Raw genomic sequence first — 238,907 nt, forward strand, 5'->3', positions numbered from 1 at the left:
GATTGAATGATTTTGGGGCAATGCTGGGGGCAAGAGGGGGGTTAATTAGTCTCTACTCACTTTTTACTATTAAAATGGAAATTCCAATTTCCAATCAAATGAGCCCTTTTTGAAATTTCTATATCAACTTTCTGTATAGACTTTTTACGCCCCCAAGGCATTACTTATCACTTGCCCTGAGAATTTTGGGGGAGTTTCCCCCTCAAAAACATATTTTCTATCTGGAAATGAACTACGCTGAACAAAATGGCTATCTCAAAATTTTGATTGGATGTGCTTTGGGAAATGGTGGACGTAGAAGGGTTGTTAGTTGCCCTCCAATCTTTTTCAACTATTAAAAAGGGCACTAGCCATTTCAATTTCCAATCAAATGAGCCCTTTTTGAAGTTTCTACGACACTCGTCCTATAAAAATTATATGCCCCAAGGGCATAACTTACAACCCTTGCCCTGAGGGGGAGAGGGGGGTGGGTTGTCGTCCTCAAAGATTTTTTTTCAGAACTTAAAACTACGTTGAATAAAATGGTTATCTCAAAATTTCGAATAGATGTGTTTGGGGAAAAGGTGGGTGTGAGAGGGGGGTTAGTTTCCCTCCAATCACTGTAAACTATTAAAAAGGGCACTAGCCGTTTGAATTTCCAATCGATTGAGCCTTTTTTTGAAGTTTCTACGACAACACCGTCTAAAAAAACTAATATACCCCCGTGGCATAAATTACAACCCTTGTCTGAGGGTTGTGGGGGAGTGTCTTCCTCAAAACATAATTTATATCTGGAAATCAGCTATACTGATCAAAATTGATGTATCAAAATGTTGATTAGTTGTTTTTTGGGAAATGGTTATAGTGGAAGGAGTGTTAGTTGCCTTACAATCACTTTCGACTATTAAAAAGGGCACAAGCCCCTTCAATTTCCAATTGAATGAGCCCCTTTCGAAGTTTCTACGACAACTTCTTCGCTACGAAGTACCATGCTCTATAGGAAAAAAATTAAAAAATAATACATTGTTCCAACACCATTCTTATATGTCCCCAGAGCTCAAATTAAAACCTTTGTCCTGAGGGCTGTGGGAGAGTGTCCTCCTCAAAAAGATATTTTCTAACTGGAAATTAACTACACTGAACAAAATGGCTATATCGAAATTTTAATTGGATGTGTTTGGGTGAATGTTGGGCGTGGGGGGGGGCTAGTTGCCCTCCAATCACTTTTGACTATCAAAAAGGGCACTAGCCACTCCAATGTGCAATCGAATGAGCCCTTTTTGAAGTCTCTACGACAACTTCTTCTATACTAAGTGCCCTGGTATGGAAAGAAAATAATATTACATTGTGCCAACATCTTTATTTACTTGGGCAGTGCGATTGCGCTGCCTATGGTAGTTATTTTCATGCAAAAATAAAAATAATACGAGATGATGAGTCGAATATAAGTGGACTACTACAATAAATAATGGGTTTGATTTTTTTAGAAATGCTGAATATATTATTAATGGTGAAGCAATTAAATCTATTGATTTTCTTGTTATATCAACAACCGTTAAAAATCTATCGAAAATACATATATGTTTTGTAGCCACAAACATGTTTTGATATAAAGATAAAACACGCAAATATTGGTCATTTACAACAAGATAGTAAGTTTGTAAGTACTTTTAAAGCTATTGCAAAAGCGGGTCAAAATCCAACAATTAAAACAAAGAAAAACTATAAAATTTAATAGCGGTCTATTAAAAAGATATAATAAAACGAAAGAAAGTCATATGGTTAGTATATAATTACAATTATCGAGATTATTTGGATTTTGTCAAGACATTAATCGCGTATTAAGAGGTGTTACACACCAAATTGCGCTGAAAAGGAATAGAAAAAATAGTATGATTATAAAAAGGGTTCTCAAAACTTTAAAGTAGATATAAAATATTTATCTTGGATACTACCAATATTAAATCCTACTTTATTTATTAGAAATGAGTTAGAAGGTAGATTAGTTAAAAAATTGGGAAATGCGTAATGCTTTTAAAAGTGATAATAAAAATGACAATGAATTGACATGGAGAGTAGTTTCTGAAAGATATAATACAATTAAAGTTGCTATAGAATTTCAAAAAACGGAAAAAGATGATAATGCTTCACAATATAATGTGGTATTTTTTGGTCATTGAGAAAAATGTCAACTTGTTTTTTTCAAATCTTCTGTGGCTACTTCATGCTCTGAATTCTTCTCCAACTGGGAATTGTATTTAGCTCGGAAATCAGCCAGCTGTTTGATTTGTTTAACACAGTCAACAAAAAGGGGGACTGGGGAAGCTTGATTTTTTAAAACTGATTTTGGGGTTGTAGGTTTTGTGGCAGACTTGGGCGTAGAGCGTGGTTTAGAGCCAGGGGGTGGAGAAAGTGGTGTTAAAGGTGGTTCAGGGTCATCATTCAAAGAATGGGGGACTGGCAATTTAAACATAACCACTCACCACATTGTTTTCTCTCCTCAATAGAAATGCCTGTACACTTTGGATGAAACCACTGTTGACATCGATTGCACTTCACTGTTCTACTAGCTGCACGAAGTCTGAACTCAGGGCATGTGAATTTCATCGGCCTTGACATAATAGTGAAACAATAAATCCAGTTAATATAGCTTGAAACTGGTCAATGACTGAAATTTGGATTATAAAAACTTCCAAAACGGGTTTCAAAAATTTAACCCAGCATAGGTGTTAACAGGTCAAATGCCAGAAAGAGAATTAAGCTGTTTTTTTTTAATCATATTAAAATTTCTTATTTCACAAGAACTGTTTTGATCCTAAGGCTCAAGATGGGAAATTGTAAAAATGTCGGAAATTTTCATTCAAAATGATGTGAATTCAATTGAAAAGGAGGTAAATTGTGTTTATTAATGATGTGGCCTAGAAGCCGTGTTTTCTATACTAAATTTATATAGTTTTATTTTCAGATTAGCATCAATAAACAATATACTAACTTTAAAAAGAATATGGCGAGCCGGTATGACCAAGTAAGAGTGGTAATTTTATTAATTAAACTTATGTGGGGGGCATGGGGATAGTTATCTCTTTAAAATATCCCTTTCCAATTATTTGTGTCCATTAAAAAGAAAAACATTCAGAAGTGGTCAAATGTTAAAACTTGCTTTCCAGGAAAAAAAAAAAAAAAACCTAATCTCCGGTGCAAACCATTATTATATTTTCAAAGACCCGACAGAAGGTAATCAGCCATGCAAAACCCTTATTAAAGTAGTTTAGATATATGTTATCTTTATAAACGAGCAATAATTGTGTATTTATTCATTTTCTTGAAAATTGTTCTGTATTTAGGAGCCAATTACATATTTCCAAACGTCTGCGGTTAGAAGACAAGCGACAACCAGAATTTATAAGTAAAGGGAGCCCGGTGGTAAAGCCGCATTGCCTCGACACTCTGCACGCGGAAGGTTCCTGGTACAATCATTAAAAGATTACTACGTCCTGGATTGTTTCCAATTGAAACAAGTTTTTCTTATTTGTAAGACCATAAGCAAGTATCTCATACTCCATTTTTGGCCTTATATTGCATCTATAAAACTTCCCAATATAGTTGGTGAGTTTCCCTAGTCTGTAGAAGCAAGTCTTTTGAGGGTTACAAACCTTTTCAGGCAAACCTCTTTTGTCACCTCTAATTTTTTATTCCAATTCCATCTATGGTCGATGCCCAAGCCATTAGTCTGAATTCCCACTTTGGTCATAGATATAAAAGAAAGTAATTACTTAATGATGTCATTTTTGATTGGATGAAAATTTATACCACCGTCACCGCGTCACGAGTAATTCTTTATCTTAATTTAACTAGAGCACTTAAAAAGGGTAATCAGTTGTCAAATGTCATCATCAATAGACAACTATGGAGACGTATGCAAAAAAAATCACCAATAAAAACATCATACAGAAATATAGAGCAAATCGCAAAAATAATTTATTGCTTCGATGAGGGAGGAGCTTCGTCATGAGACTCATTTCCCTGTTAAAGGTTTGAGACTAGGTCTACCAACAAATGGTATACAAGAATCATTCCAAGTCAAACTTTTGGACTGTTTGCTGAGAAATTGGTCGAAGAAGAGTTTATTCATTTTACACACCCACACCATTTTGTATAAATATTTTGAAAAGCAATGATCAGTGTTGAAAACTTGTCGGAGGTTGCAGACTTGAAATTCATGAAACCACATCCCATAACTATGAAATTATTTTACCTGTGAAAGGGAAGCATTATCCAGATCTTCATGAAGTGGAACTCGTGTGAAATGATGTCGTTTAAATGATGTGTTCAAAAGACGGAGTTAAAATTGTTGTAGAGACCACATATAGAGATGTATTATGGCGGCAAACCCGTTTGATTTTATGTAACAAATATAGGCTTATTATAAGGTAGTGAAAAAATGCCAAATTAAGCAAGAAAAGTGATCCAAAAAGGATATTATTGATTTTCAATAGTCAACTAAAGGGAAAAACACATACAAATAAGATAGCCTAATGGGTCAAAATATTCCCCCGTAGGTAAGTCAATTAGCCTAACTAATAATTTGAAGTGTTTAATTTTGAAAAACTTTAGTAATAAACATATTAACAAATAGCTCATATTTTTTGCTATTCAATGACATACACATCCTGAATAGAAATCCTTTTTTTGGCCTTATATTTCACAAGATATAGCCCTGATTATACATATAGCCTGTTTTACAAGTTTTGAGCTCCAGAAACCTGCATCCCTTGCTATCCGTGTATTTCAGTCAAATTTGCATTATCGGGCTATAAATTAGATGAACATACTACTCAAGACCTTTTTTTATGCTCTTTCAAAATATAACCGGCATTTTACTGAGAAATTAAATGGAACCTTTAAGATGATACTGTTTTCTCTTATTTTATGCAATTTAGTTAGTTATGTTTTCTTTTACTCTAGGCTAGGTTTTTGGCATAGTATATTAATCTGAAATATATAATAATTGAATGTGAATTGAAGAATAAAAAAGTAGATATACAGTGAATATAATTTTCCGAATTAAAAACACATCATTTAAAAAGAAAATAAATCTTGGAACTTTTAATAATGATATTCACACTATAAAGCACTATATTCGCATTTCGTTTAAAATTGGAACAAGTTATCAGGGATATATTGCTGCATAGTTTCAATCATCCTGTCACTTTTTATGCAGTTTACCTACCATCAGTGGTGTCGTTCAGGGGGGGGGGAGGGCAGTTTCTCTCCTCCCTCCCAATAATTTGAAAAAAAAACATAATTCAATAAGTAGCTCTAAACTGCTGTTCGTTTTAAGTGTCAAATTTGCTCTTTACTTTGAGCAGATAATTTTTTTTTAAATTAATACATGCTCATTTTTAACACAAGGAAAACAGGAAAAATAGAGGTCTAATGCACTTTATAACATGTTCCATATTAATATTTTTTCAAATATACTGACTGAAATCTTTTCATCGAGTAAAAATGTGAGCCTATTTAATGGCAAAATAAAAAAAAATTCTATCTTTCCTATTTTGCCACATTTCCTTAGGTCAATTTTTCCCCTGATGCTTGAGGTACTTTTACTGCCTAAAATCTATCAGTTCACGACGATTCTCTTGTTTCAAAACTTTTAAAAGTGGAAATGAATGCACCCTCTAAATCTGCAAATAGGACAGAAATTGAATCATTGAAGAATAAAAAAGTAGATATATAGTGAATATAATTTCCTGAATTAAAAATAAATCATTTAAAAAGAAAATAAATCTTGGTACTTTTTATAATAATATTCGCACTATAACTAGATAGGCCAAATCGGATGTAGTTTCGTCATGGAATTTGGTAGAGGGGGATCAGGTCCAAAAATCATTTAATTATTTTAAATTTTATTTCTAGTATTTAATTGAAACTCTGATTCTCTTATCTGTCATTTCCAAGCCTAATAAGCGCTGATAACGTCCTACTCCTTGCGTTTTCACATACTAACACATAAATATTGAACTGTCTCTATGCATAATACCATGCTGACTTTTCGCTATTTTCGCTTTTCCAAATATTTCTTTTATCCAGCTCAAAAAAAGAAACTGACATACATGTGCTAAGAATAATGACTAAAATTGGCGAAAATCTCACACAACACCAGAGCTACTTGTGGGACATTTATCTCTGCATGAGCTGTACGAAATGCCTCCTGAGAATATAAGACAGTGAATTTTAACAAAAATGTATATTTTTGCCACAATTTAGAAATTTTGTGTGCACGTTTAAGCGGTCCCAACCCATTCTCTATTTCTATTGTTACCAATTTTATCATGCAGCAGAGGACACCATGCTTTGCTTGTGAAGGAAATTATAGACATTAAATCGCTATTCAGTGTAACCCCCTCCGGAAATGTGTACCCACCATGCCCTGATTTACACGAGGAAAACTTTTGTGTAATTTCTATTGAATACATTCTTTAAACAAAAATACAAAGGGGAAGGTAATTTTCAAACTTTGGGGGGTCAATTTTCGCTTCCGATTGGCATCCCTAGCTACTTTTAATTAACGTAAAGTTTCTTCCGCAATGATACCAAGAATTGTTCAGATTTTCTGGATATTCTTTGTCAATCAATAACCGACTCATAAGTTAATAATTCTAACTTTATTTTTCGAATCCTTTCAAATTTAAAATACTGTCGCTATTTAAGTGTGGAGAATATGTCACAACATAATGTTTCACGATCTGTGATAATACTTTGGTTTGTCCTGTATCTATACATAGACAGCACTATTGCGCTGCCTATGCGTTTTTGGCTTTAATGGCTGATATAAGTGCTATTTATTAATATAAATTGGCAAACCAACAAAAAAATAAATTTAATATAAAAGCATCAATAACATTTCAATAAATCACGTAAATTATTAGTTTAGTGCAACAAATTAAATCCTACAGAGCCAAAATCCATTCAAAATTACGAACAAATGAATAGCGCGATACGCAGAGCTATTAGAATAGAGTTTGGTTCTATCATGAAATTGAGAATCCTGTGATGGGCGTGAGGATTGGGGGAAGCGGAGGGTAATATGTACTGCAGCATTAGTGATGAATCTGGCTGTAAAAAGCTGAGCGTATACGAAATTCATTTTCGCCCACCCGAAAGTTTGTTTACGCTATACTGCTGTCGTCTGCAGCAGCTCATTGCTGACAATTTTAGTAAAAGCCGAGTACTAGCACCTATTTTTATGATTGTTTAATGTGTGTTTATTGGTTATAATGTATTGCGTAATATTTTTAAAATCACTAAGTAGCGTGTTTGTTATATAGTTATTTTTTTCACTACTGCATGAATAGCACCTATTTCAATAGCCTCCCTCTCCTAATGAAAATACTGTAGCTACACCCCTGTTTAAACTTAAGGGCACTTTCTCTCCTTTTCTTCAGCAATCAAGAAACGAGGAACCTTCAAATATTTCAAAGACATCAGGGGAAATACTAATGTATTATAATTAATACAAACTATATTTATACAGAAATAAATGTAATAACTTCCGGATCACTGTATTTTACCAGTCCATCGCCTTAAAAAGTTCATTAACTGCGTCCATTCAAAGTCTTGAGTTCCTTAATCTGGCTTAAATTTACAATGAATTCTTAATAGGGTTGGTAAAGAAGAAGATTGAAGATTTGGTTAGAGAGTTCGTCAAGAAGAAGATTGTGTCAACTTAACTAAGAATTATAAATCTAGCAACGTAACTAAGAATTATAAATTTAGCAATGTTTTGTTGACAATTAAAGAAGGAGATTTTAAAGAAGAAGATATCGAAATATTCAGAAATTTTGTAATTTTTTCACTGTCTAATAAACTTTCACTGTCTAATTTCACTGTCCTATAGAAACTCTTATTCTTTTCGTCAAAGAAAGGCGGTGTGGTCTGTAAAAAAAAAATTCAAATACATAATACAATTTTTCCGCTCATTTTGTGCTGATTGTTCACGGGATCTTAATTTTCTAACTTGGTACCCACTAAGTCCAGAAATCACACACCAGCATTGAACATAATTTGCTTAAAATTGAGCTCTCTAGTCTTCTAAGAAGTATATTGTTGTGTAACACTCCAATTAACCAATTTAAAGAATCACACTCATTAAATGTCCTAGGTACTTAAAAGTTTATTTAGTAATATTCTTCTTTAAAGAAAGACTGTTGCTCAATTTTTACCAACTGGTAAAACATCTCAAATATCAATAAAAAAGTATATAATTCCTTGGATTTAACATACAGCATGGCAGCGTTTTAAGCTTTGTATTACTAAATACTGTTTTTGTACTGTTTTTGCCAAAATGTGAACTAAACACGAAAAATTTTCACTCGGGAAGATTAGCACTTCAAAGCACTTCAGACAGCAGATGTTGAATTTCATTTTCTGTTCTGAAATAAAGACAGAAAATAATAAATATAGATAGCTTTTCATATTGAACCTAATATACACGCAGTAGGAAGATATATGCCGGATTTTGCCAATCTAACAAAAAATGTAACAGTAACGGTGTATTTACGCCTTTTCTAAAGGAAGCATATTAATAAAAGTAGCACCATTAGATTTGTATTTTATGTTCCTTTTCTACATAATACCCGTTTTCTGATAGTGCTCCCCCCCCCCCGATGGTCCCATATATAACCCATATAATATATTTCTCAATTAACTGAATCTAATCATCCATTTTAGTTTCTTTTTTTAGCAAAGGTTTTTTTGCAATTTTGATTCTATCTTCACCTGTAACTGAGTGCAATGTTTACCAAAATATTATTTGAAATGATTTTGAAAGTGAATAATAATGGAAGGAAGCACGATAATCTGACTAATAAAAAAATACAAAATGAGAATTTCAATGTTAGGTTTTTCTGTAAATTTGATTCTATCTAGAAGCACATAAAACTTACGAGAACCAGCTTCGAAAATTTATACGAAATGAAAAAGAAAAGTATTTTTTAAATAGATTTAGGAGATATGGGAATAATGGTAAGAAATTTTGGAGTATTATAAAATCAGTTTTGAAACCTTCTTCTAAAGCTTCTGATATGCCGAAAAAACTAATCCATAAGGGAATAAGTATTGAGAATGAAAGTGAGATTTCGGGGGTTTAAGCTTCTTTTTTCAGTGAAGTTGGGAGGGAAACGATTGAGTCATTCCGATATCTCTTCGAAATTGAAAAAGATTTTCTTCCCCCCTTGTGTAATGAGTCAATGGGGTGAAATCCCGTTTATGAGTATGATGTTGTAAATATAATAAAGAATCCGAAAGGTAGTTCTGCATCGGGATATGATAGAATTAACGCTAAAATGGTAAAAGAAAGTGCTGAAATTTTTGGTTAAACCACCATCTCTTGTGGACAACCAATTGTTTGAAACAGGCATTTTTCCAGCTGATCAAAAGAAACCAAGAGTGGTCCTCAGAGTAAAATCTTTATGGCAATACTCCTAGACATAAAGAAGGCGTTTAATTGCATGTCTCTTTATATACTACTCGGTGAGTTAGACCATACCGGAGTGAGAAGCCATATTTTTCGTGGTTTAAAAGTTATCTTGAAGATCCAGTTATTATTGTTGGGAATGATCATTCTTCATCGAAAACAATGAGTTGCGGCGTGCCCCAAGGCTCAATAATCTATCAATAAGGCTATCTCTTATTCATTAGTCACATAAAGGATTTACAATTTATTTTTGCCCGCCCCTTAGTTCGTTGCTGCATTTTGTGCCCAAGCACTTCATTGTCTAGCCCAAGGGCGAAGTGTTGCAGGGCTTTGCAGATGACACCGTAATTGGATGTTTTAATGAGGATGCTGAGGGACTGGTTCATTGACAACAAGAAGCAATGGAGCCGTGGAGCGTGTTTGTTTGTGGATTGATGCTAACAAGATGAAAATAAATATAATGAAATTTCCTGTTTTGCTATTTTCATGAGTAGGAAAGCTCCAGCCTTCTTTTAAAGGTCTCAAAAACGTCTAGAGGGGTGATTCAAAGACCGATGGACTTTTCAAGTATTTTGGGGAGTGCATCGATGAAAATCTATCTTTGAAACAAAATTCTGCAGCGGTGGGGCTAAGAATTTCAAGAAATCTGGGAATTTAGAAAAAAAAACAAAGCATTTTTTTCCTAATAAGATCTTTCGTGTTTTGTACTTCGCACTGATTCAATCACTTATCCTACATTGCCCTCTTGTATGGTTGGTGACATTTAAAGTTCATACGAATATTATGAATAAAAAAAATAAAAAAGCATTAAACCTAATTTAAAAAACGAATTCTGTATATTCTCTAGATAGTTTGGAAGTGTTTAATTGTTCAGTTTTGTTTACAAATATTTTCATTCTCTATTACCAAAATACTTTTCAGGAATTTTTTCCATTCGTATATTTTTCTTCTGACAAAAAATACAAAGTTGTAGATTTTTGCAGATACGAGCTTGAAATCTATGTAATAGGGTTTTTTGATATACTGCATCTGACGCTGTGATTTTCATTAAAATTCTTTCACTTGTAGGGAATGTTTCCCCCCTCTTTAAAAAATCAGGTAAATTTTCTCAGGCTCGTAGCCTTTGTTGAGTAATACTAAACTTAATAAAATTTATATATTTAGAATCAGTATTATAAGCCCATTCTTTTGATACATTTATTGACATCAGTAGGGGAAGAGGTACCAGCACTGAACGAACACCGTGCTGCCATCTACAATTGAGTCTAACGCCGAAGGGACATAATTTGTTCAAGGATTATTGATTGACTAATGGGGTCAATGTTTCCCTTTTTCAAGGTTAATCAGAGGCTGTTTCTAGGTGTAATGACTACGGGGCAAAGTTTGCACGTGCGCACTAACGGTACAATGTTATTGAAGATGAAACGTACATAATTCGGTTATCAAAAGAATGTATCTCCACTAAAGGGTCAATGACCCCGTTTTCAAGGTCAATCAGAGGCTGTTTCTAGGTGTAATGAATCCGGGGCAAAGTTTGCACATGAGCACTAACGGTACAATGTTATTGAATATGAAACATACATAATTCGGTTATCAAAAGAATGTATCTCCACTAACGGGTCAATGTCCCCCTTTTTCTAGGTGAATTCATTTGTTGTTTCCAGGCGTATTGATTCTAACGTATGTCAACATCCGGTTGGAACACTATGATAACAAGGTGACATCATCACATAGGGAAATTTGAATATTGGAATATTCTTATCCAAGTGTTGAAAATACAGACAGGAAAAGATAACTGTTTGACATAATTTCTCCATGAGACAAGATAAATTTGAAAGCAGAAACGAAAATGGTAAACCATCTGAGGGAATGCTAACTCCTATTAAGAGATACATATTATTTTTTTATTTGGGCTATTCTCGACTGTGGTCGGTTTAATACACAACAATTATTTGAATAGTGTTATAAGATCCACAACCCCAACCCCAAGGAGCCCCCCCTTTTTTTGGGGCTTTAAACAATTGTTTTGCCTGTTATTTCAAGCAAATTTATGGTCCTATGTCAATTTTAAATTCTTGGTCAACCTTCTTAAGACCATAGGCGGGTTTGCCTTGTTTGCCTCATTTTTGAATTCTTGATCAGCATCCCTAAGGCTCTAGGCAGGGGGCCTCTCAGACACCCCAGAACATCATAGGATTGCATATTAGTGCTTATAAAGGTGTTCCAAGCATGTACCTACACCTTAGCTAACGCTTCAGTAAATTTTTTTACATACGGCCAACTTCATGACATATCTCCTAAATTCAAGACATATCTCAAAACTTTGAGATATGTCACGTCAACCTAGCGTGCCGAACATGTTATACCCTCAACAGGGTCTTCTAGGCTCAAGGCTCTAGGCAGGCATGCCTTTCCAAAAACTAACCTGACAAGTATGTGTCCAATAAGAGAGTCATTCATACTCCTGCCATTTACCCGTGACCGAGCCATTTAAACATTTGCCTCTCAATTACTTGGACTATCTGTCTTGGCTTTTCTCTGTCTACAATTACCCAGCCCAGTCTTGATGCAACCTATTGCCCAAAATACTTGATAAATTCAATTCAAAATCAACGGGCCCCAAAAAAACCCTCTGGGCCCTTAAAGGCCCCGGGGCCCCCAAAGGCCCCCCGGCCCCAAAGGCCCTCCGGACCCCCTCCTCTTAGGGCACCAAGATGGTCTCCCTCCCCTCCCTCCCTCCCCTCCCCTCCCTCCCCTTTCCCCTCTTCCTCCCCTCTTCTTCACCTCCCCCTTCCCCTCCCCTCTCCCATTTTTTTATTACTTTTTTTTGAATTTTTTAACATGGTATTTTTCCAACTTTTTTTTTTACATCTCATTGTGGTATACGATGTCTCTGTGACATTATCTAGACGTTTCAAAGTTCATTTGGATATTTTTCGTTGAAATGCATGAGTTGGAATATTTCAGTAACGGTTTGTCGTGGTTTACCTTGACACTGTTACATTCTCTTGATGTTTCAAAGTTCATTTTGGATCTTTTTCCATTGAAATGCATGGGTTGGAATATTTGAGTAGTGTTTTCTCGTGGTTTACCTTGTCACTGTTACATTCTCTTGACGTTTCAAAGTTCATTTTGGATATTTTTCGTTAAAATGCAAGAGTTTGAATATTTCAGTAGTGTTTTCTCATGGTTTACCTTGTCAGTGTTACACTCTCTTGATGTTTCAATTTCATTTTGGATCGTTTTCATTAAAATGCGAGAGTTGGAATATTTCAGTAGTGTTTTGTCGTGGTTTACCATGTCACTGTTACATTCTCTTGACGTTTCAAAGTTCATTTTGGATCTTTTTCGTCGACATGCAATAGGTGGATTATTTCAGTAGCGGTTTATCGTGGTTTACCGTATCACTATTACATTCTCTTGATGTTTCAAAGTTCATTTTGGATCTTTTTCATTGAAATGCATGAGTTGGATTATTTCAGTAGTGTTTTCTCGGGGTATACCTTGTCACTGTTACATTCTATTGATGTTTCAAAGTTCATTCGGATATTTTTCGTTGAAAGGCAAGAGTTGGAATATTTCAGTAGTGTTTTCTCATGGTTTACCTTGTCAGTGTTACACTCTCTTGATGTTTCAAAGTTCATTTTGAATCGTTTTCATTGAAATGCAAGAGTTTGAATATTTCAGTAGTGTTTTGTCGTGGTTTACCATATCACTGTTACATTCACTCGACGTTCCAAAGTTCATTTAGATCTTTTTCGTTGAAATGCAAGAGTTGGATTATTTCAGTAGCAGTTTATCGTGGTTTACCGTATCACTATTACATTCTCATGATTTTTCAAAGCTCATTGTGGATCTTTTTCATTGAAATGCATGAGTTGGATTATTTCAGTAGTGTTTTCTCGTGGTTTACTTTGCCACTGTTATATTCTCTTCATGTTTCAAAGTTCATTTTGGATCTTTTTCATTGAAATACAAACTTTTTTCTGGTTTTTTCTTTAACCCATTGACTAAGAGTTTTAGTTTGGAGTCTTAGCTAAGAGTTTTAGTTAGAATGGAAGTTTAGTTATAGTTATGAATATACTTATGAATTTAGAGTTTTAGCTTAGAGTCTTAGCTTAGAGTTTTATTTAGAGTTTAGAGTTTTAGCCTAGAGTCTTAGCTTAGTTCTATTTATAGTTGAAGTTTAGTTTAGTTTTAGTTGAGAATTTAGAGTTTTAGTTTAGGGTCTTAGCTTAGAGTTTTTATTAGAGTTATAGTTTAGTTTTAGTTATGAATTTTAGCTTTGAGTCTTAGCTTAGAGTTTTGGTTAGAGGTATAAGTCAGTTTAGTTTTATCTCAGAGTTTTAGTTTAGAGTCTTAGCTTAGAGTTTTAGCTGGAGTGATAGTTTAGTTTAGTTTTAGTTAAGAGTTTAGAGTTTTAGCTTAGAGTCTTAGGTTAGAGTTTTTGTTAGAGTTCTAGTTTAGTTTAGCTATAATTAAGAGTTTAGAGTTTTAGCTTAGAGTTTTAGCTTAGAGTTTTTGTTAGAGCTCTAGTTAATTTAGTTTTAGTTAAGAGTTTAGAGTTTTAGCTTAGAGTCATTTCTTAGAGTTTTAGTTGGAGTTCTAGTTTAGTTTAGTTTTAGTTAAGAGTTTAGAGTTTTAGCTTAGAGTCTCAGCTTAAAGTTTTAGTTAGAGTTGAAGTTTAGTTTAGTAATAGTTAAGGGTTTAGAGTTTTAGCTTAGAGTCTTAGCTTAGAGCTTTAGTTAGAGTTCAAGTTTAGCTTTAGTTATGAGTTTTAACTTAGAGTTTTAACCTAGATTCCTAGGTTAGAGTTTTAGTTAGAGTTGAATTTTAGTTTGGTTATAGTTAAGAGTTTAGAGTTTTAGCATAGAGTCTTATCTTAGAGTTTTAGTTAAAGTTCTAGTTTAGTTTAGTTTTAGTTAAGATTTTTAGCTTAGAGTCTTAGCTTAGAGCTTTAGTTAGAGTTCAAGTTTAGTTTAGTTTTAGTTAAGAGTTGTAACTTAGAGTTGTAGCCTAAAGTTTTAGCTTAGAGTTTTAGCTTAGAGTTTTAGTTAGAGTTGAATTTTAGTTTGGTTATAGTTAAGAGTTTAGAGTTTTAGCTTAAAGTCATAGCCTAGAGTTTTAGTTAGAGTTGTAGTTTAGTTTAGTTTTACTTAAAGAGTTTTAGCTTAGAGTTTTTGCCTAGAGTCGAGGAGGGGGACAATAGATATTGATGGCAATTCTAAACTAACATAACCACAAAATTCCACATTATTACATAGAAATACCAAAACCATAGGTTACATTAGGTCAGGTTAGGTTAGAGGTTAGGTTTCTCCACGTTTAAGTTAGGTTAGGTTAGCTTATCATGAGCGCTCATGAGCTCCTTCTCATTTCGCTTTCAGCTTCGAATGAGATTTTATAAATTATACCAATCGATTCAAATGTTGAGTTGAACAAGAGAATTCAAACAAATCGCTTCGACCGTTTAAAAAAAAACAAAAAAAACCACTTCCTTTTAGCATATTCTACCACTTCCTATCGACACTTTCTTTTTACAACGCTAACGCCAACAATATTGAGTGAATGATTATTGCAGTTGCCAGAGGATTTGTCAGGTGTGTTTGTCCACCATTTACGTGTCGAGCCATCATATAAACGTTGTCATAAGATTGACCTTTTCATTTGGAATAATTTAGTTCATCATTGCTAAGTTTTTAAAATTAAATTCTTAATTCTGTCAGCATCGTGAACTGACATTTTTATAAATGCTAGAAATTATTTTTTGATTTCAGTAATACAGTTTTCAGAATAAACAGCGTACAATCTGTGACACTTTTGTAAGTTAGGTGACAAGTTCCACACCATTCCGTAATTATTCGTTTCACGGATCTTTTTCAATAATTGTACAAGCATATGGTCACGACCAATTGCTTGGAATTCATCTTTGGCGGACATTGACAGATGTGACGTAGTGCCACAGTATTTCTCTATATTACATTAGTGCTATTACGTTGTGTAATGATACTTAGCAATAAGTTTAATTCGCTCTAAGACGTTGCTAGCATTACTGTCAACAAATAAATTCTCACAATGTGTTTGCGAAACTCATTCGAATCCTAAACTACTGGTATATGGCCCTTTTCAATGGCCAAAACCAATTTGACAGCAATAAAAAAAATTTCAACGCCCGTTATGGCCACAGCTGCCACCGCAATCCCAAATGACCCTGGATTGAAGATTCAAGAAAGCTATTTTGATGAAAACAATTGAGAGGTCCCAAAAATGCGCTTCTTAGGGCATCATAACAAGACATTTTGAGGGCAAAAGGACTAAAAATATGCAAATACCCCATTAAAACATAAGGTTTTAGTCAATAATTTTAACGTCTTTGTTTCGGTCATCCTGGTACGTGAAAATGATATCTATACCATATTCGTCAGTTCGTTATTCATCTTGTATAATTTTGCATGATGTCATATATACAAAAGAATATTCGATTGTTCAAACATTTAGAACAATGTTTGAAAATTATATATATATATATATATATATATATATATATATATATATATATATATATATATATATATATATATATATATATATATATAATTTTCAAACATTGTTCTAAATGTTTGAACAATCGAATATTCCTTAAATTATTTCTTAAATTATTTCTCCTTAAACTATAGAGTGTTCATACATCAATAACATTTTTATTTGATGTCTCTTATCCAAAATAATAAGAAGATATACTGTTTCAGTAAGTAACAAATTAGGATCTTAATAAAGATCATTTTTCTTTTATAAAGTTCATTTTCATAAGCAGTGCAATAGTGCTGCCTAAGTTAATAACATTGTTGGCACAGTGTATTATTTTTGGTTTCTTTCTTTCTTTCTGTCTATTAGACCAGGGCACTTCATATCGAAGGAGTTGTCGTTGAAACTTTGAAAAGTGCTCATTCAATTAGAAATTCGAAGGATTTGTTCCCTTTTTAATAGCCGAAAGCCAGTGAAAGGCCAGTAACATTCCTTTGACGCCCACCATTTCCCCAAACACATCCAATCAAAATTTGAGACAGTCGTTTTGTTCAACGTAGTTGAAAGATCTGGAAATCATGTCTTTGAGGAGGGCACTTCTCTGATGGCCCTTAGGGTAAGGGTTATAAGGTATGCCCTGGGGCACACAAGGTTCTTATAGTAAGCATTGTCGTAAAAACTTCACAAAGGGCTAATTCCATTGGAAATTCACAAGGCTAGTGCCCTTTTTAATAGTCAAAAGTGATTGTAGGGCAACTATCCCCCCTCTCACGCCACTATTTCCCCAAACTCATCAAATCAAAATTTATAGATCGACATTTTGTTCAACGTAGTTGAAAGTTCTGAAAATTAGGTTTTTGAGGATGACAAGCCCCCCTCCCCAAAGCAGTCAGGGCAAAAGTTGTAAGTTATGCCCAGGGGGGTATATAAGATTTTTATAGGAAGCGTTCTAGTAAAAACTTCAAAAAGGGCTTATTCGATCGGAAATTGAAAGGGCTAGCGCCCTTTTTAATAGTTGTAAGTGATTGGAGGGCAACTAACCCATTCTCACCCCCACCATTTCACCAAACACGTGCAATCAAAATTTCGAGATATCCATCTTGTTCAACGTAGTTGAAAGTTCTGGAAATTAGGTCTTTGAGGAGGAAAACCCCCCTCAGAGCCCTCAGGGTAAGGATTGTTAGTTGTGCCCTGGGAGAAAATAAGGTTTTACACAACCTTTTGTCGTAGAAACTTAAAAAAGGGCACATTTGATTGGAAAATGAAAGATTTAGTGCCCTTTTTAATAGTCGGAAGTAATTTTGAGAAAGCCATTTTGATCAACGTAGTTTAATATTCTGGAAATTATTTGTTTGAGGATAAAAAACCACCCACGACTCTCAGAGTAAGGCTTGTAGGCTATGCCCTGGGAACACATAATGTTTTTATTGATAGCGTAGTCGTAGAAACCTCAAAAAGGGCTCATCCAATTGGAGATTGAAAGGACTAGTGCTCTTTTTAATAGTTTAAAGTGATTGGAGAGCAACTAATCTCGCTCTCATGCCCACCATTTCCCCAAGCACATCCAATCAAAATTTTGAGATAGCTATTTTGTCCAACGTAGTTTAAAGTTTTGGAAATTAGGTCTTTGAGGATGACAACTCCCCCCCTGCAACCCTCAGGACAAAAATTGTACGTTATACCTTGGGGCATATAAGGTTTTATAGAAAGTGTTGTCGTAAAACTTCAAAAGGGACTAGTCCTTTTTAATAGTAGAAAGTCATTGGAGGGCAACTAACCCCCTCTCACGCCTACCTTTTCCTCGAACACATTCAGCCAAAATTTTGAAATTGCCATTATGTTCAACTTAGTTGAAAGTTCCGGAAATTATGTCCTTGAGGATGAGAAACCTCACGCATTCCCCTGGGCAAAGGTTTTAAGTTATGGCCTGGGGGCATATAAGGTTTTTATAGAACGCGTTGTCGTAGAAACTTCAAAAAGGGTTCATTTAATTGGGTATTGAGAGGGTTAGTGCCCTTAAGAAAAATAAAAAGCCATCGGAAGGTGAATACCCCCACCCTCTCACCCTTAATTTCCCCAAACACTTCCGATCAGCGTTTTGATATAGCCATTTGATATAGCCAATGCAGTTGAAAGTTCTGAAAATTATATCTTTGAAGATGACAACCACCACCACCCCCCCCACACCCCTCAGGGTAATGGTTGTAAGTTAGGCTCTCGCTAATAAGGTTTTTATAGATAGTGTTTCTGTAAAAAACTTCAAAAAGGGCTAATTCAATTGAAAATTGAAATGGCTTCGACCTTTTTAAAAGTCGAAAGTGATTGGAAGGCAACTAATCCCCTTCCCTCATGCCCATCATTTCCACAATCACATCCAATTAAAATATTAAGATAGCCATTTTTTCATCATAGTTAAAAGTTCTGGGAATTAGGTCTTTAAGGATGACGAACGACCCCCCCCCACAGCCCTCAGGGTAAGGGTTGTTTTTTATGCCCAGGGAGCATATAAGATTTTTAAAGAAAGGGTTGTTCCAGAAATTTCAAAAAGGGTTCATTTGACTGGAAATTGAAAGGGCTAGTGCCCTTTCCATTAGTCAAAAGTGATTGAAGAGGAACTAACCCCCTCTCTCACGCCCACCATTTCCCCAAACACATCCAATCAAAATTTTGGGATAACCATTTTGTTCAACGTAGTTTAAAGTTCTGGAAATTAGGTCTTTGAGGATGAAAACCCCCTTAACCCCTATGACGAGGCTTGAAAGTAATGTTCTGAGGGCATACAAGGTTTTTATAGAAAGTATTGTCGTAGAAACTTCAAAAAGGGCTCAAATTGAAAATGCTAAAGCCCTTTTAATAGTCGAAAGTAATTGGAGGGCAGCTAACCCCCTTGTCACGCCCACCATTTCCCTGAACACATTCAATCAAAATTTAGAGATAGCCATTTTGTTCAACGTAGTTGAAAGGTCCAGAAATTATGTCCAAAGGGTAAAGGTTATAAGTTATGGCCTGGGGGCATATAAGCTTTTTATAAAAAGTGTTGTCTTAGAAACTTCAAAAAGGGCTCATTTGATTGGGAATTAAGAGGGCTAGTACCCTTATTAATAATCAAAATCGATCGGAGGGCGAATGCAATTCCCCCCCCCCACCCCCCTCGCCCATTTCCCCAAACACTTCCGATCAACATTTTGGTATAGCCATTTTGTTGAACATAATTGAAATGTCTGGAAATTCTTTCTTTGAGTATGACACATCCTCCCCCCTCCCCACTGCCCTCCGGGGCAAGGTTGTAAGCTATACCCTAGGGGCAAATAATTTTTTGTAGAAAGTATTGTCGTAAAAACTTCAAAAAGGACTTATTCGATTGGAAATTGAGACGACTATTGCCCTTTTTAACAGTTGAAAGTAATCGGAGAGAGAATCACCCCTCCCACGCCCATCCTTTCCCCAAACCTTTCTGATAAACATATTGATATGGCAATTTTGCTCAACGCAGTTAAAAGGTCTGGAAATTTTGTCTTTGAAGATGACAGCCCTCCCCCATAGCCCTCAGGACAAAGATCGTAAGTTATGTCCTTTGGGTATATAAGGTTTTTGTGGAAAGTTTTGTCATAGAAGCTTCAAAAAAGGCTCATTAGAAAAAAGGCTCATTAGTGGTTCAATACCCTGCAGCGTAGCCATACTTGAGCATGGGCTCAAAACTGGGTGCATAGTTTTTTTTCTTAAAACTTGCAAATTGACATTTCTAGACACAAAACAATCTAAATACGTCACAATTTAATGAATAATTCGTATTTTTCTCAGGATGGTTGAACCGAACCTGTGGTGACGTCATGAGATCAAAAAGAGGATCACATTATCAGTGGTTAGAAGAAAAGGGACAATAAGAATCTATATATGGAAGCCTGCCTCATAACCTTGCCCGGTATATATATCTTATCTCTTTAAACGAGGAATAGTTGTGTATTTATGTATGTATGTATTTATTTATGTATTTGTCTCGAAAACGGCTCCATATCTTTACGTGAAAATTGAAATCATAATTTTCTATGACCTAAAAAACTGACCTGCACAGGTGAGAAGTTTGAGAAAATTCGTTAAGAACCTTAATTTTGAAAAAAAAAGATTCACATGACTGACGTCATATTTATGAATACATTTCAAGGTCATATATACGTCATATTTGCCTCAGTAGTGGTTGTATCTTTTGTTGGGTCTATGATGCAGGAAAAATTAAGCAAGAAACGTATGATTGACAAGAAAAATCATATGATTGACGTCATATTTATGAGCATATTTCACGGGAATAAAATATATCCTCCCCCCCCCCCTCAGGAGTGAATGGACCGTTTTTATATCTATGACGCATGTATCATTACAAAAGGAACATAACTAAATATAAAATACCAAGTATAATTAGTCTATTTACAAAAGGTGTTTTAAGCAGTTTCATAATGCTTAGATGACAAAAGAACAACCTAGACAATCAAATAAGACCAATCCGAGCAGTTAAGATAAAGGGTATTGATAAAATATGTAAGGTAATGATAAACAAAAATGAAGAGGGTATTAGAACATTCAGTTTTCAATCTAATGAACCCCCTCAGAAATTCCTATGAACACCCGTTTATGAGAAGTGTCAAGGGAAAAAACATTGTTGGCCCTTTGTCGTGCCTATTTTGGGGCGAACCAATATTTTCTCCCTTTTCCCTTCTGTATTGGGGTCTCCTTATCCCAAGGACCTAAACATACAAGTTTTGAGCCGATCACGAAAGAATGGGCCCCTTTTCGGGCCCAGTTTTTGGGGGGATGGGGCTTAACCCGTAACTCTTTTGTGTGCATTAGGTTGCTTTTGGCCCGGCGACTTACGGCATTTGGTTTGAAACTGATCCGAGACAAAAGTTATTTTGCCCATTGCTGAGTGCAAAATAAACACCCCCCCTTCCGCAACAAAATGTTTATTCTTTTGACCCAGAGATCGATTCCTGAAAGTTTCAAGGCAACGGCTCACCGAGCATCAGACAAGCTGCGCTTTTCTGTTATAAAGCCTATGTTAAAACTACTAAACATACGACCTTGTACTAGAGGTTGCGGGGTCAGATCATCCCCAAAGGCATATTTATTGGAGCTTTTAACTATTTTGAACAAAATGGATGTTACAAAATTTTTATCAGACGTCTTGGAGGGGGCAATGGGAGCCCAGAGAGCAAAGAAATCCAACATTAGGGGTGTGGTTACCCTTTGATCACTTTTAAAACTCAATTAAAACCCTAGAACTTGAAATTTTGAATCTACTGAACTCGTTCCGAAGACTCTAAGATCGCATCTTATATACGAAGTAGACGGAGAAAAAAGTAAATAGTACATTAAAAGCTTATGGCTCTTTACTTAAGCACCGCTCCCTTTGAAGGAATACTTTCCAGCTCCAGTTCAAAAATTAGTAAAGTAGTAGAGAGAAAAAAAAGAACATTGAAAACAGTAAACTTCCCTCAAAATCTTTTTTGTTTAAGGACTTCAATTTAAAAAAGAAAAATGCTTGAACCGAAGCTACGTCATGAAAAAGGCAATTCCTAAAGGTCATACTACTCCCTTTACATGTTTTTCTCAGATTAGAATCTTTATCCCTTTCAGAGTTGCTAAAAAGCCAATCAGTGGGTCAATCAAATTTTGAAACTCAACTATTTTGACATATTTATTTTTTTTTTGTTTCATAACGGGTAGTTACAAATCTTGTATATCTGGCTTATTTTCATCCCCTTGCACGTCAGTCTCAGTTGTTTGTTTGTGTCTCTACCAAGTTGACTGGATTGTCAGTCAACCAATATTTTCCTGATTACAGAGAAATCAAAATGTAAGTTGTTCGCAAAATTTCTCTTATATATAAAACTCTTGTTTTAATCGGTGATATGCTGCAAGCAAATCTTCTAGAATGTTTCATATGCAGGGGCTCCAAACGGGGGAGGGTTACACTTGCTCTCCCTATATTTTGAACAAAACCTATTTTATCTTCTCTAAGAAAATCTGAACCCCAACCCCCTTCGCTCACATTTTTGTGAATAGTCAACAATGTTTGTGTATCTACCACACATATCACGGAAACACGAGGGCAGATACAGGCCCCTATAGACATACCCAACTTGCAAAATTTATTAACATAACCCGAACTAAAATCAAGTGTTGCATGGTTTTTAAAGTACTTAGAATTAACGTCCGTACTATTGGAAGCAACCAGTACGGTAGCTTCAGTCTATTCTCATAGCCATATTACTAGTGTTGTCTAATTTTTCAGCCAGCGACAAACTTGAAAAGAAACATGCATGTTTTTTCCGGGAGATAACATCCGTAAATGTTGCCCCAAAGTTGTCACCCATAGCCTAGCCTTAGCAATACTTCACGAGGACTTGGCACAATAGGGCTGGTTTGGAATTGTGTTTCTGCTCTATAAACGTAAGAAGTGGCTGTGTGTTGGTATTATTACTACCAATTTTTTTATTACTACCAATATTTCCAATTTCCTCCATTATTTTTTAGGCTTGTTGAAGATTTAGCAAAAGCAGTTATCTCCCATTTATACATGAAATAGAAACTAACTTTACAGCTCACTTATTCTTTAAGGAAAGCAAACTTTGGTATTCTCTCTCTTTTCGTGTGCTTTAAGAATTTCAGGTTGATCATGTTAGTAAAAGTTTACTTAATCAAGTTTACCTATTAAATATCAAATTAAGTTGTTTAATTATAGTCTGTGGATACCCTTCATTTTGCAAGAATTCTTATACTATGCTTGAAGAGTTTAATGTGTATTTCCAAAATTAAGTTTTAAAATATTGCCTTGAGTAAATATCCTTATGCAAACCTTACAAACATCTTCTGTAATACCTTCAATTTAGGGCCTGCAAGATCAAAGACATGGCTGCGAATACTATGTTTGAATCTAAGCCGAAACTGGGTCTATAAACATCACTTAGAAGCATCTTCTTCTGTAACAGAAAAAACACGTATAGGAATTTAGCTTCTCCAATGCACTGTAATAAACCTACCTAAGATCACCTTTAAAGAGAAAATTTAATAATGTTTCTTATTCCAAGGTACTTTTTGATAGTCATTTTCATTTGTAGATTTACCGCTAGCATAAAATCACTCGGAATTTGCAAAGAAGAGGAGAATGTGGCCTTCAGTGGATGATCTTGCTAAGAGCCAGAAGATCTGTTCTGCAACCTTAGAAGTTTCCAAGAGCAAAATTCCAGCTGAAATAGACAAAAAACGAAAGCATAAATCTAAGGTCATCCAGCGACAACCCAGTCACTATCTTGTTGGAGCTGGGATTGAAGGCACTACACTTTTTGAATGTCACGAGAATTTCTCTGAAAAAGACTTCAAATGCCAGGTAGTTGAAATTACTTGCCGAAGTATATTTAAAAATGGGACTGGTAAAATACTATCATGATTTGTAGAGATTGCAATTTTTGGCCGAACTGAGTTATTTGTGGCACACTGTCATAGTGTTTCGGTCTTCTTTGTTCTTTATTGAATAAAAAAAACTTTTTCCACAAAATAAGGTTTTCAAAGTAAAGTAAAGAACTCCATTAAACCAAAAATGAGCAAAAAAAAATCAAATAATCTAACAAGCGTGAAACTACCACAGATCGGCATCGATAAATAAATGAAACCCAAAACGAATAGAAATTACAATAAATAACCGAGTCAAACTCAAAACGAGCAGAAATTAACATAAGTAGGGCTACCCCTATGCCTTCCCAAGGCCAGAACATATTTTGCACTTTACTGAAAAAAATACAAGTGTTTTTACTTTTATAACTTTAATAAATCAAATAATATTAACATTTTGGTTACTAAATATCAGTATATGTATATTAAACTGACAATGCACATTCACTCGTATTTTTTTTCAGCTAAGTGCAAATTATGTTCTGGCCTTGGGAAGGCATAGGGGTTTTGAGCCCTATTCATGTTAATTTCTGCTCGTTTTTGACTCGGTTATTTATTGTAGTTTCTGTTCGGTTTGGGTTTCATTTATTTATCGATGCTGATTTGTGGTAGTTGTACGCTTGGTAGATTATTTGACTTTATTTTTGCTCATTTTTTGTTTAATGGAGTTCTTTACTTTTCTTGGAAAAACGAGTTTTGTGGAAAAAGTTTTTTTTAATTAATTTCTGTTTGTTTTATATTGACACAGTCTTTTCAGGGAAAAAGACAATAATTCTTTAAATCTTTTCGTTTTTTTAAGACTTTATAGTTTGGCCTGCTATTTGTATACTGGGGAAAAATTTTCAGCGATTTTTAACAACATACACCCTTTTAAAAATCAGGACGCAAGTAGTAGTGTTTAATATAGTTTCATACCTCCTCTAGTTGACCTGACATAGAAAACTTGATACCATTCGCAAAAAAATCTGGTTACTTTCTTTAAAGGCTTGGATACGCTTATGCTATTTTGATTTGGTTAAATTTTTAGAGCAAAAGCAGCCCCAAAAGTTTGAACATAATACCCAAAGTCCTTCTTGGGATACTGCTGAGATGCCTTTTTGGGAATTAGCATTAACACAGTGCATTTTGATTTGATCTTAAGGCAACATTTAGTGCTTAAACATAATGGGCAAATGGGAGGATGAGTGTGGGAGGGGGACTAGCTACCCTCCAATCACTTTCGACTATTAAAAAGGCACTAGTCCTTTCAATTTTCAATCGAATGAGCCCTTTTTTAGTTTCTACGACAAAACTTTCTATATACACCTTATATACCCCAAGGGCATAAATTACATCCCTTGCCCTGACGGCTGTGAGGGATTTTTCATCCTCAAAGATCTAATTTCCAGAATTTTCAACTACTTTAAACAAAATGGCTATCTCACAATTTTGATTGGATATGTTTGGGGAAATGGTGGGCTTGAGAGGGGCGTTAGTTGCTCTCCCATCACTTTCAACTATTAAAAAAGGCACTAGCCTTTTCAATTTCCAATCAAATGAGGCCTTTTGAAATTTCTGCGACAACGCTTTCAATGAAAACCTTATATGCCCCCAGGGCATAACTTACAACCCTTGCCCTAAGGGGGGAAGGGTGTTGTCATCCTCAAAGACTTAATTTCCAGAACTTTCAACTACGTTGAATAAATTTACTATCTCAAAATTAAGTTTAATTAAGACTATTAAAAAGGGCACTAGCTCTTTAAATTTCCAATCGAACGAACCTTTTTTGATGTTTCTACGACAACGTTTTTATAAAAACCATATATTCCCCCAGGGCATAACTTACAACCCTTGACCTGAGGGCTGTGAGAGAGTGTCCTGCTCAAAAACATAATTTCTATCTGTAAATCAAGTACGCTGAACAAAATGGCTATCTCAAAATTTTGGTTGGATGTGTTTTAGGAAATGGTGGGTGTGGAAGGGGTGTTAGTTTCCTTCCAATCCCTATTGATTATTAAAAAGGGCACAAGCCACTTCAATTTCCAATTCAATGAGCACTTTTCAAAGTTTCTACGAAAACTTCTTCGATTCGAAGTGCCCTGGTATAAGACCAAGAAACCAAAAAAAAAAAAAAAAAAAAAAAAAAAAATAAAAAAAAAAATAATACATTGTGCCAACATCTTTCTTTACTTAGGCAGGCCTATAATCATGCCAATGATTTAGATTCTGCTTCTATATTTGTACTTTTAGTTGATAGTAAATACAGTATAGCTATTTCATCATATATATAGACTATTTATATAATTTTCTATTGCTCTTTAAATATAGTGGCCAAGAATGGGTGCTGATGCTAGTTGCTGTTTTATTAAGTTTAGTTACGTTTGATACCCTGTATAAAATTCCAATGGATAGAAATTAAACAGCACCTTTGTCACTCCATGCAATATGAATTAGTTACATGCTTAGCTTCAGTGTAACGATGCAGGTTCATATAAATCATATTTTGTTAATTCCTCAACTGTTGACAATCCCATTCAAAACTATAAAATGATTTTAAACCAAATAAACCAAACGTAGTTCTGTTTATGTTTGTTTTACTCAGAACTTACCGAAAAAAAAAATTATTTTACAAAGAGTTACACGGAAAAGATTGACCTTGCATTTAACCGCTAATTTTATACATTTCTAACCGAAAGTAGGGGATTCAGTTTCAGCTTTGAGAGGCTAAAGCTGAAAATTTTAAAATTTGATTCGTTTTGTTATTGAATATCCACTAATAACGAAAAATCAGCACTAATATGTAACACCCACGCATTTTGGTACATTAGTTCAATTGTCGAAAGGAAAATCCTTCTAAATTCAGCAACAATTCGATTAAGTATCCACCGGATTGTTTGAAACTCTATTATTTACTAACCAACTAAATCAACCTCCCATAGTTTTCAAGGTCTAAGTTACGCCAAAGACTTAATCTGAATCGTCATAAGCCACAAAACAAAATAAAAACTTTGAATAATATTTAAGATAATGAAAGCACACTTTTGCATAAATATATAAAGCTAGAGTTTTTGAAATTTGATGGTGGCCAAGTTAAAGGCAAGTTACTAAAAATTTTGAAAATATATTTAGCAAAGGGTATGTGCCTAGGTACTTTAGGGATAGTTTAAATTTTTCCCCTTTATGAGAAAGGAGGAAATGGTAGAAAATTTTACCTTGTTGCAGCGCAATCAGTAGCACCAATGGGAGGGGGGGGGGGTAGGTTTGTGCAGTTGCTCCTTTGATTGTTGCCCCTCCATAAATATTGAAAATAACTTATTGGTATTTTAATTGATAACCACTAGGTTTACCCTCCTAGATTTCGGAAACACCTTCGCCCCTGATACATTTTCGTGAATTAGCACCCCTTGGTGCAATTTTCTTGTGAGTTAAAAATGGCGCTTGAACTTTTAATTTCCGTTTAAATGAGCCCTCTCCAATATTCTAGAATGAATGGTTTGATATGGTCTCCTGGAGAAAAGAAGGAAAATTGATGTAATAACATACGCATCTGAAAGCATGATTCTTAAAAAAAAAAAAAAAAATATAAAAAAAATTAAAAAAAAATTAGTATTTTTGTATGAAGGGACTTTTAACCACTAAAATAGGATCTTTTGTTATGCTTAACTTGACGGTATTATGCTCATGAAGATCCTCCATTTCTGGGGATGTTTCCCCCCTTAGTCTAAAATTAGATAAATTTTCCCAGTGTCATAAATTTTGATGTGTAGCTTTAAACGTAATTAATATCTCATAATTAAAAATCTCATAAGAATCCGATGATTTTATGTAAATATGAAAAAAAAAAATTTTGGCAAATCCTATTCTTATTAGTTTATCGGCTTCAATCTAACATCTAGAATAGATGAAACTGCTCATGAATGATAGATCGCGATACCTTTGTTTTCTAGCGTGGATGATCTAAATAGAAGCCATATGTTATTAGTTTTAGGCTCCCATGGTAAACCGTGCTTCAATTACAGTTCTGTAAACCATATTCTTAGCAGTTTAGTAGCTTCAATCAAAATCCAGGATAAATGAAGCTGCTCATAGACGATAGATGGCAGCAAATGTGTTTCCCCAATGTCGATGAAATGGATAGAAGCCAGACATTACTAGTTTTAACGATCTCTGGTAGCAAGGCTTCTGCTATTGTGCATAGAAAATGGATTAAACTGATCAAAGTCAACTTAGACCCAAATAAAAGCACGAGTTTTAATTGAAACTGATTTAAACTACAAAGAACTGCAAAAAAACTAAAACATAATAACGTAAAAAGAAAAATATTATCTCGTGAATTTTTCACCTTGTCTTCATAAAAAAGAAATAAAGCTCTATTAGAGAATGTGAAAAGAGCAGCGAAATGTCCTCTAAAGACCAAACTTATTTTCTTTTAACAATAAAATATTATAGCTTTAATTCATATTTGCTTGTCTTATTTTAACTTTTAATCCTCTGAGATTTTGATATTATTTATATATTTTTGATTATTTCCTTAGAAAGTTATCCTGAAACAAGTATCGATGTTGGATGTGGAATTAACAACGAAAAATGCTTATTCTAAGGCTAATAAAGAAGTTAGTTGTTATTTATTCACCCTATAGTTTTTTTCTAGGCTTGTAAAACTGAACTAAGAAAAATACCTTATGAAAAATTGTTTAAAAAACCAACCTTTTTTCGCTTTTCAGGCAATGTCAAACATATTAGAGATACTGTACAAAACATGAAATAGATCGATTTTACCTTTGTATATATATTATTAATATTAATTATTTTATCATTTTGCATTGAAAGCCATTTAAATAAGCATCAATATTAGAATGACTTATTTGGCTGAACATAAATTTCTAGGGATATAGGGTCATAGCAAATGCTTATGTCAATAAACATATGAGCACATGGAAAGAAAGGAAAGAAGGTACAAAAAATAAGGAAAAAAAGTTTGTAATAAATTGTTTTATAATTAATTTTTTTCCCTTCAATTTGTTGTCGAGACGCCCCCTGACTCCTTATTCCTCTTCTTTTTTTTTTATCAAAAATAGACCAGAAAAATAGGTAATATGTTATGTTACTCAACATTTTTTTTAGACTAACCATAAGTCCTTTTTGAGCTAAAGGTAATATTTGGTGAAAACCATAATTTATACTTGAATTATCTTTGTTTTCTGTAAATGGTTCCTCGAATGTAAATAATTAGTTGTCACTGAAATGAAAAAAAAACTGTATAAGTTGCTAATTTTAACATTTTGTTGTAGTCTTAATTAATCTCATTTAAAGCTGAGACCAAATAATAATGAGAAAAACCTCTATATACTTTATAAGTATGCTTTTCTATTCTTTTTATACTTCTATGTATAAAATTGACGTCTAGATTTTGAAAAATTTTAAACGTTTGTATTTTTCCTCCTTTGGTGGCAATTAAGAGTGGCTAGAATTTTTTAAAGTGGGTGTTAATTCAAAACGGTTTAAGTTATAAGAGAGCAATTGTATACAAGAGGGAGGACAACCGGAAATTAATTTCAGGGTATGGGACTCTAATTATTCACCTATAGTTTGAGCAAAGTATTTTACTACCAAGACGCGTTGAAAACAACCACTCAACACTCTATGTTCTAGTGACTAATAGAGCAAAGAAAAGCGGACACAGTCTTTCGGCATACTAAAGGTATTTAAATATCTCAAGAGCCACATCAAAGAGTGGAAACCTGGTTGGATAGATCAATCGAATGTCTTCACCTATGGGGGCTCGAGTATAAGTTTGCAGTTTAACAGAAAATAGCACACAACATTTTTTAATTAACGGCAGGTGGTTTAGCTCTTCGTACTAGTTTTTTCCTCAATGAAAATCAGAGTTTTCCTCACAGGTGTTAAACAGTACTCATGGGTGAATTTTTATGTTTTTAATTACCTTTTTTTTCATAGAAACTCATTGTTACTGAAGTTGTGTTAGTTTATGAAGATGGAAATCAAGAACAAAGAAAATTTCTTGGCAACTCAAAAAATATTAGTTTTCTATTTCCTTAAGTGTTGGATACTTTATTCTGTCCGTAGGCGTCGCTATAACTTTTTTTCTAAGAGGTGAGAGGGTGACCAGCTGGTTAGATGGGGGAGGTGTATTTTCCGTTTCCCATCAAAATGAACTTCATCTCTGCCATTAAGTATTTTCCGGCAGGTTAATGGGTATTTTCCCCTAGATGCACCACCAACGACTATGTTGTCATTCTGTAGTGAGGAATTTGGACATTCTAATTTAGGTACGAAGTTTTCCTGTTACTTTTGTTGCAGAAATTTTCACTGTATCTGTACTGGTATGAAGGTACAAGGGAAGAACCTAGGGCCCACAAAACCGAGGGCTAAATTGATAATAAACTCCTAGTTAATATCGGCTGCTCCAAAAGCCTAAAAGTACCTCGAGAGTCAAGTAATAAAAACATTTGCAACGGAAAAAATTACCCAATGTAGTTAGCTTTGACGAGCTTTTTATAGAGGTCATAGAGCCTTTTTCACTTGGCAGTGCCTTGGTCGGGAAGCCAGTCTAGATAAGTAACCCGATGATATGAAACAATAGAAGCACCCCGCACGGACTGAATGGTGGAAAATAATAGTATTTTATAAGCAGATTATCTGAATATAATACTTAGAAGAGTTTGAGCATATAAATAATTAATACGTTAAGCTAGTTTATTTTTTTTTTTCATCTCGTTCTCATATTTTTTTTTGTATGATTTCAGTACTACACAGTGGCATTTCTGGCCTCTTGTGCATCCGGGGCAAAATTTTCATTAGTGTCCTCCCCACTGTCTCCGAAAAATTTTCAAGCCATTTTTTTTTACAGTGCCATGGATCTCGAGTTAACTCTTAAACGTTCCAGCCAACATGGGATGCGATGCCTATTTGTCAACACTTCCGTGAGGGTTGGGCGGAGTTATTCGGGACAAGTGAGAGTTGAATTTTTAGTGTTAATTCTCATTAGTCTTGCAAATAATGACACAAAAACACAAAAAAATGGGCCGAAAACTTGTGGGACATATCAGTTTCTTTAGTTCATAAACTATATATAAAAAAATTCGGTTTTGCTTGTTTGATGGGAAAAGAGAATCGCGTGACTTTTTTGGGCAAACACGCCCCCTTAGGTTAGTGAGAAATAGGTTCAAAATTTCACAGAGTAGCCTCTGTAAAATGCTACAAACAAAGAAGAAAAATTTTCCGGAAAATTATGTGTATGCACAAGTAAGGCAAAATAAGAAATATTGCTGCAGGCAAAGGAGTTATTATCAGAGACACAGTCACGCATTCTAACGACAAGCAATGCACAAGACCCTACGACAAATTGTCATTTTCGCACAATTTCTTATGTCCTATTTTTAATTTCAGAAAATTAACTTTCCGAATGGGATGGGACAACTGGAAGCTCATGTAAGGATTGCCAAATCTATTCACATTGCTTTTCCTGTTGACGTGTTCCTGGATGCAGATATAAGATACCTTATATTTGAAAAAGGTCATGGAAATATGCATACTCACATTAAAGATCTGAAGTAAGAAAAAACATATATATTCATTTTTCTTTCTTGATAAAACTAACAAAAAAATAAAACCATGTTTGGAAAGTTTTAGAAAAAATCTAAATAAACAAAAATAGTTATTATAATAAATTCATAACACTAATTCCAAGCTCTATATTTTTTCCGCTAAATCTGTTGATCATATTTATTATTTAGGTCTCCCTATAGGATCACAAATCAAACACGCTCGGAACCTTCTCGTAGATCACCTTAAAAGACACTTGACCTCCTGTAAGCTGCGCTTTAATCACAAAATTTTTGTAAGCCTTTTCCATGCTGTTACCCTTCCTAAAATACTTTACGCTGCCCGCTTCTATAAATTTCTTTCTAACCCGGAAAAAAATTAATCCGTTCCTACTATTTTAGATTTAGCTAAATACCTTCTCCGTTTTCCAAGTTGGACAAGCAACTCCTTTCTCGTTAGAAGTTATGGAGTTACCGATCCAACCACTGCGTTTGAAAATTTAATGTGTAGACACAATTGAGGAATAATAAATCACGAATGAAAAGCCATTTTATGCATATAATATAACTGAAATTCACTTAATAATAGTAATTCGTATTCTGTTTGCTGCTGTTTGGTTGTTTTTGTTTTCTTTTTGTTGTTTGTTTTTTGTTTTTTTTCTCTTTTTGTTTTTTATGTGTCTGTCCGTATTTTTATGTATAACGGTTTATCAATAAATAATAACAATAATAATTACAACATCCGTTATTTTGGCATAAGAAAAAACAGTTTTTCATGTAAATTCGTGTACAGATTATACTGTTGCGAGGGATTTAAGAGGGGATTTTAATATTTATTATTGTTTACTGTTATTTTAGTCTTTTATAAATGTTATTTTAGGTTTAAAGCCCTTTATGCTCCTTAAAGTGGGAAACATTTATTATGTGTTTTGAATATGAACAATTTTGAATGAGTGAATCCATTCATTTTCTTTCCAAAATACGAGACATTAATTTATACGTAGAATAGATGAAACTGTACTAAAAAAATCTCAAGTCTGCTCTTATACAATAGACCTTTCCACAAATTCTCGGATGACTTTGGAACTTAGATTAATTTTTTAGAAGAAGTATGATTCGCTGTGCATGAAAAATTTGAAAATAATAATTAAGGTACCTGTAATTCAACAACATGAGTGCTGTTTTTAAATATTGACTAAATTTCTTTCAATAATATTCTGTTTTTTAAATCCAATATCAGTTGAAATTTTCCCAGTATTTTCTATCTTAATTTCACGACAATTTATGATTCTTCTTGGAAATGACGGCCAAATCGAGAATTGTGGGAAAGTCTGTTTATATACGGTAGAAAATACAGATAAACAATAAATAACTACTCATTTATCTACTATGCTTGCATATTTTTAGAAAAACCCCGAACAAGAGGTGTAGAGGCGAGAATTGTGCGGATTGAAAAGTGATAGGGTAACAATGAAATTTCTGAACGCTGAAATAGATTCTTCAGCATAAAATGTCTATAAATTGCCCGAAAAACACTTGAAGATAAATAATTTTGATATCTTTAGAAACAATACATTACTTCCTCTTTTGAATTATTACTTTTTCAAATTTCTCTTGTCATTTGCAAATGTCAATATTGTCAATTTGTGAATGGCACTCGGTAGGGTAGTTAAAATCGTGTGGACTGATTTAAATGTTAAGTCAGTGATGATTCTGCTCTGATGATTCAGTCAGTGATGATTCAGTCAGTGATGAGAAGACCATTGATTGCCTACTATTTGTCAACTAAGATCCTTATGAAAGTTCATTATAAACACTTTGGTTCGCTTACCTAGTAAGAAATAAAGAAAGTCTCGAAATTTGAAAAACTGCTAACAAACAAATTTTTGATCATAATAGTTTTTCATGGAGTTTAATTTTATTTCTTTGTACTTCTATTTTCTAAATTAATTTTACATAAATAACGTAACATACCTTATGCGTTTCTGAAACTCTGTCAAGACTTGATGACCTATGACTTATTAAAAAAAATTACTTTAATTAAGGGCACGATTCAAAAAGCATTAGGCAGGTTGATTATTTCAATAATACTTGAAACGCATTTTCTATTACATTTGGTTTGGAATAAATGACAAATTTTCTCCAACTTATAATTCCAGCATGTGCCTTAACCCCTTGTTAATTTTTGCTGTATTGATTCTTTTTGGTAAAGTTTATATTTCGCCTTACACTTTGGACATGTGAGTCAACAAAACGACATTTACAGGAAAATGGAGTGCTAATCTGCTTGACTGTTCTTATTCAAAGCCATTTTTTCAATTAACGCGTATAACACTTGATTATAAACTCAAAATCTTCTATCAACGGGTTAAAGTTTTTTCCGAATATATCGTGTTCTCCAATACTTAGAAACGTTTGTTGTTTTGGAATTCGACATTTCCCTTTTGTCACTCATAAAAAAAAAAAATATGAAGTGTGTTTTTCGATATCAAATTATATTAGCTAGATCTTGGATTTCTAGAACATTTTTTGCACAAGAAAATCCTCGTTATTAATAGTAAAAAAAAGCAGAAGAAAAGAAAGGTATGTTTAAGTTAACCTACTTTCTTATGAGATTTATTTCTCATCCAACCTGCCTTAAGAATAGGCCACTTTACAATTTGCTTTGGCGGGACAGCATTAATCTAAAACTTAAAAGGTTCAAAAATGAAGCTTTAATTCGTGCTTTAATGAATACTTATTCTAAAAAGAGCACAATTTCAAAATCGTCTAAAAGTATATAAAACAATCCCTAAAACTTGTATTTAGCTCATTACTACAGCCAGACTGTTCGGACTATGCATAAAAAATACTGGTTGAAAATTTACTCGTCTCACAATTGTCTGTCTGTTCTGTTTCGTGTCGCAGAATACGGCATCAGATGCTGCTACATTTTTCTCTACAACACTGTCAGCTGATTATTTATTAAGTAGGCTGTAATAAGAGTTCAGTTAGAAACTTCTTTTGAAACTTGGAGTGCCCTCAATATGCGCTTATTATTTTGTTTTCTATTTGTCTCTGAGCAAGGGAGTGCCATAAGGTTATACTTATTTGCTTTAATCGTTTTCCAGGTTCTTATCAGAAGAAGCAGCCAAAGCTCTCTTCTTCCAAATGGTTAAGGCTGTTGAGGACTGTCATTCAGCAGGAATCATTCTTAATGACATGAAATTGAGACGTTTTATATTTTCTAACTCTCAAAAGTAAGATATTTTTTGTTTCTAATCGTCCGTAGTATCACCATGTTTCTAAATTACTGAAATATGTTTTATTAAACGCTGCTAAAAAAATAAAATATTTAGTTCCAATGGTGTCAAAATTATTCCTATCCAAGAAGTAAAAAAAAAGTTGTTCTTCTTTTTTAAGTAGATAAAAGTTTTCAAATGAGAACCTGGGAAATTCGGATTTTTTTTATCTTTTTTCATTCATTGTCTCGATTAGACGTTTCATCTGTTACTTATATAGTTTTATATTTTCATTCTATCTATAAGTGGGAAGGCTGTCTCGTCTATGAAATTGATGACCGATGGGTTCGTTATGAATGAGATGGGAGGTCGTTTTTTTTTGTCGCACTATGAAAAATACAGTACGAAAAAAAATGTTAGTAATTATCATCGTCCATCACAATATGTATACATAAAGCACTAAACTCAAACTTGAGCTTACTTGAGGGAGAAGGGAGGCACACAACCCGGTGACTTTTCTTGAGGATCGGAGAGGTTGAGCCAAGGGTTTTCCGGGGAGAAAAAAAGACATTTAATTGTATTTGGGTAATTTATCCGTTTTGGTATATATTTAAGGAGTCTATTAATCTTACAGTGTCCTTGGTTCTCCTATCCCCTTCTGAATAACAGCCCCAAAACGATAGCATAGGCTTTGACCTCTTGTACGACTATTACAAATTAAATATTTTTAGAAATTTACTTTTAATGTCTAGGGTCCCAAAAATTTGTCCAAAGTTCCATATAGTTTTCAAAGAGATGTTGACATTCATGCTTTAAAAAATGATACTAAGAAATTTTGGTACTTGTTAATTATTCAGAATACACTCAAGTTTTTGATCTGAATGTAAGATCTGGAAAAAAATGGTTTCACAGCCACAAAGAAAAGTGATGGGTGACAGAATGCATTGAACTTATATATTTGCACATTAGGTGTGGGGGTGTTTGTAAAGTATTTGGACAGTGTGAAGTTAGAAAACAATTCTTACTGTATAACATGTAGAATAATTGTAGCTAACACATTTTGCATGCAGAACAGCTATACTTTACCTGAACAACCACACACAATATTATACGAATAATTGTAGTAATCCTACTAAGCCTAACAAATACATAAACTACATTTCACAAGAGGATATGAAAAAAACAATCAAAACATGTAAATTTACCTAAACCTTCTAAAAGAGAAAAAAAAAGCTGAAAAAGAGAGCAACTGAAGACCATACAAACGTGAAAAACTTCAGTACTTGTTAATTATTCAGATCAGACTCAAGTTCTTGATCTGAATATAAGATCTGAGGAAACCGGTAACTTTTTTTCTAATAATTTCTAATAATTTTTTTTCTTTTTTTCTGTTTAGAGCTAGAGCTTAATGAATAACTATTTTTTTGTTTTTTTTTTTTGTCTTCTAATAAATTTGTCCTCACTCAAATACCCAAGGACCTTGAACATGCACTGGTCCCTCTCCTAGGGTTCTCTGAAAGTATGTAATAAAAACTGATATTTAAACTCTTATTGAATGGAATTTACGTCTAAACTGCTAGTTTTTAAGTTATGTACATTTTATTTTAAAAAGGTTGCTGTTGAGATGTATAGTGTATATAATTTGATTACATTATTTTAGGACGAGTCTATGTATAGAAAATCTAGACGGGTGCAGTTTGTTGCAACCTGGTGAGAGTGACGATAAGGGGTATACAAAGAAATCTAATCCCTTCTACATTTCACCCGAAGCCATAAGAAGTGGAAAGTCTGGTCATTATAAGGGAAAGCCATCAGATGTTTGGAGCCTAGGCATTATACTGTACACAATGCTCTGTGGAAAGTAAGTACCTTCTAATGGGTGGTTTAGTACGTGTTAAAGGGCCTCAACTCCGTTTTATGACGTTTTCCGATTTATTTTTACTCCATCGACATGACGTCTTCCATGTGCTACCAGTAACATAGCCGTCACTAACACCTTTTGGTAGATTAGCAAAAATATTTTCATATCAAGCATCAGCCAATTTATTTCAGAGCTTACTGAAGTTATTTTAGGAGTTACAAAATATTATTTTCTTTCCACAGCCACGGTGAGCCAGATCCACTTGCCTTTATTTTCTTTCACCGATATCAGCTTTTAAAGAGAAGTCTCGATATTTGAGGTTTATCTTGCCGTGAAATGTTTGATTTTCCGAGAAGCCTAAGGCTGTAACTTGCTCCAAATTTTTTATGTTACCTTATTACCCTACTTTTTCTTTAACTCTATTTATGGTATTTTCTAGAGTCTCGTCTAGTGACGATGAAATCCGTTTGTTTTTTAATTATCAACTTGGGGGGGGTGAATAAAGATTTGAGAGCCATAGCTGATCAAATCAAAGTTTAAAGAAATTTGATAAAAAGAGTTTCAACAATAAAAACATTTAGGGTTCTTAATTACTGAAAACCCTAAGCAGAGCCCTTGAGGTAAGAATAGAGAATGCAGTCCCAAAAGAATCTTAAAAACTTTAATTTTCTGTTTTTTTCTCCATATGTTAGTTGCAGATGCTCGGCTTGGGCATGTAATTTTCTAATATGTTTTCAAAGAATAAAAAAAAAACTTCAAAATAAACCTATAAAAATATTGTCAAATTATGATGATTCTGATGATTGCTCAGACCCTCTTGCTAACGAGTCATCTCATGGAAATTTACTCGGGAGGGGGGGGGCAAGATCTGATTTTCAAAGTCATGGGAAGAGGAAAATATGTTTTTTTTCCGAGTTTTCATTGAAAATATAAAAAACACTTTTCAATGAAAATCCCACTAGAAAATGCATTTTTGAAATTTTAGGGGAATGCCTTCTTCCCACAATTAATGCCTTTAACCTCTCGAAGAAATGAATAAATAGGGGTTCTGCAGTCTTATACTACTTGCGGTTTTACAAATACTCAATTTATACGAGCAAATATGTAACAGGTTCTAAATCAGTACAGAAAATTCAGAATATTAGAGCTCATAAGCTTAGAATCAGTACTTGGATATCTTTTGCCATTATGGTCCTCAAATTTGGAATTTATTGTTGAACTATGTGAAAAAATACTCTTAGTCCTCCACCGTTCATGTCTCGGGCAAATAAGTTCTTTATATCTCGGGAAAAATTTTGGTGAGTAAATCATTCTTGGTTGTCATCGTATTAAAAAAAAAAAATAAACATTTTAGGTAGTCATATAACCTAATCCTTGTGTTTGAGTATTCTGGTAATTGCCTTTCATGGTAGACGAAATGAGTATAGTGTTTGATTTTATCTATGAAAGTATGTTTATCTAAAACAGAATGTCATTTAGAAATAATTTAAAGTTACTACCAATGCTGCTCGTTGCAGCCAATGGATGGCTTAAGTAATTGCAGATTGCGGTTCCTGATTCGGGAAACTCCAGAATTGCAATCATTAACAAACTAGGGGACACAAATTTTCTTTTTTCTATTTCTCCTTTTAAGAAATCTGTAAGTTAACAACATGTTATTCTGCAACAACTTATTAAGAATCAACTATACATTGACTCTTGTCAAGACTAGTGCCATTTAAGGACACGTTCCCTTATTTCATTACCATAAATATAATCAACAAGACAAATTCCATAGAATACAATTTTAGAATTTCCATAAGAAAATCCAAAGATAGTCAACCTTCCATTAAAAAAAGATTTATTTTAAATTTATTTTAGATCCATCAGTAAACTTCGTGCTTTTTTATATGAGTTGCCAATAGAGCCGCTGGCCACCAACCAGTTAAAATGGTAAGGAAAAGGGAGACACCATACCTCATTTACATAGCTCATCAGCTTCCAAACGATTATAACTAACTATGTTAGGTGTGCCTCAAGGATTTTATTATAGTCGATGCGTACATCCCTCGTGCAGTTTTTTCCACGCTGACCAAGATATAATCACATATTATTGATCATTTATCTTATTTAGGTATCCCTTCCAAGATTCCAATCCTGTAACATTGTTGTCAAAAATTATAATTGGAAAGTATGCAGCTTCATCAGAAATGTCTTATGCTGCAAGATGCTTGATAAGCAAGATGTTAACCAAAGACCCAAATGAACGTTTAACGGCAAGAGAAATTCTACGCCACACTTGGTTTGATCAACAAGAAAATTTCAAAAGGATCGAATTGAAAATTAAAATAGAAGATGGCATCCAGCTTGTTCCTAATTTGTCTTGAAATTGGCGAACCTTTAACTACAATTTCTTTTCTTCCTTTGAAATTTTAAGTAGCTGCACTAGTGCTTAAGGTTCTGCCCATACGAGCTAGATGGCTATGGCAATACCCTGAAATTCTATTTCTTAAGAAAATTTTCACTTCTTTCAAAAACATTGTGTAAAAAAAAGAAAAAATCTAAGGAAGATTTCTTCACAATTTATTGCTCCAAAAGTGTGTTTATGTGGATAGTTTTATAGGTACTTAACAGGGGAAAAGTATATAAATGTCTTTTTAGATTAAAACTAATTGGTCTGTTGTAATTTTATTCAACAGGGCTCATAGTTCAAGTGCATGCCTAGTTTACCTTTTTTATCAGTCAAATATATAACCTCTTTTCTTCATCTTCAAGTTTGCGTTAAAACAAATCTCTACGGCAGTATTGGAGTCTTTTAGCTTGAAGAGACTGCATACAGCTCTAACTTACATAAGTTTTCTGTCAAGCCTTGTACATGTTATTTTGGTTGTAAATAGCCTTGATAACTTCAGTTTAAATGGTTCATTTTTTAAATGACAGAGTAATTACTTACGATAATGAAACCACTTCAACTTTTTTTTGTTCTTACTAGCAGAATCTTTATATCAAAAATCATGATGACCAATTTCCTCTAAGCGTTATAATAGCACACACACACATTTTTTAAAAATTTGCAAATTGCCAAGAATCTTGAGAATCAGACCTGAATAGCAGAAATATTTTGTACTAATTGACCGCCAACAGGGAGGAGCGTAAAGCTCAGTCGCAAAGAAACGTGTCACAAGATCCTTTTTGACTTATATAGCCAAAATATGTGAATTTGTAGAGTTTTTTTGTTTTGTTCTTTTTTAGCAAAATCGCAATCAATGCAGAAAAAAAGTGAACAGCCTGGTTACGATTTAGTGGTCATCAGCTACAAGTATAATCAAACCTATGAAAAAAAAAGTGAAAGCTGGGCATTCTCTGTACATGTAACCCAAAGCGACCAAATCAAAACTTGTGCAATCGAGCAAGAGCAGGGCATTGCCCACATAGGTAACCCTAAGTACCCCCGCCACCCATAAAAATATTTTGGATAAGTATTATAAACGTTATTTTGACCTCAAAAGCCACTTTTCTAAGACTTAATATCCTTTTGAAGACTTCATGATCCCTCCCCTCTATGGGTCTTGACCGTCTGAGTCCATGGAGAAGAAGATGATCTACTTTACAAGAATGCAAACCTGCGAATCAAAGACTGATAAATGTACAAATAAAAACATACGAATATACTCGACCAAGAAGGACGAAGGATGAGGAAACTTTGGCGGATTTAAAAAACACAAACATTCGCACGGCAGTGCTAGTTGGACAAGGTTCTAAGTGACAAGAATGTCATCATTTTTATTTGGGAGGCTGGTATAAGTACTTTGAAAAAAAACCTCTCTAGTGTTTCTTCGACACAAGTAGAATATTAATATATTTGGTGCTGAAACTTAAGGACAACCTTAATATACTGAGAACTTTTGCAATTTAAACAGTCGGTTTCCGACAATCAGGGAGAGTATGCATTTTTTTCTGTTTTATGCCTGAAGACAAGTTAGTATTATGTACAGTTTAAAGAGATTGCATGCATTTAGTTGCTTTTATTAAAAAAGGACGAATTTTATGCGTAGTTTGGTAGGTAATACTCTGTTTTGCCTCACGGCTGAGGGTTTGACTTGAAAATTCCCGGATGTTTTGGAGAAAGGAGGAGAGGTATGTACTGTGTTTCAAGGAAGAGGGCAAAATATGTTTTCTTTGTACCTTACAAAACAAACTTACGCTACCCTTCATGGCCTAATATGACTATTTTTTTTTTCTTTTTTCACCAAAAGGGTAATCATAGGTTTACGTTAAGGCTCCCATTTAAAGGATTCAATAGACCGATTTTTAGTAATGTCGTCCACATAAGACGGTTCCAAGTGATAGTATAATTTCTACCAAAGCCGTTCCTTAAGTGCGCAGTGAAAGGTCTCTGTATGGTTGCCTTGCTACCTTGGAAAATGGTAGTAATAGTCAGGTTCCACCTGCCCAACGAGCTGAAGAACAATAAGTTCATCGTAAATAAGGCCAGAAACACTTAGTGCGATAGCCCTACTAGCGATATTCTAGATACTGAGCAAAATAATTCAAAAATAATTTTTTGAAGATAGACAACCATTAATACCACATTAAATCCCTTACTTAGAGTTCGTAACATGTCTATTGGTGTCAAAACACGCTCTTTCTTGAATCTTGGCAAATGGTGTTAATAGTGGTGATTTTTAGGAGCCCTACCAAAAGCAGGCAATAATTCAGCAATAAGCGCAAACTAAGGCTTGTTGAGAGGGATGACCAAGATTGAGGACAATAGGTATAGAACGAAGAATGAAACCCAGGTTTCTTTTGCAGATTGACTAGACCCAATCAGTGTGTTCATCCCAAGACAAATCTAATGAGAAAATATTCCTTACAGACAAAAATTTCCAACTCTCTAAACAGCTTCATTTTTAAAGATGCAGTCAGAATGTCAATATGGGACCTCTCATCGAGCGCCTGTGAGATAAACGCAGCTCTGTGTCTATGTCCTAGATAAGAGGGCTTAACCCAAAAAAGTATGATTGTGCTATGACCCCCTCTTTGTGTATATTATTTGCCCTTGACTGACAATAAAACCTAATCACTCACTCGGACTATCTGTCTTGGCTGGTAAATTGAAAAAATGGAGGTAACCTTTATTGACAAATGCTATAATGTAAGTTGCCTGCGAGCTCTTTATTAAGGGCTTATGCCAGATTTACCTCTCTTACTAATTTTTATTTGGTTAAGGTACTTGGCATGTAATACTGCATATATTGTATAAATCAGTGAATTTGACAATTTAATAAACGTATAAATAGGTTTAAACTATTACAATAGGCCGCACGAAAAGTGAAATATACGATGAACAAAGTATTGATCTTAATTCATGCACATGACTTGATACAGTAACAATAGTTGATACAGTGCTTGGTATTGATGCCGAAGTATCAATACTTAAACCGATACAATCGTATCGAGTATCGCTACTCGATATTTTCTGGTAACATCCATGACCACTTGATACATTGAACAAGAAATACAGGTGTTCCACTTCGTTAAGGTGTATTGACCTTGATTTCTATTTCTTGCTATACCATTTGGCATCTCTTGGTATATACTGAGAATAAATTTTCTCAAAACCAGACAACTTCAGCTTTTATACGGAATTTTTTTTTATTCCATGGGCTGTGCATGAGCTAAAATCAATAGGAAGGCTTCCGAAATAAGCATAATTTTCACGTACGTTATTAATACACCATTTAAGTGGCGTATTAAGTTTTCTTATGTCCGATTTCTAATGCTCTTGAAAGTGCTATTCACTTTTGAGACCAACGCTAAAAAAAAAAAAAATGTAACAGAAAAAATTTAATTCTAAGAAAACAAGTCCTTTTTCTATTTTTTATAAATTAAAATTTGACCGTTTAAAGAAAAAAAGTTTAAACTACAGAATAAAAAAATTAAAAACTTTATAATTTTTTCATCTGCGCCATCTATCAAGTATATTTGAAAAATAGCGTCGGAGAAATGCGGTGAAATTTTATTTCGGAAACCCCTTTAATTTTGTGATATGTCGCAAGCTCCACGTGTTTTTTTCTGTGTGTGACTCTATTGCTCTGGACTACGTCAGCTCGATCTTCTAGGCCTTTTCTGTATGTTCAGTCTTAACCGATTCATCATCCGATTGCTTTTTCTTCTTTTCCTTCGCTGCAATACATATCCAAGGATACATCTCCTTCAGGCACTGTAAAAGACAGAAAACACAAACTTACAAATTACAAAATCGGTAATGCCTAAATGCAATCATAACACAGGAAGCAATTCAAAAAGATAATGATTATGGCAATAAATGTGTTATTTATTTGTATTTTTCTGCATTTTCCAACGGTCACAGGGCTTTGTCGCCATTAATTCATTGATTAAACCTTCCATTCATGTAACAACAACATGTATTTCAAAATAACCCCTGTTTATTCATTTAATACAGTGTAATCTAATGGAAAGTAATGTAAACTGTGTTTTCATCCCGTGCATTGCACACCTAGGCCTACTCTAATGAAAAAAACATGAGATATTTCAAGAAAGCTCTGTCAAATAAAGGATCCCTACTTCACCACTTTATAAGGTCAATAAAAGTTACTCTAGGTTTACACAAATAATGGTTGCAGCGGTAGCTGCAATCTAGCAAAGGACAAACCACGGTTCATAGTAACAAAAAAAAACTGTTTTAGAAAAACTGACAATGAGAAAAAGTTTCCATTTTTAGTTTTAATTTAAAAACCTTTTTACTCAAGATAAGGTTTTTAAAGAAAATTAAAGAGCTACATTAAACCAAAATTGAGCAGAAACAAGGTAAAATAACTTTCCAAGCGTAAAATTACCACAAATCACCGTCAAAAAATAATTGAAACCTCAAAACATAAATTACAAATGAGTAGGGCTGATGACCACCCCCTCTCATGCTATCTAAAGACCAGAACATAATTTGCAATTTACTGACAACAAACTGTATTTGAAATGTTTTCATTTTTTGAACATTTAAAAATGGTCAAAAAAGACCCACAAATTAAAAAAAAAAATAAATTAGCATGCTGACCAATGGTCTGCGTAGCGCAGGTATGGACCCCCTGATTCTCTGCCTTCACCCAGGAGTGCAATGTGTGGTTGGGGGCAAATCATTTGACGTTTCTCGTTTTCCCTCCAGATTTGCCCATCTACCCAGTTGGAGCTGGGTCGACTCTTAGCTGATCTTACAGTCACACCGCTGACCTCAATTCCAAACCAATAACTAGCGACATCAGGACTCGAGGCCCCTCCTCCCAAACAAAGGATTTCAGGTCTAGCGCGCCAACCCTTCGACTAGGACGGCTCTCACAAACTTAGCAAATGATAAAAAAGAAGCGACAAAAATACAAGTCGGTGAGTAAAGAAAAACAAGTTAAAATTACTTTTGCTATTATTAAGGGCCTAGAATGAAAGATACTCTTCTAACTAGGGCACAGGAGCTTTTTATGCTCCCCCTCCCTTTTTAAGGAGTATCCAGGCTCTTTGGAAAGACTACCAACCAAAGGCAAATTTTGAATAGGCCCATCACAACTTTATATGCAGTACTTCATCATTTTAATACTTTGAATATTCTCTTTGTATTTCGATATGGACTCGAAAGAGGGACGTATGAAGGCGTTGAGGAGTCTATGGAATTTGCCAGAAAATGGACGCTTTTGTTGCTAGATTAAAATTTAATACGATTTAGCTGTTGATTTTCCTCTGATCAGTCTAACTTTCGCTGATGTCAGGTGCCTCGAGCTTTAATGTTCGTTTTGGTGTAAATGTGTTGACACGCGTACGTTTCGCCTTAAAATGTTTTGTTTTTCTCTTTCATTCCTCTTTCCGCATTCTGTAGAGTGGGTTTCATTAAATTATTAATGTATGCCTAACATTTTTTTTTTCATCATTTCTAAGGAAAATCACCTCCCTTCTAAGGAAAATCCTGGCTATTTGGATACCTGCCAAAGTGAAATATTGAATATACCCATCATAACATACATGTAGTACTTTATTTTTTTATTAGTGTAAAATCAGGCACATCACTCGAACGACAGCCTGGGGGGTCTTCCCTCCAAGGTTTAAAAAAAATACAAACATGTGTTTGACACAGGATGATGGGAGGAGTGCTGTTCTAATGCTGGCAAGAAGACGGGGTCCTCTACAGTCTTGATAGAAAAGCCTCGAGGGATTTGTAGTCTCTTGCCCGCACACCACCTCCTAAATATAAATTTAAGTATCCTCTTGTAGTTTTAATGCGTTTTCCATTATAAATGTCATTCTTTGTTTATTAAAGGAAATAAAATCTGTCAATTCAGAATGTGCAGCCGATTAATATTCAACAAATTTTCCTGTTTACAATATGCATCATTCTTGATCTTCCTTACCTCTCTGTATCTTGGATGGGAGATAGCATAGACAAGCGGATTGTAAGCACATGACGTCTTCGCAAGCATAGAGGGTAAGCTTGTCACAAGTGGTGTTACGACTGCAGGGTCCGCAAAAAGTCCTAAGTTGGTAATGACCGCAAAAGGAGTCCATGCAAGAACCCAAAGTGAGACTGTCGTCACCGATACCTATAAATAAGATTAGATTTGGTTAAATTTGAGGTGACTAAGGACATATTTTTCATTTCTAGAAGGGGGGGGGGTAATTCCACTTTATTCTTCTAGAAATACACGTATTTTTATAGTTTTAGGCTTTCTTGATGCTTTTTTTGACAATTTTCTGGTGAAGATAAAACACGATATTCTAGCAAATAAAAAATAAAAAAAGCTCACCTATAACTTAACAATATAATTTATTTTCTCTTAAGTTCATGGACAAGGTAGCAGCTTTATATACTTTCATTTTATATTAATAAGTTTATTGTTGAGAAAAATACGCACTTAAGCAAGAAAAAATTTCAAATAGAAATTCAATACCCCTTTTTTCAAATACTGTTGAAAATTTTGATTGCAAGAACATGGTTTTTGGCAAAAATTTACGTTTGCCAGTTCATCTCGGTATAATGCTGAACTTTTTTTGGACATAGCCAACATCTTTTATAGAAAGAAACACTAACCTAATTTAATTTATTAGAGATTAATAGCAAAATTAAAGCGTTTTTTTGGCGTATTTCGAGCTCAGGCCTGAGAGCTAGAGCCCAAATGTAAATATATCTGAACGAAAATCGGAACGAAAGGAAAGGCCGATAAGTAAGGTATTTCATCAAGAAACCTTAGTGTTACGACAACCCAGAACAGGGCTTCTATGTTTCAATGAAATTGTTCTGCATATTACCTTTGCAATTCTAATTTCCGCTGATTGTCCATCTTCTTGATTGCTTCTTAGAGATTGAACGTTCATTTTCTTTGCTTGCTCCCTCAGCTGCCTTTCATGGTGAACAACGGCTAAGACGATTTTTGAATACCAATGTATTATAAGCATCAAGGGAATAAAATAAATCACGACTGTGGCACTCACAATATGGGATATGTTGTTCATCGATCGCGTAATATAGTCGAAAGAGCACCTACGAGCAAAAAGTTAACTATTTTTATTTCATAAATTGATTAGAATACGAGAAAGAGATGATATGTGGCGTAGAGCGTGGCAAATTTCCTCCTCCAGCTAGACCTATCTGCTGCTATGACGGGTATCGTCAGCAGCAATCTCGTTCATGTTGAGAAACTTCTGTAGGCTATCCTTCCACCTGGTCCAAGGTCTACCCCTCGGGCACGGTCAACCTTGGGATGTGGGGTTAAAGTCTTACATGATTCTAGTAGCGGCTGTTGGTGACATCCGAAGAAGATGCCTAAAATATCTGAGATTTCTCCGGCACCATGATTGCTAATTTTCTCCATGCATATATACGAAAATAACGTATACTTTGTCGTTTGAGTTTGGAATATATATGAAAAAATAACGTGTAGTAGTCACGCCTCTCACTTTAGCCGTCCTTTTCTAGTGCACCACACCCAAGCAGAAATCACCCGTCAAAGTTCGTTGAACACAGCTCAAGAATTAAGAAACCCTTCCCGATTACCAACTCCCCCTCCTCTTTTAAACAACTCCCGTCCCGAATCCCTGAACAAGAAATACCTTCCTCATTCCAATATTGTACCCAGCCTCTCCAAAACACCAGCATCCCTGCTTCTCCTACTTTGCCAATCAACATCCCTTTGCTACCCCCCCCCACATACAGAAGCCGTTTTCCCTCCGCACATACAGAATGTGGCCTTATACTTTCCCTCTCTCTAAAAAACCAACGACTCTTTGACGGACGGGAATCCCCATTCCTACCATGGCAATCACTAGGTAACAGCCGTTTAACAGATTATCTCCATTCTATTGTAGTTTCTCCATTCTACTGCGTTGTTATCTCTATTCTACTGCGTTGTTAATAATATCCCCGTGAATTATTCGCTGTCGTCCTTTTCTCTCAGGCTCACTCCAATCCCCCTTTTTAATCCCACTTCCCAAACGAACCCCAGTCTTCATCCCGAAAAAGATGGCTCTCCTCCCTCAGATCCACGTTCCTCCCACTCCCTTCTGGCTCCCACAATTAACACACAAAATACTTCTCGCTTTAGTAACCGTTTCACTTTCCAAAAGTTCCTCGTTACGAACGCCGAAAGCCTGAATTTCGACAAATTGATCGAACGAGAGGCCCTCTCTCAAGTACACAAAATTTATGTAATTGCTGTAATAGAGGTCCAAGTACAGAACCTTCACTTACTGAAAATTAATAACCACTCCCAATTCATAAGATTTCGTCCTCATGACCACCCCCTAGGTAAAAAGGGAGGTGAAATATTATTATTTGTAAGTAATTATCGTTTTCCTAAATTAATTCATACTCCCAACCCTTCAGATTATTATGAAATCGTTGGTAAGTGTAAGACCCAAAGTTTTACCACGCCCTTTTAATTTGATTGTGTTTTGCTGCTTTTATTATTCTCCAAATCAAAATGCTGCACAAAGACAGTGATTCTACCAGTAACTACATAGTAGTCCCGATTTCGTCCTCTGCAAATTCCCGAACGCCGGTATTTTCTTAACAGGTGATGGTAATGATCTAATATCTAAAGTTAAATTCCTTTTGTAGTTCCCTCAATTTAAAAGAGATAGTAAAAATACCAACAACCAAAGGAAATTCTACCCTTGATTTGATTTGCACAAATATGCACGCTTTTTACAGTCCATCTATGAGTTTGCCCCCGTTAGGGGGAAGCTACCCTTTTTGTTTATTAATGAGGCCTCTCTCCAGCTTTAATCATACTTCTTCTGTTACTAAATTCTCTTATCGCCCAATTTCGAATAATTAAAGACATTAATGACAGACATTAATGTTAAAGTTTCTTACTTCCAAAATCTGATCAAAATAAAATACATAGATTCCTTCCCTGAGAAAAAAAAATTGAAAACATGTTCTAATGACAAACCGTACAATACTAGCCAATTGAAAAAGCTAATTAGAATTAAAATTAATCTACTTAATAATTGCAAAACATCCGAAGCTAACTCACTGCGTAAACACACAAAAACGAAATTCGTAAATCTGCTTCTTTATATTACAAATGTAAAGTCAAAGATTTTTTTCTACTAAGCCAAAACTATGGTATAATAGAATAAAAAAAAAAATTGCGGAAAAACACATAATAATATAGATTTTCATTTCCAAGAAAAGCCGTCAGTTACAGCCAATGATCTGAACAAATTTCTTTCCTCCATAGTTCAGAGCCTCCCTATCCTCTCTTTGGACACTCTGTATGATTTGCGCTCTCTCAATTTCCCCGTTATTTCGATCTCGGATGCGGTGGCAAAAATTAAGAAAATTGAAAAGTGCTGTACTTGTCCACTAGACATCCCGATTGTAATAATTAAAGCCTTTGCTGACAATCTCTCAGAGCCTTTGTGCTTACTTTCTAATGAAACTACCTCTACAGGTAAAATCCCAAATTGTTGAAAATTAGGTTTTATTACTCCCATAAAAAGAAAGGTAACGAGCAAGATTTTGATGGTGTCCGTCCCATTACTCTTACTGCAGTTTTTTCCAAGTTATATGAAAGCTATTTAGCTGAGTGGTTGAAAGTGGTTGAATGATAACCCCAAATGTTGACCGGCGACAATTTGGAAATCTATGTTCTACATCTACCACCCACTATTTTGTTCACCTTATGGACACAATATGTAACAGATATGGAGACAAAAATTAAGAGCATTCAACTTGTCCACTAGACATCCCGATTGTACTAATTAAAGCCTTTGCTGACAATCTTTCAGAACCTTTGCCCTTTTTTTTTAATGAAACCCCTCTACTGGTAAGTTCCCAAATTGTTGGAAATTAGGGTTTATTACTCCCATAAAAAAGAAACTTAACAAGCAAGATTTTACTGGTGTCCAGCCCATTACTCTTACTCCAGTTTTTTCAAAGTTATATGAAAGCTTTTTAGCTGAATGGTTGAAAGTAAAGATAATCCCAAATGTTGATCAAAGACAATTTGGAAACTTACGCTCTACATCTACCACCCACTATCTTGTTCACCACATGGACACAATATGTAGATCGAATACCTGGCTCAATGTTATTGCAGTGGACTAGCAAAAAGATTTTGATTTAATCAACCACAATACATTGGTAGAAAAACTATCCAATGACTCTCAAGTTGACCCCTATTTAATTACAATATTTGCGTCTTTCCTTTCTAATAGAACGCAAGTCGTCAAATACCTAAATGTATATTCTGATCCACTCCCAACCTATTATGGCGTGCCTCAGAGACCCTCTTAGGCCCAATAAGAGAGGGCACGCCTGCTCTCTTGACAGGCGTGCCTTTCCAAAAAATAACACAAAAGTATTTGTCCAATAAGAGAGTCTTACTTACTCCCGCCATTTAGCAATGCCATTCAAATATTTTTGCCTCTCAATTACTCGGACTATCTGTCGTGGCTTTTTTTTTTACAATTAGCCATGTCTTGATGCCTACTGCAAAATACTTGGTTTTCAATTCAACAACCTTGGTGTCGATTTCCAGGATAGATGGAAATTTATTGATGATCTGACTGTCTTTGAGACATGTTTTAAAAATTTAAGAAGTAGCCCAATGGACATCTTGGAATCGATATCAGACGAAGCTGTTACTAATGATATGAGAGTCAACCCTTTAAAGTCAACAGTTTTAAATATTAATTTCCTTAAAATCCCCATTGCTTCTCCGCCCTAGTTCCCCTCTGAAATGTCTGTCACCATTATGAAACTACTGGATGTTACCACCTCAAGCGGCTTAAAATGAGGTTGCCATATTAATGATGCTTTAAAACGTGCAAATGCTGCTTAAACTGCTGCTTAATAACCCGCTGCTTAATTTTCCCTCCTTAAACTACTTAAAAATTCAAATTTCCCGAATCGCATTGTTCGAGGATTTTCCTCTCATTTGTACGCCCAACCCTCGAGTACGTCTGTCGTGTTTGGCATCCTGGCATCTCCATTGAATTGTCGGACAGAATAGAGGCGGTCAAAAATGGTGCCTAAGAATTATCTTTAATGAGGGTAAAGTGCCTTATATTTCCCATATTCGGAGAGCCAATCTAGTTACCCTTAAGGAAAGGAGAGTAAAAATTTCCTTGCGTTTTGCTAACAATGCCCTTCACAACCCTTGGACAACGACCCTTTACTATAGTCAATATTCACCCCTTCGACCCCGCCTCCCACGTTCTGCTTCAACAAAACTCCCCCTCTTTGCCCCAATAAAATTTTTATACTGAAAGATATGGAAATACTTTCATTCCTTACATAGTTGACAGATTCAATCAGTGATTCTTCCCCCCCTCGTCTCTCTTTTCACCTTATATTTTTGGTGTTCATTTTGCAAGTTTCGATCTTTCTATTTTTTGGTCGCATATCTAAATTGCTTTTGTTTTAATTATCTTGTTTCTTTTTTTCTTTTACGAGTTTTTCTTCGTTTTGACATTTTGCTGATTCGGCATTGACCTTTTAATTTTCGAGTTTTACTCATGTTACTCTGTTAGTTACTCTGGTGTCCTCACTGAAGTAACTCTATAATAGCATCTTTTCCCTACGTGGATCAGTTTGCGCCAATTGTATATTTTTTTGTGGTGGTTTTATTGGTTTTTTAATTTTAGCTTGGTTTTTTATCTTGTTCTTCTTGTGTTTCTTTCGTATTGAAGACGCCTTGTTTTGATACAGGCGATATATCCGCGTTGTTTTACATTTTTCGTCTTTTCTCCACACTGGCCTCAGTCTCGTTTGTTGGTTGTTTTTTTCACTGAGATTTTCTCTTTGTTGGTTTTTTATGTCATTGCTAATGAGGAAGGTGTTTTCACAAGTATTACACGGATGAGGTCTTCAAAAATATGGCTACATAGAGCAGAAATAAAACAACTTTGAGCACTATTGGGGTTTCAAGCTTTGGTTATATTATATTTATGCTGTTGCTGGTGTCTTTCTTAATTTTGGTAGGTTCCACCCACATGATAATTGCCACAGTCATATGGTATTTTATAATTCCGTTGGCACTAAGGGACCTCGGCGAAGTTCCCCTAAAACGAAGCCCCGGGGAAAAGAACCCGAACGAGGTCCCTGGAAAAAGAACAAGGAAAGAAGTGACCGGACATTAGATCTATTATTAATCATTAAGGGGATTTGAAACCTCATAGGATGAAAGAAGGCTGCTGAGGATGGCCCTTAGATATGAGGATGACCCTGAGGTGCCGTAATATTCATATAAGGTTTATAAAATTCCTTTGTCTTGGATAAATCCCTCATTGTTTTACCTGTTGTTGTTTTCATTGGGGATTATTATTCGTGCGAGTTGAAAATCTGTATAATAATTAATCCTCTATAAGGCTGAGGTCATCCTGATCCCCCTCCTGTAAATACCCATGAGTTAATTTATTTCAGTGGACCTTTTTAATAAAAGAAACCTTTAGGTTATGTTACATTCAAACTTTTTGTCTTACTAAATAAATGCATGTCAGGGTCATTTATTTTAAAAAAAAGTCCTGTTTTGTTCTACATCACGAATCAACAAAATAAAATTGATTTCTTAATTTCTTTATTAATTGAGGTTCCATAATCCTGAAATTTTAATTGTACTCGACCTGAAATTTTAAAGCGGATCAGGGCAAAAAAAAAAAAAAAAAAAAAAAAAAAAAAAAACAGAAACAAATGAATTTGTCACCCAAGAACACATACAACATTAAATTTCTTCCAAAATGTTTTGTCCGCTGAAAATTTCCCCGGGACAATTCGCCAGAACATCTTCACATGTTAAATTGAGTCGGCAAAAAGAAAGTAAGACCCAAGCCTAAATACCATGTTCTAAACACCATGCTTTCTAAAAGCCAGAATATAATTTGCACTTTACTGAAAACAAACTCTTTTAAATGTTTTCACTTTTATAACCTTAAGAAATCAAAAATTAATTAAGATTTTAAGAAATAAATATCAGCATATGTATATTAAACTGACAATAAAGTACAAAATATATTCTGGCTTTTAGAAAGCTTGGGGTTTAGAACCCTACTCATATTAATTTCTGCTCGTTTTGAGTTTGAATCTGTTATTTATTTTAATTTCTTTTTGTTTTGGGTTTCATTTATTTATTGATATGCCTACTGATATGTGGTAGTTGTATGCTTGGTAGATTATTTGATTCTATTTTTGTTCGTTTTTGGTTTAATGGAGTTCTTTAATTTTTTTTGAAAACTTTTTGTGTGGAACAAGTTTTTTTTTTAATTAATCACTTAAAAAGGAGACTAGAACTTCTAATTTGTATTCGAGTAAGTCCTTTCTTGATATTTTGGAACCATTTGTTCGGCATGATCATCTTCGTAAACATAAAAACAACAACAAATAAACATGCATCCATGATCTTTCTTCTGACAAAAAGAAACACAAGACTCCAAATTTTTACAGATGGGGGCTTGGAACTTCTACATTGAATCTGATGGCGTGATTCTCTTTAACACCACAAAACTCTTTTTGCGCGCGTTCTCTTTTTACGCTAAAGTTTGAAAGTTTTTCCAATTCTTTAAGAACGACTGCTGAAACAAAAAGGCAGGTGATTTGGCATTAAAAACCTTTTTAGAGCATTAAAATACTTTATTTTAAAGAGCGAGGGGCAGAAGATCGGGTAATCATTCTCATATGTGGAATAATTTTTTTTTATTTAAGTTTTAATGCTGCTCCTAACCTTCATTTAAAAAAATTGCCTTTTAGATTTAATTTCCTACTTTTTTTGCAAATAAGGCCTTAAAATCTCCCTCTCTCCGTGTAACGTTTCTCCTGCCAATATGAAATTACTTCCGAGAAAAATCCCTCCTGAAGAGTTAGACATTAATCGTCAAAATCAGAAAATAGGGTTTTTAGCCCTCCCCCCTCCTTGGGGGGAGGGGGAGGGCCCTCCCCTTATATATATATATAAAATTTACCGGATATTATTACAAAAACAGGCTTATAGCAGAGCTTTTAGAGCTTTGAAATATTTCACAATTTCTGTAGCAAAAAGAGCTTACTGATTAAATAAAGTCATAAGTATACGATATCAGCCAGTTGTAGACACTTTGAACTCAGATTCAATGCTGAATACAGTACTACGGCCTTTTGAAAAGGGTGTCTTACTAAGTGCTTTAAAGCGTGCTCGTGTTATTATACTTTTTAAAGGTGGATCACGGAATAACCATGCTAGTTATCGTCCTATATCTCTCTTATCAGTGTTTAGTAAAGTTTTTGAAAAAGCTATGCTTTCTCGACTTCTTGATTTTCTTAATTCTAAATTTTTTTTTCATGATTCTCAGTTTGGTTTTAGGACAAAGCACTCAACTGAACATGCATGTGTGAATCTTTTAAATTATATACTTACATCTCTGGACTCTGATCTGATTCCTGCCGCTCTTTTTCTCGATGTACAAAGAAAATTTGATTCTATAGATAGATAGATAGATATTTATTGCAATAAAAGCCACTTTGGGCCATGGCAAAATGCCATGATTGGGCTGATACTCAGTAGTTTGATATAACACACAAGATTCTTCTTTGGAAACTACACCATATTGGAATCTGAGGGAGTACTTATTCTTGGTTTCTATCATATTCATCTGTTCGAGTTATGTCGGTTAATCCTCTCTTTTCCAACCCGTCTGAAATAGAGTTTGGTGTTCCACAAGGATCCGTGATTGGGCTGATACTCTTTTAAATTTATATTAATGACCTTATAAGTGCGGTTAAAAATCTGAAACCTACCTCTTGCTGTCTTATTTGTCAACCTGCAACTGTCACTAATTGTGACAAGAGTTCGTCTTTCTCTGATAAACTTATAGCATTTGCGGATGACAATAATCTTGGCACAGCCGGTAGACCTGAGTCTAATCTCTGTTCAAACATGGTTGCCCTTTTTGAAAGAATTACTAAGTGGTTCGATGTTAATTATCTTGCCTTAAATATTGGAAAGTCATGTTTTTTTATTTTCTCAAGAGTTTCAAGGGCTTGTTCTGGTTTAAATGAAATACATGTATCAAGGGGCTCCCTTAATAGGCTTAGGGATCGTTGCGCTCAATTCCTAGGCGTCTTGCTGGATACAAATCTCTTTTTCAAGTCTCATATTGACCTCATTAAAATGAAAGTCCCGAGAAGCCTCGGGATCCTTAAAAGTTGAAACACTTCTTTCCAGAGTCAATACTTAGACTCCTACAGCCTAGTTCAGCCTTATGTTTCATACTGTTCTATTATTTGGATGTCAACTTTTCCTTCATCACTGAAGCCACCTTCAGAACTCTATGATAAAGCAAGGACTCTTGTACAAGATACTAACTGTTCCCTACTTAAGCCCTTGCTTGACTTAAGATCTCTCTATTTTCTGTCTTGAGCATCTTTTAATTTTTTGAGGTTACATGGCCAGCTTCCTGCTACCCTAAGAATAGTATATTTCTTATTTCCAAGCAATCCACTTATTCTTTCTGCACTTCCAATAATTTACAGATACCTTGTGCTTCGTCAATACGGTCTTACTTTACCCCTCTGATAGTTTATAATATGTTTTGCAACACTCTCCCGGAGTCTCCGCGGGGCTACCACTCGTTTGGTATCTTTGAAAAGTATGTTAGAGATTTTCTTGCAAATAATAAAAAAAAATTTCCCGGTTCTCTGATGAGTTGATGTCTCCGGATTGGTTCTGCAATTTGTTTGTGTGGGTGGATTCAGGTATTACTCCCTTGCCTAGCTTGGATTTTTCTTGGGGGGGGGGGGGGGGGTTATTGTTTGTTTTGGTGATGTGAATTTATAATTTAAAAAATGTTTGATGAATGTATTTGTTTAATTTTTTTTAGTTCTGTTTCTCCCCCGTGCTTTCCTGGCCATAGAGCCTTACAGGGGAAAATATATCGAAGTATTTGTTATTTTTATGTGTAATTTGCCGTTGATTTCGGTATTCAGTGATATATTTTTTTGTCCTTTTCAATAAATTCAAATTCTTTACTGAAAAAAAATTCAAATGAATGTGCATTTTCAGTTTAATTTACATATGCTGATATTTATTCCTTAATATCTTAATTAATTGTTGATTTCTTAAAGTTATGAAAGAGAAAACATTTAAAGAATTTTTTTCAGTAAAGTACAAGTTATATTCTGGTTTTTAGAAAGCTTAGGGGTTTTGAAACCTACTCATATTAATTTCTGTCTGAATCCCATCTGTCTTCTGTACTTACTGATTTTGATTGACTTTTGAAGTTGGCTTATTTAAGTGATTAGTTTAAAAACTTTTTCCCACAAAATTAGTTTTTCAAAAAAAGTAAAGAACTCCATTAAATCAAAAATGGAAAAAACTAGAATCAAATAATCTACCAAGCATACAACTACCACAAATCAGTATCAATAAATAAATAAAACTCAAAACGAACAGAAATTAAAATAAATAACAGAGTCAAACTCAAAACGAGCAGAACAACACAACACACCACAAAAATACCACAATACAGAGAGCAGGCTTGTAATAACAGTCAATACTACTGCTGTGTAATGAAATGAAATACTGGCCGGCCTACATAGCCACTCTGATGACTAAGCCTTAGTGGTGTGTGCACATCAACGTGTCCCCACTCAAACCCCTTGAGAATCAGAAAGGGACAATTCTGACAACTTTGCCAGTCTTGGAGTTAAAAGGTTGTTTTATTTTTTTGGTTGGCAGGCTGCGTACCCGCTAAAAATTCTTGCATACCCCCAAGGGATACACGTACCACAGTTTGAGAACGGATGGCCCTGTAGCTCTAACTCAACAGTTTCTCGACCAGAACGTGAAAATAATACACTATCTATTAGACCAAGATTACTTTATTAAATATTTTTTTCTAGCCAATTTCAGACATTCCAACTTAAAAAAGCTGTTTTAGCATTTAAAAGCCGATGAATCTTGAATCAAAGTACCCTAAGGCATTATTGGGGCTAATAAACAGTTTCAATACTTACGTGGCCAAAATCCCGTCAACTGCATATCCGCCCCATCCAACAAGTGGGCAAACAGCCCAAGCAGTAGAATATATCCATCCAAATAGAATAAGGGAGATTGCCTTTTGGTAAGTAAGAGGATTTCCAGACACACCATTTACTATCACGTTGTATCTGTCCCAAGATATGACAGTTAGCGTGAACATTTGCAGGTAACCAAATAACGCACCTGGAAAGAAATAGAAGGTATTAATTATCAACTTCATTCTTCATTATTAATAAAAGAAAAAATATTTGTCCGCAAAGAACGATGCCCTCAATAGACTGCCTAATAAGGAGTTTGGGAGTCTAAAGACGAGCCTGAAGGAATTTCCCAGAACTTGGAAGTATTTGTCTTTATAATATTAAAATAAAGATGTTCTAAATTCATGATGATGCAAGTTTCAAACGGGCTCTCAAATTTCGACATTTTTACAATTTTTCAATAATTTCCTTTCTGTTCATATATTAGTTTATTGTTTTTTGTTTTTTTTAATTTAATGCGTCCCCCCCCCAAAAAAAAAACAACAAAACAAAGGCCCTCGAAGTAGACTAACACCTGGTTCTTTGTAACACACGTAAGACTCAGCCTTTTCGGAAGGAATGAGGTCTCACCGCCCATGCCCAAGGGTCTTGGTATTTGAAATTAATTTCCAAACCTAAGTTTAAGAAATACTTTATTCTTTATAATTTTTTTTCTTTTTAATTCCACTTTCACCTAATTTAACTGGATCAAAAAAGGGAATATATTTTTTTTGCACGGTAAGTTTTTTATCCATCCACTCTTTGCTATCACCGTTTGTGACTTGTTTTGTCAATAGTTCATAAACGAAAATTACAGAACACTACTATCCCTTCGCAAGAGTTCTCCCACTTCAAGGGATGTTTCTTTCTCTTTACTTGAGCTTTAGCTGGGATTCCTTAGCATGGAGGTCATGATTACATAGACAATTCCCGTGCAAATATAGAGAAGGGGTGTACATCTTTACAAATGCCTATCCCGATGTCCTGATGGCTCAAGTTACTTTGTACCATGTGTTTCAAGCTGGTGCAGTTATAAAGGGAAAGGTGCAACAACTGTGTCCTGTTATAGTTCGATTATTCTTTTATCGACAAAAAAAACAAAAAATAAACACAAGGAAACTCAACCTCCTATGTTTTTTAAGTTAAAGATTTTTCCGAATGCAAGGCTTTTTTGTTTTCAAACAAATCACTTTATACAACCCATGTCAGTCGAGTACCTCTGCTGCAGTCCAAATTATTTTAGTTTAAAAATTTCTTAAGTCTGTAATCGTAGCTCAGCATCATCCACTTCGTGGTAACGAACTATAATTAATGAGTAACCCGGTTCAATAGTAACCAAACCTCTAAAAAACGGAATCTTGAAACCAATAGATACAGGTAATTACTTAGTACAAAAAAAAAAAAACTGTCTTCCTAATTTAGTAACTGAGATAAATGAGCACTTGAACAAGGTCTAGACCTTATTCATCCATCCAATCACCTAGGACAAAACAGTATATCCAACCCAATGATCCGAAAATCAAGTCCAAAATAGAGCAAAATCAGCATTAATAAGTGTATAGCAATGTCCCAAAACCAAGCCATAGTACCTTAAGTCTACAAAAATTAATATTCCCCATGTAATCACCACATAGCAGGGCTTCTCAGAGGAAAACTCATTGCCTATACAGGTTTCGGCGCTTAAATTTCCTTACCCGTGCAAAATTAGCAATTTTATGCTGATTTCAAATATATAAGTTTAAATAAGTTTAATCTTACCCATCAAAGGCTTCGAGCCTGAGAACATTTGTCTGATTTTTGAAAAAACGCCCCCTAAAATTCATAGAATCTTAATGAAAATCACACTATCAGATTCAGTGTATCAGATAACCTACTGTAGAAGTTTCAAGCACCTATCTGAAAAAATGTGATTTTTTTTTTTTGCTAGAAGAAAGATCACGGATCCGTGTTTATTTGTGTTTTTTTTTTCCCAGGGGTTATCGTATCGACCCAGTGATTCTAGAATATCGTCAGAGGGCTCATTCGAATGGAAATTAAAAGTTCTAGTGCTCTTTTTAAGTGACCAAAAAATTGGAGGGCAGCTAGGCCCTCTCCCACGCCTTTTTTTCTCAAAATCGTCCGATGAAAAAATGAGATTGCGATTTTGTTCAGCATAGTTGAAAGGCTGAATAACTAAACCTTTGGGCATATCGTGACCCTCCCACAGCCCCTGGAGAAATGTCTTTAAGTTACAAAATTTGCCAGTTGTTTACGTATAGTATTCGTTATTGGGAAGTATGCATACATTTTTCGGGGGAAGGGGGGAATTTTCTGCTGGTGGGATTTACCACGGGGATAATTTTCCATGAGGAGGGAAGTTTCCAGGACGTGAATTTTTAAGGGGAAATTTTACCTGCAGGAATTTGTCAGAATTCCTATACGAAATTCTTCTTATGTCTTACTTTCTCATTGCCGACTCAATTTTACGCGTGAAGATGTTAAGGGTAATAGTCAGAGGTAAATTTTCTCCAAGATCGAATTCTCTAGAGAATAAATTCTTGGGGAGGAGGGATATTTCCGTGAAGGGGTAGCCAGATTTTCTGGCACTGTTTAAAAACGATCAGAAATTAAATTAAAAAAACAAGTTTTTTCAACTGAAAGTTAGGAGCAACATTAAAACTGAAACGAACAGAGATTTTTACGTATATGGAGGGGGAGGGGGGTTACTCCTCCACAAAACCTCACTCTTTACACTAAAGTTTGAATTCTGTCCCAATCCTTTAAGAATGACTCATGAAACATTGTGTTCGTTTAATTAGAACAATAAGAAGCTTTTTTATTAAGTACTTAAAAAAAGGGCGAGGTGTTGTGGAGGAGTAATCCCTTTCATATAAGTAATAATTTCTGCTCGTTTTAACTTTTAATGTTGCTCCTTACTTTCATTTGAAAAAAAAACATGTTTTTTTTTATCGAATCAATGACACAAGCTGATTAGTCTACTGATTTACTTTGTGCTGCAATTGATAACAGTCTGTCTTCAAATTTTGTATGTTCAAACGATTGTCCGATACTCTGCTATCTTGAGATCAAATTAATTTGAAAAAACCAAGTTTTTCCGAGGGAAGTAAAGAGCGAAGTTGAAAGTCAAAATGAACAAAATTATTACTTCACAGCCTATCTAACATATATCAATAAAACTAGTACAAACAAACCAACTAATTACGTTTCCCTATGCTTTTAGGATTATACAAAACTAGCGCTTTACTGAAAACACAAAATATTATGGGAGTTTTAGCACAGTAAAAGTAAACCAATTAAGGACACAATTTACAGAATACAAATATTATCAATCCCTTTTAGGATCAATCCCTTTTAAGATAAAGTAACGATCCAGATTAGGATTTTGCTTTATTGTTTTTATATTTAATTTGGTGTTACTTCTGCATAATGGCTCAGTTCAATGACTGGCTCTCGTTTTGGTTCTGAAAAGGACATATCATGATAAGTTTTTACAAAAGATCGAAGTAAAGCCATCTTGATAGTATTAGGACTATAGAATAGCTTTAGAATTTGTATCATAGCTTTGAAATTCACTGTTGTATAGAGAACTAATCGGATTTCCAGAATTCATATCATGTCTCATTTGATCTTCATTTCAAGTAATACTAAAACATATTTCTTACAATTTAAGACTGTATATTACCCAATATTGGTATTATAGCTGGCAAGATCAAAATGATGCTTGATAAATCAATCCAATATTTCTATATACTGTTCAATTACTTCGCGGTTATCTAAAAAATATCTAGTTTTACGCTTATGTTTTTCAGATAATTTTAATTGTATACTGAAATTTACTGATGTCACAACTGGTGTAAGACTATGAAATGCCTTATCGATTCGTTTAGCGTTGTCAGGCTACATACTCCCTTTTGACTCTTAAAATAATGCTGTTTTTTATACTTGACTTTTGTGTTTTCAGTAAAGCGATAGTTTTGTATAATCCTAAAAGCGTAGGGAAACATAATTACTTGGCTTATTTGTACTAATTTTATTGATATATGTTAGATAGGCTGTGAAGTAATAATTTTTTTTTTAAGTTTCAACTTCGCTCTTTACTTCCCATAGAAAAACTTTGTTTTTTAAATTAATCTTTGTTCGTTTTTGATTAAAATTTAATGTAGAAACAACGTTGCCATGATCTTTTCTATTTATACGGAATAATGTATGTTCGTGTTAATTTTTAATGGCACTCCTTAGTTTCAGTTGAAAAACTTATTTTGAACGTAGTTTCTAATTATCACCGATCTAGGGGAGATAAGACACCTATAGAAAATACTGCAAACAACCTTGACAGCTACGAAAAACTTTCAGTCTATAACATGAAGTTCATCATCCATACGTCACAAAACAATTCATGTTTTTCAGGAATATTTGTTTTTTAAGGAGCAAAGAACTGTTATTACTCGGCCGACTTCCCCAGACAAAGCCTTAATGACGATAGGGCTTTATAAATCCCATAATGACTAGCAAAAACCAGAAGACTACTGTAACAAAAGAGAGGTTTTTAAGAGCTTATTTAACAGCTTATATTTATGCCTAATTATTTTTCATAATTTGACTTGATAGCACATTCCCATAAAGTGCACTTTCGGTTTTTTCCCCAATTTTTTTTTTATTAAAAAAGTTTTTTTTTTCAATTAAATTACCAAAAAAAGATATTTTTAAAAACCTAGGCAGGAGCAAAAAACTAAAGGGGCAAGAACGTCCTTTCCCCTCAATTACCGCCTTTAGAACTAGCACACAGGCTTCATACTTCAGAGTGAAGCCTGTGTGCACACAGGCAAAGAGGCTGAAAGTTTAAAGGTTCAATTCAAAATTATTGATCATTCAAGCTTAATTTTTCGTAGATTTTCAGTTGAAAAGTTGTTAGTGTTAGTTAATTTTTTTTTCACAATAATCTTTTACTTTTAAGATGAGTAGGAGATTTATGAAAATTACTAAGAGGGTCTGGAGGGGGAGTATATGTGAAGGATATAATAAACCTCCAGTTAGTGGCTTTGGACCATAATTATTCCAATGGTACCGTTTTATGCTTCCAAAGTTTTCCAATTAAGAAGTTGTAACAAAAGTGCCGTTTTTAGTGCTATGTGGCACTTTTAGATGGTAAAATTGATAAAAAGCACGTAGATATGAGAAATAGGTTTAGAATGAGCCTTCCCGGGATGTGATTTTAAAAATGAGTGCATCATATTTGCAAAAATAGTGGATTATCTGACAAGTAAGAACAAGAAGGTACAAATCATGATTGAAAAAAAAAATCCAAGTTGGAATCAAATACATGATAATCTAATTTGAAGTCCAGCGCTGTACTAACTGAACCACGCCTCTAATAATGTAATTTTATATATCGATGTTTGTAGGACTTTAATTGCGTAGATTATTAAGAGGGTCTGGAGGAGGAATTAGCGGAAGGTGTTCTTGCAAACCTTCAGTTAATGGTTTGGGACAATAATTATTACAATGATACCGTTTTACGTTTCTAAGATTTTCCACTTAAGAAGTGGCACCAAAATTGTTGTTTTCAGTGCTATATCTCACTTACAAATGGTATAATTGATAAAAATCCCGTAGATATGAGAAAAAGTTTTTAAATGAGACATTAAACGTCACTCTAAAAAGTTCTGATAGCCCACTAGCCCCAGCTTTTCCCTCTTGAGACATGGCACCAAAAGTGCTGTTTTTAGTTCCATTTTAAACTTGCAGATGGTGGAATTTATAGGAAGAACGTAAATAAAAGACATATTTTTATATGAGCAATAAAAAATCTACCTTAGACGTTCTGGTAGCCCGCTAACCCCACAGCTCAAGAAACGGCATAAAATGTGTCTTTTTTCGTGCCATACTGCACTTGCACACGGCGAAATCTATATAAACCATACATATGATATATAGCTTTTGAATGAGCTCCTAAGCATCTCTCTATGATGTTCTAGTAATCCGTTACGCCTGGAATAAAGAAGAAAAACGACCATTTTAACATTTTCTAACCTTTTGTTACTATGTGCTGTGGTTCGCTCTTTACTAGGTTGCAGCTAATGCTACAACCATGACAAAGAGTTCACTGCGAATTCTCCTCGGAAATTATTTAACATTAACATCAGTGAAATACGATAGACGGTAGAATTACTAAAAACTAGTAGGTATATGGAAAAGATTTTTATTCAACCATTTAGAATCTCTGTACGATGGTGTGATGGTCTGTAAATGTTTCAGTAGCTGACTGATGAGTAGACGATTTATGATACTTACTAAAGGGGCTGGGAGGGGAGTGTACGGGAGGGGTTCTTGTGAACCTCCAGTTAAGGGTTCTAGAACATAACTATTACCCCAATGATACCTGTTTTGTGACTGTACAGAACTATTATCTACTTAAGAAGTGGCTACGCATAAGATCTATCTGTCTTATCAGTGCTATATCGCACTTACGAATGAAAAATTGATGAAAAAAAGTACGTATATAAGAGCAATAGCTTTCAAGTGAGTCATTAAACATCACTTTTATAAGTTCTGCTAGCCCAATAGCCCTAGATTTTCCACTTGACACAGGACACCAAAAGTGCTGTTTTTAGTGCCATCTGGAACCTGATGATAGTGGAATTTATATGAAAGCCGTAAATATGTGCAATATCTTTTATATGAGCTATAAAAGATCTGTCAACGATGTTCTGGTAGCCTACTAGTCCCACCTCTTGAGAAACAGCACAAAAAGTGCCATTTTAGTGTCATATGGCACTTGCAGATGGCGGAATTTTTAAAAAGCACGTAAATATAAGAAATAGCTTTTGAATGAGCCATTAAGCCTCTCTCTATAATGTTCTGGTAGCCCGCTAGGCCTGTTGAAAAAAAAGAAAGAAAAACAAACAGCAAAAAACGGGAGACACGTCAGTGTCTCCCGTCAGTGTCTCCCTACCGATGCGAAAAAGTGATTTTCCTTGTTTTTCACGGAGGAGGACTGTAACTTCCCTGTACAAGGTTTTTGACCATGTTTCGACTATTGATTTCAATGGTACCCTTTTTATTTTGATCTGACGCCATTCTTGAGGGGTTTGAGGCTTTTTTTGAAATCCCTATAAATTTCCTTTCGCAATTAACTTTTACTTTTAAGACGAACCGAAATAATAGTTAGTTTTCCTGAGTCAGTGTTAGATGAGAATTTTTTTCACCAGGCAGTTATTTTCAAAGTGCGTTTTTTAACTTTTGGTTACTATGGACAGTGGTTCGCTCTTTACTAGGTTGCAGCTACCGCTGCAACCATGATACCTTGCCGGGATATGCTTTAAAAAATGAGCCTAGAAAATCACTGAAAAAAAAACAATGATGGATATCGATACTGATATTCACGATACAATATATACAATACCAATACGCCCGATATCGATACACACGATATCGATACACCTGATACCATATACAGCCCTTCCCCAGGGACTATGGAGGGCTATATCATCATCAAAACCATATATATAGGATCTTTGAACTATGTTAAACAAAATGGCTGTCTCGAAATTTTGATTGGATGACTTTGGGGGGGAGAGACCTGTAGGGAGTAGGGCTAGTTGTCCCCTTCCCCCAATCTTTTTGGTCACTTAAAAAGGGCACTTAATGTCCTTTCAAATGAGCCATTAAATATTTATCTATGCTGTTCTGGTTTCTCACTAGCCCTGGTGGGAAAGAAAAAAGAAAAAAAAAGGGAAACAGACCAGTGCTACCGATGCAAAAAAGCAATTTTCTTTGTTGTTCAAGGAGGGGGAGTGTAATTTCCCTGTCTTGGGTTTTCAACAATGCTGATTCCAATGGCGTAATTTTCATTTCGATCTGACACCATTTTCGAGGGGTTTCAGGCCTTTTTCGAAATCACCATAAATTTCTTTTCACAATAAACTTTTACTTTTAGAACAAACCGAAATAATTTTTATTATTCCTGAGTCAATGTCAAATGTCAATTTTTTTTCACTAGGCAGTTTCTTTTTCAAAAAGTGTTTCTTAACTTTAGGTTACTATGGGCTGCTGCTCGCTCTTTACTAGGCTGCAGCTGCCACTGCAGCCATGATGTCTAATGAATCCAAAGGAGGGACCAGAAACAGCATTTTAGATAATTATTTTTCCTAGAAAATTAGTGTTAGCCTCACATTGTTTATTTTTTAAGAACGAATTTAGAAAAAGGTTTGGTGAATAATAGTCTTTTAAGAAATGATCATAGGAAAATATGGAAGAAATATCTTGACATCCATGATAGAAAACAAGAAAACTAACCTGAAAAACCATGAATTTCACATGCTAGTTTGCCAAAGATCCAAGGTCCACCTAGGAAAAAGTTAATAATGCATTCGGGCATCATAGAGAGCATCAAAGACAGGTCAGCAATAGCAAGGTTCATAATCAAACAATTTGCTGGGGATCGAAGAGATTTGAACTTTGAAAAAATTCGCAGTACTGTTATATTTCCAAAAATGGCAATAATTCCTGAAATAAAACATATGTTAGATTTTCACCATTGGTGAATTAAAAAACTTGGTTAAATAAAAACACTATACACAGAATGGCTCATTTTGTTAAGCCAACAGAATAAGTAAAAGGTAAAGAATACGATATTGGACTTTAAAGCCCCTACCGATGGTGCTGATATCCTTTTGATGGCATTTCAGTTAGGAAATGCAATGGGGGTTGGGGGCCAGCCATCCTGTGCTGTCACACATCCTTCCTGTTTACCTTCCTCAGGTTTCTCAGGTACCCATTTAAAGTTGGGTTGACTCTGGCTGAGCTTACAGAGTCACGCCACGGACCCTCCTTCCAAACCAAATAACCAGTGACACCAGGACTCGAGCCCCAGTCCTCATGGACAAGTCCATGCGTGGATTTCAAGTCCAGCGTGCTAATCAGTCAGCCCCTCAGACAGTTCCCCTTAGAAAAATTTCAAGGAGCAATATTTGATGGTTTTCACATTCAATTTGAGCCTCAAAAGAAGAAACTTGCCGTGTTTTCGAATAAAGCCGAATGTTTCGGTAAAGCCAGCAGAACGATATCCTACCAAATAATCAACCAAACCATACTTGTACTGTTTCATGTGGATTTTTGAAAGATACGAATTTTAAGAATTTTTATACTTTTGAATGAAGTGGAAACAAAAGGAGAAGAACGCAAAAAAATGTCATTTTGAACCAGCAAAATTAACAAAATTGTTTATCTAGAAAATTAATTTTGTTGCTGACGTTTTGACAAATAAAATCTATTTGAAATACATTTTGGAATCAGTAAAGCACATATTGCACTCTCACCCTTAGAGGTCTTACACAAATTGCACTCTCACCTTACGCCACCTTGTCTTCGCTTTAAGATTGACTTGGCGAGGCATACTTTTGCTTCGCTTTAGGTTTCATTTATACATACCTGTTTCTGTTATTTCTAAGCCAGTTTCCGTTATTTCTAAGCTTCACTTGATTATTCACGTATGTGTTTTGATTATACATAAAAAATTAAAACATTGAAAGAATTATGGCAAATTTTTAAGTTTGATTAACTTATTCTTAAGTTTGACAGTTATCATTCGTTTGACTTGGTTATCCATTTTAATTTCTCTTTGCTTTGGTCCGTTTTTCTTCTATTTTGTCTTCATTTTTTTTTAATTAATAGAGTGAAAAAATGTAAAGTACAAAATGTGATAAGAATATAAATGTATTTATGTTTTGAAAGAATAAAAATAGCGGTATATGCCAATGTGACTCCAACCTTCGTTATTACTAAGTCAAGGCTAGATAAAAGGAATAGTGTCAAACCCTGCAATTAAAGATTGAAATAATAAACTGCGCTTTTCTATAACATATATTAAAAAAAATTAAAACAATGAAATAAACTTGGCTCATACTTCCAGTAAAATGGAAATAAAGAACAAAAACGTTTTGAAATCTTTGATTGTATTTTCAATAGCTGTTATTAGCAGTTGCATAATCAAACAGCTAAAAGAACCATGTATCTTATATGTATCTTATAATAAAAATTAATTTTTCAAAAACGAAGTGTTTCTGATGGAAGTAAAGGGCGAAGATGAAACTTAAAACGAACAAAATTATTTTTTTGTAGTTATGAAAAATATATCTGCAATATCAGTTCAAATAAACTAACTCGTAACATTTCTTTTAAATTTGTATAATTTTGAAAAACTAGCCAGAAAATCAATATATTTTCATTCTTTCAAAGAAATTCTACAATTTCAATTCTGTCAAAAACTCGAATAAGACCAGTTTTCAGTAAAGCCCCATTTTTCAAAATTCTACAATTTAAAAAAATATTACGAGTTAGTTTATTTGAACCAATACTGCAAATATGCGTTGTATAAACTACGAAGAAAAAATTCTTCTTCGTCCTAATTTCCATCTTCACTCTTTGCTTCCATCAGAAAAACTTTGTTTTTTTTAAAATAATGTTTTTGGTTCTTTGGTTTTTAAAAATACTCACAAAATACAAAGATTTTTATTTCAAGGCAACGAAGCTAAAGTAGTCCCACGAGTCTCGTCAAAATAGATCATTATACATGTATGGGTTTTTACTTCTTTTCCCTATTATGCCCTCAGAGGCAATGCTTTAGCGTTGCCTGTAGCAAGGAGCCATAAGGCCTCAATGTAATAATATTTTTTTTCCCCAGGGTCACCGTATATGGAAGAGGCGGCTGTATAAACTTATGAGGGGACTTGATTCGGTTGGAAGTTGATAGTTCTAATAGCCTTTTTAAGAGTCAAAAGTGACTCTTAAATATTATGTCGGATATCTTCTAAATATATCCGATCAAAACTTTGAGATAGCCATTTTGTTCAAAATAGCCTAAAGGTCAAATAACTGTGCCTCCGGTGATGATACAACCCCTAACATTCCCTGGGGCATGGGCTATAAGCTATGCCAGTTGCCCATTGTTTATACATAAGGTTTGTTATTGGGAAACAGGGCAAGTTTAATCCTGGGTCTCCAAAAACCCTTAGGGTATTAAAGTGAAACTTTCAGGAAATTTATAGTAGGATATTGAACAATATTAAACCATACAATATTCAGGATGGTTGTCACAAGGGCGTATCAGCAATATCTAAAGGGCGGCTGAGGATATTAAGTTGAAAGTTTTAGGGGATGTTGAGGGGGATATTGAAGAATGATCTTAGGGAAACCCCCCCCCCATCACCCCTCACCATTTTTAGATCCCCCCAAGATCAACACTTATAGAAATCACTAAAGGGACTGAGAGGGGTAGCACAAAAAGTAGGGACCATAAACCTCTGGTTATTAGTATTTAGCATATAGAGTTTTTTGGCACCTTTTCATGCTTCCCAGCATTTTTACTCCAGGAATTGCACAAGTATGTCATTTTTGGTGCCATATGGCGCTTTATGGTGAAGTTATCGGTACGTATTTACAAAGAGCTCATAGATATGATCAACAGCCTTAAAGAAACCATTAAACATTTCCCTACGATGTTGCCTTAGCCTGCTATTTCTTCTAGTCAACCCACGATTTATGAAACTGAGAGAGTATTGTAAAAACCAGGTTTAACTTTTTCGACCACGGAGATTATGACGGTACGCTTTTCTTAATTTCTAGCCTTTCCACTCCAGATATAGTGCCAAAAAGTGCCATTTTTGGAGCCACAGGGCACTTAATGACGGTATTATTAAAATTAATATTAAGCATGTAGATTTAAAAATTAGCTTTGAAATGAGACCTTAAACAACTTCCTATTTTGATGCAGTAGTGTTCCAGTTCCAGTAAGGTGAAGAAAAAAAGCGCAAAAAAAGATGCAACATCAGTGCTACGCATGCGAAAAAGTAATTCTCCTTGTTGTTAAAGGTTGGGGGCTGTAAATATCCTTTACAGAGTTTTCGACAATGGGGATTTTAAAGCTATGCTTCGCATTTTCTTCTGACACCCTTTTCGAGGGGTTTCAGGTGCTATTTCGAAATTTTTGTAAATTTATTTTCGAAATAACATTTTACTATTGAGATTAGTCAAAATAATAGTTATTACTCCTGTATCAGCAGCAAACAGAAATTTTTCCACCACATAGCTTTTTTTAACGCATTTTACACTTTTGGTTACTATGGGCGGGGGTTTGCTCTTGACTAGATTGCAATTATCGCTGCAACCATAATATGAAGTAACAAATATGAAGAAATAGAAGGTATATCTTAAAAATTGAATTTTAAATGATAAATTTCTTTTCACTGGGCAATTTTTTTAACGTATAGTTAGAATTTTGGTTACTATGGACCACGGTTCGCTGTTTACTACGCTGCAAGTATCGCTGCAATCATGACATAAAGTAATAAATTAAAAGCAATGAAAGGTACATAAGAAAAAAAAAGAATACGGCATTTGACTTTACAGTCCCTACCGGCGGTGTTGGTCTCCGTTTCTCGGCCCTTCAGCCAGGAGGTGCAATGGGGGGCTGGGGGCTAACCATCCTGTGCTTTCGCACACCCTTCCTGTTTACCTTCCCCAGATTTCTCCAGGTACCCATTTAGAGCTGGGTCGACTCTGGCTGAGCTTGCAGAGTCACGCCACTGACCCGCAAAACAAATAATTGGATACACTAGTGTGAACTTCATTATAAATGTGGATTTCTTCATTAAGTCAGATATCATGCGGGACACATATTTGTTAAGTTCAAAGGACATAAACCTAGATATTTTTATGACCACCTTTCTCTCATATATCGTAAGAGCAATTGACTCATAGTTTGTAATAAACCAAGAGGTCGATTGCGTATTACTAAACTAGTTTACTTCGTATATATCAAGCTATTTTAGATATTAGAGAGTCTAGTTTCATATCTGTTACAATGAAGATGTTCTGGTTTGTTTGTGACTCAGAGTCACAGCATTATGTGACACTGATACTGGACCTTGTATATTCCTGGATTTGTAAATAAACCATATTTTGTATAACTAATGACTTTGTGTCATTATCAAGCAAATGGTTATATTTTGAGCACCATTAGATGAACTAAGCCCTAACCAAAGCAAGTCTCACAATCTGGTGTTAGAAGTGTCTCAAAAAATTTGTGTAACTTGTCTCACAAACTGGTCTCACATATACTTCAACTTGAATTTGAAACCCAGTTCATCAGACGCAAACAAGTAAAGCGCCATCATAGCCAGAGAAAACATCCTTACAAGACATATAACCAGCAGAGAACGTCACCATCACCAAAATAGCGATTACAAAGAGTCAATTTAGAAAGAATAGTCCAGATCATCACTGCCTCCAGCATTAAGAAGAGAGACTAAGAAATACGTCAAGTGTAAAACCATTCCGGAAAAAAGAAAAATCATTCAAGCCAACGCAAGACTGAAATAGAGGAACCCTCAAAAACTTAAGTGTGAGTCTATCAACCTGTTTTAGTGCGCATAGGAAAATATTTAGAGCGTATTTACCCAATCATACATTTCTTTGATCTTTTTGCACCAAATCGTTAAGCCTTTTATTCAATTTATCTTTCCAAAATAATAAATCATCATGACCATCGTGCCAGAGCTTAATCCCAAATCGCCAAATTTTGATAAAATAAAAGCTAAAGTATTTATCATGCAGCAGCAACAGCGTAATATAGAAATACCAAATAGTTTTGACCCAAAAAATTATGAATATGATTCAGAAAAGGTCGCCGAATTTTTTCAAGAACTAAGCCTTTGGGAGACAGCCGCATTAAATTGCTACTACTGCTACTAAGAACTCACCGCAGCACCAAGCCGCCTGAGGCCAACACAGCTACGCACGCTCCTCCTCCACCCCAATCTTTTCAAAGCCTCCCTTTTTACACCCACCCAGAAAGTTCCCATTTCCTTTAAATCTTTCTTTATGACGTCCTCCCACCCCAGACAGGGACAACCTGCTTTCCGTTTAGCCCTAGATGGTTGGCCGAAAAGAACAATCTTCGGCAATCTGTCATCCTTCATCCGCACAACGTGCCCTAACCACCTCAACCTTTCTTTCATTATAGCCCTAGAGAGCGGTATTGAACCAAATTTTTCGTATAGCCTATTTTTTGAAATATGGTCAGTCAGCCGGGTACCCAGAACAATGGTTAAGCAATTTCTCTGGAAAACATCTAGCAAATAGTCATCCACTTTTCGGAGCGTTCTTGCTTGAGAGCCATATCTGATCACTGTCATCACTGTAGCTTTTAATATTCTTATATTGGTTTGCTGACTTATCTTCCTATCCTTACAAACTTTTTTCAACTGTGAAAAAACACCCTGAGCCTTGGATATTCTATTTTTAACATCTTCACTGATCCCACCATCTTTACTAATAATTATTTGAAAAAACTACGTTTTCTAAAGAGTTAAAGAGGCTGAGTCAAAAGTTCGAACCTTAAAACGTACAGGGATTAGGAGGTACAGTTGGGGGGCTGCCACCCCCCAAACCCCCCGCTTTCGCAGCCTTTAAATAAAAAAAAAAAAAATTTTAACTGAAAGTAAGGAGCGACATTAAATCTTAAAACGAACAGAAATTATTCCGTATATGAAAGAGGCTGTGCCCTCCTCAACGCCTCGCTCTTTACGCTAAAGTTTGACTTTCTCACAACTCTTTTTTTAAACAATAAAAACTTTAGCGTAAAGAGCGAGGCGTTGAGGAGGGCACAGCCTCTTTCATATACGGAATAATTTCTGTTCGTTTTAAGATTTAATGTCGCTCCTTACTTTCAGTTAAAAATTTTTTTATTTATTTAAAGGCTGCGAAAGCGGGGAGTTTGGGGGGCAGCAGCCCCCCAACTGTGCCTCCTAATCCCTGTACGTTTTAAGGTTCGACCTTGTAACTCAGCCTCTTTAACTCTTTAGAAAACGTAGTTTTTTTCAAATAATTTCTGCACGTTTTTGTACAGTTTATTACTTATTATTGCTTGACTAACTGTTAGCTGATCGTGTCAGGAGTTGAAGTTGGGGGGCTGCCGCCCCCAAAACCCCCCCCGCTTGAACATTCTTGTGTTAAGGCTTTTAATTCCTGACTACTCAAATCACGTCGTACAGGGTGCCTCCTAATCCCTGTACGTTTTAAGGTTCGAACTTGTGACTCAGCCTCTTTAACAGCCCCCCCAACTGTGCCTCCTAATCCCTGTACGTTTTAAGGGTTGACCTTGTAACTCAGCCTCTTTAACTCTTTAGAAAACGTAGCTTTTTTCAAATAATACACATAAACAGGTTAGACATGCTTTGTTATGAAAATTGACGCGCAGATATTTTCATAACAAAGCATGTCTAACCTGTTTATGTGTATTATTTGAAAAAAACTAAGGTTTTTCGTAAATGTAAATTGGGGGGATAATTTTTTCGGTCTGAAAATATCAAAAGGCCCTAACAGGTCGATTTCTGCTTCGAATGAGTCCTCATTCAACCGGATCCGTTGCCAACTGTGGCCTGTAGGCGTGGCTAAGAAAAAAAAAGAAATGATGATGATGAATTTTAAGTGGCTATATTTGTTTTTTTGAAAACAGGGAAGGAGTGATCGGATTGAGCTGAAATTTCGAAGATAAGCTCCCGGGCCCTAGGAAAGCTTAACCTCTAAATTTCAGCCCAATCGGACAACGTTAAAGGGGGGCTGTGGTGGGACGGTCCAAACTCCCGGCCCAGTTTACCCCATGAAGATAAAATCGGAGGAGGATGAAATTTTGCACGTTTCTTAGTTTGAGCTCGGGCTACAAAATGCAATTACCGCCGTCTCTCTGCGACCTCTAGGACCTGAAATCGCTTAACATTGTGGTGGGTCGCCTCTTTATAGAGGCACAAGTGTGCCTCCTTGATACTACCAAGGTAAGTGAATCTGTCCACCTGATCAATCTTTTCATCTTTTTGTTACCCAACGTCACCTTTTCATCTTCACTTATTCCTAGCCTTAGTGACTTAGTCTTCCTAACATTAATTTTCAAACCAATTCTAGCACCCTGAACTCGCAAAACCTCTGAAACTTCATTCCTTTTGCTCACACTTTCATATAGGATGCTTAAATCATCAGCATAATCCAAGTCTAGGAAATTTTTTCCTCCCCATTTGATTCCGTGGTCTCCCATTGCCTTTCTTGTGCTCCTTAAAACAAAGTCCATCAAAATAATCCATATAAAGGAGGATAGAACACAACCCTGCTTACCTCCTGATTTAATACAAAACCAGTTGCTAACCTCATTTCCTACCTTAACCGCAGCAGTGTTATTCTCGTACATAGCACTAATCGCTTTAATGTATTTGTCTGGTATACCATACAAGGATACAACTTTTACTAAAGCTTTTCTATCAACAGATTCGAACGCTTGCTCATAATCTATAAAACTGAGGACCAAAGGTGTTTGAAAACTCAGGCACTTCTCAATTATTAGCCTAAGAGTAAAAATTTGGTCGACAAATCCTCTACCTTTTCTAAAACCACACTGCTCTTCTCTTAAAACTTTGTCTACGGCATCTCTCAGTATAAAAAGTATCATATTGCTATGTAATTTGCTACCTACAGAGACCAGACTAATGCCTCGATAATTACCACACTCGCTTTTATCACTTTTCTTATAAAGTGGCTTAATTAAGGTTTTTCTAAAATTGCTAGGTACTTCCCCTTTTTCAAAAATCATATTCATAATCTTCAATAACTTATTTCTAACCTCAGAGCCACCATATTTAAGAAACTCATTTACCACCCTATCAGCACCTGGAGCCTTATTATTATTTAATCCTTTTAGTACTGTTGCTAATTCCTCTTCACAAAACAAATCTTCCTTCACATCCAAGGTATCACAAATTTTTTCTTTTTCCTCTATATTTTTTCCTGCAACACTATCTCGGTTAAGCAAGTTCTTAAAATGTTCGGCCCATCTCACTTTAGTTTTTTCCTTATCGCTAATTGCGACCCCATTCCTATCTTTAACTGGGACAAGTCCGGATTGACTACTCCCTCTCAATTTGTTAACGTGCCAGTACAATATTTAAATATTATACCGTCTAGCTGCATCTTCCAGATCCTCGGCAATATTATCCATGGCCTCCACTTCACACCTCCTTAGTTAATATTTTGATGCTTTCTCCACTTTCTTTACATTTCTTTTGTTTTCATACAATCTATCACTCAGATAATTCTTGTACAAGTTCTTTCTCCTTTCTATTAAACATAAAGCTTTTTCACTAATATTCTTAGCTGCAGTTCTAGCTTTCTTCTCTAATACACCTTCAGCAACTTCACAAATTATTTTTCTAAAATTATTCCAACCATCTTCCAACATTGTCAAATTTTAAACTCTCAAGTTTAGTATTCAACTGTTCTTGAAAAAGTTTCTCTCAAATTCTCATCCTGGGGTCTATCAACATCCTAAATTCTAAGGAAGTAGTTACCCTTTTGGAATTTTAGCTTTAAATTAACACTACACACTACTAGATGGTGATTTTTCCTTTTAACATCAATAACAGCGTCCCTATATACCCTAGTATCTTGTATTGATCCTGCCATTCTTCGGTTTACTATAACATAATCAATAAGGTTTGCTGTCATACCATCACCTGAATACCATGTTAACTTATGAGCCATTTTATGACCAAACACCGTATTGGTTATAACTAGATTTGTATACCTACAAAATTGCAAAAGTCTGAATCCATTACTGTTTTCTTTCCCTACACCAAATTTACCTAGGCTTGGATACTATCTATCCCTATTTCTACCAACCTGGGCGTTAAAATCTCCCAGTAATAACATCATATTTCTACCTGGGACCTTGTCTATTTGCTTCTGTAACTGTAAGTAAAATTCACCTGAGTCACTACTATCTCCGTCAGGCGGTTCTACAGGGGTGTATACTACTATAAGTGATACCCTGAACTTTTTAGTCATAAAATGAGCAATTAGTATTCTATTATTAATACCTTCCCAGCCTATACAAGACTTAGCAGCTTCCTTTTTCATAATGAGCCCTACTCCCTGTCTCTGTGCCCCATCCTTACTGCCTGAGTAAACAAATACTATATCACCTAATTTCATGTTTCCTACCCCTGGGATATGAGTTTCTAAAACTCCTAATAAATCCAGTTCAAATCGTCTGAATTCGTCAGTCAAAATGTCGATACGATAATCATTTCTTAATGTCGTAACATTCCAAGTTCCGATTTTAATGTTCTTTAAATCGTTGAAATTATTTTCAGATCAGGAAAAGCCATGATCCCGGATACCAGTGTAGAACGGGGATCACATATCTTCTCAAGTCTACACCGAAGTGCTTAAGCCGGCTTAGAACCAGACAGCAAGAAGTCTCTGGGACCTCCATGAATGGATGCTTTGTGCAATCCTGGGCCCATCTTGGTCACAACATGGTTTTCAGCACTTGGCGATGCTATTCTATCAACAAGAGTCGAAATCCTGCACAGACAGTCTCAAGCCTGTTACCTCCGACTCATTATAAGTTCATGCCTACAAATATTATGCTACTACGGGGAAGCAACCCATAATAGATAAATTAGCTAGGAAGAGGTTATTCAACCCAAAGACGCCCATAAAAATATACCAAGCCCAGAAGAATTGTCCATTAGTCAGAATCCCGTGCGAATGCTGTGTCGTTTACTAGGCTATAATTTCCTCGAGGGGCGCCACTCCTCAAGCGGGAATAGAGTTGAACGCTAGGTCCCCAGTCTTGCAGGTATTTCGAAAAGGTCGAACCAGCCCTTTGCAGAGGCTGTTGTCCATAGATCTGGATCTTACGCCCTTCCATAGTTGTCCTCCTATAGAGGATCCTCCCGCGATGGTGTTCTGCATCACCATGCAATTTAACCCATTACTGGGAGAAGGTTTGCAACTCATGGGACTTTTTTGCGCCCTTTTGAGTGTACATTTGAGGGGCCTTCTTCCTCCTCCGCCTGTATTTATGACCCCGGGCGAGGGTGCCCAAGATTCTATTATGGACCCCCAGGGACAAGGTCCTTCCTTGGTCCTTGCCTCCTATGGAGGTACCCTACATATCTGTAGAGCGTTCCCCTGTCGCCACCTGGGGACACGCTGAATGGCCTGGGGGAGGCCAGAAGAATACGCCCAACGTATTTAGGTTAGGTTTTCCTAACCTAGGCTAATCCCTTTCCAAGATAGCCAAAAGTAGCTAAAGTAGAATTTTACCTATTTTTTTTCTTTTGTAGATTTGTTTGGTTATCCTTCATCATATCATGATGTGGTATTTGGGGGGGGGGGATGTGTTAATGTTAAGTTTTGTTAATAATTGATATTAAATAATTGGGCTAACTACACAGAATAAAGCCAAGTGAAGCAAAATAAGCTGTTAAATTGCTGTTAAAAAATAAGCTGTTAAAACTGTTTTCTTAGGTGCAACACACCTAAGAAAACAGTATGAATTGGTTTGAAAACGAAAAAACACATTAATTACTTAGCATAATATGCATACTTGTACGCGCTTATATAATTACTACCTACAAATTACATCTACAGACACAAATCAAACAACCCCGTTAACTCAGCAAACAAATTATGATTCGTTTTCAATAAGAGCAACCACCGATTTAGGATCCCTAATTACACCTTTAACAAAACCCTATCAAATAAACGAGTTTATTAGCCAGCTAAGACGCATTAAAAGTACTTTAAATTGGCCAGATAAACAAGCGGCAGCGACAGCGGGAATGCTCATGAAAAACAAATTTTCTAGTTTTTTGACGATTTAGACAAAGAAACTCTAACCTTAGAAACACTAAAGAAAAAACTTCTAGAAGCATTTGCTCCTACAAGAAGCCCTGGTCAAATTTTACAGGATCTAATCGGGTGTAAACAATCCCCTGAGGAAACAGTTTACCAATTTTTCAAGAGGGTAGATATAACAGCAAAAGCATACACAAATTCAATGGGTTATGGCGATGGTTTAAGAAACGCCGCCGTCAAGCCATTAACTTTACGCACATTTAGAGAAGGTTTACGCATAGCGTTCAGAAAAGTCCTAATGGAAAATCATAATAATATAAATGACTTGGAGGACGCATTTAAAATCGCTAGTAAATATTAAAAGATAGAGATAGCAACTAGACCGGTAGACGAATTTCTAACGGCTGCTGTAACAGTTGAAAATAGACCCCACCTACCCCAAGGCAACAACACGGGAAAAGCTAACTGTGAAGAGTCCGGCCATATTAGAATAGATATGTCAAGACCAACAAGAGCTAATTATTCCAGGAATAATTTTAGTGAAAGAAAAAACGCTCGCATAAAATGCTGGACTTGCGGGGGTCCTCACAGACAATCAGAATGTGAAATACCTCCAACGTGTGTCCGCTCTGGTGAAACAGGACACAAAGCAAAATATTGTTCAGCTCCAGCACCTATAAACCAACCCCAAGAAACATTTTAGGGCAAATTTTTCCAAAAGTACTGTGGCCTCTGGGCAATGGTTCGGGAACCACCGGAAGCACAGGCCCAGTTTTCGAAGTTTTGTAGAAATAGGTTAACCATTAGGAGTAGGCGTAGTGTGACTGGGAGTCACGGACATGTCACGACAGGCAGTCGTGTACTTCAGAGGGAAGTTGATGGGGCCCCTCTTAAGGATGCAAAAAAAGATTTGTGTCCACCTCTTAAGGATGCAAAAAAGGGTCGTGTCCACCTCTTAAGGATGCAAAAAGGGTTGTGTTCACCTCATAAGGATGCAAAAAAGGGTTGCGTCCACCTCTCAGGGAAGCATAAAAAAGGTTTGAGTCCATAGGGATGCGAAAAAGGATTGCATTCCGGCACACAAAGGTTACATATACATATGCCAATTCAAACAATTTAAACTGAACTTTCTTGATTATTTGTCAGTCAAAGAAAGAATTTTAAATGATGAATTGTCGTTGCTTTCAGACAAAGTTCAAAGTTTTCAGTATTTATTGACTGCATCAACAACCCTGAAAGAAAAAAAGAGCAATTCTTAATCCAGTAGGATCAATCCTTGGATATATATATATATATTTGGTTTATCAACAGAAAGCGCTACACAGGAAATCAAAACAAATCTTGAAATATTATCGTTGCAAACACGAAAAATTTCACTTTTTGCTTCTGCAGCCACTTCTGTTATAAATGAGTTAGACCAAAGAATCAATAAAATTCAAAACGAAACCCTTAGCGTTGTTGACAAGTCATTAGATACATTCAGAGTAAAACTTATTGAAACTGAAGTTATTCTTTCCTCAACCATGATTTTTCAGTCACTTTCCTTCATAACGCTCTCGACAGAGCCACTTACGAGAAATCGGTACAAATTCGTAAGCTTGCTCAGAAAATTGAAGACTTACTACATTCTATTATATTGTCTCGTTCAAACTCCATTGGAAATGCCAAAAATTAAATTTTTTAACCATAGAAATAGAACTGAATAAAATAGTAAACAATGATAACATTGATGCCGCCACCAAGGTATTTTTTGGTCTAAAAGACAAAATAAATGACCTTAGGGTAAATGATAATACACTTAAAATTGGAAAATGCAATCAATTTTGACGACGGCGAATCAAATTTACCTCCATCCTTTGCTAATATCATAGGTATTTTAAATACCTTTTTTTGGTAGTATTTGAAACAGGTTGCGTATGGATATGCTTTCGCTTAAGAGCACTACACTTCGCTCTCTTTTCATTAAATAGCGAAGATATTAACATGGGAGAAAGAACTGGCACTCAAACAGCTAAAGAAGATCAAATTGATTAAATAACGGAATGAAAAGAAAGAAAAATTCCCTCGTTTTAGTGTTCTAATGTATTTATATGTTTAGGTGTAGGGATTATTGTCGACAATTGCGCACTAATCTATGAAAAAGAAATTTCACACTTGGTGTCAACATGACAATTTTACTATAAAGTGAACTAAAGATTTCACAGTGCCATAACCGAATTTTTCCTTTTGTGAATTATAAAATTTTGTGTATACAATGCATTTTAAATTTGAGTGTATTTTTATTATCAATGCATATTAAGTTGTATTGTCGATAAAAACTAGTGCATCATCAATTACAATATAGCGTACTTTATAATGATATAAATTCCGTTTAATTAGTAAAAAAACTACTTATAAAGAAATAGTTTAGAAAAAATAGTTGTTTTTCCTTTAAGTGGGGGGGGGAGGGTTGTGAACTTCATTATAAATGTGTATTTCTTTATTGGGTCAGATATCATGCGGGACACATATTTGTAAAGTTCAAAAGACATAAACCTAGATATTTTGATTACCATCTCTCTCTAATGTATCGTAAGAGCAATTGGCCCATAGCTTATAATGAACCAAGAGGTCGATTGCATATTACTGTGCAAAACATAATTTGTCGAGTGCAAAACATAATTTGCACTTTACTGAAAAAAATATAAATGTTTTTATTTTTATAACTTTAATAAATCAAATAATATTAAGATTTTGATTACTAAATATCAGTAAATGTATATTAAACTGACAATGCACATTCATTTGTATTTTTTTCAGTAAAGTGCAAGTTATGTTCTGGCCTTGGGAAGGCATAGGGGTTTTGAGCCCAACTTATGTTAATTTCTGTTCGTTTTGAGTTTGATTCGGTTATTTATTTTAATTACTGTTCGTTTTGGGTTTCATTTAATTATCGATGCTGATTTGTGATAGTTTCAAGCTTAGCAGATTATTTGATTTAATTTTTGCTCATTTTTTGTTTAATGGAGTTCTTTACTTTTCTTTGAAAAACTTATTTTGTGGAAAAAGTTTTTTTAATTAATTTCTGTTCTTTTTATATTGACATAGTCTTTTCAGATAAAAAGAAAATAATACTTTAAATATTTTCGTTTTTTTAAGAATTTATAGTTTGGCCTGCTATTTTTTAACAACATACAATTTTATCAGCAATTTTTAACAACATACACCCTTTTAAATATGTGAAGACAAATAGTAGTGCTTAATTTAGCCTCATACCTCCTCTAGCTGCCTTGAAATAGAAAACCTCATACCATTCGCAAAAAAAATCTGTTTACTTTCTTTGTTAGCTTGGATACACCTGCACTATTTTGATTTAGTTAAATTTTAAGAGCAGAAGCAGCCCCAAAAGTTTGACCATAATACCCTCAGTCATTCTTGGGATACTGCTGAGATGCCTTATTGGGAATTAGCATTAAGACAGTGTATTTTAATTTAAACTTATGGCAACATTTAGTTTTTAAACAAAATGTCAAATGGGAGGGTGGGTGTGGGAGGGGGATGAGTCTCCCTCCAATCACTTTCGAATATTAAAAAGGGCATCAGCCCTTTCTATTTTCAATCGAATGAGCCCTTTTCGAAGTTCGTACGACAACTCCTTTGATACAAAGTGCCCTGGTCTAAACAACAACAACAACAAAAAATAATACATTATATCCACATCGATCTTTACTATAAAAATGTCAAGCCTTCCAATTACTTTCGACTAGTAAAAAGGGCACTAGGCCTTTCAAATTCCAATCGAATGAGTGTTTTTTGAGTTTCTACGACAACATTTCCTATAAACACCTTATATGGCCCCAGGCCATAAATTACAACTCTTACCCTAAGGGCTCTGAGGGTGGTTGTCATCCTCTAAGATCTAATTTTCAGAACTTTCAACTACGTTACACAAAATGGCTACCTCAAAATTTTGATTGGATGTGTCTGAGAAAATAATGGGCGTGAAAGGGGCGTTAGTCTTTCTCCAATCACTTTCAACTATTAAGAAAGGCACTGGCCCTTTCAATTTCCAATTAAATGAGCCTTTTTGAAGTTTCTACGACAACGCTTTCAATAAAAACCTTAAATACCCCCAGGGAACAACTTACAACCCTCACCCTGAGGGCTGGGTGGGGTTGTTGTTATCCTCACAGACCTAATTTCCAGAACTTTCCACTACGTTGAACAAAATGGCTATCTGAAAATTTTGATTGGATATGTTTGAGGGAAGGGTGGGCGAGAAAGAGGGGTTAGTTACCGTCCAATCACTTTAACTATTAAAAAGGGCACTATCCCTCTCAATTTCCAATTGAATGAGTCTCTTTTGAAGTTTTTACGACAACTCTATCATTAAAAACCTTATATGCCCCCTGGGCATAACTTACAACCTTTGCGCTGGGGAGTCTCGGGGGTTTGTCATCCTTAAATATATTATTTCCAGAACTTTCAACTACGTTGAACAAAATGGCTATCTCTAAGCTTTGATTGAATGCGTTTGGGGAAATGGAGGGCGTGACAGGGGGGTTAATCAGTCTCCCCTCACTTTCAACTATTAAAAAGGGCAATTTCAATTTCCAGTCAAATGAGCCCCTTTTGAAATTTCTACAACAACTTTCTATATAAACCTTATATGCCCCCAGGGCACAAATTACAACCCCTGCACTGAAAGCTCTGATGGGGTTTTTATCCTAAAAGGCCTAATTACTTTCGACTACGTTGAACAAAATGGATATCTCAAAATTTTGATTTGATGTGTTTGGGGAAATGGTGGGCGTGAGAAGGGGATTAGTTACCCATTTCAATAAAAAACTTATATGCCCCCAGGGCATAACTTATAACCCTTGCCCTGAAGACTATGGAGAGAGTGTCCTGCTCAAAGGTATAATTTCCTGAACTTTAAACTTCGTGAAACAAAATGGCTATCAAGAAATTTTGATCGGATATGTTTGGGGAAATAGTGGGCGTGGAAGGGGTGTTTGTTGCCTTCCAATCACTTTTGACTATTAAAAAGGGCAATAGCAATTTCAATTTCCAATCGAATGAGTCATTTTTGAAGTTTCTACGACGATGCGTTCAGTAAAAGCCTTATATGCTCGCAGGCATAACTTACAACCTTTACCCTGAGGGCTGTGGGGGAGTTTCCTCCTCAAAAACATAATTTCTATCTGGAAATACAAAACACTGTATAAAATGACTATCAGAAAATTTTGATTGGATGTGTTTGGGGAAAAGGTGGGTGAGAGAGGGGGGCTAGTTGCCCTCAAATCACTTTCGACTATTAAAAAGGGCACTAGACCTTTCAATTTACAATCGAATGAGCCCTTTTTCAAGTTTCTACGACAAAGATTTCAATAAAAACTAATATGCCCCCAGGGCATAACTTATAACCCTTGCTCTGAAGACTGTGGGCGAAGTATCCTGCTCAAAGGTATAATTTCCTGAACTTTAGCTGCGTGGAACAAAATGGCTATCTCAAAGTTTTGATTGGATGTGTTTGGGGAAATTCTGGGCGTGGAAGGGATGTTAGTTGCCTTCCAATTCCTTTCGACTATTAAAAAGGGCACAAGCCATTTCAATTTCTAATCAAATGAGCCCTTTTTGAAGTTTCGACGACAACGCATTCTATAAAAACTTTAGATGCCCCCAGTGCATAATTTACAACCCTTGTCTTGAGGGCTGTGAGGAGGTTGTAGTCCTCAAAGACCTAATATCCAGAACTTAAAACTACGTTGAACAAAATGGCTATCTCAAAATTTTGATTGGATGTGTTCGGGGGAATGATGGGCATGGGGGGGGGGGGCTAGTGGCCCTCAAATCATTTTTGACTATTAAAACCGGTACAATCCCTCTTAATTTCCTAGCGAATGAACCTGTTTTGAAATTTCTACGACAACGCTTTCTATAAAAACCTTATATGCCTCCATGCGCTAACTTAAACCCTAGTACCAAGGACTGTGAGGGAATGTCTACCTCAAGAATATATTTTCTATGTAGAAATCAACTACGCTGAGCAAACTGACTATCTCAAAATTTTGATTGGATGTATTTGGGGGAATGATGGGCGTGTGGGGGGGGGGGCTAGTTGCCCTCCAATCACTTCCGACTATTAAAAAGGGCATTAGTCCTTTGAATTTCTAACTGAATGAGCCTTTTTTGAAGTTTCTACGACAAGGCCTTCTATAAAAACCTTATATGCCCCAAGGCTTAACTTAAAACCCTTGCCCTGAGGGTTATGGGGGATTGTCCTCCTCAAAAATATATTTTCTATCTGTAAAACAACTACGCTGAAAAAAATGGCTATCTCAACATTTTGTTGGGTTGTGTTGGGGGGACTGATGGGCGTGGGGGGGGGGCTAGTTGTCCTTCAGTCACTTTCGACTCTTAAAAAGGGCACTAACCCTTTGAATTTCCAACCAAATGAGCCTGTTTTGAAGTTTCTACGACAACGCCTTCTTTAAAAACCTTATATGCCCCCAGGGCATAACTTAAAACCCTTGCCATGAGGGCTGTGGGGGAGTGTCCTCCTTTAAAACATATTTTCTATTTGGATAACTACACTGAACAAAATGGCTATCTCAAAATTTTGATTGGATGTGTTTGGGGAAATGATGGGCATGGGGGGGACTAGTTGCCCTCCAATCACTTTCGACTATTAAAAAGGGCACTAGCCCTGTGAATTTCCAATCGAATGAGCCTGTTTTGAAGTTTCTACGACAACGCCTTCTATAAAAACCTTATATGCCCCCAGGCCATAACTTAAAACCTCTTGCCCTGAGGGCTGTGGGGGAGTGTCCTCCTCAAAAAAATATTTTCTATCTGGAAATCAACTACCCTGAACAAAATGGCTATCTCAAAATTTTGATTGGATGTATTTTGGGGAATGCTGGGCGGGGGGGGGGGGATGGCCTCCAATCACTTTCGACTATTAAAAAGGACACTAGCCACTCCAATTTCCAATCGAATGAGCCCATTTTGAAGTTTCTACGACAACTCCTTCGATACGAAGTGCCCGGGTATGGAGAAACCAAAAACACATTGTGCCCACATCGTTCTTTACTTAGGCAGCGCTAGCGCGCTGCCTATGATAGGGATGATGACACTCATCATAGGTTAGGGTAGGAATAATGAAAGATAAGTTTGATTCCCTAGCAGTGGAAGTCAGTGAACTGGAAAGCATTGAAAGGAGATGGGACATCGTGAAAAGTCTATAGACTAGGGTTGCTGAAGAAAAGCTGGATTTTAGGAAGAAACCAAAGGAAAGGTGGATCTCAGACACCACATGGATGTTAATTAACGAGTTCAAGGTAATTAAGCAGACCTTACTCTCTGCTGCCACACGGAGTCCATAGTCAGCTTCACAGATACTTTACAGGGAAAGGACAAAGTAATTAAAAAGAGGGCTAAGACAGATAAAAGACTTTCCTTGAAAATAAAGCTACTAAAGCAGAGGAAGTTACTAGAAAGGGGGATTACATGACTGTTTACTGGCTAACTAATAAGATGGTTGGGAAACAGAGCAGCAGAATCACCCTGGTCAACAACGAGAATGGAGTAAGTTTATCAAATCCAGATAAAATTGACGAAAGCTGGGCTGCCCACTTTGAGAAATTATTTAAGAGACCGAGACCCAGTGACCGACAAAATGAAACTGATACCCCATTTTTACAGCTCGACATCAATACAGACCGGCCAAGCTCTGCCAAGGTCATTTATGTAGAAAAAAAACAAACTAAGAAAATGGACGAGCTCCTGGCATAGATGGAATCTCAGCAGAAATGCTAAAGTATTCACAAAGAACAAGTCTATCAGTGTGGCTTGCCTTTTCACCAATATATGGAATATAGGGAAGGTTTCCCGTGAATGAACCAAGGAGATATTGGTGAAAATCTTCAAAAAGGGAGACAAAATTTTGTGTGATAATTGGAGAGGTATTAACCATCTGCCAGCACCATGCAAACTATTGGCTTCTATTATATTGTGCCGGATTCAAGATGCACTACATACACATATGTGAGAGGAGCAGCATAGTTTTGGAAGCGGCAAATCGTGCTCTGACTTGATTTTTGCACTGAGAACACTTTTCGAGGAATCAAAAGAATGGAACAGCAAGCTATGCCTACTATTTATTGACTTCGAAGCGGCATTTGACTCAGTTGACCGAGAATGTTTGTGGAGAGTCCTCAAGCACTCTTGGGTGCCAGAAAAACTAGTGAGCATGATAATCTTCCTATACGAAGAGACTGAGTGCTGCGTCAAGATCTAGAATGGCACAACCAGATTTTTCAAGATCATGTCTTGTGTCAATCAGGGATGTGTACTTTCCCCATTTTTTTGTGATTATAATGGACTGCATATTAAGACGAAACTCTGTATGTGGCGTAAAAGAAAGCAGTAAGCAACTATGCGATTTGGATTTCCCGGATGATGTGGTCTTGCTAGAATATTCTAAACAGAGGTTACAGCAGCTTTTTGACGCAATTATTTAAAATTCATAAAAAGTTGGACTAACAGTTAACGTTGACAAATCAAAGAGCATGTCCATCACAAACTCACCGTTTATTCTGCATCACAAGTGCACAAATATAGAACTGGTGAAAGATTTCAAATACCACCTGGGTAGCTGGATCAATTGTGATGGTGAAATAATGTCCAAGATTAAACGCAGAATTGGTCAGTCAACCCGAGCTTTTAGTAGACTAAAGTCCATTTTGAGGAGTAACAAATATTCTTTACGACTGAAGTTACGGCTCATCAATAGCAATGTGCTCTCTCCATACTCCTCTACGCTAGTGAGTGCTGGAAAACGAAACAAAAGCTTGAAAATGAATTCTTGCATTCGAAAATATGTGGCTAAGGAAAATTTTAAGTACAAGCTGGCAACAGAGAGTTAGTAACTCTGAAGTTCGTAATAGAACTGGCCAGCCTCTCATTACTGCTGTTCTAAGGAAGAAGAGACCGACATATTTAGTACATGTACTCCGCATGAAAGAAGGCCACCTTCCTCGGACAGCCGACGAGTGGAAACCAGGTGACAGAAGAAGACGGAGTCGTCCAAAGAACACTTTGCGGTGAACCGAGATCTTTTGACCGAGATCTGAGGATGGCTGAGACCTCATTAAGACCTGAATGGGAAGATGTCACCGCTGCAGCATCGCTCCGGGACGAGTGGAGAGGCTTCGTCGACACCCTATGAGACACTAATCACGCCGGAGGAACTAAGGTAAGGTCTAACGGTGTGAAGGTGAAATTTCCAGGGAATTTTTGGGGTGAAGGTAAACTCATCACAACGCACCATCCGTATGCAGGTTGTCAAAAGGGCATATCAGCAATATCTTAGGAACTGTTTTGTGTATGAAGCTAAAAATGAGAAGGATTGTTGAGGGAATGTTGGACTAACCAAAAGACAATATTTGCATAAATATGGGGGGGGGGAGGTTCAGTTAAACGAAAAAACTACATGTATGCAGGTACTAAAAGGGCATTTAAGCAATAGCATAGGCAGCGCATCTATATCATAGCTAGAAATATTATTGAAATATTTAAAGGAGATAATTGGATTGGAAATTAAAAATTCTAGTGCCTTTTTAAGAGTCAAAAGTGATTGGAGGGTAATCAGCCTCCCTCTTTAGCCCACTATTTTCCAAAAATTTCTAATAAAAATCTTGAGACATTTGGTTCAGCATAGCCGAACGGTCCAGAAGCCTGTTTTAAAGTTTCTACGACAACGCCTTCTTTAAAAACCTGCCACCAGGGCATAACTTAAAACCATTGCCCTGAGGGCTGTGGGCGAGTATCCTCCTCAAAAACATATTTTCTATCATGAAATCAATTACGCTGAACAAAACGGCTCTCTCAAAATTTTGAGTGAATGTATTGGGGGGAATGAGGGGCGTGGGGGGGGGCTATTGGCCCGCCCACCACCTTTGACTAATAAAAAGTCCACTATCCCTTTGAATTTACTTTCGAATGAGCCTTTTTTGAAGTTTTTACGACAACGCTTTCTATAAAAGCCTTATATGCCCCCAGGGCATAACTTAAAACCCTTGCCCTAAGGGTTGTGAGGGAGTGTTTTCCACAAAAACATATTTTCTCTCTGGAAAACTACAACGCTGAACAAAATGGCTATCTCAAAATCTTGATTAGATGTGTTTGGGGGAATGATGGGCGTGGGGGGGGGGATAGTTGCCCTCCAATCACTTTTGACTATTAAAAAGGACACTAGCCACTCCCATTTCCTATCGAATGAGCCCATTTTGAAGTTTCTACGACAACTCCTTCGATACGAAGTGCCCGGGTATGGAGAAACCAAAAACACATTGTGCCCACATCGTTCTTTACTTAGGCAGCGCTAGCGCGCTGCCTATGATAGGGATGATGACACTCATCATAGGTTAGGGTAGGAATAATGAAAGATAAGTTTGATTCCCTAGCAGTGGAAGTCAGTGAACTGGAAAGCATTGAAAGGAGATGGGACATCGTGAAAAGTCTATAGACTAGGGTTGCTGAAGAAAAGCTGGATTTTAGGAAGAAACCAAAGGAAAGGTGGATCTCAGACACCACATGGATGTTAATTAACGAGCTCAAGGTAATTAAGCAGACCTTACTCTCTGCTGCCACACGGAGTCCATAGTCAGCTTCACAGATACTTTACAGGGAAAGGACAAAGTAATTAAAAAGAGGGCTAAGACAGATAAAAGACTTTCCTTGAAAATAAAGCTACTAAAGCAGAGGAAGTTACTAGAAAGGGGGATTACATGACTGTTTACTGGCTAACTAATAAGATGGTTGGGAAACAGAGCAGCAGAATCACCCTGGTCAACAACGAGAATGGAGTAAGTTTATCAAATCCAGATAAAATTGACGAAAGCTGGGCTGCCCACTTTGAGAAATTATTTAAGAGACCGAGACCCAGTGACCGACAAAATGAAACTGATACCCCATTTTTACAGCTCGACATCAATACAGACCGGCCAAGCTCTGCCAAGGTCATTTATGTAGAAAAAAAAACAAACAAAGAAAATGGACGAGCTCCTGGCATAGATGGAATCTCAGCAGAAATGCTAAAGTATTCACAAAGAACAAGTCTATCAGTGTGGCTTGCCTTTTCACCAATATATGGAATATAGGGAAGGTTTCCCGTGAATGAACCAAGGAGATATTGGTGAAAATCTTCAAAAAGGGAGACAAAATTTTGTGTGATAATTGGAGAGGTATTAACCATCTGCCAGCACCATGCAAACTATTGGCTTTTATTATATTGTGCCGGATTCGAGATGCACTACATACACATATGTGAGAGGAGCAGCATAGTTTTGGAAGCGGCAAATCGTGCTCTGACTTGATTTTTGCACTGAGAACACTTTTCGAGGAATCAAAAGAATGGAACAGCAAGCTATGCCTACTATTTATTGACTTCGAAGCGGCATTTGACTCAGTTGACCGAGAATGTTTGTGGAGAGTCCTCAAGTACTATTGGGTGCCAGAAAAACTAGTGAGCATGATAATCTTCCTATACGAAGAGACTGAGTGCTGCGTCAAGATCTAGAATGGCACAACCAGATTTTTCAAGATCATGTCTTGTGTCAATCAGGGATGTGTACTTTCCCCATTTTTTTTGTGATTATAATGGACTGCATATTAAGACGAAACTCTGTATGTGGCGTAAAAGAAAGCAGTAAGCAACTATGCGATTTGGATTTCCCGGATGATGTGGTCTTGCTAGAATATTCTAAACAGAGGTTACAGCAGCTTTTTGACGCAATTATAGAAAATTCATAAAAAGTTGGACTAACAGTTAACGTTGACAAATCAAAGAGCATGTCCATCACAAACTCACCGCTTTTTTTGCATCACAAGTGCACAAATGTGAACTGGTGAAAGATTTCAAATACCTGGGTAGCTGGATCGATTGTGATGGTGAAATAATGTCCGAGATTAAATGCAGAATTGGTCAGTCAACCCGAGCTTTTAGTAGACTAAAGTCCATTTTGAGGAGTAACAAATATTCTTTACGACTGAAGTTACGGCTCATCAATAGCAATGTGCTCTCTCCATACTCCTCTACGCTAGTGAGTGCTGGAAAACGAAACAAAAGCTTGAAAATGAATTCTTGCATTCGAAAATATGTGGCTAAGGAAAATTTTAAGTACAAGCTGGCAACAGAGAGTTAGTAACTCTGAAGTTCGTAATAGAACTGGCCAGCCTCTCATTACTGCTGTTCTAAGGCAGAAGAGATCGACATATTTAGGACATATACTCTGCCTGAAAGAAGGTCCGCCTTCCTCGGACAGCCTACAATTGGAAACCAGGCGACAGAAGAAGACGGAGTCGTCCAAAGAACACTTTGCGGTGAACCGAGATCTTTTGACCGAGATCTGAGGATGGCTGAGACCTCATTAAGACCTGAATGGGAAGATGTCACCGCTGCAGCATCGCTCCGGGACGAGTGGAGAGGCTTCGTCGACACCCTATGAGACACTAATCACGCCGGAGGAACTAAGGTAAGGTCTAAGGGTGTGAAGGTGAAATTTCCAGGGAATTTTTTAGGTGAAGGTAAACTCATCACAACGCACCATCCGTATGCAGGTTGTCAAAAGGGCATATCAGCAATATCTTAGGAACTGTTTTGTGTATGAAGCTAAAAATGAGAAGGATTGTTGAGGGAATGTTGGACTAACCAAAAGACAATATTTGCATAAATATGGGGGGGGGGGAGGTTCAGTTAAACGAAAAAACTACATGTATGCAGGTACTAAAAGGGCATTTAAGCAATAGCATAGGCAGCGCATCTATATCATAGCTAGAAATATTATTGAAATATTTAAAGGAGATAATTGGATTGGAAATTAAAAATTCTAGTGCCTTTTTAAGAGTCAAAAGTGATTGGAGGGTAATCAGCTCTTTAGCCCACTATTTTCCAAAAATTTCTAATAAAAATCTTGAGACATTTGGTTCAGCATAGCCGAACGGTCCAGAAACTACATTTCTATGGCTATTGGGTAGGTCAACCCCCCATAGTTAAACAATTTTCCCTTTATGCTTAAAAACTAAATGTTGTTTTAAAATTAAACCAAAGCGCACTGTATGTATGCTGGTTACCAATAAGACATATCAGCAATATCCCAAGAACAACTGAAGGTATCAAGTTCAAACTTTCGGGGCTACTATTACAACTATATTCTTACAATTTAGCCAAATCAAAGCAGTGTAAGTGTATCCAGACTGTCAAAGAGCATGGATAGAATTTTTGGAGAATGGTATTGAGTTTTATTTTTAAGTTCAACTAGAGGAGGTATAAAACTAAATTAAACAATACTGTTTGTGCCAAGATTTTACAAAGAAGGAAAAAAAGGAAGTATGTTGTAAAGAATTGTTGAAAAAGCTTCTCCAGCATCAAAGCAGCCTGCTATACAAATAGCAGGCCAGACTACAAATTCTTACAGAAAAACCAAAAGAGTTAAACTATTATTTTCTTTTTCCCTGAAAAATACTATGTCAATATAAAACGAACAGAAACTAATTTTAAAAAAAATTCCGACAAAATAAATTTTTCAAGTAAAAATAAATAAATCCATTAAACCAAAAATCAGCAAAATAAAATCAAATAATCTACCAAGCGTAAAACTACCACAAATCAGCAGCAGTAAATAAATGAAACCCAAAACGAACAGAAATTAGAACAAATAAAAGAGTCAAAATAAAAACGAGCAAAAATTAACATGAATAGGGCTCCTATCCCCTATGCCTTCTCAAGGCCAATGCATAATTTGTATTTTACTGAAAAAATACAAATAAATGGACATTGTCAGTTTAATATACATATGCTGATATTTATTCCTTAAAGTCTTAATGATTTCTGATTTATTAAAGTTAAAAAAGGGAATTTTTTTTTTGTTCCACAACTTTTTTTGAATATTATACTCGTTCTTATCTTTCTTATTTTATTTATTAAAATCTGTAGTGGAAAGGCAGCGTGGTCTAAGAATTACTTGAGCTAAAAAAAAAATACTTTTGTCATTTGCAAAAAGTCGTACGGCGTCATGGAGAAACCAACGCATTGGCATTTATTATCTATTCAACGACAAACCCAATTCAGGTGGCATAATTAGTTCCATTGAAAAACTGCTGGTTGTTAGACAGCAAATTCTAGACCACTTGGGTTAAGTAGTGGAAAAAGGTAAAAAGGGTGAAAATCAAGAGCAGCATAGATTTGCACTATGGAATCTTCAAAACAACAAACGAAAGACGAATTATACTAAAACTGTGATACGAAATAGAAAAAATACACGACGGTATTCTAAGGGATCCGGAAAAAGATACTCAAAATTTTCTTGCAATGAGAAAATTTTTTCTCATTGAGAAAAAATTTTATTTTTCTGAAAGTTTTCTTATGAAAGTTTTTCTTATGAAAGTTTTCAGTTTTGTCCTTAAAAAAATGCCTTAATTGCCCTGCAAAGTAAGACACAAGTAAGCTAATTGAGAAGCGAGAGCTAGAGTCCCGGCTCGAAAACTAAAGTCATTCATCTCAGCTCACTAAGTTTTATTCTATTCAAAAATTTTCCAAGTGACATGGGAAAATATTCAACAGCTTTAGTTTTGCAAATGGTCTTGCATAAGAAGCCACTTAGAACCTTGAGGGGTACTGATTTCAGGCTATATTTTTAATCAATAAAATGAAAATAATAAAATGACATAAGCAACACTAGATATTACCCTTACAAAATTTTCGAATACTCCTTTAGTATCATTGATTTGTGATACATTTTTTATTTTCTGCTACCTTCTTCGTATCTTTGTCCCTTCATTTATTATATTATATTTGTTTTATGCCGATAATTTTCTTGTCACTCGTCGCCTTAATCATAATATATAAAATCTTAGGAATCTTGTTAACTGCAGGCGGGCACAAAGTGGGGGGGGAGGTCATTGTAAGACTGAAATCTCATATTACTTAAGAACAGGGGATTACGGCAAATTTTGGTCGGGGGTAATTACCAAAAATGGTTAAAGAAAATGGACCACTTGGTTTTGTCTAGTTTTTGCTTACTTTTATCCGAACTTGTTAAATTAAACAACAATTTCGAGAGCATAAATGGCTATATTAAGCCAAAACAGTTACAAAAATACCCATTTTAAGCCATCAAATTTGCAGTTCTCGAGCATTTCTTTCGTCAAACATCAAAAAAGACTATTTAAAAATAATTATCTGGATTTCCTTATGCGATTACTTTTTTTTTTTTTTTTACATATCTTTCAACTTTTGTGTTGTCTAAAAATTAAATCTTGCCTACCGTGTGAACACAGAAATGGGTGAACTTGACGTGGTGAATTACGTAATAAAAAAGAAATTGATTCAATAGTGTTTCCTAAGAACTAAGTCATTGGTCTTCTTTGTCAGGTTTAGATGAAACCAACAAAGACAAATAACTCACCAAAAACAGTGTATACGAGGCCAAACGAATAGTACCACAAGGGGTGAAGAGCAGGAAACTTGTACCAGTGTGGGTCTAAGAATTTTTTTAGATCATCTGTAGCCACATCGTAAATAGTAACACCTTTGGCAATATCCCAAAAATTGTATCCACCATCAAAATAGAATTTTGCGGAAATGATCTTATCGCTATTGTTTGCCATGGTATAGGTTTAGTAAAAAATGGGTCCTGAAAAGATAATAATTTGATGCTATTCTGATGTAATTTCAAATGAGAAAGGATGGTCTCGTTTTGCTTCTTTTTTTTCGCCACTGAAACGATATTCTGCAATATCTGAAAGAAGATGTATCTAAATTTGAAATTTGTTGAGATTGCATCAATTTAGTGAATATGACATTGAACGGGGATACAGAGAGAGAGAGAGAGAGAGAGAGAGAGAGAGAGAGAGAGAGAGAGAGAGAGATGAAACAGATCACTGTAGATGAGAGTGCCCTAACGTATGGTGCGTGTGCCCCCCCCTTCTCTGGGGTTTGGCACGACCGCTTAGTAGTTTGCATTCAATTTGTGATGCAATGTGTATGATTTTTTTTTTTTTTAATCCTAGAAAAAAGACTGCTTTCATAATTTTAGCTCTCCTTTAAAATCATGCAGATGCATGCATCTTTTCCCGTTTCCTTTGGGCACGAGTAATTGGGCACGATATACCCTTTCCCTTTGAGGACGACAATATGCATGTCAAGTGTCCAGATTTCGAGTTCACATGAAAACATCATAAGGACATGTCATGCTCTTTTATTGCTGTAATGGAAGGTTTACCATTTGTGGTAAAATGTGGGCTCCGAATGTGCTGCAATGCTTAATCAAACTCGATTAAACCATAAACTTTAAGCTACGTAAGTCCAGAATATTAGGATGGCTCAGCTGCTTTTTGAGGATTTTGGTCTGAACCTTTCTTCTCTAAGCCACTGAATTGAACTTATTCCATACACGAAGAGTTTGTTTACATCCTCAATACCTTGCTCCCTACACTAAAGTTTGACTGTTTGTCCCAATTCTTAAGAAGGGCTCCTGAAACCTAAGAGCCACTTAATTACAATAGGAACCTTTGTAGAAGTGCTAAAAACTTTAGCGTGAAGAGTAAGGTATTAAGGAGTGGGGTAAACCCTTCATGTATAGTATAATTTCTGTTCGTTTTGAGCTTTAATATAGCTCCTTACTTTCAACCGAAAAAAACTTATTTTTTTACTTAATTCTTTAATGCTCCATAAGTATCTTTTGATGCTTAAGTTCTGATTGAATTTAATAAGGTTAAATAGACACAGACTAGACAGGCCTGAATATGAAGAGATGCTAAAGACTGGTTTGAAACCTTCATGGCCATCCCAGAACAAATCATTACTAAAAAGAGTGGGAATGCCCTATCAAACAGTTCGTGGTAACGAACTGTAAGTATGGAGCGACCCGGCTCAATGGTAACCGAAATTCTAAAAAACGGAATTTTGATACCAATAGATGCATAAAAGGATTTTAATGCTGATTTCAAATATATAAGTTTTATCAAGTTTAGTCTTACCCATCAAAAGTTAAGCGCCTGAGAAAATTTGGCTGATTTTAGACAAAAGGGCGAAAGCCCCTTAAAAGTTATAAAACCTTTATGAAAATCACACTATCATATTCAGCGTATCAGAGAACCCTACTGTAGAGTTTTCAACTCCCTATCTACAAAAATGTGGAATTTTGCTGATTTTAGACAAATTTGGCTGATTTTAGACAAAAGGGGGAAAGCCCCTTAAAAGTTATAAAACCTTAATGAAAATCACACCATCATATTCAGCGTATCAGAGAACCCTACTGTAGAGTTTTCAACCCCCTATCTACAAAAATGGGGAATTTTGCATTTTTCGTCAGAAGAAAGATCATGAATGCGTGTTACAATGAGCCACGGAGGGCTCATTGGAACGGAAATTAAAAGTTCTAGTGCGCTTTTACGTGACCAAAAAAAGGAGGGAAACTAGGCCCCCTCCCACGCTCATTTTTTTCTTTGATAACTATGTCTTATATGATGACTTAATCCCCCTAAGTCCCCGGGGGAGGGCTGGAACTTATGAACTTTACCCAATGTTAACATATAGTATTGCTTATTGGGAAATATACTGACGTTTTGAGGGGGGGATTTTTTCTGGTAGGTGGGGGAGGAGTGGGTTGGTGTAATATGAGAGGATCTTTCCATGAAGGAAGTTTTCATGGGGGAAGGAACATTGCTATGAAGGGGGTGCCGGATTTCCCAGCATTATTAAAGAAAAAGATCAGAAATTAAATAAAAAAAAACAAGTTTTTCAACTAAAAGTAAGGAACAAAACTACAACTTAAAACAACAAAAAATATTACGTACATGATCTGGGTTCGCCCCCTAGTCAATACATCGCTCTTTAAGCCAAAGATTTTTTAGTACTTTCATAAGAGCTATTTATTCTAATTAACGGCCTTTGTGATTAAGGGATCATTTTTAAAGAATTGGAACACAATTCAAACTTTAGCTTAAAGAGCAAGGTATTGAATAGGGGGCGAACCCCCTAATATACTAATTAAAAATATATTAATATAGAAGTTCGTTACGTAAGTTAATTCGTAAGTTACATATATTTATTTCTAATATAAACGATCGTACATAAAATTAAACAAGTTTCGAGAAGGCCAAATAACCAAATAAAAATAAAATTAATATACAAATTTTGTTTTAATTATTCATGTAAAGTGAACCAAAATCAAAACCTGCATTAATTCAAAAACGTTCAAAAATTAAATAAAAAAAACAAGTTTTTTTTTAACTGAAAGTAAGGAATGACGTTAAAACTTAAAACGAACAGAAATTATTACGTATATGAAAGTGGCTGTCCCCTCCTAAACGCCTCGCTCTTTACGCTAAAGTTTGACTTTCTCAAAACTGTTTTTTTTAAACAATGAAAAACTTTAGCGCAAAGAGCGAAGCGTTGAGTAGGGGAGAGCCCCTTTCATATACGGAATAATTTCTATTCGTTTTAAGTTTTAACGTCGTTCCTTACTTTAAGTTAAAAAAAAACTTGTTTTTTTATTTAATTTATGAAATAACGGTCTTGGTCCTTTGAATTTACCTATAGATTTAAAAACTCAGGTGCGTTCTATTTAGAGTATCAAGAAATTCAGTATTGACAGGGGCTGGTTGACAATTTCTTATGTCAATACTTACAGCTGAGGGCGAATTGCCTTCCATATTATATATATATATATATATATATATATATATATATATATATATATATATATATATATATATATATATATATGGAAGGCAATTTTGAAATACACCTATCCATAAATGCTATCAGTATAGTACTATAAAACTTTAGCGTAAAGATCGTGGGCTCAGGAAGGTATAGCCCCTCTTATACACGGAATAGTTTTGATTAGCTTGAAGCTTTAAAATAATGTTTAATTTCATTTGCAAAGACATGTACTTCTTTTTTATTTAATTCAAAACATGGTGCAATGTATGCCCTCCACTAAGTTCATTTTGTCAAGTCTGACAAACGACCTTGGCATGTCTTTATGTTCTTCAGCTTCTGATTTTAGTCTTTGGATGGGAATTTGAAATCCGCAACATTCAAAATTTGGCAAAAGAGCCAAAACTACCCTACTGCATGAGAACAATATTTTTTTTGTTGCATATTACGCCACCAAAGCTAGTTGGTGAAGAATAAATTTACTGGCCTGAATAAATATACTACCATGAAACTAAAGTTTAATGATAACGAACATGAAGTAAGGAGCGACTCTGGCAAATAGTAACCGAAACTCTAAAATAGGAAATTGGGTAACAATTGATGTATCAAAGGAATACATAAAATTCACTAAGATTACTGTTACCCATTAAAAGCTACGAGCCTGAGAAAATTTTACTGGTTTTTGAAAAAGGAGGGAGGACACCCCCAAACAGTCAAGTAATTTTTTCTCCAGGGATGATCGTATCAAGCCAAAGTCCTGAAAGATTAAGAGTGGGATCATTCGAATAGAAACTAAAAGTTCTAGTGCTCTTTTTTCAGTGACCAAAAGCATTGTGCCCTTACAATTCTGCCCCAAAGAGGGCCAAGTTCCTGTCGATTCAAAATTCTGAGATAGCCAATGGATTTGAAAGTATCAAAAAACTATATATTTAGGTTTATACTTGTAAAGGAAGTAATGCCGCACGATGGTGCGATCGTTCCTGAAAAGTCACATAATCTATACAAGATGAATGGTTTATATAGGCATTTATCTTAATGCTTGATATAACTAAGTTGATTCACTTGATTTTTCATGAAATTATGTTCAGTGATGTGAGTAGATTGCTAAGTACCATTTTGGTTGATGCCCTAGGAATTCCCATACTATTTGCTTGATGCTCTACACCTTTTCAAAGAGAGTGTGTATCCTCTCACATGGCCTTCCAATGTTATTCTATGGAACCTATACACGTGATTAAACACGTTTTGAAACTACATGCTATTTGCTTGCTTTTCCTTGGTAGCTTTCCAAACGAGCGGGGATTCCCCACTGGCTCCTACACATTGCAAAAAGCGACCAATTCTTTACCTATAAAGTGGCCAAGCACGTTTTAAAACTATATGCTATTTGCTTGCCTTTCCTTGGTACCTTTCCAAACGAGTGGGGATTCCCCACTGGTTCCTACACATTGCAAAAAAGCGAGCAGTATGAGCGGGGATTCCCCACACAAGTTTGTTTCAACTCCAAGTTTTTCAACCAGACTGGTTTTTTAGACAACATCCGTTTTCTTAAGGGCCAATCAGAGACAGCGGAGCTTGCTCAATATACGATAACTTGATTGGTGATTGGTTACAAATAAGAGAAGAGATTTTTTATTCGTCCTTGAGATGTTGTATATAATGGCCATACCTTACGATTAAATTTTAATAATGATTTAACATACTATGGATAATACATTAGATATTATTGACATTGAAGCAATGGATACATCAATTTACAATGTGAGTACAGCTTAGTAAATTTCTTAATTTATTTCCAAATAGAATAATTTTACCATCCCCACTAGTAAATTCAAATTCGGGGGCATGGCCCCCTTCCCCCCAACAATACAAACCCCACAATATGATGAGTATAGTCGCTAGAAAACGTAAAGTACGCTCTTTTTTCCATTATGTAAATAAAATCCCTCCTCCTCCCCCTCTGTTTACAAGTTTGGTTCTTTTCCTTCAAAAATGTCAGTTTCCCATCGTGCATTTAAGATGTGTTGTCTTTTTCCGATCTAAATAGAACCATCTGTGTTACAAGAAACTGTCAGTTTTTTGAAAACAGACTTCGCACGCTCGTGTTATCACATAGATTAATAACACATGTGTTTGTCTGATTCAAGACACTTTGAAAATATAGATAAAGTTGTTATTAAAATCGTTAATTAAAAGAATAGTACACTAAACTTAGAATTTATATACATTCAAATCGTATTCAAAATATTTTCTTGGGAAGAAATTTAAGTTTTGTATAAAAAGGACATAGGGCGCTACAAATATCAGAAATGACTTTTGGGGGTAATTTATATTATGGGAAGATGCTTTTGAAATCCTCCTTTGCCCCAAACTCAAAATTTTCCAAAATTCTACATTAGAAGCTTTTTAAATATTTCTAAATGCTATAAGCAAAAATTTGTAATTTATTATTCATTTTTTTTGTATATAATACTATAATCAAAAATCTGTAATTTATTATGCATTTATTTGATAAATACGAATTTAATTAAGAAAAAAAAACAATTGTCTAATAAATACAAATCCGACTAAGAAAAAAAATAAATAGTGTGCTTTAATTGTGATAAAACTTTCCTCAAAGAAAAAAAAACAATTGTTCGATAAATACAAATCTGACTAAGAAATAAAATAAATAGTGTGCTATAATTGTGATAAAATTTCAGAATGAATAAATGCTTTAACAACATCCTTTATCGGATATGTCGGAAAAAATTGACAAAATCTAAGTATCAGAGTGACTAAATTCTATATCACCATCCTTTTCTCGGATACATAGGATAAAATTGCCAAATTCTAAGTGTTAGAGTGAATAAATTTTCTTATCAACATCCTTTGCCAGATACATTGGATAAAATTGACAAAATCTTAATTTAAGAATGAATAAATTCATTATCAACATCCTTTTCTCGGATATGTCGGATAAAATTGACAAAATATAAGTATCAGAGTGAATAATTTTTTTTTATCAACATACTTTGCCAGCTACATCGAATAAAATTGATGAAATATAAGTGTCAGAGTGAATAAATTTTTTTAAACATCCTTTGTCAGATACATCAAATAAAATTGACAAAATCTAATTCTCAGAATGAATAAATACTTTAACAACAACCTTTATCGGATATGTCGGATAAAATTGACAAAATCTAAGTATCAGAGTGACTAAATTCTATATCGACATCCTTTTCTCGGATACATAGGATAAAATTGACAGGATCCAAGTGTCAGAGTGAATAAATTTTTTTTTATCAACATCCTTTATCAGATACATCAAATAAACTTGACAAAATCTTAAATTCAGAATGAATAAATTCATTATCAACATCCTTTTCTCGGATACATAGGATAAAATTGACAAATTCTAAGTATCAGAGTGAATATTTTTTTTCAACATCCTTTGCCAGATACATCGAATCAAATTGACAAAATCTAAGTATCATAGTGAATAAATTCATTATCAACATCCTTTGTCGGATATGTCGGATAAAATTGACAAAATCTAAGTATCAGAGTGAATATTTTTTTTTATCAACATCCTTTGCCAGATACATCAAATAAAATTCACAAAATCTAAGTATCAGAGTGATTAAATTCATTATCAACATCCTTTGTCGGATATGTCGGATAAAATTGAAAAATCTAAGCATCAGAGTGAATAATTTTTTTTTAACAACATCCTTTGCCAGATAAATCGAATAAAATTGATAAAATATAAGTGTCAGAGTAAACAATTTTTTTTATCAACATCCTTTGTCAGATACATCAAATAAAATTGACAAAATATAAATTTCAGAATGAATAAATACTTTAACAACATCCTTTATCGGATATGTCGGATAAAATTGACAAAATCTAAGTATCAGAGTGACTAAATTTTATTTGATGTATCTGACAAAGTATGTTGATAAAAAAAATTATTCACTCTGATACTTAGATTTTGTCAAATTTATCCAACATATCCGACAAAGGATGTTGATAATGAATTTATTCTCTCTGAAATTAAGATTTTGTCAATTTTATTCGATGTATCTGATAAAGGATGTTGATAAAAAAAATTTATTCACTCTGACACTTAGATTCTGTCAATTTTATCCTATGTATCCGAAAAAAGGATGTTGATATAGAATTTAGTCACTCTGACACTTAGACTCGGTCAACTTTATCCGACATATCCGATAAAATTTATTCACAAATTATTCACTCTAACACTTAGAATTTGTCAATTTTATCCTATGTATTCGAGAAAAGGATGTTTTAGTCACTCTGATGCTTAGATTTTGTCAATTTTATCCGAAATATCCGATAAAGGATGTTGTTAAAGCATTTATTCATTCTGAAATTTACATTTTGTCAATTTTATTTGATGTATCTTACAAAGGATGTTGATAAAAAAAATATTCACTCTGACACTTAGACTCGGTCAGCTTTATCCGACATATCCGATAAAGGATGTTGATAATAAATTTATTCATTCTGAAATTTAGATTTTGTCAATTTTATCTGATGTATCTGACAAAGGAAGTTGATAAAAAAATGTATTCACTCTGACACTTAGATTATGTCAATTTTATCCTATGTATCCGAGAAAAGGATGTTGATATAGAATTTAGTCACTCTGATACTTAGATTATGTCAATTTTATCTGACATATCTGATAAAGGATGTTGATAATAAATTTATTCATTCTGAAATTTAGATTTCGTCAATTTTATTTGATGTATGTGACAGAGGATGTTGATTAAAAAATTTATTCACTCTGACACTTAGATTATGTCAATTTTATCCTATGTATACGAGAAAAGGATGTTGATATAGAATTTAGTCACTCTGCTACTTAGATTTTGTCAATTTTATCCGACATATCAGATAAGGGATGTTGTTAAAGCATTTATTCATCTGAAATTTAGATTTTGTCAATTTTATTTGATGTATCTGACAAAGGATGTTGATAAAAAAAATTATTCACTCTGACACTTATATTTTATCAATTTTATTCGATGTATCTGGCAAAGGATGTCTTTAAAAAAAAAACTATTCACTCTAATACTTATATTAGGTCAATTTTATCCGACATATCCAACAAAGGATCTTGATAATGAATTTTTTCACTCTGATACTTAGATTTTGTCAATTTTATCCGATGTATCTGGCAAAGGATGTTGATAAAAAAAATTATTCACTCTAACACTTAGAATTTGTCAATTTCATCCAATGTGTCCGAGAAAAGGATGTTGATACAGAATTTAGTCACTCTGATACTTAGATTTTGTCAATTTTATCCGACATATCCGATAAAGGATGTTGTTAAAGCATTTATTCATTCTGAAATTTAGATTTTGTCAATTTTATTTGATGTATCTAACAAAGGATGTTGATTAAAAAAAACTATTCACTCTGACACTTAGATTCTGTCAATTTTATCCGATGTATATGACAAAAGATGTTGATAAAAAAAATTATTCACTCTAAAACTTAGATTTTGTCAGCTTTTTCCTATGTATCCGAGAAATAGATGTTAATATAAAATTTAATCACTCTTATACTTAGATTTTGTGAAATTGCTGTATTGTCTGTCTAGGAAGCGACTTCAATCGATAATGAATGTTAATGAAGAATTTGTTCATTTTTTTCATAATTTCCTTAATTAAATTTCTGTATTCTAGATTGAGTTTCTTTTCCTTGAGGAAAGTTTTATCACAATTATAGCACACTATTTATTTTTTTTTCTTAGTCGGATTTATCAAACAATTGTTTTTTTTCTTAATTGGATTCGTATTTATCAAACAAATTCATAATAAATTACAAATTTTTTGCTTATAGCATTATTTATAAAACAAATGCATAATAAATTACAAATTTTTTGCTTATAGCATTATTTATCAAACAAATGCATAATAAATTACAAACTTTTGCTTATAGCATTATTCATAAAACAGATGCATAACAAATTACAAATTTTGCTTGTAATATTATTTATAAAACGGGTGCATAATAAATTACAAATTTTGTTAATAACAAACACGCACACGCACACACACACACAGTCACACACACACACACAACAAAATAGTGAAAATCATTACGTTGTTTTTGAATTTGCAATATTCATTATACTATCTCAATGAATTATCGAGTAGACAGAAAAATAAGCAGCACATGCACCGCTCACACACACACACACAAATAAACAAAAAAACACACACACACAAACACACACACACACACACACACACACATATACACACACACACACCAAAATAGAGAAAATCATTACGTGGTTATTGAATTTGCAATATTCATTATACTATCTAAATTAATTATCAAGTTGACAGAAAAATAAGCAGTGATTGCACCGCACACACACACACACATACACACAAACACACAACAAAATAGTGAAATTAATTACGTCGTCATGGAATTTGCAATATTCATCATACTATGTCAATGAATTATTGAGTAGACAAAAAATAAACAGCGCATGCACCGCTCACACACACACACAGTCACACACACACACACACACACACACACAGTCACACACAAACACACAACAAAATAGTGAAAATCATTACGTCGTTATTGAATTTGTAATATTCATTATACTAGGGATGATTAAAAACTCTGCTCCTGAACGTGGTTTTTCAAAGTGAAATAAAGAGCGATATTACAACCTGAAATGGCAAATATAAATTCTGAGTATAACTAATCTTAATATAAACAGATAGTACTACGATTGAATTCTTGAAACCCAAAACGAGCAGATATTAAAATGAATTACCATGGCAAATCTGAAAAGGAGCAAAACAACCTACTTAAATCTCTAAGAGCTCATTTGTGATACCTGAAAAACTTTTGCATTTCCAGTAGTGTGAGTTTCAACAACACCAACAAAAAAAGGAAACTGCAATGGTATTAAAGGCTTGCAAACAAGAGCTGCAACGAATCAAACAGTTCATGGTAACGAACTGTAAGTAAGGAGTGACCCGGCTCAGTAGTAACCGAAACTATAAAAAACGGAATTTTTGATACCAATAGATACATCAGAAGATTTTTATTCTGATTTCAAATATAAGCTTCATCACGTTTAGTGTTAACCATTAAAAGTCATGTGCCTGAGAAAATTTGACTTATTTTCGAAAAAAGGGGAAAACACCCCCTAAAAGTCATAGAAATTTAATGAAAATCACACCATCGGGTTCAGCGTATCAGAGAACCCTACTGTAGAAGTTTCAAAAATGTGGAATTTTGTACTTTTTGCCCATTGTTTACATATTGTATTGATTATTGGGAAGTATACAGACATTTTCAGGAAGGATTTTTTTTATGGTGGGGGGGGCTGGAGGAGGGGGTGCTCGGGAGAATCTTTCCTTGGAGGATGTTTCCTTGGGGTAAGAGACATTTATGTGAAGGGGGCACCGGATTTCCCAATATTATTTAAAAAAAAACGATCAGAAATTAAATTTTAAAAAAAGTTTTTTCAACTGAAAGTAAGAAGCAACATTAGAACTTAAAGCGAAATGAAATTACTACGTATATGAGGGAGTTCTCCCCCAAGTCAATACCTCGCTCTTTACGCTAAAGTTATTTAGTACTTTCAAAAGAGCTATCTATTCAATTAACCGGCCTTTGTGATTCAGGGGTTTTGATTCGAACAAAATTCGAACTTTAGCGTAAAGAGTGGGGTATTGACAAGGGAGCGAACTCCCTAATATACGTAATAAAAGCATACTAATATAGAAATTCGTTACGTAAGTTAATTCGTAAGTTACGTCAGAACAAAATTTCGAGAAAGTCAATTAGCCAAAAAGAGGAAAATTAATATTCAAATTTTATTTTAATTATTCATGTACGGTGAGCCAAAATCAAAGCTGCATTAATTCAAAAACTTTCAAAAATTAACTAAAAAAACAAATTTTTTTAACTGAAAGTAAGGAGCGACATTAAAATTTAAAACGAACAAAAATTATTCCGTATATGAAAGGGGCTGTTCCCTCCTCAACGCCTCGCTCTTTACGCTAAATTTTGACTTTCTCCCAACTCTATTTTCTTAGCAAAAAAAAACTTTAGCGTAAAGAGCGAGGCGTTGAGGAGGGGACAGCCCCTTTCATATACGGGATAATTTCTGTTCGTTTTAAGTTTTAATGTTGCTCCTTACTGTCAGTTAAAAATAGACTTGTTTTTTTTATTTATAAGAATAAGGCACAACCTCTCAAACTTTCTAAAAGGCCAGTGTAATTTGAACTTTATGGGAAATGATTTATATTTCATACGTTGTATATTTATTTTTGAAAATATAAAAAAAAAGAAATTGGTTTTCTATATATTTTAAAGGACTGAGTTTAAAAGGAAGAAAGTACTGGGGAAAATTTTCTGGGTGTTAGATTAATGAGACAAAAACGAAATATGAGTAGAAAGGCCTTATTGACTCCGACCCCCACAATACCCCTTCGAATCCCGATCCGGACACTTTTTTTTAAAAACTCCCACGCCCACATCAAATATGGGCATGGAATCCCCAGGGAGAATGATTACATAATCGAAGTGGGTCAATGACCTAAATTTCCAAAGGTCGATTTATTTGATGTTGTTGTTGTTTTGACCAAGTGCACGCTCGAGGCGAATTTCAAGGTGTCCAGGAATTAGGATACAGTTAAACACGTTCCCCTTTCGTGAATCAATAATTCCCCTTAGAGACAACAGATTAATTCCCCTTTCTTGACAAATCAATCAACCAATGACATCATCTGTCAGACATTAAAAATTTTCGCCCAGAAACAATTCTCCAGGAATAGACTCAAGACATTAATGTCTTCGCCCCGGAAACAATTCTAATGGTCGAACTCCAAAAGATATTAATAAAACTTCGCCATGGAAACAATTCTCCAAGAAACATCTTAAAGATGAATAGATTAACACGGGAAAGGGTTTCTTAGTAATTTGAAATGTGACAGCGCAGGGATGCCAAAAACAAAAGGAACACGATGAAATTACGTTTAGGGATTATTTGGGTGAAACCGTTTTAGACATTTTAGGGAATTATTTCGGCAAAACAGTTAGAGACATTTTAAAAGATGATTTTAAAAGATGTTTTAGAAAAGGATTTGAGGGTGAAACTCTGTGGTCGTTATAATACACAAGTTGTATTTGAACAGTGTCGTGTGGTCCCCTACCCCAACCCCAAAGGGCTCCGATCCCCCTACCCCAACCCCAGAGGAAGCCCCCCGTCTCCAAAGGGCCCCCCGCGCTCCCAAAAGACTACCCCGCCAGCAATGGTCCCCCGGACCCCCAAAGGCCCTTTCCCGGTCTCCAAAGGTCCCCCGGGCTCCCAAAGGACCACCACGCCCTCAAGGGCCCCCCCGACCCCCAAAGGCCCCCCCCCGCACCCCAAAGAGACCCTGAGCCACCATTTTTTAATACTTTTTTATGCACTTTATCTTTTCAGAACAAGTTCCTTTCATAATGTTATTCCTTAACCCATTTTTACAAGTTGAAGTACCAATCCTTTCACCAAAACTTTACTTTACAGCTTTTTGAATACCCCAGCACCAAGAAATACCTTTCAAAAGGCATTTCAGAGCAACTTTTTTTCTTAATGTCCATTCAAAACCCATTTTCCAACTTGAAGTACCCATCCTTTTCACCCACAACTTTACTTTACAGCTTTTTCGGATACCTGAACATCAAGAAATACCATTCAAAAGACATTTCAGAGCAAGTTTCTTTCTTAAAGTCCCTTCTAAAACCTTTTTCCAACTTGAAGCATCCTTCCTTTTCACCCACAACTTTACTTTACAGCTTTTTGGATACCTCAACACCAAGAAATACCTTTCAAAAGGAATTTCAGAGCAAGTTCCTTTCTTAATGTCCCTCCTAAAACCCATTTTACAAGTTGAAGCATCCATCCTTTTCACCCACAAATTTACTTTACAGCTTTTGGATACCTCAACACCAAGAAATACTTTTCAAAAGACATTTCAGAGCAAGTTTCTTTCATAGTGTTATTCCTTAACCCATTTTTACAAGTTGAAGCATCGTTCCTTTTCACCCACAACTTTACTTTACAGCTTTTTGGATACCCCAACACCAAGAAAAACCTTTCAAAAGGCATTTCAGAGCAGCTTCTTTTCTCAATGTCCCTTCTAAACCCATTTTCCAACTTGAAGTACCAATTCTTTTCACCCAAAACTTTACTTTACAGCTTTTTGGATACCTCAACACCAAGAAATACCTTTCAAAACGCATTTCAGAGCAAGTTCCTTTCTTAATGTCCCTCCTAAACCCATTTTACAAGTTGGAGCATCCATCCTTTTCACCCACAACTTTACTTTACAGCTTTTTGATACCTCAACACCAAGAAATACTTTTCAAAAGACATTTCAAAGCAAGTTTCTTTCTTAATGTCCCTTCGAAACCCTTTTTCCAACTTGAAGTATCCTTTCTTTTCACCAACAAGTTTACTTTACAGCTTTTTGGATACCTCAACACCAACAAATACTTTTCAAAAGGCATTTCAGAACAAGTTCCTTTCTTAATGTCCCTTCTAAACCCATTTTACAAGTTGAAGCATCCATCCTTTTCACTCACAACTTTACTTTACAGCTTTTGGATACCTCAACACCAAGAAATACTTTTCAAAAGACATTTTAGAGCAAGTTTCTTTCTTAATATCCCTTCTAAACCCATTTTAAAAGATGAAGCATCCTCCTTTCTCACCAACAACTTTACCTTACAGCTTTTTTGATTACCCAACACAGTCAAATACCTTTGAAAAGTCATTTCAGAGCAACTTCTTTTCTTAATGTCCATTCTAAACCCATTTTCCAACTTGAGGTACCCATCCTTTTCATCCACAACTTTACTTTACAGCTTTTTCGGATACCTCAAACACCAAGAAATACCTTTCAAAAGACATTTCAGAGCAAGTTCTTTTCTTAATGTCCCTTCTAAATCCTTTTTACAAGTTGAAGCATCTATCCTTTTCACCCACAACTAAACTTTTCAGCTTTTTGGATACCTCAACATCAAGAAATACCTTTCAAAAAACATTTCAGAGCAACTTCTTTTCTTAATGTCCCTTCTAAACCCATTTTCCAACTTGAAGTTCCCATCCTTTTCACCCACAACTTTACTTTACAGTTTTTTGGATACCTCAACACCAAGACATACTTTTCAAAAGACATTTCAGAGCAAGTTCTTTACGTAATGTCCCTCCTAAACCCATTTTCCAAGTTGAAGCATCCGTCCTTTTCACCCACAACTTTACTTTACAGCTTTTTGAATGCCCACAACACCAAGCAATACTCTTCAAAAGGCATTTCAGAGCAACTTCTTTTCTTAATGTCCCTTCTAAACCCATTTTCCAACTTGAAGCATCCATTCTTCTCACACACAACTATACTTTACAGCTTTTTTGGATATCTCAACACCAAGAAATACCTTTCAAAAGACATTTCAGAGCAAGTTCCTTTCTTAATGTCCCTTCTAAAACCTTTTTACAAGTTGAAGCATCCTTCCTTTTCACCCACAACTTTACTTTACAGCTTTTGGATACCTCAACACCAAGAAATACTTTTCAAAAAGCATTTCAGAGCAAGTTCCTTTCTTAATGTCCCTTCTAAACCCATTTTACAAGTTGAAGCATCCTTTCTTTTCACCCAGACCTTTACTTTACAGCTTTTTGGATACCCCAACACCAAGAAATACCTTTCAAAAGGTATTTCAGAGCAACATCTTTTCTTAATGTCCCTTCTAAACCCATTTTCCAACTTGAAGTAAACATCCTTTTCACCCACAACTTTACTTTACAGCTTTTTGGATCTCTCAACACCAAGCAATACTCTTCAAAAAGCATTTCAGAGCAACTTCTTTTCTTAATGTCCCTCCTAAACCCATTTTCCAACTTGAAGCATCCATTCTTTTCACCCACAACTTTACAGTACAGTTTTTTGGATACCTCAACACAAAGAAATACCTTTCAAAAGGCATTTCAGAGCAAATTCCTTTCTTAATGTCTCTCCTAAACACATTTTTCCAACTTGAAGTAAACATCTTATTCACCCACAACTTTACTATACAGCATTTTGGATACCTCAGCACCAAGAAATACTTTTCAAAAGACATTTCAGAGCAAGTTCCTTTCTTAATGTCCCTTCTAAACCCATTTTCCAACTTGAAGCATCCATTCTTTTCACTCACAACTATACTTTACAGCTTTTTGGATACCTCAACACCAAGCAATACTTTTCAAAAGACATTTCAGAGCAAGTTCCTTTCTTAATGTCTCTTCTAAATCCATTTTTCCAAGTTGAAATACCCATCCTTTCACCCACAACTTTAATTTACAGCTTTTTGGATACCTCAACACCAAGAAATACTTTAAAGACATTTCAGAGCAAGTTCCTTTGTTATTGTCCCTTCTAAACCCATTTTCCAAGTTGAAGCATCCATCCTTTTCACCCACAACTATACTTTACAGCTTTTTGAATACCTCAACACCAAGCAATACTTTTCAAAAGACATTTCAGAGCAAGTTACTTTCTTAATGTCCCTTCTAAACACATTTTCCAACTTGAAGCATTCATTCTTTTCACTCACAACTTTACTTTACAGCTTTTTGGATACCTCAACACCAAGAAATACTTTTCAAAAGACATTTCAGAGCAAGTTCCTTTCTTAATGTCCATTCTAAACCCATTTTCCAACTTGAAGCATCCTTCCTTTTCACCCACAACTTTACTTTACAGCTTCTTGGATACCTCAACACCAAGAAATACCTTTCAAAGGGCATTTCAGAGCAAGTTCCTTTCTTAATATCCCTTCTAAACCCATTTTCCAACTTGAAGTACCAATCCATTTTACCCACAACTTTACTTTACAGCTTTTTGAATGCTCCAACACCAAGCAATACCTTTCAAAAGGCATTTCAGAGCAATTTCTTTTCTTAATGTCACTTCTAAACCCATTTTCCAACTTGAAGTACCCATCCTTTTCACTCACAACTTTACTTTACAGCTTTTTGGATACCTCAACACCAGGAAATACCTTTCAAAAGTCATTTCAGAGCAAGTTCCTCTCTTAATGTCCCTTATAAACCCATTTTACAAGTAGAAGCATCCATCCTTTTCACCCACAACTTTACTTTACAGCTTTTTGGATATCTCAACACCAAGCAATACTATTCAAAAGGCATCTCAGAGCAACTTCTTTTCTTAATGTCCCTTCTAAACCCATTTTACAACTTGAAGTACCCATCCTTTTCACCCACAACTTTACTTTAATACTTTTTGGATGCCTCAACACCAAGCAATACTTTTCAAAGGCATTTTGGAGCAATTTCCTTTCTTAAAGTCCCTTCTAAACCCATTTTACAAGTTGAAGCATCCATCCTTTTCACCCACAACTTTACTTTACAGCTTTTTGGTTCTTTTGAATGCGCCAATACCATGCAATACTTTTCAAAAAGCATTTCAGAGCAACTTCTTTTCTTAATGTCCCTCCTAAACCCATTTTCCAACTTGAAGCATCCATTCTTTTCACCCAAAACTTTACTTTACAGATTTTTGAATGCTCCAACATCAAGCAATACTTTTCAAAGACATTTCAGAACAAGTTCTTTTCTTAGTGACCGTCCTAAACCCATTTTACAAATTGAAGTACCCATCCTTTTCACCCAAAACTTTACTTTACAGCTTTTTGAATGCTCCAACACCAAGCAATACTTTTCAAAGGGCATTTCAGAACAAGTTCTGTTCTTAATATTCATCCTAAAACCATTTTAAAAGTTGTAGCAGCCATCCTTTACAGACAGCACCATGCAATACTTTTCAAAGGCATTCTACAACAAGTTCCATTCATAATGTCCCTCTTAAGCCCATTTTACAAATTGTAGTCCCCATCCCTTTCACCATAACTTTACTTTACAACTTTTTTTCTTAATATCCCTCCTAAACCCATTTTACAAGATGAAGTACCCATCCTTTTCACCCACAACTTTACTTTACAGCTTTTTGAATGCCCCAACACCTAGCACTACTTTTCAAAAGACATTTCAGAACAAGTTCCTTTCTTAATGTCCATCCTAAACCCATTTTACAAGTTGAGGTACCCATCCTTTTCACCACAACTTTACTTTACAACTTTTGTGCACGCCACAATATCATGCAAGTTTCCACTTCAGTTCAGATTTTTTTTTGTACACGACACAATATCATGCAAGTTTCCACTTCAGTTCAGATTTTTATCAAAGAGATAAAAAAATTTTAAATACTGTTCCAAACTTTTTCATAGAAGATGGAAAGTTCAAGTTATCTTCTGAATTTTATTAAAGAACTTACAGTTCAATTCTAATTTCTCCAAAGAAAATAAAAATCTTCCACTTCAGTTCTTAATTTCACAAAGACACAAGGAAATTTAAAGTTCTCTTCTGAATTTTCTTAGAAAAAAGAAAAAAGTTATAGTTCAATTCTAATTTTTTTCAAAGAAAATAAAAAATCTCCAACTTAAACATTCTAAATTCTTACATGCATAAAATTTATCTTACATAAAATAAACATTCTAAGCACTTAACATGCTAACGTTTCCTAAGATAATAGAAATATAACAAAGTAATGCATAAAATATTTTTATTGAAGTAACAACATGTAGTAACAACATAAAAATACAAAGTCAACCTGGGGGGGATTTTCCAGCGAGTATGGTTAGGTTAGATTAGACTAGATTAAGTTAGGTTAGATTGGGTTAGGTTAAGTCAGGTTAGGTTAGCTAAGTTAGGATAGGTTAGCTAAGATAGGTTACGTTAGCTAGTAAACATCTCTCCATGTTTAAGTTAGGTTAGGTTAGGCTAGATTAAGTTATGTTAGGTTAAGTTAGGTTATGTTAGGTTAGGTTGACCTACGTACGCGCGCGTACATAGGCTAACTTAACCTAACGTTAGATTAGGTTAGGTTAAGTCAGGTTAGATAAGTTATGATAGGTTAGCTAGGTTAAGTTAGGATAGGTTAGCTAGTGAACATTTCTCAATGTTTATGTTAGTTTAGGTTATGGTAGATTAAGTTATGTTTTGTTAGGATATACTATTTGTGGCAAGGTTAGCCTACGTACGCGCGCGTACGTTGTCTAACCTAACTTAACCTAACCTAACCTAACCTAACATAACTTAATCTAGCCTAACCTAACCTAACCTAACTTAAACATGGAGAGATGTTTACTAGCTAACCTAACCTAACCTAACTTACCTAACCTGACTTAACCTAAACTAATCTAACGTTAGGTTAGGTTAGCCTATGTACGCGCGCGTACGTAGGTCAACCTAACCTAACATAACTTAACTTAACCTAACATAACTTAATCTAGCCTAACCTAACCTAACTTAAACATGGAGAGATGTTTACTAGCTAACCTAACCTAACCTAACTTACCTAACCTGACTTAACCTAACTTAATCTAGTCTAACCTAACCTAACCTAACCATACTCGCCGGAAAATCCCCCCCAGGTTGACTTTGTATTTTATGTTGTTACTACATGTTGTTACTTCAATAAAAATATTTTATGCATTACTTTGTTATATTTCTATTATCTTAGGAAACGTTAGCATGTTAAGCGCTTAGAATATTTATTAAAAAGTTGGAGATTTTTTATTTTCTTTGAAAAAAATTAGAATTGAACTATAACTTTTTTCTTTTCTCTAAGAAAATTCAGAAGAGAACTTTAAATTTCTTTGTGTCTTTGTGAAATTAAGAACCGAAGTGGATAATTTTTTATTTTCTTTGGAAAAATTAAAATTGAAGTTTTAGTTTTTTAATAAAATTCATGAGAGAACCTCAACTTTATATCTTCTATGAAAAAATTTGGAAGACTATTTAAAATTTTTCTGTCTCTTTCATGAGATTCTTAACCGAAGTGGAAACTTGCATGATATTGTGGCGTGTACAAAAAAAAATCTGTAGTGAAGTGCAAGATTGCATGATTTTTTGATTTGCACAAAAGTTATAAAGTAAAGTTGTGGTGAAAATTATGGTTACTTTAACTTTTTAAATAGATTTAGGAGGGACATTAAGAAAAGTACTTGTTCTAAAATGACTTTTGAAAAGTATTGCTTGGTGTTGTGGGCATTCAAAAAGCTGTGAAGTATAGTTCTGGGTGAAAAATTTGGGTACTTCAACTTGTAAAATGGGTTTAGGAGGAACATTAAGAAAAAAGCTGTAAAGTAAAGTTGTGGTGAAAAGGATGGGTACTTCAACTTGTAAAATGGGTTTAGGAGGGACATTAAGAAAGGAACTTGTTCTGAAATGTCTTTTGAAAAGTATTGCTAGGTGTTGGGGCATTCAAAAAGCTGTAAAGTAAAGTTGTGGGTGAAAAGAATGGCTACTTCAACTTGTAAAATGGGTTTAGGAGGGATATTACGAAAAGAAATTGTTCTGAAATGTCTTTTGAAAAGTATTGCTTGATGTTGTTGTATTCAAAAAGCTGTAAAGTATAGTTGCGGGTGAAAAGGCTGGGAACTTCAACTTGTAAAATGGGCTTAGGAAGGACATTAAGAAAATAAATTGTTCTGAAATGCCTTTTGAAGAGTATTGCTTGGTGTTGTTCGCATTCAAAAAGCTGTGAAGTATAGTTCTGGGTGAAAAAGTTGGGTACTTCAAATTGTAAAATGGGTTTAGGAGGGACATTAAGAAAAACAGTTGTAAAGTAAAGTTGTGGTGAAAAGGATGAGTACTTCAACTTGTAAAATGGGTTTAGGAGGGATATTAAGAAAGGAACTTGTTGTGAAATGCCTTTTGAAAAGTGTTGCTTGGTGCTGGCTGTAAAGGATGGGTACTTCAACTTGTAAAATGGGTTTAGGAAGGACATTAAGAAAAGTACTTTTTCTGAAATGCCCCTTGAAAAGTATTGCTTGGTGTTGGATCATTTACAAAGCTTTAAAGTAAAGTTTTGGGTGAAAAGGACGAGTATTTCAAATTGTAAAATAGGTTTAGGATGGTCACTAAGAAAAGAACTTGTTCTGAAATGTGTTTGAAAAGTATTGCTTGGTGTTGGAGCATTCAAAAAGCTGTAAAATAAAGTTGTGGGTGAAAAGGATGGGTACTTCAACTTGTAAAAGGGGTTTAGGAAGGACATTATGAAAAGAACTTGTTCTGAAATGTCTTTGAAAAGTATTGCATGGTATTGGCGCATTCAAAAGAACCAAAAAGCTGTAAAGTAAATTTGTGGGTGAAAAGGATGGATGCTTCAACTTGTAAAATGGGTCTAGGAGGGACTTTAAGAAAAGGAACTTGCTCTGAAATGCGTTTGAAAAGTATTGCTTGGTGTTGAGGTATCCAAAAAGTTGTAAAGTAAAGTTGTGGGTGAAAAGGATGGCTACTTCAAGTTGGAAAATGGGTTTAGAAGGGACATTAAGAAAAGAAGTTGCTCTGAAATGCCTTTGTAAAGTATTGCTTGGTGTTGAGGTATCCAAAAAGCTGTAAAGTAAAGTTGTGGGTGAAACGGATGGGTACTTCAAGTTGGAAAATGGGTTTAGAAGGGACATTAAGAAAAGAACTTGCTCTGAAATGCCTTTTGAAAAGTATTTCATGGTGTTGAGGTATCCAAAAAGCTGTAAAGTAAAGTTGTGAGTGAAAAGGATGGGTACTTCAAGTTGGAAAATGGGTTTAGAAGGGACATTAAGAAAGGAACTTGCTTTGAAATGCCTTTTGAAAACTATTGCTTGATGTTGGGGTATTCTAAAAGCTGTAAAGTAAAGTTGTGGGTGAAAAGGATGGATGCTTCAACTTGGAAAATGGGTTTAGGAGGGACATTAAGAAATGAACTTGCTCTGAAATGCCTTTTGAAAAGTATTTCCTGGTGTTGAGGTATCCAAAAAAGCTGTAAAGTAAAGTTGTGAGTGAAAAAGATGGGTACTTCAAGTTGGAAAATGGGTTTAGAAGTGACATTAAGAAAAGAAGTTGCTCTGAAATGACTTTTGAAAGGTATTGCTTGGTGTTGGAGCATTCAAAAAGCTGTAAAGTAAAGTTGTGGGTGAAATGGATTGGTACTTCAAGTTGGAAAATGGGTTTAGAAGGGACATTAAGAACTGAACTTGCTCTGAAATGCCTTTTGAAAGGTATTTCTTGGTGTTGAGGTATCCAAAAAGCTGTAAGGTAAAGTTGTGGGTGAAAAGGAAGGATGCTTCAAGTAGGAAAATGGGTTTAGAAGGGACATTAAGAAAGCAACTTGCTCTGAAATGTCTTTTGAAAAGTATTTCTTGGTGTTGAGGTATCCAAAAAGCTGTAAAGTAAAGTTGTGAGTGAAAAGAATGGATGCTTCAAGTTGGAAAATGGGTTTAGAAGGGACATTAAGAAAGTAACTTGCTCTGAAATGTCTTTTGAAAAGTATTGCTTGGTGTTGAGGTATCCAAAAAGCTGTAAAGTATAGTTGTGGGTGAAAAGGATGGATGCTTCAACTTGGAAAATGGGTTTAGAAGGGACATTAACAAAGGAACTTGCTCTGAAATGTCTTTTTGAAAAGTATTTCTTGGTGTTGAGGTATCCAAAAAGCTGTAAAGTAAAGTTGTGGGTGAAAAGTATGGGTACTTCAAGTTGGAAAAATGGGTTTAGGAGAGAAATTAAGAAAGGACCTTGCTCTGAAATGCCTTTTGAAAGGTATTTCATTGTGTTGAGGTATCCAAATAGCTGTAAAGTAAAGCTGTGGGTGAAAAGGATGGGAACTTTAAGTTGGAAAATGGGTTTGGGATGGACATTAAGAAAGGAACTTGCTCTGAAATGCCTTTTGAAAAGTATTTCTTGGTGTTGAGGTATCCAAAAAAGCCGTAAAGTATAGTTCTGGGTGAAAAGAATGGATGCTACAAGTTGGAAAAAGGGGTTTAGAAGGGACATTAAGAAAAGTTGCTCTGAAATGCTTTTTGAAAAGTATATCTTGGTGTTGAGATATCCAAAAAGCTGTAAAGTATAGTTGTGGGTGAAAAGGATGGGTACTTCAAGTTGGAAAATGGGTTTAGAAGGGACATTAAGAAAAGATGTTGCTCTGAAATGCTTTTTGAAAGGTATTTCTTGGTGTTGAGGTATCCAAAAAGCTGTAAAGTAAAGTTGTGGGTGAAAAGGATGGATGCTTCAACTTGTAAAATGGGCTTAGAAGGGACATTAAGAAATGAACTTGCTGTGAAATGCTTTTTGAAAAGTATTTCTTGGTGTTGAGGTATCCAAAAGCTGTAAAGTAAAGTTGTGGGTGAAAAAGAAGGATACTTCAACTTGTAAAAAGGTTTTAGAAGGGACATTAAGAAAGGAACTTGCTCTGAAATGTCTTTTGAAAGGTATTTCTTGGTGTTGAGACATCCAAAAAAGCTGTAAAGTATAGTTGTGGGTGAAAAGAATGGATGCTTCAAGTTGGAAAATGGGTTTAGAAGGGACATTAAGAAAAGAAGTTGCTGTGAAATGCTTTTTGAAAGGCATTTCTTGGTGTTGAGGTATCCAAAAAGCTGTATAGTAAAGTTGTGAGTGAAAAGGATGGATGCTTCAACTTGGAAAATGGGTTTAGGAGGGACATTACGTAAAGAACTTGCTCTGAAAGGTCCTTTGAAAAGTATGTCTTGGTGTTGAGGTATTCAAAAAACTGTAAAGTAAAGTTGTGGGTGAAAAGGATGGGAGCTTCAAGTTGGAAAATGGGTTTATAAGGGACAGAAAAGAAGTTGCTCTGAAATGCTTTTTGAAAGGTATTTCTTGGTGTTGAGGTATCCAAAAAGCTGAAAAGTATAGTTGTGGGTGAAAAGGATAGATGCCTCAACTTGTAAAAAGGTTTTAGAAGGGACATTAAGAGAGGAACTTGCTCTGAAATGTCTTTTGAAAGGTATTTCTTGGTGTTGAGGTATCCGAAAAAGCTGTAAAGTAAAGTTGTGGGTGAAAAGGATGGGTACTTCAACTAGTAAAATGGGTTTAGGAGGGACATAAGAAAAAAAAGCCGTAAAGTAAAGTTGTGGTGAAAAGGATGAGTACTTTAACTTGTATAATAAGCTTAGGAGGGACATTAAGAAAGGAACTTGTTGTGAAATGCCTTTTGAAAAGTACTGCTTGGTGCTGGCTGTAAAGGATGGGTACTTCAACTTGTAAAATGGGTTTAGGAAGGACATTAAGAAAAGAGCTTGTTCTGAAATGTCCTTTGAAAGTATTGCTTGATGTTGGAGCATTCAAAAAGCTGTAAAATAAAGTTGTGGGTGAAAAGGATGGTTACTTCAACTTGTAAAAGGGGTTTAGGACGGACATTAAGAAAAGAACTTGTTCTGAAATGTCTTTGAAAAGTATTGCATGGTATTGGCGCATTCAAAAGAACCAAAAAGCTGTAAAGTAAAGTTGTGGGTGAAAAGGATGGATGCTTCAACTTGTAAAATGGGTCTAGGATTGACTTTAAGAAAGGAACTTGCTCTGAAATGCGTTTGAAAAGTATTGCTTGTTGTTGAGGTATCCAAAAAGTTGTAAAGTAAAGTTGTGGGTGAAAAGGATGGCTACTTCAAGTTGGAAAATGGGTTTAGAAGGGACATTAAGAAAAAAAGTTGCTCTGAAATGCCTTTGAAAAGTATTGCTTGGTGTTGAGGTATCCAAAAAGTTGTAAAGTAAAGTTGTGGGTGAAAAGGATGGATACTTCAAGTTGGAAAATGGGTTTAGAAGGGACATTAAGAAAAGAAGTTGCTCTGAAATGCCTTTTGAAAAGTATTTCCTGGTGTTGAGGTATCCAAAAAGCTGTAAAGTAAAGTTGTGAGTGAAAAGGATGGGTACTTCAAGTTGGAAAATAGGTTTAGAAGGGATATTAAGAAAGGAACTTGCTCTGAAATGCCTTTTGAAAACTATTGCTTGATGTTGGGGTATTCGAAAAGCTGTAAAGTAAAGTTGTGGGTGAAAAGGATGGATGCTTCAACTTGGAAAATGGGTTTAGGAGGGACATTAAGAAAGGAACTTGCTCTGAAATGCCTTTTGAAAAGTATTTCCTGGTGTTGAGGTATCCAAAAAAGCTGTAAAGTAAAGTTGTGAGTGAAAAAGATGGGTACTTCAAGTTGGAAAATGGGTTTAGAAGTGACATTAAGAAAAGAAGTTGCTCTGAAATGACTTTTGAAAGGTATTGCTTGGTGTTGGAGCATTCAAAAAGCTATAAAGTACAGTTGTGGGTGAAAAGGATTGGTACTTCAAGTTGGAAAATGGGTTTAGAAGGGAAATTAAGATAGGAACTTGCTCTGAAATGCCTTTTGAAAGGTATTCCTTGGTGTTGAGGTATCCAAAAAGCTGTAAAGTAAAGTTGTGGGTGAAACGGAAGGATGCTTCAAGTTGGAAAATGGGTTTAGAAGTGACATTAAGAAAGGAACTTGCTCTGAAATGTCTTTTGAAAAGTATTTCTTGGTGTTGAGGTATTCAAAAAGCTGTAAAGTAAAGTTGTGAGTGAAAAGAATGGATGCTTCAAGTTGGAAAATGGGTTTAGAAGGGACATTAACAAAGGAACTTGCTCTGAAATGTCTTTTGAATGGTATTTCTTGGTGTTGAGATATCCAAAAAGCTGTAAAGTAAAGTTGTGGGTGAAACGGATGGGTACTTCAAGTTGGAAAAATAGATTTATGAGAGACATTAAGAAAGGAACTTGCTCTGAAATGCCTTTGAAATGTATTTCTTTGTGTTGAGGTATCCAAAAACTGTAAAGTAAAGTTGTGGGTGAAAAGGATGGGAACTTCAAGTTGGAAAATGGGTTTGGGATGGACATTAAGAAAGAAACTTGCTCTGAAATGCCTTTTGAAAGCATTTCTTGGTGTTGAGGTATCCAAATAAGCTGTAAAGTATAGTTGTGGGTGAAAAGAGTGGATGCTTCAAGTTGGAAAAAGGGGTTTAGAAGGGACATTAAGAAAAGAAGTTGCTCTGAAATGCTTTTTGAAAAGTATTGCTTGGTGTTGAGATATCCAAAAAGCTGTAAAGTATAGTTCTGGGTGAAAAGGATGGGTACTTCAAGTTGGAATATGGGTTTAGAAGGGAAATTAAGGAAGGATGTTGTTCTGAAATGCTTTTTGAGAGGTATTTCTTGGTGTTGGGGTATCCAAAAAGCTGTAAAGTAAAGGTGTGGGCGATAAGGAAGGCTGGTTCAACTTTTAAAATGGTTTTAGAAGGGACATTAAGAAAGAAACTTGCTCTGAAATGCTTTTTGAAAAGTATTTCTTGGTGTTGAGGTATCAAATAGCTGTAAAGTAAAGTTGTGGGTGAAAAGCAAGGATGCTTCAACTTGTAAAATGGTTTTAGAAGGAACATTAAGAAATTAACTTGCCCTGAAATGCCCTTTGAAATTTATATCTTGGTGTTGGGGTATCCAAAAAGCTGTAAAGTAAAGGTCTGGGTGATAAGGAGGGATGCTTCAACTTGTAAAATGGGCTTAGAAGGGACATTAAGAAACGAACTTGCTCTGAAATGCTTTTTGAAAAGTATTTCTTGGTGTTGAGGTATCCAAATGAGCTGTAAAGTATAGTTGTGGGTGAAAAGAGTGGATGCTTCAAGTTGGAAAAAGGGGTTTAGAAGGGACATTAAGAAAAGAAGTTGCTCTGAAATGCTTTTTGAAAGGTTTTTCTTGGTGTTGAGATATCCAAAAAGCTGTAAAGTAAAATTGTGGGTGAAAAGGATGGGTACTTCAAGTTGGAAAATGGGTTTAGAAGGGACATTAAGAAAAGATGTTGCTCTGAAATGCCTTTTGAAAGGTATCTCTTGGTGTTGAGGTATCCAAAAAGCTGTAAAGTAAAGTTGTGGGTGAAAAGTAAGGATGCTTCAACTTGTAAAATGGGTTTAGAAGGGACAATAAGAAAGGAACTTGCTCTGAAATGCTTTTTGAAAAGTATTTCTTGGTGTTGAGGTATCCAAAAGCTGTAAAGTAAAGTTGTGGGTGAAGAGGAAGGATACTTCAACTTGTAAAAAGGTTTTAGAAGGGACATTAAGAAAGGAACTTGCTCTGAAACGTCTTTTGAAAGGTATTTCTTGGTGTTGAGACATCCAAAAAAGCTGTAAAGTATAGTTGTGGGTGAAAAGAATGGATGCTTCGAGTTGGAAAATGGGTTTAGAAGGGACATTAAGAAAAGAAGTTGCTCTGAAATGCCTTTTGAAAGGTATTTCTTGGTGTTGGGTTATCCAAAAAGCTGTAAAGTAAAGTTGTGGGTGAAAAGGAAGGATGCTTCAACTTGTAAAATGGGTTTAGAAGGGACATTAAGAAAGAAACTTGCTCTGAAATGCCTTTTGAAAGGTATTTCTTGGCGTTGAGGTATCAAAAAGCTGTAAAGTAAAGTTGTGGGTGAAAAGGATGGATGCTTCAACTTGTAAAATGGGTTTTATGAGGGACATTAAGAAAGGAACTTGCTCTGAAATGCCTTTGAAAGGTATTTCTTTGTGTTGAGGTATCCAAAAAACTGTAAAGTAAAGTTGTGGGTGAAAAGGATGGGAACTTCAAGTTGGAAAATGGGTTTAGGATGGACATTAAGAAAGAAACTTGCTCTGAAATGCCTTTTGAAAGCATTTCTTGGTGTTGAGGTATCCAAATAAGCTGTAAAGTATAGTTGTGGGTGAAAAGAGTGGATGCTTCAAGTTGGAAAAAGGGGTTTAGAAGGGACATTAAGAAAAGAAGTTGCTCTGAAATGCTTTTTGAAAAGTATTGCTTGGTGTTGAGATATCCAAAAAGCTGTAAAGTATAGTTCTGGGTGAAAAGGATGGGTACTTCAAGTTGGAAAATGGGTTTAGAAGGGAAATTAAGAAAGGATATTGTTCTGAAAAACCTTTTGAAAGGTATTTCTTGGTGTTGGGGTATCCAAAAAGCTGTAAAGTAAAGGTCTGGGTGATAAGGAACGATGCTTCAACTTGTAAAATGGTTTTAGGAGGGACATTAAGAAAAGAACTTGCTCTGAAATGCCCTTTGAAAAGTATTTCTCGGTGTTGAGGTATCTAAAAGCAGTATAGTAAAGTTGTGGGTGAAAAGGAAGGATGCTTCAACTTGTAAAATGGGTTTAGAAGGGACATTAAGAAAGGAACTTACCCTGAAATGCCTTTTGAAAGGTATTTCTTGGTGTTGGGGTTACCAAAAAGCTGTAAAGTAAATGTCGGGGTGAAAAGCAAGGCTGTTTCAACTTGTAAAATGGGTTTAGAAGGGACAATAAGAAAGGAACTTGCTCTGAAATGCTTTTTGAAATGTATTTCTTGTTGTTGAGGTATCCAAATGAGATGTAAAGTATAGTTGTGGGTGAAAAGAGTGGATGCTTCAAGTTGGAAAAAGGGGTTTAGAAGGGACATTAAGAAAAGAAGTTGCTCTGAAATGCTTTTTGAAAGGTTTTTCTTGGTGTTGAGAGATCCAAAAAGCTGTAAAGTAAAATTGTGGGTGAAAAGGATGGGTACTTCAAGTTGGAAAATGGGTTTAGAAGGGACATTAAGAAAAGATGTTGCTCTGAAATGCCTTTTGAAAGGTATTTCTTGGTGTTGGGGTATCCAAAAAGCTGTAAAGTAAATTTGTGGGTGAAAAGGAAGGATGCTTCAACTTGTAAAATGGGTTTAGAAGGGACAATAAGAAAGGAACTTGCTCTGAAATGCTTTTTGAAAAGTATTTCTTGGTGTTGAGGTATCCAAAAGCTGTAAAGTAAAGTTGTGGGTGAAGAGGAAGGATACTTCAACTTGTAAAAAGGTTTTAGAAGGGACATTAAGAAAGGAACTTGCTCTGAAACGTCTTTTGAAAGGTATTTCTTGGTGTTGAGACATCCAAAAAAGCTGTAAAGTATAGTTGTGGGTGAAAAGAATGGATGCTTCGAGTTGGAAAATGGGTTTAGAAGGGACATTAAGAAAAGAAGTTGCTCTGAAATGCCTTTTGAAAGGCATTTCTTGGTGTTGAGGTATCCAAAAAGCTGTATAGTAAAGTTGTGAGTGAAAAGGATGGATGCTTCAACTTGGAAAATGGGTTTAGGAGGGACATTACGTAAAGAACTTGCTCTGAAATGTCTTTTGAAAAGTATTTCTTGGTGTTGAGGTATCCAAAAAACTGTAAAGTAAAGTTGTGGGTGAAAAGGATGGGAACTTCAAGTTGGAAAATGGGTTTAGAAAGGACATTAAGAAAAGAAGTTGCTCTGAAATGCTTTTTGAAAGGTATTTCTTGGTGTTGAGGTATCAAAAAAGCTGAAAAGTATAGTTGTGGGTGAAAAGGATAGATGCCTCAACTTGTAAAAAGGTTTTAGAAGGGACATTAAGAGAGGAACTTGCTCTGAAATGTCTTTTGAAAAGTATTTCTTGGTGTTGAGGTATCCGAAAAAGTTGTAAAGTAAAGTTGTGGGTGAAAAGGATGGGTGCTTCAAGTTGGAAAATGGGTTTAGGATGTACATTAAGAATGAAACTTGCTCTTAAACACCTTTTGAAAGGTATTTGATGGTGTTGAGGAATCAAAAAAGCTGTAAAGTAAAGCTGTGAGTGAAAAGAAAGGATGCTTCAACTTGTAAAATGGGCTTAGAAGGGACATTAAGAAAGAAACTTGCTCTGAAATGTCTTTTGAAAAGTATTTCTTGGTGTTGAGGTATCAAAAAGCTGGTAAGTAAAGTTGTGGGTGAAAAGGATGGATGCTTCAACTTGTAAAATGGGTTTAGGAGGGACATTAAGAAAGTAACTTGCTCTGAAATGCCTTTTGAAAGGTATTTCTTGGTGTTGAGGTATCCAAAAAGCTGTAAAGTGAAGTTGTGGGTAAAAAGAATTGGTACTTCAAGTTGGAAAATGGGTTTAGAAGGGACATTAAGAAAAGAAGTTGCTCTGAAATGCTTTTTGAAAGGTGGAACTTGGTGTTAAGGTATCCAAAAAAGCTGTAAAGTAAAGTTGTGGGTGAAAAGGACAGGTACTTCAAGTTGGAAAACGGTTTTAGAAGGGAACATTAAGAAAAGAAGTTGCTCTGAAATGTCTTTTGAAAACTATTGCTTGATGTTGGGGTATTCGAAAAGCTGTAAAGTAAAGTTGTGGTGAAAGGATTGGTACTTCAGCTTGTAAAAATGGGTTAAGGAATGGCATTATGAAAGGAACTTGTTCTGAAAAGATATAATAAAGTGCACAAAAAAGTATTAACAAAATGGGGAGGGGACTCTTTGGGGGCCCGGGGAGGGCCTTTGGGGGTCTGGGAGGCCCTGGAAGGCCGGGTGGTCCTTTGGGAGCCCGGGGGACCTTTGGGGACCGGGGAAGGGCCTTTGGGGGTCTGGGGGACCCTTGAGGGCCGGGTGGTCCTTTGGGAGCCGGGGGGACATTTGGCGACCGGGGGCTTCCTCTGGGGTTGGGGTAGGGGGATCGGAGCCCTTTGGGGTTGGGGTAGAGGACCACACGACACTGTTCAAATACAACTTGTGTATTATAACGACCACAGAGTTTCACCCTCAAATCCTTTTCTTAAACATCTTTTAAAATCATCTTTTAAAATGTCTCTAACTGGGTCGCCGAAATAATTCCCTAAAATGTCTAAAACGGTTTTGCCCAAATAACTCCTAAACGTAATTTCAGCGTGTTCCTTTTGTTTTTGGCATCCCTGCGCTGTCACATTTCAAATTACTAAGAAACCCTTTCCCGTGTTAATCTATTCATCTTTAAGATGTTTCTTGGAGAATTGTTTCCATGGCGAAGTATTATTATTATCTTTTGGAGTTTGACCAGTAGAATTGTTTCCGTGGTGAAGACATTAATGTATTGAGTCTATTCCTGGAGAATTGTTTCTGGGCGAAAATTTTTAATGTCTGACAGATGATGTCATTGGTTGATTGATTTGTCAAGAAAGGGGAATTAATCTGTTGTTTCTAAGGGGAATTATTGATTCACGAAAGGGGAACGTGTTTAACTGTTTCCTAATTCCTGGACACCTTGAAATTCGCCTCGAGCGTGCACTTGGTCAAAACAACAACAACATCAAATAAATCGACCTTTGGAAATTTAGGTCATTGACCCACTTCGATTAACCACGTGTTCCCCCTAGGGACTCTATGCCCATATATGGTGTACTGACAGAGTTAGACTAAATTGTAGATGGCAGCAGGGGTGAGGGATGGGAGTCGGACCATAAACCACGTGGTACTGTCACGAGTAGCGCCCCCCTTTCTACTTATACACTTGAAATGATAAAATTTGGAAGGACGAAAGTCAAAGAGAAAAAAATATAAATAAAAAAAGTAGTAACCGGGAAAACAAGGATAATATCAGCCAGTTGACGGAAAAGAAGTGAAAAGGACAAAAGCATATATTCCAGCAAGGACCTCCACTAAGCTCTCTTCAGTGCTAAAAAAAAAAAAAAAGTAAAACTAAACTTTTGAAGTAAATTCAAGCTGCGAGTTAAAGCTCTGTTTGTCTTAGTATTGTTCTCTCTTTTTTGAGCACTGAAGACGGCTTGATGGAGGATATTCAATAAAATGTCAACGAAGAGGCATGTCTTACGAAAAAAGGGGCAATTCACACGGATTTTGTCAAGTTTTCACAGCAATATTGGATTTTAAGTCTAATTTCACAGCCTTATGGTGCTTTCACACTAAAATTTTTTCATACTTTATGTGATTAATTAAAAAAAATTTTCCACAAAATTATTTTTTCAAAGAAAAAAAAATAACTCCATTAAACAAAAAATAAGCAAAAATAAAATAAAATAATCTACCAAGCTCGAAACTACCACAAATCAGCATCAGTAAATAAATGAAACCCAAAATGAAATAAATTAAAGTAAATAACCGAGTCAAACTCAAAACGAGCAGAAATTAACATAAGTTGGGCGCAAAACCCCTATGCCTTCCCAAGGCCAGAACAAAATTTGCACTTTACTGAAAAAAATACAAACTAATGTGCATTGTCAGTTTAATATACATATACTGATATTTAGCGATCAAAATGTTAAAATTATTTGATTTATTAAAGTTATAAAAGTAAAAACATTTATATTTTTCTTAGTTAAGTGCAAATTTTGTTCGGGCCTTGGGAAGGCATAGGGGTTTTGCGCCAAACTTATGTTAATTTCTGCTTGTTTTGAGTTTGACTCGGTTATTTATTTTAATTTCTATTCGTTTTGGGTTTCATTTATTTATCGATGCTGATTTGTGTTAGTTTCGAGCTTGGTAGATTATTTGATTTTATTTTTGCTCATTTTTTGTTTAATTCTGCTCTTTACTTTTATTTGAAAAACTTATTTTGTGGAATTTTTTTTTAATTAATTTCTGTTCGTTTTATATTGACATATTCTTTTCAGGGAAAAAGAAAATAACACTTTAAATATTTTAGTTTTTTAAGACTTTATAGTTTGGCCTGCTATTTGTATGCTGGAGAAAAATTTTCAGCAATTTTTAACAACATACACCATTTTAAAAATCTGGACACAAATAGTACTGTTTAATTTAGTTTTATACCTCCTCTAGTTGACCTGAAATGGAAAACTTGATACCATTCGCAAAAAAATATGTTTACTTTTTTTAGAGCTTTGATACACTTACACTATTTTGATTTGGTTAAATTTTAAGAGCAGAAGTATCCTCGAAAGTTTGAACATAATACCCTCGGTCATTCTTGGGATACTGCTGAGATGCCTTATTGGGAATTAGCATTATCACAGTGCATTTTGATTTAAGCTTGAGGCAACATTTAGTTTTTAACCATAATGGGCAAATGGAAGGTGGGAGTGGAAGGGGGATTAGTAGCCCTCCAATCACTTTCGACTATTAAAAAGGGCATCAGCCCTTTCTGTTTTCAATCGAATGAGCCCCTTTCGAAGTTCCCACGACTTCTCCTTCGATACGAAGTGCCCTGGTCAAAACTTCAACAGCAACAAAAAATATTATTAATCACTTTCGACTATTAAAAAGGGCACTAGCCCTTTGAATTTCAAATCAAATGAGCTCTTTTTGAAGTTTCAACGACAACACCTTCTATAAAAACATTATATGCCCCCTGGACATAACTTAAAACCCTTGCCCTGAGGGTTTTGGGGGAGTGTCCTCCTCAAAAACATATATTATATCTGGAAATCAACTACGCTGTACAAAATGGCTATCTCAAAATTTGGATTGGATGTTTTTGGGGGAATGATAGGCGTAGGAGAGGGGGGCTTATTGCCCTCCAATCACTTTTGACTATTAAAAAGGGTACTAGCCCTTCGAATTTCCAATCGAATGAGCATATTTTGAAATTTCTACGACAACACCTTCTATAAAAACCATATATGCACCCAGGGTATAACTTAAAACCCTTGCCCTGAGGGTTTTGTGGGAGTGTCCTCCTCAAAAATATGTTTTCTATCTGGAAATCAACTACGCTGAACAAAATGGCTATCTCAAAATTTTAATTGGATGTGTTTGGGGAAAGGAGGGGAGTGGGGGGGGGCTAGTTGCCCTCCAATCACTTTTGACTATTAAAAAGGACAATAGCCACTCCAATTTCCAATCGAGTGAGCCCTTTTCGAAGTTTCTACGACGACTCCTTCGATACGAAGTACCCAGGTATGCAGAAAAAAAAGCAAAAAACAACACATTGTGCCCACATCGTTCTTTACTTAGCGCTGCCTATGAAAAGGTGGCCGTGAAAGGAGGGCTGGTTACCGTCCAATCCCTTTCAACTATTAAAAAGGGCAGTAGCCCTTTAAATTTCCAATCAAATGAGCCTTTTTTGAAGTTTCTATGACAACGCCTTCTATAAAAAACCTTATATGCCCCCAGGCCATAACTTAAAACCCTTGCCCCGAGGCTTGTGGAGGAGTGTCCTCCTCGAAAAAGATATTTTCTATCTGGAAATCAACTACGCTGAACAAAATGGCTATCTCAAAATTTTGATTTTATGTGTTTGGGGGAATGATGGGCTTAGGGAGGGGGCTAGTTGCCCTCCAATCACTTTTGACTATTAAAAAGGGCACTAGCCCTTTGAATTTCCAATCGAATGAGCCTTTATTGAAGTTTCTACGACAACGCCTTCTATAAAACCTTATATACCCCTAGGGCATAACTTAAAACCCTTGCCCCGAGGGTTGTGGGGGGGTTTCCTCCTCAAAAAGATATTTTCTATCTGGAAATCAGCTACGCTGAACAAAATGGTTATCTCAAAATTTTGATTGAATGTGTTTGGGGGAATGATGGGCGTGGAGGGGCTAGTTGCCCTCCAATCACTTTTGACTATTAAAAAGGGCACTAGCCACTCCAATTTCCAATCGAATGAGCCCTTTTCGAAGTTTCTACGACAACTCCTTCGATACGAAGTGCCTGGGTGGAGAAAAAAAACACATTGAGCCCACATCCTTCTTTACTTAGGCAGCGCTAGCGTGCTGCCTATGATATTGTGTAATTCTGTGTAGGAAATTTTTTGTAACATAGGCAGCGGTAACTAGACGGGAGCTCAACTTAAATTTAATTTTAAAAACTTTTTCAGAAAGTTATACTTTTAAAAAAAAAGTAAAGAGCCGTATTAAAATCCTAGACGAGCGGAAATAAAGTCCTATTATAATTCAAGTTTAAAACCAACGGAAATTAATGTCAACATAAATGAAACCAAAAATGAACAAACATAAAAATAAATAATCACATTAAACAGTTCGTGGTAACAAACTGTAAGTAAGGAGCAATGCGGCTCAATTGTAACCGAAACTCTAGTAAACAGAATCTTGATAACATTGATACGTCAAACGAGTCGAATTTTCATGCTTATTTAAAACATATCAAATTCATCAAGTTTAAAGCTACTCATCAAAAGTTAAGAGCCTAAGACAATTTGCCTAATTTTTTAAAAGGGGAAAACACCCCCGAAAACCACGTAATCTTAATGAAATCAAATAATCAGATTTAGCATATCAGAGAACCCTACTGCAGAGGTTTTAAACTCCTATGTACAAAAATGTGGAATTTTGCATGTTTTACCAGAAGAAAGATCACGGATGCGTCTGTTTTTTTTTGTTTTTTTTTTTTCAGGGATGATTGTATCGAAAAAGTGAGCCTAGAAAATCCGAAGAGGAGTCATTTGATTGAAAATCAAAAGTTCTAGTGCTCTTTTTAAGGGACCAAGCATATTGGAGGATGGCTAGTCCCCCATCCTGCCCCCTTTTTCCCTAAAGTTTTCCGATCAAAATTTTTAGACAGCTATTGTATTCAGTATAGTCGAAATATCTAATAAGTATGTTTTCGAGGATGACTTGACCCCCCCCCCCCAAAGTCCTCGGGGAAAGGGCTGCAAGCTATGAACTTGCCCATTGTTTACATATAGTATTAGTTATTGGGAAGTATACTAAAACATTTCAGGGGAGGGGGGATGGTGGGAGAGAGGTTACATGGGTTTATGTTTCTATGGAGGAATATTTCGTGGGATAAGGGATATTTCCATGGAGGGAGAGCCGGGTTCCCCGACATCGAACAGTTCGTGGCAATGAACTGTAAGTAAGGAGCGACCCGGCTCAATAGCAACCGAAACTCTAAAAAACGGAATTTTGATACCAATAAATACATCAAAAGAATCAGATTTTTATGCTTATTTGAAATATAAATGTTTTATCAAGTTTAGTCTTACCCATTAAAAGTTACGCGCCTGAGAAAATTTGCCTTATTTTCAAAAAAAAGGGGGGGAACCCCTAAAACTCATAGAAATCTAATGAAAATCACACCATCAGATTCAGTGTATCAGAGAACCTACTATAGAAGTTTCAAGCTCTTATCTGTGAAAATGTGGAATTTTGTATTTTTGGCCAGAAGAAAGAACATGGATGCGTGTTTATTTATTTTTTTTATTTATTTTGTTTCGCCAGGGGCAGGGGCGAATCTCCAGTATTTTTATTGGGGGGCAAGAGGGGTCCACATTCGGATAGTTAAAGGGCATAGGATGTACAACAAATTTCTTCTTCACATTATTGGGGTGGGGCAACTGCCCCCCCCCTTGCCACCCTCAAACAATACCCCTGCCCAGGGATGATCTTATCGATCCAGTAGTCCTAGAATATCGTGAGAGGGTACATTCCAACGGTAAATCGAAGTTCTAGTACCGTTTTTAAGTGACCAAAAAAATCGGAGGGCAACTTGGCCTTCTACCACCCTCATTTTTTTCCCGAAGTCACCCAATAAAAATTTTGAGATATTTATTTTGTTCAGCATACTCTAAAATTTAATTAATATATCTTTGAGGATGACTTACTCCCCCACAGTTCCCGGGGGAAGGGCTGCAAGTTATAAATTTTGCCCATTGTTTGCATATAGTATTGGTTATTGGGAAGTATACAGGTGTTTTCAGGAGGAATTTTCTTCTACTGGGGGGTCAGGGTCGGAGTAGAGGTTACGGGGGAGGATCTTTCCATGGAGGATATTTCCTTGGGGGAAGGAACATTTCCATAAAGGGGGCGCCAGATTTACCAGCATTATTTAAAAATCCATCAGAAATTAAATAAAAAACAAGTTTTTTTTCAACTGAAATTAAGGACCAACATTAAAACTTAAAACAAACAGAAATTATTACGTATATGAGAGGGTTCGCCCCCTAATCAATACCTCGCTCTTTACGCTAAAATTTTTTAGTACTTTCAAAAGAGCTATCTATTATAATGAACCGGCCTTTGTGATTCAGAGGTTTCTGATTCGAACAAAATTCGAACTTTAGCGCAAAGAGCGAGGTATTGATTAGGGAGCGAACTCCCTGATATACGTAATAAAAACATACGAATATAGGAATTCGTTACGTAAGTTAGTTCGTAAGTTACGTCAGAACAAATTTTCGAGAAAACCTATTAGGCAAAAAAAGGAAAATTAATTTTCGATTTTCGTTTTAATTATTCATGTACCTTAAGCCAAAATCAAAGCTGCGTTAATTCAAAAACGTTCAGAAATTAAGTAAAAAAACAAGTTTTTTTAGCTGAAAGTAAGGAGCAACATTAAAACTTAAAACTAACAGAAATTATTCCGTATATAAAATGGGCTGTTCCCTCCTCAACGCCTTGCTCTTTACGCTAAAGTTTGACTCTTTCTCACAACTTTATTTTTTAAAACAATAAAAAACTTTAGCGTAACGAGCGAGGCATTGAGGAGGGGACAGCCCATTTAATATACTGAATATTTTCTTTTCGTTTTATGTTTAATTGCCGCTCCTTACTTTCAGTTAAAAAAAAACTTGTTTTTTTAAGTTAATTATCTAAAAAAACGATCAGAAATCAAACAAAAACAAATTTTTCAACTGAAAATAAGGATTGAAATTAAAACTTAAAACGAGCAGAAATTATTACGTATATGAGGGGGGTTTCCCCCTCCTCAATACCTCCCTTTTTAAACTAAAGTTTTCTTTAGAACTTTTAAAACAGCTCTTTATTTTAATTAAACGGTCCTTATGTTTCAGGAGTCAATTTTAAATGGTCGTAACAAAAAGTCAAACTTTAGCTCAAAGAGCGAGGTATTGAAGAGGGTGCAACCCTCCCAAATATTAATAATTCCTGTTCATTTTAAGATTTAATGTCGCTTCTTAATTCCAGTCGAAATAAACTAGTTTATTTTTTATTTAATCAGACATAAAGATAACAGATACTACTATAGACAAATCGAAGAATACTAAACGACAGAAATAAAGATGAAGAATACAGTCAAACTTAAAGTGAATAGAAATTAACTCAAACAGGAGTAGGGCTACAACCCCCTAAACCATCAAGAGGACATAGTGTTTTTTTGCACTTTCCTAGAACCCATTTACATTTTGAGCTGTGTGTATTTTTATTTCTCATAATATCAACAACACGTTAACAACAAAACCCTACCACAAGGCTACTAAAGATCGAAAAATGAGAGTGGTGCTACCCTCTCGCTTCCCAAACTCTCTAAATGGCTTCAAATGTCATTTACGTACCGTCTTTTGATTTAATTCAAATTCCTCTACATTCCCTGAGAGTTTCAATTTCATACAATTATCCCTTCATAAGAGACATTTGCCCTCTTGGCAACCTGGATTCATATAAAAGTTTTGATTGGGTTCAACATGCATGTCTTTTCATTTATTTCAATATCTCCGTTAACATTCCCTGAAGATTTCAACCACTGTATATATAATTAACAAACTAATTATATATACAGTGGTTTCAACTAAATACCATTTGTCATTCATGAGATATGAACAAGCCCCGCCCTCTTTTCATTGTTAAATAGACGTTTAAACTATTGCCAATCTTAGTACTTACGGCCCTTTCCTGAGAATCTGTAGGGTCATGTCATGTCTGGATGTAATTAAATAAAAAAAAAGCAAGTTTTTTTTAACTGAAAGTAAGGAACGAAGTTAAAGCTTGAACCGAACAGAAATTATTCCGTATAGGAAAGGGGATGTCCCCTCCTCAGCGCCTCGCTCTTTACGCTAAAGTTTTTTATTTAAAAAAAAAAAGTTATGATAAATTAAAACTTTAGCGTAAAGAATGAGGCGTTGAGGAGGGGACAGCCCCTTTCATATACGGAATAATTTCTGTTCGTTTTAAGTTTTAACGTCGTTCCTTACTTTCAGTTAAACAAACTTGTTTTTTTTTATTTAATTTTTGAACGTTTTTGAATTAATGCAGGTTTTGGTTTTGGCTCATCGTACATTACAAATTTTTTTTTTAATATTTACAAAAAGATTTTCATATTAATTTTACATTTATTTGGTTAAATGGCTTTCTCGAAACTTGTTTAATTTTATTTACGAACGTTTTACCACTACCACTACCACTATTTATTTACCACCAACAGAAAAAATCCCCCCTGAAAACGTCTTTATACTTCCCAATAACCAATACTATATGTTAACATTGGGTAAAGTTCATAACTTTCAGCCCTCCTTCCGGGGACTTCGGAGGATTAAGTCATCCTAAAAGACATAGTTATCATATTTTCGACGATGCTGAGCAAAATGGCTATCCCAAAGTTTTGATCGGGTGACTTTGGGAAAAAAAATGTGCATTGGAGGGGGCCTAGTTGCCCTCCATTTTTTCGGTCACTTAAAAATAGCGCTACAACTTTTAATTTCCGTTTCATTGAGCCCACCCACGATATTCTAGGACCACTGGGTCGGTACGATCACGCCTGAAAAAAAAAACAACAAATAAACACGCATCATTAATCTTTCTTCTGGCAAAAAAAAATATGCAAAATTCCACATTTTTGTTGATAGGAGCCTGAAACCTCTACAGTAGGGATCTCTGATTCGCTGAATATGATGGTCTGATTTTCATTAAGGTTCTATAACTTTTAGGGGACCTTTCCCCCTTTTTCGAAAATCAGCCAAATTTTCTCAGGCTCGTAACTTTTAATGAGTTGGACTAGACTTAAACAAACTTATATATTTGAAATCAGAATTAATATTTGATTCTTTTGATGCATCTTTTGGTATCAAAATCCCGTTTTCTAGAGTTTTGGTTACCATTGAGCCGGGTCGCTCCTTACATACAGTTCGTTACCACGAACTGTTTGATTTATTGAAACTTCTGACTGTTTTGAACAAAATGGCTATCCCAAACCTCAATCGGATGTTTCTGGAAGTAAAAGAGTTGAGAGAGCAGAAAATGGAAAGAGAGAGGGGTTTGTTTCCATCCAATCTTTTTTGACTCTGAAAAGGACACCATAGATTTAAATTTCTATTCGAATGAGCCCCTCTGAAGTGTCTAAAACCATCTCTTGCATATAAAATTGCTGCGCTAAAAAATAATATTAATAATAAAATAGCTAAACAAGAATAAATAATAAACTGATGGCTTACGACCCTTCGCTGAAGGCACTAGAGCATTCAGCATAAGGTCGCTGAATGCAATAGAGTCTCTGATCTTATGTTTTTACAAGTTTATGTCACATTATGGAAAAGAGCAGCAATACAATGAATTCCTGGATGAGTAACTAATAAATTTTTGGTACTCCTTTACTAAACGCACTCTTTTATATACTGCAATGTAAACCAGCCACGAAATAGACCGAGACACATGATGAAAAACAGGTTTACGCTGCCTTGTGGAAACAAAGGCAAGAACTATATTTAAACTGTTTTTTTTTGGGGTTTAGGGAGGGGGGAAAGGTACCTAGGTTACGTTAGGTCAGGTTATTTATTTAATATATGGTATGCTTTGCCCCGAACCCCCCACCCCACCCCTAATGTGAAAATATATAGCCCAAATTTGTTTCCAAACTATTATTTATTCATCCTATTTTATTTTATTTAATTAGCATCAACCAAAATAGCACTATATAAAAGAGTGCGTTTAGTACAGGAGTACCAAATTTTTAAAGAAATAAATAAACTTTTCTTTGCAAAGAAAATTACGTGCATAGTAGCCTTAATATTTATTTAAAAAAAAAGCCAGCTAAATATAGGCTTTATGCAATATCCTAATTAGATTTTTTTGCGGGGGGGACTATGCTATATTTGTGCTTTTACTATGAACGGTCATTTAGTACACACTTACAGTAGCTTATCCTTCTAGAACAGGTGATGGCCAAATATTAATCCGGTTCAGCAATCTCAAGTGCTCAAGAATCAAATAGAATCAAATAGAAATTACCGGATAATAGTATTAGACTGATAGATACTACCAAGTTCGGACAAAACTGACCCTTCATCTTTGACTCGTTTACATTTTATTCCTAATATCTATAATTGAATTTAAATTGCTGGTTTCTTAAGAAACTGTCAAGTGCTTCGCTAATTACTTTAATTTGAGTGAGCATCCTTTTTTTCTAATTTTTTCGATTGTTGAAGCCCTATCCGGAAGATAATTCCAAGAACATGTAACGTATTACCGTTACGAGAAATTCACGAAGCCAATAAATTTTCTTAAATTACCGTTTAAGACTGAAAAAGATTACTATTCAGTAATAGACAACTTTTCTAAGTAAAATGGTCAAAGAATTATTACGAAAAGAAAAAAAGAAATAGTAGGCATATTGTAAACTCGAAAATTGAAACTAGAGAAATAGTGTTCTTCTTGAGTACCAAAACTATATCAAAGACCTAACCAAATAGAATATTTCCCACCAATATTAATTTGACAAAACCTAGCTCCACTATTTTTTCCATTTTCAAATAAATGACTCTTTTGCAAACTACATACGTTCAGAATGAACTTTTCATTAATTAGGTTTAGCATCAAATTTAGAAAAAAAAATGTAACTAATAGATATTGAGGATTCAGTTAATGATGATTTCTAATATACAGGGAAAGATCTCTTTCCCTATAAAATCTAAAGCTTGAGTCAGGTAAACGTTATTGTAGATTGTTTTATTTCCATTTTTATATTCGTGTAAACTATTCCTCTCCGATATATCATTTCTTTCTGTGATTGATATAATGGCAGTCTAGGGGATGGGGGAGAAGGAGCAACCATCTCACTTCCCTAATATGTGTTTAGATGACTGCTAAGGTGATGACGACTGCCCTCGGGTGAAAAAGGTTATCAAATTTATAGCAGGATTCCCCTCCCCCTGCAAACTTCCAAAAATCCTGGATCCACACATTACACATATATATATATATATATATATATATATATATATCTCCACATTTTACATATATATATATATATATATATATATATATATATATATATATATATGTTCATTCTGATTTAATAAATTAAGTGAACCACTGTGTACAGGTCCTTTGACTTTGTAGTTGTGGCCATGCTTATTTCATTGTTCGATTATTTTTGTGAATTGTTGAAAATAAAGGTATCAATCAATCAGTCATTGTTCTTTAAAAATACAAATCATTCAAATTCAACACCCTTTGTCTTTGTGGAGTCTTTCTTAAGGAATTATGACTATAAGTCAAACTTCATCGTAAAGAGCAAGAGTTGAGCATCGGGTAGCCTCCCGCATATATGTGATAATTTTTGATCGTTTAGTTTTAATCTTGTTCTTTATTTTCAGTTGAAAAACTGTTTTTTTCTTCTTTTTTTTTGTTTAGTTTCTGACTGTTTTCCGAATTACGGCAAAAAATTCCCTTTCCTCTCCCTGTGTAAATTTCCCCTGGTAAATTCTCCCAAAAAATGTTCCTCCCCACTTAAAATTCTTCCTGTGGAAATCCTCCCTCGAAGATAATTCTTCCCCAAAAATTTCCGCACATTTCCCAATTAAAAATACTATGTTTACACCATGGGCATATTGCCTGACTTACAGATCTTTCATTTATGCTGAATCAAAAGGCTATCTTAAAATTTTGATCAGCTGTGTTTAGCAAAAAAAAGGGCATAGGAAGGAGGATAATTGATCTCCGATCTTTTTGGCCACTTTAAAAGCGCGCTAGAACTTTTATTTTCCGTTCAAATGAGCGTTCTTCCTATCGCCTAGGACCCTTGGTTTGATATGATCAATTTCGGGGAGAAAACGATAAACAAACACGCATAAATAATATTTCTTCTGGCCAAAAACACAAAACTCCTTAGTTTTGCAAAAAACAGCCTGAAACCATTGCAGTAGGGTTCTTTAATATGTTAAATATGGTAGTGTGATTTTCATTAAGATCGCTTAACTTTTGGCGAGTGCCCCCCCCCCTCTGAAAATCAGGATAGTTTTCTCAGGCGTGTAACTTTTTATGAGTTATAATAAACATAATAAACTTTATTTCTTCGGAATCAGCATTCATTCTGGATTTGCACGTTGCCCTAAGTAGCCTAAGCTAAGCAGCATAAGTTATTCAGAATTTTACTTGGGTCTCTTTACACTGAAATTTTTCTGTTCACATTGAAGCGTAAGTACTATTTTTATTATTCCAAAAATAAAGTTCAGGATTAAGCAAAGATTTTGAATTTTTATTAAAAAGTCAACAAAATAGAAAAATGTCTGTCTGCTAGATTTTAAAAAAATGCATGTTCCGTACTTTCCCAGTTCAAGGAGAAAATAAAATTCAAGGAGACATATAAAAGGTCAAATACTTCCTAATATTACTATTTATACCATCCTGAAACTTGGCAAAATTCATCATAATTGGCAAGACCTTACCACAAATTGTTGCACAATGTGGCCTATATTGTATTTCTATAGCATCTACCAATAACCACTTAAAATCCTTTGACAAACTTTTAGTATCTTACTAGTTTTTCCATTAATAATAATAAAAAAGATACAATAAGGTGCCAGAGAAAAGGAAGCAAGCCAGTAACACATTTATTATTTTACTTATCAAACAATTTAACTCATACTTTAGACTTGCTTAATAAATTTTTACAATTTAACCATTCTATATACCAATTCTCAAAGTTGATCACTAAACCAAAAAAAAATGAGACACTAAAAGGCGACAATCCTAGAATCACATAGTAGTCACGACAAAATTCCAGATGAGATACCCATTTGGAAAATGTCCTTGCTATTTTTTTTTTATTTCATTGAACGTATATGGCCTATTTCTAATAAAATAAATGATCATATTTTCAATTGATGCCATTTTTCAAGTAAAGGCTATAATAAATTTCTCAAGTGATTATCACTAAGTTGAAAACTGCTCAACTTCCTAACTAGCCTAAGTTACGAGTAGTAGGGCAATAGGCACCGCAGAAGGGACAAGGCCTGGAGCATGAATATACAGTGCAGTTTCAACGGGACATTCCTTACCACGGGTAGGTATCTAGTACTACAGACGGTACATGCCTTACCAGACAGGTTTTTGTGTCAACAAGCATTTTCTGGCCCAATCAGAGACAAGGAATACGGACGGTACTTAATATACAGTGCAGTTTCAACGGTACATGCCTTACCACGGGCGGGTATCTAGTACTACAGACGGAACATGCCTCACCAGACAAGTTTCTGTGTCAACACCCATTTTCTGGACCAATCAGAGACAAGAAATACGGACGGTACTTAATATATAGCGCAGTTTCAAAGGTACCTGCCTTACCACGGTCAGGTATCTAGTAATACAGACGGGGAATGCCTTACCAGACAGGTTGTTTCTAGGTTCAACAGCTATAAATAAAGACGTTGGTATAACGTATTCAAAGGTTTAATGGTCTTTTTGTAAGAGTACTAGTTTCACTCGAAGGGTAAGATAATTGTTGTTTTTTTTCTTATAAACTAAGGTGTAATAACTCCTTGTGCATCAGTTCGAGAAAACAACTTGAATAGATAGCCTTTGTTGTTTAATTATTCGTATTCAGATGGATAACTTCAAGAGAATTCTGGTATGTTTTTTTTCTTTTTATTCTTTTTATTCGAGACTTTTTTCATTATAGCTAGCTTTTAACTATCTGTCATCTGGGTTTTCTCACAGACAGCGAACTGATGTAATTATCTAACGCAAAATTCACATGCTTTGCAACATCCATTCAGCTATAAAAGATAATTTGAGTAAAATGTGTCTTAACAAGTGCAGTTTCAACGGTACATGCCTTACCACGGTCAGGTATCTAGTACTACGGACGGTACATGCCTTACCACAGACGGGCATCTAGTACTACAGACTTTAATGTCTTACCAGACAGGTTTCTGTGTCAAAACCCATTTTCTGAACCAATCAGAGAGAGTTGATACGGGGGGTACTTAATATACAGTGCAGTTTCAACGGTACATGACTTACCACGGCCATGCATCAATTACTGCGCCGGGGACAAGACTTGTCAGACATGTTTTTTTAGGTTCAATAGCCAAAACTGAAGACCTTTATATAGCGTGGTCAAAGGTTTAATGGTCTTTTTGTAAAAATACTAGTTTCAGCCGGAGGTCATATAATCGTGTTTTTTCTGTATAAATTAGGTTGCAATTAGTTTTTCTAGATCAGTTTGAAAAAAAAACTTGAATATGTAGCCTTTCTTTTTAAATTTATTTGTATTGAAATGGAGAATTCCAAAAGGATCCTTGTAAGTGGATATTTTTATTCTTGTAATATCAAAAAACAGGTCTTTTTCGTATAGTTACCTTTAACTATCTTATAATATTGGGTTTTTGACTGACAGGGGACTACATTTCTAAGGCGTAATTCAAACGCTTTGTGACAGCTGTTCAGGTATAGGGTATTTTAGCTAGAACGGTTCTTAACTGGCTTGCAGAAATATCTCATATTTAAGACTAAAAATTGAGTAACGAGCACTGCGTCTCCTTTAAATTTGTACAATATCTTTAACGCGTTGGGGGGCGGACTTTGGTATTGTGGAGTGTGGGGGTTGAGGAATATTAATATTCTGAAAAAACATCAAACGGACCTAATAGTCAAAATTGTGTTATTTTTGTTGCATCGTATTTAAAATATAGATAGCTTAGGCTCCATCTAGGACTGGCGTTCTTTCTTATGAGTTTAAGCAGATTGAGATTTAAGCCTATAAGTTTTGAAATCGTGACGTTTATAATTTAAAAAGATATAAAATTTTTTTTCTTTTATCCTGCGTGAGCTTTGGTTTTGGGGAGGGGGAACGGTGCCCCCATTAATATTCTGAATAAATATCAAACAGACCTAATAGTCAAAATTGTGTTATTTTTTGTGCATCGTATTTAAAATATAGATAGCTTAGGCTCCATCTAGGACTAGCGTTCTTTTTTACCAGTTTAAGCAGATTGATATTTAAGCCTATAAGTTTTAAAATCGTGATGTTCATAATTTAAAAAGACATACAATTTTTTTCTTTTATCCTGCGTGAGCTTTGGCTTTGGGGAGGAAGGAACGGTGCCCCCATTAACATTCTAAATTTATATCAAATGGACCTAATATTCAAAATCGTGTTATTTTTTATGCATCGTATTTAAAATATAGATAGCTTAGGCCCCATCTAGGACTGGCGATCTTATTTATGAGTTTAAGCAGATTGAAATTTAAGCCTATAAGTTTTAAAATCGTGACGTTCATAATTGAAAAAGACATACAAATTTTTCTTTTATCCTGCGTGAGCTTTGGTTTTAGAGAGGGGAGAACAACCCCATTAATATTCTGAATAAATATCAAACGGACCTAATAGTCAAAATTGCTTATTTTTTGCGCATCGTATTTAAAATTAATATCAAACGGACCTAATAGTCAAAATTGTGCTATACTTTGTATCTTGTTTAAAATATAGATAGCTTAGGCTCCATCTAGGATTCGCGTTCTTTTTATGACTTTAAGCAGATTGAAATTTAAGTTTATAAGCCTATAAGTCATCCAAGGGACTTACCTTCCAAAAAAAACTGAAAATTAATTTTTATTCAAGGGTATTGATGGTCAAAGTCTTCCTGCGCAAAAGCGACCAAAGCTCGATGGCGAGTCTGGGACTACTGATATGGACCTAATTAGATCATTGAACATGGCGAGGAGAAGTGTAATCAGATATGCACCGCCATCTGATAGGCAGGACATTTCTCACGAGTTACCGACAATTTCTGACGTAAGTGCCCTTATCAGATAGTATGTATACTAGCTAATGGAGTAATTTTGGGTGAGGGGAAAGAGGTGGTGATGGTGCAAAAACACCTATTCCCATTCTACATAAATGAAAATCCATAATAACCACATATCTTTTTGTATTGAAGTTTATAATGCACTTACAATTTCGCAATGAAAACATACTACGGATAACCTAAGGGCCTTAGATACTTTTTGCCACATTTTATGTTATTGCATTTGCCTATTCTTACTTTTACTCTTAATAATTTTAAATCTTAGTTGTATGTGTATGTGTTTGATTTTAAATAGTTGTATGTGTTTGTGTATTAACTCATGGGCTAATAGTTGAAGAAGAAGAAGAGGAAGAAGAAGAAGAGGGGGGAGTGGAGGGTGAAAAATTTTTTTTTCATTCTATTTTACGTAAATGACCATAGAGCTGATTAATAATTTATTTTTTACTTTATAAAATAGTGGATAGTGGAAAATAGTGGAAAATAAATCCTGTTTTTATAGCTTAAATCGGTGAATTATCGCCTCCATCAATATCAGCTCAAGAATCAGTTATTTTCAATGAGCCTTCACCATTAGATTCTGGGGATAGTGTTATAGTTGATGACAATCTAGAATGGTAAAGGACCTTTTTAAATAATTGTTTTGGGGACATAGCTAGCTTGGAGGACTTAACGTATGACATAGACATAAGTGAGGACCCGGAATGGGCAAATAGGTTAATAAATGAATATTTGGGGGATACCCCCACAAGTTTATCTAAACCGGGTTCGCATGATAACATACATAATCAAATTCCGTCACATGACAATACTGGCTGGCTAGACCAACCATCACCAAACACCGTGGAAGGTATCCTTAGCGAAATGGATGATTTCACCCCACCCCTAAAAATGCAATTGAACAGACTGTCGGTGGTGGTGCTATTTAAGATTTTATGCCACCCCCACTATTGATGCTGACGAGAGTAGTGACAATGAAACATTAGCCCGGCATACATTTACACTACCAGATTTTTTATTGTCTAACTCTGCCTTGCACCATACTAATGTCTACATGGCCGTTTTCGGTGACCCCTTTAATTCTTTAATGTGAGGAGGTATAGTAACAGACCCCCTGGTTATCACTCATTCCTATGTTAGCAAGATTCGAGCCCTTCTTGAACAACAGATGCGGGTGTGGGGAGGGAGGGACCGTTTAAAAGCATTAATAGCGCTAAAAATATATTTTTTAAATGAAAATGAGAGCGAAGTTTACTCAAAATACTTGCATACAGAAATGTTAGCAATTCGCCCACATTTGGAAAATCATGTAGAGGTTTTTTTGGATCGGGTAAACAGCATCATAAATAAACTGGACAATTATAATAAGGGGAGGTAGGGGGTCGGTTGTTTTACTTATTGAGAATTTAACCGTTAATTTTTTTAGATTTAAAAAAGATTTTATTTTAAAAGGTGGGCATAGGGAGAGGGGTATTGAATTAAAATATCATTCAGATTTAGAGGGTTGTAAAGGAATAAAACGAATCTGTCACGATGCGTTTCTACAGTGTTTCAAGCATGCGTTTTTGATTGCGGCCCTTAGGCCTCTCCGAAATGGTGCTACTAAGAAAAATTTGGATAAATTAGCAGCTAATGGGGATGGATCAAAGCTTCCTAAAGTAGATTTCAATTGTTTAAATGGTCAATTTCCCGTTACACTAAAAGGGATATATATTTTGAGCGGGCTAATGAACATTTAAAGATTGGTCTTACGGAATTACAGTATGAAACAGAATTTGAGGAGGGTCTGCGTTCTGATAAAAAGGGTGTATTATATCCAGTCAGGGCTCCGTCTATTAAATCAGTGAAGCATTGGGTCTGCCTTCTATACACGCCTCCTTGAGAGCCTGATTCAATTGGACATTTTAATCCAATAACCGATATTAGTAGGTTTTTAAGTGAGGGTAAAAAACGGGATGGTTTATGCTACTATTGTACAACATGCCTCTCAAGATTTCGTAGTAATTTAAAGTTAAAGCATCACATGAAACACTGTAAACGTCATGGATACCAGGCTGTGGAAATGGTTAGCGGAGATAGTGCGATCTTGCGTTTTAAGAACTTCCAAAACTCGCTCCCGTAGAGCAGCAAGATCGCTTTGGACTGTTAAGCCAAACTAACAGACTTGTACTATTCGTCAAATCCAAATAGGGTTAAAATAGATGAAGCCATAGGGGTCTCTTACACTCACGTGCAAAGAGACTCTAGTAATACCATGCAAGTACTGGATGTAGTTGAGTCGTTGGGTGGGGGAAACTGCATACGCACGGCATTGACCAGTCTGATTAAAACAGCGAATGGCGCAATTTCTTGCCTACGCTATACAAACTATACATTTTGTTGTATCACCAGATGACAGATTGGCCATTGAAAATCGTAAAATATGTTGGGTTTGTAAGGGGGAATTTGATGATGGTACTGGGAATGAGGTAAAGAAGAAGGTGATCGATCATGATCAATTATGGCAGGAAATTTCATCGGGAGGGAGTAACTCTAGAGGGGCTGCACAAAAATCGTGCAATACAAACGTTAGAAAGCAATATTTAGTACCAGTTTTTATACACAATTCCAATTACAATTTAAAGTTTATTTTACCGGCGTTGGCCCGCAATGCCAATGGGGGAGTTGTAGATAACGCATGGGTAGATGGTACGTTGTAGATAACGCATGAGTTCTAATATCATACCTAAATCATCGGAGAAGCTACTGCTGCTACAATTCATGTGGAAAACAGTAGACAAGGGTAACACGTGTCTAAATAAAATCCGTTTCTTAGACTCTTTCAGTTTCTTCCCCAAGGCTTTAAGTCAATTGATTCAGGTTTAGAAAAGCGAGAATTTTGATAGTTGCCCCCTCCTTAAACAGCGCTTCCCCGATGATGAAATGTATGATTTATTAACGTGTAAGGGAATATATGCGTATGATTACTACAACTCTACTTCGAGGCTAGATGAGGTGTCATTACCACCTATCGAAGCATTTTAAAATTCACTTACGGATCGTCAATGCACCACTGGCGACTATGAACTTGCCAAGAGTTTTTGGGCAAAGACAAGATATAAAAATGGGTGGGATTACTGTAAACTGTACTTGGCTAGTGATGTATTGACTCTTTTGGACATTGTGTGCAAAAAAAACGGATAAAGCCTATGGGGAATTTGGGTTGGATTTAGGGTATTATTTTTCCCCTCCTCATCCGGTGGTTGACTTGATTCTTAAAATCAGTAAAGAAGAAATAGGTGTGATTACCGACGTGGATAAGCACCTTTTTGTAGAAAGATTAATGAGGGGTGGGTATATTTTTCACGGGGATATTATCATGAAAACTGATCCGACCGGACAGCAAATCGATGAAAAGTCGGATGCAGCTTTTTTCTATATGAATTCCCTTTATCCGTCGGTGATGTCTCACTACTGTTTGCCGTGTGGCAATTACAAATGGCTAAACAATCCTTGTGCTTCGAATTTCCCCAACATCGCTACCATTGAGGAGAATAGGGTGCAAGGATGTTTTTTTAAATTGACGGTGAAATACCATGGAAATCCTTGACTCGGTAAAAGACTTTGTTTTTTCGTGCATAAATAGACCGGTGGGTAAGGACTCTCTGAGTCCTTACAATTTATCTTTAGTAGAGGATGGGAGTATGCACTGGGTGCCTTCAAAGCAAAAACTTATTGCTGACCTTAACCTGAAACAGAATATCGTTGTTTCTCATGTGCTATTGAGATGGATGGTTTCCAATGGTTTCAAAATCACTAAGATACATAGAGCCCTCCAATTTGATTGAAGGCCCTATATGAAAACGTTTATTGACACCTTTGTCATTTAACGTTCACAAGCGAAAACGAAGGTTGAAAAGGAAATCTATAAACTCATTTTGAACTCAGCCTTTGGTAAAATGTGCAAAAGCGTACGAAACAAAAGTCACTCTGACATTGTAACCAATCCCAAAGATTGTGTTCGAATGATCGCCAACCTGAACTTCACACCGTACCATTATATTCTCTAATATGGTGCTCCTACATCGCAAGAAATGAAAATATTTCAGGCGGGAGTGCAATAGCGGAAATATAAAAAAACTCATGTTGTCATTTTATTATAATGTATGCAAGGTACAATGGCCGATTGAGGGACAAGTTCAAATGTATTACGGGACACTGAGTCACTCCTGTTAAAAGTTAAAACTGAAAATTTGTTGAATGATTTGGAAAATAGAGAGTACATTAGTTCGCAGATGAACTACACCAACTATCCAGACTATCCAACTGACCCTCTATCCAGAGCAAGTGGAACGCCAGGCCCCAAATCAATTTTTAATGCTAAAATCCGAAAACGGAAGCAATCTGATATCCAGTGGTGTGTTTTCTGGGCAGAAGGTATACTTTGTGGAAACGCACATCAGGATATCAAACAAGTTTGCAAGGGGGTGCCTGCACACTTTGAAAAAAAGAATTTCAATATGAGTGTTTATAAAGACTGTGTGGAACGTAGTGTTCAGTCGAAAGAGCGAAAGTCATGGCGATTCGCTCTTTACAATTTAAAAACTACACAGTTAGAATTGAGAAAAACGCCATGTCGGCCATATCAGCCAAAGTTTATGTACTTGAGGATGGTGTGAAGGTACTTCCACACGGACACTATCTAATGTCAGACCGAGTTGAATGTGTAGAGTATAGAAAACATCTCGGTCTGAATAAATTAACTTAAATTCTCTCATAGTACAAGGTGGGTTTTATTAATTTCGTTTTATTTGTCATTATCCGTCTTTTTCTTTTGCTTTTGTTTTTTCTTTTCTCCTTCTTTTCTTCTTTTTTTATACTCCATTTCATCATTGTATTTCAACGGGTTATAAATAAATTCAATTCAATTCAATTGAATAAATGTTCAATATGGGCTTATGCAACGCAGAGTTATATCCTTATACTTTAGTTTTCAATATGCAAGGCAGAGTTATTTCTTAATAATTTAATTTTCCCGGCCCCAACCCGCCACGGCGGGCCCCCCGCGCGTTCCAGTTCAGCCTTGGGCCACCACAGTGGCCATCCCCGGGGATGGGGGGACCCTATTTTAAATTAAAAATGTTGTTCTAATTTTTTTGTAAATAAAATAAATAAAAAAGGTGATATTATTTTAAGTGTATTTATTGTTTAATGAAAATATTTTTTCCCTAGCCTATTTCAAATAAATTTTGTATTTTTTGTAAATAAAATAAATAGAAAAAAAGTGTGATATTGTTTTAATTGTTTTAAGTGTAAACAAAAAGTTTGTTCTTTTCCTAGTGCCTATTTCAAATAACTGCTGTTTATGTTTTTGTGCTAAAAAATAAAAAAAAATCGTGATTATGTGTATTTTTTTATTTAAACTGTTTTTTTCTAATTGCATTATTATTGTTTTTAAAGTGCTTCTTTTATGGTAATAATAAAAGAAAATATGATTCTTTACTGGTTTTGTTCTTATTATTATTCTTGAACGGAGTAGTGGTAGGGAAATTAGTTAGTCATTAGACAACTATAGTTTACAGTTAATTGTAGGTGAGCTGTTGAAGCGAACAGAAATATGTATCAATTTAAAACGCCATTCAGAACGTTTCTCTGTGGTCCATCAATGTCAGGCAAAACGACACTAAAATAATTAAAAATTGTGATAAAATGTTTATGGAAAAGCAAATAAACTTTCAAATGGGGATAAATCCATTTATTAGACAGTGAAAAAACAGGTACAAACGTCCAGATATTTCGATCACATATACACCGACCGTCATCAGTAGAAATACTAAAAGAATTAAATTGAAACTAGCATATTTATATACAACAAAAATAAATAACTTTTCGGGTCATTCACAAAACAATGAACTTCCGGACTATTCACTAGATTATTTTTAGAGAGAGTTCATTGACCAAGTTAAATCGAAGTTCTGGAGGTAAATTTTCTTTTTTTAATCTTGCCCAAATGTAAAACAAATTTCCAATGAAAGTGGCAAAGCCTTCCGTGTATTCTAATTGCAAACCAAATGTTGAGTTTATAGATGTTTATAGAGTTTATAGATGAAGACACGGAAGGCTTTGTCACTTTCATTGGAAACTTGTTTTACATTTGGGCAAGATTAAAGAAGAAAATTTACATCAAGAACTTTGAATGAACTTTGTCGATGAACTCTCTCTGAAAATAATCTAGTTAATAATTCGAAAGTTCATTATTTTGTTAATGACCCGAAAAGTTATTTATTTTGTTGTATATAAATATGCTAGTTTCAATTTTATTATTTTAGTATTTATACTGAAGACGATCGCTGTATATGTGATTGAAATATCTGGAATTTTGTACCTGTTTTTTCACCGTCTAAATATACGAATTTATCCCCATTTGAAAATTCTTTTGTTCGTCTTAGAACGGCAGTGTGGTCTAAGAAAACAACACTTAATTTAAAGGTATTATGTCGAAAATTTTGGAAAAGCCGAAAAAATTCTGCTATTGCTACAGTATTTGGCAGGAGTCATACGATAAAATAAAAGCTATTGCTACATCTGGGGTGGTGCAGATACAATTTATGCAGGGACTTGATGTTTTAGGCATTATTGAACCAAACTCTTGGCTGATTATTGACGATTTAGCTCAATTCATTTGAACAATGGTCCCAGAAAATACTACAATTTTTTACTGTTCGCTCACATCATGAACAGATTTCCGTTACTCTAGTTCTACACAATCTCTTTCATCACAGCAAATGTATGCGAACACTTGCTTGGAACTGTCCGTACTATATCATCTACAGAGTTGTTCTTGATTCTAGCTCGCTAATAACTCTCAATAAACAAATATATCCCGGTGCTCCAAAATTTCTATTTTCAGCGTACAATCAAGCAACTAAAACACCCTACGGTTACATTTTATTGGGTTTTAATCAAAATACACCCGAGGATTTACCAGCAGACACAGATATTTTTGACAGTGAAATTACAGTATATCTTTATGTGAACAGTAAAAAAAGCTACTAGTTGCCATCACGACACTGAAGAAACTACATGAAAATAGACGTTTATTTTCCGTTTTAAGCACTTCAAAACGCCCACTTAGGAAAGCTATATTCAAACATGGTATTGACAAACATTTCATTAATCTTATATCTGAACTTTATTTAAATTTAACCGAGGGCAATGTTCAACTGCCAGAAGAAGTTAAGCAGCAGGCAAAGTAACATCGTTCCGTTGTATGTGCGTTGGCTTGTAAAAAGAAAGGAAATTTTTTAAAAAGGAAACGTTTTCTTCAAGCGGGCGGTAACTTTCTTACACTTTTACTGCCAATAATTGCAGGACTTGTAAACAGTTTTCTCTGGATGGCTAAACCCTAAAAATTGTCCCCAATAAAACTCACTCTTTCACCAGTGGAACACTTTGAGGACAATCTGAGTAAATTCATTAACAATGAGAATATAAACGATGATAAAAAACTACTTTTATTTCAAGATGCAATTCGCCGAGTGGACAAAAATAAGCCCTATCGTACGAGACCAGTCAATGTGAGTATCATTAATCACAAAAAAAGAAACATCTCATCAAGATTCTGCTGCTGGAATATAATTAAAGAAGGAGGAATTGGATTCAATAGTGTTTATTATTGGAAATCTAAAGCCGTACTCATATCATGAACAAAGGAAACAACTCACAACATATTTCATGGAAAGTAGTCAGGAACATATTCAAGTTGATAGCAATGGCAAACGAATTATAAATCAAGGGAAGAGTTATAATCTACATGATTTAATCTATGATATGGCTACAGATCGTAAAGGACTTTTATCATTTGACACTCATCTATACAACTTTCTAGATACATTAAACTTCCCCAAAAGCCTTATTAGCAATAGACAAATTCTAAAAAAAAAAATGAACATAGTCCATCATCATCACCAACAACATTAAAACATGAACAAGAATGAGAAAAAGAAGAAACAGGTGATGATTTCAAATCAATCTTGGAAAATACTAGCACACCTATTAGAAACATTGATTTGAAAAGGAGGAGAAGCACACCGCTGAGAGGTAGACAATAGCGAAGACGTATTGATATCAACTTAACGTCACCATCATCACCCACTAGTATACAAAATGGTATTGGACGTTACACTACGTGTTTACGTTCAAAATGGTTGAAGTTCTGAAACGTGTTTATGAAAATATTGGTGAAGTGGGAAGTTTAAGTTCCCCCATCACTCTTTCTAAAGTCACTGGTATTCACATTAAAAGTGTACAAGACTATCTACAAAATGAATCAAGTTATACTCTACATCGAAATCATAGGCTTCGTACTAATCATTATCGAAAAACTAAAGCCTTTTTTCCCGCTGCACATAATGCAAGCAGATCTCTTAACTCTTGAGGAGATTCAAAGACGTCACAATACACCATACAATTACATTCTACTTGCAATCAGTGTTTTTAGTCACTATGCGTATGCCATTCCATTGCGGACAAAGAGAGGTGTTGAAGTTGCTCAGGATATAGAAAGTATCTTCGAACAAGATTCGTATAACAAAATTCAAGCGGACCGGGCTAGTGAATTTGTTCATCCACATGTCGAAAAAGTACTAATGAAACATAATAAAATGCCCTATCATAGTCATAGTCGTATAAAGGCTGTATTGGCCGAATGATTGATAAGAACTATTCGACTTTTAATTTAAATATATTGTACATTGAAAAATACACCTTCTTTTATTCATGATTTAGATAAAATCATGTTGATTTATAATCAACGACCCCAGCGACCATTGTTCAACTCAACCCCAACGGAAGTTCATCATTCTGATCATGATACATTTGATACTATTCTTAAATAATATTCCAAAGAAACGGTTGTGAAGAAAAAATTCAATGTTGGTGATGTTTCTGAAAAAAGCAATAACTTGTGTGCCACTGAACTTTTTAAAGTGGCCAAAATCCTAGACACCAAACCCATAACTTATCGTCTATGAAACACGAAAGACGAAGAGATTCTCGGTGGCTTTTATGAATATGAACTGCAAAAGTTAAAAATAATAGTGAAATTTATCAAATCTAAAAGATATTAAAGAGCCGTACTCAAAGGGGCAAGAAAAAGTTAATAATTTCTTAGACCACACTGCTTTTCCATTTACAAAAAATTAAACAAGGAAAACGGTTTTAGTTTCTATAAAGCAGTGAATACAAAACACCTAATTAAACAAAAATGCTCCGAATATTTCTGCCCCACATCCGGGAGCCTTTCTCAACAGAAAAACAAAAAAATTTCATTTGAATTACCAACTCTCGATGTTTCCACAAAGAACGCATAAAGAAATATACAAGAGTCCGAGGTGAAAACAGGTAGATAATCAGCAAAAATAACATGATCCATCCCGCTAACAGTTCCAGAGTTTTTACCACTGCTCATATTCTGTTTAAAGCCAAGAACATCTCTCAGATTATCATTGAGATGAATCATTTCAATGTCAATAGGTGAGCTAATGTATATCCTATCGTGTTCCTTTGAATAATTAAAACGAAATGTACCTTTCTTACGAGATGAGATTTTTCTATTGATTGTACGACACAAATCCGTCATAGTACCATATTCTTTATATTTCAATGTGAAATGTGGATATTCACTATATTTAAGTGCTTCAACCCATTCATACTCGACAAAGAGTGACCAATCGAATGGTATAGCTTTTATCTCATACACACGATCCTTTTTCAGGATATCATATGTATTTTTGAGAATACTATCGACAAAAGCAACTTCATACTTTCCGTCATCGAATTTGATTGTGGGGGAGAGTTTTGTCCAAAAATCACTACTTTTATTCAAATGAATTTAGAGAGGGTCGGAGACATTGGACATAAATGTTACGTAAAAATCATTGGGCATTGTTAATGTCTTCAACACCAATCCAAGAATCAAAATCAGAGTTATATCCTAGCCAACGAACAACTAACTGTTTCTTAAAAAAAATTAAACAAGAAAAACGGGTTTTAATTTCTATAAAGCAGTGAATACAAAACACTTAATTAAACAAAAATACTCCGAATATTTCGGCCCCACATTCGGGAGCCTTTCTCAACGGAAAAACAAAAAATTTCTTACATCAACATAGAATAGAATATCCTTAATAAAAATTAGTTCATTGCTTATGTATTCTGGTGATGCTAATTTTAATACCCTATCAACTAAAGAAATAATCACACAACTTTTTACCTGGATCGGATGATTTGATGTGAAAGACGAGTAACGGTTGTTATTAGTCAGCTTATTATAAATTCAAAACGGTAGTTTGTTATTACTTATATGGTTCAAAGTATCTAGTAGTGGCATTATATTATCTGTTTCCTTTACAATTATTAATACTAATTCTCCCTCAAGATAATTTGAATGTTCGAAAAAAAATCCAATTTGTAATGCCACACAATTCCAAATAGCTACAATATCATCCATATATCTACCCCAAAATTTAGGTTTTAAAAAATATGTTTCTATAGCTAAATTTTCTACATACTCTACATAAATATTTGCTAACAACGGACTTAAAGGCCCTCCCATTGCCAATCCCCTAATTTGATGGTAAAAATTATCTCTAAACGTGAAGTAATTAGCATACCTGCTAGTTATTCTGACTAAATTTAATACAGTTTCCAGTTCAAGTCCCGAAGATAATTCTTCTATCTCATTTTTACGTTCCTCAAGTTTTTTGGATAAAATACTAAACGATTTATCGAAAGGAATATACGTATACATGGATTTTATATCAAAACTGAACGTTTTAAGGTCTTCTAAATCTTTTCTTAATCTTTTAACAAACAATTCAGTTGGGTCTGAGTTAAGTTTTTTGTATATTGAAGTATCACTTAGAATTGCTTCTATTTTAATATCATAATCATCTTTTTCTAGGATTACTACTGTATTGCTCTTATCCGCTTTCGAAATTATTAGAGAATCATCTTTTTTTAAATCTTTTAAAACTTTAATATCTTTGTTCTTTACGTTTTCCTGATATCTACCAAAATTTGTTAAAATATTCATTACCCCTAGTCTTAACTCATCTACATTCTTTATATCTTTTGGAAACTTATGAATCCCTGTTTCAATCTTTGAAATAATTACCTCTATCGGTACATTTTTAGGATTTAGTCCAGATTTTATACCTCTTTCAAGTATTTCCTTTTGTTCTTTGGTTAACTCCTTTTTGCTTAAATTAATTACCCAGGGCCTGGGAAATAATTAGGCTTATACATTGATAGTTTTTGTTTTTGTTTTTCCCTTTTTAACTGCAAAACTTTTTGGTTTAGTCTGTCCCTAGATAATTTTAGCAAATGTTCAAAAGAATTTTTAAAGATTGATATAATTTGTTGGAAATTGTTTGTATTAAGAAAATTACCAAGGCTATGTATTAAAAAATCTATTTCTCTTACAACTTGTGATCTCCCGAAACGTTTATCTGTCAGAACATGCTTTAATTTTAGTAAATTTAGCGGTCTCATGTGCTTCACCCCTTTATATGTATTTAAATGATACTTAAGATAGAATGATTTTAGAATTAGTTTATCTACTCTTAACTTTTATAAAAACTTTTGTTGCATAATGATATCGTTATGTTTTTTTGCTAAATTCAAAAATAATAAAATTGAATATGTCTGTTGCCACCCATAGGCTAGACGTAAATAATTTCTTAGACCACACTGCTTTACCATTTACAAAAAATTAAACAAGAAAAACGGGTTTTAATTTCTATAAAGCAGTGAATACAAAACACCTAATTAAACAAAAATACTCCGAATATTTCGGCCTCACATCCGGGAGCCTTTCTCAACAGAAAAACAAAAAATTTCTTACATCAACATAAAAAACATACTAAACAAACAAAAGAAAAAATATAAATAAATAGGAAAAAAAACTCACATATTAAATAAACAATTCCATTCACTGGCGTATAAACAAAATCGAATGCTTATATTGATTGGAACACGCCTTCCCACAGAATATAAATGGAAATCTATCAAAAAATGAAAATATATTTATACTTAAACTAAAACAAAAAAGGTCAGCTAACCCCCGGCCCATAACCCTTAAATAGATCTCGCAGGCTCATCGCCTAATGTATCAATTATAAATTGAACAGATTCGCTTGCTTGCAAGCTTAGCTGCAGTTTGTTACTTTTACCAGCATTTAACCCAGTCTGACCTTTGTCCGCAAGGTCATCATTCGTATCCGAACTATTATCAAAAATAGTACTGGTTGAAAATTTTACCTGCTTTTTAATTAAACTATTATAAATCGAATTGATCCTAAAATCTCCTTCATCTCTATTGATAATAATACCCCCATATATTATCTTTTTTATTTCTATAATTTCCCTGAAACTTTGTAAAAGTCCTACAGACGTATCTACTATTTTTGTTTGATCAAATAAAATACTGTGATGAGGAAAATTACAAAGATGTTCTGCAACAGCTGACTCAAACGTTTCTGGTGTTTTGTTTTGTTTTAGAGAGCAATCTAGTGCATTCTTGTGTTGATGTAGCCTATTTTCTAAAATCTGTTGTGTTCTTCCCACATAAAATTTACCACAAGAGCATGGAATTTTGTATACTCCCTTTTGCAAATTTCTCGGTACCTTGTCTTTCCCTTTATTTAACAACGAACTTATATTTTGTCCTCATTTAAATGCTGTATTTATATTATGTTTTTTTAATTCTCTTCTTAATTTTTGTGATAATATTGGGATAAAAGGCAAAGTTATGTAATTTGTTTCTTGATTTGACCCATCTTCTTCTAATATTTTTGGTTCCGTCAACTTTTTTTTCCTTTTTTCCATTATTTGAGAAATCATATTTTCCGTATAGCCATTACCTATTAGAATATCCTTAATAAAAATTAGTTCATTGCTTATGTATTCTGGTGATGCTAATTTTAATACCCAATCAACTAAAGAAATAACCACACCCCTTTTTACCTGGATCAGATGATTTGATGTGAAAGACAAGTAACGATTATTATTAGTCGGTTTACGGTAAATTGAAAACGCTAGTTCGTTATTATTTCTATGGATCAAAATATCTAGAAACGGTAACTTATTCTCTGTTTCCTTTTCAATTGTAAAAATTAATTCTCCCAGATTATTTAAATGTACCAAAAAACCTTCAATTTGTGATTCCCCGTAATTCCAAATAGCTAAGATATCATCCATATATCTGCCCCAAAATTTAGGTTTTAAAAAATATGTTTCTATAGATAAATTTTCTACATACTCTACATAAATATTTGCTAACAACGGACTTAAAGGCCCTCCCATTGCCAATCCCCTAATTTGATGGTAAAAATTATCTCTAAACATGAAGTAATTAGTATACCTGCTAGTTATTCTGACTAAATTTAATATAGTTTCCAGTTCAATTCCCGAAGATAATTCTTCTATCTCATTTTTACGTTCCTCAATTTTTTGGATAAAATACCAAACAATTTATCGAAAGGAATATACGTATACATGGATTTTATATCAAAACTGAACAATCTAGATTCTTCTGATATTTCTACACTTATAAGTTTGTCTTTAAAAAATTCCGAGTTTTTTATATACGAATTTTGGAGATATAATAATGGTTTAAGTGTCATTGTTGCCCATTTCTCGATTTTTACCGTTGGTGAATTGGTTTTTGAAACAATAGGTCTTAAAGGGATACCTGTTTTATGTATTTTTGACAAACCATATATTCTAGGGATAACTGATCCCCTTGGAAAGAACTTGGAATACATCTGGGGTGTGATACTTCCATTTGTTTTAAGGTCTTCTAAATCTCTTCTTAATCTTTTAACATACAATTCAGTTGGGTCTGAGTTAAGTTTTTTATATGTTGAAGTATCACTTAGAATTGTTCCTATTTTACTATCACAATCATCTTTTCTAGGATTACTACTGTATTGCTCTTATCCGCTTTCGTTATTATTAGAGAATCATCTTTTTTAAAATCTTTTAAAACTTTAATATCTTTGTTCTTAACGTTTTCTTGATAACTACCAAAATTTGTTAAAATATTCACTACCCCTAGTCTTAACTCATCTACATTATTTATATCTTTTGGAAACTTATGAATCCCTGTTTCAATCTTTGAAATAATTTCCTCTATCGGTACATTTTTAGGATTTAGTCTAAATTTTATACCTCTTTCAAGGATTTCCTTTTGTTCTTTGGTTAACTCCTTTTTGCGTAAATTAATCACCCCAGGGCCTGGGGAATAATAAGGCTTATACATTGATAGTTTTTGTTTTTCTTTTTCCCTTTTTAACTGAAAAAACTTTTGGTTTAGTCTTTCCCTAGATAATCTTAGAACATGTTCAAAAGAATTTTTAAAGATTGATATAATTTGTTGGAAATCATTTGTATTAAGAAAATCACCAAGGCTATGTTTTAAAAAATCTATTTCTTTTACAACTTGTGATCTCTGGAAACGTGTATCTGTCAGAATATGCTTTAATTTTAGTAAATTTAGCGTTCTCGTGCCCTTTACTTCATTATATGTATTTAAATGATAATTAAGACGGAATGGTTTTGTAATTATTTTATTATCTTTGCACTTTTCCAAAATCTTTTGCTGTATAATTATATTGGGATAATTTTTTGCTAAATTCAAAAATAATAGAATTCAATTGGTCTTTTGCAACCCGTAGGCTAGAAGTAAATAATTTCTTAGACCACACTGCTTTTCCATTTACAAAAAAATAAACGAGAAAAACGGGTTTTAATTTCTATAAAGTAGTGAATACAAAACACTTAATTAAACAAAAATACTCCGAATATTTCGACCCTACATCCGGGAGCCTTTCTCAACGGAAAAACAAAAAAATTTCTTACATCAACATAAAAAACATACTAAACAAACAAAAGAAAAAATATAAATAAATAGGAAAAGAAAACTCACATATTAAATAAACAATTCCATTCACTGGCGTAAAAACAAATTCAAATGCTTATATTGATTGGAACACGCCTTCTCACAGAATATAAATGGAAATCTATCAAAAAATGAAAATATATTTATACTTAAACTAAAACAAAAAAGGTCAGCTAACACCCGGCCCATAACCCCTAAATAGATCTCACAGGTTCATCACCCAATGTTTGAATTATAAATTGAACAGATTCATTTGCTTGCAAGCTTAGCTGCTGTTCTTTTACTTTTCCCAGCATTTAACCCAGTCTGACCTTTGTCCGCAAGGTCATCATTCGTATCCAAACTATTATCAAAAATAGCACTGGTTGAAAATTTTACCTGCTTTTTAATTAAACTATTATAAATCAAATTGATCCTAAAATCCCCTTCATCTCTATTGATACTAATACCCCCATATATTATCTTTTTTATTTCTATAATTTCACTGAACCTTTGTAAAAGTTCTACAGACGTATCTACTATTTTTGTTTGATCAAATAAAATACTGTGATGAGGAAAATTATAAAGATGTTCTGTAACAGCTGACTCAAACGTTTCTGGTTTTTGTTTTGTTTTAGAGCGCAATCTGTAGCATTCTTGTGTTGCTGTAGCCTATTTTCTAAAATCTGTTGTATTCTTCCAACATAAAATTTACCACAAGAGCATGGAATTTTGTATACTCCCTTTTGCAAATTTCTCGGTACCTTGTCTTTCCCTTTATTTAACAACGAGCTTTTATTTTGTCCTGATTTAAATACTGTATTTACATTATGTTTTTTTAATTCTCTTCTTAATTTTTGTGATAATATTGGGATAAAAGGCAAAGTTATGTAATTTGTTTCTTGATTTGACCTATCTTCTTCTAATATTTTTGGTTCCGTCAACTTTTTTTTCCTTTTTTCAATTATTTGAGAAATTATATTTTCCGGATATCCATTACCTATTAGAATATCCTTAATATAAATTAGTTCATTGCTTATGTATTCTGGTGATGCTAATTTTAATACCCTATCAACTAAAGAAATAGCCACACCCCTTTTTACCTGGATCGGATGCTTTGATGTGAAAGACAAGTAACGGTTGTTATTAGTCGGTTTACGGTAAATTGAAAACGCTAGTTCGTTATTATTTCTATGGATTAAAATATCTAGAAACAGTAACTTATTCTCTGTTTCCTTTTCAATTATAAAAATTAATTCTCCTCCCAGATTATTTAAATGTTCCAAAAAACCTTCAATTTCTGATTCCCCGTAATTCCAAATAACTAAAATATCATCCATATATCTGCCCCAAAATTTAGGTTTTAAAAAATATGCTTCTATAGCTAAATTTTCTACATACTCTACATAAATATTTGTAAACAACGGACTTAAAGGCCCTGGGCAATTTTAAGGAGCCAGGCTTATTGGCAATGGGAGGGCCTTTAAGTCCGTTGTTAGAAAATATTTATGTAGAGTATGTGAAAATATAGCTATAGAAACATATTTTTTAAAACTAAATTTTGGGGCAGATATATGGATGATATTTTAGTTATTTGGAATTACGGGGAATCACAAATTGAAGGTTTGTTGGAACATTTAAATAATCTGGGAGGAGAATTAATTTTTACAATTGAAAAGGAAACAGAGAATAGGTTACCGTTTCTAGATATTTTGATCCATAGAAATAATAACGAACTAGCGTTTTCAATTTACCGTAAACCGACTAATAACAACCGTTACTTGTCTTTCACATCAAATCATCCGATCCAGGTAAAAAGGGTTGTGGTTATTTCTTTAGTTGATAGGGTATTAAAATTAGCCTCACCAGAATACATAAGCAATGAACTAATTTTTATTAAGGATATTCTAATAGGTAATGGCTATCCAGAAAATATGATTTCTCAAATAACTGAAAAAAGGAAAAAAAAGTTGACGGAACTAAAAATATTAGAAGAAGATGGGTCAAATCAAGAAACAAATTACATAACTTTGCCTTTTATCCCAATATTATCACAAAAATTAAGAAGAGAATTAAAAAAACATAATATAAATACAGAATTTAAATCAGGACAAAATATAAGCTCGTTGTTAAATAAAGGGAAAGACAAGGTACCGAGAAATTTGCAAAAGAGAGTATACAAAATTCCATGCTCTTTTGGTAAATTTTATGTAGGAAGAACACAACAGATTTTAGAAAATAGGCTACAGCAACACAAGAATGCAATAGATTGCGCTCTAAAACAAAACAAAACACCAGAAACGTTTGAGTCAGCTGTTGCAGAACATCTCTATAATTTTCCTCATCACACTATTTCATTTGATCAAACAAAAATAGTAGATACGTCTGTCAGGATTTTTACAAAGTTTCAGGGAAATTATAGAAATAAAAAAGATAATATATGGGGGTATTAGTATCAATAGAGATGAAGGGGATTTTAGGATCAATTCGATTTATAATAGTTTAATTAAAAAGCAGGTAAAATTTTCAACCAGTACAATTTTTTATAATAGTTCGGATACGAATGATGACCTTGCGGACAAAGGTCAGACTGGGTTAAATGCTGGGAAAAGTAAACGAACTGCAGCTAAGCTTGCAAGAAAACGAATCTGTTCAATTTATAATTCAAACATTGGGTGATGAACCTGTGAGATCTATTTAGGGGTTATGGGCCGGGGGTTAGCTGACCTTTCTTGTTTTACTTTAAGTATAAATATATTTTCATTTTTTATTAGATTTCCATTTATATTCTGTGAGAAGGCGTGTTCCAATCAATATAAGCATTCGATTTTGTTTATACGCCAGTGAATGGAATTGTTTGTTTAATATGTGAATTTTCTTTTCCTATTTATTTATATTTATCTTTTGTTTGTTTAGTATGTTTTTTATGTTGATGTAAGAAATTTTTTGTTTTTCCGTTGAGAAAGGCTCCCGGATGTGGGGCCGAAATATTCTGAGTATTTTTGTTTAATTAAGTGTTTTGTATTCACTGCTTTATAGAAATTAAAACCCGTTTTTCTTGTTTATTTTTTTTTAAGAAACAGTTAGTTGTTCGTTGGCTAGGATATAACTCTGATTTTGATTCTTGGATTGGTGTTGAAGACATTAACAATGCCCAATGATTTATATGTAACATTTATGTCCTACGTCTCCGACCCTCTCTACAATCATTTGAATAAAAGAAATGATTTTTGGACAAAACTCTCCCCCACAATCAAATTCGATGACGGAAAGCATGAAGTTGCTCTTGTCGATTGTATTCTCAAAAATATATATGATACCCTGAAAAAGGATCGTGTGTATAAGATAAAAGCTATACCATTCGACTGGTCACTCTTTGTCGAGTATGAATGGGTTGAAGCACTTAAATATAGTGAATATCCACATGCCACATTGAAATATAAAGAATATGGTACTATGACGGTTGTGTCGTACAACCAATAGAAAAATCTCATATCGTAGGAATGGTTCATTTCATTTTAATTATTCAATGGAACACGGTAGGATTTACATTAGCTCACCTGTTGACATTGAAATGATTTATCTCAATGATAATCTGAGAGAAGTTCTTGCCTTTAAACAGAATATGATCAGTGGTAAAAATCTCTGGAACTGTTAGCGGGATGGATCAAGTTATTTTTGCAGATTATCCACCTGTTTTCGCATCGGACTCTTGTATATTTCTTTATGCGTCCTTTGTGGAAACATAGAAATTTGGTAATTCAAATGTCCCCCTCCTACGTGTTCTTGAACGAAAAACAACAAATGAACACGTTCATCACTATAATGTAAAGCATCTTGAGTATTTTCCAATAAACGCTTCACATCTGGAACTCTGTCCGTTAACACTAAGATGTGAATTGGGTGATCCACTAGCAATATAAAAACGTTTGGCTTGATTGCACGTAATTTTCGACCCATCGTCACTGCCTAAGATGAACAATAGAGGAATTCCACTTGTCTGTCCTGATATCGACTGCTATGTTGGTGCTATGAGTCTACGTCAAATAGGTCATGGATTGGACTATTACAAGGGGCGTACCACAATGTCTGGCTATGGCCTTGGTAGTTGGTTTGCTAGGCTATTTCGTTCTGCACTACCCCTTGCCAGAAAATATCTTGTACCTGCTGCATCAAATTTTGCTGCCTCAACACTACAAGACTTGGGATCGGGTAAAACTTTCAACGAGAGTGTTAAAGAAAATGTTAGATCTTCAGCAAGAGCCGTTGGTGAGTAATTAAAATCTCAGCAAAATGGGAAGGGATTAAAAAGAGTGCGTGGTCATCAATCACTCATCTGTCTCTACCCAGGCGGGAAGCGCAGGACATCAACATCGATTTTGAGGAATAAAAGGAAGAAGACCAATAAAAAGAAGAAGAAAATAATTGTTATATCAAAGAAGGATTTCTTCTCTTAAGATGACCTATCTCCCCCACAAAGAATCGCATCCATCAATCAGCTCCTCATTGAATCTATTCAATGCTGAAAATGTTGAGGTCAGTGTCAAGTATAGCTACTATGAACAGTTCCATCCTCAACAACCCCTCTCGGAAAATGTACACTTTCAGATATTTTCCAATGAAGACTATTTCATTGATTTATCATCAACATGTATTGATTTAAATTTTGAAGTAAAGAAAAAGAAAGACAATACAATTCCCAGTGCTGCCAATGCGCTTGTCTAAGGAAAACTGTATCATACACATCTTGTTCAAAAAAATTAATGTATTTATTAATGGAACATTGGTGAGCACTAGCAGTAATTTATCCAACTATACAAGTCACATACAATTTATGATGATGACTGGAAAGGCATGTAAGGAATTAAGAGGACAGGCACTGGGCTATGAATATAGATCAGGTGTTGATACTGACGGTGAGTTCACTGCTGCAGTGACCCAGGAGTATCATCTAGGTGGAAAATTAGATCATGAGACATCCAATATATCCCCATGGTTACCTCCCAATGTCAAGATTGACATAAAGTTGCAACTAGCTCCATCGAATTTCATTTTGAGAAAAAACACTTGCTGCAGCACCTCATGCAAATGTCAATATCACCTCGGCAATTCTTCATGTTCGAAAACAACAGGTTATGAGCTCTGTTGCATTGGCAGTGGAAAAGCTAGGAGCTACTGGTAACAATATTAAACTTCTTGTCCTCCATACGATCACCAATTTAACGTTGCATTGCAACTGGATCTCGCAGCTAAAGCGATTCATCATTTATCAATGGAGAAATCCCATCAAAACTCGCTTTGGCCCTTGTGAAGTGTGCCAGTGCCGTTGGATCCTGGACTGCATCTCGCCATGATTTTAATTTTTTTGGTCCATCTAACCTTGTTTGCAAAGTGAATAGAATTCCACTGTACACTCTATCATTTGATAAAAAATCCTACAGAACTCAGTATGAGTTGACCATGCAATCCCTAGATGATGACTCACAACTATTTAAAAATGGAATAACCGATTCAATATTTTCAAAAAAAACATGGTGTAATTGTTTTGGACTTTTCTGGCACTCAAGATATGAGCATAGTACGAACGGGGAATGTACGTTTATAGTGTACATTTGCCGAAGCTTCGACCAAAAGTATCACATTAATATCACTGAGTCAATTTGAAACCTATTGCGAAATCATACCCGACGGCAGTGTTCTACTAGACCTTGCACCATGAACACAAACCAAATAATCACCGTATTTAATATGGACTTATACATGTCCTAATATCACTCCTATTGCATACCATCGGACTTCATTAGAAAAATTCGATGAGTTAACTATACCCTAATCATTGATAATAGCAGTCCATCGACTTTGAAGACAGGTCATTGGCTATGCATCTTTCAAACAGTGAAGAATATCGAATTTTTTGATCCTCTTGGCCTATGATATAAATTCTACACTCCACACATCAACAACTTTATTGAGAGCAGTGGGAAAACTATTATTCAAAATCAGAGGAGAGTACAGGATTTAACGACTAAGACATGTGGTTTTCATACACTACTCTTTTTCTTGTTCAGATGTCGTGGCTATACCTACTAGCAGTTTCTCAGCAATTACGTTTACTTTCCTCGACCGAACGACTTTCTTGTGGAAACTATACGATTAAGTGTGTTTATAATTTATTTTAGTGCCCTACGAATAAAATTTTCTAAAAAGGTATGTAAAATTGTTTATTAATAAATAATAATGCATATACATGATAAAAAACGACTTTTCTACTCTTTAGAATTCTTCTTCTACTACGTATAAGTATGTCTCGACAACAACTAATGCAGGTAGATCATCTGAATTCACTGTATATTGATACTGATGTGCTGCAATGTCAGGGTCACATTTTCTACAGTATAATGTAACTTCACTCTTATCATATATCTTTTTATAATCAATAATGCTATTTTCATTCATTTTGTAAAACTCGTGTGTTTCAATTTACTTATTTGAAGCAATGTCTCATACAGTGTCCGCAAGTGGTGAATCATTTTCTGTAATAGCCAAATAAAAATCAGTACGCTTATAATCATAGTAGCCATTGTCTTCACAACGATGACGTAGAAACAAAATTATTTTGTTATTCCAATAGTTGAATTGTAGACCTGACTCCTCCTCCCAAAACAATCTAAAGCCATGACGATACCAATCTTTTAGCAATAAACCAAAATCACGTTTAGGACTCTTTCCAGCCATACCAGGATATGTATTCTCCTACTGGTTACATTTGTCATAGTGACAATAAGAACATAGGTTTCCTTTAGGGTGAGAGTCACACACACCCCTAGACAGGAACTACGTCTTTTAATTAGTACGGCATATCCTCTATGCAATTTACAAGGGTTGCATAATCTACACTTTTCATCATACTCATCAATCATTGTATAATTCTCACATGATGAACAGCTGTCCAGTGTATGCATGCATAGTGGACATGTATGGAACATTTTTTCATGTGTTGACACTTTCACCGCCAAAATGAAACTGAGCTACGATCAACAAATTGAGTTGGAGAGAGAGAGAGAGAGGATTAAATCCTCTTTGAACAAGATTCCTTCTCGTGAAGAAATCATAGTCTTAATTTTATAAGCTAGTGTGTGTTTAAAAGAAAATCCACAATATAATTTTGTCCTGTCGTGATTAATACGTCAATAAATTGTGTAAATGCCTTTGGGCCACGACGTAAAAGCTTCATGCAATAGTCTAATGACGGAGAATCAGTTTTCATTATATCGACAAGCATTCCCCGAAAAAATATCTTCCTTTTAACAGATAACTCTAGAAAATTATCATCTAGAATCAAACGTTTTTTCATAAAGACAAGATTCCCTCTTTTCTCTCTTTCAAATCTCTCTACTTTTTAGAGTCCTAAAACTCGCACAGCCCACTTCAGACTAACCTGGATTCTTTTTCTACTTTAAAAATATACGCTAGGCTACTATAGAAAAAATATCATAGACATAGGAACAATTTTATTGAATATAATTACAATAATAATCACTGATACAATTTATTTTCCTCGATATATTTCACCAGTGTATCAAAAGCAGCTTGAAGTCTATTTATATGCACAATATTCCGTTTTGCTGCAAAGCATAATTGCTCCTCCAATTTAAATTTGCTCAATGATATCACATTTCTTGCATTCATATCGTCCCATTCAAGGCGTAGTCAACATCCTCGTGTAATTTCCACTGCCACGTTTGGTACTCTCGCATTTGTATCATTGCTGCTACTTGCTCCACCATCAAGCTCCAATAGTGTAGACATACCCCTCATTTTCTTTGCGAATATGGGCTCAAATAATAAAGTATAAGAAACTGTTCTCCGTCTGAATTCAATTCTCTTACAAGTATGAACTATTATGAAAATCACTCCTTATATTGAATCCGATTGCTATGCTAATCGAGTTACCGTATAAGGAATTCCGTTACTAGAAACCTCTCTGATTGGCTCAGAAAATGGGTGTTAACAAAGAAACCTGTCGGGTAAGGCATTTACCGTCTTAAGTACTAGATACCTGCAAGTGGTAAGGCATGTCCTGTTGGAACTGCACTGTATATTCATACTCCAGGCCTTGTCCCTTCTTCGGTGCCTATGGCCATACTACTCTTACGTGAGCTAAGTGAAGGTATAATTTATGTAAAGTAAATTTAGATGCCAATGCGGACGGGACAAAAAACCAATGTGCAACGTAGCATAATTCGTTTGATGTGGCTATTGTTATAAAATTCTGTTTTCAATGTTTCGGTTACTAATGAGCCGAGTATCTCGTTACTTACAGCTTATTACCACGCACTATTTGCAGCTATTAAAGCAGTTTATATACAAACTTACTTCACTTAGGTCTCCTGGCGGGTGCTACTCAGCGTAAAGATTGACGTCTGCCTCCTTCATCCACTTCGGTCAATTGCAAGGATTTGCGCTTCACTCGGTCTGATATTTGCCATCGCTAGGAACTTGGATACGCTGTTGGACCAGGGCTTCTTTGGTCAGCCACGAGGTCACTTCTAACTGGCTTTGACAGGGTCAAAGTCGAAGCTTTGACCCTGTCAAAGCCGGAATAGACTAAATTCAACAATATAATAATTGGGCTTTAGAAGGCAATGAAATGTTTTATAGCTGTTGAACCATTACGAGGCACAAACTTGCAGCAAAAAGCAAACAAATTGGGCAGATGATTCAAAAATGGTCTGAACCAAGAGTAAATAAACAAGGTAAATGTTGAGTTTGATTTGGAGCAAAACGTTTTCTGGCTTATTTTTGGCTTGTTTTTCAAAGACTGGTTTATTTTTCAAGCGTTCTGGCTTTCTTTTTGGTTTATAATCCGACAGCATTGGCAGAACAAAAGTTTAAATTAATAAAACATGTCTGAAGTGTCAATTTGTATACCAGAAAAGACTTTTATATTACATGGAGTCGATGTTAGTATTGATTTTACTAAGTATTGCTAGTTGTTTTAGGCTATTTTAATTGCTACAAAAGTATTTAGGAGATTTGGCTATTCTCTTAAGTTTTTGAGGTAGGCTAGCCTACGTTAAATAGTAGGCTATAAAATGTGGCTTAGCTCTTATCTCATTCTATTCTTACTCTATGTAAGGCTTTGATTAAGCATTAATAATATAACTGGAGTCAAGCACAGGACCAGTATTTCTTGGGGATTTTTTTTTTTTTTTACCTAGTGTCATTCCTGTGAACAGGTCAAATTGACAAAATTTTTTGACAAATAATTTTTAAGCAATGCATTCTATATGGTGCAATTATCAAGGGTGAATCTCCAGCTTTGGTAAATTTTTACCAAATCAAATTATTGACTAACAAATAAATTGAATATAGCCTACCACTTGATGCTTTTTCTTATGCTTTTTCCAAATATAATAATCATTTTTGTTGGAATTGCATTTTACTCCCACCCCTATATACCAATTCAGGGTATATATTTGCAATTAGGGGGGGGGGTAAAGTTTAAACTTACCTCCCATTTACAACAGAAATAAAATTTGCCCCCCCCCTCCCTAATATGCAAATACCCTGAATTGGTATATATAGGGGTGGGGGTAAAATTCATTTCTGACAAAAATGATAATTATATTTGCAAAGAGCATAAAAATAGACATCAGGTGGTATATTCACTGGTATTCATTGGTATAGTGGAAATGAAATTAATTTCTAACAAAATAATTATTATATTTGGAAAGACCATAAAAAAGGGCATTGAGTGGTATGTTCACTTTATTTGAAAATCAATAATATGAAAAATGAAAAATTTACCCATTTTTCTTGGGGACAAGAAAAGCCCATATCTGGATAGTCAAGGAGCATGGGATATATAATAATTTTCTCTCCTTACATTATTGGGGGGGGGGGAACTGCCTTCTCCCTAACAATGTCCCTGGCAATCATAACATTATAATATCATGCAACAAAGTAAAATCAATTTAACTTTTAAATGATCAATATTTATATTATATTTTGTAATTGTTACAGGAATTGTGGTGAAACAAAATGTTGAGTTCAACAATAGCTTATAAATTACAGATCATGTAGACACTATAATTAAAGTTTCATGGCCAAAGGAACCTCAATTAAGGCAATAAAAAATTCTTGCTAAGACAACAAAACAGAACTCTCTTTAGCAAATGACCTTTATAGGGGTTTATTTAAACCAACAAAGAGTTTCAGCAAAGTAAAACAAAAATAATTGCTGCATATATGGTGGATTGAGATATGTATATGTTTAAAGGCTACTGTATGTGGCTTAGGATGGTTTCAGCTCATGGAATAACTAGAAATTGTACAGATTCTCAATTCATGTGGATATGCCAACCCACTCAGAATTTTATAATAATTTTATTGTCAGACTTGTTGCTCAAAACAACTATTGATCATGAGTTTGGCTGAATATTCAAATTTTGTCTTAGATTGAAATTGGTGTGCAACATTTTAACTCTTTAAGTAAGATAACAGCAAAAAATAATTTTACATTTATTCCTAATATTAACCAGTTTTTAAGATGATAGTAATTAAAAACAAATAGAAACTAATTTTAAAAACAAAAAAGATTTTTCCAAAGAAAAATAAAAAGCCATATTAAAATCTAAATGGAGTACAACTAAGCCATAAAAAATTCAAACTCAAAACAAACCAAATTTGCCATCAGTGATTAAATGAAACCAAAAATGAACCAAAATAAAGCAAGAGGTCCAACTTAAGATGAGTTACCACCCCCTAAATCTTCTAATTATCAGGGTGTCATTTACACATTAAAAAAAATTTCACCTTTTGTTTCATAATTACAATAGTGGAAAATAAAAAATTATGAAGAAATTCAAGAATTAATGTTATCCTGTACTAAACAGTCTATTTTTGTTAGTTCTTACCAGTAATCTTGATTAATATGGCAATTATGTTTTTTGTTGATTTTTTGACAAATAAAACCACACTGCTCAAAATACATATTGTTTTCAACAAAAACAAAATGACACTTGAGCCTTTTAGAAAGATTGAGATTGAGAAGAGTAGCAGCATGTTTTTTTTTTAAGTTTTGATTAGCCTTGTGATATTATTTTTTGTTGAATTGGTTTTATCACAAAAGAAAAACTTTTTGAAATTGGAGTGATGAGTGAACCAAAGAGGAATGCATGCTAATGCATTAAGGCAGTGGTTAACTTATTTAGACACTCTACCCCTTTTTACCCATAAAACATTTTAGGTACCCCTTCTCAGTTACACGTACTAAGTAAACTATATCTAATATATAGTACATCCTATATATTATATCTAATATATAGTACAGTATATATATACATCCCAATTCACAAGAAGGGTAGCAAAACTTCTGCAGCAAACTACAGACCTATCAGCCTTACATGTGTGGCATGCAAGGTCATGGAGAGAATCATAAACAAGCGTATCATTAACCATCTTGAGGCCAACTCACTTATCAGCAGTAGTCAGCATGGTTTTTGCTCAAAGAGATCGGTGGACACAAACCTTCTTGAGTCATATAGTCTTATAACTGACCTACTAGAGAGAGGATTACCTGTGGATATAATATTGTTTGACCTAGCCAAAGCATTTGACAAGGTTTGTCACCGATACCTCATTCACAGGCTACTTACTCTATCTGTTAGTCCACAAGTGGTCAGTTGGACAGAGGACTTTCTGAGGGACAGAACACATCAAGTGAAAGTGATAACTGGACCAAATAGCCATGTCCTTTCTGACGAAATCAAAGTCACTAGTGGGGTTCCCCAGGGCAGCGTCCTGGGCCTCACCCTGTTTAACATCTACATAAATGAGCTACCCCTCATCACCAGCAACAAAACCACCCTATATGCGGATGATTCGAAACTCATAGGTCCTGCCAACACCTCTTCTTCCATCCAATCCCTCCAAACTGATCTCAACCACATGTGCTCCTGGGTCAAAAGATGGCTGCTGGAATTCAACGCAGAAAAATGCAAGGTCATACACTTTGGACACAAAAACCCCAAACATCAGTACCTCATGACCCAAAATTCTGGAAGTCACCAATTGAGTCACAACAATTTTTGTGGAAGTCACACAATTGAGCCTGTCCAGGAGGAGAGTGACCTTGGCATCATCGTTGACTCCCAGTTGAAATTCAGCTCCCACTCACAAAAAATCTCAGCTAATGCTAGTAGAGCCCTAGGCATCATCAAACACAGCATCACCAGTAGGAGTAAACACGTAATCATCAAACTCTACAAAGGATTATTAAGACCTAGACTGGAGGTGGGGACGATACTGGCCACCCCTCAATTCAAAAAGGACAAGGCAGTTCTTGAGCAAATCCAACGAAGGGCCACTAAGATGATTGTCGGCATGGAAAACAAGACATACAGTGAACGGCTGAAGGAACTCAACCTCCCCTCCTTAGTATACAGACGGAAACGTGGAGACATGATCCAGGCGCACAAACTCCTCTCAACCAATCGAGAAAATGAGATCCTGGAGATTAACACCTCCCACAAAACACAAGGACACCCTAGACAAATCCGCAATCATCACGCTACAACTGGAGCAAGATGCAATTTCTTCTCGAATCGGATCGAGAACCTCTGGAATAACCTCAAGGAGGACACTGTTGCTGCTGAATCAACAGATGCTTTCAAACGCCATCTGGATGCTGAGTGGAAAGATACACCATGGAAGTTTGACTGGGAAGCACCAGAATCTTCCACCAGAACTGAACCAACTACAACAGTCATCATAAGGAGTGATTCAACAGGATCGAAAGTCCTTATTTCACTCCAAGCTGTGATTTAAGGTAATTTAAAGTAATCAAATTGCCAGTCCTAAAGTTAAGAGGCTCTTTTTTTCTTGGTTGGCCATGTGCCCCCTAAAAATCTTTGCATACCCCCAAGAGGTATGCACACCACAGTTTGAGAACCCCTGCATTAAGGGACTAAATTAAAGGACAAACCCAATTGGTCAAAAATACAAGTGAATTCATGCATCTAAACATGTAATCAAACCTTCAGTTGTTGTTTCCAGGCCTCATCTCAGTTCAACAATTATCCCTTGGGTCCTAGGAGATCTAGACAAACAGTCTTTGAAAAGGTTAATTTTCAAGTGCACTAAAACCCTATAGGTATTTATTACAAACAAGAAAAATCCTATGGCTTTTCTTAATCAGAATAGTAAGAGACAACCTGGATACAACCTACAATTATGACATAATTGATCAATCTTTAACATTAAATATGCCATTTTTGTAAAAAAATTGATTCTATTTTAAACATAATTTGTTTTAATTACAAAAGGTTTTTAACCCCATCAGTTTCCTTTAAAATGGGTCATTGAACACCTCTCTACCTCTCTACAATGTTCCAGTGCCAGGCTATATGTGGAAAAGAAAAAGGAAATAAAAGATGCCATTTAGGCAGAATGCTGTAGTAGCTGCCACATTTCTTGATTTTCAAGCCAATATATCTCCCTTGCTGTTCAAGCCAAGGGACAGAAAGTTTCCTATTTAGGGGTTTCAGACAAGGCGGTTCTAATGGTGTACTTTTTGTTTTGATCTGACTCTATTTTTAGGACTATGGGCTATTCTATTTTTTAACATTGGATGTAATTGTCTCTTACTAGGTTGCTAGCTACTGCTGCAACCCAGATGAATATAGGCTAGTTAATTTTGATATTTCTTTTCTAGCATGAGTGTCTTGCAAGATGGGTAACTGTGTACAAGTACAACTCTGGGTAAAATTCTAGACAAGCTAATATTTGCTATCTTAAAAAGGGGTTAGGCTAGGAAAACAAAACTTTCATGGACCAAACTGCAGACTAAAGTATGTCCCAGGAAGGTATTTTGAAGTATCTATCTCCAGTCCTTCTCCCTCTAGAGGGCACTGTCCTTTGATGAGCTTTAAAAATCTTTATGTTATAAAAGTCAAACCTTGCAAAATATATCTTTTTTTTTTATTACAGGCTTCACAGCTCCATCACAGGTGATGATATGCTGCTAGTCCTGGTAATTACCTAATTTTCCAACACTGAGGTATTTGTTATACCTTCTCTTTAATGCATCAAGGGAAAATTTTTCTGGGATTTCCTCTGCCAGCAAGCTATTCCATGTGGCAACCAATTGCTGGGCAAAACTTGTTTTCAGATATTCTTGGCAGGGATTACCCTGCTTAAGCTAGACCGTATAAGCTGTATTTGAAAAGTTAATTGCAAGGGCTTTACTCTGTCAAAAATAAGCTTTGGTAGCTCCTCCGATGGAGGGTTATAAACTGACATGGATGCAACATCAAAGCATTCCTGGACCAACTGTGGGGTTTTAGCTTTCATGGTGCTAGAGGTAGATGCATGAACTGCTCAATTTGACTTCCATTGGAGTAGAGCAATGTAGATTTTTGATGCACCAGCAAAGAGAGGACATGTATATTCTATGACAGGTCTGATGCATGAATTGAATCATGGTAGAATAGACTCATTAGGGAGGAGACTTTTGCATCTTAGGATAACTCCTAGCTTCTTGGAGCAAGAGGATCTCATTTTACTCAGATGCTCAGTCCATGAGACATCTGAAGAGAAGTTAACTCCAAGTAGGCATAGTGTATCAACTTGTGTTATTGTCTCTCCTTTGAACATAAGATCAGGATGAGCCCTTATTTTACATGCCTTTGAAATTAGGAGCTCTTTTTTTCAATGCATTAAAGCTGACAAGCCATGCCTCAATTCTCTCCAGGTCAGCCTAAAGCTCTTTGTGGGGTTCACTGGGATCTTTGTTCTTTGCAATTGATGTTTCTTCACAAGGTTGTCCCCCAGGTCATTTATGAACACCAAGAAAAAAGTTGGCCAAAGAATATTTCCTTAGGGTACTCCTGATAAGACTGGGTGTTCTTTTTATATGAAGCCATCAGGGACAACCTGTAATGAATGTTGACAAAGAAAGTCAGCAAGCACCTCAAATAGTTGACCATCAACTCCATAGGGTTTTAGTTTACAAAGAAGTCCCTTGTGCCATACGTAATCAAAGGCTTTTGCAATGTCAAAGGGGAGAAGGCAAATATTGTGTCCCTGAGAAAGGAGCTCAACCCACTCTTTATACTTTGCAATCAGACAGTCTAATGTAGACTGTTTTCTGCAAAAACTGTATTACATGTCTCCCAACAGCAGATGTGAGTTGAGGTATTGTTATAGAGTCTTATTAATGATGTTTTGATAAACTTTACCTACACAGGACAGCAGACTTATTGGAGGATACAAGTCTACATTACTAAGGCTGGACTCTGCCTTTGAAACAGGGACAGCATGGGCAATTTTCCAGGCTTTTGGGAATGAATCCTGCTGCAAAGCATTCTCTATGCAGAGAGGCAAGAGGACCAGCAAGATCAGGTGCACATCTTTTAAGGATGAGATTTGGAATCATATCAGGCCTTGAAGCTTTGGTGACATCCAGCTGGCCTAGCATTCTGAGCACCTTACTAATAGTTATGTCAACACAGGTGATTTTTGCATCTATTTCTGGTCAAAAGGGGAGAGGGAAGACTGATGGCATCAACTTGGGAGACCTTTGAAAAGGCTTGTGCAAGAGCATCTGCCTTTGCTTGGCCTCACTAGATTATTGTCCCTTCAACATGAAGTGAGGGAATTGATGTTGGTTTAGATGACAGTAAGGCTTCTTTGATAACCCTCCACCACTGCTTTGCAGGGGCACTTTTCAGTTTGTCTACAAACTTGTGTTTGTAATCAGCTCTAGCTTGACATGCAGTTTTAACAGACTTGTCCCAAGCACTGATAAAAGCCCAGTCCTCATTGAGTTGAATGCCATTTCTTGTGAGCCTTATTTCTGGCCCTGGTTGCCTTTCTACAACCTGCATTGAACCATGGATTATCTTGAGATGAAACTTTTACTGTTTTTGATGGGAGTAATTGATCAGTGGCTTCTGTAATCACTTTTCCATAAAGTGGTGCTGCTTTATGTGGGGCTTCTTTTGAAAATTTATTCTGTAACTTTGCTGATAAGAAGTTTTGCAGACCATCCCAGTCTGTGCAGTGATACTGCCTGATGATCTACTTGTGCATTACAGATGAAGGTATTTTGAGATTTCCATAAGCTATAACTGCCACATGGTTGCTGGCAAAAGATAGCTTTCAACACTAAAATAATCCAAATGATCAGTTAAGAAGAGATCAAGCCGGGATGATCTGTGAGGGCCAATATAAATGTCAAATTCAACAAGCCATAAGCAAGACTCAGGTGTAGCAGAGCTTCATCTTCCACATCAGTTGTATGACTTTTCAGCCAGTGGCCATGATGAATGTTAGAGTCTCCTTGGATTATTATATCTGACTTAGGGAACTTCTATCTTTGATTTTTATCTTTGGTTGGCTATAGACTGACAATAATAGACAATTTGTTTGGTAGGTTTACTTTCACCCAAAGGACCTCCTTATCTCTAGGAATCAAAAGTGACAAAAATGGGATGTTATTTTTAAGTGCATAGCTACACCACCTCCACAAAAAGTCAAGCTTCTCTGATTTTTGCAATCCAGCCTTAGCAGAGTGTAACTGGGAATGTTGACCTCACTATCAATGATGCCATAATTGAGGCTGGTCTAGGATAGACACATGAAAGAAGGCAAGACTTGATTCATCATATGCTGAAGGTGATGTAACTTGAATTGGAGACCATGTACATTGCAGTGGGTAACTGTAAACATATCGATAAGAATTGTCTTGGGACGCGCATTTGGTCGTCTACTACAAGGAAGTCCAATCCAAGGCTGTTTTTAGGTTTGAAAATTTGGTAAATACTGGCTGAATGGGTAGTTGGCCCAAACAGCAGACAAAAGAATTTCTAAGACAGACTTTGCCTCATCAGATAAGGAGCAGTCATTAGACTTTATGCTTAACCTCAGCAAGGCTGGAAAAGACCTCAATAGGGGCAGGAGTTGGTACCTTGCAGTACCTACCACTCTCAAGCTCTGTAGGCAGGGACTCCAACTCCTGAGTGGTTTCCTGGAGCATGCCACTGCATACCCAACATGCAGAGGCCATTGTCCAAGTCTGGATCTTCTGCTCTTTTGCAGTTGTCCTCCTGGAGAGGATCTTCCCATGATGGTATCCTGCAGTACCATACAATTTAACTCATTGCTGGAAGAAGTTTTGCAACTCCCCTTTCGAATTTGTTCCAGTTAGTAGGAATAACTATTCCTATTAACCAGTTAGTTGGAATAATTTGTTCCAGAGTATTAAGAATAAACATTTAGTTTGTTTTCTTTTCTTTGTTTTTTTATCACTAGAAATGCCCTGCAGGATTAGAGATGAGATGGGCCATAAGATAAATGTTGTGTTTTTAGTTGCAGAGTTTTTTTTCGTTTTTTTTTATATATACCTGAAAAATGTTGAATTAGCTGAATTCTAACTAGTCATGTCATAATATAGCAAAATTTATTTATTTTGAGTCTGGTTACGTCAAAAATTTTGACATGATAAAGAATAACCAAGTACAAGAATCAACAACCAAATGCTGAAGCTTTGATTTCACATTGGGAGTCTTGAGCCTTTTTTCAAAAGATGCCTACAATGGACTCTTTTAATTGTTAATAATGCTTTATCACCTTCCTTTTGAATAAACTGTAAGCTAATTTTGTTCTTTGCAATAAGGGCAAGTATATTAAGCAAAGGATCAACGTATGATCCCCACCCTCTATAATCTATCCTGCCTGGTGTATAGACAAGGCAGTCAAGATAGCATTTTAGATGAAAAACCAAGCACTTTGATCTGTATAGCTGGAATTAATTTCATTGGTGCCCATATCTAGACTGTCTTTGGACTAGTTATTTTGTTTCTTATTGTTTAGGGTCTTTCATATTCTTTCTTACTCTCTTTTTCTATCTCCAGAAATTTTCATTTGATCTAATTTTCTTCAAGGATGATCTTAGAAATGATGGTCGATCTTATTTAGACTACAGGCCACTTGCAATAGAGACAGGAATTCTTCCTCAGCCCAATGGATCATGTAGAGTAAGGCTTGCAACTTCAGATATCCTTGTAGCCACTAAACTTGAGCTTGAACAGCCAGACAAAAATAGCTCAAAGGAAGGAAAAATTGAATTTTTTGTAGACTGGTAAGTGTCTATTTTTCTGCAAGGCAAGGCTAGCTAGGTATAAAATATATTTGTTTCCGAAAATTATCTATTTTTTAATTAATCAAGATATTTATTACTTAGCTAGCATATAAAAGCAGGCAATAGAAGTACACAGGTTTGATTCTTAGAGGAATGGAAAAACATAGCCTAAATTAAAAATAACAAGCAGAACTTCTAAGTATAGACAGAAAAAAATAAAGTAGAAAGTGCCCCAATATTACAATTTCACGTCAAGAAGCCTTTATCAATGGAAAAAAGGACTAAACTGCTATAGTGTATAAGACAATAATATAAAATTAAATAACAATACTAAATCCAGTAAAGAAAAGAATTTACATTTGAAAAACTATAATTGTTACTTTTTAGAAGTTCTAAACAACTTGTTTTTCTTTGTTATGTAGTGTTTTCCCTTTTCATGGTATTTTTTGTATCTTTAAAATGTTTCTGCATGCAGCTGTGAGATGTATACTTTAACATATACACAAATCAGGGTGTGCTGAGCCTCTGATGTAAATATTGAATCTGCTACAAACCGTTATTATTACAAGTTGTTACAATCATTAAACATGTCATATACTACCAAACTACTATTGATTGTGTTTTTGTGTTTCATTAAAAATGTCACATACTGACAAACTACTATTGAATGTGTTTTTGGCATTATTCCATGCCATCAGAATAGAGGTGATCTGGGGTCTTGACCTATAGCTAATAAAGTTTTGGTTAACTCTTCCTCTGAACCCCCTCAACTCCCAGGATCAGCTGCCCCTCCCAGACCTCGGTTTGCCCCCCAGCTGAAATTTAGTTTCTTCAAAAATCTTGTCAAAACTAAGGTAAGCCTGCATAATTCAAGCATCAACAGAAACATCAGTTTTCTTTAGTAGGCTATATGTTTACCTTTATAGTACTATAAAGGATCTTTATAGTAGCCTACTATATAGTACTTTCATGATACCAAATGGCTCCAACTTCCCCCCTCCCCCTCCCCCGGATTTTGACGAAGTTGCTGCCACTGCTGTCGAAATATTGTGATTAAGAAAACTGACTCTGGTTTTTCAGAAAAATCAACTGCCAATAAGGACCAAGGCTCTTGTCTAAAGCATTTTCGAACTAGTTCCCTCCCCCACACCCTATGAAGTATCTTTCCTGTTACTTCTTGTTGGTTTTCTATCTTTGGTTCCTGTCTAACTATGGCCAAAATAAGAGAGAAAATATGAAACAATTAAATTAAATGCATGTTTCACAACAATAATAAACTGAAAGATTGATTATTTTTTGATCTTATCAAACAGCTCATGGTCATAAACTGTAAGTAAGGAGTAACTTGGCCCAAGAGTAACCGAACTCTAAAAAACGGAGTTTTGATAACAATGGATAGATCAAAAAAGTTATCATTTTATCCTGATTCCAAATATATAAAATCTATTAAGTATAATGTTATCCATTAACAGCTAAAAGCCTGAGAAAATCTACATGGGTTTTCAAAAAGGGGGAAACATCAAGGAGGCACATTTGTGCCTCTTTAAAGAGGCGACCCACCACAATGTTAAGCGATTTTCGGTCCTAGAGGTCACAGAGAGACGGCGGTGATCGCATTTTGTAGCCCAAGCTCAAACTAAGGAACGTGCAAAATTTCATCCTCCTCCGACTTTATCTTCATGGGGTAAACTGGACCGGAAGTTTCGACCCTCCCACCACCTCCCCCCTTTAACGTTGTCCGATTGGGCTGAAATTTAGAGGTTAAGCTTTCCTAGGGTCTGGGAGCTTATCCTCGAAATTTCAGCTCAATCCGATCACTCCTTCCCTGTTTTCCAAAAACCAGATATAGCCACTTAATGTTCATTTCTCTTTTTTTTTTATTAGCCACGCCTACAGGCCACAGTTGGCAACGGATCCGGGTGAATGAGGACTCATTCGAAGCGGAATTCGACCTGTTAGGGCCTTTTGATATTTTGAACGTTAGGGCCTTTTGAACGTTGTCCGATCGGGCTGAAATTTAGAAGATCAGTTGTCCTGGAGCCTGGGAGCTTATTCTCGAAATTTTAGCTCAATCTGATTACTCCTTCCCTGTCTTACAAAAACAAAATATCAAGTTTTGTTGGTGTTTGCTTGCGTCAAAAATAGATCACACACACTAAAAATACAAGAACAATTGTGTCTCTTTGGTACAGTGGTCGATACTCCTGACTGTCAGGCGGAAGGCCCGGTTTCGATTCCCCGTCAGAGGAAATTTTTTATATGCTGAATTTAAAGTTTAAAAAAGAAACTCAGTTTCTTTTTTAAATTATTTGAAAAAAACTACGTTTTTAAAGAGTTAAAGAGGCTGAGTTACAAGGTCGAACCTTAGAACGTACAGGGATTAGGAGGCACAGTTGGGGGGCTGTTAAAGAGGCTGAGTCACAAGTTCGAACCTTAAAACGTACAGGGATTAGGAGGTGCAGTTGGGGGGCTGCTGCCCCCCAAACCCCCGCTTTGGTATATGAAAGGGGCTGTGCCCTCCTCAACGCCTCGCTCTTTACGCTAAAGTTTGACTTTCTCACAACTCTTTTTTTAAACAATAAAAACTTTAGCGTAAAGAGCGAGGCGTTGAGTTTATATTGAATTTAAAGTTTAAAAAAGAAACTCAGTTTATTTTTTAAATCCAATCTATTAAATCCTTCGGCTCAACAGGTGTCTCCAGAAGAATATCACAGTCGGCCTTCAGGTTACAGGTAAGTCTCCACTGCTTTGATAACATTATTTGAAAAAAAAACTACGTTTTCTAAAGAGTTAAATAAGTAATAAACTGAACAAAACCTGCAAAAATTATTTGAAAAAACTACGTTATCTAAAGAGTTAAAGAGGCTGAGTCACAAGTTCGAACCTTAAAACGTACAGGGATTAGGAGGTGCAGTTGGGGGGCTGCCGGTCCCCAACCCCCCGCTTCCGTATATGAACGGGGCTGTGCTCTCCTCAACGCCTCGCTGTTTACGCTAAAGTTTTTATTGTTTAAAAAAAAGAGTTGTGAGAAAGTCAAACTTTAGCGTAAAGAGCGAGGCGTTGAGGAGGGCACAGCCCTTCTCATATACCAAAGCGGGGGTTTGGGGGGCAGCAGCCCCAACTGCACCTCCTAATCCCTGTACGGTTTAAGGTTCGAACTTGTGACTCAGCCCCTTTAACTCTTTAGAAAACGTAGTTTTTTTCACATAATCCTCAAAAAGGCAAGGAATTTTAATGAGAATCACACTATCAAATTGAATGTATCAAAGAACCTTTCTCTATAGGTTCCTGTCTGCAAAAAATATGGAATTTTATCTCTTTTTTTACCAGAAGAAAGATAGTGGATGTGTGTTTATTTATTATTATTTTTTCCAGGGCTGATCATGTTGAACCAATAGTACTAGAAGATCGGGATAGGGCTCTACCGAACAGAGTGAGGGGCAACTAGCCCCCTCCCACGCTCCTTTTTCCCCAAATTCATTCAGTCAAAATTTTAATATAGCCATTTTCTTCAGCATAGTTGAAAGGTCCAACAACTATACCTCTGGTAATGACTTAATCCCCCACAGCCTCTAGGAGAGGGGCTGAAAGCTATGAAATTCGCACATTATTCACAAATAGCATTTGCTATTCGGATGAATATGGGCATTTTATGGGGGTATTTTTGTGGGGAGGGAAGTTCCCGGGATAAACTTTCCTGGGAAAAGTTTACATGGGGGAATTATTTAAATGAGCGAGGGGTAGAGGAGGGAGCAGTCCCCCTCATATATGGAACATTTCTGTTCGTTTAAAGGTTTAATTTTGCTCCTTACTGTCAGTTTTTTTTAATACAATCAACCTAAAAGATCAAAGTTGTTTTTGTAGTTGTTGTTTTTGTGTATTTCTGAAATGCTGATTTTAAATTTAATAGCTGTTATGGATTACCACTTTTAATACAGTAATCTCTTCAGAAAGATGGTTGCAAGCAGATATCAAAATCAAATAGAATTATTCTTCATCTTCTCAGTCATAGACGCATCACGAATAAGTTCTTTAGAAATTATTATCGGGTGTTGAGTGATACCTAATTCATTGTCAGCTAATTACTCACATTTTTGAAGTGTAAATTCTTACAAACATGTTTACGTTTCTTACGTAATTGGCTTACCGATTGGTGTTAAAGTGCTATTTTTTTAAGTAAGCAGTTGATACCCGTCACATTGTGCCCCCGTTTTATCTTCTTAGCCCGCCTGCTGACCAGGTGTCTGCAGTTACAGCGCTACACCGCATTTTGTTGTGTGGCAAAGATGCCTGGTTTTGATGCTCGTTCTTTTGTCAATTTTACTACTTTAAAAAGCTCTTTGTATACACTTTACCTCATCAGTAACTTGTTTGCATACACTGGTGTATCTTTTGCCCTATCTCTGGTTAGGGAATTAGATACTATAACTAGTGTATAGCTAGGGAAGTTGAGTCCATAGCTTTGGCATTTGGCAGGGAGAATACCGGGAGTTAGCCTATCGGAGTTCGAGGGGCTTTGCCGCTACCGATAATTTTGGCTGGGTTATGCTAACGTTATGCAACCTCCTCCTGTGATAAAAATGTCTAGCGGAACATTAACGGTCCGAGATTAGAATTAAGTTGCCTAGTGTTGACTATTATGCCAAAATTGGGGGTAATCGGTGTTATGAGTTTCGGGTTTTTTAAGCTTTAGCCACCATGTGTTAGCCTGAAAAAAAAACAGTTTATACGTACTTTTTTCTGGAAATAGGCAAACCTAATATAGGGTTGTTTATATCATCCCCACTGTAGTAGCCAGTGGTGGCTCTTGCAGCCAAACCTCTGAGTTTTAAGTCATAACAAGAAATGGTATTATTTATTGGGAAGTTGTCTAGCCCTAAACTTAGCCCCATTCTTTGTACAACTACCCTTATTTCTCTGGTCTCTTTCTTGAGGAGAATTCATGGGGCTAGTCTACATACTTGTTTGTTTATTTTAAGGAATTAAGAGAGAATGATCTGGAAGAATTGTTGTTTCTTCAGGTTAAGAGATCAATTGAATTATCATCATGAAGTTAATTAATGTGAGCATGTTAGCAAATTCGCTATTATTTTAAGAGTAGGGTAGAATTTCCCACGTGTCTGGTTCAATTTTGTAAAGTTGTTAGTTGAAGAATAAACGCAACAAGCTTTCAACTTTAATGACATTTTAAGTTTTGACATTGGAATCTTATAGATTATTTTGCGTAATCTACCAGGTTGGAGATTATAGAATTATAAATTGTTAGAATTTGTAATCATTTTGAAAAACTAGTATTGGAGGAACAAATACTAAACCTGGGGAAGTAGATAGCTGGGTCTATTTGGTTAATTATATTTAGAAACAATTTCTTTCAAATGAAATTAATGGGTTAAACAAAATCTTAAAACAAACAGATATTATTCTGAGCATTGGAGAGGGTTGCTTCTCCCTCTTCATTCCCCCGCTCTTTACGCTAAACTTTTAAACTGCTTTAAAGAATACTCCTTATTCCAATTCAACGGCCTTTATATTTTAGCATTCTTTCTTAAAGAGTTAGGACAACAAGTCAGGCTTTAGTGTAAAGAGTGGGGAACCGAGGAGAAAGCAAAATCCTTGATATCTAGAATTATGTTTATTCGTTTTAAGTTTTAATGTTACTCTTCACTTTCATTTTAGAAAGTTTTTTTTATTTATTTATATTTTTATTCGTTTTTAGTAGTAAACCTAGGGTTACCCTCATTGCAAAAGGATTACCCTTAAACCGGACTCTTTAAATCAATATTTAATTTTGCACAGCAATGATTCGAGAAAAATACATCGTCTTGCTTTTTTGCTTTTTGAAATTAAGTATGATCATCTAAAATAAACTGTAATCTCCTCAATATGATGAGGGGATTTTCATCCCTCAGGCCTATTAGTGCATGCTTCCTACTGTATATATATATATATATATATATATATATATATATATATATATATATATATATATATATATATATATATATATATATATATATATATATATATATATATATATATATATATATATATATATATATATATATATATATATATATATATATATATATATATAGATATATATATGCAGAGAGAGAGAGAGAGAGAGAGAGATAGAGATAGAGAGAGGGGAAGACGTGCAACCAAACTTATCTTATTATATATGCCGGGCTATAAACCACACAGTGGCAGACTACCCTGGTTTGAAACCTTAGCATTTGTCCCTCAAATACCATCTATCCAAAATTATTACAGATTCTGCTAATATTTAATGTCATAATCTCAGACCTATCAGGTCAAACATTTAATGGTAGCGAACTGTAGGTAAGGAGCGACACAGGCAAATAGTAACTGAAACTCTGAAAAAGGAAGTCTTGACATAAATTAATACATCAAAAGAATTATCGTCTTACACTGATTTAAAATATATACTCTTTCCACATTTGTGCTGCGGGGAGCAATTTCACTTGAGGTGACACATTTCGTTATCTGCCATTTTTATTACATCGACTGTATCGCATCTATATATTCCCAGAAAACCCACGATATTGGTCAACGTATCGATATCACTGAAACTTTTCGATATTAGCTGAATATGGTATCGATACCATCGGGAATATATATTAACGGAATATCGTATCGTTATATGCTCAAGCTCCCCAATGTTAAATTGAGTATCGCAATTTTTGTTGTTGTCGAAAGCATCGTGGCTGGAATGTCATATCAGTACCATCGGAAATATATATTGACAGAATATCGGAATATCGAAATATATTAACGAAATATCGTATCGTTATATCTCCAAGCTCCCCAATACTAGATTGTGCATCGCAATATTTGTTGTATCCGTAAGCATTGTAGGTTAAATTTCGTATCGGTTTTAGTTATTGGATCAAATCAGGTTCTATCGCTGTATCCTAGGAGTCCTTAATATTAGATTATGTGTCGCCATAGTTGTTGTTGTCAAAAATACCATAGATGGAATTTCGTGTCTCGTCAATATTAAGAGATCTTGCGAGTTGAAAGAAATTTGATTGTTACTTTCTCATATCATCTTGCATTGAATTTGATATATTTGGTTATCATTTCAAATCGGCTGATTTTGAGTCAGTTAGTTACTGAGATGATGTCTGTTGAGCATGATAATATCTGATTTACAGATTTACAGATTCCACCTAGATTTAGCAGTGGTAGCTCATGCATATATGTCTATATGCATGAATTTGTGTACAAACATAAATGTTATGACATAATTGGCGGTACCAGGAATACTTAAATTTATGATATAATGCAAATTTTTTTCTGAGTTTGCCTGCCAGGTTTTATGTTATCTGTTAATCTTTCCTTGAAAGTGTTCCTTTCGGAGAGGTGGTTCCAAGTGGATTTGTAACATAGAATAGAATTTCATGACTAATCAGTCCTTCAAATTTCTTACCATTTTTTCCAGAATATTTTTTTCCAGCTCAGCCAATGCCACACCCGCGTTTGAAGGCAGGGGAGGAAATGAGTTTGGCAATCTTATAGCGCAGCATTTATCCCGTGCTTATGGCCACCCTTCCATTTTAGATCTGGAAACTCTTTGCATAGTTCCTGAAAAATATAGCTGGAAAATTTTCGTTGATATACTGGTAAGCTTTGAAGAGTCTTAGCCGATGTCTTGAGTAAGGGCCGAATCCTGAAATTTATCCTGAGGTAAAAAGAGGCTCAATGATTCTTTTCTGGCATTGAATTCTCATTTTAAATTCTCCGGCATTGAATGATCCGAAATTATAAGAATAAATCGGTCAAAATTTTACTTCCAGATAATTTGCATGTAACAACTAAACGCCTTTAACTTAAAATTTTGATTTTTGCATTACATAATAAGTTTCAACGTAAAAGAAAATGCTTGGTTATCAACCCCCTTTTGTCATCAAGCATGGTCAGAATCACAAATAAGTGTTGATATTCAGTATATTCACCTTTTTTAAACTGGGTCGTGTTTTCTTTGTTTGTTATTGTTCTACCCTAAGGGGCAAAGCGGTGTCTTTGTTATTATTAAAACTTATTCTTTTTATCGCATGAAAATATGAATTAAAAGTGTATAACCAAACTGACTGTGCATGACAAATGATATAGTAAGGCAAAAAAAAAGGAAAAAAGAGACTAAATAGTCCCCTAACTATCAGGAAATAAACATTTATATTTAAGATAGATCTCCCTTGACCTATTCTAGGTTTTTTAAATAAAAAGAAACACAATTTTTGGCCAGTTTTAAAATCTTCATTAGAAAAATAATAGTAGAAGGTAAAGACTAAAAGCCTACTGCTTGGTGCAAGCAATGTTTTTGGTAGGTAGAATATAGATGGGCATGTATGTTCTATGTATGGTGTATATCATCATGTCAAAAATCAATGGACTTCTGTGACACGTTTTAAATGCTCTAAATTTATCACAAATGTGGTCTGCAAACATCATTAATAGTGCTTCTAAGTTTTCTTGAATGGGTCTTATCTAATAGTCCAGTCTACTGAGGCGTATGAGATAAGAGACTGACCATAATTGGGAGGAGTAGTTGGGGGCTATCCATAACGGAAAATACTTACATGATGTAATACATAATGCAATGAAATAATTACATAATTAATAATTACAAAATTACATAATCCATAAGTTTATACACTATAAACCAAAGTAGAACTAAATTATTTCCATAACAAAAAATAATTACATGATGTAAGACATAATGCAATGAAATAATTGCATAATAATTACAAATAATTATATAATGCAATGTTACTCTATAGTGTAACTTTCACACTCTTATTTCTTACTCAAATCTTTGAGGAAAGACTGCTTCCCCAAAAATCTTATAAACCTAATTGTTTTGTTTTGTGAATTAGTTTATTTTTTGAAAGTAATATGTTTTTATTTTCCATCTAAAATCGTTTCGCATTCCCTGCAATTAGAATAGTTATAAGCAATTTTGGATTGAAGATGCATAAGGAATTATATCTTATATCCATTTTCGAGTTGCCGAACCTCTTATTAAAAAAAACCGAGTATATTTTTATTTACCAAAAAAGATACATTACTTACGTACATTAATTTTACTGGATCTACTTCATTTAAATTCTGTGGTAGCACAGTCGATTAATGCTCTGCTTGGCAATATTGAGCCTAGGGTTCGATTCCCGCAAGTTGGACGACGGGTCGGCTACGTGTCCCTTTAAAAAGACCCAGCAACTGAACCGTTGATTAGACACTATGCGCCGCTAATGGCTCCGGCGGATCTAAGGATTTATTTTAAGCATAGATGTTTAATCCAATGTTCTACATCAATAGCTCTAAACCACTACTATTTCTAGCAACTCATTGCAGTAGTAAGTCACCTAAGGCCGACAGAGAGGCACTCGTTCCTCCTCCATCCTCTTTATTCAAGGCTTTATAGTGTCTTTATTTGACACTATGCGACGCTAATGGTTCCGGCGGATCTGAGAGATCCCTGAAAGAAAACTTGGTTCCCCTAAATTCTGATGAAATTCATCTTACGTGCTCTTTATTCTTTCGTCATTTATCCTACGGATTCAATAAAGGATAAAACGAAAAAATTTGGCGAAAATGTAGGAAAAACTTTCTTTTTTTCCTGTGAAACTACAAAAACGTTAAGTATGTTTTTTTATTTTTGGGTGCAACGATTCTTTGAGGTATTGCTACTTTAAAATTGACAAAATCTGAACTTGGTCCTTGCTAGCAATCAAAGTTCTGTGTAATAACAATAACAATAGAATGGAAATACAATAATCAAGGTTCTCTACAACAAACAGTTGTAGATGTTCGACACTATGCGCCGCTAATGGCTCCGGCGGATATAAGGATTCATTTTAAGCATAGATGTTTAACCAATGTTCTACATCAATAGCTCTAAACCACTACTATTTCTAGCAACTCATTGCAGTAGTAAGTCACCAAGGCGGAATATCAACACAGTGACCGTGATTCACCCATTTGATAAGGCCAACGCCCTTATATAAAAATTTAGGTAGTGATGCGGGCCCAACCGTGGGCAAGCTCCAGAGTTAAGCTCTTGTTGGTGATGGTGCAAAACACATATAATGTCCCAGCAAACCGGGTGGTTATTTGTATATATTGATAAGAGCGTGGCAAATGTATAAGAATCTTGCAGTAGTGTATATAGCAAATAAGTAATTAAATTCAAATAAGTTTCTTGAGCCGAATATGAAATTCTCCAGACATATAAATATAGTATGATCATAAATGGTTAAATAAAGTTTTGCAGTTGGCAACAATCTTAGCATATGGCTTTTTGGCTTATGATTAGACATAGTTTCGCGCACCAATTTGAAGCTGCCTCACACAGTGAGCATAGTAACAAAGCATCTAAGCTAAAAAATAAAGAATCCAAGTTAGTCAAATGAAAAAGAAGTGTGAAAGGATTGCAACAATTCAATTTCCATTGCATAGAATTTGTATATTTTAGACAACTGAAATGATTATGTTTCTTGGACTTGAATCTAATATTCTAAATGTTTACTGAAATGTGCAAAGTCATAAAAGTATGAGCTTGAAATTAATAAAAGCTAATCAAATGCTTTTTACTTTTATCTGATTAAGAATCCTTTAAGCTTAACTAAGCGTGACCTTGAGTTTATCAGTAATTGAAGATTTTTATGAAAAACCAACAGAAACCATTAACTGAAAACTTGGGTTTAGGAATTTTGACACCAAAAAATAGAAAATCCAAATCTAACAATCAAATTGTTATGCAGTTTTCGCATGCAATTGTCAATTATATTTTGTTGCAGAACGGAGAAGTTTTGATGAATTAAAGCAGCCAGGTGATATGACCTCTCTTCAGAAACATTAAGACACACCGATTCGTGTTTTAGAATATATTTTTGGGTGATTGGTTTAATTAATAAATTAAATATAGATAAAGTATTTCTGTTTAGTCAAAAATTGTCCTGCAGAAAATTATTAAGCTTATAACTTTTTTGGGATGGTCAAGGGGGTGGGTATCCTATCTATACTCAATAAGACGTGAAACCTAATGACTTTTTTTGTCATTTTAATTTCTTCTGTCTTAGGAAATATCTTTGGCTTTATATTTTGTTTCAATTGTTGAATTTTTGCACATTTCCATTTGGTACATCTGACATCCTTGTTCCGTGGATCTGAGTTTCTGCACATTTCTGAATTTCTGTGTATGTTTCTCTTACTTTTTTATTTATCATGTTGTGGTTGGGAATATCTAACCGCAAAAGTTTTGTTCTAATACACCTTATGAGTCTAAATGTTTCCTTAGAGCGAACTACTGATTCTTGAAATAAGATGAAACTTCTAACTGGAAGGAACGTGGGGGGGGGGTCTAGCTGCCTTATGCAGAATCGCTTTCAATGAGGCCTGCTCTCTGATATCTTATTTTTCTTGTTAACTTCGATATTGTTATTCCAGATTCTCCAGTGTGGAGGGAATCTCTTTGATGCCGTGTCTCTTGCTGTAAAAGGAGCCTTGTTTAATACTGAAATACCCCAGATTACTGTTATATCGATAGATGGCGGTGAACCAGAGCTTGAAGTTTCAGATGACCCTAAAAATGTTTGGAGACTTCCATCAGAACTATTTCCTTGCCTTGTAACGCTGTGCATGGTAAAATGTTCTATCTTTCAGACATTCATTTAAATATGGTACAATGCCGTGTGCCAGGCTTCTTTTTTTATCATTATGTTTTAGTAAATTTTGTGTTTAATACTGCTAATTCTGCTAAATTACTTATTCTAAAAACTTGTCTTTTTCTGCGTTGATTTTTAACTATTTTTCATGAGTATTTTACAATCATGTAAGGGTTAGCCGTCAGTGAATTTCAAGCTTATTGTATCGTCTAAGAAGAAAACTATCTTTCGGTGCTCTCAGCTCTTTATTCTTCACTATCAAATTTTGCTACTCTTTTGTCTATTATGTGTCTTTTTATCACTACTTTTTACCACTTTATGACAATCGGACACGATTTGTGGATGAAGGATGACAGATTTCCAATGATTGTTCCTTTCGGCCAACTGTCTAGGGATAAAAGGGGAAGCAGGTCGTCCTCAGTCGAGGTAGGAGGATATCGGAAGGAAAGATTAATGGGAAATGGTAACTTCATGGGAGGGTGTAAAGAGGGAGGTATAGAATAGACTGGGATGGAGGAGGAGCGCGCGGCGCTGGGCTGGCCTCAGGTGGCTTGGTCCTGTGGTGAGTTGTTAGTAGTAGTAGTAATAGTATAGTAATAATAAACTCATTGACATGAGTATCTTGCCCCTTCGATGCAATTTACAGCTGTGGGCTCGTCACAAAGTCACTCGTTTTAGAGGAAACAAAAACCTCGAATGACCCGGTTTGCTTTTAAAGCTTGTAACAAGTGTTCCTTCAATAACTTCTTTTTGTAATTGATTTCATCAATGAATCTCTATGTGTGAAACTCTGTCACTTCGTTCTATTCAATGGCTGCCAACTCTGTACTTTATATGCATGCTGATAAAGTTGATGAAGCAGTAGACATTTCAAAACAAAAGAAGACATTAACATTGTCTGTTCTTTTCAGATTTCTGAATGTTTTTAAATCATAAGCGTGATTCTTTCTGAAATTTAAAGAAGGAAGTGATAGTCTATACTAGTGCTCCCCGACCCATTTTGGGCCATGTTCCGCCTAGGCATTTCTAAAATCCCAATGCCTTCCTCGTGATATTGGAATTTTGTTATTCAAAATTTTACATGGATTCACCTGAAGGAAGTAAGAAAGTAAGTATAACGGCACTAGACGCTCAAGGTCCAAACTGGCGGTGCTGATCTCCGTTTCGTGGCCCTTCAGTCAGGAAGTGCAATGGTGGGGGGGGGGCAAACCATCCTGTTCTCTCGCACATCCTTCCTGATTACCTTTCCCATATTTCTCCAGGCACCCATTTAGAGCTGAATCGAGTGTGGCTGAGCTTACAGAATCACGCCACTGACCCCCGTCCCAAACCAGATAACCGGGCACACTCGGAATCGAGCCTGTGCCCCTTGGACAAATGATTCCCAACCCAGCACGCCAACCACTTAGCCAGGACGGCCAACACTTCGAGGAAGCTTAAAAGGCCATTAACTTTGCATCTTTTTTTGGCTCGTCTTCTAGGCATATTTTATACAAATAAAAATATTGTCTGAATGCAATACATTTTGTACAATATAGGACTTCATTGCAATACTGTCAGCTATCCTTTTTGCTCTTTAAATGCATATGAATTTGATGTTATTCACAAGAAAAATATTTTATTTAAAATTAAGGCTCAAAAGTATAGTCAGCCAAAGGGTACGCGTCCTGCCCAAGATCCACCAAAATATAGATCCACCAATCCACCAAAATATTTTCTCTTTTGAACCGGCCAAGATCAGAGCGTTCTGAAGTATTGAATAATTGTTTTCCTTTTATTAATGTACCAAAGTTAAAAAATGAGCTTGGAGGGAAAAATTGCGATTTTTCATATAGTAATGATATGGATGCGAATGATAAATTTATACTTTGGCATTCGATGATTAAGGATACAGTAGTTGCTTGTAGTCAAGTTAGGAAGAAACATAAGTATTTTGATTCGCCGAAGAAGACTTGGGTTATGAAGAGTATTCTAGTTTCTCTAGGTAGGCGATAGCAATTGTATAAAAATTCCGCATTAAGTAATAGCATTAGCGATGTAAATATTTATAAAGCGTATAGTAATAAGTTGTATAGTATACTTCGTAAAGCTAAGTTAGATTACCTGAGTGATTGATTTAAAAATGCAGAGGGTAACCCAAGAAAGACTTGGAATGTTATAATTTCTGTTATTAAACCAAATAAGCCTGAAATTGTTAGTAGCCTTGTTGATGGTGAAAATATTCGCCAAACTACTTAACGTATGTGTGAGCACTTTTCTAATGTAGGGGGCCGGTTAGCGTCGTCTGTTCAGCAGCGTGCAAGTGATGGTGATTTTACTCAGTTTTTGCCTGAAAGTAGTGACGTTTCTAAATACTTGCGACCGGTTACTGAAAAAGAATTGTGTGATGTGGTAAAAGGTATGCGAAACAGTGCATCCGGGTCAGACTTTATTGCAACAAAGGTTTTTAAGTCAATTTTTCCTATGATATCGCAACAAATTTTGTACCTGGTTAATGCTAGTTTTAAATGTGGTATATATCCGGAGTGTCTTAAAAGTGCCAGAGTAATACCTTTATTTAAAGGGGGTGATAGGAAAAATGTGAATCATTATCGAACGATATCCCTCCTTTCTGTTATTTCTAGGCGAGTAGAAAAACTTATTAATTCTAGAGTATCTGAGTTTTTGGAAAATATTTCCTTTTTCCATTCTAATCAGTTCGGTTTTCGTAAGGGGATGTCTACCGAACAGGCAATTTTATTTTTGACGACGTTTGTGCATGATGCTTTGGACCAAGGGTTTAAGGTGGCGTCTATTTTTTTAGATATTGTTAAATTGTTCGATTCAGTTGACATGAAATTTTAATTATGAAGTTAGAAAATTGTGGAATTAGAGGAAATGCGTTGAAGTTATTTGAAACTTTTTTGAAAGGTAGGACCCAGTGCGTTGAAATTTCTAATGTGAAGTTTGGTGAAAGAATGGTTGATTATGGTGTTGCACAGGGTTCTGTTTTAGGTCTGCTTTTATTCTTGGTTTATATCAATGACTTACGATTTTCGGTTTTGGATTTGTTAGATAGTGCACATTCTAATTGTAGGGTGATTATTCCTAGTTTTGCAGATGATACCCATTTTACTGCCGCAGCAAAGACTGAATCTGATTTAATAGAGATAATGAGAAGAGGTATGTTAGGTATAGATATGTGGATGAGAGTGAATAAGCTTTTGTTAAAACATAGTAAATCAGGTTTTATTATATATGGTAGATCATCAAATTTTTACCCTTGGGTTCTGGATTTGCAAATGGAGAATTATGTAATTAAGCGTACAAATACTATACGATACCTTGGTGTTATTGTGAATGAATGCCTTAGTTTTAAAAATAACGTTTCTTTTATTAGTAGTAAGATTGCAAGAAATGTTGGAATGATGAGAAAGTTAAAAAATATTTTCCAGGATTCTGTTTTGAGATTGATTTATTTTTCGTTAGTTCACCCGTATTTAGTATATTGCGTGAGTATATGGTCTAGCACATTTTCAGTGCATTTGCAGCAGTTACGTGTGATACAAAATATGGCACTGCAAGTGTTGTCCGGAGATAATCGGAGTACCTCGGTGAGATCCCAATATGTACAGTTAAATATTATCCCTGTGTCAGGTCTTGGGAAATTTTACCATGGGTTATTTATGTTTAAGTATTTTTCTAATTTGGTTCCCAAGTGTTTTTTAAATTTATTTATTTCTGGTGATGATGTACACAATTATCCTACTCTTCATGCTAGAGATATACGGACACCTCAAGTTACTAGTACTAGATCGCTATTTTCAATACGTCATGCGGGGCCAGTTGTCTGGAATACTTTGCCTGTTTCTTTAAAAAGGTCAGCGAATCTATGTGAATTCCATTGGGACCTTAAAACCCTTTGTCTCCATAGGTATGAATTTGTTTAAAGGGTGGTATAGTTGAGTCACTCTCAGGTTTGCCCAGAACCCGTTTTTCCTATATATTTTTATTTTTATTTTTTTTGTTTCGTTTATTCATTATTTATGGAATGGCGGCAGGAAGTTTTGGAGTATGTGAAGAACTGATTTATTGTTGTTGCAACCAGGAACCGAGTGAGTGAGTGTAGTATTTTAATTTTTTCTTCTTTTTTTCTTTCTTTCTTCTTTTTCTCTTTTTTTCTCTTCTTTCTCTTTATTATGTTATTACAAGTGTTAATTTTAAGAGGGTAATTACTTCAGAACAAGCGTTAGCTTATGGAAGGTCATTTGTTTTTTTTGCGTTGTGTTGTTTTTGGAATAAAACCTTATCTTATCTTATGTCCAAGTCCCACGGGTGAGACCTGTGCCCCACATTGGGAATCACGGGTCTAGACGGATGTTCACTTTAAGGCATATTTGTTGCTTTCCTTTGAACAAATTATATCTTAAAACGATGTATATGTTTCAATGAGACGAACTAATGATTTATGTTGCTTTACAAAATCCTAAAGATGAACTTCAAAAAATGTCTTTTAATAACAAAGGAGTTTGAAATTGTTTGGATGAGTATCTGTGGAAATGTCGTGACTAAATTTTGCATTCTCGTCTAAATGGATATCAAGGTCTTTAACCGTATATATATATATATATATATATATATATATATATATATATATATATATATATATATATATATATATATATATATATATATATATATATATATATATATATATATATATAATACTTGAATTGAAGTTATCAATTATTTTGCAGTAGGTTGCATCAAGACATGGCTAATTGTAGACAGAGAAAAGCCAAGACAGATAGTCCAAGTAATTGAGAGGCAAATATTTAAATGGCGGGAGTATGCATGACTCTCTTATTGGACACATACTTGTTTGTTAGTTTTTGGAAAGGGATGCCTGCCTAGAGTCTCAGGCATGTACCGCTCCGAAATGTACACCACGTAGCAGAAAGTGGGTGAACCTCGGGCACATGCATTCTATCTTTGAGTGGAGACAACACCAATACAAGAAAATAACTCGTGGTATTCAAATTAGCAAATCATCTCCTTCAAATTCCTTGGGGGCTGTTCCACAAGGAAGTTGTTCGCCCTCTACTTCTTCAATTCCATCAAAATTTGAAACTTTCACAGACGGTATATAATACCGCACAATGGTATATAATATTGTACGGTATATAATACCTTACGAATATGTACAAAACTAAAAGAAAATACTAAAACAGTGAAGTTTTAACTTTATAATATGCAACACGTTTCTATTAATTGGATTATCATATTTCCTTCCATTGTTATCCACATCTGAAATAATTTCAATAATATTTTTATCCATTATCGGGATCAATCCCTCAGGTGAAACTGGATTTCATCGAGTCAAGATTGCAATAAACCCGTTTTAACAAAGAAGATGGAGATGACCTATTGTGGGATTCAAAATAACGGAAAAAATATTATCAGGGCTATATATGGGATAATCAAGGAGGGGCGCAAGGGGCTTCCATGGTCAAGGTAGTGACTATTATATTGAAAAAAAAAACATAAAATAAGTAATCTAATGGTGCTACTCTTTTTGTTTTAATAACGGTTCCTTACGAAGATCCGTCCAGCTGGGCATTTCCTAAAAATTAAAATCCTTCACACTTAAGTTCTGTCGAGAAGTGAATTTTGGTTAATGCTAATGAAATAAAACAAAATATGATGAAAATATAATAGTTTAGAAACAAATTTTGGCTATATATTTGTACATTAAGGGGGTGGGGGCAAAACATAGCATATATTAAATACGCAACCTAATCTAACCTAGGTACCTTCCCCCCCCCCTTAAACCCCTAAAAAATAAAGTTTAAATACTGTAAACGCAGTGAGAAACCACTGTTTGCAATCGTCGGCATAGCAATTCTCCATTGGAAGAACGTGTTTGACTAGTTTATTTTATCGCGTGTCTTAAAGATAATAGAACAGTGCCTAAAACAAAATATGATGAAAATATAATACTTTATCAATAAAATTATGCAAACTACAACAAAGAATTATGGGAAGTTGGCCGCCCAGACTGCATTATATAACTTAACCTAACCAAAATACCAACTAAATATTTAATTAAAATGTAGCTACGATCTACAAAGTAGTTTCCCACCGAGCCTTGTAGTTGCATTACATTTTTGTAAAATTGTACTTTTAGCCAATAATCTGTCATAATATGTTATGTTGCGAAGCAGAACCATTACATCTGATTTGCTCTTTTACTTTTAAAACATCTATATATCTATATATATCTTATATATATATCATCTATATGAATAATATAGATATAAACATCTATATAAACATATATAAACATCTATATATCATCTATATATATCTTTTTTTTTTTTTTTTTTTTTTTTTTTTTTGCCAAGTAATTACCTCTTAAACATAATATTAATATTGCGTGAATTAATATAAGCGATGGTGGTATAGCGGTTAGCATAGCTGCCTTCCAAGCAGTTGACCCGGGTTCGACTCCCGGCCATCGCATTTTTTTTTAAGAAACAATTAATTTTTAGATTGGTGATAACTGTATTGTTGATCCTACTGCAGAGGAAGAAGCATGTTCTAAAGCAGCATTTGTGTTTGGAGTGACTGAAAACAAGAGAATTGTAGCAACTAGAAAGATGAAAGGTGGCTCCATTGCACCTGAGAGTTTAGCCAAGGCTCTGGAGGTAATTATTTTAACGTCAAGATTCAAATAATAAAATTTTTCCTTTTGCCCAGTTTAGAGTCTAGATTCGTCTAGAGGTAAGGTATCTGAAATTAAATTTGGCGTTCTATCCTCTAAAATGATGTTTCCATTTCTATTTCTAGTCTAAACTCCTATGTTTCTAATCTAAATTCCGATACATTAACAAAAACTAAATTGGTTTGAGGTGTGTCTTATTGCTTTGGCTAGCTATTTATAAACATTGAAAATATTTTTGACATTCTAGAAAACCATATAGAAACTCCATTGTGTATTATTTCTGCCATTTTTATAACATAAGGAAAGTGAGTATTTTGGAACTTTTCTGTATAAAATTCTGTACATCTTATACTTGACATTCAAGTAAAAAATGGAAGTATGGTTCAAACGGTAAAACACATGGTTGGAACAATAGGTTGTCTAGAAAACTATTTTGAGTAATTGTTCTGTCAATGTGCTTTCTTAACAAAATGAAAAATGTGAAGTTTGAACGCCTTATGTTTAGGGGAGGGTTTGTTTATAGGGGTTTTAAGGTGGTATTTAATATTTAAAAACATTTTTTTCCGGGTTGAACTAATTTTGTGTTTTAATAGTTGAAAAGATTGGATTTTAAATTTCAAAGATTGGACATGGATTTTAAAATATACAAATTTGTTTTCTTAAAAAAAAATTTAATAACAAAAATTAAATAAAGTACTAGACTCGAGTTTGGATGTCTCAGTAGATTCTTTAAATTTATTAACGCACTTACCTCCCCCCTGATAAATTATCGTTGAAAATGGAGACTCCCCGAAAAAATGTGTAATGTCTGTTTTAGAAGTGTAAGCTGAAACTTAGTAAAGAGTATATTTTTCATATCAGAGTCGGACAAGGAATCTTGACCACCATTTGAAGAAAGAGAAAAAAGTTTAAATATTTATTTTTTAGTGAAATTTTTGCACTTCAAGCACTAATTGGTAAATTCTCACCTAAACCATTGTATCCATTTTGCTGCCTTATATTTTCCTAGTAATTTGTTTTTAACGATTTGAAGTAAATTGAATAGTTTGAAATACCTGATAAGGTGCAGCTCAGTGCCATAACTGTGTCAAAATCATGTGGGGGGGGGGGCAAATTTGGAGCCAATTTTCCCAAATCAAGTGAAAAGGACAGTGAAAGCTGAAAAATTAGCCATATGATACTATAAAGGTAAATAAGGTAAATATATTTTATTTTGCAGAAACTAAATTTTAGCTGGGTGGGGGCAAACTGGGGTCTGGGAGGGGCAGTTGCACAAAATTAACAAAAAACAATAAATTGTTCACAGATAATTATGTTAATCAACTAAAGAGAATAGTAAAATTTGATAAGTATCTTTTGGATTTAATTACTGGACAAGGGAAATTGGTGTTTTTAGAAAGGTGTCTTTTCATTTCCTGTCTTTAACAGGAAAGACAGAAAACATTTTAACATTTTCCTGTCTTTAATAGCCGTCAATCCAACTCGGAAAATCAAGGAAGTGGCAGCAAAAATATTATTAAGATCATTCTAAAATGTAGAATTCAGTTAGATACTTTCTCCGAGCTACAGAAATTAAATTACGTAAATTTTTAATTTAAAAACTTCAGGGTTTACAAGTACGACATGGCTAACAGGCGTAAAAAGTACGACATGACATTTAAATATGATATTTACTGACAGTACAGTCGGTTCTTCAGTACTGACATCTGACTATGACATAGAAAAATGGAACATGCGATAAAACAGATGGTTCTCCGTATGATGTAAAATCATAAGATTTATGCCCGTGCCAAATTATAGTTACGCTTGTCGATAAAATCAAAATTACGCACGACTACAGCGCCAATTACGTTCGTCGTTCCTAATTTCTCGAGTTGAACGTTGTTCAACTTTCAAACATAAATTTCTTGACTGACCAATCAGAGTCAAGGTCTTTAGCACAATTTTTAAAACTAGAAAAGATGGAAACTTAGAATAGCGGTTTTTTTTTCTCTGGGAGAGGAATCAGACAAAAGTTAAGAAAATTTAGTATTAGTAGAGAACAGTTGAACACAAATTACTGTTGGAGCAAACTCTTTAAACTAATTTCTTGCAATTTTGATTTTTTTGCATTTTAAATACAATCGTGACGCTAAAATCAAGAAAATTGCCTTGTCATTCATGATATTTGGTTTTCTTTATCGATAGATGTGACTATGATGTGGCACGGGCATTATAATTTTAAATAGATACCAAATCTCGTGTGAAACAGTTTATTAAATCTGAACGCGTCGGAAACAATCTTTGGTGGCAAAAACAACCGGGTACGTAGACATGGCAGGGGCTGTGGTGATATTCTTCTTTGAAAAACGCATTGGCGACAGCAGTAATTTTTACAGACAATTGGAAATACACGAAATACACAGGCTTTAAAAAAATATTTTACTAGAATGGTAAACCTTCATTTTCAGAAGGGGGGAGGGAGTAGTGTGCATATTTTTGTTCTGATAAATCACTGTTATACTGCCAAACAGTGACCTTATTACTATGTATCTTTGGTTTATAATTAAATTTTAATAAAGCAAGTTTTTTTTCAACTGAAAGTAAGAAGCAACGTCAAAACTTAAAACGAACAGAAATCATTACTTACATGAGGAGGATTGCTCTTGCCTCAATACCTCTTTCTTTGCACTAAATTTTGACTTTTTTAGAACTTTTTAAAAGGATTATTATTCTAATTAAACGGCCCTTGTGTTTTAAGAGTAGTTTTTAAAGAATTGGGACAAAAAGGCTAACTTTAACGTAAATAGCGAGGTATTGACGAGGGGATACCCCCCTCATATACGTAAAAAATTCTTTTTCGTTTTAAGTTTTGATGTTCCTCCTTACTTTCAGTTGAAAACCTGTTTATTTTCTAAATTTAATTTCTGATTGTTATGAAATAATGGCGGGAAATTCCGCTGCCCCTCCATGGAAAGTTATTTCTACGTAAAATAACACCCCCCCCCCCAGGGAAACTTCTTGCGGACAATTCGGGATGAAAATTTTTTCGTAGCGCACTTTGACTTGAAAGAACTTATGTTTGTCTTTAATATCATGCAGGCAATCCCCTCCTCTCTGGAAAGTTTTTTTTTTGCAAATACCCCAACCCCTAGTGTAAAGTTGATCCCGTGGAAAAGTCCCACTGGAGAATGTCTCCCGTGGAAGTCCTCTAAGTAAAGATACTCTAGACAATTCCAACCCGGTAAAAATCCCCCCCCCCCCAGTCAGTTTTGCTTAACATCTCCACATCTAAAATAATATCAGAAAGAAGCTTCTTATAAAAAATAACCTACCTGTGGGAGCGCAAATTAGACTTGTCACCAAGTCTTTTCTTGCAACCAGTATTGCAACATGAAATAACCATTCTCAATGAAATCCAACTTCAAAATTAACACGTGTACTGGAGGCAAAAAAGGAAAAGCGCAATGAACTCATAAAATCCCATCGGTCTGGTGTGTATTTAATAATACGTCCATGTGTAAAATTATACTGCCCATGTGCTTTTCTTTAAACAAAAATACAAAAAAGCGCACAGTTTGAGCGCTTTATGTTTGAAAAGCGTTTGTTTATAGGGGATTTAAGGTTGAGATTTTATTAAAATGTATTTTTCTGGGCTGAACTAATTTCTTTTTTTGTAATGGAAAAATTCCACTTTTGACACTGATTTAAAATATGCAAGTTGTTTTCTTTTCAAAAAAAAAATTAAAAGACTTAAGAACAAAAACAAATAAGATACTGGGCAGATTTTGGATGTCTCAATAGATGTAGGCATATTTTTAATGCTAGAGTAGGAAATGCTAGATAACGTTGAGCAATATCTTTTCTTTTTCCTTATGACTAAATTTGTTTAATAGTTTCCTATATTCTTTGCTTATCCCGTTAATACCATACCCTTGGGTAAGGTAATTTTACCTTGCCATAATACCTTACCAGTACCATAATGCTGTCCTTAAGGACGAAACGTCCACAGTCACCTATATGGGTTTTACAGTAGAGAGAAAATAAAAATTTTAAAATACCTGCAAATCGAAATTTGTTTAAGACGTGCAATTATAATTTTTTGGGGGGAGGGGGGAGGGAGAAGTTTTGATTGCAAGATTGCCGAATTCGGGTCACACAGTTCTACAAAAATGTTTAAGTCAGATTGTTATAAGCCTTAGGTTGAAATCGTAAAAAAGCTTTAGAGATCTGTGGAGTCTGTCACAAAGCTCTCCATGTACTCTACTCATTTGTACGTGCCTGTTGCCATATATACGGGTACGGGAGTGGCTCACTGTTGGACAAAATAGTATACAAGGCTGGTGTAGGAATAAAAAAATGAAACTAGAATAAATACGATATAACCCAGATAAGGAGCGTTAAATAAAAGAACGATAAAGGAATACTAAGAAAAGTAAACTAGGAAAATGGAAAGTAAAATTTGAAAGTTTAGAATACTGTTCAAATACATATATTAATAAACGCAAGCAAACATGATTTCTAAACATGTAAAATTGAATGTCAGCAGACGGACTGTAAAATGTAGTCTCAATTCACGTTTTTTTTTCAGTATTATTATTGAAAGTAATATCAAACATCAAACAAATATTTGCCATAAAAACAAAAACTATTCACCTTTTCTTGGATACTTTGATTTTTTTTTTTTTTTTGCACCATTTTGTTTCCTTTGATGAGTCACTTTATATTGCTCCATTTTTCTGTTTTAGATAGCTGGAAACCTGGGCGAAGTATTGAACACAGCTCTTATGGATAAGCTCCATTTGGAAGAGCGAAAGGGAGGAAAGAAACTTGGCTTTTTGTCATAAAAATCAATAAACTTTTCCTACTTCATTTAACTTTGTATCCTTGCCAAATTGATTGTAGAGAAGAATACTGCGATGTTTACTCCTGGGATGACCTTGTTACATATCAGTGTCACAATGCGATTTAACTCACCGGCTAAGGCTCCCTCAAATTGAGATTTTGCTTATACCGAAATTTAGCTAGCGGTAATTTGAGCCAATCCGAATGTTTCAGACAATCATAAAATTCTGATTGGTTTGAAATAGCGCTATCTAAATCTCGGTGTCCATAAAATCTAATTGTGAATGGATCTTATTCTCTAGATCGGAGACGACCTGAATTTTAGTTTCTTCAAAAATCTTGCCAAAACTAAGATAAGCCTGCATAATTATATTTTGCATAATTAGATTGACCCGTTTCCAAGGAAACGGGTCAGTTTTCTTTAGTATATTTGGTGCTATAGTATATTTTGCCTTTATGGTACTATATGGCTCAATTTTCATTTTTTCACTGTCATTTCCACTTGATTTGGGAAAATTGGCTCCAAATTTGCCCCTCCCCAGGATTTTCATGAAATCACCCCACTGTTCAAATAGCGATTCTTCCTCCCTTGACAGATTTTTTTCAAAACACGTTCTTAAATTTTCGGAACTATAGGCTAGAGTTCGTTCTTTACTAGCCATGTTTTTGGGAAGGGAAGGGGACGGGATGCTGAAGAACTTATTATTTTTGACAAAACCTAAAATACATTTTTTTTTTCTTGTCTTATTATATGAACTTTTTTGTATGTCAACTTGCTAGAATTTTTTTTTAGATTCAATCGGGTTCACTTCTCTATGCAAAAATACACTTTGAGTCCCTTAAACTTAACAATTCCTCTTAATCATGGGTTAAGGCCCTCACTTCACTCTTCAACACAGCCACGTCCCTCATCAAACCAATTCAACAATTAATAAATTCTCCCCTTCTTCGCCGAAATCACAGCCACCTTAACCATAGAAAAAAATAATAATAGCGGTTAAATAAATATTTCAAGAACCTGTTGATTATTAATTAACTCTATCTATTGAAAGTCAATCAGATAGTTTTAAAAATTATTTTTACAAGACCCAAGAGAGCTCCCACGTTTCAGCTCTTGTGTAAGCATGTTCCACACTAAGGTGCATGTAACATCCGGGGTAAAATCCGATCATTTTGTCGACCGATCATACTGGTACTGTGATCCAAGGGCGGATCCAGGATTTTTTTTCGGGGGGGGGGACTAATTTTTGACTCAGTTTTCGACTAATTTTACTGATTTTTACCTAGGTTTTACTAGTTTTCGACTTATTTTCGACTCGGTCAAAAATTTAGGGGGGGGGGGGTTCAAACCGGGTAACCTCCCCCCTGGATACGGCCTTGCTGTGATCGACCGTACTGTAGGTGTTCATCTCACTAGAAACGTTTGATCTAGATGTCGTATTCCTAGGATGTTGTTCTGATATCAGTTGGAATAGTTTGTGGAATGCTGATGGAAGTAATCCGGAAAAAAACTCGAAAACAATAACTGAGCACAATAAAGTGCAGATAGAAACCGTCTCTTATTTTCTATGTCTCGTATTAAAGAATAAATAACATTAATAATATATTAAAGATTTAATAAAATAGATTTTCAAACAAAACAGCGCTTTCTAGCCTAAATGGGATACATTTAATATCTCAAAATTGCAATGAGCGTTTTACTTCAGGCAAAGATCCTCAATATTCAAACAAAACTAGCCTAATTAGAATATACTTAATATCTCAAAAAGAAAATGGATATTTTGCTTTACGCAAATCTAACAACACTTTCTAGTCTAATTAAAATACATTTAACATGTCAAAAATGAAATGAACATCATTTCACGCAAGGATCCTCTTTCAAACAAAAAAAAGTCTTTCTAGCCTAAATAAAATAAAATTTATATCTAAAAAGTAAAATGAACAAATGTTGGTTCACGCAAGGCCCTCAATATCCAAATAGACAACTTTTTCTAGTCAAACATAACACAAGTTTAATATTTCCAAAATACGATTAATATTTTACTTCACGCAAGGATATTCATTGTTCAACAAAAGAATCCTTCTAGCCTAAATAAGATAAATTTAATTTCTCAAAAATATAAAGGACATTTTACTCCACGCAAGGATCTTCAGCAAGCTGCAGACGAGTGGAACAGCCTAGCTAAAGAAGTTATGGCGTCACCTTTCATTGCTTCTTTTAAGAAACAGATTGGGCAGTTTTTGCACTCTGAAGACGCTGAAGATTTTGATTCCAATGAATTTAGAGGATAAACGTAAAGTGATATTTTTTTTTAATTTTAAGAGGTATTTATCTTATATTTCAATATAGTATTTTTTTTAAATATTCAAAAGTTCCAACCATGTTGCCAATTTGTTAGGCACTCAAGATAAGACTTTGAAGATTGGGTTTGTGATGTGAATACCTAGAAGGATTTGTGAAAGATTTATGAATACCCTACGTCAAGGGTGGATCCAGGGTTTTTTTTTTGGGGGGGGGGTTACTAATTTTTGACTCAGTTTTCGACTAATTTTACTGATTTTTACCTAGGTTTTACTAATTTTCGACTTATTTTCGACTTGGTCAAAAATTTGGGGGGGGGAGGGGTTCAAACCGGGTAACCTCCCCCCCCTGGATACGGCCTTGCCCTACGTATTCTACTACTTTTACGTCGTTGCAGCAATCTCAAAAGTTGAATTATACGTATTTGAGCAAATCTAGGCTGCATCACAGTAGGGTCCATCCTTTTTGTCTTCTTTAAGATTATCGTTAGTTCAGTTCAGGGATGCGTTAGGACATGCGAATTATTCTCGAGGAAAAAACTAAGGATATGATTTTAATTTTGCAGACCTTTGGAGCAACATCCCAGTTACATTAAAATGATAAATGTACTAGATATAAAGGATGTTTCTTAGGAAGTTGGGGTATTGATTTCCTTATTATTCTTAATCCAAAATTAATTTCTAGTTTCCAGTTTTATGCATGAATTTTTAGGAAAATTTTAATTAACTGATTTATTAGCAAGGGGAATAAGCGGTGTCTTTCTTCCCGTGTGATTTTTCCTAATGTCCTTAAATTTCAGCCCTGAGCTAGGTATCTTGGATAAAGTGTTTGTATTAAGTAATACCCTCAAAAAGTATATTAAGTAAATGTATATGTTACTATTATTTAGTTTCGTGGAAACCTTTATTCAAGCTTTTTCGTAAGTGAATCTTGGGTTTTTACTATTTTCTGAGTGGCAACCATGTCTAATTTCTTATGCGATGATTCCAAAAAAGACACTAACTAATCTTTAACAATTCTTGCACGTGGCTCTATTAAGTAGGATATAAATATCCATTTTTATAATTTTGAGAATTAAATTGTAGTTAAAGCACCACTAAACATTAACGACACTAACAACATTAAAGTAACGCTACACTATTAAAAGCTAAGCAACACTGGATCTAATACACCGGTGATTTTTCGGTTGTGGAGGTCGGAAGTTTTCTGGAAGTGTTTTTTCCTCGTCGCATTTTCCGTTACAACACATTTGTCGAAACGCTTTAAGCTGAAAATTGGAAAAGAAGTTAATTAGATAAATCATCTTTGACAGAAAAAAAATGGAGACAAATAATTTGGATGAAAAAATCTTCTTGCACTCTAACCAGCTATTGTGAACGGTAGACAAAACTTGAATATAACAAGATAGAAAAAGGAAATTAGAACAGAAAAAAAACGTGTAGGCAGACACCGAGAGCCAGAGAAATTTAGTTGAAATGCTAAACCGCAGCACTGATTCACGTGTTTTTTTATACAATAAAAGATTGTAGAACTAGATGGTTCAACAAAATCTGGCTCAAATGGATTTCCATATCGACTTCTTCTAGCTTTGAGTGGAACTAAGTTGTAAAGCAGGCATGTACACAGGGTTGTGGGTTAGGTCTTCTGGCCACCCAACCTTGAAATCTCAAGATGTTCTTATGATTTCTTTGTTTTTCATATAATCGCCTATCTTGGCACTTTTTTTGATTTGCCCCTCCCCCTCACACAAACACAGCCCAATCGTGAACATATTCTGCGTAAATACTTATTTGTATTGTCTTTAAGACACTCCTTATAATAGAATTGCATCAGAGATAATTTCTGGCATCAGTACTTGAATAATAAGTTTTCTTTTAGAAGCATGAATTAAAATTGTACATCTGATGTAGTTTATTATCCACATAATATTATTATTTTATTTTTCTGCTTTATTATTATCATAATCCTCTATTTTGTGTTATTATTAAATTGCTGTTCTGTTTTTCTAACTTTAAAAGATCATAGTAGCACATGTCATTTCTTTTCAAAGGTAAGTGTCAGTCTTTGGGTTTTAAATTACCTGGCAGTATTGTGTAGAGCAAGCGCATATAAACTTGAGTGAAATACCCTCAATTTAAGATACAAAACCCCCATCCCCATGTATACTCACTTATTTTAAGTAAAAACATTCTCTTAAACCTATTGAGTATATCGAAGAAGTAAAATCGTGTTAGTTTTAACGGCCTCCAGGAACAAGAACACGGTAATACTAGCTAGACTCTCAGCCGGGCATACCCATATTGTAGTTGTATTTAGTGTGTATATAAAAGAACCTGAACCTGACTTTGAGAACTCAAGGAATTTAAAGAGCATATCCAAAGAGAAAGAGTGGTCTTGGTCCTATACCTACTTTTGTGTTAAAAAGTGTGCTTTAATTCCATTGATTTATTCTTGTGACGTATTTTCGTAAGCAAATCCCTTTCTTTTGATATACGTTATCTTCCCATCTATTTACTTATCAAATTTTTAGTTATTAAAAGAACGCCAAACCTGATTAGTCTTTTGTATGAAAGTTCTAGCAAGTAAAAAAAATTGCAAAAACAACTTTAATATTAAGACTCAAGAAGTTTTGAGTCGCAATATTTTTATCAGTAAACTTTCTGTTTCTCTGGATTATATTTTATTTTTCCTTTTGGGTTTAGTAATAGCAAAATGTACTTTTCAGCTACTACAATAATGAAGATTCGAGGTCAATAAACACTGCTGAAAAAATTGGAGTTAGTTTTAGTCGATTTCTGTCGCGTATGCATGGCGGGCAGGTAAATATTGATTAGTATGTCCTATTAATAATCGGTGGATGAGTTATCTGACCTCTAAGATTGTTTATATTCGCCGTTTTCTGTAAATAGGATTAATATAGACTAATCTAGATTAATCTAGCTAATCTAGGTTAATCTGTTATGGTTGCATAAAATTCAAGCGAGCGGTTGTGTATTGTGACATGAGAGCAAAATTGTCCTGCTGCTCAAAAACTCATTCTGAGAAAAACGCGATTAAAGATTTTAATCCTTCCTGTTTTCGACGTTACAAAGAATCTTGAAAAACCAAAAACAGTGAATTCGTATTTTTACATGACAAGCTATGTAGAAATATTTTTATCCCTTAAAGAATATGAGAAAAAAATACCCAAAAAGGCATAGGTATTTTCGAAGACCACACTGGCTTTCCATGACGTACAAATAACAGTTCAATAGGGACAAATCCTTTTTTTAGACAGTGAAACCAATAAAAAAATCTCTTGACATTTCGTCACATGCACAGTGGCCGTCTTCAGCAGATAAACTTATCTGCTTAGGACACTGAGGATAAGTTTATCTGCTGAGGATGGCCACTGTGTATGTGACCGAAATATTCATAGATTTTAATATTGCTTTCACTATCTAATAAAAAGACTTGTCTCTATTGAACTGTTATCTGTACCCAAAAAGCCATAGAATCATTTCGCTCTCAAGTCAATTTCATGTAAACAAAGGAATAGGATAAGTTTGTAGAACGAAAAACTCATTTTTAGTGTCTTCTCTTAACTTCAATTACAGTTAATCACAGGTTTTTAATTAATTCAAGAACTATTAAGGGCGTCCTTTTCGGCCAACCGTCTAGGGCTAAACGAAAAGCAGGTCATCCGTGGTTGGGGTGGGAGGATGTCAAAAAGAAAGATTTAAAGGAAGGGAGAACTTCCTGGGGGGGAGGGGGTGTAAAGAGGGAGGCTTTGAATAGATTAGGATGGAGGAGGAGCGGGCGTAGCTGTGTTGGCCTCAGGTGGCTTGGTGCTGCGGTGAGTTGTTAGTAGTAGTAGTATTAAGGGTTTAAAAAGGCGAAAACCCAGAAGGGCCTCATTCTAAAAGGGCACGACTTATAAACAATCAAGTTTTTGCTAATTATTTTTGTTATGACTAAATTCTTTGTGCTGAGCAACGGGGCCGTACCGAGTCCCAACACAGACAATTGGAAAGAGCGGAAAAATAATGTTAGTGATCTTACTCCAGAATTTCGGTTTTATTTGAATAGGATTAATTTCGCTCTAAGGTTTTGATATGTCTGACTTTATTGTCCTGTTCTTAAACATAGAACGAGCTACATAAATCTTCATCAGTGCACAAGAAAATAGGCTACAAGATCATATTCAGTGCACAAGAATACACAGAAGGTATTTGAACGTATCTGCGAAAAATTCTCAGAATTCATTTTGCGTGACAGCAAACTCCCCCGAAATGTTTGTCCGACTCGTAAAAACGATGCGTAACTTAAAGTTTTTTGTACCCCCCGAAAAAATCCTTTTTTAAGCCCCCCGCCAAAAAAAAATCCTGCATACGGCCCTGTCCGCAAGTAATGCTGATCTAGTCTAGGGTTTGTAGTTAAAATTGACTGTGGTTTCCAAGAAGAAGTGGATCGTAATAAAATTATATAACTTTCATATGACAGATGAAAAACTATGACAAAACGAATTCTTGCAATTAACTGAACCTCTAGAAAGAGGTGAATCTTCTGACAAAAAAATTATTCGCTTGGTTTTCACTGGAAATTAGCATAAGACACGCTTTATTACTTTTTCCGTTCTTTTCTTTATTACTTTTTTGAAGCGTAAAAACTCATCCACTTTTCTTCGTGGTGCATTGAGTTTTCTTGGACACTGAGCGTATTTTTCTGTTGGAGAAGGTGAATTTAACTCCAATTTCCATAAATGGCACCCTTTTGGGTAGAGACGGTACATTTTATCCTCTCTGGTGGCACCAAACAATTGTGCATAGGTGGCAACCCTTCTTGGTTGCGTAACCTTGAATATGCTGTTTAGTTTCTTCTATTTCTCTTTTTAAAAGATGCTATGATATATTGATGTTGCACTTTGTTTGGGATCAACCCAAAGAATGCCAGTACCGATAAACAACCAGTCAGTTTCAGTCCCACTAAACCTAACAGTTTGTAAAATGGACTGAGTTTCTAGGCATGAGGACAATATCCGAAGACGTTTCAACGGTTTCTAAGTGTCGAGAAATTTCGAGATTTCACTCGTGTGGAAAACTAGACGACAGTTAATTAGAATGCAAGTCAGCTAAAAAAAAATAAAAAAAATAAATTAGGCATATTATTAGTTGGCTAATATACGTTCTGTGGAGGAAGTATGACAGATCACCAAAGATCGTCCTTGTCGGCCGACCATCTAGGACCAAACAAAAAGCAGACTGTCCCTGAATGGGGTGGAAGGATATCGTAAGAAAGAATTTAAGGGAAACAGGAACTGTTTGGAAGCGTGTAAACTGGGATGCTTTGAATAGACTGAGATGGAAGAGGAGCATGCGTCGCTGTGTCGGCCTCAAGTTGGTGCTGCAGCGACTTTTATAGAAGTGGTATATAGACAGTCCAGCTTGTTGCTTAGTCACTGTTATTAAAGGGTACATTGTAAATGGACATATGAAGGGGGTAAATATGATATTTAATTATGTACAAGATTATTTTCCTCAACTTGAATCCCGCATAAATGATAGATTGTGGAATAATTAATTTTGTTTTGTCAAAACATTACAGTTAACGTTGTCAGACTTTTAGTTTTCATGAATCTAAAATATCGGTTTCCACAAAAAAAACTAGTCCTCACTCTCTCCTCACTAGGGAGATAGTAGATGTTACATCTTTAGGTAAGTATAGAAATTGAATGGATGGAGTTCGTACACTTTATTATTAAACCATTCTGCTGTCCTTGGGTTATCGAAATAATCCCCCAGAAAATTATTGTATTAAGGAGGTTTAAGTACCACTCCGCTCCTTCTTACTCACATAAATAAGCATAATCTTTTTCGGATGCTACTTACTTGTTCAATAGAAACCTGAATTTTCTCTCGCAATACCAGCCAAATAACGCATTCACTCAAGGGCGGGGTTGTCAGAGAACCTGGATATGTCCAATATGCTGTTTCATCTAAAATGAAGAATGCTGTAGAAACCGAAAATGACGCAAATTTTATTTGAAAATTTTCCGGCTTTTATTTTCTTTCTTTTTTTGATGACAGTAAATTCAAAGCAAAGTGTCAATAATAAACGCAGGACGAAATAAAATGGAAGATATGAAAACGGGTATGTTTTTTAAATGAAGTCTAAACTCATTTAAACGGCTCATTATTAAAGCAGACCAATTTTTATCGAAGATTGTTGTTTGTATTTTGGATAATTCAGCTGCTGTAGTTCAAGAGACGTTATGTTACATGGCATACATTTTGCGGGAAACAGAAAAACTACAAAAAATCGGGGGTTTTGTTACCGAGCAGTTGTCGTTACAAAAGAAGTTTTGTAGACATCAAATATATAGTAAAATAATTCTGATTTATAAAGTTCCAGTTTCAAACTGTTTAGGGAACGTCTCTCACTCCCAAAAATGAGCAAAGGGTAGATCCATGTTATGCTGCCTTATGTTAGAAATCGTAACTTCTATTTTCTTTACAAATAAAATTGCATTGAATCTTTTTTTCCTCTCTCATATTCTCTGGTTTTAAGAATAGAAATATGGATGGAAAAGTTCCAGATAAGACAGTGATAAGACGCGTTTTGGCTGTGAAAATACGAAAGGTGTTTAGAGACATTTTCCAAAATGTTGAAGCGAAGCAAAAAATTATTTTGGAAAATATGCCTCCATATCTCTTTCGATTGTCGATCATGCCTTTCTAGCCATCTTATGGTGGGCCTTATGTGTCGATCTTCCTGGCTGTGGAAGAGTCCTGTACTTGACGCTTTTTGGTCTGCAAAACAGGTTGAAATTTGGTTGTAACGGGTTTGAGTGAATTATGGAATTGAGAATATCTCGAGAACTAAAAGGATCCGTACATTCTGATTAAACCAATTGATCTGGCGTATCAGGTTTTAACTCATTTTGGACTGATATGCCACTCAACGCCTTTCTTGTTTCCACAACCGGCATGTAAAAAAGTTGTCTTAGCTAAAGGCTATAACTGGTAGTTACATGGCAGCTCTTGCGAGGTTCTTTTAAATGAGGCCACTCTCATCATAACTTGTCACTTACTTTCTTTTCATATAGAGTTGTGAAGGAACCTTCTGCTAGATAAAGACCTTTCAAAAATGAGGCATGATATTTTTCGTTTGCTTTTAATAACCGAACAATGTTGACCAATTTCCTCTAATGGTCGTAACTGACATTTTCACATTTTTTATGTAATTGCCCAGGATTGTTTGCTAAGCTCTTCTCAAAGCGTGGATCAGCGGGGTAGTGCAGACTGATGCAGTGCAGGGTAGAGGAGGATCGAATTGTGAATGAACATACATTGCCCTGCTGATCCTATTTGCAATTGCAGTCCTTCAAACAGTATTTAGCCACATTTTTAGAAGTTTGAGATTGTCTTATATGACCTTTAGATGACCCTAATATAATACATACTAGGAGAAGAGCTTGTCGGATGACATGCATACAAAAAAAACGTGGCATATACTCTTTTGCGAGGACTGGAGAAAACATGTTGCCTCATTTTCCCAAAACACTAAATTCGATGTCCCCTTGTGTTCTCCCCCACCCCAAAAAACTGACCTTTCTTAAAAATATCATCTGGACCCCCCCCCCCCTCCCCCCAGTCCTCAGACAAAACATCCTGACTTACCAAAGCTACGAACGAAATCCGTCATTAATTTACCTTACTGACAGTGTGTACAAAGAGAAATAGCTGCTCGATTTCGGGGTTTAGGTGATGGTTATATAATGTCATGCGAGTGTTCCCTTCATATTTCAAATTCTAAATTTAATAAAATGTGAATTGTCAGCTCCAAGAGTGGAAATCATTCTCTTACCTCCATACCATTTATGGCTTATTTGTGACCTTGAAGTAAAATTGTTTTATTCGACAGCACTTAAGTAATTTAAAATAAAGTTTAGTGTAGTAAAAACTGAACCAATTGCTATTTCGACTTAATATGTTTTTTGTCAAACAGGCTAATTAATTACATTTAATCTCATGAAAACCTACAAAGAATATTTTATAGTTTCAAGGAGTCTGAACAGGTATTTGAACTTAACACAAGGATAAACAAATAATCGTTTATATTATAAGAGATAGAGTTAGCAAATAATAGTTATGTGAATATGATTTTCTTGCGTCAGTCCGGCAGTTGACATTTTATTGGGTCTTTCTTTTTTTATCACCATTAAAACATATGCTGTAGTATTTGTCATTTAAGAATAGCAATATAATAGCTTATAGTTGAAACAAAAATTCATTAGTTGATTTCAGTCATTAAGTTTTAATGTTCATTTTATTTAAAAGTGGAATATTAAAAAATATCTATTCTATAAAATATTAATGGAAAAGCAAACAAAAGCCTGCAGTTGAACTGAAAAATAGCAGGGAACAAATGCACCTTGATTGATTTTGAATCCCCCTTATGAAAAATACTTTGAAACGTTTGTCCCTTAAGGGGGAGAAACACAGGTGCACTTGTGTGCACTTTTGGTAGCAGGGATGTACGCAGGGGGAAGGAGCTTGGTGTCACCCCCTCCTCCCAAATAACTCGTAATTTTCTGGGCACTTCTATTCAAATCCCAAATAAACCTTTCTATTATCCCCCCCCCCTAAAAGAGCAATGTACGCACTTGTATGGCAGTGAATAATGTGTATCTGTAATATTTAAATGCCAAAAGTCTTAGGAATACTTAGTTATATACATTTTATTACATTATTATTCAGTTTAGCTAAACCCTGGAAAGCCAATTTATAGACTTTTAAGATGAAATGGGATATTTCATATCACATACTAGCAGAAGAGTTTCACTCGTTGGGTAGGATTTAATTCAGAAGCAATTCATGCAAATCGTAATAAAAAAACGGTGTCACCGAGACTGGTAACTCTATAAATAAATAAATAACTCCTGCTTGTTCATAATTGCTTATAAATAAATAAAAACTCCGTAAAATCTTCCAGAGTCACGATATTCAAAAAACAGAGGAAGGTACATAATATCCTTTAATACGAAATTGCAAATATGCTCTTTCAAAAATACTGAAGAAGGAAAAGATATCAACAAAGTAAATGCAAGATTTAAGTTAATCTTTAATTATTGTAATTAGTAATTCATTTTGTCTCTCAGTTTTTCTTTGACTTCCTATTTTACAAGAATCTGTCTTGCTTTGGGCAAATAATGCTTTTTTAGTTTCAGGCTTCTCGTACCCATTGTATAGTCAGGATTGGCTTCAGGCTGAAGATTAATGATTGGCTGGGAGTGACGAAAGTAATCGTATAGGTAGATATAGAGCATTAAATATCTATCTATCTATATATCTATACCGTGGCGAGTATGATAATTTTGCATTTGGATTTGCTATGATTTTAAGTCAAACATTCTTCTATCTTTCAGGAGCTGCTGAAATATTCTTTATGTACGGGTAATTGGTTAGTCCACGAAAGCCCTCAATTTATTGATTTTCAGCTATGAAGAGGTATAAGTTCTTTGAGCCGTTTTTCAATTAAGCGCTTTTCTCATAAGTTTTCTGAAAAGTATTTAAATAAAATTTTTATAAACCGCATTGGCCTGCCATCATGGTCATATTCAGGACTTTTGTTTGGGGGAAGGGGTATTTTTTCGTGGGGATTTTGCAAAAATAAAATAAAAAAACACATCAAATATTTGTTTACAAGTCAAACAAAATTCAAACCCTGAGAGTGGGGTCAAACCCTGAAACTCCTTCCCCTGGATACGGCCTTGCCCACCGTTATAAAAATAATTTTTGAAATTTTTAGATGGAATAAATTTGAGAAATCTGCTGCAATCAGAGCTATCTATCTGGTTGAAATGAAACATAAATTTTAGAGAAATATACATGAAAGCTAAGAAATAAATGTTAAACCCCTCAATTATATATATACATACATATATATATATATATATATATATATATATATATATATATATATATATATATATATATATATATATATATATATATATATATATATATATATATATATATATATATATATATATATATATATATATATATATCGGAATATCATACACAGAATTAGAATTTACCATGCATTATTCAAGAAAAGCGTTTAGATTTAACGATCATCAAGTGTTTCCCTTTTTCTTAGCTCAGTGCAAGGATAAATGGAAATCGTCTTCTAAAATGTCGTAAAATGGACTTAAAATGGTATAAAGACTAACCCTCCATTTTTTAACATTTCAATACTAACCTGGTAAGAGCTTCAGTGGATCAATAGGATTTTCAAGTTTTACAGATTCGTCCTTGTATTTTATTTCGTTTAGAATATCAACGATTTTCTGCAGCTCTTGATTTTCATCTCCGACCTGGAATTAGGAGCCCTTATTAAATATTTTACGAATTCCCATTCTCATGAAAAAAAAAACACTTTAAAACGAGATATATAAAGCTTGTGTTTTCTAATTTATAGATGGATTCAAATGACACTGGGTTATCGTAGAAAAGGCATTTAGGGTAGATCTAGAGCATAAATGATACGTAAGCCATATACAAACCCTAACGGCGCATCCAGGATTTTTGCTAAGAGGGGGGGGGGGTTCAATAAAAACTTAAAAAAAACGCATACAAATTTGCTTATATGCTTTTTCTATGATTTTTACCAGTAGGAGAAACAATCCGGGGAACACACCTGGTTACCACCCCATACCACCCCGTCCATGGATACGGCCTTGACGGCCCCCGACAATAACTTTGTGGCACAAAAGTTAGAAAATAAATAATACTGACGTAAATAGGTATATATGTATTAATGTATAGGCTACTGTCATATAGAGGAAGTCAGAAAACTTAATTTCGCTTTCAACCAAAGATATCCACCGGTATTCATATAGCGACGTCGCTTGGTTGTTTTTGCTTGAAAAACTTTGCCGTCTTTTGTCAGAGCTGAGCTTTATGGTCACGCAAAAAATAGCCCCTTATCTACAAATTAAAGAAGAAACAATATAACAAACGAAAATACTGAGTCTTAAAAATTAGCCAATGATTTATTTGAATAATTGGTTATTTGTACTTGTGGCACCGTATAGTATCCAAGAAGAACTGACGCTGCGGCAAAAGTTGTGCTTCCCAAGTCTCTTCCCTTTTCGAACAGAAGTAAGAATGTGTTCGAATTTGAGACGCTCCGAGTTTAAAGAAGGGTTTATCTATAGGGTTCTTAAAGTTAATGAATTTTGTTTAAAAAAAAGTTCTTATTTTTATTTTTGAATCGTGAATAAGACTCCTGTTTCGACACTGATTTCAGATTTATGCATTTGATGGAATTTGGGGTTACGGCACAAAAGAAAATTACCTAAGAACGATTTTTATTTTTCAAAAAGTTTTCTAATATAAATTATTTCTTAAGTCGTACCTCCAAAGTTAACTTTACAGCAGACAAAAACTATCTTTATCACTAAACAAACTGTAAAAGTACAGTTTGTACTTTTAAAATGTACAAGTCATTTTAAGACAAATTTACTGTTTAACCAATATAATTTAAGCTCGTTTATATTTCCTTTATTCAGTACCAAAAGAAACAAGGAAGTAAAACAACATTTTTGTCCTGCTTTTCTTGTAAAGAAAAAGTTAATTAATTAAAAAAGCTAGATATAGTTAGTTTCAAACTACCCAAAGACATACAAAGAGCAATGCGGTATCGGGAAATTTGATCTTTAGCAAACTATTTCCATGATATAGTTTTTGCTGGGGTTCTCGTTTCCCTCTGTCGTTTCCTCTAGTTTCCTTGTTTCCAGTTTTCAATATATATATATATATATATATATATATATATATATATATATATATATATATATATATATATATATATATATATATATATATATATATATTCTCTACTTTTCATTTTGTGAACCATGGCCGGTACTGCTTTCATGATCAAATACATACCTACATACATAAGCTAACGCAATTTTGCTGGCGGGTCGAATATTGAAATTCTTTTTACATTGGTTTACAGAAACTGAGATAAAAACGTATTGCACATCCGAATTGTTTCAAATCCTGGAATGAAGATGGATAATTACTAAGCTAATTACTACACGTTATTGTTACTACTGAAACTACTGCTACTAACGGCTCACTGCAGCACCAAGTCACCGAGAGCCAACAAGCTGTGCATGTTCCCGCTCCAGGGGTGGCTGGAAGGGGGGGAAGGGGTGTAACTCAACCCCCTGGTTTTACGAAGTCGTATAAGTAGTTTATTTCGACCTTATTGAGGTCCCAGGTGCTCAATCCAAAGACAGTCTTAGTTGTATTTCCTTCTCCTGGAACGACTTTTGCATTTTCAAACTTCGCGGTAAAGAAATGGCTGATTTTGCCAAAACCAAAGTTCAGTCATAGAAACCAAAAACCGAATTTACATGTAAATAGAATAAAGTCATTTTATTTTATCGTTTAATTTTAATTTTTAATTTCGTCTTAAATAGAGTCGCTTAAATTAAACCAAGCTTAAAGGGACTGGACTGGTAGCAATTGATGCTTTAAAAACCCGCTTATGTTCGCACATTATTTGTTTTTGTCTGAGCGTTCAGATGTAGCCTTACTTTTTGTAGAGGCATTTAAATCGTGTATTTTGGGCTTATTCAGTTCTCAGGCGCTCAATTCACTTAGAGACAGTATACGTTGTATTTTCCTTCTCCTGAAAAGACCTTGGGATTTTCAGAGTTCTTAGCAGAGAAATGATTGATTTTAGCACTGTTTAGCTTCAGCCATAGATACTGAAAACCCGAATTTAACACAGAGTCGTTTTATTTTATCGTTTAATTCTTATTTTTAATAATTTTGGACTTAAACAGAGTTGTTTAAATTAAACCAAGTTTAAAGAGACTGGACTGGTAGCTTAGCAATTCACCTTAAAAACATGTTTGGGTTCGCATATGATATATTTCTGTTTGATAGTTCAGTAGTCGGGGAAAATTCAACTGAAGCCCGACAAGATAATATGAACAAACCAAAAGCAGGAGACGAGGTTATGGGCATGGAGTTACGGTCTTGGACTACAAGTGGAAAAGAAGGCAAAAATTTCTAAGCACAATGGAAAAGAAATTAAAATTCAAAGAAAAGGAGTCCATAAGACCCTTTCAAAGCAAGTGAATACAGGACAGTGAAAAAAAAACTCGAATATAACACGAGGTTGAGACGGCTACAATACTTGAGAAGGACAAGCAAGCATTTGGCTGTGTATCCAGAATTTTTTCCCAGAACAGGAGTACTTTTGAAAACACTGGGATACCTAATTCAATCCGGGAGATAAGTTTTTGCCTGGGACGAAAGTAATGAGCAACGTTGAGATTTGAGATATTTGAGATTGAGAGATGGGTTTTATTTTCAACTAATAGTTACATCATACTTAACTAGCACTTACCACATTTTTTAAAGAACTTTACCAACCAAACGCAGAAAATGGTAAGAACATGTGACGCTTTATTAAGCCACTATTGTGGCTTGAGCAGCGTCACACAATCTTTCATCATAAACCAAACTCATTCACTCTTCCCTACTCACTGTTCCTGAAAGCTATAACGAACAAAAATTAGATAAGAAAATATTCCAAATGTGAGCCTCCGGCTCTTTACGATAATTTTTGATATCGCGCCATCGATCAACACAAATTATGAGAAGGAGTCTAAGACCCAACAAGGTATTTTTTACATGTGTTACTAAGCTGGAATACATTCTATTATTAGTTGCTGGTTCCAATGACATTGTTAAGACTGTCTGAGAAAATTGTACGTTGAAAGTAAAAGATTTACCGTTAGAAATACAATCTACGTCATCTTTTGTGTTTGAGCTATGTAAAAAGTTAACAGTCAATTGCACTGAAAAATTCTTAAGATTTCAACAATTAGTGGAGTTGTTGTCGAAAATTGCAATGACGATTTTGAAAGTATAGTTCACAAAGGTCCAGGAATAAGGAAGCCAATCTGTAGTGAAAACCAAAGGAAGTACCTTACTAATCAACTAATCAACTGGTCCTAATCAACCAAAGCTGAGCGTATTCCCAGTTGACCTTTCAATATGAAAAAAAATGAAACAGTGGCATTTTCATCCGGGATGGTATGAGGATTACCATTTCTTAGAATACTATATCGAGAAAGATGCTTTGTGTGTTTTCTTTTCTCTAGTTGTCTCAGGACCGATCAATCCAAAAAAGCTTGGGTGGAAGACTGTCTGCGGTAATGGCACCAAATGAAGAGTAAAGTAAAAGCGAAGAAAGGAAAACTGGCAAGTCATTTCTCTTCAGAGTCAAACAAAGCAGCTTTGTTCTATTTTTGCCACTTCGTCAATAACAATTGTCATGTGGATTTCCTACTTGATAAAAGCACCCGAACTAAGGTTTTGTAGAAAGTAACAGCTGAACAGACAAACAGAAAAAAAGTGAACATTTTTTGAACGTTGCAAGGACCCTAGCGAGACAGGGAATTGGCTTAAGGAGATCTGAAGAACAAAACGGCAATTTTGTTCAAATTGTTCATTTTGTTCAATTTTGTTCAAATTGGGAGCTGTTGATATCTGATATAAACCATAAAAATTTACATATTTGCGCAAAATTCCTCAGAACGAGTTCATTGACTTTCTTTAAGTAGAAGTCAGGGAGAAGATCCTTGGGAAAATCTTGGATTCTGAATTTTATTCTGTGATGGCGGATGCGATACCCAATGCTTCACTTTCTGATAAGCTTGCGGCCGTAACCGCAATATCAGCTCGGAAGAGACACCCAGAAAGGGGCTATTAGATGTTAGCGAGGCTGATGATAAAACCGAGCAGGGTATGACAGAAAATATATTAGGAACATTGTCAAGCAGAGGAATTCTTCTAGATAAACTAGCTTTGCACTATGATAAACTAGCTTTGCACTATGCATAGTCTTATGACTATGCAAGTTAAATGTCTGGTCAATAGAATGGAGTCCAGATGGAATTATCTGAGTTTCTTTATCGCCGCGTGCCTTATATTCCCTGCCAAGCCCAAAGACCAAACATTATTATAGAACATAGTGTGATTCAACTCTTTTGATAGTCGAGCTTTTCAACATCCTTGACGACATATACGTGTTCTTCTCTTCATCTACAAAGCATTTTGCCAAACTTAAAGAATAACCCCCTTTGATTAAAAACAGCCTTAATGTCAAAACTTATTATGGACTTGGTGAACTTCTAGGGCTGAAACCATGCAAGCAGTAGTTGCTCCGTTTGAAGCAATAGTTTCAGACATTTACGAAACAAAACAGACAAAGAATACTGATGCGAAGACGAAGGCACAAGCTAGTGGCCTTCAGAAACGGATTATAAACTTTGAATTTATCGCTTGCCTCATGTTTATGAAAAACAATCATGTTCAAGATCAGGATAGTAACAGAAAACCCTGAAGAAGAGAGGATCAACATCATCGGCGCAATCGAGATTCTTGAAGCTATGAAGAAACTTCATCTCATTACTTATACTATTACCCTTAAAGTTGTTCTCTACGAAGGTCAACTGTTGTCAATACTGTATGAAGTTTCAGTAGGATATCTATAGTTAGCATCTTTAGGCTTAGCCTTAGGTTTATGGATGCTGAACATATTTTACATAACCCTCTTTGCTAAGAATAAATACAACTTACTGTCAAAAAAACTCCAAGGACTGACAAACCATCTGCATAATTCAGAGCTTCTTCCATTGTTTCATATTTCGTATTTCGATGTACCAAGTGAAGCTAGAAGTATGTTCACAGATTATCATTATAAAATATGTTTAAAACCATGCATGTACACAGAGGGGTACATTAAGAATCCCCCTGAAATTTGTTCAAGACACCACCACTGAAAAATATAAAAAACTTGATTACCCCTGAGTTCCTTTTTCGGCTTTCAACCTCCCTCTTCCTCTGGAATTTTGACCTCATGTGTCAATTTTAACCTAATATGTTTTATTCTAATATTATCTTCATATATACTTTATTTCGTTTAAGGCTGGTTTAATGATTAGAACAAGGTAAAAACAGTCAAAACTAAACAGTAGACGGCCTTGTTTATTTTGTCACGTCTGGATTTGAAAAAGATAATTGTCACCAGAAGCAATACAGCGCTCAGGAACAATTCTGAGAAGGAAAAAAATTAACGGGATTGAATTTCGTACTGAGAATGAATCATAGGGTTACCAGGAGTTGGGTTTCGTAACACTGAGTACTTTATTATTTATTTTACAAAGTTACTGTATTCTTCAAGAATTACTTTGGAGTGCTCATTATTTGGTGAGCCACTGGAACGCATACTTTCTAGAAATTCAGTTTGAACCTGATGTTTTGAGAAACACCTAACGTCACCAGACCCCCACTATCTAAAATTATTTTGAAATCTTCTAAAGTTGAATGCTTGGAAAATACCATTTTTGGTATTAATGAAAAAAAAAATCGAAAAAATCCCCTTCTGGTTTTGAAAATATCTTTGTTCTCTCTTCGTTAAAAAAGAATTAAAAACGTTCTAATTTCGTAGTTGGAAATTAATTATAGGATTTTCCTGTCTTTCAATCTTGTAACGCTAAATATTTTATTATTTCATTTACAGAGTTACTGCATTCTCCAACAATTAGAGGCTGGTACCTTTTGGGTTGAACGGAGTAGAAGTATGAAAAAGGTGTTGTGCTCAGCCATTACCACCTCTGATGGATTATAACGGGAGTTGGCAAACTGATACATTAGAAGATGGATATGGCACAATTCACTTACTTTCTTACTTATTTTGTATTATTGTCTATCTAAGTAACAATTTATTCTTTGCAAGGATACTGAAAGTAATTTAAGTTGGAATATTTATACAATTTTATCTTTTAAACCAACTATTGGGTGTTCCTAAAGAATGAGGACTTGAGAAGAAGTGTTTGTACGAACAATTCTACTAGTTTCTTTAGAGTCCAATAGAGGAGAGGCACATCCGATGGTATTTAATGACTATGCACAAAAGAAAAAGAAGCATTTTGTAACTAGAAAATGATTGAGAGTGCTTGTGTAATTTTCTGGGTCCCCGCAGACTTGCAGCTCAAACCGAGTGCTAGTGAAATCTCGCTTTAACAACAGGGCACCAACTTCTGGGGGTGTCTAGGCGTTTACCAGCGCCCCGGAAAATCCCCCCGAAAAATTCCAACCGCGGAAAATCTCTCCCTATAAAATTCCTCCACGCGCAAAATTGAGCAGCCAAAGAGAAAATACGAAATAGGTATCTCAAGATGTCCGAAAAGGAAACAAAAGGACCGTGTATGAAAAACAGGTTTATGAAAGGGGCTGGTTGGTCTCCAATCACTTTTGAATTATAAGAATAAAAACTATAACTCCCAATTTCCAATCGAATGTATATCCTCCGTAGTTTCTACGACCATGAGGCGGAGGTGGGGATAAGGAAGGGGCAGTACCCCTCCTATACGGAATAAATTCTGTTCGCTTTGGTGTTTAATGGTGCTCTTTACTTTTATAATAACAGCGTAGACCAGAAATATTCCCAGAAATCAAAATGGATTTAATATCAGTTTGTACCTCCCACTACCCCCTGCTTCTTCCTTAGAACTGATGCTGTATTTACCTGAAATTAGACCTTTCAATTGTTGTCGTGGACTTATTTCTGAAAGGTAAGTTCTTTTGATTTTTTTTTTTACTTTTATACAAGTCTTATGAACTTTGCAGATAGAATGGTAAATTTCTACTATAGCTTCTTTGGCTATCTTTGAAAGGGGTAAGGTTAGGAAAATGAAAGTTTCAGGGATGCATCTACAGGCTAAAGAATGTACCGGGAAGGTGTTTTGAAGTATTTACCTCCACTCCTCCCTTTAGAGGGTCCTAACTTTTGATGACCTTTAAAAACCTGTGTGTTATAAAAGCGAAACCTTGTTTAATAGGTCTTCTGCTTAAATGAAGTACAAAGAAATTCTTTTCAGCTTCAGAAATTTGCTCAATCCTTATTTATAAGCTTTGGAAGACTTATAAATATAATTCCTAAATTAAAAAAAAACATTGATACGGCTTAAAATTCTACTCAAATAACAGGAATTGTTACCTTTCATGTAGGCAAATTTCAGGAGCCTCTAGAGGCAAAAAGAGTGGAGGTAGGTACTTCAAAATACTTTCCCGGGACATACTTTAGCCTGTAGCCCTATCCCTGAAAGTTTCTTTTTTCTAGCTTAAGCCCTTTCCAAAATAGCCAAAAGTAGCTAAAGTAGCATTTTACCAATAGAATTAAACAATGCCCTCAGTGATTCTAGGCGTTTACACCTCCCTGGAAAATACCCAGCGGGGTATAATATTCAACGGGGGGGATTTTCCGGGGGGGGGGGGGAAACGCTAGTGACCACTCTCTATACAGTGGCGTCCATTTGTGAAATCAAAAGGGAAAGGGGATTCTTATCAGAAAATACTTTTATAATACACTATTAATATACATAAAAATTCTATAAAAAAGATTTTCGTGTTTCTTTCCATTTTTATACATGTTGTCAAATAGTAATTAGATAATATATTTATACGACTTCAAACAGATTGTAGGATTGTACTAATATAAATTAAGCAAATTATGTGACATTTGAGTTTTGCGTTAGCTTCAAGAGGAGGTACGGGATAAAAGTCATATACAAAGGAGCGTTGGCCTTCGGGTCCCGGCTCCTTCCAATGTTAAATTTTCTGATAATCGAATCCGATATTTTACGGGTGGCGCCTCATCTTCGCAGAGAAGTGTAACATAATGGAATTGTCTTATTTTTATTCTCTAAAAAAAAATCATGTGATTCAGAATTCAATCCTCCATTTGAGCGTATCAGCCACTTCCCCTGGAAGCTCCAGTCAGGAAATTAGAAAATTCTGGAATTTCCACATTGCATCCCACATTAAACCACGAAATTGCAAAAGTTTTCACATAGTTTAGTATATTAGAAGTATTCTAGTAGTTGAGTCAAAATTCAGAAATTCTTATTCACTAAAAGTTTTTTCTGCACCTTCATCTGTATGTCAAATTTGAAACATATGAAAGGTGTTTTGGCTTCTACAGTACTAATGGGAGCTGTTCTGTCTTTCTGTTTTAGCCTACCTGCCAAGAAAATGGCTGAAATACATTGCATTGTTGACTTTTTTTTTTTTAGAATGAGCTTTAGCTTAGTTTAACAGGTTGGGCCACAAGTCACCATACAGAAATAAACTAACTATGTTTCTTTCAGAAACACTTTATTCATAGAACATGCTCTGTATGGTTTGTATGGTTGTATGGAATATTTTGGATGTGCATTACAATATTTTGTCATACTCTTGATGAACATAAACTATCAAACCATGATCTGCTGCAAAAATATAAGCATTTATTCTATTTGCTTTATTACTTTTTCATTCATGTTTAAGTTTCTACTCAACAGAACATGATAGGAATATCAAGCTACAAATTAAGGACGTGATTCGCTATGGAACAGGGGGGGGGGGGTGCGCACCTAGAATTTTATAAAGCTATCTTTTCCAGTTTTGTATATTGTAAAACTTCATTGCAAATATCATCTTGATGGAATCAAATTGCAGAACTTCATGGCAAATCCTAGTTTGTTCATTTTGTTCATTGGAACTTCACAGCCTGCGAGAATATACAGTTCATGTTAAACTGCATGCCATTCTGTTGGCATCTCGTCATGCCATACCCAACTGCTATCAGGCATTCAGTTGGCACAACATATTTGCTAATCATCTAGAGTCTCACTCAGAAACTGGAAAGGCTGCAATTACACTAGTGCGTATAGAGACTGCAATCAGATTTCCCTGCAGTATAAGTTGCAGTCAATCAGAGTTTGTGAGGAGAGACCTGCTGTTTAGCCACCTCTACTCCAATATAAAAGACTCAGATGAAGTACCATGTCCTTTTAGAGGTTGTAGTAAGAAGTTCCAAGGACAGAGCTCCCTGCGGTCTCACATTTGCAGAGAACTAAAAAATAATAAGGCTTTAAACTACCTGAGCACTCCCCCTGACCATAATAAAGATTGTGTTGAAGAAAATAATGTTGCTTTAAACAATCTGAACACTCCTCCTGACCATGATAAAGATTGTGTTGAAGAAAATGAATCTTCTGAGCCACTAGACTCAGAAATGCTAGATTTGAACCAAGATGAAATACTGGGAGCTGGTTAAGCAGCTACAAATAAAACATCAGGATCGAGACAAACATCCTCAGGGGACTCGAGTATCCGTGATATGGAGCCTAGAAGGCAAGCACTTGCAGATGGGCTTTCTTTGCTTCTCCTTCGATTAGAATCAGAGAAATATGTAGCTAACTCAATAGATAGCATTATTATTGAGACCCTTAGGATTCTCTTCACTGAGTCTCGTTAAATTGTAGCACAAGAACTTGAAGAACGTGTTGCTAAATGCATCTCTTCTATTTTTTAGCCAGATTTGTTTGAGAATTTATGTGATGAAATTGACTGTGATTATATGCAGGATTCTTTGCTGCTTGTTACAGACCCTGCCACTGGATCACTGAGATCTCAGTACATGAGAGACCAGTATTTTACAAGTTGCGGTACTGTGGTACCTGAGCAAGTCTTTATCGGAATTGATAAGCAAGGAAACAGAAGATTTATTTAAGTAGTTTCAGTTGCAGCCACCTTGGAGAATATTTTCAAACATAGAGGACTTCTTGGATTTCTGATGGATTGGTATCATCCTTCAGCAAAAGGTGTATATAGAGACTTCTATGGTAGTAACCGTTTTGCTTCTTTATATGCTTCTGATCCAGACATGAAGGAAAATGTGATATTTCTTCAGCTCTACCAAGATGAGGTACAAATAAAAAACCCACTTAAAAAGTCTACATCAGGAAAGTACAGCACTCTAGCTTTTTATATGAGAGTTCTTGACTTCGAGCAAGGCTAGATCTAGTGCAGTTAGTTATGCTAGTGCTGGCATCAAACTTCAAGATCGTTGGTTCTGAAAAAGTCTTCAAGAAGGTTGTGAATGAATTAGAGTTTCTTTGTACTGAAGACATTGTGATTGATGGGGCAAGGTTCCAAATTATAGTTTTCTGTATATCTGGAGACAACTTGGGCTCGAATTTTATTGGGGGGTTCGTGAAATACTTCAACCGAAATGTGCAGAATTCCTGCAGAATCTGCATGTTCTCTTGAAAAACTGCAACTAAAGACTATTGGAAAAATCAGTTTCCTCTTAGAACTAAAGCATCCTATGATGAATCTTTAAACAAGCTGCAAGACCCAAATGTTAGGAAGCAGTCTGTAAATGGCATGAAGTTCAATTCTGATTTCAGTGCCTTGCCCAACTTTCGTGTGCATAGCCCATGACTTGTATGAAGCTGTTATGAAGTGGGATGCTGGAAAATGTTTGCAGCGCTTGATGTATTGATGGTGTTTTCAAAGAATCAGAGCTTAGTGCTAGTGTTGCCAACTTTGACTACAAGGATATAGATGCTAAGGACAAGCCTCCTCCCTTCGCAAATGATTTCAAGGAAATTGAAGTTAATACAATTAAAAATTTTGTATTCCCTTGCCAGTTTCCTCTAATACTTAACCATTTCTTTGCAAGAAAGTCCAAAAATGAAAGTTGTCCCTAATATTACTGATAAGGAAAGTTGTATTACTTGTGTTAATTCGAAGGTTTACAGACATGCTTATTTCAAATTTAGGTTTTATAATAAGAATGTATCTTGAATTGAAAGTAAAAATACTTGAGGATGATGAAAATAGGTTCAAGGACCATACAATGCGTCACTTTCCTTTGTATGTGCGAACACTGGGCCCACTAATTCACTATTCAACTCTTCAGTTCGAATCAAGACATAGATATTTTAAAGATGTTGCTAAAAGTGCATCCTCAACTAGAAATTTGACCAAGACAATGGCCAAGAGTTACCAGAAGTACCAGAATTACCTATCTCTTTCAAATATAATGTGTCAAGAAATCAGCTATAGAGTTTCTAAGAATTGAAAGCTGACAAACCCTTGCTACTTGACACGGTTTCCACATAAGCTGGGGAAAGACACATGCTTAGTCCAGGACCTCATTTTCAAGGGTGTTGTGTATAAGAAAAGCCTTTATGTGATGAGTGATGTGACAAACTCAGCTGTAGAAGCTGCTGAAATAGTGGATGTGGTTAGGTCGCTCGGACAGTTCTTTCTCATTCTGTCAAGGAAATCGCTAAGCTATATCAAGAGCTGGCGCATCTTTACTGCGATGCTGAAGAGAGCTCCACTCTTGTTTGCTGGAACTTTCGAGAAGCACCTGATTTAGTTCTTGATCCTGTATCATCTGATCTCATTTGTGGAAGGTGTTATCTGTCGTGTAGAGCTTTGTTTTGAATGGGTGGAAGACTTTAAAAATTATATGCGAGCTGTTCTTCCCCAGTACCCTGTATTTTAGGCAGAATGAGAGACATGGTCATTGAATCATGTGGCAGCACATCATAGTCATAATTTCAAGTTCAGGATAAGGTGTTTTGAATGTAGAAAGCAGAAATATTCTTTCTCTTTTTTGCCTGTTAAACTCATCTTGGACTTTTTATGGGAGGAGATGGTTGCGTTTTCAAATTGATTACTTCTGCAATAGGAATTTTTTCTTTTTTCTGGTTTTCTGTGTTAATTACTTTGAATTTCAGAACGCCTTAATCTTTTGGATGTTTCGGGAAGCAATGCTTTCTTGATCAATTTGAAAGGTTACTGTGCCATCTACGTCTTGCTCTAACTGCTGTCTTCTTCTAGGTGTAATAGATGTACATATCGGTAAGCAGAGTTTCCATCCCAAAGACATCATCGCTCTATTTTACAATTATCCCATCTTCGTTTGATATTTGCATAGTTCAAGATCGTTTGTGGTCTTATCTGGGAGTGTTTATTCAAAATGGATTCTTTGTCAGTAAAGTCCATGCTATTGGAATATCAGCAACAGAAGAGGATTATTTCAGCCATGTGTTATGAGGAGCTCTTTTCAAAGGGTAAATAAATTCTTAAGTGAAATAGCCTTAACTTGTAAATAGCCTTGATACATTTTTTTGTTTTATTTTATTTAGAATATTACTTGACTGGAAATCATTAGTAAGAATGCTTTATATTTTGTTTGTCAATTCTTCTGTTCCATGCTTGATTTGCAGGAAGTTTGTATTATATTTTGGGATGATTTAATTGAACTTGCGACTTAAGCAGAAAAATCTATCAACTTGCATTTAGCTACTAAGGGTAAGTGCGACGTGGCTGATCTCATGGTAAATTTTGGCAAAATATTAAATTCTTTGTATTTCCTGAATATGTAGGAAAACGGAACGTTTTGAGGTATCATTGACTTGTTTTATGAGGGGTTAACTGAAAAACGAGTTTTATTCTTACTGAAAGTAAGGAGCAACATTAAAACTTAAAACTACGTTAAAACTTAAAGCTTAAATTCTGAATCTACTAAAAGCCACAAGATGGGCTTCCCCTTCGAAGTTTGACTGTTTTCGCAAAGAAGCAAGCTTTTTTTTACATATTATTGATCAGTTTTAGATTCCATCAAATTTTGCAAGTTGTAACTTTTGCTTCAAGCATGCAATCCTTTGCTTGTAACAAGACCTTAACTCCCCAAAATTTGGATAAATCATTCGTAAGTCCCAGCTAAAATAAAAACCCTCACTCCACTCCTTCTTGCCTCCTGCATAAAACTTCAGAGAAACTGAGCTATCTTTTTGTGTCTATTATGTCTGTATTTCCTGGCCTCCTTAGACTCGGCTGGACTAATTTTGCAACCTGTTCTACCTCCATCTTGCTAAAAACTAACCTGGCCTACAATAATTTTAATTCACTTTTACTTGATATAACCAAGGAGTCATCCCTCTCTTATATTCTAGGTCTTCCTCCGAAAATAACATCCTGTCTTCGCTACTGCCGTTGCTGGAGATATTGTTATTCATAGCTTGACCTAACATGAATGCTATACACACTGACATTATTCTCCCACTGAATAATTACTTATTGTTACGAAGAACCCTTCCTGATTGTAGTAACCTTATGAACTATCTTTGCAGGTATATTGCCAAGATAGAACCAGTGAAGAAAGCTCTCCTACCAGCAAGAGTCAGGGAATTTTTAAGCAAACTTAAAAATAATTTTTCTTGTTTTTATTGTAATTTCTTAGTCAAATATTTTTGATATTGATTATATTGAGTTATATATTTATATTGAATCATAAAGAAATAATTGGATTCGTTTGTCTTTTTCCGTAGTGTTTTGTCTGATGGTCGTGTTTTTAAGTTGATAACAATTAGTCAAAAGTGATAGGCCAAGACTGTTTATGCTTTTTTCTCGTCATGTAGTTGGTTTCCGTATGCAGTTTTTAGTATACTGGGCAGGAGCAACTGCGCTGGACATAGTAGAGGTTTCGCTTGGCAAGTTTCCCTTTGAATTTAAGCTTTGTATGGTACGATGGATCAAGCTCTTTTCACACTTTTTTCTACTGCCATTTGACTTGAATATTTTGCCCTGAAATCTGGATCTGTGTTTAAATCCAGCCTTACAAACAATTCGTGGTGACGAACTGTAAGTAAGGAGCGACCCAGCAGAAAAGTCAATGAAATTAAAGAATATTAAATTTTTCTACCAATAAAAACATCAAAATAATTGTTTTTTTTGCTGATTTAAAAAATGTAAGTTACGAGCCTGAAAAAGTTCACTTTATTTTCTAGAAAGGGGGGAAACCCCCCTAAAGTGTTAAAATGTTAATAAAATTATACCATCAGATCACCGTATCAGAAAGCTCTTCTTTAGAGGTTTTAAGCTTCTATCAGCAAAAATGTGGAATTTTGTATGTTTCGCCAAAAAAAAAACAACCCCAGATGCGTCTTTATTTGTTTTTGTTTTTTTGTTTGTTTTTTCTTTCCAAGGGTGATCGTATCAATACAGTGTATCGCGTGAGGGCTCATTCGAACGGAAATTAAAAATTCTAGTGCCTTTTTAAACTACTAAGAAACTGGAGGGCAACTAGAACACCCATGCTTTTTTTTCTCAGTCACCCGATCAAGATTTTGAAATAACCATTTGGTTCAGCATAGTCGAAAATTTAATAATTAAGTCTTTAAAGATGACTTAATCCCCCAAAGCCCCTGAGGGGAGGGCTGCAAGTTATGAACTTAGCCCATTGTTTACATATAGTATTTATTATTTGGAAGTATACCGACGTTTTCAGGGGGTTTTTTTTCTCAGGGGGGTCGGGGGACGGGGAAGACGGGGGACGATATTTCATGGGGGAAGGGATATTTCGATGAAGGGAGCGCCGGATTTCCAAGCATTACTTAAAAAAAGACCAGAAATTAAGCTAAAAAAAACAAGTTTTTTCAACTTAAAGTAAGGAGCAACATTAAAACTTAAAACGATCAGAAATTATTACGTATATGAGGAGGTTTGCCCCCTAGTCAATACCTCGCTCTTTACGCTAAAATTTGTTTTAGTACTTTCAAAAGAGCTATCTATTTTAATTAAACGGCCTTTGTGCTTCAAGGGTCATTCTTAAAGATTTGGAATTCGAAATCAAGCATAAAGAGCTAGGTATTGACTAAGGGGCGAACCCCATCATATAGATAATAATGTTGGTTCGTTTCAAGTTTTAATGTTGCTCCTTACTTTCAGTTGAAAAAGCTGTTTTTTTTTTTGTTCAATACATTAGGATTCGATTGCGGTACACCAGTCAAACTACTGTTTTCCAGTCGTTTGACAACCTGTTTGCAATTGGAAACGATTTAATTGTAATACAACTGTTATATTATAGATTATTTTTAGCAATTGTTGAACAATAATGCTGGTTTCAACATTAGTTGTAGTATATTAATTTTGTAATTAATCAAATTCCAAAAGCTGCAGTTCAAAATTTCAAGTCAGGTATATCCATCCCCCAAAAAGAGTCCTTTTGTCAGGACCCAACACAGTACCGTGCAGACCCCCCCCCTCCCATATAAACTTTTGTGGGTTGCCCCACCCCTAACGGCTAATCATTATCCATTTACACTAAAGGAGCGTAATTGTACACCAAAAAATCAAGACGCGGAGGGTTCTTTGATAGGTGGAAATGAAACTGGAAGGCCACGCCTCTCACGTCAAACTAACGAAAAATTACGCTAAATGACTGTAGTTTCGCAACAGAAAAGGGTTATTTTATGTTGAAAAATTGTAATTTCAGGATCGCAGGGATTGGCTGTGACGAATAAAGTGGGTCCGCCCATAACGTTAAATCAGTCACAATGTACGCTAGAATACCTTATTTTTAACCCTCTGACTGAAACACGCTGAATTAGCGTCCGTTAGTAAAACTACGCATTTTTAGCATAAGGTCCACTTGTTGCACCATAATTTAGCGTAAAAGTACGAACGGATTTTTTACCGTGTAGACATAGCGGAACTATGTGTGTCTAAGATATTAAAATCGGCTATTTGCATTATCTCTGGAACAGTTGGGGTTCTGTAATATCTCGGGAAGAACTGGGGGAATCGACTTAAGACTTTTAGGGACTATCTGGGAAGAGCTACGAGAATTCAAGCGCAATTTTAGGCATAGATATAAGAGTGGCAGAACATTTTTCTCTCATTAATACTGGTTTGTCTAAAAAGAACTGGCAATTGAATCTTAAAAACTCGAGATAAGTTTTGAGGACTGTCCACCGAACAAACATGATATAATATCCTTCCCCGGTAAATGAATCCATAACTTTTTTCCAATCAGTAATACTTTTGTTCAGTCCAATTTCTTGACTATGAATATTTTTGACCGTTTCGGATTAAAAGACAAAAAGCTTCAGGACGCACAAAATCGGGGCCTTAAAGTTCGACCTCAATAAAAATAAAAGTATTTTCAAAATTGCTTGCATCAACCCTATGAACTGGGTCTATATAAAGAAAATTGAGTCTCAATGAAGACAGTGACTGCAGAAAACAATTCCTTGGTTCGTGACACCCAAACAAAATGCCCAAATTCGTTTAGTCTCCAATCTGTTACCAACTTACTGGGTTGGACATGTACACTGGGCTAAACTAGCCAGCAAAAAAAATCCTCAATTAAGACGACACCTTAATCAAGACAATATATTAAGGAAAGAGATCTGGTAGTATTGATTTATGTCTTAATTTTTTCAAAAGTCTTTTTAATAAACAACCCTGTGATATTGAATTAAAGAAACAAAAATTAAAGTAAAATATAACCCAAAAAAGACATTTTTAATAAAATGTTGATCTAGGGGAATTAATCTTCAAGGGTGTGTGTAGGATAGAGTATAGATGGTTTCAGGCCTGCAGAAGACAGAAAATTAAGCAGGGTTTTAATTCATACGAACAATAACCTTCCACCGCTTCTACCACAAATTTTATAGTAAAACTAAAAGATTATTCCACAAAATTGCAGCTAATCAAAAATTTTGACTGACTATTCAAATTTATCCAAAATTGAAATTATAATTCAACATTCTACTTTTTAGGCAGAAAAACTAAAAACTTCTATAAAAATCTAGATAAGACGTAACAAGCTGTGTCAATTAAAAATGAACTGAACTCAATTTTTAGAAATCATTTTTGAAGAAAAAACATTTTTGAAGAGAGGAATAATTTCTAATAATAATTCAAACTTAACATGAACATGAAATTACTATCAGTGGACAAATAAAAACGAAAACAAAAGGAAATCAAGATGAAAAACAAAACCAAACATAAAGATTATGTTTGATGTGATTATGTGTTGTATAAAGATTAACAAGCCAGGTCATTTCGTCTCGAGTTACGCATAAGAATAATTCACTGAAATTTGATCCAAAGATTTCTGATGGTATTGTTTCGTCAATTAGAGTTACAAATAAAAAGTATAAACAATATTTATCAGAGAAAAACAGAGGATTCGTTTCTAGATTATTGTTGACATAGAAATGAAATGAATTCTATTATAAGGTTTGCTGAACGTAAATATTATAAAGATAAGTTTGATCAATGTAAATCAGACATGAGAAAGACATAAACCCTTATCAATCAAAACATTCAACCAAACGAATTTTCAAGTAGTAGTATTGATTGTCTTGAAGTTAGCGGGGGAAATATTTCAGACCGTAAAATAATTATGAATACTTTTGGTGAATATTTTAGTACTGCAGGAGCTAAGCTGGCATCTAGTGTAAAGTCAATTCCAAAGCCTCATGATCTTGATGATTTTGTTCCTTCTAGATAATTATTTTCTTTTCACGAAATTAATCATCAGGAAGTAAAAGAAACTATTTTGAAACTTAAAACAAGTTGTACTACAGATGATTTTAGATTTTTTAATCGAATTTTCAAACAAGTAGCATCTAATATTTCTTCTCTTCTTGCACACATTTTAAGTTGTCTTTAGATAATCGAATTCGATCCAATTGTTTTCCTATATCATATGGCGTTCCTCAAGGCTCTGTCTTAGGTCCTATCTTGTTCCATCTTTTTATAAGTGATTTGCCTAAAGTAATAGAGAAAATATTTAAATATGTTTGGTTTTCAGTAAAACCCAACTGACGCTCTGGCCTTTAAAAAGTATAGAAGGAGGTAGTTTACTCATTCTTGGGACAGTTTTGTTCGTCTTAAATTTGACCTGATTATTTATTTTGTTTCTTGTCGTTTTAGAACTCATTTAGTTATCTATATTAGTATCTATTATCTTTATACTTGATATGATTATTTATTTTAATTTTTTTTCCGTTTTTAGTTTTATTTATTCATTTATGGTAATGTCTGTTCGTTGTGAGTTTGGATTATTAAATAACTTTATTTCTATTCGTTAAAAACAAGTTTTTTTTAACTGAAAGTAAGGAGCGACATTAAGACTTAAAACAAACATAAATTAATCTGTATATTATAGGGGCTATCCCCTCCTCAACGTATCACTCTTTACGCTAAAGTATGACTCTTTGTCACAATTCCACTTTTTAAAACAATAGAGACTTCAGCGTAAAGAGCGAGGCGTTGAAGAGGGGACAGCCCCTTTCATATACGGAATAAATTCTGTTCATTTTAAGTTTTAATATCGCTCCTTAATTTCAGTTTTAAAAAAACTTGTTTTTTTTATTTAATTAATTAAAAAAAACTTTTTCCACAAATAAGTTTTTCAAAAAAAGGTAAAGAACTCCATTAAACCAAAGATGAAAAAAAAATGAGTCAAAATCTACCAAGCATACAACTACCGCAAATCAGTATCAATAAATACATGAAACCAAAAACAAACAGAATTTAAAATACATAACTGAGTCAAACTCAAAACGAGCAGAAATTAACATTAGTAGGGTTCAAAACTCCTATGCTTTCTAAAAGCCAGAATATAATTTGTACATTACTGAAAAAAATCCAAATGAATTTACTAAAAAAAATGTGCACTGTTTGTTTAATATACACATGCTGATATTTATTCCTTAAAATCTTAATTAATTTTTGATTTCTTAAAGTTATAAAAGTGAAAACATTTAACGAATTTTTGTTCAGTAAAGTACAAATTAGTGCCCTTTTTAAGAGTCAAAGTTATCTGAGAGCAAACACCCCCCCCCTCCACGCTCATCATTTGCCTTAACACCTTCAATAAAAATTTGGTGATAATAATTTTATTTATCGTAGTTTAAGGTTTTGGAAATTATATCTGTGAGGAAGACAAAACCCATACAGCTCTCAGGGAAAGGGTTGTAAGTTGTGCCCTTGGGGCGTATAAGATTCTTATTAAAAGGGTGGTCGTATATGTTTTGAAGGGGACTCATTGGATTGGTAACCATAAGTTTTAATGTCCTTTTTAAGAGTCAAAGTGATCAGGGCGCAGCTACCCCCCCCCCTTCCAATTTCATTCTTAAATTCCAATTTCAAATCAAATAAACCCCATTTGATGTTTATGCGACGGGACATTCAATAAAAACCTTATATAGCCTCATAAAATAACATAAAACTATATTCCCAGGGCGCTGTGGGGTTGTGTCATCCTAGATACATTATTATATGTTCTTTGGACTATTTTGAAAAAAATCGATATTTAATAATTTCAATCAGATGCGTTTGATGAAAGGGGCGGAGGGTTTGTAGGGGAGGGGTATAAATCACCACCATCACTTTTGAAGCTTAAAAAGGAACTAGAACTTCCAATTTTCAACCAAATGAGCTTCTTCTAAAGCTAAACAACCATCCCTTCAGAAAAACTTTAAATATCCCCTAGGCATAACGTACAACCCTTGCAATCTCTGGGGTTTTTTTCAACCCCAAAAGCCTAGTTATATGATATTTCGACTATTTTGAATAGAAAGGCTATCTCAAAATTTCTATTAGATGCATTTCGGGACAATACGACATGTGTGTGTGGGGAAGGGGGTAAATGCCCTATGATCATTTTGACTCTTAAAAGGAGTACTGGAGCGTCTGATTACCAATCTAATGAGGCCCCTCAAAAGTTTATATGACCACGCTACCTATGAAAACCTTATATTCCCCCTGGGCATAACTTACAACCCTTTTCCTGAGGGCTATGGGGGGGGGGGTGTGATCCTCAAAGACATAATTTCTAGACCTCTCAACTAATTTGAACAAAATAGCCATATCAAAATGTTGATCGAAAGTGTTTGGGGAAATAATGATTGAGGGGGGGGGAGTGATTCTCCATCCGATTACTTTCTACTATTAAAAAGGGTAATGGCCCTCTCAATTTACAATCCAATGAGTCCTTTTTGAAGTTTTTACGACAAAGCTTTCTCTTAAAACTTCATATGTCCACAGGGCATAACTTACAACCTTAGCACTGAGGGCTTGGGGGGTAGGTTGTCATAATAAAAGACATAATTTCTGCGCCCTTCAACTACGTTCAAAAAAATGACCATATCAGAATGTTGATCGGAAGTGTTTGGGGAAAATGATGGGCGTGGTGGGGGGGGGGGAGGCATTCGCCCTCCGATCGCTTTCGATATTAATAAGGACACTAACCCTCTCAATTCCCAATTGAATAAACCCTTATTGAAATTTCTACGACAACGCTTCCTATAAAAACATTATATGCCCTTAGGAAATAACTTATAACCTTTGCTTTGGGGGCTATGGGGGGTTTGTCATCCTCAAAGACATAATTTTTAGACCTTTCAACTACGTTAAACAAAATGGCTATCTCAGAATTTTGACTGGTTGTGTTTGGGGACATGGTGTTTCACCATCACATATGAAGCTTAAAAAGGAACTAGAACTTCCAATTTTCAACCAAGTGAGCCTCTTCTAAAGTTAAACAACCATCCCTTCAGAAAAACCTTTAATACCCCATAGGCATAACTTACAATCCTTACCCCTAATCATTGGGGTTTATTTAAACCCCAAAATCCTTGTTATATGATATTTAGACTATTTTGAATAAAATGGCTATCTCAAAATTTCTATTAGATGCATTTCGGGACAATACGACACGTGTGTGGTGGGGGGTAGACGCCCTCCAATCACTTTGACTCTTAAAAAGAGCACTAGAGCGACTGATTACCAATCCAATGAAGCCTCTCAAAAGTTTATACGACCCCACTTTCTTTTAAAAACCTTATATTTTCCCTGGGCATAACTTAAAACCTTTCCCCTGGGGGCTGGGGGGATTTGTTATCCTCAGAGACATCATTTTCATACCTTTCAAATACCTTGAACAAAATGGCTTTCTCAAAATTTGATTGGAAGTGTTTGGGGAAACGATGGGCGTGTGGGAGATCATTTGCCCTCTGATCACTTTTGACTAATAAAAAGGGCACTGGTCCTCTTAATTTCCAATCGAATGAGCCCTTTTTTAAGCTTCTGCGACAACACTTTCTATAAAAACCTTATTTGCCCCAAGGGCATAACTTAAAATCCTTGTCCTCAGAGCTATGAAGGGGGGGGGGGTGTCATCCACAAAGACATAATTTCCAGAACTTTCAACTATGTTGAAAAAAATGGCCATATCAAAATGTTTATCGAAAGTGTTTGGAGAAATGATGAGCGTGGGAGGGGGGGATTCTCCATCCAATTACTTTCTACTATTAAAAAGGCCAATAGCCCTCTCAATTTCCAATCCAATGAGCCCTTTTTGAAGTTTTTATGGCAACGTTTTCTATTAAAACTTTATATGCCCCCAGGACATAACTTACAACAACAGCCCTGAGGGCTGTGGGAGAGGGCTGTCATAATCACAGACATAATTTCTGGACCCTTCAACTACGTTAAAAAAATGGCTATATCAAAATGTTGATCGGAAGTGTTTGGGGAAAATGATGGACGTGGGTGGGGGTATTCGTCCCCCCTACTCGGTATTCGTCCTCTGATCGCTTTTGACTAATAGCAAGGACACTAGGTCGCTCAATTACCAATTGAATTAACCCTTTTTGAAGTTTTTACGACAACCCTTTCTATAAAAAATGATGGGCATGGGTGGGGAGGGGTATTCGTCCTCCGATCGCTTTTTACTATTATTAAGGACACTAGCCCTCTCAATTCCCAATTGAATGGACCCTTTTTGAAGTTTTTACGACAACGCTTTTTATAAAAACCTTATATGCCCCCAGGAAATAACTTATAACCTTTGCCTTGGGGGCTGTGGGATGTTTTTCAACCTCAAAGACATCATTTTTGACCTTTCAACTACGTTGAACAAAATGGCTACCTCAAAATTTTAATTGGATGCGTTTGGGGAAATGGTGGGCGTGAGAGAGGGGTTATTCGAACTCCAATCACTTTCGACTATTAAAAAGGGCACTAGCCCTTTCAATTTCCAATCAAATGAACCCTTTTTGAAGTTTCAACGACGGCGCTTTCCATAAGTTACAACCCTTGCCCTGAGGGCTGTTGTCATCCTCAAAGACCTAATGTCCAGAACTTTGAACTACGTTGAAAAGAATGGCTATCTCAAAATTTTGATTGAATGTGTTTGTGGAAATGGCGTGAGCGTGAGAGGGGTTTAGTTGCCTTCCAATCACTTTCGACTATTAAAAAGGGCACTAGCCCTTTTAATTTCCAATCGAATGAACCCTTTTGGAAGTTTCTGCGATCACCCTTTCTATATAAACCTTAAATGCAACCAGGGCATAACTTCAACCCTTGCCCTAAGGGCTCTGGGAGGGGGGGGGGGCTGTCGTCCTCAAAGACATAATTTCCGACTTTCCATCTACGTTGAACAAAATGGATGTCTCAAAATTTTGATTGAATGGGTTGGTGAAACGGTGGGCGTGGGAGGGGGGTTAGTTGCCCTCCCATCACTTTTGACTATTTGAAAGGGCACCAGCCATTTCAATTTCCAATGGCATGAGCCTTTGCGAAGTTTCTGCGACAACTCCTTCGATACGAAGTGCCCAGGTCTAAACAAAATAATAATACATTGTCCCAACATCGTTCTTTACTTAGGCAGCGCTAATGCGCTGCCTATGATTTCTGAACGTTTGGCTGTACGTGTACGTAAACAATTTGACTGTACGTGGAAAATTAAAACAAAATTTGCACATTAATTTTGACAGATTTATTCCGTATATGAAGGGTTGCCCCCCCCCTCAATTCCTTGCCCTTTGCGCTAAAGCTGTTAGCACTTTTAAAAAAGCTTCCTATCAGAGGCAACGCTATTGCGTTGCCTATAGTAAAGACCATACGGCTCCAATGTTTTATTACATATTATTATTATTATTTTTTCCCAGAGGCCCTTCATATGGAAGGGGTCGTCTTAGAAATTTCAAAGGGGGCTCATTCGAATGGAAATCGAGAGTTCTAGTGCCCCCCATGCCCATCATTCCCCCAAACACATCCACTCAAAATTTTGAGATACCCATTTTGTTCAGCGTAGTTGATTTCCAGATAGAAAATATATTTTTGAGGAGGACACTCCCCCACAAACCTCGGGGCAAGGGTTTTAAGTTATGCCCTGGGGGCATATAAACATAGAAGGCGTTGTCGTAGAAACTTCAAAACAGAATCATTCGAATTGAAATTCAAAGGGCTAGTGCCCTTTTTAATATTCAAAAGTGATTGGAGGGCAAATAGCCCCCCCCCCCACGCCCATCATTTCCCCAACACATTCAGTAAAAATTTTGAGATAGCCTTTTTGTTCAGCGTAGTTGATTTTCAGATAGAAATATCTTTTTGAGGAGGACACTCCCCCACAGCCCTCAGGGCAAGGGTTTTACGTTATGCCCTGGGGGCATATAAGGTTTTTATTGAAGGTGTTGTCATAAAAACTTCAAAAAAGGCTCATTCGATTGGAAATTCAGAGGGCTAGTGCCCTTTTCAATAGTCGAAAGTGACTGGAGGGCAACTAGCCCCCCTACGCCCGTCATTCCCCCAAACACAGTCAATCAAAATTTTGAGATAGCCATTTTTTTCAGCGTAGTTGATTTCCAGATAGAAAATATGTCTTTGAGGAGGACACTCCTCCACAACCCTGAAGGCAAGGGTTTTAAGTTATATCCTGGGGGTATGTAAGGTTTTTATAGCCTTGTCGTAGAAACTTCAAAAAAGGCTCATTCGATTGGAAATTCAAAGGGCTAGTGCCCTTTTTAATATTCGAAAGTGATTTGAGGGCAAATAACCCCCCTCCCATGCCCAACATTTCCCCAAACACATCCAATCAAAATTTCGAGACAGCCATTTTATTAAACGTAGTTTTAAGTTCTGGAAATTAGGTCTTTGAGGATGACAACTCCCCCCCAGCCGTCAGGGCAAGGGTTGTAAGTAGTTATGCCCTCGTGGCATATAAGGTTTTGTATAGACAACGTTGTCGTAGAAACTTCAAAAAGGGAAATTTAAATAGCTAGTTCCCTTTTTAATAGTGGAAAGTGATTCTAAGGCAACTGACAACCCTTCCATCTCACCATTTCCCCAAACACATCCAATCAAAATTTTGATATAGCCATTTTGTTCAATGTAGTTGAAAATTCTGGAAATTATATATTTGAACAGGACACTCCCCCCACAGTCTTCAGGGGCAAGGGTTATAAGTTATGCCCTGGGGACATATATGGTTCTTATGGAAGGAATATTCGTATTAACTTCAGAGAGCGCTCATTTGATTGGAAATTGAAAGTTCTAGTTCACTTTTTAAGCGTCAAAAGATATTGGATGGTAACCAGCCCCCCCTACTCAACCCTTTTTTCCCAAATGCACCCGAGAAAAATTTTAAGATAGCTATTTAGTTAAAATAGTTCAAAGATTGTATAACAAAAATTCTGGTGTCGACAGAACCCACCAGGGACTGGGGACCGGCGTTGTGAGTTATGCCCTGGGGGCATATATGGGTCTTATGGAAGGGATGCTCGTATTAACATCAAAGAGGGATCATTTAATTGGAAATTGAAAGTTATAGTTCACTTTTCAAGAGTCAAAAGAGATTGAAGGGCGCCTATCCCCCCCCCTCTACGCCTTTTTTCCTCAAACCCATCCGATAAGAACTTTGAGATAGCTTTTTTTTAAATAGTTCAATGACCATATAACGAAGACTCAGGGGTCAACACAGTGCCCAGTGCCCGATGGCAGGTGTTGTAAGTTATGCCCTGGGGGAATATATGGTTCTTTTTGAAGGGATGCTCGTAAAAATTCAGACATGGCTCATTTGATTGGAAGTTGAAAGTTCTAGTTAAGTTTTTTAGAGTCAAAAGAGATTGGAGGGTAACTAGCCGCCCCACGCCCCTTTTTCCCCAAATGCATCCAATAAAAATTTTGAGATAGCCATTAAGTTAAAAGTTTCTCAAAAGTCAGATAACAAAACTCAAGTTTCGTCACAACCCCCCAGGGCTCGGGGGAAGGCGTTGTAAGTTATGCCCTGGGGCATATATTGTTCGTATGAAAGGGATGCTTGTATAAACTCCAGAAAGGGCTCATTTGATTGGATATTGAAAGTTTGAGCTGACTTTTTAATAGTCAAAAGAGATCTGAGGGCAGATAGCCCCCCTCCCACACCTTCTTTTTCAAAACCCATCTGATGAAAATTTTGACATAGTCATCTTGTTAAAAATGGTTCAAAGGTCGGATAAGAAAAAATCCGGTGTCAATAGAAACCACCCGGGGCCCAGGGAATGGGGTTGTAAATTACGCACTAAGGGCATGAATGCTTCTTATGAAAGGGATGCTTGTATAAACTTCATAGAGGGGTCATTTGATTGAAAATTGAAAGTTCTAGTTCACTTTTTAAGAGTCAAGAGAGTTAAACTAGCTCCCCCCCACGCTCTTTTTCCCCAAACCCGTCCGCTACAAATTTTGAGATAGCCAGTGTTTTGGAAATTGTTCAAAATTAGATAATATAAATGAATAAATAGATCTCAAAGCGAGTAATGCTTAGATTAAATATGAATATCAAGCTTAAAACGAAAAAAAAAATAGTTTCCTATTGAAGCATAAATTAAACTTAAAATGAACAGAAATTAAATAAACAATCAATGCGAACAAACATACAATAGATATTAATGTAAATTAATAAATAAATCTTAAAACGAGTGAAACTTAAATTGAATATGCAAATCAAGCTTGAAACGAACAAAAATTACCAAAAACAAGAATTTGGGTGTGACCTCCTTCTCTCACTGTAAAAGTCTAAAACCTACTGTGTCATTGACGCTTTACTGAAAACTATATGCGTCTTGAACAGTCTTGGAAAGTATAAACAACATCAAATTGAATATTTGATGTATAATGATATTAATTGTTGGAAGATCCAACAGTTCAAGAATTTATTTCACTATAATTGTATTTTTATATTCATTGCTGTAAGAACTGGAAAAGAAAATATTTTAATGTTTTCCGCTTTCAGTGAAGCACCAATGACGCAGTAGGATTTTTGTTTTTATTTACGATTAGAAACAAAGGAAGTATACAAATTCTTTTTTGTAGGGAAACTCTATTCGTCTGTAATAACTTTAAAAAGAGCTAATAAAATAAACTGAATATTTAATGTATATTATCAAATATTCATGATGTATATTAGCAATTAATGATATTAATTGCTCAAAGCTCATCAGTTCAAAATGTTACTATATTTCAATGTTTATTTTCAATATTAAGTACAAAAGAAAAAATCTTTCATAAAATTGGTTTTCAGTAAAGTGCCAATGACACAATGGGTATTAGACTTTTACAGTGAGAGAAGGAGGCCATACCAAAAATTCTTGTTTATGGGGATTCTTGTTCGTTTCAAGCTTGATTTGCATATTCAATTTAAATTTCACTCGTTTTAAGATTTATTTATTAATTTACATTAATATTTATTGTATGTTTGTTCGCATTGATTGTTTATTTAATTTCTGTTCCTTTTAAGTTTCATTTATACTTCAATAGGAAAATATTTTCTTTTTCGTTTTAAGCTTTCTTTTCATATTCCATCTAAGCATTACTCGCTTTAAGATCTATTTATTCATTTATATTATTACTTTTTGTATGTTTTTGCTATGATTGTCTATTTAATTTCTGTTCGTTTTTGGTTTCATTTATTCTTTAAAAGTAATTTCTGGTCGTTTTGAGTTTGGATTTTAAAAGGCATTTGTATCTGCTGATCTTAAGTCTAAAATGGCCTTTACTATTCTTTGAAAAACTTATTTTTCGGAAAGTTTTTTAAATTAATTTTTTCTAATTAAACGGTCTGCGTGTTTCAGTCGACGTTCATAAGAAATAGGGGCAAACAGTCAAACTAGCGTAAAGAGTAATGTATTGAGGAGGGGGCAATCCTTCATATATGGAATAATTTCTGTTCATTTTTACAAATAATGCCAGTGAGTCTTGCTCACCCTCTAAGAGATATCCCCCCCTCACGGAAAACTCCTCCGTCGAAATTTCGTCCAGCGTAAAGTGCACCGCCGTCAAATTCCCTCCATACAGTTCCATCATTGCTGAGAATCTCCTCTCCTTGTAAAATTGCTTGCCTGAGCAATTGGCATTCTTTCATTTGAATAAGACTTTAATCTCTAATCGGTTTCTTGATAACTCCAGAAATGCCCCCTTTCGTGGAAATTATTTCCTGGAAAGCATAACACGCGGAAAAAGCCCCTGGATAATTCCCCCGGAACATCTCCGCATGAAAAATTTGCCAAAGAGAATCTAAGACAATTCAAAAGAATTTCGTACAATAAATCTGTCAAATCCCCCCAGAGGTACATCCCTTGAATATTTACCCCCCAGAAATTTCCCTCCCTAAAGAAGATTATCCCTATTGAAATCCACCCCAAGCACAACCCTCCCCCCCCCCAAAGAAAAATTTCTGTACACTTCCCAATAACAAAGACTATAGGTAAAAAATGAGCATATTTCCTAACTTACAGGCCTCTCCCCACGGACTGTGAGGGGTCATTTTAAACCTAAAGACACATTTACTTGATCTTTTAACTATACTGAACAAAATGACTATCTCAAATTTTGATCAGATAATTTTGAGGAAAAAGTGGGCGTAGGAGGGGACCTAGTTGCCGTCCAATCTTTTTGGTTTCTTAAAAAAAACACTAGAGCTTTTAATTTCCGTTCGAATGCATCCCCTCCCAATCTTCTAGGACCATTATTTCGATACAATCACCCGTAGTAAAAAAAAAAAAAAAAAAAAAAAAAAACACACATTTTTGCAGATAAGACGTTAAATACTCTACAATAGGATTCTCTGGTACGCTGAATCTGATGGTGTAATTTTCATTAAGATTCCTTGAATTTTAGGGGGTGTTTCCCCCTATTTCAAAAATTAGGAAAATTTTCTGAGGCTCGTAACTTTTGATGGGTAACACTAAACTTGATGTATCTTAAACATTTGGAATCAGCATAATAAGCCAATTCTTTTGATACATCTATTTATATTTTCAGTTACTATTGGGCTGAGTCGCTCCTTACTCACAGTTCGTTACCTCGAACTGTTTGATACGCTTCTTTACTTTTACTTGAAAAAACATCCTATTTGAAAATTTTTTGTTAGTTAGGAAAAGATCCATACTTGCAATCCAATTCTCTATTGAAAGAAACTCGTTTGACTAGTTTCTTAAGCATCTTCCTGTATGCAATATATCGCGTGGGTTCCAGCTAATTGACAAGTACCGGAATCTGTTATGAAAATGCTGCTTTAGCAAAAGTATTGCCTAGGGAGTTATTCTCTAAAAAGATTACAAGTTATAAAAGTGTGGCTATTGAGTTCAAATTTTATTTCTGTTCTATAGGTCAGGTAGTTGCAAAATAAATTATACGCGAGTATGATGACCCTGACCTTGAAACACATTTGCCTACGCCTCTGCGTGCGTCTTCCTTCTTAAGGTGTAATAGCCAGATCGAGCTTGGAAACTTGTTATATTATATGAATAGTAATTCAGCTGGATCTGATCATATAAATATAAAACTTCCCAGTATTCCAGAAATATTCCCAGTAAATTCATTCATTTAAGTTTCCTAGTTAATTGCTTCATCGCTATAAATATTGGACGATATGTTCTCATCACGACATTTAGTTTTGATCATATTAGTTTTCCGTAACGATTTTGTGTATAATATTTCATCATAATTTGTATCGGTGGAGTTCTAAGAACTGTTACATAAAATCAACAAAACATTGCAGCTATGTTTTGATTAAAATATTACTTTCTGCCAAGTTACTCAACAGTTTTAGCTTGACTTTGTGGATTTAAACACGCATTTCGATATTAACGAATTTGACATTTCCTCACCAGCATTTTCATCAATCACGTTGACATAAATGATATTCTATTGGAATACCGCTTGTGGCAAACCGGACTTAAAATTGCTGGTCAATGGAATAATATTGGGCTTAATAACACTGAGCTATTATTTGCATCTGATTTTAAGCAGATTTGACTTGAATAAAAATTCAAGAAAAAATTTAAAATCTAGGAGGGATGGAATTGAAGCTTGAAGGTATTTCACCAGTGTCTCCATCTTTCACTTACCAGTAAGAGCTTTTATTATCAGAATCAACCTGCTCCTGGCAAATCTACATTCCACACTCAGATCAAAACAAGGACTGATTGATTTGAGAATATGCTATAGTTTAAGTAGTTTAAGCTAACCTAACCTTAAGTTCGACTGCTTAATCTGGCAGTGGATCTTATCAGTAGTGGAGACCCTATAACCGCAACTCCTATAACGGGCTCCTTATATGGGAGATAACTGGACTTCAGCCAGAACACCATATATTATATACTGTGACGCTAAGTGAAACTAGATCTAAAAATAGTCTGTGACGCTGGGCAAACATCAAATTGTTTCTTCAGAAATTCTTGACCTACATACAAGTGTGTTAGAATTCTATAGCCGAATCTTAAGTTCGACTGCTTCTTCTGGCATTCTTATCCAATGCTATCATGATCAATGGCCTATTTTTGTGACCTTTATGAGCTTCGAAATAAAAAATTAAAAAGTTTCATACAGTCCAATCAATTTTCAATATCCATTTAGTTTAACCTGCCTGTTTCAGCTGCGAATTATACAGTCAAGTTATGGGACCAGTCTAAATTTGTGGATGCCAAATTTAATGTAAAAATCGGACAAATTTCATGAGATAATGGAACACATTAGCAATTAATGCATTCCCAGCCAAATGGTGGTTTTGTGCGCAAAATTTCGCGCAACTTTGAACATGGGGTAACAGTAAAGAACATGATATTATTTTTGAATTGATAATTCAATGCAATGATATCAATTCATGAAATTTAGGAGGGAAGGGATGGTAAAATATTTTGTTTCATTTTCAATGAAAAAACTGTTTTTCAACGAAAATGCCCCAAAAAGGCATTTTTCAAAATCTAGGGGGGATGGTGAAAATGACTCAAATTTTAACTGTAGGAAGAAAAAGATCGAAACAGAACTTACAGATGTGAATTGGTGAATTGGTGCAACTTATTTTCTATTAATTTATTTTTCCCGATTATTTTTCAGGGAGGCTCTTGTCAGTTTTCCTTGAGATGACAGTAAAATCTTATTTAAGCCCAAGCATGAATAAAATTTCCCTCTTTAAACATATATTTTGCACATTTAACCCTTATGGGTATATGTAGGGAGGAGTAAACCGACTGGCCTTTCTCCGTAAAGTGTCCTGCATTTAAATGAAAGGAAAGGTTCATCTTCTGTATGCTCACCTCAGCTGGAAAGGCCTCTCCATCGACAGTGTGTTCAGAGCCACAGCTTTCATCATGCCCCCAGTGGCAATGGAACTGGACAATTTCGAATTTCTCTTCCAAGGGTCCTCCGCTCAAACCTTAAAAATGATTTCATTAACCATAGTATTTGTCTTAAAGTGATTGAAAGTCGCGAGACTATCCGAACATCCCAAATCCTATCGCACTCCCATGATAAGTAAGGATTTCCGATTTGTGGTTTGATTATTTGAAAAAAACTACGTTTTCTAAAGAGTTAAAGAGGCTGAGTTACAAGGTCGAACCTTAAAACGTACAGGGATTAGGAGGCACTGTTGGGGGGCGGCCGCCCCCAAACCCCTCCGCTTTCGCAGCTTTTAAATAAAAAAAAAAAATTAAACTGAAAGTAAGGAGCGACATTAAAACTTAAAACGAACAGAAATTATTCAGTATATGAAAGGGGCTGTGCCCTCCTCAACGCCTCGCTCTTTACGCTAATGTTTGACTTTCTTACAACTCTTTTTTTAAACAATAAAAACCTTAGCGTAAAGAGCGCGGCGTTGAGGAGGGCACAGCCTATTTCATATACGGAATAATTTCTGTTCGTTTTAAGATTTAATGTCGCTCCTTACTTTCAGTTTAAATTTTTTTTTTTTATTTAAAGGCTGCGAAAGCGGGGGTTTGGGGGCGGCAGCCCCAACTCATGCCTCCTAATCCCTGTACGTTTTAAGGTTCGACCTTGTAACTCAGCCTCTTTAACTCTTTAGAAAACGTAGTTTTTTCAAATAATTTCTGCACGTTTTTGTACAGTTTATTACTTATTATTGCTTGACTAACTGTTAGCTGATCGTGTCAGGAGTTGAAGTGGGGGGGCTGCCGCCCCCCAAACTCCCCGCTCTTGAACATTATTGTGTTAAGGGTTTTAATTACTGAATACTCAAAAAACCTCGTACAGGGTGCCTCCTAATCCCTGTACGTTTTAAGGTTCGAACTTGTGACTCAGCCTCTTTAACAGCCCCCCAACTGTGCCTCCTAATCCCTGTACGTTTTAAGGGTTGACCTTGTAACTCAGCCTCTTTAACTCTTTAGAAAACGTAGTTTTTTGCAAATAATACACATAAACAGGTTAGACATGCTTTGTTATGAAAATTGACGCGCAGATATTTTCATAACAAAGCATGTCTAACCTGTTTATCTGTATTATTTGAAAAAAACTAAGGTTTTTCGTAAATTTAAATTCGGGGGATAATTTTTTCGGTCTGAAAATATCAAAAGGCCCTAACAGGTCGAATTCTGCTTCGAATGAGTCCTCATTCAACCGGATCCGTTGCCAACTGTGGCCTGTATGCGTGGCTAAGAAAAAAAAAGAAAGGATGATGAATTTTAAGTGGCTATATTTGGTTTTTTGAAAACAGGGAAGGAGTGATCGGATTGAGCTGAAATTTCGAGGATAAGCTCCCGGGCCCTAGGAAAGCTTAACCTCTAAATTTCAGCCCAATCGGACAACGTTAAAGGGGGCTGTGGTGGGAGGGTCCAAACTTCCGGCCCAGTTTACCCCATGAAGATAAAGTCGGAGGAGGATGAAATTTTGCAAGTTTCTTAGTTTGAGCTTGGGCTACAAAATGCGATTACCGCCGTCTCTCTGCAACCTCTAGGACCTGAAATCGCTTAACATTGTGGTGGGTCGTCTCTTTATAGAGGCACAAGTGTGCCTCCTTGACTTAGCTTCAAGACTATTGTCTTCTCAAAGTGTTCTCTCTGGGAGCTTTGTCTTCAGGATTTGCAGTCAGAACTCTGTCCAAACTGACACGTTATCCCTGTACGTTTTAAGGGTTGACCTTGTAACTCAGCCTCTTTAACTCTTTAGAACGATTTTTTCAAATAATACATAAACAGGTTAGACATGCTTTGTTATGAAAATTGACGCGCAGATATTTTCATAACAAAGCATGTCTAACCTGTTTATGTGTATTATTTGAAAAAAACTAAGGTTTAACAGGTTAGACATGCTTTGTTATGAAAAGTGACGCGCAGATATTTTCATAAAAAAGCATGTCTAACCTGTTTATGTGTATTATTTGAAAAAAACTAAGGTTTTTCGTAAATGTAAATTCGGGGGATAATTTTTTCGGTCTGAAAATATCAAAAGGCCCTAACAGGTCGAATTCTGCTTCGAATGAGTCCTCATTCAACCGGATCCGTTGCCAACTGTGGCCTGTAGGCGTGGCTAAGAAAAAAAGAAAAGATGATGATGAATTTAAGTGGCTATATTTGGTTTTTTTAAAACAGGGAAGTAGTGATCGGATTGAGCTGAAATTTTGCGGATAAGCTTCCGGGCCCGAGGAAAACCTAACCTCTAAATTTCAGCCCAATCGCACAACTTTAAAGGGGGGCTGTGGTGGGAGGGTCCACACTTCCGGCCCAGTTTACCCCATGAAGATAAAGTCGGAGGAGGATGAAATTTTGCAAGTTTCTTAGTTTGAGCTTGGGCTACAAAATGCAATTACCGCCGTCTCTCTGCGACCTCTAGGACCTGAAATCGCTTAACATTGTGGTGGGTCGCCTCTTTATAGAGGCACAAGTGTGCCTCCTTGACAGGAAATGAAAGAAAATAATGTTTCCAACAAGGGCAAAAGAAAAAGTAGATTTCTCGCAACTTTGCTAATTTTACCAATCGATACAGCAGAACGGATTAGTGCAGACGATGAATTTAACTTAAACCGGTGTTTTTCAAGGATAGCGTTTTGGCTTTTGACGGCTATGTAGTTACTGTGATTTATCATTCAAATTAATAACGCCCTCTAATTACAAATATGTTACTTCAAACAAGGATAAAGAATAAAGGATGCATCTAATAGTTTCCAAACGTATCAATCGATATAATATGGCAGATAGTCCTACATGGTATATCTGGAGGATAGGGAGGTTCCCAGAAAGAAAACATTTGTATGGGTCATTGCATGTT

The 238,907-nt window shown here is 35.2% G+C and overlaps 4 protein-coding genes and 1 non-coding gene across 11 annotated transcripts in view; 3 read left to right on the forward strand and 2 right to left on the reverse strand.

The window, feature by feature from the left end:
• Nucleotides 1-4,192: 4,192 nt before the first annotated feature.
• Nucleotides 4,193-40,113, forward strand: LOC148946218 (tribbles homolog 1-like). Of its 3 annotated transcripts, XM_089098312.1 has the most exons (8): nt 4,193-4,538; nt 19,784-19,904; nt 23,095-23,363; nt 27,940-28,017; nt 30,815-30,978; nt 34,080-34,208; nt 35,851-36,051; nt 38,165-40,113. In XM_089098312.1, the coding sequence occupies exons 3-8, from the start codon at nt 23,142-23,144 to the stop codon at nt 38,415-38,417; spliced, it is 1,047 nt and encodes a 348-aa protein (XP_088954438.1). In that variant the 5' UTR covers nt 4,193-4,538; nt 19,784-19,904; nt 23,095-23,141; the 3' UTR covers nt 38,418-40,113. The 3 variants fall into 3 exon arrangements, with proteins under 3 accessions (XP_088954438.1, XP_088954437.1, XP_088954439.1); XM_089098311.1 differs by lacking the exons at nt 4,193-4,538; nt 19,784-19,904 and adding an exon at nt 21,761-21,830 and having other exon boundaries at nt 38,165-40,112; XM_089098313.1 differs by lacking the exons at nt 4,193-4,538; nt 19,784-19,904; nt 27,940-28,017 and adding an exon at nt 21,761-21,830 and having other exon boundaries at nt 38,165-40,108.
• A 1,050-nt stretch (nt 40,114-41,163) lies between these two features.
• Nucleotides 41,164-130,549, reverse strand: LOC148946219 (compound eye opsin BCRH2-like). Of its 3 annotated transcripts, none has more exons than XM_089098310.1 (7): nt 129,694-129,810; nt 90,700-90,927; nt 63,857-64,066; nt 55,520-55,727; nt 45,337-45,568; nt 44,442-44,630; nt 41,164-42,253 (listed from the first exon to the last, which is right to left on the reverse strand). In XM_089098310.1, exons 2-7 carry the CDS (start codon nt 90,899-90,901, stop codon nt 42,149-42,151), a joined length of 1,146 nt encoding a protein of 381 aa, XP_088954436.1. In that variant the 5' UTR covers nt 90,902-90,927; nt 129,694-129,810; the 3' UTR covers nt 41,164-42,148. The 3 variants fall into 3 exon arrangements, with proteins under 3 accessions (XP_088954436.1, XP_088954435.1, XP_088954434.1); XM_089098309.1 differs by lacking the exon at nt 129,694-129,810 and adding an exon at nt 130,487-130,549 and having other exon boundaries at nt 41,165-42,253; XM_089098308.1 differs by lacking the exon at nt 129,694-129,810 and adding an exon at nt 130,391-130,528 and having other exon boundaries at nt 41,165-42,253.
• A 29,533-nt stretch (nt 130,550-160,082) lies between these two features.
• Nucleotides 160,083-192,593, forward strand: Rrp42 (exosome complex component Rrp42). The gene is made up of 6 exons (XM_089097878.1): nt 160,083-160,167; nt 169,153-169,349; nt 176,830-176,995; nt 180,822-181,016; nt 187,570-187,725; nt 192,470-192,593. The coding sequence occupies exons 1-6, from the start codon at nt 160,111-160,113 to the stop codon at nt 192,566-192,568; spliced, it is 870 nt and encodes a 289-aa protein (XP_088954004.1). The 5' UTR covers nt 160,083-160,110; the 3' UTR covers nt 192,569-192,593.
• Nucleotides 187,469-187,540, forward strand: TRNAG-UCC (transfer RNA glycine (anticodon UCC)). Its single transcript has one exon. It is a non-coding gene; the product is annotated as a tRNA-Gly (tRNA).
• A 3,398-nt stretch (nt 192,594-195,991) lies between the features above and the next one.
• The window catches only part of LOC148946222 (carbonic anhydrase 2-like), a 75,114-nt gene continuing 32,198 nt past the window's right edge, over nt 195,992-238,907 (reverse strand). For all 3 annotated transcript variants that reach the window (XM_089098316.1, XM_089098315.1, XM_089098314.1), the window contains exons 3-7: nt 235,946-236,064; nt 210,525-210,617; nt 205,114-205,228; nt 200,736-200,842; nt 195,992-196,135 (exon numbers count right to left, since the gene is read on the reverse strand). In XM_089098316.1, coding sequence (XP_088954442.1) covers nt 196,016-196,135; nt 200,736-200,842; nt 205,114-205,228; nt 210,525-210,617; nt 235,946-236,064 — 554 coding nt within the window. In that variant the 3' untranslated portion in view covers nt 195,992-196,015. The remainder of the gene's footprint in view (nt 196,136-200,735; nt 200,843-205,113; nt 205,229-210,524; nt 210,618-235,945; nt 236,065-238,907) is intronic.

This window comes from Artemia sp. Qi Xiang Cuo, chromosome 12 (assembly GCF_049724085.1).
Source record: "Artemia sp. Qi Xiang Cuo chromosome 12, ASM4972408v1, whole genome shotgun sequence".
NCBI lineage: Eukaryota > Metazoa > Arthropoda > Branchiopoda > Anostraca > Artemiidae > Artemia > Artemia sp. Qi Xiang Cuo.

Bases quoted from the DNA above. Each gene is read 5' to 3' on its own strand.
- LOC148946218 (XM_089098312.1), top strand. From the start codon at position 23,142: ATGTGGCCTTCAGTGGATGATCTTGCTAAGAGCCAGAAGATCTGTTCT. The intron at 30,979-34,079 runs GTAAGAAAAAAC...ATCGTTTTCCAG, and splicing joins ACTCACATTAAAGATCTGAA to GTTCTTATCAGAAGAAGCAG. The intron at 34,209-35,850 runs GTAAGATATTTT...ACATTATTTTAG, and splicing joins ATATTTTCTAACTCTCAAAA to GACGAGTCTATGTATAGAAA.
- LOC148946219 (XM_089098310.1), bottom strand. From the start codon at position 90,901: ATGGCAAACAATAGCGATAAGATCATTTCCGCAAAATTCTATTTTGAT. The intron at 44,631-45,336 runs GTAATATGCAGA...TCTTATTTATAG, and splicing joins CGGAAATTAGAATTGCAAAG to GTATCGGTGACGACAGTCTC. The intron at 42,254-44,441 runs GTAAGGAAGATC...TGTCTTTTACAG, and splicing joins CCCATCCAAGATACAGAGAG to TGCCTGAAGGAGATGTATCC.
- Rrp42 (XM_089097878.1), top strand. From the start codon at position 160,111: ATGTCTGAAGTGTCAATTTGTATACCAGAAAAGACTTTTATATTACAT. The intron at 160,168-169,152 runs GTTAGTATTGAT...ATTTTCTTCAAG, and splicing joins TTATATTACATGGAGTCGAT to GATGATCTTAGAAATGATGG. The intron at 176,996-180,821 runs GTAAGCTTTGAA...TTGTTATTCCAG, and splicing joins AAATTTTCGTTGATATACTG to ATTCTCCAGTGTGGAGGGAA.